The sequence below is a fragment of the Pantherophis guttatus genome, chromosome 13, assembly GCF_059756535.1.
Source record: "Pantherophis guttatus breed Tessera chromosome 13, ASM5975653v1, whole genome shotgun sequence".
Lineage (NCBI taxonomy): Eukaryota > Metazoa > Chordata > Lepidosauria > Squamata > Colubridae > Pantherophis > Pantherophis guttatus.
In genome coordinates this window covers 8,717,722-8,959,674 of record NC_142075.1, presented here as the reverse complement: position 1 = coordinate 8,959,674, position 241,953 = coordinate 8,717,722, and the positions used below count along the sequence as shown (strand labels likewise).

General features: G+C 43.2%; 1 protein-coding gene across 3 annotated transcripts; it reads left to right on the top strand.

The window, feature by feature from the left end:
• The first annotated feature begins 46,445 nt into the window (after positions 1-46,445).
• Positions 46,446-216,624, top strand: MCTP2 (multiple C2 and transmembrane domain containing 2). 3 transcript variants are annotated; one of them, XM_060694771.2, is made up of 23 exons: positions 46,446-46,543; positions 81,542-82,075; positions 86,547-86,603; positions 88,708-88,813; positions 102,772-102,914; positions 107,495-107,571; positions 108,657-108,768; positions 110,936-110,971; positions 123,929-124,093; positions 126,948-127,078; positions 136,576-136,762; positions 138,131-138,224; positions 139,528-139,630; positions 143,133-143,235; positions 159,134-159,235; positions 160,823-160,897; positions 162,884-163,003; positions 185,940-186,062; positions 195,570-195,611; positions 205,446-205,555; positions 210,146-210,255; positions 211,476-211,573; positions 214,628-216,624. In XM_060694771.2, exons 2-23 carry the CDS (start codon positions 81,596-81,598, stop codon positions 214,691-214,693), a joined length of 2,640 nt encoding a protein of 879 aa, XP_060550754.2. In that variant the 5' UTR covers positions 46,446-46,543; positions 81,542-81,595; the 3' UTR covers positions 214,694-216,624. The 3 variants fall into 3 exon arrangements, with proteins under 3 accessions (XP_060550754.2, XP_060550755.2, XP_060550753.2); XM_060694772.2 differs by lacking the exon at positions 46,446-46,543 and adding an exon at positions 50,487-50,584 and having other exon boundaries at positions 214,628-214,836; XM_060694770.2 differs by lacking the exon at positions 46,446-46,543 and adding an exon at positions 69,427-69,577 and having other exon boundaries at positions 214,628-214,836.
• Positions 216,625-241,953: the final 25,329 nt, after the last annotated feature.

Genomic DNA, 241,953 nt, shown 5'->3' with positions numbered 1-241,953 from the left:
TGGAGACAATTCTGTCTAGTAAAAAGAGAGAGAGAATGAAGCTTAAATGCTCCTGCCCTTGGGGAGCTTGTATATAATAAGTTCGTTTCATTATGTCAATTCTCATAAATATTTATTGCCAACTGGCAACTTCTTGCTACTGCTTAGCGAACGGTGTGTGTGTGTGTGTGTGTGTGTGTGTGTGTATTACGGTTTCTCTCAATCCTCAGGATGTTTGCGGAGAAAGAAAGGAAGAACAAGGCAGAGACTAAAAACATAATCCAAGGGATGTGGGAAAGGGTTCTACGGTGAGGTGTGGCTCCTGAAGCTGATAACAGCTTATTTGGATTACAGCTGATCCTCGACCTACAACCATTCGTTTAGCGACGGTTTGAAGTTACAACGGTACTGAAAAAAGTGACTCAGGGCAATTGTTCACAGCTGCACCATTCCCACGGTCATGTCATCAAAATTTGGATGCTTGGCTCACATTAAGACTTCTTCTTTCTAAGGTAAAGATGTTGCGAAGAGAATAGAATAGAATAGAATAGAATAGAATAGAATAGAATAGAATAGAATAGAATAGAATAGAATAGAATAGAATAGAATAGAATAGAATAGAATAGAATAGAACAGAACAAAACAGAATAGATATTGGAATGAAGAACAGAACAGAACAGAACAGAACAGAATAGAATTCTTTATTGGCCAAGTGTGATTGGACACACAAGAAATTTGTCTTAGGTGCATGTGCTCTCAATATATATAAAGAGAATAAAATACATTCATCAAGAATAAAAAGATGAATTTCATTTGTACTAGGAAACAAATAAAAACAATATAATTGAACGATACAAGCAACATGGTTATAGTAAGAAGTGGGAAGAATGAAATGGAATAGAATAGGACAGGATGCGATGCGATGCGATGCAATACAACAACACAACAAACACAACACAATGCAATACAGTGGAAGTGTTCTGTCCCCCATCCCCACACAGGCAAACATACAACCAGGCACGCTTGCCAAGTTTTTATTAAGCAATCAGACTAGCAACCCTTGCAGATAAGAGTTTTGGCAGTAAACTGCGTAATGCCTGCCAAGTCAGTTTTCACTCACAGTAAGCAAGAGAGAGTTTATCCTCAGTCCATTTCAGTAGCAAAAAGTAATCCACGAAGCAAGAGTTAGCCAAGGTCCAATCCAAATACGCACAAGCCAGATTTCAGGTAACGCGATGTGATTCTCAGGTTTTTAACTTTGACCGTCACAAAGCCTGAGGAGCAATCACACCCACGTTTATTCCTTGTGACTCAGCTCAATCTCTGGTCCTCCCACGCCTCTTTCGTTGCTGCGCACGCTTCTCCCTCTGACGCTGCCTGGGATCAAGCCAGGATTCATCATCCTCGCTCCCCATCTGTTGTTGTTCTGATATGCTTTCCTCCTGGCGTATCCCAGACTGTTCCTCTTGACCTTCGGATGGAACCTGAGGCATTGCCAGAGAGGAGGGTCCTGGAGAGGGAGGCCTTGTCAGTTCCTCCCCATCACTTCTGAGTCCTCTTCCTCTGTTAGGACAGGCTCTGGAGTCGGGGTCACAACAGGTAGGAAGGGACCTTGGAGGTCTTCTACTCCAATCCCCTGCACAAACAGGAGACCCAAATGGCCGTCCAATCTCTTTAAAACCTCCAATGATGAAGCCGCCACAACTTACAGTATGAAGACAAGCCATTCATATAAACAGTTTCTAAACCAGCAACAGCACCCGTTGCAATTCAGAGATGCTCTTTTGGAGATTGCAGCCCATGCCAAGACCTTGGCATTCAAATGTCCGTGTTCTGATTGAAATAGCCGAGGACTTTCAAAAAAAAAACAAAAAACAAACAAACAAACAAAAAACACCAGTCCAGTTAAGAATCTTTTTCACACACCCCTCCCCCACCCCAACGCCCAAAGTCTCCCTTTCGTCTCACTGCGGTTCACCATCTTATCAAAGCAGGACATTAGGAAATAAACACGATCCTTGTTAAGGATATTGTTGTTGTGTTACCAACCAGCAGAGTGTAGAGCACAGAGAAACGTTGCTGAGAGCAATGAATAAGAGATGTGCAAACTGGTTTATCAAAAGTTTACTTTATAGTGAAAAAACAATCTCATAGTCTTTAAATCAATCCAAGTCTTTGCCAGTTAAATCAGTCCAGTGATACAAAAACTCTTCTTACCACACAAACAGTAGTTGGTTAGAATAACAAACTCACTCTGGTTCACAAACCACAATGGTAGCAGATCCATCCAACGATGATAGCACAATGGTAGCAACTCCACACACTATGGTAGCTTATCATCAACTGAATACCTTACAGTGCCTTTCTTAAATACCTTCACAATTAATTACAGCATGACTCAGCATTACAATGAATCAGCAGGAAAACTTGAAAGTCACACAATACATATTCAGATTAAAGTCACAGAACACATATATTGCCTGGACAACTTGTTAGGCTCAAACCATATCCTAACAATCCTAATTGCTGCTTTTTAACTACATATTTCAGCCAGTAGATTGGGTTGGTTTGGTGGCCCACCGTTTGCCAACTGTTTCATTCCAAGGTGATCCAATCCATTTTTTAAAAATCTGGCAACTGAAATGATTCTCTGCAGTTGTTTTTTTTTAAATCAAAAAAAGATTCTGACATAATACAGTCCCTCCCAAGTCCCAATCCTATGTTCTGTTGTCCTGAAAAGGAGGGGCTTATGGGGTTCTCTCTCTCTCCCCCCTCCAACTACAACTGAAATAGGTCTGGGGCAGTGGTGGGTTCCTACCGGTTCGGCCCGGTTCGGCCAAACCGGTAGCAGTGAAGATATGACGTCACCAAACCAGTTCTCTTCCCCCCCGCATTATTCTTACCTTTTATTTGGCCCCACCCCCAATCTATTGCTGCTTCCTGAGTCCCAGCTGATGGCTAGAAGGAAAAAAAACTGTTTAAACTCTTGCCGCAGGGCTTCAAAGGGCCGCCCTACAGCTGATCAGTGTTAAAAGGCAGTGTGGTGGTAGACCAGAGCGCTCAAAAAACAAATGAGTAGACCGGTGCCTCCAAAAACAAATGAGTAGACTGGTACAGCTCTGCAAGCAGTTAAAAGCCTGGTAGACCAGTACCTCTGCTAAATTCTAAAGAATTGTCACATGACCATCAAACCACACCCACAAAATAAGCCACGGCCACAGAACCGGCAGTAAAAATTTTTAGAACCCACCCCTGGTCTGGGGGATAAGGAAGACAACCCCGTTAACATGGTACCCCTAACCCGGAGGTGGGCTTCAAAAATTTTAGCAAGGGGTTCTCTGCCTGGTTGCTGGGTGGGCGTGGCCATGGTGGGCGTGGCCTAGTTGGCCTCCTGCACCACGGTGGAGGGGGAGGCTTTTTGCCCTCCCTGGGCTCCAGAGCCTTTCCTCAAGCCTCCGGGAGGGTCTCCCCAGGCTCTGGAGGCCATCTGGAGGCCACAAATGGACCCGTTTTTGGCCTTCCCGAACTTCCAGTAGGCCCATTTTTCACCCTCCCCAAGCCTTTGCATGTGCCCTGCACTTACCTGCATCCAAAACGGGCCGTGCGGGGACTCCTGAGAAGGGCAGGAGTGGGATTTGGGGATTCTCTGAACTGCACAGAATCTTAGCTACGAACCCCCAGCAGCCCTAACCCCCAATTCCTGGAGTTGGCTCAGGACACCATGGTTGATTGATACGAAAAGCAACTGCTAAATCAAGACGCACAAGGATATAGACCCCACTTCCATCCCAACTCAGCCACGGGTCATCTACAAGCACAGCCAAGGGTGTCTCCATTCTAAATCCCAGCCTGAACCCCCATTGAAATGGGTCTAAATCGGGGGTCCCCAACCTCTGGGCCACAGACCGGCACTGGGCCATGGTCTGCCAAAAACCAGGCTTCGTAAACAAGTGAAGCCCCATCCGTGGGATGGAGGAAGTATGTGAAACCACAAACACCCTCGTCCACGGAAAAACTACTCTCCACGGAACCGGTCCCTGGTGCCCAAAAAGTTCAGGGTAGCTGGTCTAAATAATGCGCTTCCTCTGGTGTGTTACTATTCACGTACAAGGCACGTAAAAGAAGAGGTGGCAGTGTTGTAATCAGTATGCCAGTAGTTCTAATTTACATGAAAGCTGGGACATGACCACTGAAGAAAAGACAAGGATAGAGAAAGCTCGAGCAGCAGTCTTCAAACTTAAAAAGTTCTTCTGCAGTCACGACATAAGCCTAAGATTGAAAACAGGCTTGTCAGATGCTACGTCTTTTCTATCCTGCTCTACGAAGTAGAGAGTTGGTCTCTGACAGAAAACCACTTGAAGAGACTAGAAGCATTTGAAATGTGGATATACAGGCGGCTGTTACGTATAAGATGGGTTGACAAAATCTGAAACGAGGAGGTGATAAGCTGCCTGGGAAAGCCAAGGGAAATCATCAAAGCCATTAAAAAGTGAAAGTTAGAATATTTCAGACACATGATGCGACATCCAGAAAAAATACAGCATACTTCACTTAATCCTCCAGGGAAAGATTGAAGGCAAATGAGGTCCAGGTAGAAGAAGAAGATGTTGAGATTCTAGAAAGTGTGCAGAAAAGAACAATAAAGGTGATTAGGGGACTGGAGGCTCAAACATATGAAGAACGTTTGCAGGAACTGGGTATGCCTAGTTTAATGAAAAGAAGGAGTAGGGGAGACATGATAACAGTGTTCCGATATCTCAGAGGTTGCCCCAAAGAAGAGGGAGTCAAGCTGTTCTCCAAAGCACCTGAGAGCAGGACAAGAAGCAATGGGTGGAAACTAATCAAGGAGAGAAGCAACCTAGAACTAAGGAGAAATTTCCTGACACTTAGAACAATTAATTAGTGGAACAACTTGCTTCCAGAAGTTGTGAATGCTCCAACACTGGAAGTTTTTAAGAAGATGTTGGATAACCATTTGTCTGAAGTGGTGTAGGGTTTCCTGGTTGGGCAGGGGGTTGGACTAGAAGACCTCCAAGGTCCCTTCCAACTCTATTATTCTATTCTAAGAACACCATGGCTTCAAAATCTAAGGGACAAAACTGGTTTGGACAAAACTCAGCAGCCCTTTTTCATGCGGCTGCTGATAAAAATAGGATTGCCAGCATGATCGCCGACATCCGATGACGGACATGGCACAAAAAGAAGTATCAGTACTTAGACTGGTTTTTTTTAACCTTCCACTGCAGACGCCCCTACATCAAACACAGTCTTTAAGTACCATAAGGAACCCCCCCCATTTGTCTGCGTATTCCCTAGGCATTTTTGGTTGGCCATTATTGGAAACTTTAACCCCAGGAGCCCAAATTGTCAGCAAAAAAAATAAATAAAAAAAAATAGCAAAGGCTCTCAAAATCTTTGAAAAAATGGGAAGCGGGAAAAAAAGTCAGCGCAAAATGAGAAACTCCTTCCGATTTTTGCACTATTTTTTGGGGGGGGGGGTACACTTAAAGGAACCAATGCAATTGCCCTGCACCCTTTTTCTTCCCTCTTTATATTGTGAGCTGTGTTCTCCGTGAGTGTGACTGCTTTGTAAAGTGACAAGGCGGTGGTGTGGTCTCTATTTATAGATTGTTGATGCCATGAACCGAGTGGGCTCCCCCACCCCCCCACCCCTTCTGAGCCTGGCTCTGAATCTCGACGCAGCTATTAATAAGCCTTCATTGTCTGGTGCTGGTTTATATGTCAGCCCCATCTGGAGCAGCAGGATTAGGGGATCAAAATTAGCTAGGAAAGGAGAGCAAATGTTAGGCGCGAGAAAGCAGGAAGAGGAACAGAGTTGAAAGCACTGAAAGTTTATTTCCTGCTACCTGTACTCAAGTATCTGACCTATTATTGGTCAAGCCAAGATGGAATTATATAAGGGTCAGCAGAATTCATGGGAGGTGGGGAGTTGCACTAGGGTCGCTTGTGGGAATGTAATGACTCCAAACTGACCCCCAACTCCAAAAAAACAAAAACAAAAAGCACAACACAGAATGTTCTTTCTGCACCAACTCAGAAAGCTCAAACTGCCCGAAGAGCTGCTGATCCAGTTCTACAGAGGAATTGTTGAGTCTGTCATCTGCACCTCCATAACTGTCTGGTTTGGTTCTGCAACCCAACAAGACAGACACAGACTTCAGAGGAGAATTAGAACTGCAGAAAAAACAATTACTACCAACCTGCCTTCCATTGAGGACCTGTATACTGCATCAGTCAAAAAGAGGGCTGTGAAAATATTTACAGACCCCTCACATCCTGGGCATAAACTGTTTCAACTCCTACCCTCAAAACGACCCTATAGGGCACTGCACACCAGAACAACTAGACACAAGAACAGGTTTTTCCCCAACGCCATCACTCTGCTAAAGAAATAATTCCCTCAACACTGTCAAACTAAATCTGCACTACTATTAATCTTCTCATAGTTCCTATCACCCATCTCCTCCCACTTACAACTGCATGACTGTAACCTTGTTGCTGGTATCCTTACGATTTATATGGACTGTTTCCTAATATGATTTGATTGCTTATTTGTTCCCTATGACTATCATTAAGTGTTGTACCTTATGATTCTTGACGAATGCATCTTTTCTTTTAGGTGCACTGAGAGCGTATGCACCAAGACAAATTCCTTGTGTGTCCAATCACACTTGGCCAATAAAGAATTCTATTCTATTCTATTTGTTCCAAGGTCTGGCACAACAGTCCTCTGCATAATTTCAGCAATTGTGCTACGGAGCCTGTGCTAGGAACGGCTCTCATGAATAAGGTTTTTTTTTTTTTTTAATTTGATTTATATGCCGCCCTTCTCCGGAGACTCAGGGCGGCTTACAATGTGTTAAGCAATAGTCTTCATACTTTTTGTATATTTATACAAAGTCAGCTTATTGCCCCCACAAATTGGGTCCTCAGTTTACCTACCTTAGAAAGGATGGAAGGCTGAGTCAACCTTGAGCCTGGCGAGATTCGAACCAGCAGTAATTGCAGGCAGCTGTGTTAATAACAGGGTGCTTAGACCACTGTACTATCAAGGCTCTTTATGGACTGTACTGTACGTTTTTACGTAGGGAAAAAAAAAAATCCCGGTTTGCATCATAAAGAGTAAAGGAGTTCAAAGGACTTAAGATCCGATTGTCTGGAAAATGCTCATTTGTTTTATACTAAAATATATTTACCTCTGAAAGGGATTATAAATTGACTTTAGAATGGGCGTATCTGGGTGTCCATATCTGGGTGTCCAAAATTTAAACTAAGACCAGAGGGCAGCAAAGGGCAGAGAAAAATTCTGTCCTCATTGCCACTTAGTGGTTGAGTGGTGCAGTGGCCTAGAGCAGTGGTGAAATCCAAATTTTTTTTTACTACTGGTTCTGTGGGCGTGGCTTGGTGGCCATGGTGTGGCTTGGTGGGCGTGGCAAGGGAAGGATACTGCAAAATCTCCATTCCTCCCCACTCTGGGGCCAGCCAGAGGTGGCAATTGCTGGCTCTCTGAACTACTCAAAATTTCCGCTACTGGTTCTCCGAACTGCTCAAAATTTCCGCTACCGGTTCTCCAGAACTTGTCAGAACCTGCTGGATTTCACCCCTGGCCTAGAGGTGGAGCTCTCGCCTCACAATCAGGAGGCTGGGAGTTCAATCCTAAATAGAGGCAGATACTGTATTTCTCTCTCTGGGCACAATGAGACTATATCTGCTGAACAAAACTCCGCATTGGTGACAAGAAGAGCATCCGGCCAGTAAGCACTCAATTCCGTTCAGTCGCTTTAAAAGAAGATGATGATTGCCATCTAGTGACTGGTCCCATTGTGTTTTTCCAGTCCATTCAGGTAATCCTTGATTTACGACCACGATTTTGAGCCCAACATTTCTGTTGCTAAGCGAGACATTTGTGAAGTGAATTTTGCCTCATTTTACGACCTTTCTTGCCATCGTGGTTAAGGGAACCCCTGCCGTTGTTAAGTTAGTCACGTGGTTGTTAAGTGAATCTGGCTTCCCCATTGACTTTGCTTGTTGGAAGGTCGCAAAAGGGGATCACGTGACCGCGGGGACGTTACAACCCGTCATAAATATGAACCAGTTGCCCAGGGTCTGAATTTTGATCACATGACCATGGGGAGGCTGCGATCATAAGTGTGAATAACGGTCGTAAGACCCTTTTTTCAGTGCCGCTGTAACTTTATTTTTTATTATTATTATTTGATTTGATTTATATGCCGCCCTTCTCCGGAGACTCAGGAGGGCTTACAATGTGCTCAGCAATAGCCTTCATCCTTTTGTATATTTATACAAAGTCAGCTTATTGCCCCCACAATCTGGGTCCTCATTTTACCTACCTTAGAAAGAATGGAAGGCTGAGTCAACCTTGAGCCTGGCGAGATTCGAACTTGCAGTAATTGCAGACAGCTGGTGTTAAATTACAGTGCTTTAGTCTGCAGAGCTATCCAGGCTCCTTTTAGTGACTTTGAACGGTCACTAAATGAACGGTTGTAAGTCGAGGATTACCTGTATACCTGCCCCTCCCCCCATTGTTTGCATAGGTAGTCCTGGATTTACGACTGTTTGCTTAGCAACTATTCAACGTTACAATGGACCCCCCCCCAAAAAAAGGCACTTACGACCCAATTTCAAAATCACAATGGCTGCACCCCCCTCCCCATGGGTGTGATCATGTGATTGGAGTTTGGCTGCTCGACAGTCGGTTCCATAGATTTTCAATTGGGTGAAGGTCTGGGGCTATTCCCAGGCCCTTCCAGCAGTGGAATAGGATTATCTTGAAACTCCAAAAAAAAAAAACCCCAAAAAACAACAACAGTGGTGTTATTAGCCATCAAACCTCAAAAAAAGAGCCTTGGTAGTACAGTGGACTAAAGCACTGTTATTAACATCTGCTGCTTGCAATTACTGCAGGTTCGAATCTCACCAGGCTCAAGGTTGACTCAGCCTTCCATCCTTTCTAAGGTAGGTAAATTGAGGACCCAGTTTGTGGGGGCAATAAGCTGACTTTGTATAAATATACAAAAGAATGAAGGCTATTGCTTAGTGCATTGTAAGCTGCCCCGAGTCTCCGGAGAAGGGCGGCATATAAATCAAATTAAAAAAAAAAAATAAATAAAAAAAAATACACTTTTCCCAAAAGGTTTCCACAATTTTGGCCACTACTGTACCTTCAAGGACTCGTAAGGTTCAACTGAAGGCAGGAGTAGAGGATCTGAAAATAGAGGACCTTTTCCCCCAGCCCCCTCCTCAAAATCTCTTTCCTTCCACCAGAACAGAACTGACTACCAAGAATAGAAATAACAAATAACCCCAGAAAAGGGGGAGACATTCCCTAGCCTATCCCAATCCCCCCCCCCAGCTCTGTTTCCAAGACTGCCAAATGCAGTGGCAATTTTGCTTGCTGGAAGCAGGCATCCCAGCTCAGAACAGCTGCACCGGTCTCCCCTCCCCTGCCTTCCCCTCCCCACCCCTGGCTTTGAAGTTGATGAAGGAGGTCAACAAGTCCACTCAAGGGACTCCTGCAGGAGGACATCGGCTCAAGTTACACATCACACTAGCTAAGTGCGTTTTAGCCTTGGAGAGTCATTAAACCCACCCAGAGAGTTATTTGCTATCAAGAATTCCACCCCAAACTTCCAGGTTCAACACTAAACACAGCTCTCCCTCTACCCCCACCCGCCCCTCACAAAGCCTTCTGCCTTTTCTCTGCACTTCCAGAGAAAATTGGATCCTGAGCAGAAATGGGCCATTTTGGGGGCCCGAAGATGAGGTGGCATCACTGATAATTTAATTGTGGGAATACGGGTTTTTCCTTCCCCCGCCTCCCAGAATTCAAGAGACAGGTGTGTCCATCTGAGAGACTGTTCTGGCTTGTTTGTTTGTTGGTTCATTTTGATTCTCCCCATTCTTATCGCGGTGGGATGCCAGCCTAAAAAAAATGCAGCTGCCCTGATGAATAAGCATCCACAGGGTGGGACAGAGGAATGGGGTCAAGTCCTATTCTGGGCATCATCAGCATCTCACAGCACAAGTGACAACATTACTGCTTGTGCTGGATGCAGCTGTGAAAGGGTAGGAAACAGAAGAACAGAATGATAGAATAACAAAGGTGGAAGGGACCTTGGAGGTCTAGTCCAACATAGGGTTGGAGGACCTTGGAGGTCTAGCCCAACATAGGATTGGAAGGACCTTGGAGGTCTAGTCCAACATAGGATTGGAAGGACCTTGGAGGTCTAGTCCAACATAGGGTTGGAAGGACTTGGAGGTCTAGTCCAACATAGGGTTGGAAGGACTTGGAGGTCTAGTCCAGTGTTTCCCAAAGTGTGGTACGCGTACCCCCAGGGGTACAGGAAGAGTTTGGTGGGGGTACGCGTTGCACCGGAGTTTGGTGGGGATCACGTGGGAATATCCACTGCACCGTACTTAGCTGCGCCCACAGAACAAGGAAAGAAATAGGCACGTATCGCAGTTTTTACACGGGAACTGGGGCCATCGTACATCGTATCGCAACTCATTATGGCGGGAACTTCTGCGCATCCTTCGTGCAGCTCGGGTTCGGCCATTTTTAAACTGCGGGAACATTAACAGTTGACGTTGAGCCGCGGAGCTGTTTAAACGCCGGAGAATTGCAGTGTTATCTACGGTTAGACAGTCTTGTGAGGCGTGACACGGCATGAATATACTGCACTTCGTTACAGAGACAACTTACTTCTTTAATAGTTAGTTCCGGGCGCCTGTTATCGCGCTTTAGTAAGTTCCACTGATTTTGATTATTTTTATAAAATACAATTTTTATCCCTAACAGAGATTATGGATCGCTGGTTGAAATCTGGAACTACTAAACATACACATATTTTGTGTATGTACCAAAAAAATAAAAAATAAATATATTTTGATTTTTATTAAAGCATATGTTTTTTATGAGGGGTACTCAGCGTTACGAAAATTATAGAAGGGGTACACATATGTCAAAAGTTTGGGAAACACTGGTCTAGTCCAAACATAGGGTTGGAAGGACCTTGGAGGTCTAGTCCAACATAGGGTTGGAAGGGACCTTGAAGTCCAACCCCCTGCTCAAGCAGGAAACCCTATATCATTCCAGACAAGTGGCTGCCCAGTCTCTTCTTAGAAGCCTCCAGCAATAAAGAACCCACACTTCCGGTGGCAAGCCGTTCCACTGGTTATTTGTTCTCATTGTCAGGAAATTTCTCCTTAGTTCTAGATTGCTTCTCTCCTTGATTAGTTTCCAAGCATCGCTTCTTGTCAAAGTCGATGAGGAAGCCAGATTCACTTAACAACCATGTCGCTAACTTAACAACCGCAGCGATTCACTTAAGAACGGTGGCATGAAAGGTCTTAAATTCACTTAGCAACTGTTTCGCTTAGCAACAGAAATTTTGGGCTCAGCTGCGGTCGTAAGTCGAGGTCTACCTGTACTCTCCTAGAGTTAGTCTGTTCAAGGACAGTCTCCAGATCAAAAGACTTCATCGGCTTTATCTTGTATTAATTGCACTGCACCTAATATACTGCAACCTGATGCTGAAAATATTCCTACTGTTCTGACCTCTGGTTTCCTCCCCAGGACCTTGGTTTCTCTTTTTCCCTTAAAGGTAAAGGTAAAGGTTCCCGTCGCACATATGTGCTAGTCATTCTCGACTCTAGGGGGTGGTGCTCATCTCCGTTTCAAAGCCGAAGAGCCAGCGCTATCCGAAGACGTCTCCGTGGTCATGTGGCCGGCATGACTAAATGCCAAAGGCACACAGAACACTGTTCCCTTCCCTCTAAAGGTGGTCCCTATTTTTCTACTTGCATTTTTTACCTGCTTTCGAACTGCTAGGTTGGCAGAAGCTGGGACAAGTCACGGGAGCTCACCCCATTACGCGGCACTAGGGATTCGAACCGCTGAACTGCCGACCTTTTGATCAACAAGCTCAGCATCTTAGCCACTGAGCCACCGCACCCACTTCCTTTTCCTCTTTCTGGACTACAATTCCCTCTCTTTCTTTTTCCATCCTTCACCAAGGTACCACCTTTTTCCTTCCTCTTGGCTTTACAAAACAGTTGGGTGCTGCAAAGACCAGTCTGGTAGTTTGCTTTCCACAGATGGTCCTGTATGGGTGGGAGGTGGGAGGAGGGAAGGGGGAGGACTCAAACTGCACTTCTGCAGTTTTACCATCACTCTGCTAAATGACTAATTCCCCACAATACTGTCAAACTATTTAGTATGGCTGTATTATTATCCTTCTTCTCATCTTTCCTATGATCTATCTCCTTATCTTCTTATGACTATAATTTTGTTACTTATATCTTTAACGTTTTTAGTATCCTGGTATGATTTATGTTGTTTGCTTTTTTCGTATCCTATCACTAAGTGTTGTATCTTATGATTTATGATGAATGTACTTTTATGATGACTACAATCATGATTTATCACTTATTGCTTGTATGTACAGTGAGAGCTTACGCACCGGAGACAAATTCCTTGTGTGTCCAATCACACTTGGCCAATAAAGAATATTCTGTTCTGTTCTGTTCTGTTCTGTTCTGTTCTGTTCTGTTCTGTTCTGTTCGTTTTGTTTTGTTCTGTTCTATTCTTATTCCTATTCCATTCCATATATTCTATTCTGTCCTGTTCTGTTCTGTTCTGTTCTGTCCTATTCTTATTCTTATTCTTATTCCATTCCATTCATTCCATTCCATTCCATTTCATTCCATTCCATATATTCTATTCTGTTCTGTTCTGTTCTATCCTGTCCTATTCTTATTCTTATTCTTATTCCATTCCATTCCATTCTACTCCATATATTCTATTCTATTCTGTCCTGTCCTGTCCTATTCTTATTCCTATTCCACATTTTCAAATCAAGTCAAGTCAAGTCAAGTCAACTCTAGACTAGTCTAGTCTAGTCTAGTCTAGTCTAGTCTAGTCTAGTCTAGTCTAGTCTAGTCTAGTCTAGTCTCTATTTAAAAGGAAAACACAAGTGAGGGTTGTTCAACTTTGGGCTCCCTCTGAGCTGCGTGATCCTGGACCTCCAAGCTGGGTTCCAGTCGGTCTTTTGTGGAGTGCTAAGGAGGCGCCTCCCCTGAATTTGACCCATTTTATATCATTTGGCCCGAGAAATGCCTGAAGGAGCTGGCTACTTGAGGGGAAGGGGTTTGGGATGCGGAGAGAGAATGAGCAAGAGAGAGGGAGAAACGACCCCCACCCCCAAAAAAGCCACTTCTTAGAGGAGGCATCCGCAAGTGCCCAAGTCAATGGAAATCTTGTTAGGTGGAGAATCGCCCCTCTTTGCTAACAAGCTCTTATCTGGACTTCCCCCCCCCCCCTTATTGAAGACACCCATCATTAGTGGAGTGTGAACAAGGACTTTCAATAGCCTCCCAACAGGACAGCCGCCTCTGAATATTCATGAGCAGGGGAAGAGAATGTGGGAAAGCAAACAAGGTGGGGTGGAGGAGAACTGCCACAAGAGCCTGGGCAGTGGTTCAAAGGAGCCCCCTCGGCTCCGATGGGAAAAAGGGGGCTCTCAATTCCCAGGAGGACAATAGGGCTGCTTTCCCCCACCTCACCCCGCCTCTGAGCAGCGGGGCAGACCCCCATCTGCCTGGATAAGCCTCTCGTCCCTGGCTGAAGAGAGAAGGGGAAGGAAGGGGAAAAGAGGAAAGGGAAGGGAAGGGAAAGGTAGGGTAGGGTAGGGTAGGAAAGGAAAATAAATGTAAGGTGGAGGAAAGGAAAGGAAGGAAAGGAAGAGGAGAGGAGAGGAAAAGGGAAAAAGGAAAAAGAAAGGAGAGAAGGGAAGGGAAGGAAAGGAAGAGGAGAGGAAAAGGGAAAGGGAAAGGAGAAAGGAAAGGAAAAAAGAGTAAAGGGAAAAGAAAGGAGGGAAGGGAAGAAAAGGAAAGGAAGAAGAAAGGAGGGAAAAGGAAAGGCGGAGGAAAGGAAAGAAAAGGAAGAGGAGAGGAAAAGGGAAAGGGGAAAGGAAAGGGAAAAAGAATAAAGGAAAAAGAAAGGAGAGAAGGGAATGGAAGGAAAGGAAAGGAAAGGTAAGGTGGAGGAAAGGAAAGGAAGAGGAGAGGAAAAGGAAAAGGAGAAAGGAAAGGGAAAAAGAATAAAGGAAAAAGGAAGGAGAGAGGGAAAGGGAAGGGAAGGAAAGGTGGTGGAAAGGAAAAGAAAGAAAAAGGAGAGGAGAGGAGAGGAGAGGAAAGGAAAGGAAAGGAAAGGTGGAGGAAAGGAAAGGAAGAGGAGAGGGAAAGGGAAAGGGAAAGGAGAAAAAAAAGGAAAAAAGAGTAAAGGGAAAAAAAGGAGGGGAAAAGGAGGGGAAAGGAAAGGTGGAGGAAAGGAAAGGAAAGGAAGAGGAGAGGAAAAGGGAAAGGAGAAAGGAAAGGGAAAAAGAGTAAAGGAAAAAGAAAGGAGAAAAGGGAAGGAAAAGGAAAGAAAAGGAAAAGGAAAAACCAGAAAATCCAGTTCCCTCTTGAAAAAGCACCTTTGAGACGTCTCTGGAATGGTATAGGATTTCCTGCTTTTCACACTTGCGACCGTTGCAGTATCCCCGTGATCCCGTGATCAAAATTTAGATGCTTGGTCACGACTCGTATTTATGACTATTGTGATCCCCCTTTTGCGACCTTCTGAGCAGCAAAGTCAACGGGGAAGCCAGATTCACTTAACAACCGTGTTACTCATTTCAACGCCTGCAGTGATTCACTTAACAGCGGTGGCAAGAAAAGTTGTAAAATGGGGCAAAACTCACTTAACAAACGTCTCATTTAACAACAGAAATGTCGGCCTCACTTGTCATAGGTTGAGGACTACCTGGACCACCCAAAAAAAAAAAAAAAGCATTTGGAAGTTGCCTTTCTCAATTTGGGCACCCATTGCAAAGAATTCTGTCCAATTTGCTTTCTTTCAGAAAGTTTCCAAATCTTTGCACATAGCTGAGACATAATTTCCACTCAGCAAATAAATACCTGGATAAAGTCCGTTAAAGCTAGAAGGATCTTCCTGGATAACAACAGCGGCTGGGGAGTGAAAGAGAGCGTTGAGGGGGAAGAGGGCACGAGAAAAAGAAAGATTTTTTAAAAAAAAAAATCAGAGAAGAAGAAAAGCAGGCTGCAAACTGCCGTTGGAGAAAAAGGAAAGCAAAGAAAACTGGGTTGGAAGGCAGGAGAAAAAAAAAGAAGAAGAAAGAGAAATGAAAGCAGGAGCGTTAGCTCAAAAGGGCTCTTGGTATTTATTTGCCTATTTTGCCATGGACTAAAAGCTAAGAAAGAAACTTGGAAAGCGCTGGGAAAGCTAATCATCCAAACAGCTCAGCGAGGAGAGCCAAAAAGGGTGTTTGTTTGGTTTTTTTAAAAAAAGAAAGGACATCAAACGCAGAATACAAAGCAGCCTCTCCTCTTAGAGCAGGGGTCAGCAACCTGCGGCTCTGGAGCCGCATGTGGCTCTTTCATCCCTCTGCTGCGGCTCCCTGTTGCTGGTCAGCTCCAAAATTGATAGGGCTTTCGGTTAGGACAGAGAGAGGAAAAAGGATGCCGCGCTAGGGGACTCTATGATGCGGGAACCGGATTTCCAGTCGGCAGAGGAAAAAGGACGCCGCGCTAGGAGGAGACTCTATGGTGGGGGAACCGGACTTCCGGTCGGCTCCAGAATTGAACAGGAGCTTCCGGTTAGGACCTTTGTGGCTCTTTGAGTGTTTAAGGTTGCCGACCCCTGTCTTAGAGCAAAGGGAACCTTGCCTTGCCTGGTGCTGAGGCAGGGGTGGCTTCTACTTACCTTTACTACCGGTTCGCAATGGGGCCGAAGAGGTTGTAAACAAATGCTTTTAAAAGCCTCTGCCGATCAGGCAACTCAGCTGGGATCGTCAGAGGCTTTCAAAAGCATTTTTTCCCCCTACAACCTCTTCGGCTGAAGAGATTGCAGAAAAAAATGCTTTTAAAAGCCTCTACCGATCCCAGCTGAGCCGTGTGATCATCAGAGGCTTTTTTTTTTTTTACTTTTAAAAGCATTTTTTTGGCCGAAGAGGTTGTAGAAAAAATGCTTTTAAAAATAATTTTAAAAAAGCCTCTGATGATTGCGCGGCTCAGCTGGGCATGGGAGGGCCCAGGGATTTTTGCTACCGGTTCTCCAAACCACCCGCTGTCCTCGCAAGCGGATTGGGCGATACGGTCCGAACCGGGAGCATTTCACCTCTGTCTTAGGCCTTGCAAGATGACATATAGAAGTGAAATAAATGGAGACAAAGTAAGGAAAACACACACACACACACACACACTCAAACATACAGAGTATGTATACAGAGTGGTGAAATCCATTTTTTTTTTACTACCAGTTCTGTGGGCGTGGCTTGGTGGGCGTGGTGTGGCTTGTGTTTTGCCCCAGCTACGGACCCCAAAGAACGCAGCACACACAAAGTCTGTACAAACCTTAGTTTACTAAATTAAATCAGTCTTTTTCAAACAAAGGCTGTTAATTAACTTTCTTAACAGCCTACAAGAATCCAAAGAATAAACAATCGTAATCTTACTATGGTTGGCAAAAAGCCCAGAAGCAATTTGCAGAGAACTAAGATCCAGACGCGAAGGAGAGTGAACTAAGTTGTTCCCTGCAAATTGCTTCAGTCGGCGTTCCTCCTTTAATAGGCTAAGAGAGTGGCCAATTAGCCCCAAGCCTTACTCTCGAGGAGACCTCCTCCTGAGGAGCCACTCCTGCCTTTTGGCAGCTCTGCGTGCCCGTGCATCGAGAAGAGGCTCCTCCTCTTCTTCCTCTTCACTTATGGAAGCTTCTGGAGGTTCTGAAGGCCCTGGCTGAATCCCCGCCTCTGGCACCACATCTTCTCCAGCCTCCTCACTGTCCGACTCGAGCGCCAGCTGCACAGGCTGCTGGCGCAGCACCACACCAGCCTCCTCGCTGTCGGAATCAGCTACTAGCTGCACAGCCCACTGACGGGCCACAACAGCTTGGTGGGCATGGCAGGGGAAGGATATTGCAAAATCTCCATTCCCACCCCACTCTGTGACCAGCCAGAAGTGGTATTTGCCGGTTCTCCAAACTACTCAAAATTTCCGCTACCGGTTCTCCAGAACCTGTCAGAACCTGCTGAATTTCACCCCTGATACAGACATATTCATTTGATCCCAGATGTATCATAATGAAACTTTTTCAGGGGTTGTGAAAAAAATGAAAATCAAGATAGTATCTGTTTCCACACAAATGAAATTGTGCAAGCATTTGGTCATTGACACTATCTGGATTTTTTTTTTTTTAACCACACAACCCAAACTTCGTGATCATCCGACCCTTTACAAAATGGTTTCAATGATCTATTTTCTCTGTTTCTCCTTAAAGTGCTAATCTTTTAATATTTTAAATAACATTTTATACATCTTTTCCCAATACTGCTTTGGGGCAATATCTTTTTATTATCTCTAATTCCAAAACCAGCTTCATTTTAATTCTGTATGCCTTAATTAAAGCCTTTACTGCACATCACAGCTGAAGAAATTAAAGAGAGACTAATTTTCCTTAATAATTCTGAGAGGTTTTTTCCCTCTCCTTCTGGATAATAATTTATTTGAATTATCCTTAATTGTAATCATTATTTAATTGCAGTGTTAAACCACCCTAAAATTTATGAGATAAAATAATATTCTTGGCATTTCTGCAAACAAATGACTGGAATTTTATAAATTAGTGGATACTATTATTTTTTTGATCCAAGGACCATATTTGGTCTTTGTAGATTGTATACTGAGGGGCAGGGCACAAATTAGAAAAATAAGTGAGGCCTCAGGCAGAAAGTGGGCAATGCCAGGGGAAAAAACTTGCATTTCAACCTGGCCCTCCTTCAGAAGCAAAATAAGGGGGGAAATCCTGCTCAGATCCATAAACACAGAATAACAGAATGGGAAGGGACCTTGGAGATCTTCTAGTCCAACCCTCTGCTCAAGCAGGAGACCTTTTATTATTCTGGAAAAATGGCTGTCCAATCTCTTCTTGAAAACTCCCAGTGATGGGACATCCGTTAACTCCAGGAAGCAAACTTTTTCACTGATTAATTGTTATCACGGTCAGGAAATTTCTCCTTAGTTCTAAGTTGCCTCCCTTCTTGATTAGTTTCCACCCATTGCTGGGTAACAATGGGATGATGTAAGGCTGTGATGGTGAACCTATGGCACGTGTGCCACAGCTGGCATACAGACACCTCTCTGCAGGCACGCGAGCCATTGCTCAGCTGAGCTGCAGCACGCATTTTCAGGATGCATTGGGGGTGGGGGGCATGTGGATGCGCAGAGGAGGGCGCATGCGTGGGGGTAGGGGGAGCATAGGGGGGTTCAGCCCAGGGGTGGGTTCTAATTTTTTTAACTACTGGTTCTGTGGGCGTGGCTTATTTTGTGGGTGTGGCTTGATGGTCGTGAAAATTCTTTAGGATTTAGTAGAAGTACTGGGCTACCAGGCTTTTAACTGCTTGCAGAGCTGTACCGGTCTACTCATTTATTTTTGCAGGCACCGGTCTACTCATTTGTTTTTGGAGGCACCGGTCTACTCATTTGTTTTTGGAGGCACTGGTCTACTCATTTGTTTTTGGAGCGTCCTGGTCTACCCATTTGTTTTTGGAGGCACTGGTCTACTCATTTGCCTCATTTTGGAGGCACCGGTCTACTCATTTGTTTTTGGAGGCACCGGTCTACCCATTTGTTTTCGGAGGCACCGGTCTACCACCCCACTGCCTTTTAACACTGATCAGCTGTAGGGCGGCCCTTTGAAGTCCCGTGGCAAGAGTTTAAACAGCTTTTTTCCTTCTAGCCGATCAGCTGGGACTCGGGAGGCAGCAATAGATTGGGGGAGGGGCCAAATAAAAGGTAAGAAAAACACGGCGGGGAGGGGGGGCGGGAGGGCCCAGCTCCTGAACAAAGAGAACCTGTTCGGTGACGTCATATTGTCACCGCTACCAGCTCGGCCGAACTGGGCCAAATCGGGAGGAACCCACCACTGGTTCAGCCTGTTTTTGGGCCCAGGAGGCTGCAGGGAGGCCTCCTAGGCCCCAAATGGGGCATGGGTGTATGTGGTGCGCCCCCCCATGGCTCGTTTTTGGGCCCAGGAGGCTGCAGGGAGGCCTGATAGGCCCAAAACAGGGGTGTGTGTGTGTTACACACATATGCACGGGGGATGGGGGAGTGTGGGGGGTCATGTGCATATGCGCAGGGAGGGCTTCCATTATGGATGCCGGCATGCGCACGTCCTGTCGCGTGCACATGTGCACACTTTCGGCACACAACAATAAAAAGGTTAACCATCACTGGTGTAGGGTCTCCTGCTTGGGCAGGGGGTTGGACTAGATGACCTACAAGGTCCCTTCCAACTCTGCTAATCTATGTAATCTATGTTGTAAATCGAGGACTAACTGTATTGCCCTGAATGGGGAGAAATAGGGCCACATAATGGAATCTATAGGAAACAGTGCCCCCTGGTGACACAATCAGGGAACTGAACTTTTAAGATGGGCAGACTTCAACTCCCTGTGCATCAACATTGCTTCAGATTGTTCTCAAAGGTGCTTTTTCAAAAGGCAACTGGACTATGTTTCTCATCCAAGAAGTTTCTTCGGTTCTGACTGGATGGTGGGTGGGGATGGAAAGTTTATATTCCTTTGCAGTTAAGTTTTTTTTTTTTAAAAAGGATCCACAGATCTCAAAGTTGCCATGGTTGGGAAACACTGGTTTTAACTTTAAGGAGGTGATATCATATCACATATGAAGAACGGTTGCAGGAACTGGGTATGTCTAGTTTAATGAAAAGAAGGACTAGGGGAGACATGATAGCAGTGCTCCAATATCTCAGGGGCTGCCACAAAGAAGAGGGAGTCAACCTATTCTCCAAAGCCCCTGAGGGCAGGACAAGAAGCAATGGGTGGGAACTAATCAAGGAGAGAAGCAACCTAGAACTAAGGAAAAGCTTCTTGACAGAACAATTAGCCAGTGGAACGACTTGCCTCCAGAAGTTGTGAATGCTCCAACACTGGAAGTTTTTAAGAAGAGATTGAATAACTGCTTTTCTGAAATAGTTGTAGTAAGTTAGCACCCACCCCTCTCCTAGAAGAATGAAATATTCTAGGAAATGTTAAAAAGGCAGAATATTATGCCTCCCTGGAGGAGAAATGGAGAAACATGTTTTTTAGGCAGGAAGCAGACTCACTCTTAATAGCCATCACACTCTCAATAGTCCACAGCGGATGTCAGCACTTAAGAGATAAAAGAGATAGCTATTCATAAGCAAATGCCCTCACCCAAGTTCCAACTAAGGTAGGGTTAGCCCTCTACCCATCTAGCAACAGAACTCACCACATGGCACCTGGGGAGATTGCATCACCCAGCAAGGCTCAACCAAGCCTGGGACTCAAAAGACAACCTACAAAGTTACCCCTGCATGGCCCCATGGCAGTCTGGCAACCAATCAGAATACAAGCTCAAATTCAAAGCTCAATGGAGGATATAAATCTCTCTCTTTCTGTTTTTCTCTCTCTTTCTCTCTGTTTCCCTCTCTCTCGTTTTCTCTCTCTCTTTCTCTCATTCTCTATCTCTTTCTCTCTTTCTCTCTCTCTTTCTCTCCTTTCTCTCTCATTCTGTCTCTTTCTCTCTTTCTCTGTCTCTCTCTTTCTGTCTCTCTCTCTCTCTCTCTCTCTCTCTTTATTTTTCTCTCTCTTCCTCTCTCTCTCCTCTCTTTCTCTCTCTTTCTCTCACTCACCCATGTGCCTTTTTTGCCCAGGACTTCAAAACCATGTGGTCCTGTCCACCATTAAACCATCTTTCCAAGCAGTCTCCATGTTTCCAATGTCTTTCTCCCCACTTGGAACTGAACCCAGATGGACATTTCTTCCAACATAGTATAGGGCAGGGATAGCTAACCCTTTTGCCGTTGCGTGCCAAAAGCGTGGGGGGGGTGTCACGTGTGCGTGTGTCCACACCCATAATTCAATGCCCCCGTGCCCCGCCCCCCTGCACATGTGAACGCGACCCCCCCGCACTCCCCCCGCTTTGGCACGCAACGGCAAAAAAGTTACCGGTGGGCCCAGTAGGTCTGTTTTTCACCCTCCCCAGGCTCCAGAAGCTTTCTTGGAGCCTGGGGAGGGTGAAAACAGCCTTCCCATCCCCCTGGAGGCCCTCTGAAGGCCCCTCTGGTGGGCCCGGAAGGCCCAAAAATCAGCTGGCCGGCACGCACATGCACGCTGCAGCTGAGTTAGGGCAACAGTCGCGTGCCCACAGATACGGCTTCGTGTGCCATAGGTTCGCCGTCATGGGTATAGGGTTTCCTGCCTAAGCAGAGGGTTGGGCTAGAAGTCCTCTAAGGCCCCTTCCAACTCTGTCATTCTAGCCTGCAGCTGATCCTGGAAGCTAAGCAGGATGGAGGCTGGCTAACTCTTGGATGGGGAAGGCAGTTCCCAAGGAGTTGCAGAGCTGCAAAGCTAGGCCAGGAATCAGGAAACTATTTTGGAAGAATTATTTCTACCTAGCCAGCCAGAAATCTACGTGGATATGTTCATGAAATCACCAGGGGCTTAAATTGAGTAGGAAATGTGACATACCTACAAAACTTGGCAGCATCTGCTTGACCTTGGCTGCTCTTGAGGAACTACGCCAGGTCAGATCTAATTGATAGCTGGATGGGAGCGACAGGATACAAGCTGTTGGCTTGATTAGAAAAATCAGAAAAACATCCTGAAGTCAGACAATGGCAAAACAGTTTTCCTAATGCTGTCCTGAAAATGCATCCAATGTGGTCGCTTCAAGTACTTTTTCTACATATTTATGTTCCATTTTAGAAGTGCGGAGGGGTTTGGGTCCCATGCTTTTCTTTTTCGAGATAAAAATAATGAAAGTAAGACCAGAAGCAGAGGAAATTCTTCAGCAACTTAAGAATCATTTTCTTCCCTCGGGTAGTCTCCGCTGCGCTTACTAGAGAGAAGTATTTTACTTGCAAAGAAAATCCGATCTATTTGTGAAGCAATTCTGCCCCCTTGTGGTGAGAGGTCGACGGTGCTTGTGAAAACTTATAAGATCCTCATTAGAATAATGTGAATGATGTAGGAATAGTACAAGGTCAGCTATATGAACACTGAAGGACCCTCTTTATTCACATTATTATAAGAAAGAAATGTGCTTGTTTAGAGATTACAGCTAAATTCCATTCTTGGTAATATATATCTTCTGAGGGGCCTAGCTGTCAAGGATGCAAGGACATCCATAAGAAACAAAAAGTTACTTATTATCCAAAGCAGCCATGAATCTATGCATCAGCAATCACAGAACTGAGGAAGGTTGTTTAGCTAAGATAATCTTATGAACTAGAAAATAATGAAGGAATTTAGTAATTAGAAAGTGTCAATTATCATGTAACAAATGTATGTTAACCATATATGGAAAACTGCTGTGCTCGCAAAATCCTTTGTCTTGGAGATGTATAAAAGCAGTTGTATCGGAGCTCTTCGGGGTTCAGAATTGCAGATACAAATCTGATTCTGAAACTGCGCAATAAACTGTCTCTGGCTGACCCAGGAATGTTGTTTGGTCCCATCATTCCATAACAAGAAGAGGTGGATGAAGTGTGGAGTTTGTAGTTTGTGTTTAGGACGGAGTAAACAAAATCAAGATGGCTGTCAACACTCTTGCTCCAACACTGGAGGTTTGTAAGAAGAGGCAGGGCAGCCATTTGTCCGGAATGGTATAGGGTCACGAGCTTGGGCAGGGGGTTGGACTAGATGATCTTCAAGGTCCCTTCCAATTTGGTTATTTGTATACTGTATTCACAATCACGGGGACATCCCAACTCAAACTCTTTCCCAAGTCAAATGGCAGATAAAGCAAAGGGAGAATAGAAGAATCCTAAAGTTTAAGGTCTCCGCCAGCAGATGCTGGGATGTTTCAAACTTGATACAGGTAGTCCTTGACTTATGATCATACTATTGACGGAAAGACTCTGTCCCTGCAGAGAGGTGGAGACTGTGGGTCACATACTCCTTAAATGTTCCTTTTACACAAGAGATTAGGGAAAAAAACCCCATATTCTGCCAATAACTGCTAGGTATCCTGACCGCTCCGATACTACTATCTTCTAAAGGATGAACAGTCCATAACTACAGCGCAGGTGGCCAGATTCTGCACAGCAGCACTGGGGATTTATCGCAGACCCATGTCTTCTCCACCATAGTGATGTTATGTAACAAGTGTGGCAAACCCTTTGCACTGCTTAGCCTTTTCCCTTTTAGCGTCAAACCTACAACAGGCCACACAGTTTATGGATTGTAATTTTAGTATAGGTAAAGGTAAAGTTAAAGGTTCCCCTCGCACATACGTGCTAGTCGTTCCCGACTCTAGGGGGCGCTGCTCATCTCCGTTTCAAAGCTGAGGAGCCAGCGCTGTCCGAAGACGTCTCCGTGGTCATGTGGCCGGCATGACTCAATGCCAAAGGAACACGGAACGCTGTTACCTTCCCACCAAAGGTGGTCCCTATTTTTTCTACTTGTATTTTTTACCTACTTTCGAACTGCTAGGTTGGCAGAAGCTGGGGCAAGTAATGGGAGCTCACCCTGTTACGCGGCACTAGGGATTCAAACCGCTGACCTTCTGACCGACAAGCTCAGCATCTTAGCCACTGAGCCACCGCATCCCTTTTAGTATAGTTACACCATGTATAATTGACAGACTGGATTTTATTATAGATTTTAGTTGTTATTTATTATTTTATACTAGAATTTTTAATTGTATATTTACTGAGCGTTTTTATTTGTTCTGGTCTAAGACTCTAATAAACTGACTGATGGATTGATTGACTTCTGATCATAATGGAGCCTGCCTATCGTGGTTGTAAGTCATGATGGTTGTAAATCAGGATTGTCCACATAACTGACCTGATTTTAAGACCCTTTTTTGCAGCACTCACTAAGTGAACCGATTGCTAAAATTTGCTAAAAGCTGAATTTGCTAACCACCAGAAGTAAATGGCGGTTTTTAGCAAAACAGTTGTAAAATGTGGTCCCGTGATCACCGGAAGCGACAAAAGGCCATAAATGTAGGCTAGTTTTTGAATGCATGACGTGGGTCATATGACTCTGGTCCCCCCCCTCCCCAGCTCTTGATACCTCCCAGTATCCTCAGGGAAGTCCATCGTTTCCTTACACAACTAGGTAACATTATCAGTGCTGCAATGGGGTGGGATCAGGGGTGAAATGCTCCTGGTTCGGATAGGATCGCCCGATCCAGTAGCAATGGAGGCAGGTGGTTCGGAGAACCGGTATCAAAAATCCCAGCTGAGCCGCACAATCATCAGAGGCTTTTTTTAAACTTTTAAAAGCATTTTTTCTACAACCTCTTCAGGCAAAAAATGCTTTTAAAAGTAAAAAAAAAGCCTCTGATGATCGCGCAGCTCAGCTGGGATCGTCAAAGGCTTTTAAAAGAAAAAAACCTTTTTTTTCTTTTAAATACCTCTGAGGATCCAAGCTGAGTTGCCTGATCGGCAGAGGCTTTTAAAAGAAAAAAAAAGCCTCTGCTGATCAGGCAACTCAGCTTGGATCATCAGAGCCTTTTGAAAGCATTTTTTACAACCTCTTCCCCGAAGAGGTTGTAGAAAAAATGGTTTTAAAAGTTAAAAAAAATAAAAATTGGCCACGCCCACCCAGTCACATTACCCCCCCCAGCCACGCCCACAGAACTGGTAGTAACAAATTTTATATTTCACCCCTGGGTGGGATGTGCAGAGAGGAGGGGGACTATAGGGTCCTTGGTGCTCTCTGAGCTTGGTTGTTTTCTTGCAGACGTTTCATTACCCAACTAAGTAATATCATCAGTGCTAGTATTTGCAGAGCACTGATATGTTACCGAGTTTGGTAATGAAATGCCTACAAGAAAACAATCAAGCTCAGAGAGCGTCAAGAATGGAACAAGGAATGGGACAAGGAACAGAACAAGGAATGGAACAGAACAAAACAGAACAGGGAACGGACGGAACAGGACAGAATTCTTTATCGGCCAAGTGTGATTGGACACACAAGGAATTTGTCTCCGGTGCATAAGCTCTTGGTATAAATACAAGCAACAAAGTGATAAATCATAAATCATAAGGTGCAACCAACAAATTGATAGTCATAAGATACCAAGAGGAGTAGGCGATAGGAAAGATGAGAAGGGTAATAGTATTACAGCCCTACTACATGGGTAGATACCCTTTGACATAAGAGAGTGCTGTGGAAATTATGTGTTTAGCAGAATGATGGCATGGGAGGGAAAAACTGTCTTTGTGTCTTAGTTGTTTTGGTATGCAATGCCCTATAGCGGCGTTGAAAGAATTTGTGTCCAGGATATGAAGGGTCTGTAGATATATTAATAGGTGCAAATGGGACCTGTAGGATATCTTATCCTTGTAGTAAAGAAGTCAAAACATACTTTGGAAGAAAGCAGAGGGAAGGAAACTTCTTCAATATAAGCCAAATAAGTCCGCCTGGATGCTGTCATAGACCCTTGTCCCCAGTTCAACTCCATCTTTGTCTTTAGCTCCAAGGATAAGCCTGACTAGGTGGCTCAGTGGCTAAGACACTGAGCTTGTCGATCCGTAAGGTCGGCAGTTTGGCGGTTCGAATCCCTAGTACAGTTCTCCTGCATGAGCAGGGGGTTGGACTAGATGACCTCCAAGGTCCCTTCCAGCTCTGTTACTGTTACTGATTATCTTAAAAATCCATTGGAGGTCAAAGCCGGCAATACACAATACGAGAACTAGAGTCCCACACAGTATTGAAACTTTTGCTTTCGGACAGGATGCTCCTGCCTTACTAAATTTAATATTGCTGAGGTCATGCGGGAGGAGAAGTCTCGTTTTGACATAAGGAAAGCTGAAGATCCGTTGGTGAAATTCACATGTTCAATTACAGTAAATCACGGGAGATGTGTGTCAGATGATAACTGCTCTTACACTTCTGAAAGCTGCTATTTACTTTTAGGATAAGTTGTGGGTGTCTGCAGGATGTGGTCAGAAGATAAAGATGGCAGCTGTGACAGGGCAAATGAAACTCTTGTTTTGTGTGTGTGTGTGTGACACACACCCCTGGAATGAACAGATGCCAGAGAAGTGGAGAAGTGGAGGCATATTGGCAAAGAAAGAGAGAGTAGTGATAGTACAGTGGTCTAAAGCACCCTGTTATTAAGACCAGCTGCCTGCAATTACTGCAGGTTCGAATCTCGCCAAGGCTCAAGGTTGACTCAGCCTTCCATCCTTTCTAAGGTAGGTGAAATGAGGACCCAGTTTGTGGGGGCAATAAGCTGACTTTGTATAAATATACAAAAGAATGAAGGCTATTGCTTAGCGCATTGTAAGCCGCCCTGAGTCTCTGAAGAAGGGCGGCATATAAATCAAATTAAAAAATAAAATAAAATTAAACAAATTAAAAAAAAATCTGATCCTACATATGAGCCATTGTTGGGTTCTCCCAAAGGTGTTTTTTCAAAAGGCAACTGGACTTTGTTTATTTTTTTGAAAACGTTTCGCTTCTCATCCAAGAAGCTTCTTCCGTTCTGACTGAAGAACTGAAGTCAGAACGGAAGAACCTTCTTGGATGAGAAGCGAAATGTTTTCAAAGAAATAAACGAAGTCCAGTTGCCTTTTGAAAAAACATCTTTGGGACAACCGTGTCATGGATGATTGAGAATCTCCATAGACACTCCGTTGTGTTGCTTTAATTTGTCCTTGGTCTTCTTCAACTGCGGTTTTTATCCGAAGTTGGCCTTTGTAAAAGCGAAAGTTAGAATATTTTGGACATGTGATGGAAAAATATGGCATAATCCTCCAGGGAAAGTCCGAAGAAGAAGAAGAAGATCATGATTTCAAAATCTAAGGGATTGATTTGGACAAGACTCAGTTGCAGTTTTTCGTGCGGTTGTTGATAAAAATAGGATCACCAATGTCAGATGATGGATATGGAAGAAGGAGAAGGAGAAGAAGAAAGGGAAGAAGGAGGAGGAGGAGGAGAAGAAAAAGAAGAAGAAGAAAAAGAAGAAGAAGGGGTAGAAGAAGGAGGAGGAGGAGGAGGAGGAGGAGGAGGAGAAGAAGAAGGAGGAGGAGGAGGAGGAGGAGGAGGAGGGGAAGGAGGAGGAGAAGGAGGAGAAGGAGGAGAAGAAGAAGAAGGGAAGGAGGAGGAGAAGAAGGAGGAGGAGGAGAAGAGGAAGAAGAAGGGGAGGAGGAGGAGGAGAAGAAGGAGAAGAAGAAGGGGAAGAAGAAGGAGGAGAAGGAGGAGAAAAAAAGAAGGAGGAGGAGGAGGAGAAGGAGGAGGAGATGGAGAAGAAATGTTTTCAATGCCACCAGGTTCCTGGAACCGTACTGAAGCTCTTCTACTGTTTCCTTCTCCAAGGATGATTCGGGGAACCTGAGGTCTTATTTCCCTGCTCCTTTGATACCTCACTATGGATGGGCCATGCTTCATTCTAGATAGGATATCTCCTGCTCCAGATGGGTTCTGTCATGCTCTTTTGACGGTCTCCCCTTTGCTCTAAATCAGGGATCTCCAACCTTGGCAGCTTTAAGCCTGGCGGACTTCAATTCCCAGAATTCCCCAGCCAGTTGGCTGGCGAATTCTGGGAACTGAAATCCGCCAGGCTTAAAGCTGCCAAGGTTGGAGATCCCTGCTCTAAATAAACTATCATTTTATCTCTCTTTTATCTCTTGGGTCAAGGGGAAGCTCTTTGCATCTTTCATGATTCCTGGGAACTCTTCTTCCTTTCACAAGAAATAGCTTTCTCGTTGTTTTTTTTCCCCCTCCTGTTTCCAAACTCTGCTAAGCAAAGGGTTGGGCTTGGATGCGTTTTGCAAAACATTATTTGATGATGGTGTGGATTTGTTTGCATAGCTGGGTTAATCAAGACAGGTGAAATCGATGTGCAAGACGCTCAGACTGATTATTATTTTTTTACTTCAGGTTGTTGTTGTTCGTGGCGCCAATCATTGTGTGCAAAGAGTGGTGGGATTCAATTTTTTTTAACTCACCGGTTCTGTGGGCGTGGCTTGGTGGGCATGGCAGAGGAAGGATACTGCAAAATCCCCATTCCCTCCCCACTCCAGGGGAAGGATATTGCAAAATCTCCATTCCCACCCCACTACTGGGGGAAGGATACTGCACAATCCCCATTCCCTCCCCACTCCTGGGGGAAGGATATTGCAAAATCCCCATTCCCTCCCCACTCCAGGGGAAGGATACTGCAAAATCCCCATTCCCTCCCCACTCCTGGGGGAAGGATATTGCAAAATCCCCATTCCCACTTCACTCCAGGGGAAGGATACTGCAAAATCCCCATTCCCTCCCCACTCCTGGGGGAAGGATATTGCAAATTCCCCATTCCCACCCCACTCCAGGGGAAGGATACTGCAAAATCTCCATTCCCTCCCAATCCAGGAGAAGGATACTGCAAAATCCCCATTCCCACCCCACTCTGAGGCCAGCCAGAGGTGGTATTTGCTGGTTCTCTGAATGCTCAAAATTTCTGCTACCACTTCTCCAGAACCTGTCATAACCTGCTGGATTTCAGCTCTGGTGCCAAGCCTCCACAAAAGGAGCCAAATGGGTAACCCAATTAAGGCTGTTGTATAAATGCAGAGTTGATGCTGATCATATAACCGCCACAAGCAAAATGCGTTTGGCCAGTGCCTCTCAGATGACTATTTAAGAAGGCGCAATAAATATATTTCATTTGTTCCAAGACAATATGAAAGATGCCTAGGAACAGAAATTCCCCCAAATGTCCTTTTTCTAATTTCCCCCAAAATTAAAGGCAACCATCTGGTTGTTTAAAGACATTTGTTCTCTCGGGTCCCCAAATAGAAACAATTTAATTTCTGAATAATTCTCAGAAAAGGCTCTGACTTGCCTTAAGCTTCTGTATCAGTCCATCTGAAATTTAGCAGGGCAGACTTTATTTCATTTTAAGCGCCAGGGTAGGTTGCAAATTTCATTCCATGCTGGCAGAAGTCAAAAGAATGAAAGAAGCCATGCCACAGATAACGAGAGGGGCATTGTGTTATAGCAGTGGTCAAAATTATGGAAACCTTTTGGGAAAAGTGTATTTTCTAAAACTAGCTAATAACACCACTTTCTTTTGGGGACTAGTACCCTAAAATTATATATCAATGGAAAGATAATTTAATCACGAATGTAATGCAATAACTTTTATGAAGGATTTGCTATTAGAATAGCTGTTACAGTATAAAGAAGAAAAGTGAAACACGTAGAAAAAACGAGATATACAAAAATTCTCACCATAGAAAAAAAGAGATATATAAAAAAATATCACATCAGTTAATACTTAGTTGGGTAACCTTTAGCATGAATGATGGCCTTACAACGTCTTCCCATGGAGGGAACCAAGTCTTTGAGTTCTGCAGCTGTTATAATGTGAAACCAAGATTGAAGGTTTGCTTCTATTAACTGGGTTTTATTGCTGGGTCGCTTCTGACTAACAAGTTTCTTTAGTCGGCTCCATAGATTTTCAATTGGGTTAAGGTCTGGGCTATTCCCAAGCCATTCCAGCAGTGGAATAGGATTATCTTGAAACTCCAAAAAAAAGGGGGTGTTATTAGCCATCAAACTTCAAAAATACACTTTTCCCAAAAGGTTTCCACAATTTTGGTTACTACTGCAATTATGAAGCACCTCTTGGTCTTCTTTTCTTTCAATCCAACAGACTGTTGTAAAGATTGTCCTGAAGGAGGGGTCAAAAAGTCAAGATGACAGCCACATTGCAATTGAAATATCACTTTAGGTTGCAGCTTGGGGTTGGGGTTTTTTTTGACTCTCTTCTTGAGGACACCTCTGAAAGTAGGAAATTCAAAACTCGTGACCTACATCCTTTCTCTACTTGTCTTTTTAAAAACCGTTTTCTTTAGATCCCTTGAAGTATTACTGCTGCTTTATAAAACCCCACATGGAAGACAGCAACCAATTTTGGTCACCGCACTATAAAAAGATGTTGAGACTTTGGAAAAAGTTCAGAGAAGAGCAACTGAGATGATCAAAGGCCTGGAGACTAAAACATATGAAGAACGGCTGCAGGATTTGGGTTTGGCTAGTCTAAAGAAAAGAAGAATTAGGGGTGACATCATAGTTTGAGGGGCTGCCAAAGAAGAGGGGGACAACTTATTCTCCAAAGCAGCTGAGGGCAGGACAAGAAACAATGGATGGAAACTAACCAAAGAGAGAAGCAACCTGGAATTAAGGAGAAACTTCCTAACAGTGAGGACAATTAACCAGTGGAACTGCTTGCCTCCAGAAATCGTGGGCGCTCCATCACTGGAGGTTTTTAAGAAGAGACTAGACAGCTACTTATCTGAAATGGTATAGGTCGGGGGTGGATTCTAAATTTTTTTACTACTGGTTCTGTGGGCATGGCTTATTTTGTGGGCGTGGTTCGATGGTCATATAACAATTCTTTAGGATTTAGCAGAGGTACTGGACTACCAAGCTTTTAACTGCTTGCAGAGCTGTACCGGTCTACCCATTTGTTCTTGGAGTCTACCCATTTGTTTTTCGAGCCCACTGGTCTACCACCACACTGCCTTTTGTCACTGCGTTTTTGTATTTACCAGCAGAGCTCATTATTTCTGGACTGTCAGACTTTCCGTAGCTTGCCAAAAGTTCTTATCAGTAACTGATACTACGCATGTCCGCATTCTTTCTTTCTTCTTCACACTTTTCTTTCTTCTCTTGCCAAGAGACGTCCGGCTACTGAGAAGTAGCCGATATGAACTTTGCAAAAATGTAACAATTAAATATTTAGATAGTTAGATGTTTTATTTTCTTTACAATAAATATGAGTTTATTAGAAGATGTATTCCGGTTTTATTTTATCAAAAGTATGCACAAGGAAATGCCACGATCCAGGCAATTACCCCAGGAAGGTAACGGGGCTAATTACCTCTGATTCCTTTTAACACTGATCAGCTGTAGGGCGGCCCTTTGAAAACCTCGGCAAGAGTTTAAACAGTGTTTTCCTTCTAGCCGATCAGCAGTGAATAGATTGGGGGCGGGGCCAAATAAAAGGTAAGAATAATGCGGGGTGGGGGGTGGAAGAGCAGCTGGCTGGTGCGCACGCGTGTGCCAAAAATCAGAAGATCATCATGCTGGTGCGCATGCACACCGGGCAGCTGCTTCTCCAGTGTCTTGCGCTACCGCATGTGTGAAGACCAGCTGGCCGACGCGCCGGAACCCGGAATAGCAACGGGCAATGGCTCAACGTGACCGGAGAGATGGCTCTACGTGCCACTTCCGGCATGCGTGCCATAGGTTCGCCATCACGGGTATAGGTTCTCCTGCTTGAGCAGGGGGCTGGACTAGAAGACCTCTAATGTCCCTTGCAGATCATCCATTCTATTCTAGTCTTACTCCTTCTGGACTTGGTGGGATCCTGGATAGTTGAGGGAGAGAATCAAGATCACGTGAATCTGCATCCAGTTTTGGTCGCCACGATGTAAAAAAGATGTGGAGACTGTAGAAAGAGTGCAGAGAAGAGCAGCAAAGAGGATTAGGGGACTGGAGGCTAAAACATATGAAGAACGGTTGCTGGAATTGGGTTTAATAAAAAGAAGGACTAGGGGAGACATGATGGCAGAGTTCCAATATCTCAGGGGCTGCCACAAAGAAGAGGGAGTCAAGCTATTCTCCAAAGCACCCGAGGGCAGGACAAGAAGCAACGGGTGGAAACTCATCAAGGAGAGAAGCAACTTAGAACTAAGAAGAAATTTCCTGACAACGACAACAATTAGGGTTGCCACGTCTGCTTCCAAAAAATAGTGGACAAGCGGTATGTGTGTGTGTGTGTGTGTGTGTGTTAAGTAGTAAAAAAATAAAAAAAATTTTACAATTAAATTATATATTTTCTTACAAACATTTTAACACGTATTAAAATAATCACTTCAAAACTTTACTTAAAATTCAAAACATCAAATATATTATAATAATGTGTAAAATATTAAATTACATTTTAATTTCATCATAAAGCTTTTGAATAAAAAAAAATGTCCACTATTTTGTGAAAAAAAACAGTGAACATAATGTGAAAAAAGTGGACTGTCCGCTCAAATAGTGAACATCTGGCAACACTAACAACAATTAATCAGTGGAACAACTTGCCTCCAGAGGTTGTGAGTGCTTCAACACTGGAAGGTTTTAAAAAGAGATCGGACAACCATTTGTCTCAAAGAGTATAGGGCAGTGATGACTAACCTTTTTGCCATCGCGTGCCAAAAACTGGGGGAGTGCAGGGTGGTTGCGCACGTGTGTGCCCACACCCATAATTCTATGCGCCCTGCTGCCCCCATGCATGCATGCACGCACGACCCCCCAATGTTCCCTCCGCTTATGGAATGTGATGGAACGGTGGGCCCGGTAGGCCCATTTTTTGCCCTCCCCAGGCTCCAGTGGCTTCCTAGGAGCCTGGGGAGGGCAAAAGCAGCCTTCCCCACCTCCCCGGAGGCCCTGCAGAGGTCGGAAACAGCCCGTTTGCCGACTTCCGTTGGGCCCAGAAGGCCCAGAAATCAGCTGGCCAGCGTGTGCATGCGCACTGGAGCTGAGCTAGGGCAACGCTCGCGTACCCACCAATATGGCTCCATGTGCCACCTGTGTGCCATAGGTTCGCCATCACGGGTATAGGGTTTCCTGAGCAGGGGGTTTTCTGAGCAGGGAATTGGATTAGAAGACGTCCAAGGTCCCTTCCACCTCTGTTATTCTGTTTTTCTGACCCATTATGATTCAACTTGTACTGTTGAAGGGCCTGGAACATGCCCTGCCTCCCCTTTTTTTTCTTCTCTTCTCTCATGAAAGAAGATCACCAGCCTGTTTTGCAATTCTACTTTTTCTTCTTCATAAATCCCTTGGATGAAAGGACTGGGATTAGGCGGTAAGGTTCATTGTTGTATCAGTTCAAGGCTGACCTCCATGTGAAGGGATCATCCATCCAGTTTTGCGCAATCTCTTCAGCCATTCCTCAAGGCTGACCTCCATTTTAGACAGCATAATTGATTGGGTACAACTTGAGGCATCTCTCAAGATGGAGGTTACAGTAGATTAATGATCAGCAGGTTGTCAGTCAAGGAAGACTGGAGTTCTTCTTCCCCCTGACCAAGAATCTACCCTTCTTGCTATGGTAGAAATATCAAAAGTAGAATTGGGAGACCTCCTGGCCTTTTGTGATTCTCCACCAAATTTATGAGCAAAGAACTTGGGTTGAAAAAGGTCCTGAATTTCACTAATGGAAGCTGAAGTTCTCCAACCATTCCTGAAGGACAAAATTTATCTTTAACGGTGATAGACGCTAAATGTCTGTGAAGATTCTCAGTCATCCAGTTCATGGTTGTCCCAAAGGAGCTTTTTCAAGAGGCCACGGGGACTTCCATTGTTTTTCCTCGAAGACATTTCGCTTCTCCTCCAAGAAGCTTCTTCAGTTCTTCAGAATCAAAATCGTAATGATACATTCAGGGAAACTCTGAACTCTCAGAATTTCCACTAGGAACCCTCGTCAAAAAAGCACAATAAAGTGTTTTACTACATTTTATATGCATTTGTCAATATCTCCTCTACACATTTTATTGGCCTGTTATAATTTAACCACGAGTACTTACATCATTACTGCAATAAACCATTTCCTCTCCAACTGAAAATGGTGTTCCTTTAACCTGTACATCCACATTCTTTTAATCTGAGATTTTTTTCCCACAGATCCCCTGAATATAGGTAGTCTTCACCTTGTAACAGCTCATTTAATGACAGAATTACAAAGACACTGGAAAGTTATGGACTGGACCTGTGTCCCGAAATAGATCCGCCTGTTCGGTGTCGTGACAAAAGAATACAAAGGCATCTCACAGACAAATTTTGCAAACTGCCCTAAAATTAGGTACAGAGGTGGAGGTTGCATCTAAGGGGGATTAAAACTGGTGTCCTTTCTGGATCTGGTTGGAGCTTCTGTCTGCAATTAAAGAGGAACAACGTGTCCCAGAAGGCTCCATTTCATAAAAGCTCCATTCCTTTATAGTTTATAATTGCAGCGCCAACAATGCCATATCCTTATTCAGTACCCATCATCATGCCAGTCCTATTCCGGGAGCACTGCTGAAGATAAAACAACAACATGCCGTTTTCTCACATGCCCCGGGGAAAAAGGAATCCTGTGAAACTTAGGAAGACTGGGCAGAAGGTTACAAGGACTCCTTGACTTACAACAGTTCGTTTAGTAAGCGTTCAAAGTTATGACGGCACTGGAAAATGTGACTGATGACTGTTTTTCGCAGTGACGATCTTTTCAGCATGCCCCCCGGTCATGTGATCAAAATTCAGAGGCTTGGCCAACTGGTTCATAGTTATGACGGTTGCGGTGTCCCGGGGTCACGCGATCCCCTTTTGCGACCATGGGGAAGCCAGATTCACTTAACAACTGTGCTACTAACTTAAGGACTGCAATGATTCCCTTACCAACTGTGAAAGAAAGGTCGTAAGAAATGGGGCAAAACTCACTTAACAAACGCCTCACTTAGCAACAGAAATTTGGGGTTCAATTGTGGCCGGAAGTTGAGGTCTACCTGTAGTCTCCTTCATCGGTAAAGGTAGTCCTCAACTTACAACAGTTCGTTTAGTGACCGTTCACACTTACGATGACACTGAAAAGCGTGACTCCTGACTGTTTTTCACAGTTACGACCTTTCCAGCATCCATTCCAGGTCACGTGATCGAAATTCAGACGCTTGGCAAACTGACTCACATTTATGACGGGTGCAGCGTCCCAGGGTCATGTGATCCCGTTTTGCGACTTTCAGACAAGCCAAGTCCATGCGGAAGCCAGATTCACTTAACAACCAGGTTGCTAACTTATCAACTGCAGTGCTTCCCTTAACAACCGGGGAAAGAATGGTCGTAAAATGGGATGAAACCCAATTAAGAAATGTCTCACTTAACAACGGAAATGGGGGAGGATGTCAATTGTGGTCGTAAGTCGAGGACTACCTGTATTTATAGGGAATTACCCCTGGCTAGATCATGTACTCTTTAACGGAAGAGGAGAAAGTGTCTCTTATCTGCTTGTTTCCCGAAAAGCCCCTCAAAACAGAAAGCAAATTCATTAATTCAACAAATCTAACACATGGTAAAATTAAATTCCAGAATTTTGCATCACAGGCTGAATTTTATAACACCTTTTTTTTTGGACCGGGGAAAGCAATGTTTGCCTCATTGGAAATTCCACAATGTGAGGGTGAAGTGAGAGGGGGAGAATAATTTATTGCTGCTTTGCTACAATCCTCCGTTTACCTCTTCGGAAAGAACATTCTTCTGATTTCTGCCTCCCGCAGGAAACCTGCGTTGGATGAGTCTGCATGCTTTCTCTGCTTCTTCTGCTCGTTTCCAGCGTTGCCAGAATAATTGCTTCCCGTAAAATGTGTTATGCAACCTGGCTGGGACCCAGCAAAAGCCTGCAGGCCGAAAAAAGGGTTGAAAAAAGGATGATATTTGAAGGCTTTGATCCAACGGAGAAAAATTCTGAGCCATAAAAATACCGTTTCCAGTGGTGAAATGTAAAATGTGTTACTACCGGTTCTGTGGGCGTGGCTTGGTGGGGGGGGGTGTAATGTGGCTGGGTGGGCGTGGCCAGCTTTTTTTTTTTTTTTACTTTTAAAAGCATTTTTTCTACAACCCTAAGAAGTTACAGAAAAAAATGCTTTTAAAAGCCTCTGACGATCAGGCAACTCAGCTGGGATCGTCAGAGGCTTTTAAAGGCATTTTTTTCCCCCTACAACCTCTTCGGCCGAAGAGGTTGCAGAAAAAAAATGCTTTTATAAGCCTCTGACGATCCCAGCTGAGCCATGCGATCATCAGAGGCTTTTTTTTAAAAAAAACATTTAAAAGCGTTTTTCGGCCGAAGAGGTTGTAGAAAAAATGCTTTTAAAAGTGAAAAAAAAAAAGCCTCTGATGATCGTGCGGCTCAGCTGGGCATGGGGGGCGGGCGGGGGGGGCAGGGATTTTTGCTACCGGTTCTCCGAACCTCCTGCCACCATCGCTACCGGATCAGGCGATCCGGTCCAAACCGGGAACATTTCACCCCTGCCTGTTTCCCTAAAATAAGACATCCCCTGATAATAAGCCTCCCCGAAAATATTTAAATGCATGCACAACCGGTCCCTGCCATTTCTTCTGGTTTCCTTCACACGCCCCAAAATAATAAGACCTCCCCGAAAATAAGGCCAAGCGCTTATTTCGGGGTTCCAAAAAATATAAGAAAGGGTCTTATTTTCAGGGAGACACGATAACAGATAACCCTTTTTTTCCTGGTTGACTCAGAACAGACTTGGATGTACGGGATAGTCCTTGAGGTACGACCGCAAGGGAGCCCAACATTTATGTCGTGAAGTGAAACGTTTGTTAAACGTTTGTTAAACGTTTGTTTAAACGTTTGTTAAATGAGGAGCCTTGGTAGTACAGTGGTCTAAAGCATCCTGTTATTAAGACCAGCTGCCTGCAATTACTGCAGGTTCGAATCTCGCCAGGCTCAAGGTCGACTCAGCCTTCCATCCTTTCAAAGGTAGGTAAATTGAGGACCCAGTTTGTGGGGGCAATAAGCTGACTTTGTATAAATATACAAAAGTATGAAGGCTATTGCTTAACGCATTGTAAGCTGCCCTGAGTCTCCGGAGAAGGGTGGCATATAAATCAAATTAAAAAAAGAAAATGTCCCGAAGGTTATTTTTTGTTTTTTTTCCCAAGAGGCAACTGGACTTCCTCATTTTTCTTTGAAGACATTTCGCTTCTCGTCCAATGAAGCTTCTTCAGCTCTGCTGGTTAAGTGGGTTTTGCCCCATTTTGCGACTTTTCCTGCCACCGTGTTTGTTAAGCGAATCACTGCCATTGTTAAATTACCGTGTTTTCCCGAAAATAAGACCCTGTCTTATATTTTTTTGGAACCCCGAAATAAGCGCTTGGCCTTATTGCCATGCGCTCAAAAGCCCGATTGGGTTTATTATGAGGGGATGTCTTATTTTGGGGGAAAACAGGGTAGTAACACCGTTGTTAAGTGAATCTGGCTTTCTCATTGACTTTGCTTGTCAGAAGGTCGGAAAAGGGGATCGCGTGACCCTGGGACCCTGCGTCCGTCATAAATGTGAGTCAGTTGCCTAGCATTTGAACTTTGACCTTGATCACATGACCATGGGGGATGCTACAATGATCGTAAGTGTGAAAAAATGGTCGTAAGTCACTTTTTTTCAGTGCCGGTGTGACTTTCAAATGGTCACTAAATGAACTGTTGTAAGTTGAGGAGTAGCTGTATAGGAATCCTCCTCCCCACACACATTTTTGTTGTTTTTATCTATGTTCATGAGGTCGCTGGCTTTGTGCTCACTTTTCGGCAGAGTTCATGACAACAAGGTCCATCTCAACCACCCAATGCTTGACGAAGCAACGGTGGTCACCTCTGGTTTACAGTATTACTTAGCTTAACAACGGCACTGTTCACTTAACAACGATGGCAAGAAAGGTCGTAAAATGATGCAAAACTCACTTCACAAGTGCCTGGCTTAGCAACAGGATTTTTGGGCTCCGTTGTGTTAGTAAATTGAGGATTAACTGTAACGCAGCTCTATTTCAATCCATCAGACTGGAGCTGGAAGGGACCTCAGAGGTCTTCTAGTCCAACCCCCTGCTCAAGCAGGAGACCCGATACCAGTGATGGCGAACCTTTTAGGCACTGAGTGGCCAAACCAGAGCATGTGCGCATCTGCGCATGCCGGAGTGCCGGAAACCCGAAGACCAACTGATCAGCGCGCACATGCCTGTTTTTTGCTCATTTTCAGGTTGTTTTTTTGGCTGTTTCGTGGGTTGTTTTTAAGGCCATTTTCAGGCCATTTTCAGGCTGTTTTTCAGGCCATTTTCAGGCCGTTTTTCAGGTCGTTTTCGGGCTGTTTTTTGGGCTGTTTTCAGGCTGTTTTTCAGGCCATTTTCAGGCTGTTTTTCAGGTCGTTTTCGGGCTGTTTTTTGGGCTGTTTTCAGGCTGTTTTTCAGGCTGTTTTCAGGCTGTTTTCCAGGCTGTTTTTCAGGTCGTTTTCAGGCTGTTTTTCAGGACATTTTCAGGCTGTTTTCCTGGCCGTTTTCAGGCCGGTTTTTAGGTCATTTTCAGGCTGTTTTTCAGGCCGTTTTCAGGCTGTTTTTCAGGTCGTTTTCAGGCTGTTTTTCAGGACATTTTCAGGCTGTTTTAAGGTGGTTTTCAGGCTGTGTTTTGGGCGGTTTTCAGGCCGGTTTTTCGGTCATTTTCAGGCCGTTTTCCGGTGTTCCAGCACCCGCAAAGACCAGCTGGCTGGAAACCAGAAGAGCAGCTGGCAACAGCGCATGTGCCCACAGAGAGGGCTTTGTGCGCCACCTCTGGCACGTGTGCCATAGGTTCGCCATCACGGCCCTGGACCCTTTCAGTCGAGGGACTGTCCAGTTGTGTATTTTGCACGCTTCTGTGTCCCAGTCATCTCTGTTTATTCTGTTCATTTTACAGTACCTGCCTTTGGCAAACATCCTTTACAACAGGAAAAACTGAACAAGCCTATTTGATCCCGGCTCTCTTTCAGCAGCTGCAGAATTATTCTCACATTTTGGGTACTGCGGTTTGTTCTACTTCTTTGGGGATGCAAAGAATGGCTTTTCTTTTCTCTTTTTTTTTGGGGAGGGGGGGAAATGGACTGAGCAGCACACACACACACACACACACACACAAACACAGGCACACACAACCCCTTGCACTGTCAGGAACTGTAGATGCCACGAAACAGAAGAAAAAAAAAACCTCTGTGCCAACGGTATCGCTTTGGGAGTTAATGGCGTGTGAGTAATTTTCGCTGGCAGTAACACCAAGTTTAACGAGAACAAGCTTGGCGGGAGCAAGGAAAGATTAGATTGGCAAGCGTTCCGGAAAACCTGATCCCAGGATTTAGAGACTCAGGCTTGCCAGCACGGTGTGACTTTATGCAAACACAGGAAATAAATCAACAATTATCAGGGGTTCTGTTAAGCGCAGAGGTCAGATATTTCTCCATCTCAGATTGCAATGGCCTGTTGCTGTTTTTGGGTTTGTTCGTTTGTTTTTTAAAAAAAGCAAATTCCTAATTCTGGTGATTATTATTAAGATATGCTTGGAAAGGGCCTCTCCTGGCTACTCTAAGCCAACACCTGAGAGTAGGGCAATCTCCCTATTGCTATTTGTTACTCCCTGTGATAAGCAAGACTTAAACCAGGGGTGGGTTCTAAATTTTTTTACTACCGGTTCTGTGGGTGTGGTTTATTTTGTGGGCGTGGCTTGATGGTCATGTGACAATTCTTTAGGATTAGCAGAGCTACTGGTCTACCAGGCTTTTAACTGCTTGCAGAGCTGTACCGGCCTACCCATTTATTTTTGCAGGCACTGGTCTACCCATTTATTTTTGCAGGCACTGGTCTACCCATTTATTTTTGCAGGCACTGATCTACTCATGTATTTTTGCAGGCACTGGTCTACCCATTTATTTTTGCAGGCACCCGTCTACTCATTTGTTTTCTTCTAACACTGATCAGCTGTAGGGCGGCCCTTTGAAGCCCCGCGGCAAGAGTTTAAACAGTTTTTTTCCCTCTAGCCATCAGCTGGGACTCAGGAGGCAGCAATAGATTGGGGGTGGGGCCAAATAAAAGGTAAGAATAACGTGAGGGGTGGGGGGGCGGGACGGGCAGAACCGGTTAGGTGACGTCATATCATCACCGCTACCGGCTCGGCAGAAGTGGGAGGAACCCACCACTGACTTAAACAAAGTACCGATGAAGTCCTGGACTTCCGACCACAATTGAGCCCAAATTTTCTGTTGCTAAGTGAGATATTTCTTAAGTGAGTTTTGCTCCATTTTAGGACCTTTCTTGCCACGGTTGCTAAGTGAATCACTGCAGTTGTGAACTTAGTAACACAGCTGTTACGTGAATCTGGCTTCCCCATTGATTCTGCACGCCAAAAGATTGCAAAATGGAATCACATCACCTCAGGACATAGCAATAGCAATAGCGTTTAGACTTATATACTGCTTAGTCACAGTCATAAGTATGAGTCAGTTCATACTTGAATACAAATTCAACATCTTGAATTTTGATCACGTGACCATGGGGATACTACAAAGGTCATCCATGTGAAAAACGATCATACGTCACTTTTTTCAGTGCTGCTGTGACTTTGGATCGTCACTAAATGAATGGTTGTAAGTTCAGGACTGCATCTGTACTGACGAAGGAGAATACAGGCAGTCCTCGACTTACGACCACAATTGAACCCCAAATTTCTGTTGCTAAGCGAGGCACTTGTTAAGTGGGCTTTGCCCCATTTTACGACCTGTCTTTCATAGTTGGTAAGGGAATCACTGCAGTTCTTAAGTTAGTCCTCGACTTACGACCAGAATTGAACCCAAAATTTCTGTTGCTAAGAGAGGCATTTGTTAAGTGAGTTTTGCCCCATTTTACGATCTTTCTTTCATAGTTGGTAACGGAATCACTGCAGTTCTTAAGTTAGTAGCACAGTTGTTAAGTGAATCTGGCTTCCCCATGGTCGCAAAAGGGGATTGCGTGACCCCGGGACACCGCAACCGTCATAACTATGAACCAGTTGGCCAAGCCTCTGAATTTTGATCACATGACCGGGGGGCATGCTGAAAAGATCGTCACTGCGAAAAACAGTCATCAGTCACATTGTTTTATCTTCAGCAGTGCCACCGGAATAGGACTGGTATGATGATGGGTACTGAATAAGGATATGGCATTGCTAGGGCTGAAATTATAAACTATAAAGGAATGGCGCGTTTATGAAATGTAGGCTTCTGGGACACATTGTTCCTCTTTAATTTCAGACAGAAACTCCAACCAGATCCAGAAAGGACACCAGTTTTAATCCCCCTTAGATGCAACCTCCACCGCTGTACCTAATTTTAGGGCAGTTTGCAAAATTTGGCTGTGAGATGCCATTGTGTTCTTTTGTCACGACACCGAACAGGCGGATCTATTTCGGGAAACAGGTCCAGTCCATAACACCATCCCGCTCCTGACTGCTCGGTAAATTAAGAATCTTACCCCTATGTTACCAGGATCAATTAAGCTTCTTGCTAAATTCAGCAGTGCTAATCCCCAGGATTAAGAAGGTGTATGTTTTCGGGCCTATTTAATCTGTTGATTAACAGTTGCAACCGGGGATATAGTTCCTAGCTCATTCCATAAATAACATTAGATTCCAAAATAGAATAGAATAGAATAGAATAGAATAGAATAGAATAGAATAGAATAGAATAGAATAGAATAGAATTGAATAGAATAGAATAGAATAGCAATGGAATGGAATGGAATGAAAAGGAAAGGAAAGGAAAGGAAAGGAAAGGAAAGGAAAGGAAAGGAAAGGAAAGGAAAGGAAAGGAATGGAATGAAAAGGAAAGGAAAGGAAAGGAAAGGAATGGAATGAAAAGGAAAGGAAAGGAAAGGAAAGGAAAGGAAAGGAAAGGAAAGGAAAGGAATGGAATGGAATGGAATGGAATGGAATGGAATGGAAAGGAAAGGAAAGGAAAGGAATGGAATGGAAAGGAAAGGAAAGGAAAGGAAAGGAATGGAATGAAAAGGAAAGGAAAGGAAAGGAAAGGAAAGGAAAGGAAAGGAAAGGAATGGAAAGGAAAGGAAAGGAAAGGAAAGGAATGGAATGGAATGAAAAGGAAAGGAAAGGAAAGGAAAGGAAAGGAAAGGAAAGGAAAGGAATGAAAAGGAAAGGAAAGGAAAGGAATGGAATGGAAAGGAAAGGAAAGGAAAGGAAAGGAAAGGAAAGGAAAGGAAAGGAAAGGAATGGAATGGAATGAAAAGGAAAGGAAAGGAAAGGAATGGAATGGAATGGAATGGAAAGGAAAGGAAAGGAAAGGAAAGGAAAGGAAAGGAAAGGAAAGGAAAGGAAAGGAAAGGAATGGAAAGGAAAGGAAAAAAGGGGGAAGGGGAAGGGGAAGGAGAGGAGGAGGAAAGGAAAGGAAAGGGATGGGATGGAAAGGAGTGGAGTGGAGTGGAGTGGAATGGAATGGAATGGAATAGAATAGAATAGAATAGAATAGAATAGAATAGAATAGAATAATATAGGAATTATTTATTGCCCAAGTGTGATTGGACACACAAGGAATTGTCTCCCGTGCATTAACTCTCAGTGTACATACAAGCAACAAATGATAAATCATGATCACAATCACAAAATGCAATCATCACAAATCATAAGATGCAACACTCAGTGATAGTCATAGATTACTAAATAAAAGCAATCCACATAAATGCTAAGATGCAAATAACACAGTTATAATCACTTATAATGCTAAAAGGTAAAGGTTCCCCTTGCACATATCTGCTAGTCGTTCCCGACTCTAGGGGGCGGTGCTCATCTCAAGCCGCAGAGCCAGCGCTGTCTGAAGACGTCTCCGTGGTCATGTGGCCGGCATGACTAAATGCCAAAGGCGCACGGAACATTGTTACCTTCCCACCAAAGGTGGTTCCTATTTTTCTACTTGCATTTTTTACGTGCTTTCGAACTGCTAGGTTGGCAGAAGCTGGAACAAGTCACGGGAGCTCACCCCGTTACGCGGCACTAGGGATTCAAACCGCTGAACTGTGGACCTTTCGATCGACATGCTTAGTGTCTTAGCTGCTGAGCCATCCCGTCCCTATAATGCTATAAGTCCGTGATGGCAAACCTATGGCATATCGGTGGGCACGTGAGCTCAGCTCCGGCACGCATATGCACACCAGCCAGCTGATTTTCGGGCCTTCAGGTCCCACCAGAAGTCGGCAAATGGGCTGTTTCCGGCCTCCAGAGGGCCTCCGGGGTGGTGGTGGTGGTGAGGAAGGCCATTTTTGCTCTCCCCAGGCTCCTAGAAAGCCTCTGGAGCCTGGGGAGGGCGAAAAACGGGCCTACCGGGCCCACTGTGCCATCCTACTACGTGGTTTGACATCGTAGGGCCTAGTAAGACAGTGTTGTGGGAATTCGTTATTTAGCAGAGCAATGAACTCCAAAGAGCCTTTTCTGTCAGGATAATGATTGGTCATCATTTTTTACGCCCTGTAAAAACTCAGATCCACTGACAGACAGATGTTCCTGACAAAACCGGTTCAGGGTCTAGCAGATTTAAACTTTGTGGGATGTTTGCATTTGCTCGAAGGTTATTTGGCTAAGACGTATCAGAGAAAACAAGCAAAGGAAGGAAGATGGGTGGGAAGGAAGGGGAACCTTTGCGATAATCGGCAGCCGAAAGAGAAAGTTTGTTCATTACAGTAGAGTTGAAAAAAAAACGTTCTACCTGGTCATGGAAATACAATTTACAATTCCAGCCACGGGGAAGTAAGTTGCTCTTAACCCAACAATTCTCAAATTATTATTATTATTATTTTTTTCCGGCCAAGAGGGATTTGCTTGTAGTTTTTAGAAGCTTGCAGGTAGTTTTCCATTTACAATGGTTTGTTTAGTGACCGAAGTTACACCGGCACTGAAAAAAAGTGACTTGTGACCCTTATTCACACTTATGACCGTTGCGGCATCCCTATCGTCATAGATCAAAATCTGGACGCTTGGCGACCGACTCATATTTATAACAGTTGCAATATCCTGGAGTCATGTGATCACCTTTTGCGACCTTTCGACAAGTTAATAGGGAAGCCAGATTCACTTAATGACGAGTTAATAACTTAAAACAACCGCAGGGATTCTCTTAACAACCGTGGCAAGAAAGGGTCGTAAAATGGGCCAAAACTCACTTTGACAGTTGTCTCGCTTAGCAACAGAATTGTTGGGCTCAGTTGTGGTCGTAAATCGAGGACTACCTATTATTGTTGGTATTGAAGCTGCCTGGAGATGTAGAATTTGAATCAAAGAAACTTTCCTGGGATGATTTTAATAATGTCGTCCTCAATTTACAACAGTTCATTTAGTGACCATTCAAAGTTACAGCAGCACTGAAAACACTGGTTTATGTCCAATTTTTCACACTTACGACCACTGACTGCGGCATCCCCATGGACAAGTGATTCACAGTTGGATGCTTGATAACTGCTTCGTATTTATGACGGTTGCAGGGGTCCCCTTTTGTGACCTTCCAACAAGCAAAGACAACAAGCAAAGCCAGGTTCACTTAACAACCATGTTAATCATTTAACAACTTCAGGGATTCCCTTAACAAATGGGGCAAGAAAGTTCATAAAATGGGGCAAAACAAATTTCTCACTTAGCAACATCAATTTTGGGCTCCATTGTGTCGTAAGTCGAGAACTACCTGTAGAGACTTATTCACACACGTACACACACACACATATTAATTTTAGGAGCTAATATGAATTAAGAAACAAAAATTATCCAGAATATTTTATTCTGAATTGTCTTGCAATTAACAACTTCTTCTTCTTCTTCTTCTTCTTCTTCTTCTTCTTCTTCTTCTTCTTCTTCTTCTTCTTCTTCTTCTTCTTCTTCTTCTTCTTCTTCTTCTTCTTCTTCTTCTTCTCCTCTTCTTCTTCTTCTTCTTCTTCTTCTTCTTCTTCTTCTTCTTCTTCTTCTTCTTCTTCTTCTTCTTCCTCTTCCTCTTCCTCTTATTATCTTAATATTATTATTGTTTTTCTTTCTCTGTTGCCAGCTACTGTTTGAAGGGTCCCAGGGGAATTTCTCACTTAACAAATCTTAGTAAATCTTGGGGGCTCCATTGTGGTTGTACTTTGAGGACTACACATACAGACTTATTATTTTATTTTTATACACACACACACAAACATATTTCAGGAGCTAATATGAATTAAGTAGCAAAAATTATTGCTTCTTATTTTAATTCTGAATTGTTTTGCAATTGCAATTGCAATTAATTGCAATTGTCTTGCAATTAATTGCAACTGTCTTGCAATTGATCAAATCTATCATCTTATTATTGTTGTTGTTTTTCTTTCTCTGTTGCCAGCTACTGTTGGAAGGGTCCCAGGGGAATTTCTCACTTAACAACATACATAAATCTTGGGGGCTCTATTGCGGTCGTCTGAGGACTACCTGTAGGTGCCTTGAGTTGAGGGGGACTTCTCCTTTTTGCCCCATCTCACTTTTACTCTCCCCCCACCTGAACCCAGTGCATAACAATGACAACTGGTGTGTGTGTGTGTGTGTCTGTGTCTGTGTGTCTCAACAGCCCTACCTGTTGAGGTGTTGGTTACCACCTTTAAAGCGCTCCATGGCATAGGACCTAGTTATCTCCGAGACCGCCTTCTGCCACCGACGACCTCCCATCGACTCGTGCGCTCCCACAGAGAGAGCCTCCTTGGGGTGCCATCAGCCAAGCAATGCAGGCTGGCGACCCCCAGGGGGAGGGCCTTCTCTGTGGGGGCACCCACCCTCTGGAATCAGCTGCCCCCAGAGATAAGGAGAATCCAAGACCTCAGCGCCTTCCGCCGCGCCCTTAAAACCCACTTTTCCCAGCAAGCCGGGCTGGCTTAAGAAGAAATTTTTAAATGTTTTAATTGGTTTGTGATTTTTAATTTTTGGGCCCAAATTTATATATATTTTAATTGCTTTTTTAATATTTGTATTCCATGTTCTTAATTCTGGCTGTACTCAGGGAGAAGGGTGGTATAGAAATTGGAAATAAAATAAAAAATAAATAAAATAAAATAAAAAGAGCCTTGATAGTATAGTGGTTTAGTGCACCCTGTTATTAAGACCAGCTGCCTGCAATTACTGCAGGTTCGAATCTCGCCAGGCTCAAGGTTGACTCAGCCTTCCATCCTTTCTAAGGTAGGTGAAATGAGGACCCAGTTTGTGGGGGCAATAAGCTGACTTTGTATAAAAATATACAAAAGGATGAAGGCTATTGCTTAACGCATTGTAAGCCGCCCTGAGTCTCCGGAGAAGGGCGGCATATAAATCAAATTAAAAAAAAAAAAAAATCTTGCCTGCCTCACTTCACGGGGTCTCCTGAAGCAATTCCCACCGTCCCAGCCCCTTCCACAGATGGCCAGAGTGGATAATAAAAAAGCACCGGCCTACCCTGCAAGGCTGTTGTGCCACACACACAAAAAAACCCCCACCAACCTGGATTCTTCTCACAGACTCCAGTCCAAGGATTGGCGAACACAGGAACCCCCATTTCCCCCCCCTCTCCTTGCTCAGATGAGGGGACGACGACGACGACGCCCCCCCCCAATTCCCCTTCCCATCTTCCAGGGGCGGGGCCTAGTCCAGGGGGGAGGCGGAGCTTCTCCGGCCGGCGGGGACCGCGAAGGAGGAGGAGGAGTGTGAGGCGTGGGGATTCCTCCCGCGGGGCGTCCCTGAGGTGGCTTCTCCGGCTCCTCCTCCCCACTCGTGTCCGCCCCGCCCCGCCCCGTCGGAGGCGGTTCGTGGGGGGGGAGGAGGGAGGAAACGGCGCTTGAGAAGAAGAAGGAGAAGAAGAAAGAGGAGAGCAGCGCGGGGGCGAAGCTCGCCGAGCCGCGCTCGTGTGCAGGTAAGGCTGGAGGAGGCGCGCGTGGGATGGGGAGGGGGCTAGGATGGGGAAGGGAAGGGAAGGGAAGGGGGGTTAGGCTTTAGGGACCCACTTGTGAGGGCATATATGGACCCGGCTCCAAAGTCACTGGTGGGTTCCCACGACCTGTTGTAGCCAGTGGCTGAGCTCCGGCAGAGACACGCGTGGGATGGAGGGGATGGAGGGGTAAGAGGTGGGCAAAGAGGGCATCTAGACCTGGCCTCGAGATGCCCCCTTTGCCCGGAAAAATCTCTGGTGGGGTCCCACGACCCCTTGTAGCCAGTGGTTGGCTCCGGCAGGTAAGGGATAGAGACACGCGTGGGATGGAGGGGAAGGAGGGGGGGTAAGAGGTGGGCAAAGAGGCAAGAGGGCATCTAGACATGGCCCCGAAAAGCCACCTTTGTCCGGAAAAATCTCTAGTGGGTTCTCACGACCCATTGTAGCCAGTGGCTGGGCTCCGGCAGGTAAGGATAGAGACACGTGTGAGGGTCCTGGGATGGGGGGAAGGAGGGGTAAGAGGTGGGCAAAGAGAGGAAAGGGCATCTAGACCTGGCCCTGAGAAGCCCCCTTTGCCTGGAAAAGTCTCTGGTGGGTTCCCACGACTCATTGTAGACAGCTGACCTGTGTGGTTGGGCTCCGGCAGGTGAGGCTGGAGACACGAGTGGGGGGTGGCGATGGGGAAGGGAGAAGGGGTTAGGCTTTAGAGATCCCTCTGGAGGGGGGCAAATGGGGGCGAGGGCATATGCACCCGGCTCCAAGAATGCCCCCTTTGCCCGGAAGAATCTCTGGTAGACAGCTGTCACTCGTGGTTGGGTTCCTGCAGGTGAGGCTTGAGACATGGGGGAGGGTCCTGGGATGGGGGAGGGAGAGGGTTAGACTTTAGGGAGTCCTTTTGAGGTGGGCAAAGAGGGGAGGGGGCATCTAGACTGGCCTTGAGAAGCCCCACTCTGCCCAGAAGACTCACTGGCTGGGTTCTCACGATGTGTCTGGCCTCTGGCAGGTTAGGCTGAAGATGCAGCCTTACTCATTCCCCTGGGATGGGAAAGGAGGAGGGGGTTAGGCTTTAGGGACCCCTTGGGAGGTGGGCTCCGGTAGGTAAGGCTGGAAACATGCGTGGCAGTCCTGGGAAAGGGAGAGGCAGAGGGAGGGAAGGAAGGAAGGGCAAGACTTTAGGGACTCATTGGGAGATGGGCAAAGTGGGGAGGAGGGCATCTAGACTGGCCCCAAGAAACCAGGGCCCGGAAGACCCCTCTGGATGGGTTCCCATGACCCCTTTCTAACCCGCTGAGTTAGAGACCTGGTGAGCGGCCCTCTGCTTTCGTCCCATGGATGAGTTTGTCTAAAGGAAAAGAGGCCATGCTTTTGCTCTCTTGGCAGCTTCTCAGGCTGAGTTGACCGTTCAGACGTGTGTCAGGTCGTGGATGGGAGAAGCAGGTTATAGGGAGGTGGGGGGCGGGGGGGAGAATGTTGGCTAAAAGGAAGGGATGCAGGATTTGGCAAGCCGGGTGGGAAAAGTAAGAGAGGAGGGGGTTTGAGGTTGGATGGTGGAGACCAGTGATGGGTTTCAAAATTTTTTACTACCGGTTCTGTGGGTGTGGGTTGGTGGGCGTGGCTTGGTGGGCGTGGCAGGGGAAAGATACTGTAAAATCTCCATTCCCACTCCACTCCAGGAGAAGGATACTGCAAAATCCCCATTTCCTTCCGATCAGTTAGGACTCGGGAGGCAGAGTTGGGGACGGGGGCAGTCAGCATTTTTACTATCAGTTCTCGGAACGACTCAAAATTTCCACTACCGGTTCTCCAGAACTGGTCAGAACCTGCTGAAACCCACCTCTGGTGGAGACCCCCCCCCAAAAGGCAGCAGCTGTATCTGGCTTGGGTCCGACCTTGAGGGGTTATGTGGGGTGGGGGTGGGTGGGGGCTAAGAAGCCCCTTATTCTCATTTTTGAGGAAGCTGGACTTGATTTGGTGGTCCTGCTGCAGAGGTTGAACCTCGAAGCAAGACCCTAAAGCAGTGTTGGCGAAAACCTTTTCGGCACCGAGTGCCGGGAAAATAATCTTCCGGTTTCCAGTGCGCACATGTGTGCCGGCCACCTGGTCTTCCAGGTATTGGCATGCATGAAGCGCAGCTGGCTGGCGCTCACCGGAAACCAGAAGAGCAGTTGCACAGTGTGCATGTGCGTGCGGGAAACCCGGAAGATCATCTTCCCGGGGTGCGCATGCACACCGGACTGCTGCTCTTCCGGTTTTCGGCACTCCCGCGCATGTGAAGACCAATTGGTCTGGAATGGCAACGGGCGATGGCTCGTGTGCCCAGAGAGATGGCTCTTCGTGCCACTTCTGGCACACTGTTGTGGCTCCGTTACCTGAGCCTGTGTCATTGGCAGGAGAGGACTCAGAGAGTGAAGGAGAGGAGTTGGCAAGGCCTCCCTCTCCAGGACCCTCCTCTCTGGCAATGCCTTCGGTATCCGCCGAAGGGCAAGAGATAGGGCCGGGGCCAAGCATGTCCACGCAGCCACAGGTGGACAGTGATGAGGGTAATGAGTCTTGGCTGGATCCACGCCAGCGTCGCAGAGATAAGCGCGCACAACAGAAGAAAAGGCATGTCCGAGATTAGGCTGAGTCACTGGACCACACCCCACAGGATATAAAAGGGAGCGTGGTGGCCAGTCAAGCCTTGTGACGAACAAAGCTGAAAGCTTCCACGCCATTCTGCATTGCCGGACTTTTGCTATAGACTTTGCTGGATTATCTCTGGACTTGATTTACTCTGTAATTATTGAACATTTTACTTTGATGTACCAGAAGCGGAGAGAAGTTATCTCTTCCCTTCATGAGTAATAAACTCTTGGCAGGCAGCCACTAGGTTGCTGCCAAGTTCCGTTATCATAAGGAAAAGGATTTTGTCGGCTGGTTTGGTTTTTAACTCTTGGACGTCTGTTGGTGTGTGTGCGTGTGGGACGGGGACAGAACATCCGCATGCCATAGGTTCACCATCACAGCCCTAAAGAATGTTTCCCCCCCTAAAAAAACGGGCAACCCCAAAGATTCATGGGAAGGAAACTCAACCCATGAGGTCATCTAGCCTTTCCCAATCTGGTGCTCTCTAAGACCAGGGGTGAAATGCTTCCGGTTCGGACCGGATCGCCCGATCTGGTAGCAATGGAGGCGGGTGGTTCGGAGAACTGGTAGCAAAAATCCCTGCGCGCCCCACCCCCATCATGCCCACTGAGCCGCACGATCATCAGAGCCTTTTTTTTTTTAACTTTTCAAAGTATTTTTTCTACAACCTCTTTGGCCGAAAAAATGCTTTTAAAAGTAAAAAAAAAAAAAAGCCATCGCGCGGCTCAGCTGGGATCGTCAGAGGCTTTTCAAAGCATTTTTTCCTGCAACCCCTTGGCCGAAGAGGTGGTAAAAAAAATGCTTTGAAAAGTCTCTGACGATCCCAGTTGAGTTGCCTGATTGGCAGAGAGGCTTTTCAAAGCATTAGAAAAAATGCTTTGAAAAGTTAAAAAAAAAAAAGTTGGCCACGCCCACCTAGTCACATTACCCACCACCACCAAGCCACGCCCACAGAACCGGTAGTAACAAATTTTACATTTCACCCGTGGATGAGGGGCTCCAATCTTGCAGCTGCCGTTTTAGTTTCGCTTCTGATCAGCCCACCCTCAATTCATCCGGTGGATGAACTGAGAAAGGCGTATCAGGGGAAGGAGGATCCCACTCAATTTCCGTGGGTCTGAGCAGGTTTCTAAAAATGCTCTGCCACTTTTCCCCTCTCGCTTGGGGAAGGCGCTCTCTTATTTGTCCAACTCTGGGCAAAGAGCGTTGTTGCTTTTGTCTGCCTACGGATTTTCTGCCAAACCAGTCCAACCTCTGTGGCTTGAAAGTACAAAAAAGCTTTGCCAGGCTTTTCTTGGCAGTTGGCAGTTGTATCTGAGGTGGGTTGGAGTGTGGAGAGAGGGGGTACAGGTGGCCTGAGTTTGCAGAACAGGGGAGGCGATCTTAAGGCGATCTTGCAAGGTAAGGTAAAAATCTCCTCCTTGACTGGCGTTTAGCTCCTGGGAACTTCATGCACTCATCTGTGGAATTGCCCTTTGCAGCTGTGTGCAGAAGTGTTTGGCTGGGGTCTTCACTTCTCAGTGTAGCCCGCTCTGGACTTTCCTAGTGGTCTCCTTTCCAAGCCCTAAGCAGTCATGATCCACCTTTAGTTTCTCATTCTTAAGTTTTGTGAAGTTGACTAGGGGTTGCTGTCCAGTTGGACAAATTCACTAAGGATATGTCCAGATTTTACACAGATGTTGCCTTTCCAAATAGGCTGAGAATAGAGAATTTCAGGCTTTCCCCTGTAACTTGAACCCTGGATTGATGCAACCTTTCTTGCCACCGTTGTTAAGTGAATCACTGCAGTTGTTAACTTAGTAACACGGTTGTTAAGTGAATCTGGGTTTCCCCGGGGACTTTGCTTGTCAGAAGGTCGCAGAAGGGGATCCCGTGACCTTGGGACACTGGGACCGTCATAAATATGAATCAGCTGCCAAGCATCTGAATTTTGATCTGGGGAACGATCTACAATGGTCGTAAGTATGAAAAACGGTCATAAGTCACTTTTTTCCCCCACTGCCGTTGTAACTTTGAACGGTCGCTGAACAAACTGTTGCAAGTCGAGGACTACCTGGGGATGGTTTAATAAGTACCTTCCCTGCTAAGGTCACGGCATCAAGCAGCAGCATGTCGGATTGACCCTGTCCTGTAGCCATCCAGGTTTTTCCCAACCATCTGGCTGCCAAGGTTGATGGATTTACGAAGCACCTTTGGAGAAAAGCCACAGCTAATTTATGGCTTTGAAAGCTCCAGTTCAGACATGGGTGTGTGTGAGAGAGAAAAAGAAAGAGAGAGAGAGAGAGAGAGAGAGAGACGGAGACAGAGAGGGAGAGAGAGAGAGAGAGAGAGAGAGAGACTGTTTGTATGTTACTTTGCAGGCTGCAAAAGTGGAGATTTAAAAAAGGCCAGAAGGAATAAAACAAAAGTATGATTTGCAGAAATTAAACCTGCGGTAATAACACACGCACAAAAAAACTTGTGGCATTCTCGCTTTCTCTTCCTGAAATTATTTCCAAAAGCCCACAGGGTTGAGATTGGTTAAAACTTGGCAAGCCCTCCAACTCTTTGTGGTTGCTATTTTGATGTTTGCGTAACAGGCTCTGAAATCGTGGCAATTGGCAGTACAGTTTCATGGACTTGGCACGTGCTGGCCCTGCCTCCTATGCCAATGGGAACGAAAAGTGTGGTTTCCTTCTGTAATTGGTGATAACTGAAAAGATCTCGAGGCTGAAGGAGGAAAGCGACACATTTGACCGCATTGTTACAGTTATATTGCATTGCTTAAATCATGTTCAGGACTGGGGGCCACAGATGACAATGAAACATGTATTCCTTTGATAGAAATTGACCTGAGCTTTTTTTTTTTTTTGGTATGTCTGTTTGCGATGACGTGTTGCAATCATGCTTAGGACCTTTCCAATTATCATGTGAAGTGTGAATGGAATGGAATGGAATGGAATGGAATGGAATGGAATAGAATAGAATAGAATAGAATAGAATAGAATAGAACAGAACAGAACAGAACAGAACAGAACAGAACAGAACAGAACAGAACAGAATAGAATAGAATAGAATAGAATAGAATAGAATAGAATAGAATAGAATAGAATAGAATTCTTTATTGGCCAAGTGTGATTGGACCCACAAGGAATTTGTCTTTGGTGCATAAGCTCTCGGTGTACATAAAAAGACAAGATACGTTCGTCAAGAATTATAAGGTACAACACTTAGTGATAGTCGTAGGGTACAAATAAGCAATCAAATCATATTAGGAAACTGTCAATATAAATTGTAAAGATACCAGCAATGAGGTTACAATCGTATAGTCATAAGTGGGAGGAGATGGGTGATAGGAATGATGAGAAGATTAATAGTAGTAATGCAGACTTAGTAACTAGTTTGACAGTGTTGAGGGAATTATTTGTTTAGCAGAGTGATGGCGTTTGGGAAAAAACTGTCCTTGTGTCTAGTTGTTCTGGTGTGCAGTGCTCTATAGCATTGTTTTGAGGGTAGGAGTTGAAACAGATTATATGTCCAGGATGCGATGGGTCTGTTGTTGGTGTGTCTGAGATGGGGTCAGTTGTAGGAGGCTTGGCTGTTGTTGGTGTGTCTGAGATGGGGATTGTGGAGATAGGTGGCTGTAGTAAAACACGTTCAGGTCATCTGCCAGTTGTTGATTTTCTTCATCCTGGGAAGGCTTAATTAATCAACTAACAGAGTTGGAAGGAACTTTGGAGGTCTTCTAGTCCAATCCCTTGCTCAGGAAAGAAACATCATACCCTTCCAGATAAATAGCTTTCTAATCTCTTCTTAAAAATCTCCAGTGATGAAGTACCCTCAGCATCTGGAAACAAGCCATTCCACTGATTATTTGCTCTCACTGTCAGGAAATTTCTTTTTATTTCTTAGTTGGTTCTCTCCTTGATTAGTTTCCATCCATTGCTGCTTCTTCTGCCTTCAAGTGCTTTGGAGAAAGGTTGACCACCCTCTTCCTGATGACTATTAGATATTCCTGATGATGATTAGGGGACTGGAGGCTAAAATATATGAAGAACGGTTGCAGGAACTGGGCCTGGCTAGTCTAGTGAAGAGAAGGACCAGGATAGACGTGATAGTGGTGTTCCAATATTTAAGGGGCTGTCACAGAGACGAGGGGGGTCAGCTTATTTTCCAAAGCACTTGAAGGCCAGACAAGGAATAATGGATGGAAACTGACCAAGGAGAGATTCAACCTAGAAATAAGGAGAAATTTTCTGACAGTGAGAACCATGAACCCATGGAACAGAAGTTGCCTTCAGAGGTTGTGGGAGCTTCATCACTGGAAGCTTTCAAGAAGAGACTGGACTGCCATCTGTCAGAAATGGGGTAGGGTCTCCTACTTGGTTGGACTAGATGACCTACAAGGTCCCTTCCAACTCTGTTATTCTGTTACATTCCTTGTGGCAGCCCCTCAAGTATTAGAAGACTGTTATGTTATGTCGTTAGACATAATTCGATATACCCATTCCTGCAAATGTCCTTTGAATGTTTTAGCCTCCACTCCCTAAGAGGTTCTCCATTTTGGGGGGGGGATTAGGGAGAGAGATCCCCACCTTTAAAAAAGCTCTTAAAGATCTGGCTGTTCTCCCTGGTCTTGGGGCTGGGACAGATGGGGGCCCCTGGGTGTGTTTGTTATTTTTGTCTTCTGTTTGTATATTCAACTCAGATTTCACTTTGTTTGGGTTTGAATTGCCTTTTTTATCTTACATAACTTGCAAATTGCCCAGAGCTGGAGTTGAGTAATGTTCAAATTGAATCCAAATGTAAATAAATAAAACCAGCTAACTTGTCAACCAACTAACTAACTTGCCATCTACCTAACTAATTTGTCAACTAGTTTTGCATCCTACCCCAGATTTTTCTCACGTGAACAAAACTTACACGCCAGTTGGGTCTCTGTAAACCAGCAGGATAACTGGTGATCTGACTTTTCCATTTCAAAGACAAACTTCTGCTGCTTGTTATGGTGAAGAAAGTGCCATCTATGAACTTGTATGTTCCTACTCCCTTTTTACTTACACCTTTGCTGTAACAGACAAAGTTATTCCATTGGTTAATTGCTCTCACCGTTAGGAAATTTCTCCTTAGTTCTAGGTTGCTTTTCTCCTTGATTAGTTTCCATCCATTTTGCCAAGATTGTCTACTGGGACAATTTCTTCTCTGAGTCCTTTGAAGCTTCTGCTTGTGTCATCAGTGTTGTTATCAAGCCATGAGCCATGGTGGCGCAGTGGTTAGAGTGCAGTACTGCAGACTACTTCTGCTGACTGCCGGCTGCCTGCAATTTGGCAGTTCGAATCTCACCAGGCTCAAGGTTGACTCAGCCTTCCATCCTTCCGAGGTGGGTAAAATGAGGACCCAGATTGTTGGGGGCAACAGGCTGATTCTGTAAACCGCTTAGAGAGGGCTGTAAAGCGGTATATAAGTCTAAGTACTAGTGCTATTCCTTCCTTCCTTCCTTCCTTCCTTCCTTCCTTCCTTCCTTCCTTCCTTCCTTCCTTCCTTCCTTCCTTCCTTCCTTCCTTCCTGTACAGTGGTTAGAATGCAGTATTGCATGCTATTTCTGCCAGCTGCCAGCAGTTCAATCCTGACTGGCTCAAGGTTGACTCAGCCTTCCATCCTTCCGAGGCGGGTAAAATAAGGACCCAGATTGTTGGGGACAAGAGTCTGACTCTGTAAACCGCTTAGAGAGGGCTGTAAAAGCACTGTAAAATCTAAGTGCTATTGCTATCTAGTCTTCTGCTGGCCTGCCCTTTGACTGCCTTTGATTTTTCCTGCATCAGGGTTTCCTTTCCTTCGCATCATTTGTCCAGAATGTTTAAGCTTCAGCTCAGTTATCAGTGCTTTCAGCAGCAGTCTGGATTTATTTCACTTACTGCTCACAATTTCTTAGGGATCCGAGACATTTTTAGCAATTTTCTCCAGCACTACGCTTCAAAGGAATCCATTTTTCTTCATCCAGTCTTTCTATGGTCCAGCTTTCACACCTAAACGTTGCCCTTTGGAAGGCGGTGCTTTAACCCTGCCAACTCTCGTTGGGAGCGTGATGATTATATTAATCATTTCCAATAAACACTTGGCTGTAAGCAAGATGGTGAAAGTAGGAAGATCAGGGATGCAGATAGCGACACCTCCCCCAAAGAACGCAACCTTCCTGTGGGTTGAAACCCTTTCTGAACATCGAGGCTTCGTCAGGAATGTTTTCAGAGCCCTGCAATTCCTGGAGAGGTTACACGTTCTCTCCCCAGGCCATCCTACCCAAAGGCTGTGTTGGTGGGTACCATGGGACAAGTTGTCCACTTCTGGAAAACAATGCCATAATGAGAGGCTTTTCTACATTTAGAAGGTACTATGAGTCAAATGGGATGTGGTGGCTCAGTGGCTAAGACGCTGAGCTTGTCAATCGAAAAGTTGGCAGTTCAGCGGTTCAAATCCCTAGTGCTGCATAATGGGGTGAGCTCCCGTTACTTGTCCCAGCTTCTGTCAACCTAGCAGTTCGAAAGCAGGTAAAAAATGCAAGTAGAAAAACAGGGACCACCTTTGGTGGGAAGGGAACAGCGTTCCGTGCGCCTTTGGCGTTGAGCCATGCCGGCCACATGACCACGGAGACGTCTTCGGACAGCGCTGGTTCTTTGGCTTTGAAACGGAGATGAGCAGCACCCCCTAGAGTTGGAAACGACTAGCACGTATGTACGAGGAGAATCTTTACCTTTATGTGTCAGAGTTCAATATTTTTGGAAGAATAAATGTTGAAAGAGTCTTTTTTTTTAAAAAATGAGAGCATTTGAGGCTGGGTTGGAAATGTTGGGGGGTTCAGGAATTTGAACAATGCCGCCCTATTGTTCCTGGTGACCACAGACAGCTTGGCTTCAACCAACACATTCAACTATCACATTCTTTGTGATATTAAGCCTTTGTCCAATAAAGAGCCATACCTGATGTACTTCCGTCTGCTCCTGTTGATTCCGCAGGTTTGTTTGGAATGCTGGTGCCTCTCCCAAACAGGCTTGTGCATATAATATAATATTACCAGTGCAATAAAAACATTTCTTGAGAAATAGGGTGGCCCTGAAGCCACAGGAATTCTTGACGCTGTGCCATTCAAGACACTGTATTACCTGGATGATACTACGGGCTTCACCTGGCTACTGAATTGACATCTTTTCTGGTATCGATAGAAGAGAAATATAGCTCACTGTTGAAGTGTGGGGCTCTTGATGTTATCAATAACAGTTGGAAGGGACCTTGGAGGTCTCCTAATCCAGGAGACTCTATACCAGTGATGGCTAAGCTTTTTGCCATCGCGTGCCAAAAGCGGGGGGAGTGCAGGGTGGTCGCGCGTGCATGTGCCCACACCCATAATTCTATGCGCCCTGCCCCCCCATGTATGTGCACGCGACCACCCCATGCTCCCCCCGCTTTTGGCATGTGATGGCACGGTGGACCCGATAGGCCCATATTTTTTGCCCTCCCCAGGCTCCAGAGGCTTTCTAGGAGCCTGGGGAGGGTGAAAACAGCCTCCCCCCCGCCCCCTGGATGCCAGAAACAGCCCATTTGCTGACTTCCGGTGGTCCCAGAAGGCCCGAAAATCAGCTGTCCAGTAAGTGCATGCGTGCTGGAGCTCAGCTAGGGCAACGCTCGCATGCCCACCAATATGGCTCCGTGTGCCACCTGTGGTATGCGTACCATAGGTTCGCCATCACGGCTCTATACCATTCTGCACAAATGACTGTTCAGTCTCTTCTTGAAAAGAGGAGAGAGCCTGAGTGGCGCAGCAGACTAATGCTACTGTTAAAGGTAGTATTTAGCTTCCAGCTGCCTGCAATTACTGCGAGTTCAATTCTCACCAGGCTCAAGGTTGACTCAGCCTTCCATCCTTTCTAAGGTAGGTAAAATGAGGACCCAGTTTGTGGGGGCAATAAGCTGACTTTGTATAAATATACAAAAGTATGAAGGCTATTGCTTAACACACTGTAAGCCGCCCTGAGTCTCTGGAGAAGGGCGGCATATAAATAAATAAATAAATGAAAAATCTCCAGTAATGGAGCATCCACAACTTCTGAAGGCAAGTCCCCAGAGGTGCTTTCTCAAAAGGCAACTGGACTTTGTTTTTCCTTGAAGATGTTTTGCTTTTCATTCAAGAAGCTTTTTCCATTCTTCAGCAAGCCATGCCACTGGTTGATTCTTCTCACTGTTAGGAAATTCCTCCTTAGTTCTAAGTTGCTTCCCTCCTTGATTAGTTTCCATCCATTGCTTCTTGCCCTGCCCTCAGGTGCTTTGAAGAATAGTTCTTCTTTGTGGCAGCCCCTAAGTATTGGAACACAGCTATCATGTCACCCCTAGTCCTTCTTTTCATTAGACTAATGCTGGGAACGATTGAGGGCAAAAGAAGAAAGGGGACGACAGAAAACAAGGTGGCTGGATGGAATCACTGAAGCAGTCGGCGTGAGCTTAAATGGACTCCAGAGGATGGTAGAGGACAGGAAGGCCTGGAGGAACGTTGTCCATGGGGCCACGATGGGTCAGACATGACTTCGCAACTAACAATAACAAACTGCAACCGTACTTCATATGTTTTAGCCTCCAGTCCCCTCATCATCTTTGTTGCTCTTCTCTGCACAAAGACGCTTTATTTTTCCTGGGTTTGCGTGATGCATTGAATCACAAATTAATCAACCATGGTTAAGATTAACCCAGGCTGCAAGTGCAGGCGTGGCAATTTTCACCCTTGTAGATAATGCACAAGTGCAAAGACAAGCCGTATCTGAATTCCTCAGGAGTTTCCAACTTGGGGCAAGCATCTTTCTCGTCCCCTCTTCCTCCGCTGCCCACCTTCTTAGCATTTTTGGTTGACCGGATACTGTACTGAAACTGTTTGCTTAGGAGAGGTGAATTTCCTTAGATCAGCCTGTTGCGTAATAAGTGTTTATGATCAAGTTACGCCTCTAGGGTGAAGAGTTTTGTAAGGAAATTAGTTTTTCTCGAGAACCGGCTGTGGTGGAAGCTTGCGCCATTCGTATCTTCTGGGCCGGTGTTTCTCAACCTTGGCAACTTTTAAGATGTGTGAACTTCAACTCCCAGAATTCCCCAGCCAGCATGCTTAAAACTGCCAAGGTTGAGAAAAAAAAAACTCCACTGTCCTTGCATCCTGGAGGGGAAGAGTTGCGTTTCTGCAGAACGTCTGAATTTGAAGTTTAGATAAACATCGTTGGGCATGTTATATGAATCTGCCTATAACAACAACAACAACAACAACGACAACAACAATAACAACAACAACCAAGTACCTTCTTAAAATATATGATGTTCCGAGTAGTGCAGATTTTTGCAGTTCCGCTGGTGTTATTGCAGGAAGCTGCAATTTCTTGATGTGTTTTGTAAAATTCTTGGACATGGTACCAAGTGCCCCGATGACAATGGGTATCACTGTGACATGTTTCATCCATAGCCATGTAGTTTCGATGGCCAGGTCGAGATATTTCATGATTTTTTTCCAGTTCTTTTTCTTTGACTCTGGTGTCTCCTGGTACAGTGATGTCAATAAATTGTACGTTTCAATTTTCGACAACTGTGATATTTGGCGTGTTGTGTTCCAAATGAACGATCCGTCTGTATTCGAAAGTCCCACAAGATCTTCACCTTCTCATTTTCTATAACTTTTTCCACTTTATGTTCCCATGAGTTTTTGGTTACAGGTAAATTGTATTTTTATTTATTTATTTATTGATACGGGTTGCTGCCAGAGTCCTAAGTATCGACCAAGTATCTTCTTAGAATATATGATGTTCTGAGTAGCGCAGTTTTTTGCAGTTCCGCTGGTATTATTGTAGGAGGCTGCAATTTCTTGATCTGTTTTGTAAAATTTTTGGACATGGTACCAAGTGCCCTGATGACAATGGGTATCACTGTTATATGTTTCATCCATAGCCGTGTAGTTTCGATGGCTAGGTTGCGATATTTCGTGATTTTTTCCAGTTCTTTTTCTTCGACTCTGGCATCTCCTGGTACAGCAATATCAATAAACTTCGGCCCTCAACAACCGTGATATCTGGCGTGTTATGTTCCAAATGACGATCCGTCTGTATTCGAAAGTCCCACAAGATCTTCACTGTCTTTTTCTACTTTGTGTTCCCATGGCTTTTCGGATACAGGTATGTCGTATTTTTTACATAATGACCAGTGGGCTAATTTAGCAACTCGATCATGTCTAGCTTTGTAATCAGTTTGTGTGATTTTGCTGCACTCACGTATTAAGTGTGAAACAGTTTCAACTTTGTCGTTGCAAAGTCGGCAGTTTGGATTGTTGGTGGATTTTTGTATCTTCGCTTTCATGGCCTTAGTTTTTTTTTTTTTTATTTGATTTATATGCCGCCCTTCTCCGGAGACTCAGGGCGGCTTACAATGTGTTAAGCAATAGCCTTCATACTTTTGTATATTTATACAAAGTCAGCTTATTGCCCCCACAAACTGGGTCCTCATTTCACCTACCTTAGAAAGGATGGAAGGCTGAGTCAACCTTGAGCCTTGGCAAGATTCGAACCAGCAGTAAATTGCAGGCAGCTGTGTTAATAACAGGGTGCTTTAAACCACTGTAGTACCAAGGCTCTTGTTTGTAGTGCTTGTTCTTGAGCGGAGAGTATTAAACCTTCTGTTTCTTTCTTGATGGTTCCTCTCTTAAGCCATGCCCATGTCAAGTTGTTATCACACTTTCCTTCAATATTTTTCAAGTGCTGTCCATGCAAAGCTTTGGTTTTCCATCCATTTAATCTGTCATCCAACCGTTTTCCCTTATATTCTGCCTTTGTTTCTGTTGTTTTTATAATGTTCTCCGTTTTCACAGCCTGCAGCAATCTTTCTGTGCTTTGGTTCACATGATCATTCAAATGTCATTTTTCTTCTTCTACAGTTTGATGGATTTGCAATAGCCCTCTGCCCCCTATTCTTCTTGGCAGGTACAACCTGTCGGTGTCACTTCGTGGATGTAAAGTGTGGTACATATTTAAAAGTTTGCACATTTTCCGGTCCAGGTTTTCCAGTTCAGCCACAGTCCAGTTGATGATTCCAGCTGGGTAGCGTCCCACAATTCTCCTAGTCAGCATGCTGGCTGGGAAATTCCACACATCTTAAAAAGTTGCTAAGGCCGGTAACACTGAATTAAACATTATTTATTGGGTGGTTGCAAAAGGAGCAGTGGGGATCAAATGTTCCATCAGAGGGAAGATCAGTCTCCAGTTTTACGTTCTCTTAACCTCACGCAGGTTGAGAACCAAAAGCAAGCTCTTCTGAGAAGAATAGGTTGATCATAGTTAGAAGAGAAAGTCTTAAGATAGTGAAGTAACCTCATAGCAGATCCTTAGATAACTCACAGCACTTTGATTTATCAAGGGAAACCAAGTGATGAAAGATCTAAGGCCCACTGAAAAGATATTTTCGCTATACAGCAATGATTTCCAGATAATATTCGAAGGTAGTTCCCCGTAGAGTGAATTGGAGTAAAATTAGCAATAATTTTAAGTCATGTCACTAAGTTGTTTTACGGCCAAATCACCAGCAACAGTACTTTCACTGTCCTCTGCGGTGGTCAGATCAGTTCTGGGCCCAGCATTTAAAACTGAAATGCTGATGAGCCACTAGGAGGCAAGCCCAATGGCGTAGTAGTGCTTTGATGGCAAAAAGATGTTTTTAAGTTGCGTTTGTACGTACCTATAAATAGATCTCTGCCATGTTTGCAATGGTGTGGAATGGAATACCCTGTCTGGAATAGTATAGGGTCTCCTGCTTAAGGGGGGGGGTTGGGCCACTGGTGGTCCGCGAGAAAATTTTGCTGGTCCGCAGAAAAATTATTTGCATTTTTTATATTGCACTAAATCAGGGGTCCTCAAACTACGGCCCCTGGGCTGGATACGTGCAATGAACGTTTGTGTTGCTGCAGAGAGTCTCCCCCTTTAGGGTCTCTTTGTGCGGGTCGGAGGGGGCCCGAAATTCTGACTTGGGATCTGCTTCGGCCTCCTGGTGTGGGGCTTTGAGCGAAGGCTGGAGGAAAGTGCCGCTGGTGGCGAAGAGCCGGAGGACCATGTTCCAATGGGACTGCATCATGGCCTGGAACTGGCTGACCATCTCAGCCCGCTGAGTCTCCAGACGCCGGTACCTGGCCTTGCACTCCTGCAGGTCTTCCCTCTGCTTGGAAAGCCTATACTCCTAGCCCTCAGTGAGGTACTTCTGCTGAGCCTCCTTCTTGGCCAGATCCAATTTGAACTGAGCCAGCTGTTTTGCCAACTCTTTCTCATGGTGGCTGCTTAGCTCCAACAACTGCTTTCTGTAGGGGGCCTAAGGAGCCCGGGCGGGGAGGCGAGAAGTGGCTCGGAGGCGAGGGGTGAGTAGAGGCCAGCGAGGCACCCCTTGACATGAGTGACATCGAAGTGGCCACACCCACCCAATCACATGACCACCTAGCCACGCTCACCCAGCCATTCATTAGGCAGAAAATATTAGTGGTCCATGAGATTTAAAATTATGAATTTAGTGGTCCCTGAAGTCTGAAAGGTTGGGGACCCCTGCTCCAAGGTGTTTCCCAAGTCTGTTATTATATTATTCTGTTCTCCCTTAGACCCCAGGAAAACAACACACTACCCCTATTGGAAAATATACAGAGACTGAGGGAAGTAGAAACAATTAGTTTTGAGAAAGGAAACTAAAAGAGTTCCACAGAAGAGAAGGTCAGGAGTGTCAGACCTAATAATAATCTGAAACTGCCCAAATGCAGATTTTGACTGAATGTTAGGAAAAGCTTCTTTGATCAAAGTTGTTTCCCATTGGAACCTATTTCCGAACGAATTAGGGTCTTCTGCATTTCGAGAGGAGTTAAATCGTGTGCGCCGGGAAGCTGAGCTTCTGGTTTCCGGTGTGCACATGCGCACTGATTTCTGGTTTCTTCCAGTTTCTGGCGTGCATGTGTATGTGAAGACCAGCTGGCCGGTACACAACCCGAAAGAGCAATGGGTGACAGCTGGCGGACCTGGAGAGATGGCTCTGTGTGCCACTTTCGGCACGCGTGCCATAGGTTCACCATCCCGGCCCTATACCATTTCATACAAATGGTTGTCCAATTTCTACTTAAAAACCTCCAATGTTGAAGCACCCACAACTTCTGGAGGCAAGTTGTTCCACTGATTAATTGTTCTAACTCTCAGGAAATTTCTCCTTAGTTCTAGGTTGCTTCTCTCACTGATTTGTTGTTGTTAGTCGAGAAGTCATGTCTGACCCATCGCGACCCCATGGACAACGTTCCTCCATGCTTTCCTGTCCTCTACCATCCCCCGGAGTCCATTTAAGCTCATGCCGATTGCTTTAGTGACTCCATCCAGCCACCTCGTTCTCTGCCATCCCCTTCTTCTTTTGCCCTCAATCGTTCCTAGCATTAAGCTCTTCTCCTTCTCATTAGGTGGCCAAAATTCGCTCACTGATTAGTTTCTACCAATTGCTTCTTGTCTTGCCTTCTGGTGCTTTGGAGAATAGGTTGACCCCCTCTTTTTTGTGGCAGCCCCTGAGATATTGGAAGAGCGCTATTGTTAGAAGAAATATCCTTCTGGGTTCAGCTCCAAGTGGGGAAAAAGACACTGGAAACATGGAGACTGCTTGGAAAGATGGTTTAATGGTGGACAGGATCACATGTCTTGAGTTCCTGAACAGAAGAGGGGATGAGGCACAGTGAGCCCCCGGGTTTTATGCCCTCTCTGGCTTTGAACTTCCTGGGGCCCCGAAAGAGTATCCTGATTGGTTGTCAGACTCCCAGGGGGTGGGGGTCTTAGCTAGCCTTGCTGGCTGATGTAATCTTCCCAGTTGCCATGTGGTGAGTTTCTGTTGCTAGATGGGTCCTATTGTGTTGCAGATGATGGTCCATTGACAAAGATTGAGTTTCTGCCTCTGGCCCATTGACAAAGGGTGGGGGCAGGAAGATGGGAGCTGCTCCGTCTTTAAAACATGCTTCTCCATTTCTCATCCAGGGAAACATAATATTCTGCCTTTTAATATTTCCCAAAATATTTCATTGCTCTAGGAAAGGGGTGGGTGCTAACTTCCTACACTATGATATCACTTGTGGTGACATACCCAATTCCTGCAACCGTTCCTCATAAGACGAGATAGAAATCTCGCCAAGGGAGAAAAGGAAATTTCCAAAGACTGTAAGGCACAGTTTCTTCCTTCAATTGTATGTTGTTATGTAATTATTTTCAATTATGGGCAGTTCAAATTGTAAACAATTCCATCTAGTTCCATAATACAGTCAAGTGTTGTGAAAACCATTTGTCGTTCAAGGCACATTAATTGCAACCCTCATCAAGCAAGGTTGCTGGCAGACAAGTTTCTGACTCCCAAATATTGGCTAACATTTTTGCTGGATAGGATTATTTCAACTGGAAAAGGAAAACATTTTTGATCTTGCAGATTATGAGAGCTGAGACAGAGGAGGCTCTTAAAGCTTCTTCTAACTAACTTGATTATGCAAAACCTGGGCTGAATTCACACATTTCTTTGAACCATAATGTTTGTTTTTTTTAAAAAAAATATGGTTTTGGGGTTAATGTATTCTCAGAATCCAGCTCTTAATGGTTGGTAAGCTCTAAGTGAACGCTTTGTCTTTGCAAATGCAATACAATCTGGAAAACCAGGATGAAATCATAGATTAGCACAATCAACAGAAGAGGTCACCTTTTAATGCCCAAGACTCTAAATTGGGTTTTATGAACCCAACCATGGTTTAATGCAATGGTTTAAACCATCTTCTCTCTCCTGCAATGGGATGGAAAATGCTCTCTTGATGAATATTAGAATACTGCATCCAGTTTTGGTCACCACACTATAATACAAATTTAATACAAATTAAAACAAATAAATAAACAAAAAAGATGTTGAGACGCTAGAAAAAGTGCAGAGAAGAGCAACCAAGATGATGAGGGGACTGGAGACTAAAACATATGAAGAACGGTTACAGAAACTGGGCATGGCTAGTCTAGTGAAGAGAAGGACCAGGGGAGACAGGATAGCAGTCTTCCAATATTTGAGAAGCTGCCACAGAGAGGAGGGGGTCAAGCTATTCTCCAAAGCACCCAAAGGCCAGACAAGGAATAATGGATGGAAACTGAAGAAGGAAAGATTCAACCTAGAAATAAGGAGAAATTTTTTGATAGTGAGAACAATCCACCAATGGAATAGAAGTTGCCTTCAGAAGTTGTGGGAGCTTCATCACTGGAAGCTTTCAAGAAGAGACTGGACTGAAATGGTGTAGGGTCTCCTGCTTGGGCAGGGGGTTGGACTAGATGACCTACAAGATCCCTTCCAACTCTGTTAATCTAATCTAAATGTCCTTTGGTGGATATGAATGACTATAGTGTTGTCTTCTGGATTCTTAACTGATATTTGGTCTCATCCCGAGTTGCTCCTGATTCTCAGTGAATCCTTTTTGTTTTCTGCATTCCATGCCACCCAAGATAGCAGGAAAGAGACTTATTCTCCATTGGTCTCCAAGCTGTTTAGTGAATTTAATTAATCAGTGGAACAACTTGCCTGCAGAAGTTGTGAATGCTCCAACACTGGAAGTTTTTAAGAAGAGATTGGACAACCATTTGTCTGAAGTGGTGTAGGGTTTCCTGCCTAAGCAAGGGGTTGGACTAGAAGACCTCCAAGGCCCCTCCCAAGTCTTGTTATTCCATTCTATTCTAGATTGATGCAAAAGAGAGAAGAGAGGTTCAGTCCTCAAATCATGGGAACAGAAGTCCCAAAGAATGCAGTTGCTGAGAATCTAGGACAGAGTTGAATCACTTTCTCTCCTCCCATTATTAAAATTACTCTCTGTAGAAAGTGTTTCTAGGGAAGATTATCTGCTCACACCTGTTTCCTTATTTATTTATTATTATTTTATTGGTTCGATTTATATGCCGCCCTTTTCTGGGGACTCAGGGCGGCTTACAATGCGTTAAGCAATAGCCTTCATATTTTTGTATATACCTGCTTAGTAGGGCTTTCGCCCCCCCGCCAAGCGGTGTTCTTTTTTTATACAAAGTCAGTTTATTGCCCCCACAATCCAGGTCCTCATTTTACCTACCTCGGAAGGATTGGAAGGCTGAGTCAACCTTGAGCCTGGTGAGATTTGAACTCGCAGTAATTGCAGGCAGCTGGTGTTACTTAACAGTGCTTTAGTCTGCTGCGCCACCAAGGCTCTTATTCCTTTTCCAAATACCTTTTCGACATCTTTCTGCAGTTTTGGGGTCATGTGCTGAACCTTTGACTTTGATCTTGTATGTGGACAATATTATACAGGCAGTCCTTGGCTTACAACAGTTCCTTTAGTGACGGCACTGAAAAAGTGACTTATGTCTGTTTCCCACAGTTACAACCTGTGCAGCATCCCCACGGTCACGTGATCGAAATTCAGACGCTTCGCAATTGGTTCATATTTACGACGGCTGTGTCCCAAGGTCACGTGATCCCCTTTTTGTGACCTTCTTACAAGCAAATTCAATGGGGGAACCCAGATTCACTTAACAACCGTGTTACTAACCTATCCACTGCAGTGATTCACTTAACAACGGTGGCAAGACAGGTCATAAAATGCGGCAAAAACTCGCTTAACAAATGTCTCGCTTAAAAAGAGAAATCTTGGGCTCAATTGTTGTCATAAGTCAAGGACTGCCTGTATTCTTTCGAAGGGCCAAATCTGATTTAAAGATAAAAAATGTCAGGAAGAGCAAGAGTTCCTTAATTTTTTTTATTTATTTTTTTTATTTGATTTATATGCCGCCCTTCTCCGGAGACTCAGGGCGGCTTACAATGCGTTAAGCAATAGTCTTCATACTTTTGTATATTTTATACAAAGTCAGTTTATTGCCCCCACAACTGGGTCCTCATTTTACCTACCTTAGAAAGGATGGAAGGCTGAGTCAACCTTGAGCCTGGTGAGATTTGAACTTGCAGCAATTGCAGGCAGCTGATGTTAATAACAGTGCTTTAGTCTGCTGCGCCACCAGGGCTCATCCATAACATATAACGTCTGAATTATGGAGTTTGTCATCTGCACCTCTATAACTGCCTGGTTTGGTTCTGCAACCCAACAAGACAGACACAGACTTCAGAGGATAATTAGAACTGCAGAAAAAAAAAGGGCTACCAACCTGCCTTCCATGGAGGATCTGTATACTGCACCAGTCAAAAAGAGGGCTGTGAAAATATTTACAGACCCCTCACATCCTGGGCATAAACTGTTTCAACTCCTACCCTCAAAAAGACGCTATAGGGCACTGCACACCAGAACAACTAGACACAAGGACAGTTTTTTCCCAAACTCCATCCCTCTGCTAAACAAATAATTCCCTCAACACTGTCAAACTATTTACTAAGTCTGCACTACTATTAATCTTCTCATCGTTCCCACCACCCATCTCCTCCCACTTATGACTGTATGACTGTAACTTGTTGCCGTATCCTTACGATTTATATTGATTGTTCCCTAATATGATTTGATTGCTTATTTGTACCCTATGACTATCACTAAGTGTTGTACCTTATGATTCTTGACGAATGTATCTTTTCTTTTTATGTACACTGAGAGCATATGCCCCAATGACAAATTCCTTGTGTGTCCAACCACACTTGGCCAATAAATAAAAACACTGTCAAACTAGGTACTAAATCTGCATTACCATTAATCTTCTCATCGTTTCTGTCACTCATCTCCTCCCACTTATGCATGACTGTAACTTTGTTGCTTGTATCCTTATGATTTATATTGATATTGTTTCCTGATTGCTTATTTGTTCCCTATGACTATGATTAAGTGTTGTAAGTTATGATTCTTGATGAACGTATCTTTTCTTTTATATACACTGAGAGTGTATGCACCAAAGATAAATTCCTTGTGTGTCCAATCACACTTGGCCAATAAAGAATTCTATTCTATTCTATTCTATTCTATTCTATTCTATTCTATTCTATTCTATTCTATTCTATTCTATTCTATTCTATTCTATTCTATTCTATTAATAGTTAATCACCAAACTATTGTCTAAGGTTTGTGCTATGAAGTTGGATGTTTCTAAATTAGTATTTCTATCAGGACATTCAAATATCTCTTGCCTTCTTCTGTTGGTTTAAAGCTATCCTTGCATAGCTCAAGGTGATAAATTCCAGATGACTAATTTTTTTTTTTTGAAGAAAAAACTTCCCTCCAGGTGCCTTTCTTGCAACATTGGTCTAAAATCCATTGTAGGGAGGAAATACCTGGATCTGATTTTCATTTAGAAGGCAGACTGTGGGCAAATCTTAACTTGACTGAGCGTGCTCTTTGCCAATATCCTAGTTAAGCTGAGGTCAGGATCAGAAATATAAAGCAAAATATAACCCAGCGGGTGAAATTAACATTCTGATCTGCACCATGACATTTTAAGGTTATTACATCTTAAAGTCTTCCCTTTTTTAATGTTCTCCTCATCGCCACCCCCCACCAAAATTGTTTTCCCTCTTCCCTCTGCGGCACTGTTTCCTTGTGTGCCATGCTTTCTGGATCACGGACCTCGCTGACAAGTTTATTTTAATGCTGGTATTTGTAAGCCACTAAGTGGGCCTTTCTGGTGCATTTTTATTCTGTAGTAAAAATATCTCAAATAGCAACCCTGTACTTGAAAGAGAAAATATACATGAGCAGCAATGTTTGCATTTTATGTAGATCAAGGGTGTCAAACTCAAGGCTCGGGGACCGGATCCGGCACACAGGGTGCTTAGATCTGGCCCATGCGGCGCCCTGGAAACAATGAAGGACCGGCTTGCGGTGCTTCTGCCAGCGAAAATGGCACTCCCAAGGTTCATTTTCTCTGGCAGAGGGTTGCAGGAGACCGTCGCAGCTGAAAATGGACCTCTGTCAGGTTTCGAGGTCGTCTCAAATAAATTGCATTTCAAACAAAGTCTTTGAAGGAAAACTCCTATTTATTAAGCACAACATTCTAAAATCCGACTCCATCGAAGCCAACACTGACTTCCAGACCCAAACCCCCTCCCTTTCCGTTCCCCACTCCCCTGCACTCATTGGCCATCTTCCAAGTCATTCTACCCCTAATCTACCGCTCCAACTCAAAGGAATTTCCCCCCTCCCAATCCATCTCCTAGGGCCGTGATGGCGAACCTATGGCACCGGTGCCACAGGTGGCACGTGGAGCCATATCTGTGGGCACGTGAGCATTGCCCTAGGTCAGCTCCAGCGCGCACTGGAGCCACTTAATTTTTGCAGGGACTTTTCTTCAGGGGTGAAATCCAGCAGGTTCTAACAGGTTCTGAAGAACCGGTAGCGGAAATTTTGAGTAGTTTGGAGAACTGGCAAATACCACCTCTGGCTGGCCCCAGAGTGAGGTGGGAATGGAGATTTTGCAATATCCTTCTCCCAGGAGTGGGGTGGGAATGGGGATTTTGCAATATCCTTCTCTCAGGAGTTGGGTGGGAATGGAGATTTTTGCAGTATCCTTCCCCCATGCGTGCGCCAGCCAGCTGATTTTCAGGCCTTCTGGGCCCACCAGAAGTCGGGAAACAGGCCGTTTCCAGTCTCCGGAGGGCCTCCGGGGGGGGGGAGGCAGTTTTCGCCCTCCCCAGATTCCAAGAAAGCCTCTGGAGCCTGGGGAGGGCAAAAAACAGGTCTACTGGACCCACCAGACCATCGCATGCCAAAAGCAGGGGTTGCACGGAGGGGGGGTCATGTGTGCATGCACAGGGGGCAGGCCGCATTGGATTATGGATGTGGGCACGCACACGCGCAACCCCCCTGTGCTCCTCCCGCTTTTGGCACGCGACAGCAAAAAGGTTAGCCATCACTGTCCTAGGGGATATTATCTCCACGGAAAATAAGTAAGTGAAAAGTCAAACGTCCTTTTCCAGACGCCTCCACTTCTCCTTCTTATGTCAGCACTAGAGTAAATGCAGCTTGAAGTGCTGACAACCTCGGGACTTCACTTTCTCTGGCAAAGCGCTTGGGGCATCACCGGCACACCCAACATGAGTGATGTCGAGCTGGCCACACCCATCCTGGCCACGCCCACTCTGGCCCCACCAGGTCAAACACAACCCTGATGTGGCCCTCAATGAAATAGAGTTTAACACCCCTGATCAGTGGTGGGATTCAAATAATTTAACAACCGGTTCTCTTCCAACAACCAGCTCACCAAACTGCTCAGAAAGTTAACAACCGGTTCTCCCGAAGTGGTGCGAACCGGCTGAATCCCGCCACGGCCCCTGATGTAGATGATTTATTTTCCCTCCCAATTGTTCTGCGAAGACTTGGCTGACAAACAAGCAGCAGAAACTGCACACAATGTGGCACGACAAAATAAGTTTTTACAGGTAGAGTACAACCAGTCCCAAATGTCAATTTTTTCATAAGAAACTTGGCAGGGTTGTTTCTTTGTCTTTTAGTAAAAAGAGAAGTAGACGTAACTTCTCTCACAACTCCTTCAACCTCTTTCCGGAGACACGGGCCAAACTGAAATTTGCTTTCTAATGGGAAGAAAAGTAGACAAACTTCTGTTAGAAAGCAAAATTTCAATTAGAACAGCAGTGTTTTTGGAAGGAGGTTGAAGGAGTTGTGATGGCTGTGCCCTAGGTGTCCTTAGTGTAATGTGTTGACTTTGATTTGAGGGATTTCTGGTCCATTTCTTCTCTGATGTCCAAGTCTGTAGGAGAAGAGCAAACAGAGCTAGGGGTGGAGTTAAGTGCGATAGCAGTTTGGAGTCATTATGTTGTCACAAAATCTCAAGTCCAATTCAGTGCTGTAGTTGACTACATTTTTGTGTGTAGGCTTGAGCGATAAATCTGTTTTGAATTGCAACTTGACATATGGTCCTGATCCCTTGCACCTTACACCCGAGTAGTTATATTCACCTCCCAAGTAGGATGATGTGAGGATACAAATACGATAAGATACAAGTTGGAGACAATGTGAGCTTCTGAAGAAAAAGCGAGATATAACTCTTAACAAATGATAAAAATAAATGAAGATTACTAAGAATATGTTGCAGCCCAGAAACACTGTCCAATTTTACTTGTTTTACTTAAAGGCTAGCTCAGGGGTCGGCAACCTTAAACACTCAAAGAGCCACAAAGCCTAACCGGAAGCCCCCCATTCAATTCTGGAGCTGACCAGAAGTCCAGTTCCCCCACCTTAGAGTCTCCTCCTAGCATGGCGTCCATTTTCCTTTGTTGACCAGAAGTCTGGTTCCCCCACCATAGAGTCTCCTAGCACGGCGTCCTTTTTCCTCTGCCGACTGGAAGTTGGTTCCCCCACCATAGAGTCTCCTCCTAGCATGGCGTCCTTTTTCCTCTGTTGACCAGAAGTCCGGTTCCCCCACCATAGAGTCTCCTCCTAGCACAGCATCCTTTTTCCTCTACCTATCCTAACCAAAAGCCCTATCAATTGTAGAGTCAACTGGTGACAGGGAGCCGCAGCAGAGGGATGAAAGAGCCACACGCGGCTCCAGAGCTGCGGGTTGCCGACCCTTGGGCTAGCTGGTTTATTACTGAACTCGCCGCTCAACCCAGAATGCAATTTGAAAGACAGGTAGAACTCTTTTAAGTTTTCAATTTCTAACTTATTCCTTCTTTCCCAGTCTTGGTAATGCTCATTTGAAGAATCAGTGACCAGTCCTGGAGTGAAATGTACTGTTTTGATTTCTTGCAAGTGGTTTGGAGAGGAGAAGAGGAGGAAGTGATTGAGGGATATCTCTTTGCCCCTTGAAAATATCAGGAAGAAAAGAAAAAAAAAAACCTACCAGGTTTTATGGATCACAGTGTAATTTGATGTATTTGGGAACAGGATGTGTGGAAATAGGCAGAGTTACTTCCTCATGGCTGCAGATTAATAGAAATTGGGTGCAAAGTTTCAAAGTGGATAACTCCAGTGAGGTGGGAAGATAAAATCTCAGTTAAAAAAAAAAAGAAAAGAAAAGAAAAGAGGAAATAGCATGTTTTCTATGAAAAAAGCAACATTTTTGACCAGAGTTTGGGGCAAATGAGATTCAGAGTTAAGCCATGTGTGATGATCTTGACAGCTGAAGAAAGGAGAAGAACAAAAACTGCAGATTCATCAATGGGTTCAATTTAACTCTAGGTGAAACTTGTTTTTTCTTTAAAAAAAAATGCATTGAAGAATGAATTGTTTAACCTCGGGGAGGTCTACAGAGAAAATTCAAAGCTGGTGTGGATCTAAATCTGAGAAGTAAAAAAAATAATAATCTGAAATCCCTTTGTTATATAGCCTTATTTTATCAAAGTCAGTTTGGTTTGGGGACACGGATGGGACTTTTCTATTTTATTTATTTATTTATATTTGTCAAGCATATATAAGAAATATATAAGTATAAACATGATTATGAATACAGGAAATGAGTACAAATAAATGGGGACAGTAGGACAGGGACGGAAGGCACGCTGGTGCACTTATGCACGCCCCTTACAGACCGCTTAGGAATGGGGTGAGGTCAACAGTAGACAGTCTAAGGTTAAAATTTTGGGGGGGTTGGGATGAAACCACAGAGTCAGGTAGTGCATTCCAGGCATTGATCACTCTGTTGCTGAAGTCGTATTACCTGCAATCAACTTTGGAGCGGTTTACCTTAAGTTTGTATCTATTGTGTGCTCGTGTATTGTTGCGGTTGAAGCTGAAGTAGTCATTGACAAGTAGGACATTGTAGCGGATAATTTTGTGTACTACGCTTAGATCAGACCGAAGGTGGTGTAGTTCTAAATTATCTAAGCCCAAAATTTCAAGCCTGGTGGCATTAAGGTATTCTGTTGTGAGCAGAGGAGTGGAGGACTCTTCTCATGAAATACCTCTGGAAATCCAGCAGGTTCTGACAGGTTCTGGAGAACTGGTAGCGGAAATTTTGAGTAGGTTGGAGAACCGGCAAATACCACCTCTGGCCGGCCCCAGAGTGGGGTGGGAATGGAGATTTTGCAATATCCTTCCCCCAAGACTGGGGAGGGAATGGCGATTTTGCAGTATCCTTCCCCTGGAGTGGGGTGGGAATGGAGATTTTGCAGTATCCTTCCCCTGCCACGCCTACCAAGCCACGCCTACCAAGCAACACCATGCCCACCAAGCCATGCCCACAGAACTGGTAGTAAAGAAATTTGGATTTCACTACTGCTCTGGACTCGCTCAATTGTATTAATATCCGATATACAGTGTGGATTCCAGGCAGGTGAGCTGTATTCGAGAATTGGTCTAGCAAAGCTTTTGTATGCCCTAGTTTGCAGTACAATATTACTGGAGAAGAAGCTTCGCAAGATTTCTGTTGGGTTTTGTTTCTCGATACAGATGTGAGAGAACCAGCATCTGTTATCTGAAGCTGTCCTTGACTTGAACATTTGTTTTAAGTGCAGAGCGAGGAGGAATGCCTAGGTGAAACATTTCAACCATTCTCAGATCATGACAAAGTCTTCCTTGCAAATTTCTCTCCGTGTCTATTATTCCCTGGTTGGACATCCTTCTTCTCCAAGATCATTTCATTCTCAGCCCTCTGACCTTGAAACCAGGGGTGAAATCCAGCAGGTTCTGACAGGTTCTGGAGAACTGGTAGCGGAAATTTTGAGTAGTTCGGAGAAGCGGCAAATACCACCCTCTGGCTGGTCCCAGGAGTGGGGTGGGAATGGAGATTTTGCAATATCCTTCCCCTGGAGTGGGGTGGGAAGGGAGATTTTGCAGTATCCTTCCCCTGCCACGCCCACAGAACCGGTAGGGAAAAATTTTGAATTTCACCCCTGCTTGAAACCATGTCTCTCAGGAGATACAGTGAAGCCTTCCCCACTCCCATCCAGCTGCCCCCTGCCCCCTTCTCTCCCCCATGCATGGAGTTCATGGCAGACCCTACCTGTACATTGCCTTATCCTGCTTGTTTTCCCCAAAGGCTGAACTTGGCTGATGATTTTATCTAGGATAAAAATCTTATTAAACCTGTGTTTTTCAATCTTGGCAACTTCCGTACGGTGGACTTGAACCAGAGGTGGGTTTCACATATTTTTACCACCGGTTCACCGTGCACCGAAAATGTGAGTGTGAGTGTGTTCATGGTTGCTTTGTGTGCATGCCTTCCGTGCATGTGCCTGGCCTTCTGTGCATGGACTTCGTTTTTGCACGTGGCTTGCACGCATGTGTGCAGTTGTTGTGGCCCGCCAGCAGCCTGCGCGGATTGTTGCTGATCCCGATGACAAGGAGGCTGGTGTGGTGCTGCACCAGCAGCCTGTGCAGCTGGTGCTCGAGTCGGACAGCGAGGAGGCTGAAGAAGAGGTGGTGCCAGAGGCAGGGATTCAGCCAGGGCCTTCAGAACCTCCAGAGGCTCCTTTAAGAGGATGAAGTGGAGGAGCCTCTTCTCAATGCACGAGCACGCAGAGCTGCCAAAAGGCAGGAGTGGTTACTCAGGAGGAGGTCTCCTCGAGAGTAAGGCTTGGGGCTAATTGGCCACTCCCTATTTAAGTTTGCACACAGCTTGTAAAAAGCTGCAGGAAACAACGTGTGTTCGTCCGCTTATCATTGTGTTTGAATTTTCTCTGCAAACCTGGCTTCTGGGCTTTCTGCCAACTCTAGTAAGACTCTATCTTATCTGTGGAATTTCTGGCAGGTTGTTAAGAATGTTTTATTAACAGTCTGCGTTTGCAAAAGACTGTGTTTTGAAGTAAACTGTGTGCACTACATTCTTTGGGATCCGTAGCTGAGGCAGAACAACGGTGTTGAAATTGTAGCTAAATGGGACGGCATAGTGCCGGAGTGAGTGGGTAGGCCCACCTGCGGTCGCCACCTCAACTTCAACTCTTAATAGACCAGAGATGGCCACCATACTGGTGGCAAACCCCGACAATGGAAGTCTGGACATCTGAAAGTTATTAAGGTTGAGAAACAATGTATTAAATCACGTTTTGAGAGCGCTGGATAATTGACAGGAAGAGCATCTTGCAATGACATAAAGCAGATTCAAGATCACCTCTCTTTGATCATCCAATTTACTGATGGAAAATCTCTTTCCTATCCCACATAATTGCTTTTAGGAGGGGGAGCAAGTCTCTTTGTTGACTTTGCACATCTGTGCAGTCTGAGAGAGTGTCGGTCAAGGGGAAAATTTGCCATTCCCCTCACTATATTTTAGCCATGGTAACCAAACCAAATATTAAAAGACGCATGGAAAGATGGATCAGATTGTCTGCCTGGCACGGCCAACGTTTAGCATGGTTTAGAAGATCCAGCATTTTGTTCTCTTGGTTGCATCTAAGTAGACCTGCAATCAAATTTGCTCACGTCCTTTTCTTCATCCTCCTTTGTTGGCAGGACTTCTGTTTCTAGATCCTTCATCTTAAACGTAGATTTACGTTTAAATCTAAATTTACGTTTAAACGTAGGCTTAAAGGCCTGTATCAAATCTTATTACCGGTACCTGAAGAGAGAAAGATAATAAATCTTCCATCTTGATCTATTCAGGACAAAAAGTGAGAGTTTTTTTTAAAAAATTTGATTTATATGCCGCCCTTCTCCGGAGACTCAGGGCGGCTTACAATGCGCTAAGCAATAGCCTTCATCCTTTTGTATATTTATACAAAGTCAGCTTATTGCCCCCACAACTGGGTCCTCAATTTACCTACCTCAGAAAGGATGGAAGGCTGAGTCAACCTTGAGCCTGGCGAGATTCGAACCTGCAGTAATTGCAGGCAGCTGGTCTTAATAACAGGGTGCTTTAGACCACTGTACTACCAAGACCCGTTTTTCCATTCCAGTTGCAATGGAAGAAGGAAATTTTGGTCCTTGCTAAAATTATTCAAAATTAAAATCACTCCCTGCTCCGTTTTGCTATTTTTGGCGAACGGAAGACAATTACTTCATTCTCCGCAGTCTTATAAAGCTTTAATTTCAACTTGTCAAATTTCCTTTTTTTAAAAAAAAATACAGGTCTCATTGTTCTTTAGTATAATTGTGGCATTATATATTTTTCCACTGTTTTTCGATTGTTTAACTTATCGTGAGCTGCCCTAAGAAGGAACAGATATGACTACGCATATTAAAATGTGTTTATCCCCGTATTAACCTGATAATTTTGTTATTGCAGATAACAGATTTGGTGTCTCTGTAATTTAATAACACAAATATGATCTACATTGGATTGGTTATCTTGCTGTCTTTTGCTGTCACAGGGAACAGGCCTGGTTCGTTTAATTTGCAAATGAAATAGTGTAGCTGCGTTTTTTATTATTATTATTATTATTATTATTATTTTTAATTTGATTTATATGCCGCCATTCTCCGGAGACTCAGGGTGGCTTACAGTGCGTTAAGCAATAGCCTTCATCCTTTTGTATATTTATACAAAGTCAGCTTATTGCCCCCACAAACTGGGTCCTCAATTTACCTGCCTTTGAAAGGATGGAAGGCTGAGTCAACCTTGAGCCAGGCGAGATTCGATCTTACTTTAATTGCAGACAGCTGGTGTTAAATTACAGTGCTTCTGTCTGTTGAGCTAAACCAGGCTCCTGGTTTTGCCACGTACATCTTGGAAACCTGAATCTTTACGTCTGTAGTTTTGCTCCAGGATGCTGAGCACTGATAGCTGTATATTTCAGGAGGATTCAGCGCGATCCAAATAGAATAGAATAGAAGCTGGAAGGGACCTTGGAGGTCTTCTAGTCCAACCCCCTGCTTAGATAAGAAACCCTACACCACTTCAGACAAATGTTTATCTAACATCTTAAAAATTTCCAGTGTTGAAGCATTCACAACTTCCGGAGGCAAGTTGTTCCACTGATTAATTGTTTTCAATGTCAGGAAATTTCTCCTTAGTTTTAGGTTGCTTCTCTCCTTGATTAGTTTCCATCCATTGCTTCTTGTCCTGCTCTCAGGTGCTTTGGAGAATAGCCTGACTCCCTCTTCTTTGTGGCACCTCTGAGATATTGGAACACTGCTATCATGTCTCCCCTGGTCCTTTCTTTTAATCAAACTAGACATACCTGCAACCGTTCTTCATATGTTTTAGTCTCCAGTCCCCTAATCCTCTTGGTTGCTCTTCTCTGCACTCTTTCTAGAATCTCAACATCTTTTTTACATCATGGATGTAGAATTCCAAGTGTGGCCTTACCAAGGCATTATAAAGTGGTATTAACACTTTACATGATCTTGATTCTATCTCTCTGTTTATGCAGCCCAGAACTGTGTTGGCTTTTTTGGCAGCTGCTGCACACAGCTGGCTCATATTTAAATGGTTGTCCACTAGGACTCCAAGCTCCCTCTCACAGTTACTACTATTGAGCAAGGTACCATCTATACTGACGCTGAATGGTGCAGACGAGTGTGATTAAAAGGATCCCATTTCTTGTAAATGGAACAGCAATAGTTTTCATTAAAAACAAACAAACGAAGAATCATTTTTTGGGGGGCCGGAGCAAAGCTTGACGTTTTTCCACCTTAACATACTAAGTTTTCTCACGATTGCTATTTGTTTTCAATTATACAGTATTTTTGTTGCATATTTGTAATAATTTAGCTTGTTTAATTCTATGCATGCCTGTTCAGAAGGCTTGCTTCAGGAAAATGACATTTGGAGGCACGGGACATGAGGAAGGCCCCGTTTCCAGATGACCTGACGCTTGGCTGGCACCGAACTGCAGTAGCTTCCAAAGAAGGAAGCCATTGTTTGTTAGAAATACTTGTTTTATTGGAACTTAATGTCATCACCAGGATGAGGAAAGCTTGTGAACCATGCAGGGCTGCAGCTTCGTGATATAAATAGCTGCATTTAATCAACGTGTCTCTGTCTTCTCCGATGTGGTTACCCCCCAACCCAGAGTGATGGGAATTGTAGTGAAACATTTATGGAACGCTATCAGATTGCAAAAAGCTAGTTTATTCTTGATTGCAATGGTTCAAGGAAGGCTATTTTATCTTTCCTCCTTATTTTTCCTTGAAGGTAATGGGGTATTGAGCACAGAAACTCTTGCCGAAGAGGTTCTGCACAGTTCTGTCACTAAGACTGATTGGTTTGTTCTTTGAATTAAGTCTCCATGTAGTTCTTCATCAATTTACATGTGCTTATTTATTCACTTTTTTTTTGCCTGCCTCAATCAAAAGACTCTTGGCAGTGACAATCATAACAATGAAATGTTCCCGTTGCCATTAAAATGAGCTAAAAATAAAAAAAAAATTAAACCACAGATCACATAAAAAAAAAAAAACCCACCAGCCCTAAAGCAATGAAAATAGAGGCTGACTCTTAAAAGTTCAGCTTATTAATTTATAGCCACAATCTAAAAATAAAGGTTTCTAAGCACTACGAGAAGAAGCAGGAAATAGATATAGAAATGATAAAGAATAGATAGATAGAGAGATAGGAGATAGGCAGACAGACAGACAGACAGATGATAGATGGATATAGATGAGAGAGAGAGAGAGAGAGAGACAGACAGATGATAGATGGATATAGATGATAGATAGATAGATAGATAGATAGATAGAGAGAGAGAGAGAGAGAGAGAGAGAGAGAGAGAGAGAGAGAGAGAGAGAAATATATGTATGTATGAATAGAATAGAATAGAATAGAATAGAATAGAATAGAATAGAATAGAATAGAATAGAATAGAATAGAATTTTTATTGGCCAAATCTGATTGGACACACAAGGAATTTGTCTTGGTGCATATGCTCTCAGTGTATATAAAAGAAAAGAAAATACGTTCATCAAGAATCATAACGTACAACACTTAATGATAGTCATAGGTTACAAATAAGCAATCAGGAAACAATATCAATATAAATCGTAAGGATACCAACAACAAGGTTACAGTCATACAGTCATAAGTGGGAGGAGATGGGTGATGGGAATGATGAGAAGATGAATAGTAGTGCAGACTTAGTAAATAGTTTGACAGTGTTGAGGGAATTATTTGTTTAGCAGAGTGATGGCGTTCAGGAAAAAAATGTTATTGTGTCTAGTTGTTCTGATGTGCAGTGCTCTATAGCATCGTTTTGAGGGAAGGAGTTGAAACAGTTTATGCCCAGGATGCGAGGGGTCTGTAGATACTTTCACAGCCCTCTTTTTGACTCGTGCAGTATACAGGTCCTCAATGGAAGGCAGGTTGGTAGCAACTGTTTTCTCTGCAGTTCTAATTATCCTCTGAAGTCTGGGTCTGTCTTGTTGGGTTGCAGAACCAAACCAGACAGTTATGGAGGTGCAGATGACAGACTCCATAATTCCTCTGTAGGACTGGATCAGCAGCTCTTTGGGCAGTTTGAGCTTCCTGAGTAGGCGCAGAAAGAACATTCTTTGTTGTGCTTTTTTGATGACGTTTTTGATATCTATCTATCTATCTATCTATCTATCTATCTATCTATCTATCTATCTATCTATCTATCTATCTATCTATCTACCTACCTACCTACCTACCTACCTACCTACCTACCTACCTACCTACCTACCTACCTACCTATCTATCTATCTATCTATCTATCCATCCATCCATCTCCCCGCCCACCCACCCATCCATCCATCCATCCATCCATCCATCCATCCATCCATCCATCCATCTATCTGTCTATCTATCTATCTATCTGTCTATCTATCTATCATCTATGAGATTCAGTGTCCCTAAACAACATAAGAATTAAATCCCAACATACATACAGATAATTCTCTCCTTTTTCAGTTTCCATTCACTGTTTCTTGTCCTGCCTTCAACTGCTTTAGAGAATATGTTGACCCCCTCCTCTTTATGGCAGCCCCTCAAATGATAACACTGCTATCATGTCACCCCTAGTCCTTCTTTTCTCTAGGCTAACCATATCCAATTCCTGTAACTGTTCTTTATACATTTTAATTTCCAGGCCTTTAATTACCTTAGCTGCTCTTCTCTGCACTTCTTCCAAAATCTCAACATCTTTTGGGTTTTGGGTTTGTTTTTTTTTTTTTGTTTTTTGCATTTTGTCTCAACATCTTATCTATTCATATTTTCCTTTCCCATTTTCTTTAAATACTATCAGTTTCCTTTTGTTGACAAGGGAAGGTCCTTCTAAAAATATATATTTATATTTAGTTTAGGGAGATATCTTCATACTTTTGTTTTGTCCAGGATGTGGTGAAATCTACCTCTTTCCCAACTTAGAGCTAATGATGATTGAGCGAAGGTTGAAATAACTATTTTTCCACTTACTGGTTCTTGAAAGAAAAGAGCTTCCCTATTTCAAATATTAAATTAGAGAGAGTGAAAGCAAGACCTCACAAACGATTTATAAAGGCAATTGAGAGGTATAAATTGTGGTAAACTTCTCCTGCTTTGAAATGTCTTCTGATGGTTGACTATCTTTCCTTGCTTGACTTAAAAGTGGAAATATACCTGTCTTCTCCCAGCCCCCAAAGACCAGAATTTAATTTAATTTTTAATTTCCTGCTCAAGCAGGAAACCCTATATACCACTCTGGACATGTCCAATCTCTTCTTAAAAGCCTCCAGTGATGGAGCACCTACAACTTCTGGAGGCAAGCTGTCCCACTGTTCTCATTGTTAGGAAATTTCTTCTCAGTTCTAGATTGCTTCTCTCTTTGGTAAGTTTCCATCTGTTACTTCCTGTCCTTCCCTCAGGTGGCTTTGGAGAATAGGTTGAGCCCCTCTTTTTTGTGACAATCTCTGGTGATACTGAGTCTAATCCTTCTATGGTGGACTGAGCTGTAACCTTCTGCCTTTGGATAAAATGTAATAATTGCAAAAAGTGCTATCGGGTCGCTTCTGGGTGTTGGATCGTTTCAAAAAAGCTTTCAGAATAGAAAACGATCTGCAGTCTCTAGTCCTAAGGTCCTGTGTGACGCTCATCCAAAGTTCAAAAGGCCATGGGAAATTATTAGTTTAAACTTCTAGGAAGAGGACACTTGCTTGACCTGATGCTTGTGGAGAGACTGAAAGGGATGGCAATAAAGAGAGACAGGAGAGAGAATGAATTTGTTGTCGTTAGTTGCGAAGTCGCGTCTGACCCATCGCAACCCCATGGATAACGTTCCTCCAGGCCTTCCTGTCCTCTACCATCTCCATTTAATCTCACGCCGACTGCTTCAGTGATTTCCATCCAGCCACCTCGTTCTCTGTTGTCCCATTCTTCTTTTGCCCTCAATCTTTCCCAGCATTAAGCTCTTCTCCAGTGAGTCCTTCCTTCTCCTTAGGTGGCCAAAGTATTTGAGTTTCATCTTCAGGATCTGGCCTTCTAAAGAGCAGTTAGGGTTGATCTCCTCTAGGACTGACCGGTTTGATAGCCTAGCAGTGCAAGGGACTTGCAGGAGTCTTCTACAGCACCAGAGTTCAAAGGCCTCAATTCTTTGGCACTCAGCCTTCCTTATGGTCCAACTTTCACAGCCATACATTGCAACTGGGAAAACCATATGCACTTTTGTTGGCAGGGTGATGTCTCTGCTTTTTATTATGCTGTCTAGATTTGCCATAGCTTTCCTCCCCAGGAGCAAGAGAATGAATGGTTAAGCCCAATTTATACACCTAGTCCTCAAGCATATTCACCAGTGACCTGCAACTCCTCTTATTCTCAAGACAACAAAGCTCTTGAAGCTGATGAATGGGGATTATGGGGATGGGCGTAAACTAGCCAATTGGACGATGGCATAAACTAGTATTGTGGGTCTCCAGTCTGTGGAAAGTTCTCTCATACTTCAAGTAGACAACTCCGTCATTTAGAAGGTCTAGGTCACCCTTCCTCAGCCTGTTTTAAGGCTTCCTGATGTTCTAAGATTACTCTTCCCAGAAACCCAACTAACTTACTCATTGGTTTTTATCCAACTTAGGATGGTGGGAATTCCCAAGAATCCAACAAGTGTAACACCAACCGTATTTTTTTCCTAGGGGTCAAAGACTTTTCCTCTTCCACATCTACGACGGTGCCTGGATTGAGCTATCTCTTCCATGCACAATTTCTGGTTAACTCTAAATAAATTAGACTCTAAATAATTTACAAGCTTTTGGGAATTGCCATTGTGTAATTTCTGGGAGACAACTGAAATAGCTTACCCTTCACTATTTTTATCCTCACGACTGGTGTGGAATCAAGAATTGATTTCCTTCCTAGTAAGAATAACATTTGCCTGCGAGGGTTTTTTTTTTTTAAATGTTTTGTTTTGACTTTCCACGTTGGGCAAAATTAGTAATGCAATCTGTTTTGATCGGGATCTGTTCAAGGTATCTGCCAGAGACATCTTGGCATACAATCGAAATCAGTACATTTCCAGAAAATAACTGCTCTTTTGCTCTCTCTCTCTCTCTCTCTCTCTTTTAACCCCATTGTTTTTTAGGAGTTGGTGAGAGGCGTACAACTCGGAGCATTATATAAGACTGTCAGCTTAATAATGGATCTGGAGAAATCTTCTGTTTGGGGGTCGCTGAAACAAAGGACGAAGCCTTTGTTACAAAACCTGAGCGTCAGAAGGACTAAAAAAAGCTCAACTAAACTCATCGAGAAGCGACAGATTCATCCTTTAGATCGCCGACTCAGCTCCTCGGTGCCCGATGTGCTGAACATAGAAACAAAACTTGAAGAAGAGACCCACTATTCCAGGGCCAAAGCCATGTCCACTTACTTCCCAAGTGGCTTTTCCGCCACCGAGTTATTTCTGGAAACCAGTAGTAACTCTTCCACCAGGCAGACGGAGGAAGAATGGCAATGGCGGAAGGAGGAGACCGTCCACTTGGAAATTGGGGTTCGGGAAACGGAGGAGTTGGTGGTTGGTGGACCAGATTTGGAAGAGAGGCGGAAATCCAGCGAAGATTTTTTTGAGCTGCTGCAAAGGAATACTTTCAACAATGACCTTACGGAAGATCCCCTTGAGGTAATGTGCTTTGTGGGTGGGGGGACAATTAAATCTGACATAAGTTTCTTCACAGCATGTTTCCTAAGCCTCGGGCAATTTTTTAAAAACAGGGCAAATCAAAATGAATCTTTTTTTGGAGGGTTGGGAGATAGGCTTAAATGCACAAAAAGGTTTATATCACTGGGGAATTGATGTAGATCTAATTCATCCAGAGCGGTGTTTCTTAACCTTTGCAAGTTGGTGATGTGTCGACTTCCAACTCCCAGAATTCTGGGAGTTGAAGTCCACATATCTTCAGCTTGCCAAGTTTGAGAAACACTGACCTAGAAACATTGATTTAGAGAAGATAATCCAAGATTGCATATAGTTGGTTTGCTACAAGGTGGAAATGATTCGACACTGCCTTGTCGTTGTTCTGTTTGTAACAACTCAAGTCTAGTCTACAACTCAAGGCAAACAATTTCAATAAGACACAGCTTTTCTGAGATCAGCCAAGGGACCTGTCTATAAGTCGGGAGCAACTCAAGGGCATTGTTACTGCAAATTGTATTTCTGCTTTTAAAAAGGACTGTTTTAATCATTGTCATTGCAGCTTTCTTCAGCCTGTCGTATCTGCCTCCCCAAATTTTAGGTTTTGTAATCCCAACACATTAAGTTGAATTTACTTACGGGAAATCGAGTGAAAACTTTTTCCATTTGAGCCAAAGTATATTTAAGGCAACAAAGTGGTATATATTCAACCACTTTAGAAACGACTTTAGAAAATCATAGATTCTTTAAATTTCAAACTCCTACAATCTTATTGGCCATTTCCTGTTTAGACAATTTAATTTTCACTTGCTAGATTCTCTGCTTTCACTCTGACTGATTTGCTGTCTAATCTGTCTCCCTCCCTCCCTCCTTCCCTTTCTCTCTTTCTCTTTCTCTTTCTCTTTCTCTTTCTCTTTCTCTTTCTCTTTCTCTCTCTCTCCCTCCCTCCCTCCCTCCTTCCCTCCCTCCCTCCCTCCCTCTCTCTCTCTCTCTCTCTCTCTCTCTCTCTCTCTCTCTCATTTTCTTTCCTAGTGATGGTATCAAAAATAATGGAGTGTGTAGGATTGTTTGTTTCCCATTTGCATCTCAAAAAGACATCAATTGGCTTAATATTTAGCATTAAACAGAATTGTAAAATTAAGGGTTACTCATCTGAGTAAGCGCTCTTGTACCCAAATCAAAATACACATTTTATTTCTGGGTTTAAAAAAAAAATCTAGTAATACTGAATTTAAAAATCAGTCAAAAGCTATTTGAGGCAAGTGGCAGCTGTTGATATGGGAACTAAGTACCTCTGATGACATTCTTATGTTTCATCCTTGGACTTGAAAGCTTTTGTCTTTATTTTTCAGTTGACTCATACAATTGAGCTGAAGCAAACCCTCCAATTTTCTTCTCAGGGAAGCTTGAACATGCTGCTTTTCAGTGACTATTTTTGGGACTGGAAATATTACACATCAGATTAGATGGAGATGGTTCAAGTCATTCCCCATCTGGGAAATCTTTCAGATAGCTGTGGGGGCTCCATCACTGGAGGTTTTTAAGAAGAGATTGGACAGCCATTTGTCTGGAATGATATAGCGCAGTGATGGCTAACCTTTTTGCCGTCGTGTGCCAAAAGCGGAGGAGCATGGGGGGGGTCATGCGCACAGGTGCCCACACCCATAAGTCAATGCCCCACCCCCTTGTCCGTGCGCGTGCGACCCCCCGCACTTCCCCCCGCTTTTGGCACACGATGGCAAAAAGATTACCGGTGGGCCTGGTAGGCCTGTTCTTTGCCCTCCCCAGGCTCCAGAGGCTTTCTTGGAGCCTGGGGAGGGTGAAAACTCCCGGACCACCCCAACGATGCCCTTGAAGTGATGTCCCGGTGCCTGGAGGCCGTACGGATCTGGATGGGGAGGAACAGGCTCAGGCTCAACCCATCCAAGTCTGAGTGGCTGTGGTTTCCGACGTCCCAATATTTTTATTTTATTTTTATTTTTTATTTTATTTTATTTTGAATTTGTATACCGCCCTTCTCCCTGAGGACTCAGGGCGGTGAACAGCCAAGTAAAAACATCAAGTACAAATATTAAAATACAGTTAAAATATACATATATAAATTTGGCCCCATTAATTAAAAACAATAAACAAAACACTTAAAAACACTTAAAAAATTAGGCCAGCCCAGCTTGCTGGAAAAGGAAGGTTTTAAGGGCACGGCGGAAGGCACCGAGGTCTTGGATTCTCCTTATCTCTGGAGGCAATTGATTCCAGAGGGTAGGTGCCCCCACAGAGAAGGCCCTCCCCCTGGGGGTCACCAGCCTGCACTGTTTGGCTGATGGCACCCCGAGGAGGCCCTCTCTGTGGGAGCGCACGGGACGATGGGAGATGGTGGTGCCATCGCTGGTGCCATCGCTGACTATTGGGGGCGAAGCATTGGCCCCCACGGAGAGGGCTCGCAACTTGGGCGTCCTCCTGGATTCACGGCTGTCTTTAGAAGAGCACTTGACGGCCATGACCGGGAGGATTTTTCATCAGGTTCGCCTGATCTGCCAGTTGCGTCCCTTTCTAGATCGGGACTCGTTACGCACAGTCACTCATGCCCTCGTCACCTCTCGTCTGGACTATTGTAATGCTCTCTACGTGGGGCTCCCCTTGAGGTGCACCCGGAGGCTTCAACTGGCGCAGAGTGCGGCCGCGCGGGTGGTTATGGGAGCAACGTGGAGCTCCCATGTAACACCTCTCCTGCGCGAGCTGCACTGGCTCCCGGTGGTCTTCCGGGTGCGCTTCAAGGTTCTCGTTACCATCTTTAAAGCGCTCCATGGCTTAGGACCTGGTTATCTATGGGACCGCCTGCTACCACCAATAGCCTCCCACCGGCCAGTACGCTTCCATAGAGAGGGGCTCCTCCGGGTGCCGTCGGCCAAACAATGTCGACTGGCGGCCCCTAGGGGGAGAGCTTTCTCTGTGGGGGCACCTACAATCTGGAACGAGCTTCCCCTGGAAATATAGAGGATCCCGAATCTTCGCACCTTCCGTCGCGCGCTTAAAACGTTTTTATTTCATCAAGCTGGCCTGACCTAAATCATCTCCTTTTTTAAATTTAAATTTTAAACACAAATTTTAATCTGTTTAATTATGGGGTATTTTAAAATTCAGCCAAATTATTTAATTCGTTTTAATCTATTTTAAATTTTGTATCTCTGTGTTTTATCTTCTGGCTGTTCACCGCCCTGAGTCCTTCGGGAGAAGGGCGGTATAGAAATTTAATAAAATAAATAAATAAATAAATAAATAAATAAAACTGCCTCCCTACCCCCCCCGCCCCACGAGGCCCTCAGGAGGCCGGAAACAGCCAATTTCCCGACTTCCGGTGGGCCCAAAAGGCCTAAAAATCAGCTGGCCAATGCGTGCTGGAGCTGAGCTAGGGCAACATTCGCATGCCCACAGATATGGCTCCGTGTGCCACCTGTGGCACGCATGCCATAGGTTCGCCATCACGGGTATAGGGTCTCCTGTTCAAGCAGAGGGTTGGACCAGAAGACTTCTAAGGTGCCTTCCATCTCGGTTATTCTGTTATTCCTGAAACCCCATGACCTTTAATAACCTCATAATCTTCCCCAGAAACCTTGAAAAATTTCTGCAATCTCACAAGGCCTCAGCCATTTCAAGAAGATAATTGATGTCATTTGGCAGGGTATCTTGTCTATCGTTACCAGGGATTGAATGCAGTTTCTAGTGTTTTGCTATTCCTCACCTTTAGGATTGCTGTAGAAATTAATTGTTCAGTCAAAAATTTGACAGTCAGTAATTTCATATTATTCATAACCTTACGTCCCTGGTAACGTTTCGTTCACTTTGTATTTTTTTTTCTTCCTTTGTGTTACTTCAGATGGTAAGAATAGAATAGAATAGAATTTTTTATTGGCCAAGCATGATTGGACACACAAGAAATTTGCCTTTGGTGCACACGCTGTCATAAAAGAAAAGATGCATAAAAGAAAAGATACATAAAAGAAAAGATACGTTCATCAAGAATCATAAGGTACAACACTTAATGATAGTCATAGGGAACAAATAAGCAATCAGGAAACAATATCAATATAAATCATAAGGATACAAGCAACAAGGTTACAGTCATGCAGTCATAAGTGGGAGGAGATGGGTGATAGGAACAATGAGAAGATTAATAGTAATGCAGACTTAGTAACTAGTTTGACAGTGTTGAGGGAATTATTTGTTTAGCAGAGTGATGGTATTTGGGGAAAAACTCCTTGTGCCTAGTTGTTCTGGTGATCTGTCTATCTATCCTATCTATCTATCTATCTATCTATCTATCTATCTATCTATCTATCTATCTATCTATCTATCTATCTATCTATCTTATTTTAGTTAAACACCGGTGGAACCTTTCACCAATGGAATACGATATGTCAACAAAACCTCCCTAATTCACAATTTCTTCTTTTTTCTGTAGCAATCATATGGAAATTCCAGCCTAGACTCCTCATATTCTTCTCAGACATCTGATCCTGTGAGTAATTTTGTTGTTTTTGTTTGAAACTGGAGTGAAACTCAAGAATTAGAGGTCAATTGGATGCTTCTAAATATTAGTTCAGCAATACTTTTCTTTTTCGTAGGCTTTTATGTGCATATTCTTTCTAGCCAGGTTTTACCTACGTAAGCTAAGATGTTCTAAAGCCCTGGTTCTGTGAAATCTCATTCACAAGTTTCTGGGCTTTTTATTTCTAGCTGACAAACAGCAACTCTGTGTTGCTCTCTGGCAGAAATAGCTATCTGAGTCTCCCAGAGAGCAACACAGAGTTGCTGTTTTGTCAGCTAGAAATAAAAAGCCCAGAAACTAACAGCCACATCGGACAATCTTAGCAACGGAAATTATTTGATTATTTCTTCTAGTTCCATCATGTGTTTTGTGGGAGAGATCCGATTGACATGGCTGAGTGGAGGCCCATTATGTGGAAAACACATCTTATAAAAAACACAGAACATTCACTGAAATCAGAGGCACTCTTTGTGCATTTATGTGCTTCATAGATTTCTCTCTCTCTTTTGCCCCCGACTTTTATAATTTTATTAATTTAATAATATGACACAAAAAGAATACAAAAACAAATATTGGGGAAATTAGGAAAGGAAAAAGGGAAGTGGATAGTGGGGGAAACGTCATAGGTTTCTCAAGGCACAGTCCAGGAAAAAAAAAAAAGAGAGAGAAAAGCGAGAAAGCCAAAAAAGAAAACCAGAAAGCGATTTACAAACTTTAAAACTGATTGAAATTTTTGAAGTAACACTAGGTCAGCGCTGCCTGTAGAAGTGGCCAAAACATGTATTAATGTTGGAGTACTCATCTCTAATGATCTAAGTGCCCGAGCCCACTGTAACAGCATTGCCAAAAAGGCATTAAGAGTTGTTAATCTAATCTTGTGTAGCTTCTTCTCTGGTAATATTGTACTGCTGACTAGAGCATACAAAACATTTGCTAGACCAATTCTCGAATACAGCTCATCTGTCTGGAACTCACATTGCATATCGGACATTAATACAATTGAGAGAGTCCAGAGATACTTTATGAGAAGAGTCCTCCACTCCTCTGCTCACAACAGAATCCCTTACGCCACCAGGCTTGCAATTTTGGGCTTGGACACCTTAGAACTACGCTGCCTTTGATCTGACCTAAGCATAGTACATAAAACTATCTGCCACAATGTCCTACCTGTCCATGACTACTTCAGCTTCAACCGCAACAATACACGAACAAACAATAGATACAAACTTAAGGTAAACCGCTCCAAACTCGATTGCAGAAAATACGACTTCAGCAACAGAGTGGTCAATGCCTGGAATGCACTACCAGACTCTGTGGTTTCTTCCCCAAATCCCCAAAACTTTAACCTTAGACTGTCTACTGTGGTTCTCACCCCATTCCTAAGAGATCTGTAAGGGGCATGCATAAGCGCACCAGTGTGCCTTCCGTCCCTGTCCTAATGTTCCTTTCTATTCGTATCCATTTCATGTATTCATTTTATACATTTCATGCATTCACAATCATGTTTATACTTTTATCTGTAACCTTATATATGCTTGACAAAATGAATGAATGAATAAATAAATAAAATGAACAAATTAGCCAAAGTTTCTATCTGATCTAAAAAGTTCTAACCTTATTTAACAAGACAGGCAAAAGCTAATACCTGAAAGCTGTGGGTTAAAGAGCCCCACAAATTTGAATGTGTTCTAAGTCAATATTCAGAGCTGTATAGATTTTCAAGTTGAACTAAATTTTATATTAGATTTATTTTAGACACTGATGCATGTTCCTATAGTTTAATTTACCAGTTTTCTAAAGAGCGGATTGCATATGATTTCCAGCAAAAAGCATAAAATATCCTGACAGATATATTTGATTTGGAGACCAAGAATTGCTTAGGAAGTCACGGAGGTGATGGAACAAACGATGGAGTAGGGAAAGGGAGATGGATGATGGTTGACTTGATAGTGGCCAAATCAAGAGTTGACTCCAGCAAGGAATTTGACTTTTTGTGAAGTCAGTTGATTGACTATTGTCTGTGTTGGCTCTTCAGGGAAAGTGAAACTGATAGCTGACTTTATTTTTTTTCAAGACTCTTGAGGGAGCCAATGATGGTTTGAGTAAACCCAGTTCCTTTGCATATCTGTTGATGATACACCTGAAAGAAGGCAGGAACCTGGTCATCCGGGATCGCTGTGGTGAGTCACTTTCTGAATCGTTTCTGATTTCTGAGACACATAAAATGCAGATGCCCATGAAGTCTGTATACGTTTTATGTTTTTGGTTTCTGTGAGAAATTATGCTACTGAAGTTCAGCAGTTGGCTCCTGACTCAAATTGTGGTCTCCATGGAACCTTCTGGGACTTCCAAGTTGATAGATTGGTAATATTTATTGGGTCGGTGATCAGCAAAGTTTAAAAGAACAAAACCAGAGTGAAGCAGGCAAAAATGGGAAAGAATTATGAAATAAAGGCAGAAAGAGGGAGGGAGGGAAGGAAGGAAGGAAGAAATTAATGAAGGAAAGAAAGCAGGAACTAATCAGACTTGACTAAGAAGCTCTTAATTCTTTCTTTTGTTAAAGAACAATGTATATGTGATCCTTTCCTTTCCTTTCCTTTCCTTTCCTTTCCTTTCCTTTCCTTTCCTTTCCTTTCCTTTCCTTTCCTTTCCTTTTCTCCTTTCTCCTTTCTCCTTTCTCCCTTGCCTTCCCTTCCCTTCCTTTTCTTTTTCTTTCCTTTTTCCCTTTCCCTTTCTTTTCTTCTTTCTCCTTCCTTTCCTTTCCCTTTCCCTTTTCCTTTTCTCTTTCTTTTCTCCTTTCTCCTTTCCCCTTCCCTTCCCTTCCCTTCTCTTTCCTTCCCTTCCCTTCCCTTCCTTTTCCTTTTCCCTTTCCCTTCCCTTCCCTTCCTTTTCTTTTTCCCTTTCTCTTCCTTTTCTCCTTTCTCCTTCCTTTCCTTTCCCTTTCCCTTTCCCTTTCCCTTTCCCTTTCTCCTTTCCCTTTCTCTTCCTTTTCTCCTTTCTCCTTTCCCCTCCCTTCTCTTCCCTTCCCTTCTCTTTCCTTTCCTTCCCTTCCCTTCCTTTTCTTTTTTCTTTTCTTTTTCCCTTTCTCTTCCTTTTCTCCTTTCTCATTCCTTTCCTTTTCCTTTTCCCTTTCTCTTCCTTTTCTCCTTTCTCCTTTCTCCTTTCCCCTTCCCTTCCCTTCTCTTTCCTTCCCTTCTTCCTAGAGAACTACATTTCATGTAGACCTCTTGAGGTCTGATTTAACTTAAATTGCTGTGAATTGTTGAAGTTTAATTGTTTAAGTTGCAGTTCCAGCACCTCCAGAGGTCCTTAGGATATGATTGGTTACCATGGGCTCATATGTAAATAGAAACACCATTGAGGTTTGGACTTTGTAGCTCTCTGAATTAAAAACAAACAAACAAACAAACAAACAAACAAACAAACAAACCAGATTAAGTGTCAGAACAGAATGACATCCAGTCTAGCCTACGCTCCTTGAATTTTCTGGTTTTTGTTTGTTTTGTTTTGTTTTTTTTAATTGGATTTATATACCGCCCTACTCCCGAAGGACTCAGGGCGGTGAACAGCCACAGAATAAAACACATAAATACAAAAATTTAAAATAGAATAAAAACAAATTAAATAATTTGGCTGAGACAAATTTAAAATACCCAATAATTTAAAAACAAATTAAAATTTACATTTAAAAGGGGAAAAAAATTAGTCCAGGCCAGCTTGATGAAATAAGAAAATCTTGAGCGCGCGACGGAAGGTGCGCAGATCCGGGATCCTCCGTATCTCCGGGGGGAGCTTGTTCCAGATCGTAGGTGCCCCCACAGAGAAGGCTCTCCCCCTGGGGGCCGCCAGTCGACATTGTTTGGCCGACGGCACCCAGAGGAGCCCCTCTCTATGGGAGTGTACTGGCCGGTGGGAGGCTATTGGTGGTAGCAGGTGGTCCCATAGATAACCAGTAGCTTCCAATCATACACCAGCTCTAACCATCTACGAAGGCCAGAGGAGGGTTACCGCTTCCTGCTGTATGTGGAAATAGAGATTCTTACTAAAAGAAACCCATCTAAGTAGTTTTCCATAGGAAGTGGGCAGCAATTCCCCTTAATGAAAGATCTGCGATAATTCTGCATTTTCTTTGACGAGGCCAGTTGATTTTAGTGAGAATGTGACGTCACTCTTGTTTCCTTTTGGTGGTATTTTGGTTTAGAGGTGTTTTATCAAGTCTTTAGACAGCAAAGGCCCCACTGCCCCTGCTACCAAATTCTTTGAATTAGTGAAAAGAAAAAATACCTCCAAAAAAGAACGAATTGTATTATGTGCCACGATGCAAAATATCTAATAGGGATTAGAACTTGTCCTCTTTTCTTTTTCCCCAAAGAAGTTTTTTGTTTCAATAAAAAGGTCATTTCATCAAAGCGAAAAGAACAGTGGCTTATATTTCATCTGTCGTGCTAAGTCGTGGTTTCTTTTAACTGTGGTTTGTTAAGCAGGCTGCAGTAGCTGAGTTTGTGGTCCCAACACTTTGGATAATGGCTTAGTCTATTGGGTATATATGTGTGTACAGTTAATATCTCGGGTTTCTTCCCGTGTAATTGTAAACATATCCCTAAAAGGGTAGTAGCGACGTTTCGATGAAATCACATTCATCATCTTCTGGCTGAAGTTCTCGGTTTGGTGCTGATGGGCAAACTGTGTGATCGTAACATGTTACGATCACACAGTTTTGTAACATGTTACGATCACACAGTTTGCCCATAAGCACCAAACCGAGAAGATGATGAATGTGATTTCGTCGAAACGTCGCTACTACCCTTTTAGGGATATGTTTACAATTACATGGGAAGAAACCTGAAATATTAACTGTGTACACACACACACACACACACACACACACACACACACACACACACACAATTTTATTAAAGATTGCCTTTAATTACAGATAAAAATTAATGCAAACTGCAAGTAATCAAAGGATAAAAGGAAATTAGAAAAATGGAGAAAAAAATAAGAACATAGCAAAGAAAAGGAAATGTAGAAATAACTTCCCCTTTCATCACAAGTAAAAACAATTTTAATGACTTATCAGCTTCTGCTGAAAGCAACAATCTTTTCATCCCATAGCTGATCTCTTATTTATAAACAGATCTTAAAAATTTATCTTTTTAAAATCTTATTTATAAACAGATCTTATTCAATGGGAGGAAAAACATTTAATTTATGTTTTAGTGGCTCCCTCTGCTGGATATGTTGTAACATTGCAATGTATTAGAGAGAAGACTTGAGTAAATATGTCCCTCCAATGTTTTGCCAACTGCAATCTGTTAATCTCTTCGGCAAAATAAAGACTGCTATTACTATTTCCCCTATTTCAAGCTTCTTAAATCAGCCTCTATATTCAGAAGCACATTGTTTGGAAACTGAGTCAAGTCTGACTTCTCCTTTCCTAAAAGCTTTCTCCTGCAAAAAGATGGGGGTTATTATTATTATTTTTACTTCCTCATTGTCAGTATTCTTTAAAATTTATTTCAAATTTGTTGAGGTTGCATTTTCAGTTAGCCTTATAGCTACGAGGTGGTGGAAGTTGCTGGAGTCCTCTCTTTTCCATCCGTTATTTTTCTTTCACCCTATGGATCTGACGTTCCGATTCACCTCTTCCTTCTTCTTCTTCTTGTTGTGCCATATCCATCATCGGATGTTCGTGATCATGTTGCCAATTCTATTTTTGTCAACAGCCGCATGAAAAAATGCTGCTGAGTTTTGTCCAAACCAGTCCCTTAGGATTTAAATTTTTTTTTAAAAAAAAACCTTTATTGTTAAAACAAAATTTAGACATGGTGGAACTGTCTTGGCCATATCTCCGCCATACAGAATTTAAGTTTCTTATATCTTCAATATACGTTACTACTTACTAATTCTATACACATACTTAACTTCTTTTACAGGTTTACAGATACATTACATATACTGCATCTTGTTTTGATCTATACCTCCTTGTTCTTATCTGATCCGACTTCCATTCCTTAAGTCCAGTGGTGGAATCCAATTTTTTTTTACTACTGGTTCTGTGGGCGTGGTGTGGCTTGGTGGGTGTGGCAGGGGAAGGATACTGCAAAATCTCCATTCCCACCTCACTCCAGGGGAAGGATACTGCAAAATCCCCATTCTCTCCCCACTCCTGGGGGAAGGATATTGCAAAATCTCCATTCCCACCCCACTCAGGGTCCAGCCAGAGGTGGTATTTGCCGGTTCTCCGAACTACTCAAAATTTCCACTACCGGTTCTCCAGAACTTGTCAGAACCTGCTGGATTTCACCCCTGCTTAAGTCTAACCGTTGGTAAAATTTATTCCAAATCTCATAGTATTCTGTCCCTCCTTTAGTTTTCAGTTCTAATGTCAGTCTATCACATTCTGCACATTCAAGTATTTTCTTTATTCTTTCCCATTCTTTCGGTACGTTTTCACTCTTCCATTGTTGGGGATAAACTATTCTTGCTGCTGTTATGATATGCAGTGTTAAATATGTTACCCCTTTACTTCAATCGTCTTTTTTAATTCCTAATAGAAATAGTTATGGTTTGAGTTCCAATCTCTGTCTGGTCATTTCTTCCAACCACATTCAAATCTTTTGCCAGTATTCTTTTGCTCTTCTACATGTCCACCACATGTGGTAGTAGGTGCCCAATATTTGATCCCATTTCCAGCATTTACGTGATAAATTTTTGTACATTTTGGCTAGCCTGGCTGGTGGTAAGTGCCACCTATAAAACATTTTATATAGGTTCTCTTGTTAAACCTAAGTCTCTTAGATTTTGAAGCATGATGTTTTTCTTCTGCCTGGACCTCGTTTACCTTCCATCTTTCCCTGGACGATTAAGTGAAGGATGCCGTATTTTTCTGGGTGTCACATCACATGTCCGAAATATTCTAACCTTCACTTTTTAATGGCTTAGATGATTTCCCTTTGCTTTCCCAGGCGGCTTATTCCTTTCTCATTTGTGATGTTGTTAACCCAGCTTTTACGTAACAGCTGTCTGTAAATCACCTCTTCCTACTTAGACATTAATTTAGGGGTGGGAAGCAAGGAAGGTTGTGGATTGCACAGCGAGACATGGAGCTCTCTCTCTCTCACACACACAGAGAGAGTGTAACCCGTGTGTAACCCAGACCAGGGAAAGAAAAGTTGCTTTATTCATGCTTTATTCAAGTCTGGGAATCATTGTCTTCTTGCTTCTTGGCTTTGTTGTTAACGATAGGCACCTAACCCAAGTCTCATCTTGGGTAAAAGTGGAAAAAAGCAGAAGCTCTTCTAGAGAAGAAAAGAAAATCTAGATTTGTCAAGGGGACGATCCCTTTCCAGTCTCCAGTGCTGAATTGTTAGACTGAAGTGTAGGGATTCGTAACTAGGTTGTGAAAATCACTTACAGTAGTGGCCAAAATTGTGGAAACCTTTTGGGAAAAGTGTATTTTCTAAAACTAGCTAATAACACCACTTTTTGGGGGAAGTAGTAGTACCCTAAAATTATATAAATTATAAAATGAGCCTCGGCGGTGCAGCGGACTAAGTGCTGTTAAGTGCTAGCACTTAGCTGCCAGCTGCCTGCAATTAGTGCGAGTTCAAATCTCACCAGGCTCAAGGTTGACTCAGCCTTCCATCCTTTCGAGGTAGGTAAATTGAGGACCCGGATTGTGGGGGCAAGAAGCCAGCTTTGTATAGAACAACACCGCTTGGTGGGGGGAGGGGGCGAAAGCCCTAATAAGCAGGTATATACATAAAAGTATGCAGGCTATTGGTATAATGCATTGTAAGCCGCCCTGAGTCTACGGAGAAGGGCGGCATATAAATTGGACTAATAAAATAAATAAATAAATAAATAAAATATATCCATGGAAAGATAATTGAATCAAGAATGTAATGCAATTACTTTTATGAAGGATTTGCTATTAGAATAGCAGTTACAGTATAAAGAGAAAAGTGAAACCCGTAGAAAAAATGAGATATACAAAAACTATCACCATAAAAAATATGAAATATACAAAAATTATCACCATAGAAAAAACGCAGCCAACAAAATTGGTTGTACATCACCAAATTACGAGTGTGAACTGCTGATCTAGAAAGCTACTCTTTTCTAAGCTGCCCAGAGTCACCATGAATGAATTAGGCAGCCATATAAATTTTGTAAGTAAGTAAGTAAGTAAGTAAAACAAACAAACAAACAAACAAACAGGTTGGGATTGGACTTGGATAGGGCTTAGGGAAACCACTTGCTGTTTTTATATGTAGCCTAAGTTTCTTTGACCACTTGCAATAAAACCTAAGTGAAAGTTACTCATCACGGAAATGAGATGTTTAAGGAAGGCTGCCGGAGTGTCCAGACGGGATAAACAAAAAACAAAAAAACGAGATCGTAAGAGAAAGAATTGGAATCAAACTACCCGTCAACCACAACAATTCTAGTTTTATTGACTTATTTATCATTTTCATCTTATTTATGAGAATCACCATCAAAGTCATTTATGATTTTAGGAGGTGCGTTATTGCAAATTTTGAGAACCACTGCACAAGCCAAGTAATGCCAGGTTTCGAAGAGGAAGCCAAGCTGTTCCTATAACGGGGGTGGAGGAGTGGGGAGGGGATGGAGTGGGGGATGGGACATCAAAGCAATTACAGACCCTTTTAACAGAATGCATTTTCTGGATAAATTAATAGCGGCTTTATTGTAGATATTGTTATCAATCACACGCAAGAACGAGTGTTGTGGAAAGATAAATCAACATTACAGCTCCTGCAAATGTAACGTATTAGCCTATTAAAATTCTTGGGGAATTCGGGAAGCAGGTGGATGGACCTGGTAGCTGTCATTTATTTAAATGTTCAAAGCCATCTGACAGTTCCTCGCAAAGTCTCTTGAGGAAATTTGCTCACCTTTATGACTCTAGGAAGAGAATAGTAAATAGAGAGTGAGAATGAAGTCAACTTTTCTTGTAACTGAAGGAAGTAAATAGCTATCCTACTGAACAGTCAGTTCTGGGTTTGTTTAATTGAGTTATAAATGATCTAGAGCACAGCATAGCCCATCCAGAGCAAAGGATATCCTACTCAGAGTAAAGGATAGCCCATCCAGAGAAAGGGACAGCCTGTTTAGAGCAATGCCCCCCACCCCCAACCTTTTGAGCAGCAGGAACTGGTTCCGTGGAGAGAGGTTTTTCCGTGGACCGGAGGGGGGCATGGATTTGTGCGCTGCCTGCATCCTGTGGATGGGGCCAGTGCTGGTCCACGGACTGGGGATTGATGATGATGATGATTTAGATTGAAGGGTAGTCCATCCAGAGTAAGTAAAAGTAAAAGTTTCCCTCACACATATGTGCTAGTTGTTCCTGACTCTAGGGGGTGGTGCTCATCTCCGTTTCAAAGCCGAAGAGCCAGCACTGTCCGAAGACGTCCCCGTGGTCATGTGGCCGGCATGACTCAACGCCAAAGGCGCACGGAACGCTGTTCCCTTCCCACTAAAGGTGGTTCCTATTTTTTCTACTTGCATTTTTGACGTGCTTTGAAACTGCTAGGTTGGCAGAAGCTGGGACAAGTAAAGGGAGCTCACCCCCTTACGCGGCACTAGGGATTTGAACCACCAAAATGCTGACCTTTCAATCGACAAGCTCAGCGTCTTTTCCACTGAGTTTATTTGGAGCAAAGAGTAGCCAATCTAGAAAAGAGTTCCCCAAAGTTTTCAGCTTTGCAGACTGGCCTGGGGGGGGTGGGGGGTGGCAGGAAGGGAATGGTTCTGCCCGAGCGGCTGGCAAGCTTGCCCACAGCTCCATTTGGGCAAGTGGCATGCATGCACACCTGCCACTCACTTAAATGGAGCACGCATGTGCGTGCTCGCCTGTTGCTTGTGCAAATGAGGATGTGTGTGCCCACGGGCTTGCTGTCCGTTACCGCAGCCCGGTTGCAAACCCCTCCGAACAAGGGGACACCTGATCTAGAACAAGGAGTAACTTATCTAGAACAAGGGCTCAGCATTGATATCACCATGACGTACGCAGCTGGCTTGGTGCTCGTTAATCTTCTTGCCCTGCAAACTCTTTTATGATATCTTGTTTGTAACGGTAGTATTAACAGTAATTATACAAGAGACGTGATGGCCCAGTGGTTAAAGACATTGAGCTTGACAGCTGGAGAACTGGCAGCCTGGGTTCGAGACCTGACTGCTGTGTGATGGGGTGAGCTCCTGTTACTCTCCCCAGCTCCCGCACACACCTAGCAATTCGAAAGCATGCAAATGTGAGTAGATAAATAGGTACCACTTTGATGGGAACGTAGCAGCATTCCATGAATCTTTGGCATATAGTCGTGCTGGCCACACGATCATGGGAAATCATCTTCAGACAATGCTGGCTACCTTGGCCAAGAAATGGAGATGATCACTGTTCCCCAAAATTGGACACGACTGGACAGGAAACCTTTTATCTGAATAGTAATAATCTTAACAACTTATTAAGTGAACAATATACTTATCTGTAGCAATATCTATGGAGATTCTCAGCCATGCTGGTCATGGTTGTCCCAAAAGTGCTTTTTCAAAAGGAAACTGGACTTTTTCCTTGAAGACATTTCGCTTCTCATCCAAAAAGCTTCTTCACTTCCCTTTTTCAGTATTTGGAGCAATGTTGTCTTCACCAGATAGGAAGGCAAAAGTGGTTGTTGGTTTCTTTCCTTCCGGTGAATTGAGACAGTCTTTTTCTTCTGTGATAAGAATAAACCTGGGAATGAAAGGAAACCAGGCTGGTGATTTTTAACAACTGAAGTTGAAAGTCTGAGTCCGAGATGACTTGAAATTGGACAACCATATGTTAGGAATGGACTCCTTGCTCAAGCGGGGGTTGGACTAGAAGACCTCCAAGGTCCCTTCCAACTCGGTTACTGTTACCTCCAAGGTCTCTTCCAATTCTCTTGTTCTTCGTTCTATGAGCACAAAAAGATTTATCTAACTCTGTCTAACAAAATGAAATCCAATGGTGAAAAAAAGAAGGTTCTACATTTCGGCAACAAGAAAAACAAAATAACGAAATAACAAAAATTGTTAAATACAATACGGGACTCTAATATCTTGAAAGGTATAAAGATTAGGCAAGAGGATTACAGAATAAAGGCATCTGCAGATGATCTGGTTGTTACCCTATCACAACCAATGGAATCAATAATCTTGATGAAGGACATTATACAAGATTATGGTAAAGTTTCAGGTTTCAGATTGAATCCAAAAAAGACTAAAATGATAGTTAAAAACATGACACAAGATCGCAAACATGAGCTTGAAAGGAGGGCAGGTTTTGAGATTGTACCTAAGGTAAAATATCTAGGAGTTCAGGTTGCAGAATCAAACATGAAATTGTTTCAAAATAATTATGAGGTGTTGTGGCGAGAGGTGCAGAAAGATATGGAGATTTGGAAAAAACTGCAGCTGTCTTTACTTGGAAGAATAGCAGCAGTTAAGATGAATATTTTGCCAAGATTTCTTTTTTTGTTTCAAATGATTCCGGTGCTTAAAAGTGATAAACAACTGAAAGTTTGGCAATCTGGAGTGAATAAGTTTGTCTGGAACGAGAAGAAGCCAAGAGTGAAATTGAAAATTATGCAAGATGTTCCAGAAAGAGGAGGTCTTAAACTTCCAAACCTACAGTTATATTATGATGCAGCAGCTTTAACTTTAACAAGTGATTGGTTTGGAAGTAAAAAGGCTGGAATATTGAATGCAGAAAGTTTTGATCTTGAATTTGGATGGCACGCTTACTTATTTTATGATGACAAAGTTGATAAAATATTTAAAAGTCATATACTTAGAGACTCTTTGATGAGAGTTTGGAAGAAGCACCGACTCAAATGGGATTATAAAATACCGCTATGGCTGGATCTTGGTCATACTTTGTGGAATACAAATATAATGTCACTCGGGGGGTTTTTATACAAAGAGGTTCTTTTTACAGATGCGGGCAGATGGCAGCTGAAGACATTGCAGACACTGTTGGACGAAGGGATTAATTTAACTTGGTTACAATATAATCAATTACAATTGAGATGGAAAGAGGACCAAAAAATTGGTATTATGTTGCATGAGGAAGAATTGGTTAGACATATAAGAGAGAAAGGTCCAATGCATATTAAAAGGCTTTATAATGTTTTGCTAGAAAGGGACTCAGAAACTGAATTAGTTAAAGACTGTATGATTAAGTGGGCACAAAATTTTGAAGAACCAGTGAAGTTGGAAACATGGGAAAAAATTTGGGTCCAGAATGTTAAATTTACACAGTCGCAGAATTTGAGGGAAAATTTTTACAAAATGTTTTATAGATGGCATCTAGACCCTAAGAAACTGTCGTGTATGTATCCTAATGTTCAGCCAAAATGTTGGAGGTGTGATTGTACAGATGCTACATATTTTCATATTTGGTGGACCTGTAAGAAAGTTAAGGCTTTTTGGATAAAAATTTGGTGGGTTATGCAGAATGTTTTGAAGAAAAAAACTCAATTTTCTCCACAATTGTTTTTATTGGGTATAGCTAAGGGTTTTACAGTGGATGAAACAAAGTTGATTTTGTATATGATTACAGCAGCGAGATTGTTGATAGGTAAATATTGGAAAAATGAAGCTTTGCCCACCGTTCAAGAATGGACTTTGAAGATGGCCAGTTTCGCTGAGATGGCGAAGATTTCAGCATATTTAAAAGACCGCTCACAAGAGACTTATGAATGTGAATGGAAAAAATGGATAGATTATGTGCAGAACAAATATCAAACTAGGAAGTATCAATTAGCTTTTTATTGATAGTATTATATTACATTAAGATAGAAATATTTGAATTATGTGAAGATGAAAAATGATATGGGGGTTGGGGGGGGTTTAAAGTTCAAGGTTTTTTTTTATATAAAGGGGATAATGATGGGGTACATTCTATGGAAGTCCAGGGGGGAGGGGAGGGTTAGGGGGGGTTAGGGAGGATGGGTTGGGGAGTTTGGGGTGGGTTAGGGGGGTGAAAATGGGGTGAAAATGTAATTGTAAAACTTTTACAATAAAAAAAAAAAAAGAAAAAAAAATGCACAGGTACTGTATATGTAGTACCTCACTCAATAATAGTAATTGAAAGAGGAATCTTGGAGTCCTAGTGGACAACCGTTTAAATATGAGCCAGCCGTGTGCTGCAGTTGCCAAAAAAACCCAACACAGTTCTGGGCTGCATCAACAGAGGAATAGAATCAAGATCACGTGAAGTGTTAATACCACTTTATAATGCCTTGGTAAGGCCAAATGTGGAATACTGCATCCAGTTTTGGTCGCCACAATGTTAAAAAGATGTGGAGACTCTAGAAAGAGTGCAGAGAAGAGCAACAAAGAGGATGAGGGGACTGGAGGCTAAAACATGTGAAGAACGGTTGCATGAAGTGGGTATGTCTAGTTTAATGAAGAGAAGGACTAGGGGAGACATGATAGCAGTCTTCCAATATCTCAGGGGCTGCCCCAAAGAAGAGGGAGTCAAGCTATTCTCCAATGCACCTGAGGATAAGACATGAAGCAATGGGTGGAAACTAATCAAGGAGAGAAGCAACTTAGAACGAAGGAGAAATTTCCTGACAGTTAGAACAATTAGTCAGTGGAACAACTTGCCTCCAGAAGTTGTAAATGCTCCAACACTGGAAGTTTTTAAGAAGATGTTGGATAACCATTTGTCTGAAGTGGTGTAGGGTTTCCTGCCTAAGCAGGGGGTTGGACTAGAAGACCTCCAAGGTCCCTTCCAACTCTATTCTATTCTATTCTATTCTATTCTATTCTATTCTATTCTATTCTATTCTATTCTATTCTATTCTATTCTATTCCTTCGCAGGTTCGTGATTTCATTTCCTCTTGTCTTGTTTCTTTAAAGAGATGTGATTTACTTGGGAGGATAGCAAATTGTTTCAGCCGCTCTTTTGAATATTCATGTCTTATTTACACTAAATAAGCATCCCGTTTCCGGATGGAATAAAGCAGATCATTGTTCTGGCCTTACCCCTACCCTCAATGTCCCGAATTTAAAAAAAACAAAACAAAACAACAAACGAGAATACAATTTAGGAAGCATATCGAAGGATAGAGTTCTTTTAAAGTTTTTAGTTCATTCCCTTCCCCTTCTGACTCCCTGCTGTGCTGGCAGGATGTTGTTCAGAAAGAAAATATTTACTCCTTTTGAAGAAAGAAAAAAAAAAAAGGAGGAAAGGTAAAACAGATCCTTTAAAACAACAGCGCCAGGGCTATGGGGACTCAACGGACAGCTTCTTGTCAGCCCGGGCTCTTTAAGTCAATGCCCACGGCTCGGTTGTTTGTAAAAGCTGCTGAGATGGAGGTTTCACCCCATCTGTTAGTTGACACTGACAGAGCCCCTCCTGGGATTTCCCCCCCCTCTCTCTCTTGCGTTCTTAAGACCCCCCCTCCTCCTCCTGTCTCCATTTGTTGCTCTTCCCCACCCTGTCATTCGCCTGGTTGAGACGTTACTTTCTTGACAAGCTTTCCTTGCGTCTGGCTTGTTGGGTTGGCTTTGTTGAGGGTGGGTGGGTGGAGAACGCATCCATCCATCCATCCACCCATCCACCCACCTACCCCTCCCTCCTTCCTCGCTGCGCCTCTCTTCTCCAACAACCTCTCAATTATTCCCTTCCCCTCCCCACAATTAACATTCTCCTAACTTGACACGTCTTCCCCTCATTTTGGCTCCGGCTATGGCTATCCTATCCTATCCTCCATCCCATCCCACCCCGCCCCTTCCATCTCCCTATTAATTCCAGACATTAATATTTTCTTTCACGCAAGGGCCGCCGTTCACCCGTGAAACAGTTTGAACATTAGGTAGCTGTCAAGATGCCCGGGGACTACCCAGCATGCTTTCTTCCGACACCCCTCCGTAAGTGACACCACCAAGGACCTGCTTCGGAGATGTTTATTTGGAGAGGGAGCTGAAAGGCGTGAAGGCTTGATCCCAAGGAACCCATCTCATTTAATTAAAATACTCTTTCATTATATTTCGCCTTTCTCCCCACCCCCATCCCCACCCCCCCTTTTCCTCGCCCCAAAAAGAAAAGGGAAAGAAAGAAAGAAAGAAAAGCTCCTTTGGGTTGGGAGACGTTGCATCAGTTTTGCAGAAAGGAGGCAAAGGGAGAGGTTATCCCACCCAGCCGAAGCTGTTGTGTGGTCGATGCTGTTGTGTGGGGGTTTTTTTCCCCCCACTCCCCCTGTTTAGGAGGAGAAATATTGTGGGGGGGATTACTTTGTGGGCCCATACTTTGCATTTTGAAGTTGGGATTTATGGCATGGATACCTCTCGTTTCACTTAAGCAAGCAAGCAAACAAATAAACAACGGATACATTGCATTGAGGCCACTTAATTTTTGCAGGGATTTTTCTTCAGGGGTGAAATCCAGCAGGTTCTGACAGGTTCTGAAGAACCGGTAGCGGAAATTTTGAGTAGTTCGGAGAACCGGCAAATACCACCTCTGGCTGGCCCCAGAGTGAGGTGGGAATGGAGATTTTGCAATATCCTTCTCCCAGGAGTGGGGTGGGAATGGAGATTTTTGCAGTATCCTTCCCCCATGCGTGCGCCGGCCAGCTGATTTTTGGGCCTTCTGGGCCCACCTGAAGTTGGTAAATGGGCTGTTTCTGGCCTCGGAGGGCCTCGGGTGGGGGTGGGGGCGTTTTCGCCCTCCCCAGACTCCTAGAAAGGCTCTGGAGCCTGGGGAGAGCAAAAAACGGGCCTACTGGGCCCACCATACCATCGTCTGCCAAAAGTGGGGGGAGCACAGGGAGGGGAGCGCACACATGCACGAGGGGGGCAGGGCACATAAAATTATAGGTGGGCACATGCACGCGCGACACCCCCTCCCCCCGGTGCTCCACCCGCTTTTGGCATGTGATGGCAAAAAGGTTAGCCATCACTGCCCTATAAACTGTGGCTGGTGTCCGCTTTGATGGTGGTTTTTTTGGGCAGCCCGGTTTCCTTTTACCATTAACTTTGCTTCACTACTATTATTATTATTGAGTAAATTTGTACACTGCCCAAGTCCTCCGCAACTCTGAGCTTTGTTAACACGATCTTTTATTATGCTTTGCTACTAAGGTACGAGCGACCCATACGTGAAGTTTAAGCTGAATGGAAAAACCCTGTATAAAAGCAAAGTGGTCTATAAAAACCTGAATCCAGTTTGGGATGAAACCGTTGTGCTTCCAATACAATCTTTGGACCAGAGGCTCTGGGTGAAGGTAAGCCGCCCATCCGACCGTATCAAATGTCGCCGTATGTGATGTTGTCCCTGCCAGCCGACTCGGTTGTGTTAACGAGAGGAGGGAGATTTCCCTGAGAATTCATCCATGCATTTTTAATTTTTTTTTGCTTGAGGAAAGGCTTGTTACCTAAAGGAATCTTTCAGATGTAGGTAATTCTCTTTGGGGATGTTTGCAACCAGATGGCCTGCTCGAAGTGCAAAGTGTACAACTCCCTTCACTTCCTTTAAGGATGTCGTCACAACTTTGCAAGCTCCCTCTTTCCTTCTCCCAAAGCAAAGCCCATTTCGTGCAATTTTTCCCCATGCATAAAACCGTGTTTTGTTTTTTTTTAATTTGATTTATATGCCGCCCTTCTCCAGAGACTCAGGGCGGCTTACAATGTGTTAAGGCTAAGCAATAGCCTTCATCCTTTTGTATATTTATACAAAGTCAGCTTATTGCCCCCACAACTGGGTCCTCAATTTACCTACCTTAGAAAGGATGGAAGGCTGAGTCAACCTTGAGCCTTGACGAGATTCGAACCCTGCAGTAATTGCAGGCAGCTGTTGAATTCCTTTCCTATATTTTCCATCATTTCCTTTCGTATATTTTCCATCATTTCCTTACCTATATTTTCCATCATTTCCTTTCCTATGTTTTCTATCATTTCCTTTCCTATATTTTCCATCATTTCCTTTCCTATATTTTCCATCATTTCCTTTCCTATATTTTCCATCATTTCCTTTCCTATATTTTCCATCATTTCCTTACCTATATTTTCCATCATTTCCTTTCCTATATTTTCCATCATTTCCTTACCTATATTTTCCATCATTTCCTTTCCTATGTTTTCTATCATTTCCTTTCCTATATTTTCTATCATTTCCTTACCTATATTTTCCATCATTTCCTTTCCTATATTTTCTATCATTTCCTTACCTATATTTTCCATCATTTCCTTTCCTATATTTTCCATCATTTCCTTTCCTATATTTTCCATCATTTCCTTACCTATATTTTCCATCATTTCCTTTCCTATATTTTCCATCATTTCCTTACCTATATTTTCCATAATGGACGCGGTAGCTCAGTGGCTAAGACGCTGAGCTTGTTGATTGAAAGGTCGGCAGTTCAGCGGTTCGAATCCCTAGTGCCACCTAACAGGGTGAGCTCCCGTGACTTGTCCCAGCTTCTGCCAACCTAACAGTTTGAAAGCACGTTAAAAAAATGCAAGTAGAAAAATAGGGACCACCACACCACACCCCGCCCACCAAGCCACGCCCACAGAACCGCTAGTAAAAAAAATTTGGATTTCACCACTGCTGTAGAGTAGAATGATCTTGTCATCTTAAAACCCCAAACCTTGAGAAACAGATGTTCCATAACCTTGAGATGGTCTCATCGACATCTGGTAGAAACAAATCCTCCTTATCCTTGATGGTTTTTTGGCAAAACCAGATGAAGCCTTCCAAACATAAAATAAGATAGACTTGTCCTTGGTAAATCCCAGTAGGATGAAATATGCGAAACAGATGTCAGTAAAGGTGTTTAAGAGCCTATATCGTATCTTCAGTGAAGACCTAACCGAGTGGCTTTGAAGAGGACCATCTACCATTATCTCTTTGGGGGTTCCCTGATTGGCTGAATGGGCTCACAATCTTTCTTTTCTTGCCGTGTAGTATTCTTGTATTCTTGAATATTCACGTTACGTTCTTTTCTTACGGTATCTTGGATTTATTCATGGATTGATACTGCCTTCGATACTCCTACTGATGTGATCATTGCTTCTGAATCCAAAAGAATCCTGCTCAATTGGAGACAAAACCCTCTCCTGAGACCGAGAACTTATTCCTTTTTGTGTTACATTAATAGTTGGTTCAGTTTCATTGGCAAACGTTGAACTAAAAAAAGACCAATCTGAAATTATTTTCCGACAACCAGATCTCTATTTTGCTTTCCACTCTCTCTTCTCCCGTTCCATAGGTATCAGGTGTATGATCAGACTTCTTCTGATTTTGTGGGTTCAGCAGTTGTAATGCTTCGCAAACTGGGGTTTGGCAGCCTCTTAGCTTTCCACACATCCATTGAGTCAGAGGTGGGTTTCAGCAGGTTCTGACCAGTTCTGCAGAACTGGTAGCGGAAATTTTGAGTAGTTCGGAGAACCGGTAGTAAAAATTCTGACTGGCCTCGCCCGCATCTATTCTCTGCCTCCCGAGTCCCAGCTGATCGGGAGGGAATGGGGATTTTGCAGTAACCTTCCCCTGGAGTGGGGTGGGAATGGAGATTTTACAGTATCCTGTACCCTGCCACGCCCACCAAGCCACGCCCACCAAGCCACACCCACAGAACAGTAGTAAAATTTTTTGAAACCCACCACTTCATTGAGTGTCAGGGAAAAATCGCAGGTGGACCCTGCTTGCAAAGATATTTTCAGTAGCAGGGTACTCCCTACTAGAAAACCTCTACGGAAATTTTTCCTAACTCTTTCTAACTCCAAATTAGGTGGAGACATTCAGAAGACTTTCTGGTGAGTGGTCCGGTGGCCTAGAGGTGGAGCTCTCGCCTCACAATCAGGAGGCTGTGAGTTCGATCTTAGGTAGAGGCAGATATTTCTCTCTCTGGGCAAACTGAGAATATATCTGCTGAACAAAACTCCACATTGGTGACAGGAAGGGCATCCGGCCATTAGAACACTCTGCTAGCGCCATTCAGTTGCCCAGACTTCACCTCGCAAGGGATTATGGGGTCGTTAAATGGAGATGAGGATGATGATTCAGAAGAGTTTCTGGGCCTAACTCTGTTTTAGTTTGTTTGGACCTGCCTGTCTGAAAGAGGCAAACATGGCATTTGTAAGGAAACCATAAACCAGAGGTCTGCAACCTTAAACCGACCCTCTGGAATGGGTTGCCCACCGGGCTCCGGACGGCCCCCGACCTCCGCACCTTCCGCACCGACCTAAAGACATGGCTCTTTCAGCAACTTCCCTGATCTGCCGTGGATTTTAACTTGGGGATTTGAGGATTTTAACTATCTATCTAATTTTATCTATTGTTGGGTTGTTTTTATTGCTGTGAGCCGCCCCGAGTCCTACGGGAGAAGGGCGGCATATAAATCTGACAAACAAACAAACAAACACTCAAAGAGCCATTTAGACCCGTTTCTCATAGAAAAGAAAACATCGGGAGCCACAAAACCTGGCTGGGCGTGGCCAACTCGACTTCACTCACTTCCACCAGTCACATGATCCCCCCCTAGCCATGCCTATCCAGCCGGTCATTAGAGCAGAGTACCGGTTGTTAAAAAACACCAGGAACCACAAAAACCTTTTGACATCTCTCTCTCCCTCCTTCCCTTCTCTCTCCCTCTCTCCCCCTCCAGTTTCTCTGTATCTCTCTATGTCTCTCTCTATCCCCCTCTCTCTGTATCTCTCTGTCTCTGCTCCGGCCACTTCTCCATCACCCGCCGCCACGCTTACCTTCTCAGGCCAGGCAAGGAGTGATTGGGAGGGCAGGGCGAGTGGCGGGGCCAGCCAGTGGTGGGATCACCTGACAGGGAGCCACAGCAGAGGGCCCAAAGAGCCGCATGCGGCTTCAGAGCTGCAGGTTGCTGACACATGCCATAAACGTTGGGACTTTAAGTATCTCTCATCCCAAAATATGGGCCTATTTAGTTTCCCGAACTAAGTTATAAAGGAGGATCCCGGACCTGAGCGCTTTCCGCCGTGCCATCAAAACATTTCTTTTCCAGCAGGCCGGCCTGGCCTAACCTCTCTTTTAAACTTTTTAAAAATTTCTAAATTTTAAATTTGTCTTATGAATTTGGGGTGTTTTAAATTTCGTTTTCCAGGCCAATTATTTAATTGTATTTTAATGGTTTTTTAGCATTTGTATTATATGTATTTTATTTGGCTGTTCACCGCCCTGAGTCCTTCGGGAGAAGGGCGTTAATACAAATTTAATAAATAAATAAATAAAAATAAATAAATAAAAATAAATAATTACCATGTTTCCCCCAAAATAAGACCAGGTCTTATATTAATTTTTGCTCCAAAAGACACATTAGGGCTTATTTTCTGGTTAGATCTTATTTTTGGGGAAATATGGTTCTAAATGCATCCATTTAACAATCTTAACTGGGCCTTATTTTGGGGGGTAGGGCTTATATTACGAGCATCCTGAAAAATCATGCTAGGACTTATTTTCCGGTTGGGTCTTATTTTCGGGGAAACAGGGTAGTAGATTGTGATGGCTTACTGGTAGCTTGTACAAACTCCATCTTGGTTTGTAACAGATAAAAGGTGACACTTAGAAAGGTGGGGGGGAAATAAGATCTTGGTTTGTGAAAACGTGGTGTATATTTTTGAGAATAGTTCCATCAGTGATAGCAACACAACAGCAACAAGAAGGCCATGGTTAAAGAGCCTGAAAGCTTATTCTTGTTTGTTATATTCATGATTGGTTCAGTTTCATTGGCAGAGACTGAACTAATAAGGCCAACCTGAAATTATTTTCAGATAATCAGATCTGTATTTTTTTCCCGCCCTTCCTCTTCCTCTTCTCCCGTTCCATATGCCTCAGGTTTATGACAGAGACTTGACTTCTTCTGATTTTATGGGTTCGGCAGTCCTAATGCTTCACAAACTGGAACTGAACAGGTAATCTTAACATTTATATTTGTCTTTCAAAATGCACTTCTCCATTACAGAGCACTTAAGGTGCTTGGTACGGTTGCGTTCTATCTGGGCTCGATGAATATTTGAGTCTTTTTCAGTGTTTTGCTCTTGAATTAAATATGAGCCTTTTTGGCCCAAAGGTGCTTTTTCAAGAGGCAACCGGACTTTCTGGTTTTTTCTTTGAAGACGTTTCGCTTCTCATCCATGAAGCTTCTTCAGGAAGAGGTTTTCTTGGATGAGAAGTGTAACGTCTTCAAAGAAAAAATAGGAATAGGAATAGGAATAGGAATAGGAATAGGAATAGGAATAGGAATAAGAATAGAATAGAATAGAATAGAATAGAATAGAATAGAATAGAATAGAATAGAATAGAATAGAATAGAATAGAATAGAATAGAATAGAATAGAATAGAATAGAATAGGAGTGGAGTGGAGTGGAGTGCAATGGAATAGGATAGGATAGAATAGAATAGAAGTGGAGTGGAGTGCAATGGAATAGGATAGGATAGGATAGGATAGGATAGGATAGGATAGGATAGGATAGGATAGGATAGGATAGGATAGGATAGGATAGGATAGGATAGAAGTGGAGTGGAGTGGAGTGCAATGGAATAGGATAGGATAGGATAGGATAGGATAGGGTAGAGTAGAGTAGAGTAGAATAGAATAGAATAGAATAGGAGTGGAGTGGAGTGGAGTGGAGTGCAATGGAATAGAATAGAATAGAATAGAATAGAATAGAATAGAATAGAATAGAATAGAATAGAATAGAATAGAATAGAATAGAATAGAATAGAATAGAATAGAAGTGGAGTGGAGTGGAGTGGAGTGCAATGGAATAGGATAGGATAGGATAGGATAGGATAGGATAGGATAGAATAGAATAGAATAGAATAGAATAGAATAGAATAGAATAGAATAGAATAGAATAGAATAGAATAGAATAGAATAGAATAGAATAACAGAGTTGGAAGGGACCTTGAATGACTGAGAATCTCCATAGACACCTGCAAAGACTGCTTTTGATTCTGGTTGCTAGTTGAGTCTAATTTCTTTTTCTCACCCAGGACCACGGAGAGGATCCTTAAACTGGAAGACCCAAATAGCTTGGAGGATGATATGGGTGTGATTGTGTTGAATTTAAGACTTGGTGTGAAGTCGGGCGATATTAAAAGAAATGTAAGTAAGACTACCAGAGCCATTCTGGCTTTCCTGGTGGGAAGGAAGAGATGGACAGAGGGCTGGCATCTGTGGTTGCATGTTGTCGTGTGCCAAGAAAATTCATACTACTGTTGTGACCCAGGCCCAAGTAGTTAGTATTAAATACAAACAGTTCTAAAACAAACAGACTTTATTAGAACAGCTGAGAATTAATTCATTCTCAGCGTAGTCCAAACTAAATTAAAGCAAATTCTTCACAACACCATTCCACAGTTTATCACCAACCTTGGGATAATTAGGCAAACAGTCAAAGGCTTCTCTTGGCAAAAGTTCAGAAGCAGAGGATGCTGAGCAAGATAAGAACCAAGTTTATCAACGTTGTTTTCCGACAAAGAGCCCAAGAGCTGTTGCTGGTCTTTTAAGCCTTATGGGAGGGGCCAATCATCTCTTGGCCCTACTCCCGAGTCGTCCTCTCTGCTTTATCTGCTCCTGCCTTCTGGCAGCTCTTCTCATACGTGCACTAGGAACAGGCTCCTCCTGTTCCTCTGCCTCTCTGCTGTCAGCCTCTGGAGGCTCCGGAGTCCGTGCATCGCTCCCAGATGGCCCTGGCCCCACCTCTGCCTCCGACACAGAGCCCTCATACCGGCCTTCCCCAGCCTCCAGGACTGACCCATTTTCCTCCCCAGCCTCCTCAGTGTCTGACTCCGCTGCTAGCTCCGTGGGCTGCTGGTGGACCACAACAGCTTGTCCCCGCCTTTCTAGTGGCTTCACATCTGCATAGTTTTCTTGGCCGCAGCGTGAAGGCATTTAACATTTTCTTCCACAGCATAATTTTAACTTCCCTGGCATATCCTAAAGAGATATAAATATATGAGATTTGCTGGAGCTCTTTCATCCAAGTACCAACTCAATCGGATGCCGCTTTAACTTCTAAATGCCAGATAAAAATCCATCAGGCACTTCGTCTTGCTGTGGACAGAGTTGATATCACTGAATTAAAAGTGTGAACGAATAACAGAATTACAAAATGGGCTTTGGATGTAAGGCGAAGAAGAGCTAGCCTAGTATTTCTCTCTCTCTGCAGCCAGAATCTGCAGATGTTCGATGTTTGTAATATTTTGTAAACAGTCGCCTTTTTTCCCAAGCTCTGAGAAAGCCATTATAGTTGGGATTTCAGACTATTGGGAACAAATCATCGCTCACGGGTTGCTCTGCTGGAGGATATGGGGAGCCATTTTTAATATTTACCTACTACTATAACGTTCCGAGCTCCCCGAGTAGCAGTTTCGAAGGTTCTTACATTCCAAAACAGTGTGGAAACAGATGCTTGGAGAGAGGTAGTAAAAAGGATTGGTGAGAATTACCGATTCTTCAGCGGCACATCTGCACTGAATTGTAGTCCTATCATTTATGGAGGAGGCAGATTCCAACCATGGCAGCCTGCGAAAAGAAGTCAGCAATCGTCATAACAGTCCGTATTCATAACCAATTCAAAAGCTCGGAGAAATGAAGGGATTTTTTAAAAAAATCTAGCTCTGACGAGAAAGCCGAGTGAGATGTCACCACTGAAAATTACCCTAACCCAATGGTGAAATGTAAAATTTGTTACTACCGGTTCTGTAGGCATGGCTTGGTGGGGGCGGTTAATGTGACTGAGTGGGCTTGGCCAACTTTTTTTTTTTTTTAACTTTTAAAACTATTTTTTCTACAACCTCTTCGGCCGAAGAGGTTGTTTAAAAAAATGCTTTTAAAAGCCTCTGACGATCAGGCAACTCAGCTGGGATCGTCAGAGGCTTTTAAAAGCATTTTTTCTACAACCTCTTCATCCGATGATACTGATGCTGTTACCTAGTTGGGTAATAAAACGTCTGTAAGAAAACCACCAAATTCAGAGAGTACCAAGGACCCCACTATTTCCAAATATGTGATTAACCTGCTTGCCCTTCCGGGAACTGTTTCCCATTTGTATTCTTGAAATACGTGCAACAATATTTGAAGTGGGACTTGACTGTCAGAGAATAAAGTGGAGTTTTAGCTCATACGATGACTAACTATCCCCACCCCTCTCTCTCTCTCTCTCTCTCTCTCTCTCTCTCTCTCTCTCTGTCTCTCTCTCATTTTTGTTTCGTGGATCCTCTCTTGGATGTCCCATGTTGCACCTCTGGGGGCGGAATGATGCACACAGCGATGGCCAAACCGAAGGAGATGCTCTGTCCCGAAGGTAACGCATTCTTTGTCCCTCCGTAGTTGTGTTATTGTGGGGTTTTTATTTTTCTTTTCCTCAGCTGGAAAAAGCCAGCCAGCTGCTTGTAGTAATGCAAAGCAGAGATGGGCGCGTTGAATGCAGATGGAGGTCCATTTTTGCTGAGCGTCTTCTTTCCAGAAGCTTCTTTTCGGCATCCAACGTTGTCAGCACTGCCAGGCGAGGAGCTCCTGTCAGCGCTTCCGTAGCAAGAATCCGGTGTCTTTGTGAAGTTGTTCTAAATTGGAAGCAGGCATACCGAAACCTGTCAGTAAGTCTGGCAGATTCGGGGGCAGGAGAACATATGTCGTGACGTCAGCTTTATATTTCTACCCTTTTTTTAGGATTACGGTCTATCAATAATATATCACAGTTAACGCGCCGGGAAAGATTTAGCGCAGATCAAATCCACACAGAATCTACAAGGGGATTCATTCCAGGAATTTAAAACTACTGGGATAGAGGGTTGGTGTGTGTGTGTGTGTGTGTGTGTGTGTGTGTGTGTGTTTTAAGGTTGTCTGTCGCTTTCTGTTCTTCTTTAGCTTCTCTCTGAAGCTCCAGTGGGGCAAAGGTGAGGCCTCTGGGAAGGTGTGCCAGGTGAAAGAGAAAAGAGCTTTGGACTGGTCCCTTCAAACGTTGCCATCAAAGTGACATGTTTAATGTTGCAGGAGAGAAAATGTGGGCTTCGTTGTATTAACAGAGCTTAATAAATAATTATGCAGTTAATTACCGGTAAATCAATCTTAGGTTTTTCTATTTTTAGTAGGACTCCAAAAATTGGTGTTGTTTTGTTTTGCTTTGATTCACATGATCTTCCTTCCTTCTTTCCTTCCTTCCCTATTCCTTCTCCTTCCCTCCCTCTCCCCTTTCTCTGTCTCTTTCTTTCTTTTCTTTCTTTCTCGTTCTTTCTTTCTTTCTTTCTCTTTCTTTCTTCCTTCCCTCCCTATTCCTTCTCCCTCCCTCCCTCTCCCCTTTCTCTGTCTCTTTCTTTCTTTCTTTCTTTCTTTCTTTCTTTCTTTCTTTCTTTCTTTCTTTCTTTTTTCTTTTTTCTCTCTCTCTCTCTTCCTTCCTTCCTTCCTTCCTTCCTTCCTTCCTTCCTTCCTTCCTTCCTTCCTTCCTTCCTCCCTCCCTCCCTCCCTCCCTCCCTCTCTCTCTCTCTCTCTCTCTCTCTCTCTCTCTCTCTCTCTTTCTTTCCTAGGAGGCTCACTATGAAGAGTTAAAACAACATATAACATTCTCTTGTATTCCCATGTCTTTCTCTTCAAAAAACAGTTTCTATGTTAACTGCAAAATACTTGACACCTACAAGACTTGTACCCATTTTACAGTTTAACCCACTCAACTCCCTCCACATGAGAAAAATAAATTCAGCTTTTGGCCATATCTCTTTCTGCTCCAACAAGATGATGGAGTTCTGCATGCCTCCATCAAAATATTCAATATCTCAATAGATTGATCCTCATTTTCATTCATGGCTTTCCTTGACCCCCACTCCTTGATTTTAGAGAGCTTTTGTAGCTCAGAATTGAAATGAGGGGATTCCTTGGTGCTCTTTGAGCTTGGTAGTTTTCCTGCAGACGTTTCATGACCCAACTAAGTAACATCATCAGTGCCCCTTCATTCTCTAGTTTGTTAATGAAACGTCTGCAAGAAAACCACCAAGCTCAGAGAGCATCAAAAAAATCCCCACTGTTTGATTTTAGAGTTTCCTTTTGCATGGATACACGGACGCTGTGGCTCAGTGGCTAAGATGCTGAGCTTGTCGATCAAAAGGTCGGCAGTTAAGCAGTTCGAATCCCTCGTGCCACATAATGGGGTGAGGTCCCGTGACTTGTCCCAGCCTCTGCCAACCTAGCAGTTCAAAAGCAGGTAAAAAATGCAAGTAGAAAAATAGGGACCACTTTTGGTGGGAAGAGAACAGTGTTCCGTGCGCCTTTGGCCTTTAGTCATGCCGGCCACATGACCACGGAGACGTCTTCGGACAGCGCTGGCTCTTCGGCTTTGAAACGGAGATGAGCACCGCCCCCTAGAGTCAGGAACAACTAGCACATATATGCAAGGGGAACCTTTACCTTTTGCACAGATATTCACATATGCCTTGGGGCTGGCACTTTGTTTTGTTATTTTAAATGTAAAGATATCTTTAAAGTCATATCTTTAAAGTCACTTATTGGTTTCTCAAGGTTTGGGAAGTCCTTTTAGTCATTCTTACAAAACGGAAAAGAAGAATTAGGGAAGGAGAAAAAAAAAAAAATCCTGTGAAGGCTTTGGTCATTGTGTATTGCTGCCACTAGAGGGCAGTCAGGTCTCAGCACTTGGTGCCCATGCTACCACTGGATATATAGAAGGATTTTTTAAGCTTCTTTGGCCATCCCAGAGCCAGTAAAGAATTTCCCAGCAAGCCTACAGTACTTGGGCTACTCTTGACAAAGCAGTATTTCCTTCTTTATTGATTCTGCTGCCACAGTAAAAGGCCGACGTTGTACATCAATAACTATCTTTAGTTAGGAAACACCGAGCTGGGGAAACATTGCTGGCACTTGCTCTCTTTCTTCCTTCCTCCCCTTTTTTTTCCTCTTCGTTTTTTTCTTTTTCTTCTTTTTTGTAATGGATCATAAAGTCAACAAAGGAAACATAAAAGAGAGCTGGGAGAATCCAAATGTTTTGGGGCGTAGTTTGAGAGGCTATGGAAGAAGCCATGAACTGAGCAATCATTCCTTCGTTTGGCATTGTCTTCACGGGCTAGACTACAAGGCCCATCGGCCTCAGCCAGCCTGCGTATTTCCCCCTGCTGGTTGCCAGTATGAGGTTTAGGTATTGACTTGTTGAAAGAAATATCCTTCTGGGTTCAGCTCCAAGTGGGGAAAAAGACACTGGAAACATGGAGACTGCTTGGAAAGATGGTTTAATGGTGGACAGGATCACATGGTTTGAGTTCCTGAACAGAAAAGGGGGGAGATGCTGCGAGTCCCCAGGTTTTATGCCCTCTCTGGCTTTGAACTTCCTGATTGGTTGTCAGACTCCCAGGGGATGGGGGTCTTAGCTAGCCTTGCTGGCTGATGTAATCTTCCCAGGTGCCATGTGGTGAGTTTCTGTTGCTAGATGGGTCCTATTGTGTTGCAGATGATGGTCCATTGACAAAGATTGAGTTTCTGCCTCTGGCCCATTGACAAAGGGTGGGGGCAGGAAGATGGGAGCTGCTCCGTCTTTAAAACATGCTTCTCCATTTCTCATCCAGGGAAATATAATATTCTGCCTTTTTAATATTTCCTAAAATATTTCATTATTCTAGGAGAGGGGTGGGTGCTAACTTCCTACAGGCTCCATGTTCAGGCACTGAAAAACTTTTTTCTCCTCTGCATGTCGTATTTTTTTAAAAAACCTCACAGGCAACAGTATTTTCTAGCATTGTGGAACTAGGTTATAAATTCGTTAGTTATTTTAAGTAACGGGATTATATCATTTTGAAAACACAGATTGCTCTTCGATCCAAGTGATCTGTAGATATCAATATTAATCTGTTGGAAGAAATATCCTTCTGTGTTCAGTTCCAAGTGGGGAAAAAAGACACTGGATTCATGAAAGTTGCTTGGAAAGAAGGTTTATGGATGAACAGGATCACATGCCTTGGAGATCTTGGGCGAAAAAAGGGCAGAGATGCTGAGAGTGCCTGGGTTTTATACCCCCTCTGTTGAGCTTTTGAATTTGAGCTTGTATTCTGATTGGTTGTCAGACTCCCATGGGGCCATGCAGGGGCAACTCTGTAGGCTGTGCTGAGTCCCAGGCTTGGTTGACTCTTGCTGGGTGATGATGTCATGAAAGGGCTTTGGGGAATTCTTATTATGGATCTGCTAGAAGGATCTTTGTTATGTAGAATAGACTGGCCCAGGCCTTAATGGCCCATTAACAAAGGTGGGGGTGAATTTCTGGCTCCCTTTTAGGGGAAATATTCTGCTCTTTTCATATTTCCTAAAATCTCTCATTTCCCTAGGAGAAGGGTGTGTGCTAACTTCCTACAATTCAAAGCTCTATAAGACATAAAATAAGATTTTCACTGTCCTTGGATTGTCCATGCAGGAGACCTTTGATCTTCTCCCCATGAGCATTGTTTGTTAGGACACCTCTGTTGGTATTCCTCAAGGCTTCCTGTTCCCTTTTAATTCTTTTTAAAAAAATTTTCTCGATGCAACTTTAACTTTCAATGTCTTTAATCAGCTTAAAAGTTTTTAAAGCAAATGTTTTAAAAAGGACATAAAACAGTTGGAAGGGACTTTGAAGGTCCTCTAGTCCAACCCCCTGTCCAGGCAGGAAACCCTACACCACTTCAGACAAATGGTTATCCAATCTCTTCTTAAAAACTTCCAGTGTTGGAGCATTCCCAACTTCTGGAGGCAAGTTGTTCCACTGGCTAATTGTTCTGTCAAGAAGTTTCTCCTTACTTCTAGATTGCCTGTCCTGCCTTCAGGTTCTTTGGAAAATAGAGTGACCCCCTCTTTTTTGTGGCACCCCACAAAGATATTAGATCTTTGATATTAGATATTGGAGCACTGCTGTCATTGATAGTGATATTGATTTTAGTACATAATTATAATATATTTAATTATTTAAATTCAATATATTGATATTGAAACACTTCTTCGGAATTAAACAGATCCAAAATTCATAATATTATAAGACGCTCTCTTTTCCCAGAATGTCGATTCGTCTGCTGCTTACTTTAAAAGTCTTGGGTTATCCTAAGATTTTTCTTCGGTAAAATGGGTAAAAATTACACAGAAATAAATATTTAAAAAATGTTAAAACATGAAAAAGGGATGTTAGTTACTGCAAAGGTTCAGCCTCTGCCTCCAGGCTCATGCCTTTATTTAGATTTTAGAAGAACAGAGTTGGAAGGGACCTTTGAGGTCTTCTAGTCCAACCCCCTGCTTAAGCAGGAAACCTTACACTACTTCAGACAAATGGTTATCCAATCTCTTCTTAAAAACTTCCAGTGTTGGAGCATTTACAACTTCTGGAGGCAAGTTGTTCCACTGATTAATTGTTCTGACTGTCAGCAAATTTCTCCTTAGTTCTAAGTTGCTTCTCTCCTTGATTAGTTTCCACCCATTACTTCTTGTCCTGCCTTCAGGTGCTTTGGAGAAGAGCTTGACTCCCTCTTCTTTGGGGCAGCCCCTGAGATATTGGAAGGCTGCTATCATGTCTCCCCTAGTCCTTCTCTTCATTAAACAAGACATACCCAGTTCCTGCAACCGTTCTTCATATGTTTTAGCCTCCAGTCCCCTCATCATCTTTGTGGCTCTTCTCTGCAGTCTTTCTAGAGCCTCCACATCTTTTTTACATTGTGACTTCCCCCAAAATAGCCTTACTTTTTATGTGACCTCACAGAAAATAGAAATTGGTCTCTACCTGAAGTTTAGAATTTTGTCTGGAGGTGTCTCTACCCTTTTAGAGGATCATAATTGTAAACACTTAGTATAGGATTGTCTGGAGAGGCTTAAGAGAATACCAAAACTGGTAACCTTCCTTCCCATGACAATCTTTATCTTTGCAAGCTCTGGATATCCTCCCAAACCAGGGGTCAGCAACCTGCAGCTCTGGAGCTGTATGTGGCTCTTTCACCTCTCTGCTGTGGCTCCCTGTCACTCAAAATATGCGTCACAACCGCCAAAGTGCGACACACTCCAGCACGTGATTTATTGAGCTTTTTAACCCCCCAGTAGGCCAACCATGGAGAAATCCAAGAAAAAAAAAGTTTCAGAAGAAAACAGAACATTTAGTTCAACTACATATGCCAGTTTTGTGGCTGCTCAAGAAATAGTCAGGCACGGGAAGGGTTTTGTGGCTCCCGGTGTTTTCTTTTCTGTGGGAAACGGGTCCAAATGGCTCTTTGTGTGTTTAAGGTTGCAGACCCCTGTCCCAAACCATCAAATATATTCACCAGCTTAAAACCATGGGGATTCCCTATTCTAGCAGCCGAAGTTTTTCCTTACTGAATCTATTAATGCTAAAGGAACTGTTTGTTTTTTTGTTATTTTTTGTCCGTTAAGCAATCAATTACCACTGTTTGGATTATTAATTTATTTTGCACTGCCTCTTTCTCAAATCAAGTGACTCTGGCAACATACCAGCATTTATAGGACTTAGTTTCTCTCATCGTGGCATAAGTGACGATAATGGGTAAACATTGAATTAATTTTCCGTTTTCTCCATCCCCATGTGAGTTTTCAGCAGTATTTTGACGGCGGGTGAGACGGTAATAACCAGAATAAACCCGTTACGAAATTCGTGGAAGATGGGAAGGAAAGAAAGTAGAAACCGATTTCTTGCTTTCTGGGCCAGTGGAGATGGCCTTGGGAGATTTTGCACGCAAGAGGCAGTTGTCAACAGCCTCATTAGAGCTTCTAATCTCAGGTTTGCTTTGTGTAAGCGCTGGGCACCTTTGCAACGTGGGGCATGCTTTGCACACTCAGTGGGCACCGAGCGGGCGAAGGGTTCTTGCTCTAGGGATCTGAACTCCCGGCTTTTTCTCCTTGCCATGCCACGTGTGCAGAAGCCAAACCAAATTGATTGCCACCCCAGTGTCCAAATAATTGGATAAATTGGCCGGAGAAAAGAATAGGAATTGAAGGAAGGCCAAAGAAAGACGCCCGTCTCCCTTCTGGGTGCGTGTGCGTGCAATGCACACCTCCGGTGGCTGCATCCCCCGTCCCACCTCACTGGCTGTCTTATTTTTATTTGTCCATCTCCAGAATTCCGCTTTGGGCTATTGTCCTGTTGAAGCATTTTAAACAACTATGGAATTCTACTGCATGAGTGTTCAGCTGCCTCCTTTCATTTGTCTAATTTTTTTTCCCTCCCTCCTATGGGAAAAATACTTCTCCGGAATGGTTATCCTGCCTAATGAGCAGAGCTAGGGGTGAGGTGGGACCGAGGCATCCGACAAGAGCCGCAAACCATTTTCCTTTCGAGTTGGGTTGCTGCTTTGACCTCTTCACAGGTCTTTTTGTCCCCCCTGTCACATCTTTGAAAAGAAAGGCGTTTGAAAGACGTCTTCATCTCGGTTGGGGCAGCTTTCGCCGTAGCAGCGTCTCAACACATCAGAAGTTTTGCGTTTGAGGGTTTGGGAAAGATCTAAGCAAAGCACAACAGATAACGAAACTTTTGGATCAAGCCAGGCAGGGGGGAAATCCAGCAGGTTCTGACAGGTTCTGGAGAACCGGTAGCGGGAAATTTTGAGCAGTTCGGAGAACTGGCAAATGCCACCTCTGGCTGGCCCCAGAGTGGGGTGGTAATGGAGATTTTGCAATATCCTTCCCCAGAGTGGGGTGGGAATGGAGATTTTGCAATATCCTTCCCCCAGGAGTGGGGAGGGAATGGGGATTTTGCAGTATCCTTCCCCTGCCACACCCACCAAGCCACGCCCACCAAGCCATGCCCACAGAACCGGTAGTAAAAAAAATTGGATTTCACCTCTGGTCGTGACTGTGAAAAACGGTCATAATTCCCGTTTTCAGTGCCATTATAACTTTGAACAGTCATTAAATGAGCTGTTGTATGTCAAGGACTACCAGTATAGGGTTTCCTAATTAAGCAGGGGGTTGGACTAGAAGACCTCCAAGGTCCCTTCCATCTTCTCTTCTCTTCTCTTCTCTTCTCTTCTCTTCTCTTCTCTTCTCTTCTCTTCTCTTCTCTTCTCTTCTCTTCTCTTCTCTTCATTCTAATTCCAATTCCAATTCCAATTCCAATTCCAATTCCAATTCTAATTCTAATTCTAATTCTAATTCTAATTCTCTTCCCTTCCCTTCCCTTCCCTTCCCTTATTTCTATTTCTATTTCTATTTCTATTTCTATTTCTATTTCTATTTCTATTTCTATTTCTATTTCTATTTCTATTTCTATTTCTATTTCTATTTCTCTTCTCTTATTTCTATTTCTATTTCTATTCTCTTAATTCTATTTCTATTTCTATTTCTATTTCTAATTCTCTTCTCTTAATTCTCTTCTCTTCTCTTCTCTTCATTCTAATTCTAATTCTAATTCTAATTCTAATTCTAATTCTAATTCTAATTCTAATTCTAATTCTAATTCTCTTCCCTTCCCTTCCCTTCTTTCTATTTCTGTTTCTATTTCTATTTCTATTTCTATTTCTCTTCTCTTATTTCTATTTCTATTTCTATTCTCTTAATTCTATTTCTATTTCTAATTCTCTTCTCTTAATTCTCTTCTATTCTCTTCTATTCTCTTCTCTTCTCTTCTCTTCTATTCTATTCTATTCTATTCTATTCTATTCTCTTCTCTTCTCTTCTCTTCTCTTCTCTTCTCTTCTCTTCATTCTAATTCTAATTCTAATTCTAATTCTAATTCTAATTCTAATTCTAATTCTAATTCTCTTCCCTTCCCTTCCCTTCCCTTCCCTTATTTCTATTTCTATTTCTATTTCTATTTCTATTTCTCTTCTCTTATTTCTATTTCTATTTCTATTCTCTTAATTCTATTTCTATTTCTATTTCTATTTCTATTTCTAATTCTATCCTATCCTATCCTATCCTATCCTATCCTATCCTATCCTATCCTATCCTATCCTATCCTATCCTATCCTATCCTATCCTATCCTATCCTGCATGTGAGATGGGAAGATTCATTTTTTGCTTTAACAGCTTGTTTCCCGATAGTATCTGGAGGCCCTTCCAAAATCTGCCTGCTATTCCACGACTGTACATCAGCTTCCTAAATAAAAGGCAGTCCTCTACTAGCCTACTTTCTGGCTAGCGATGCTGCTTTTGATTCAAAACCCCCAAGTATTTTTCTCTCTTCTTCCCTTCCCTTCCCTTCCCTTCCCTTCCCTTCCCTTCCCTTCCCTTCCCTTCCCTTCGCTTCCCTTTGCTTCCCTTCCCTTCCCTTCCCTTCCCTTCCCTTCCCTTCGCTTCCCTTCCTTTCCCTTCCTTTCCTTTCCCTTCCCTTCTCTTCCCTTCCCTTCCCTTCTCTTCCCTTCCCTTCGCTTCCCTTCCTTTCCCTTCCCTTCCCTTCCCTTCCCTTCGCTTCCCTTCCTTTCCCTGCGCTCTTCTTTTTCTCCCTTTCCCACCACCCCTTTCCTCCCCTCTCGTGAGTTGTTTCATTCCTGTAAACACATCGAGTCTTTCAAGAAAAAAAAAAAAAAACCAAGCAATTCCAAAGTGTGGGGTATCTATTATGCCTTTCTGGGAACCCTTCTCAAAAACCCCCTTTCCTCCCCCTGCAGAACAAGGAGGGGAAGGGGAAGAGGAAAAAAACAACAACCCAGAGAGGCTTAGCGTGTGTGAGTTCAAAAGCAGTGGGAGGAATGGCTTTGGATGGCAAGCGCTGCATCAAACCCGGCTGCCTTATGCGCTGAAATGTTCAAAGTGCAGCCGAGATAGATAAAGCCCTTTGATGGGGGAGCGGATATTTCCCAGGGACATTACAAGCAATAATCCAGATGTTCTTCTGTAATGCAACGAGTGTCCGTGGAAAGACCGAGGAGCTCCTAGCCAAATGTAGCCGGCTGTAGACTTTGGCCCTTTCCCTCTCCTGCTGTCTGGCCATATGGAAGCAATCTCCCGGTCCTTTTTAATGGGCCAAGCCTTCGATGCCATGTTCACGGAGCCTCCCAGAGCTTTTGAGCGGGCCTGGCTTTTTTATGGACAAGCGAGGAAGACGAGCGCTTTCCAAGACAAACAGCCCATTTGGAAAAACAAAAAAACCAAAAAAATGGGGAGCTGCACAATTACTTTACTGTAGAATGGATTTCGAGGAAGCACCGGCTTTTCCTTGTTAGGCAATTGGCTGATTGCAGCTTTGATCTTTGGCTGACATTTCTCTCCCCCCCTCTCTTTCTCCACCTCCTTCTCCCTCCCTCCCTCCCTCCCTCCCTCCCTCCCTCCCTCCCTCTTTCTTTCCTTCCTTCCTTCCTTCCTTCCTTCCTTCCTTCCTTCCTTCCTTCCTTCCTTCCTTCCTTCCCTTCTTTCTTCCCTCCCTCCCTTCTTCTTCCTTCCCTCCCTTCCTTCCTCCCTTCTTTCCTTCCTCACTCTCTCCTTTCTTTCTTTCTTTCTTTCTTTCTTTTTTTTGAACCACCCGCCGTCATCGCTACCAGTTCGGGCGATCCGGTCCAAATCGGGAGCATTTCACCCCTGCCTTTAAGCCTTTCATCTTTTGGGTATCTCAAGGGACCACTTTCCCCCAGGAACATCTGTCTGCCCAGGAAGTTTCCCTTGATTGGAGAATTGTCACATGTGTACCTTCTCAGTTCCTCTGAAATTGTGCTCTCCCCCACCTCCCCCAATGTGTGATCACACTTTTCCCTCCTGCCTTTTAGGAAATTGGCGACAACCAGGGGTGAAATACTACCGGTTCGTCCCGGTTTGTAGTTTAAAAAAGCTACCGGTTTGTCTGAACCGGTATTTCCGATGATCAGCTGTGCCGCGGGGTTTATATTCGCTAGAAAGCAGGAAATCCTGCTTTCTAGCAAAGCTAAATCACACCGAACAGCTGTTCCCCCCCCCTCGCTGTTCTACTTATCTAGTGAAGTCTTTTTTCCCCACGCAAAGCACGCTTTTGGCGCGCACAGTGTTTGCGCGTATGCAAGTGTCTTCTTGGTGCGCACTGTGCATGTGTGCTCACTGTGCATGTGTGCGCACAGGGTGCATGGATGGGCAGCGAACCGGTGGTGATCCTGGTTGTTCCATCAAATCCAGGTGATTGCTTAATTGTCACTTCCTCTTGGGTCTGGAGATTGAGTCTTTTATTGTTATGGTGAATGCCTCCATTCAGGATCCCCAGTTCCATCAGAACATTATGTAGTAGTTGGGTTGGTTTTTTTTTTTTACACTGACTATATGGTTTGAAACCAATTATACATCAGAGGCTTGTACGCTCTTCACTGTTGGTAGATTGGAGTGGCCTACCAGCTCTGTAAATAAATAAATGGACCAGCCTCTATTTGCAGCTATTCCTCCGAGTATCCTTCTGTTAATAAGAAGGGTTTTAATCTCAAAGCAGTGATAAGCGGAATTGCAGGGCAGGAAAAGCTACCACATAAAGGAGCTGGAAGTGAGGGAGTTGGCAAACAATTCTAAGATGGGGAAAAATAGGGGTGGTAGAAGTAGCTAATGTGACTTTATAAAAAGCTTAGTGAAGATCTGAAAACAAGGAAGGATGCTTTAGAAGGGAGGGGTAGCTGAAAATATGACCATCCCACCGGACGAGGTTGTAATTAGATAAAAATTGGGACTGTGCTGAAATGGACAGACTAACTTTAAAAATTAAAGATAAAGAAGATTCAGAATACTATTGGACATGAAATAAATTTTATGAATGGATAGAGAAAAAGAGGTAGAAATTAGAGACAGTAAGATGATGAATGTTAATATTATAAGTATTGAAAGTAAGAAGGCATATAACTATAAACAGAGTAATTGATAAAAATGTAAATAAGCTAATGCAAGAAGAAACCTAGTTTAAACTTTTTGGCTATATTATTATTACTGCTATTATATTATTACTATTGCTGTTAGTTTCTGTGCTAAGATTTACTACCAACTCTTGTTGGTTGTGTTCTGTTTGTAAATGATACTCTGACAATGCACTGTTTTTCGAAAATGTTTATGAATGAAAATTTGCAAAAATAAAAATAATAAAGTTCAAAAAGAAGAAGAAGGAAGAGGAGGAGGAGGAGGGAGGGAGGGAGGGGTTGCTAAGGAATGGACCAAATGAAGTTGAAAAACGCTAAGAGAATTGCTGGAAGCTCAGCACTCAAACATATCGGCCATCAACAGGCACATAGAGATAAACGACATCTACATACAGTACCATTCAAAAGAGACAACCAAAAAGCCTAACAAAGTCAGCTTTGAGGCGTTGGAAAGATGCTGTGGAACACCTAAGCAATTCAGAACATTTTTTAAAAGAAAATCTATATATTTACATAATCAATGATGTAATCACCCATCTCACAATCGTGACCCGTAGCGTACATAGCATTAAAAACCAAACCAACCAAGGGCAATAATAAGAATAATGATAGCTGAGGACAAATCAGGAAGCACAAACTCACAACGATGGGCACAACTGACCCCTAAACCTCATGCCTGAGGGAAAGTCCAGGAGAACAGTCACATTTAGAGACAAAATAAATGTACCTTTTAATGTCCCTCCCCCCCCAATTTAAATACGTCAATAAAAGCAGAAACTGTGTGGAACAGTTTGTAGATAAGTGTATGGAGGAATATCACAGAATACAAATAGAATATTTTGCTTCTTCCTCTTGGTGAGGCTGTACACTCCTGCTTTCAGTTTCAGTTACTGAGATTCAACTTTTAGACACCTTTGGCCTGGTTGATCGAATTAGAATAACAGAGTTGGAAGGGACCTTGGATGGAGGTCTTCTAGTCCAACCCCCTGCTCAAGCAGGAAACCCTATACCCGTGATGGCGAACCTATGGCACATGTGCCACCTGTGGCACGCGTAGCCATATCAGTGGGCACGTGAGCTCAGCTCCAGCGTGCTTTTTGAGCCTTCCGGTCCCACCGGAAATTGGAAAATGGGCCGTTTCTGGCCTCTGGAGGCCTCTGGGGAGGTGGGGAAGGCTGTTTTTGTCCTCCCCAGACGCCTAGAGAGGCTCTGGAGCCAGGTGATAGAGAAAAACGGGCCTACCGGGCCATCGCTTGCCAGGAGCGGGGCGGAGTGGGGTGGGTTGCACGTGCATGCACAGGGGCGGGACACATAGAATTACAGGTGTGGGCAAGTGCACGCATGACCCCCCTCCCCCCTCCTGGCACGCAATGGCAAAAAGGTTAGCCATCACTGCCCTATACCATTTCAGACAAATGGTTATCCAATCTCTTCTTGAGTCTTCATGGAACATACTCCTGCTTTTTAGCTTCCCAAATTGTAATATTTCTCTCCCCCCCCCCCAATTTTAGGCGAGCTTCATGAGAGCCAGCAGGCTGGTAGACACGCTGCAAAAAAACCAGTTGTGGAATGGAACAGTTACTGTGGCTTTACTGGAAGGAAGGAATATCCCCATGGGGAGCATGACCCACATCTTCGTTTTGTTGAGAATGGGCCAGGAAAAATTCAAAAGTAAGGTAAGCATGATTGAGACAGGACTGCTGCCAACTGGTGTGATTTGAAGAAAATCCGTCCATCGGAAAGTCAGTCACACCTGAAGTATAATTTAATATACGGATTTGTATATCATATAACAAACGGGAGTCTTTCTATGTAGACCAGAGGTTCCCAGACTGTGGGCCGTGGCCCACTACTGGGCCACAACCTATTGGCCACTGGGCCACATGAGTAGCTGGCCGCTGCATGCAAATCTGCGCATGCGCACAGCTCTATTCGTGACTGTCACGCGGGCACTCGCAGCTCATTTGCACTTACGTCGCCGGAAGTGTCGCGGGCACTCATGGCCCCTCGCAGGAATGGTGGGTATTTACACACGTACACACGCATGCCTGCTCCTTCCTTCCCACAAAACCTTTCCCCCCTCCACCCACTCCGGGCCTCCAACTCGGAAAGATTGGAGAACTCTGAGGTAACAATAGCAATAGGACTTAGATTTATATACTGCTTTACAGTGTTTTACAACCCTCTCTAAGTGGTTTACTGAGTCAGCCTATTGCCCCCCAACACTCTGGGCCCTCATTTTACCCACCTCGGAAGGATGGAAGGTTGAGTCAACCTTGAGCCTGGTGAGATTCGAACTGCCAAATTGCAGGCAGCCGGCAGTCAGCAGAAGTAGCCTGCAGTACTGCATTCTAACCGCTGCGCCACCATAGTTCATGAACCTGTTTTTATTGCTTAGCTGTCATTCCTACAACTCAACCAGGATCTACTTCCTTAGCCATATAGTAGCACTTAGACTTATATACCGCTTTACAGTACTTTATAGCCCTCTCTAAGCACTTTATAGAGCCAGCATATTGTCCCCAACAATCTGAGTCCTCATTTTACCCACCTCGGAAGGATGGAAGGCTGAGTCAACCTTCAGCCGGTCAGGATCGAACTCCTGGCAGTGGGCAGAATTATCCTGCAATACTGCATTCTAATCACTGGGAAGGAAAGAAGGAAAGAAAGAAAGAAGGAAAGAAGGAAGGAAGGAAGGAAGGAAGGAAGGAAGGAAGGAAGGAAGGAAGGAAGGAAAGTAGCTATAGCACTTAGACTTATATACCGCTTCACAGTGCTTTGCAGCCCTCTCTAAGCAGTTTACAGTTAGCATATTGCCCCCCAACACTCTGGGCCCTCATTTTACCCACCTCGGAAGGATGGAAGGCTGAGTCAACCTTGAGCCTGGTGAGATTCGAACTGTCAAATTGCAGTCAGCCGGCAGTCAGCAGAAGTAGCCTGCAGTACCGCATTCTAACCACTGCGCCACTTGTCATAGACAAGTGTCTTTCTCTTACCTCGGCTGAATCACCTTCCAGATAAGTCCGTTTCAATTCCCAGAATTCCCCATCCAGCATGGTTCCAGCTAAGAATTCTGGGCTTTGAAGTCCAGGCACTTAAAGGATACCAACCTGCCCAAAATGCTGATATCAGAAAACAAGCAAAACCGAGAATTACCAACACTCTTGTCTACTGACAAATAAGCTTTGGAGAGCTGCTATCCCCTCTCCGGCCTTTCTGATCCAAATAGACAGTCCCCATTGGCTATAACACCCATCATGCTTCAAGCCCCCCACAAAAGCCTTTGTGTTTAATAGGGTAATTATACTAACCGTATTAAATACGTTTGGATTTAATGGAATGAAAACAAGGATAGCTTCTGTCCCAGTTCTCTCCGCCTTCTGAAGCAACTTGCTGGTTCCCCGAATATGCAAGTATGCACGGCCCTTTGGTTTCGGTGTCAGAAGTTTAAATTCTCCCACATGTAGTATAAAAAGTGGTGTCCCCCCCCCCCCATTTCATTAACCATTAACATGCTTGTGAAGAAGGCACAGAAGAGGCTGTACTTCCTGAGAATGCTCAGGAAGATAAATCTATCTCAGCATCTACTTCTGTCCTACTATCGCAGCACCATTGAGAGTGTCCTGACATACGGCATTCTTGCATGGTATGGGAGCAGCTCTGTAATGGACAAAAAAGCTCTACAGTGAATCATTAAAACTGCCCAGAATATCATCGGACTCCAGCTACCAGCCCTGGATGACATCTTCGCATCTCGCTGTTTGAGGAAGTTGCATAACATTCTCAGAGACTCTTCCCATCCTGCTTACAATTTTTTTGGACTTTTGCCTTTTGGCAGAAGATACAGAACAATTAAAACTCGGATCACACGTTTTCTGAATAGTTTTTATCCCAGAGCTATAATTGCACTCAACAATGAACTAAAGGGCCACCATCAGTGAGCTGTTGGACAGCATGACTTGGTCTGTTGTGTGGATGTTTGGGTGGTTTAGGGGTGAGGAATTGTGGTCTAGGGGTGGGGGTGTGTTTGGGGATTGTTATGTGTGTTGGACTTGGTCTTTGCGTGTTAAGTGAATTTCGTTGTATGGGTATAATGTGTATACACGTACAATGACAGTAAAGTTGTTGTTGTTGTTGTTGTTGTTGTTGTTGTTATTATTATTATTATTATTATTATTATTATTATTATTATTAGTTACTCTTTAGTGAGATTCACAGCCTTTGAGGCTGGTTAATAGCTCAGCAGCTCAAGTCCTAACCAAGGACCTAGGAACTGTTAAGGTATTATTATTATTATTATTATTATTATTATTATTATTATTATTATTATTATTATTATTATTATTATTATTATTATTATTATTATTATTATTATTCCCTACTGTGTTGCTGAAGACAGCTGTTCCCTCTTCATACTTGTTGGTCTTTAAAGCTTGCCTCTCTTTTTTCAGAGTGGTACATTTAAAAAAAAAATCTGAAAGCTGCAATCCTTTGAAAGAACGATAAATCTTACCACTCTGTGTTTTCTAGACACTGTGCAAGAGCGCAAATCCGCAGTGGAGGGAACAGTTTGATTTTCACTACTTCTCTGACAGGAAAGATGTATTGGAAATTGAGATCTGGGGAAAAGATAACAAAAAGCATGAAGAAATTTTGGGAATGTAAGTTGTCTTCTTTTATTACGGTTAAATGTGTTTTGCAAAGCTTTGGAAGACCATGTAGAATGGTGACTCTCTAGATAACTCTGCGGATATCTCTCTCTTGTGTAATATTTTAATCGTTGTGGTTTTTTCCCATCAAGAACCTGAGAACGGAAGCTTCTCAAAAATCTCACTCAAGCATTGTGTAGGTCAACAACAGGAACGAGCTCACAGGGTTTCTAATTGGGCAGAATCCTGCCCAATTTTGGAAGAACTACTCCAAGATAATTCTGTGAGATGTAGTGGTACAATCCAGACACAATTAAAGAGCTTCCCAGTTTGGGCAGAAACATGGTTGTCCTCTTCCACAAGTCTTCTCCAGCAACTGTCCTTCAATGATTAAGAAAATAGCAGCTAACTGTCAAAATAGTCATTGATCCTCCATGATCTTCTTCAGTTGCTTAACACTGGTGTCTCCATGTCTTCAAGCAGAAGATCATCATCATCTTTTAATGACCTCATAATCCCTTGTGGGGTGGAGTCTGGGCAACTGAATGGAGAAATCCAAAATGAAATGCAGACATACTTTAGAGAAAGGAGATTCATTTTATTCCCAAGAACAAAGAGATTTGTTTTTGGAGGGTAGCTACAGAGAAAATGAGGTCCAGGGACTTGGTTTTATACGGGGACTGGCCCTTGGTGTGAACTCGGAGGTGTGGTTTGTGTACGTGTTGGTTTTAGCGTGTGTCCATCCAGTGCAGATATGCAGATTGGGATGCTCCTACCCTGGGCTTTGATCCTGAGGTTCATGTGAAATCTGGAAAGGAAAATCACTCTCAGATATGTAGATTCTACCTCTGGTGTCTCCCTTTATCTGGGGTGGAGGGGCAGATTCCTGCTTCCCCATGGAACCAGTGAGGTGTTAAAAGGAGGGGAAAGAAGATTTCAATTCAGAATAAAGTTGGAAGGGACCTTGGAGGTCTTCTACTCAAGCAGGAGACCCTATACCACTTCAGACAAGTGACTGTCCAGTCTGTTCCCAAAATCCTCCAGTGATGACACACCTACAACTTCTGGAGACAAGTTGTTCCACTGGTTAATTGTTCTCACTGTTAGGAAGTTTCTCCTTAATTCCTGGTTGCTTCTGTCCTTGATTACTTGTTTCTTGCCCTGTCTTCCGATGCTTTGGAAAATAAGGTGAGCCCCTCTTCTTTGTGGCAACCTCTCAAATATTGGAATACTGCTACCATGACAGCAGTATTCCTACTGCTGAGGTCAGCCATCTGCCCTCCTTTCTCTCCTTCTCCACCTCCCTTTTGGAAGCAGGAAAAATTAGCTAGAGGACAGTGGACTAAAATGACTTCCCAAGAACATCTTGTTCTAGTCAACTTCACCTATGACACCGCCATCAGCATCTTTGATAACCAAACTGTGATTTGGCCACACATCTGGAGCTCAGGTTCCAAATCACATCGACTCCAAAATGGTTTGGAAATCAATTATAATAGAATAGAATTAGAATAGAATTCTTGGATTGGCCAAGTGTGATTGGACACACAAGAATTTGTCTTTGGTGCATACGCTCTCAGTATACATAAAAAGAGAAGATACATTCATCATGAATCATAAGGTACAACACTTAATGATAGTCATAGGGTACAAATAAGCAATCGAATCATACTAGGAAACAATATAAATCATAAGGATACAGCAACAAGTTACAGTCATAAGTGGGAGGAGATGGGTGATAGGAAGGACGAGAAGACTAATAGTAATAGTAATGCAGACTTAGTGAATAGTTTGACAGTGTTGAGGGAATTATTTGTTTAGCAGAGTCATAGCGTTCGGGAAAAAACTGTTCTTGTGTCTAGTTGTTCTGGTGTGCAGTGCTCTATAGCGTCGTTTTGAGGGTAGGAGTTGAAACAGTTTATGTCCAGGATGCGAGGGGTCTGTAAATATTTTCACAGCCGCACATCTGGAGCTCGGGTTCAAAACCACATCGACTTCAAAACGGTTTGGAAATCAATTATAATCGGAGAATCCAAAGTAAGAGATTCTTCTATCACTGCCCATGAAAATTTTACTGAAATTCTATTGGCGGGAAACGTTAAGAGCAATATTTGTTTCATTGAATGCAACAGGAAGCGATTAACAAATGCAAAATTTCTGAGCCTGGGACTTCTCTCAGCCACACAGGCCCCGTGAAGATGGCGGTGCCACAAACTTCTCAGCCCCCCCACCCCACCCCGCTGCTTCTTTGCAAGTGGCTACTCCCACCGTGAACGATTCTTCCTTTGACTTCTCTGTGATATCTCCTCTGGGTTTCCTGAATGGATTGCCTCCTTAAGCTTTACGAGATTCTCTCTCTTTCCACTCTGCCCCCCCTCTTTCCCCCCCCCGTTCTATACGGCTGGCTTATTACCAGCAGAGGTCTTGCAAAAGACAATATGGTTGCAGCAATTCTGGTGCTAAATAGTTGCAAACAGTTAGTAGAACCGGTGGTGGGAATCTCTCGCCACGGGGAAACCGTTTTGAAAGCACGACCATGGCGGGGGTTTATGATGTGCTCTGGTCCTCGTTTGGAACAGCTGCTGCTGGGTTCCCTTGCCTTCTATTGGATCCTCACCCGATAGTAAGAAAGGGAAAGGATGGGTTTCTATTGCTTAGACAGGGAGAAATAATCACTGGGCAAACAATTAGACTCCCAAGTAATTAAACAGCTTGATTGTACATTAAACTCAAGATGTGTTTGGCTCTTAGCGACGTCCTCCTCCCCCTTCCTCCTCCTCTTCTTTCTGAATCAGTTCAATTCAATTAGTCGTGGGGGGGTGGGAGGGTTTAAATATGACCATGTCTTGATATTAAGAGCCTTGGTGGCGCAGCAGACTAAAGTGCTGTTAAATAGCACCAGCTGCCTGCAATTACTGCAAGTTCGAATCTCACCAGGCTCAAGGTTGATTCAGCCTTCCATCCTTTCGAGGTAGGTAAAATGAGGATCCGGATTGTGGGGGCAATAAGCTGACTTTGTATAAAAAAGAACACCGCTTAGGAGGGACCAAAAGCCCTACTAAGCAGATATATACAAAAGTATGAAGGCTATTGCTTAACGCATTGTAAGCCGCCCTGAGTCTCCGGAGAAGGGGGGCATATAAATCAAACCAATAAATAAATAAATAAATAAATAAATAATAAATAATAAATAAAAATAAATAAATAAATAAATAAATAAATAAATAAATAAATAAATAATAATAAATAAATAAATATGCTTTCCATGGATCCGTGCCCTGGAATTGTTTGGCCACCAATATTAGACTCTAGTTACAGTTCCTTAGCTAAGCGGTGCAATCAAGCAAATAAAAATATAAATTCAGGCACACCAGCAATTAAATATTGAAACTGACAGCCTCTATTGTAGGTAACAGTAACAGAGTTGGAAGGGATCTTGGAGGCCATCTAGTCCAACCCCCTGCTCACGCAGGAGACCTGTACTAGGGATTCGAACCGCCGAACCGCCGACCTTTCGGATCGATAAGCTCAGTGTCTTAGCCACCGAGCCACCTAGTCAGTCTTTCACCACTCCTAACTGTTTCTAACCTAGTCTCCATCTCACATTGGAAGACCTTTATACTAGTGTACTACTGCACTGGTATGACTACACTTGAAATACTGTGTCCAGTTTGGTCAACCATGATCCCCAAAAGATGTTGAGACCCTGAAAAGAATTCAGAGAAGAGCAACAAAGATGATTAGGCGAAGGGAGGCTAAAGCATATGATGAAAGGTTGTAGGATCTGGGTAGTCTAAGGAAGAGAAGGACTAGGGGTGACATGATAGCAATGTCCCAATATTTGAGTATTCTCTATCACAGAGGAGAGGGAGGTCAAGCTATTCTCCAAAGCACCTGAGGGCAGGGCAAGAAGTAACAGATGGAAACTAATCAAGGAGAGATTCCAATCTAGAAATAAGGAGAAATTTCCTGTCAATGAAAACAATTAATCAGTGAAACAATTTGCCTCCAGAAGTTTATTTATTTATTTTATTTTATTTCTATACCGCCCTTCTCCTGCAGGACTCAGGGCGGTGTACAGCCAAGATAAAACATTGCATATAAAATTTAAAAACAATTTAAAAAACAATTAAATAATTTCAGCCCAAGATTTAAAAACAACCCAATTAAAACCGAATTCAATTAAAACTGAGAGGATGGGATCAAGCCAGCCCGACTAGATGGAATAGGTGTGTTTTCAGGGCCCGACGAAAAGTCCAGAGGTCTGATATCGTGCGTATCTCAGGGGGTAGGTCATTCCAGAGGGCAGGTGCTGCCACAGAGAAGGCTCTCCCCCTGGGGGTCGCCAGCCGGCACTGTCTGGCCGACGGCACCCTGAGGAGGCCCTCTCTGTGCGAGCGAACCGGTCGGTGGGAGGCTATTGGCGGCAGAAGGCGGTCTCGCAGATACCCCGGCCCTAAGCCATGGAGCGCTTTAAAGGTGGTCACCAACACCTTGAAGCGCACCCAGAAGACCACAGGAAGCCAGTGCAGCTCGCGCAGGAAAGGTGTCATATGTGAGTGCCCCGTCGCTCCCATAATCCCCCACGCGGCTGCATTCTGGACTAACTGTAGCCTCCGGGTGCACCCCAAGGGGAGCCCCATGTAGAGAGCATTGCAGTAGTCCAGGCGGGAAGTGACAAGTGCTTGAGTGACCGTGCGTAGGGAGTCCCGATCCAGAAAGGGGCACAACTGGCGTATCAGGCGAACCTGATAAAAAGCCCCCCTGGCCACGGCCGTCATGTGCTCTTCTAAAGACAGCCGTGCATCCATGAGGACGCCTAAGTTGTGGGTGCTCCATCACTGGAGGTTTTTTTAAAGAAGAGACTGGACAGCCATTTGTCCAGAATGATCCGGGGTTAGACTAGAAGACCTCCAAGGTCCCTTCCAACTGTGTTATCATATAATTAAAATTGGGTGGAAAGTTCCGTAACATAGGAATTTTGGAACTTGATCTTTGCCTGTTCAGATGAAATTGCCAAGACAATTTTCTGAGGAGCTTTAAGATTCCCTGGAAGGTAACAAGTCTTATGACAAACAGTAATAACCATCTTATTACATTTTTATCTTATTATAAACAATAAGAACAAGCTCTAACCGAACAAGCATTTATCCAAGACAGTGTACATTTATACCCATCCCCATCCTTCTTGCTCTTTCCACTATCCTTGTGCATGGCAGTGTAATGTTCAAGGGTCACAACCAATGAGTTACCGGATTTTTCGGAATATAAGACGCACCTTTTCCCTCCCCCAAAGAGGGTGGAAATCTGGGTGAGTCTTATACTCCGAATGTAGCCCTGCCCAGCTTCTCAAAGGGAGGTTTCAGAGGCTGAAAAAAGCATCAGAAACGAAGCTTCAGAAAAGAAGCCCCCAAACAGAGCTTCAGAGGCTTTTTTTCTGATGCTGTTTCAGAGGTTTTCAGAGGCAGGAAAAAAAGTTTTTTCTGAAATGGAGTTTCAGAAGTTTCAGAGGCAGAAAAAAAAGCAAGGCACAGAGCTCACAACCAAGGAACCTGTTGCTAAAATTCACCTCTGGGAACAGCTGATTGGGGGGATTCCGGGAGGCCGATCCACCCACCAATCAGCTTTTTTCTTATTTTCCTCCCCAAAAACTAAGGTGTGTCTTATACTCCGGGGCGTCTTATACTCAGTTGTGTCTTATACTCCAAAAAATACGGTATTTTCATATCCATCCAGAAGAATCTTGTAATATCAGTTCCTCATGCACGCTTTGGTTCTTCCATTCCTTCTTCATCATGCTTCCTTTAAATTACCAGCTGTGTGAGCAGCAACGTTTCATCAATTTTGAGTCAGTACAGTTCGAATATATTTTGTGTGTCTCTAACGGACCATGCAGTTGAGCGCAGGATTTCAAGAGATGAAGGTGGAATGGGTACAGTTGGCCATGAAGAAGTCATTCTCATGTTGAGGTGTTCTGTCTACAATGCAGCTTCCATGTCTGTAACTCTGTCCTTTCATCAATTCCAAGAAGATTCTTCCCCCCATTTGCACTCTGATACAGGTGACCCTGTAACGTAACGGGGTGAGCTCCCGTTACTTGTCCCAGCTTCTGCCAACCTAGCAGTTCGAAAGCAAGTAAAAAATGCAAGTAGAAAAATAGGGACCTCCTTTGGTGGGAAGGGAACAGCATTCCGTGCGTCTTTGGCGTTGAGTCATGCCGGCCACATGACCACGGAGACGTCTTTGGACAGCTCTGGCTCTTCAGCCTTGAAACGGAGATGAGCAGTGCCCCCTAGAGTCGGGAACGACTAGCACATATGTGCGAAAGGAACTTTTACCTTTTACCTTTACAGGTGACTCTGAGGGCACAAATAAATTCCCAAGTGGCTTCAAGAGCTCTCAGGGAGAGTGCTAACAACCAGAGGACTGCAAAGAAATACGATCTTTCCAACTTCAAACCCCGCATCCCTGTCAGAACTAATCCTTCCATCGTCCCCAGCATCCTGCCAGAACCGATGAAGCTTCTTGGATGAGAAGCGAAACGTCTTCTTCTTTCTTCCTCAAAGGGAAAAAAAACCACAGTTCCGTTATCTTTTGAAGAAGAAAAAAACACCTTTGAGACATGGATGTCTGAGAAGAATCTCCACAGACATTTTGAGGTGCTTCACCCTATTAAAAATGAAGCCTTCAGAAGATTTTGCAAGGAGATTTGCTGAAAACCTCTGGGGTTTCGTGCCTTCCTTTCTTCTCCAAAACCAGCTGTTTAAGAAATGGAATTTTTTTTTGGGGGGGGGGTGGTAGGTTGTGGCAGATGGACACCAAGTGTTCAGGCTCTAGAATGTTCCATTTCCCAAGCAGAAGCCCCCAGGACATGATCTTCCCTTTTCTCCTCCTCTTCCTTCTAATTAGGCAACACTTTAACAGGTCCTTGCTTTAAATAAAAGCCTTTCAACAGGCCTTCCGCTGTCAAAATCTGTTCCAATTTCTCTCTCACCATCCAGAAACTTGACTCCCGTGAATACCCGGCAGGGATCTGAAGCTGTGAGTATTTATCTTCTATAAAAGCTGAAATCTGCAGAGTTCCTTGGAAGTTGTGCTCCATTTGCTTCCGAATAAAAAAGAGCTTTGAGTGCTCACACCACTGGTCTTCTCGCTGCTACAAATCTGAGGAAGGATTCAAACCCCCCCCCTTTCCTCCCTTTTCATCCACTTTTGGAGATTTCAATGCTTTTTTTTTGGTGGCTATCTTTAAAGGAAATGCACTTTTTTATTCTTCTTAAAATGGCAAATGCTGCTTTCTGGAAGCAATTCTCTGGAGTGCATCGTCATGAAAACTGAGATAGATGGTGACCCATTTAGACCCTTTTCTGGGGGGGGAGGGATCTAGCTGCCCCATTTCTAAAATAGAATAACAGAGTTGGAAGGGACCTTGGAGGTCTTCTAGTCCAACCCCCTGCCCAGGCAGGAAACCCTACACCACTTCAGACAAATGGTTATCCAACCTCTTCTTAAAAACTTCCAGTGTTGGAGCATTTGCAACTTCTGGAGGCAAGTTGTTCCACGGATTAATTGTTCTGACTGTCAGGAAATTTCTCCTTAGTTCTAAGTTGCTTCTCTCCTTCATTAGTTTCCATCCGTAGCTTCTTGTCCTACCCTTAGATGCTTTGGAGAACAAGTTGACTCCCTCTTCTTTGTGGCAATATTTTGGGTTTTATTTTCTCAGCCTTCTTTCCTAACACTTACATAGCTCATTCATATAGAGAACAGAACAGAACAGAAACTGAGGAGAGATGAAAGACTCAGCATGTAATAGAATAGAATAACAGAGTTGGAAGGGACCTTGGAGGTCTTCTAGTCCAACCCCTTGCTCAGGAAACCCTACACCACTTCAGACAAATGGTTATCCAACATCTTCTTAAAAACTTCCAGTGTTGGAGCATTCCCAACTTCTGGAGGCCAGTTGTTCCACTGATTAATTGTTCTAACTGTCAGGAAATTTCTCCTTAGTTCTAAGTTGCTTCTCTCCTTGATTAGTTTCCCTCCATTGCTTCTTGTCCTACCTTCAAGTGCTTTGGAGAATAGCTTGACTCCCTCTTCTTTGGGGCAGCCCCTGAGATACTGGAACACTGCTACCATGTCACCCTGAGTCCTTCTTTTCATCAAATTAGACAAATTAGGTCCTCCTTGATCATCTGCCTCCAAATAAGGGCCCATCCATTTTTAAATGTTTTTAAAAGAGTCTGTTCAAACACAATGCATCCGTTTTTCAAACACAACGTTTCTTAGAAGTGTATCTGCAGATTTCCCCAATAGTCTAATATTGAATGTCAGTTCTCTTGATTTGGTTATTTGTTCTTAATATGAGAAAATATTGTTCTTTGCACGATAAACTTCCCCGGTTTGATTCTTACAATGTTCCTGATTAAGAACTCTGTCTTTAATGTCTCTAATTCTTTTTGACCACAGTTCTTTCTGGAACACAGTTTATCCAAGGGTGCATTTTTCTCCAATAAATATTTTGGGTACCTGAATTAAAGGCACCTTTTCAAAGGTGCTCTTCCAAAAGGCAACTGGACTTCCTTGGTTTTTTCTTTCTTTCTTGAAAAGGTTTCACTCCTCCTCCAAGAAGCTTCTTCAGTTCCGTTCAGTTCTTCAGAACTGAAGAAGCTTCTTGGATGAGAAGTGAAACCTTTTCAAGGAAAAAAAAATCCCAAGAAAGTCCAGCTTCCTTTGGGATAAACCATAACCTGGATGATTGAGAGTCTCCATAGACTTTTAAAGGAACTAGTAATTTTGGGGCAGAAAGGCAAAATTAGTTGCGTCCTTTGAAGTGGGAAAGTTGTAACTATCTCTTGGAGGGTTTCAGAGCACGTTATACAGGTGAAACTCGAAAAATTAGAATATCGTGCAAAAGTTCATTTATTTCAGTAATGCAACTTAAAAGGTGAAACTAATATATGACTCATTACATGCAAAGCGAGATAGTTCAAGCCTTGATTTGTCATAATTTTGATGATTATGGCTTACAGCTCATGAGCCTTGGTAGTACAGTGGTCTAAAGCACCCTGTTATTAAGACCAGCTGCCTGCAATTACTGCAGGTTCGAATCTCGCCAGGCTCAAGGTTGACTCAGCCTTCCATCCTTTCTAAGGTAGGTGAAATGAGGACCCAGTTTGTGGGGGCAATAAACTGACTTTGTATAAATATACAAAAGGATGAAGGCTATTGCTTAATGCCTTGTAAGCCGCCCTGAGTCTCCAGAGAAGGGCGGCATATAAATCAAATAAAAAAAAAAAACAAAAAACCCCAAATTCACAATCTCAGAAACTGGCAGGTGTCGCACATTGGTGGTTGTGACGCATATTTTGGGCGACGGAGCCGCAGCATAGGGGTGAAAGAGCCACATGCGGCTCCAGAGCCACAGGTTGCTGACCCCTGGTATAGAGGGATGTCTACGATGATGTAAGGTACGAAGCGACTGTGTTTTCTTTTGCCTTCCAATGGTTTAGATGCAAAGCCGAAGTTGGAGGACTCCCTGACAAGCAAGCCAACCGTTTCGAACTGCCCCTGGAGAAGCAGCCTGGTTTCTTGGTCCTGGTGATCTCCGTGGCACCTTGCTTAGGGGTGTCCATCTCTGATTTGTGCGTGTGTCCCCTGGGAGACCCCAACGAAAGAAAGCAGATTTTCCAACGTTACGTGAGTCTCTGGATGGTTATTTCTTCCCCCCTTTCTCCTGAAGCAGAGGTTATCCACAGAGGCAGAGGCAGTATGGCAGGCATGGCATTGTGACCAAGGCCTTATCTCTCTCTCTCTCTCTCTTTTTTTTTTTGGCATGTACAAAAGGGGGCATGGCGGTGCTCTATCCATCGCCTTGCAGCTTTTGACTCTCCCCCTTGAGCAAAAGGCGCAGGTGAAAACGGTACAGAAAACCCAACCAGCCGTTTTTGCCAAGCCAAAGGCCAACCTCCAAGCTCATCTTGAATGCTCTCAAGAACCAAGCAGGACCAAGGACAGTGGGGCAAGCGCTTCTGTGTCGCCGCTACAAGTTAAATGGCAACAAAAATGTGAACCTTGCTCAAAAGTGACTTTACTGTTTAATCGCTTTTTCAGAGCAAAGGAAGGGAAAAATGAAAACCAAAAGAGCATAGAGTTCTGTGAACACAGAGTATCGCTTTCAGGCAAAAGGCAGGTCTATAATTTCTGTTCCAGTACGTCTAGAGTTAGGATTTTCTATCATCTGTCTGTCTGTCTGTCTGTCTGTCTGTCTGTCTGTCTGTCTGTCTGTCTGTCTGTTTGTCTGTTTCTCTATCTACTCCTCCTCCTCCCTTCCATCCATCCATCCATCCATCCATATCTATCTATCTATCTATCTATCTATCTATCTATCTATCTATCTATCTATCTATCTATCTATCTATCTCCCCATCCTCCTTCCTTCCTTCCTTCCTTCCTTCCTTCCATCCATCCATCCATATCTATCTATCTATCTATCTATCTATCTATCTATCTATCTATCTATCTATCTATCTATCTATCTCTTCTACTCTCCACACACCTCACTCCTTCCTCCTCTCCTCCTCCTCCATCTATCCATCCATCCATCCATCCATCCATCCATCCATTTTATCTATCTAATTATCTCTCTCTCTCTCTCTCTCTCTCTCTCTCTCTCTCTCTCTCTCTCTCTCATCTATCCATCCATATGCTTACGCAGAATCACACACAAATAAAATGTATATGCAAACACATACACATGGATATATACGTATGTGTACATCTCCCATTATGACTTACAATGTTTGCAAACGGTTCATTATATTTAAACACAGTTAAAAATATTTAACGGTACTATGCGCTAGCAGGAAATCAGGCATGAGTTTCTTATCTAAGGAACAAGTATGTTCCAAAAAAAGTATCAGAAGAACTTAATATGAGGCTTCCTTGATTACGGTAACTGGTTATTTGGCCTTGAGAAAAATGTGCTCTTAAAAGCTGACACATCAAACATAAAAAAACAAACAAGCTTGCGAAGCATTATTTTTCTAACAATGATTTTCTTTTCAGAGTTTAAGGAACTCTTTCCAAAACATGAAGGATATCGGGTTTTTGCAAGTCAAACTTTTAAAAGCGGTTGATCTGTTAGCTGCAGATTTTTCAGGTATGTATTGTTTTATTTCTCTTTCACTCTGTTCAGTATGACTTGAATCTCACATACCGTATTTTTCGGAGTATAAGATGCACTCCCCCCCCCTCTAAAAGAAGGTGAAAATCTGGGTGCGTCTTATATTCTGAATGTAGCCCCGCCCACCCAGCGCCCACCGCCCACCCACCCTTTGGCCTCTGCCTCCCAGCAATTTACCACCTTGTAGCAAGCAACAAACAGCAAAACAGTCCATTTCAGCTTCAGCACAGCCTGATTAGCACAAGCAGCTGATTGTCGGTTGGATTGGCCTCCCGACCCTCAGCTGTTTCAGGCTGCAGGGATTGCCATTTCCTATTGCCACACGGGCCTCCGCTGCTTGCTGCAAGCAGGCAAATTGCTGGGAGGCAGTTTTTGTTTTTTTCTTGTGCTAAAAATGAAAGTGAAACTAAAGAAGGCTGTTTGCTGCAATGAGGCAAATTGGAGGCAGAGGCAGAGTTATTTTGAGTGTTTTATGGTCTTATTTTCTTCTTTGTGTCCTTTTGTTGTAAAATTTCTGTCTAGAATCAACAATTAGCTGGAATTTAAAAAGCATTTCACTAACTTAATTAAAATGTTATCTGAAGGAAAATAAAGAGAGAGGGAAAAAAGCTTTACATCTAACACAGGAGTCAGCAACCTGGAGCCACATGTGGCTCCTTCACCCCTCTGCTGCGGCTCCCTGTCACTCAAAATATGCATCACAACAGCCAATGTGCAACACCTGCCGGCACACGATTTATTGAGCTTTTCAACCCCTGGTAGGCCAACCATGGATAAATCCCAAGAAAAGAAAAGTTTCAGAAGAAAACAGAATGTTTAAGAAATAGCCACTCAAAAAATAGTCAGGCACGGGAAGGGTTTTGTGGCTCCCGGTGTTTTCTTTTCTGTGGGAAATGGGTCCAAATGGCTCTTTGAGTGTTTAAGGTTGCAGACCCCTGATCTAAGAGATTGTGTGCTGAATAACTTACTGATTCTGATTGCAACAACAATCTATGCAAAGAAAAAAAAACTTAAAACAGTTCCAATCTGGTAAAATTTCATATTATTTCCCATATCCATGCCCTACCGTATATCTTGTTTTCCTCCCCAAAAAAGGTACGTGTGTCTTATAGTCCGGAGCGTCTTATACTCCGAAAAATACGGTAAATGCAATTCCACAAAGGAGGATCTGAAACAAAGAGGAGAATCTCTCAAGAAGTTAACCTGAATATCAGCAAGCTTCTTTTCATTGAAAAAAAAATAATTCTTGAACATAATAGATTTTGGTTTCTTCCTGTAGGCAAAAGTGATCCCTTCTGCGTCTTGGAATTAGGGAACAGCAGACTTCAGAGTTACACTGTTTACAAAAACCTCAACCCAGAATGGAATCAGGTCTTCACTTTGTAAGTGGATTTGCAACGGAAACTCCTGATGCGAAGGATGGCTGGCATATTTGTTAGACTTGCCAAGAGAGAGGTAGCCCACTGAGTAGGAACCAATCTTGGGAAAGGAGGTAGGGGACATGTAGGCACTTTCAAAATATAACAGGCTGTATTACTTAGCTTAGCTCATATGTTCTCTAGAGCATCTGGACTTTAAATCCAAAAGCAGTGCTTTATATTTTCTTTAGGGACGCGGTGACTCAGTGGGTAAGACGCTGAGTTTGTCAATCAAAAGGTCGGCACTTCAGCGATTTGAATCCCTAGTGTCGCGAAACGGGATGAGCTCCCGTTACTTGTCCCAGCTTCTGCCAACCTAGCAGTTCGAAAGCACCTAAAAAATGCAAGTAGAAAAATAGGGACCACCTTTGGTGGGAAGGGAACAGCGTTCCGTGCGTCTTTGGCATTGAGTCCTGCTGGCCACATGACCACGGAGACGTCTTCGGACAGCGCTGGCTCTTCGGCTTTGAAACGGAGATGAGCACCGCCCCCTAGAGTCTGGAATGACTATGTACGAAGGGAACCTTTACCATTATATTTTCCTTTGAAAAAGAATTATGGCATTTACCCACAGACTCTAGAATTTGAGGGGTCTTGGATGCTCTCTGAGCTTGGTTGTTTTCTTGCAGATGTTATTCATTACCCAAATTTGGTAACACCAGTCAACTAAAACTGATGATGTTACCTAGTTGGGTCATAAAACACCTGCAAGAAAAGCACCAAGCTCAGAGAGCATCAAAGACCCCCTCATTTCAACCCTCAGCTACAAATATTCTGCTTTATCAGTCTAGAATTTCTTATGTTTATCATCTTAATAGTTTTACTCTTAATTAGTCTTAATCTAAACTGGGTTAATTACTTCAAGATGCTTCTTTGCACACTCAGCTTTGAACCCAAATAACATAAATGTGAACAATTAGCAAGGTCAGGGAACAATTAGTCAGGGAAACCTTTAGCAGAGGAGGTGGTAGAATCATCTAGTGAGGTTGTGCATTCTCAGTGACCTGTTGGCTTCTAGGATTTTCTTTTAGAGGACAACATGGTCCACTGAGAAGAGGCAGAACTTGATGGCTAAATGGCAGTTCAATGGCCAACTCATTGATTCCATCATGACCTATGGCAAGTTCATGCTTGTATGTCTGCTGGAAGAAACGTTGGAAAAAAGAATGCTAGACCCTGTTTCCCTGAAAATAAGACCCAACTGGAAAATAAGCCATAGCATGATTTTTCAGGATGTTTGTAATATAAGCCCTACCCCAAAAATAAGCCCCAGTTAAGATCGTCAGCAGACGGAGGTGTTTAGTACTGAATTTCCCCCAAAATAAGACCTAACCGGAAAATAAGTCATCATGCATCTTTTGGAGCAAAAATTAATATAAGACCCGGTCTTATTTTAGGGGAAACACGGTAGTATACTTCAGGTTATTAGGAAAAAATTAGAAGTATTTAGTTGACTAGTAGGCGGCCCTCTTGAAAGGAGACTCAAAGGAGAAAGTTTGCAAGAAACAGCATGAACCCAAAAAGAAGGGAGGCTGTAAGCAGTGATGGAACTCAGAGGACATTATGAATGTGGGAATAGTGCAGATCATGTCAAGTAAGATGGACTTGACTTCATTTAAAACAAAGGTCCGCAACCCCAGGCCATGGCCCATTACCGGGTTGTGGTCTATTTGTAACCGGGCCCCGTGAGTGGTGGGCAGCTCAATTTGCATGGGTGACGGACTGGCGCACATGCACACATGCACGCAGCTCAACCTGCAGAAGCTGCGCCCACATGCATGTGCGTGCCGGCCCACTGCTTGCACAACTTGAACTTTGTGTGCACCGGCCCACCACTTACACGGTCTGATTTCCCCTCTCCCCCCCCCCCCACACACTGGGCCGCTAAGCCGCCAAGCTTGGGGACTGCTGATTTAAAGCATTAAGACCAGGGGTGAAATGCTCCCGGTTCGGACCGGATCATCCGATCCGGTAGTGAGGGCGGTGGGTGGTTCGGAGAACCGGTAGCAAAAATCCCTGTCCCCTCCCCAATGCCCAGCTGAGCCACGCGATCATCAGAGGCTTTTTTAAAATTATTATTTTTAAAAGCATTTTTTCTACAAACTCTTCAGCCAAAAAAAAATGCTTTTAAAAGTAAAAAAAAAGCCTCCGATGATCGCACTGCTCAGCTGGGATTGTCAGAGGCTTTTAAAAGAAAAAAAAGCCTCTGATGTTCACGCGGCTCAGCTGGGATCGTCAAAGGCTTTTAAAAGCATTTTTTTTACAACCTCTTCTGCCGAAGAGGTTGTAGAAAAAATGCTTTTAAAAGAAAGAAAAAAAAAGTTGGCCACACCCACTCAGCCACATTACCCCCCCACCACAAGCCACGCCCACAGAACCGGTAGTAGCAAATTTTACATTTCACCACTGACTAAAACCAGTATTGGGTAGATGACAGCAGGATTTATGGGTCATATTGCTTTCTGTAACATACCTTCCACCTATGTTGGGACTATGATTTCCAGAGTTCCCCCCGCCCCCCCAGCAGGGGGATTATGGAAATGATAGTCCTGAGATATCTGAAAGGCAACCAGTTTAGAAGGCTTCCTGGAGGCAGAGTTTGCTGTCGCAGATTTAACAGCAAGAAGCGGGATGAGTTGTTAGATGATCTCCCAAATTGCTTTCCTCCCCGTGATTTGCAGAAATAAAACTAATGTGATTGGATCCGTGTTCAACTTGTACAGTAGTAGCCAAGATTGTGGAAACCTTTTGGGAAAAGTGTATTTTCTAAAACTAGCTAATAACACCACTTTTTTTTTATTTTGGAGTAGTACCCTAAAATTATATATCAATGGAAAGATAATTGAATCAAGAATGTAATGCAATAACTTTTATGAAGGATTTGCTATTAGAATAGCAGTTATAAAGAAGAAAAGTGAAACACGTAGAAAAAACGAGATGTACAAAAATTATCACTCTAGAAAAAACAAGATATACAAAAATGATCTCCATGTCAGTTAATACTTAGTTGGGTAATTTTTAGCCTGGATTACGGCCTTACAACTTCTTCTCATGGAGTGAACCAAGTCTTTGAGTTCTGCAGCTGTTATCATCTGAAACCAAGATTGAAGGATTGCTTCTATTAATTGGGTTTTATTGCTGGGCTGCTTTTGACTAACAAGTTTTTTTAGTCAGCTCCATAGATTTTCAATTGGGTTAAGGTCTGGGCTATTCCCAGGCCATTCCAACAGTGGAATAGGATTATCTTGAAACTCAAAAAAAAAAAAAAAAAAAAAGGGTATCAAAAATACACTTTTCCCAAAAGGTTTCCACAATTTTGGCCACTACTGTATGTTGAGGAATTGCATCTGCACTAAACACACGTTTTAACACCTCGAAGCGATCTCAATTTAATTACCGAATGCCTAGCTCTTTCTGTGGCGGATGAAACAAATACGAATGCCTAATTCTGCCCATCTCTTTCCAGCCCTATTAAAGACATTCACGACATTCTGGAAGTCATGGTGTTTGATGAAGATGGAGATAAGCCGCCTGACTTTCTTGGAAAAGTTGCCATCCCTTTGCTGTCTGTAAGTTATTTTTCTCTCTGCTTTGGCTCCATACTTCATCTCAGCCTTAATGGCCTCCATGGGACGGGGCTGCCTTCTTATCCTCCTGCAACGATGTGTGCAGAAAGACAAATAGCCCTGTCTTGATGTTGGCATTGCGATCATCCTTTACCTTGTAGGTATGATTCTCTTTCAATCATGTTCTCTGCGTGTACAAGGAAGACGGGAATCCTGGTGCAGCTTTGATTCATCTACTAAGCATTTCCTTGAGAACATATTTCTGTACCGTGTTTGTTTACTCTCTTGCATACTTCACTGTTGGGTGTGTGCAGGGGTATGCAAAGATGCACAGTCTCTTTCTCCAGGGTACTTTGAGTAAGCCTTAATTAGTAGAGCTTATTTTCTAGGTGCTTTCACTATTTGTTCAGATTCAAAGCAGGTGTAGCGTTTGGAGGGAACCAAGGGCAGTTCAGATGCATTGTATTCTGTGAGTCAAATCTGGATCAGTTGTGCTGCTTGATTAGGTTTTGAATGGGCTTTGCTTTCTGTGATTGCAACTTAAGCTTAATTTCATATGGGAACCCCATTGTCCTTCTCGTGGTTGCATAGTTGAATACAGCTGCAAAGCTGTTCCAGAGTATTTTCCCTGTGAAGAATACAGAATAACAAACTCCCTGCTCAAGCAAAAGACATGTGGTCATCCAGTCTTTTCTTTAAAATCTCCAGTGATGGAGCACCCACAAATTTCTCCTTAGTTCTAGATGACCTCCAAGGTCCCTTCCATTCTCTGTTATTCTATATTCTATACATGTTCTAAGAAGCCAAGAATTTCTCCTTAGTTCTAGAATAGATGACCTTCAAGGACCCTTCCATACTCTGTTATTCTATATTCTATACATGTTCTAAGAAGCTAAGAATTTCTCCTTAGTTCTAGAATAGATGACCTTCAAGGACCCTTCCATACTCTGTTATTCTATATTCTATACATGTTCTAAGAAGCTAAGAATTTCTCCTTAGTTCTAGATGGCCTCCAAGGTCCTTCCATACTGTTATTCTATATTCTATACCTGTTCTAAGAAGCTAAGAATTTCTCCATAGTTCTAGAATAGATGACCTTCAAGGACCCTTCCAAACTCTGTTATTCTATATTCTATACATGTTCTAAGAAGCTAAGAATTTCTCCTTAGTTCTAGATGACCTCCAAGGTCCCTTCCATACTCTGTTATTCTATATTCTGTGTTCTGTGTTCTAAGAAGCTACTTGGATAAGCAGCAAAACATTTCAAACCAACCAAAAATAATAAACCCAGTTTCCCCGACTCAATTTCCAGACTGAGGAAAACCAAAGAACCTGTCTGGAAGACTCACTGAGAAAACAGGTTTAGCATTTCTTCTTCCGTTTTCTAATTAAGGCTACTTCTGATTTCCCCCCCCCTTTTTTTTAAGCAAGGAAAAACGCTTGTAGCATCTTTTGCCAGAGAGCTTTATTAAGTCCTCCTCTTTAATTAAACCGTATCAGCAGCTGCCCAAGGTGGCCTGAAGAAAAGCTACAGTTTCTTTTCTCGACTTTCATAGCTTTTAGCGTAGCTCTAAAACTTTCTACCTTTTAATTGCAAGAGTTTGCTTTCAAAGGAATCTGAAAATGTGCAACTTCACGGCAATGCTCCCTTTTGACCTTTGAGCCACTTCAAACTTATTACTCTTCTTCGCACATCTGTATTTTCAGCTGCCTGTTTCCCCGGTTCCATTTCTTTTCCTTTTTGACTGTCCTTTGAAACTGTTTTTTAAGGCAGGCGGGGCTGATTTCTTTTGAAGAGCAACTCATACTTTTAAAATGAGGAGATATCCCACAATAACATTTGAGAGACTAGTAGGTAGATGTTGTTCAAATCTCACTATTGTCAGAAACAGCTGCCTCTGAAGATACATTTATATGTGCTTTATACGTCTGAAATTTGCTGAGGTAATTTTTTCCCCCTCAGCCATGAATACAGGATGCTTCAGATTCTGTTCTTCAAGGCTGGCCAATCCTTTCCCAAAATATCTTGGTTTAATCTCTTCTTCTTCTTCTTCTTTTTTTTTTTTTTAAAAAAAGCATATATAGATATAATTCTCTTTTTGATCCTATTCTTTCGTATCTCAAGCTTTCCAATGTTTGCTTGGCTCTTTTTTTTTTTTTTTTTTGGAACGGTTATCAAAGCTTGCGCCGTGCGCCGAACCGTTTGATGTTTACAGGGAAGGAACAACTCCTTAACATCTTTTATTCAATTTTTGATGACTCTGTTAATTTCTCCCCAAATCCTCATATCCCTGATGCTGCTGGACGGGAACAGCATGAGCAGCTGGTCTCCTGGAGAGCTAGTGTTTGCCAAATGGCTTGTGTGAGAGGCAGCCGGCTGTGTGAGTTTGACAGGGGTATGTTAGATCTCAATTTCCTCCCCTTTTCCTCTTGATTTTATAGACGTTTGTCAAGAGCCCCTCACAATTTCCCCGAACGGGGCTGTGAGAGGGAGGGAGACGTCCATGTGGCTGGATACGGAAAAAGTGAAGGAGAATGTTAATTCTCTCTCTCTCTCTCTTGCATAGCTGATGTGTTAAGAACAAATAATAGAATAGAATAGAATAGAATTCTTTATTGGCCAAGTGTGATTGGACACACAAGGAATTTGTCTTGGTGCATACGCTCTCGATGTACATAAAAGATGCATTCGTCAAGAATCATAAGGTACAACACTTAATGATAGTCATAGGGTACAAATAAGCAATCAAACCATATTAGGAAACAGTCAATATAAATCTTAAGGATACCAGCAACAAGGTTATAGTCATATAGTCATAAGTGGGAGGAGATGGGTGATAGGAATGATGAGAAGATTAATAGTAATGCAGATTTAGTAACTAGTTTGACAGTGTTGAGGGAATTATTTGTTTAGCAGAGGGATGGCGTTTGGGGAAAAACTGTTCTTGTGTCTAGTTGTTCTTTTGTTCTATTGCCGTGTATTTCTGGCTCCATTGAAAAACTTGGTTTAACACAATAAGAGAATAACAGAGTTGGAAGTGACCTCGGAGGTCTTTTAGTCTAATGCCCTGCTTAAGCAGGAAACCATATATATCATTCCTGTCCAGTCTCTCCTTAAAAGTGATGGCACACCCAAAACTTTTGAAAGCAAGCCGTTCTACTTTTTAATGGTTCTCCCTGTTAAGGAAGCAGATTTACCCCCATGAGGAGAGCTGGAGCATCTTCCTCTCTGCAGTCACATGATTCACTCTCTCAAACAGACACTCTCCTTCCCTCTAAAACAAGCAGATTTACCCATGTGGACAACTGGAGTACCTTCCTCCCTGCAGTCAGGAAGTTTCTCATTAATTCTAGCTTGCTTCTCTCCTTGATTAGTTTCCACCCATGGACTTCTCATCTTGCCTTCTGATGCTTTGGAAAATAGGTTGACCCCTTCTTCTTTGTGGCAATCCCTCAAATATTGAAACGCTGCTATCATGTCACCCCTAGTCCTTCTTTTCACCAGACTAGACAAACCCAATTCCTGCAAAACCATTCTTATGTTTTAGCCTCCAGCCCCTTAATCATCTTTGATTATACATGGCAAGTTTGATAATATTGTCTGCAAGCACAGACTCTGGCCAAAGGTTTTATTGTCTCACTTTTCACAGCTCACTTAATGCAGAAGCAGATGAGGCAGGTCCAGTCTTAGAATAACAGAGTTGGAAGGGATCTTGTAGGTCAACTAGTCCACCCCCCCACCAGGAGACCTTACACCATTTCTGACAAATGGCAGTCCAATCTCTTCTTCAAATCTTCCAATGATGAAACTCCCACAACCTCTGAAGGCAAGTGGTTCCATTGATTGATGGTTCTCACTGTCAGAAAATTTCTCCTTGTTTCTAGGTTGAATCTCTTCTTGATCAGTTTCCATCCATTATTGCTTGTCTGGCCTTCAGGTGCTATGGAGAATAGGTTGACTCCCTCTTTTCTGTAACAGCCCCTCAACTATTGGAAGACTGCTACCCTGTTTCCCCCAAAATAAGACATCCCCTGATAATAAGCCCAATTGGGCTTTTGAGCGCATGGCAATAAGGCCAAGCGCTTATTTCAGGATTCAAAAAAATATAAGACAGTCTTATTTTTGGGGAAACACGGTATATGTCTCCTTCTCTTCACTAGACTAGCCATGCCCAGTTCCAGCAACCATTCTTCATGTTTTAGTCTCCAGCCCCTTAATCATCTTTGTTGCTCTTCTCTGCACTCTTTCCAGAGTCTCAACATCTTTTTTATAATATGGTGACCGAAACTAGATGCAGTATTCTAAGTGTGGTCTTACTAAGGCTTTATAAAATGGTACTAATAATTCAAGTGATCTTGATTCTCTCCTTCTGCTAAAAGCCTGAAAGAACCTGAGGCTAGATTATTCTCAAGGAATACCTTCTGCCTGATGAACCACTCCAGGGAACTTAGAGCTGTCTAGAGAAGTAGGGCCTGAATCAGGGGTAAAATCCAGCAGGTTCTGACAGGTTCTGGAGAACCAGTAGCGGAAATTTTGAGTAGTTCGGAGAACCGGCAAATACCACCTCTGGCTGGCCCCAGAGTGGGGTGGGAATGGAGATTTTGCAATATCCTTCCCCCAGGAGTGGAGAGAGAATGGGGATTTTGCAGTATCCTTCCCCTGCCACGCCCACCAAGCCACACCACACCCACCAAGCCACGCCAACAGAACCAGTAGTAAAAAAATTTGGATTTCACCACTGGCCTGAATGCTTAATTCTGGATGGCATTTATTTAATTACAGGCAGTCCTTACATCTTACGACCATTCATTTTGCAATTGTTCAAAGTTAGGATGGGACTGAAAAAAGTGACACACAACCTGTCTTCACACTTGCAACCGTTGTAGTATCTCTTCCCCCCCCCAGTCATGTGATCAAAATTTGGTCGCTTGGCAATTGGCAAGATGGATTTTCTTCGTGATTGTGTGATTTGCTGAATGACTGCCCCCCAAAAAAAGTTTGCAAAATTGGTGCGTTGTTGTTGTTGTTGTTGTTGTTGTTGTTGTTGTTGTTGTTATTATTATTATTATTATTATTATTATTATTATTATTATTATTATTATTATCTATCTATCTATCTATCTATCTATCTATCTATCTATCTATCTATCTATCTATCTATCTATCTATCTATCTATCTATCTATCTACTGGTTCTCTGAACTACTCAAAATTTCCGCTACTGGTTCTCCGGAACTGGTCAGAACCTGCTGAAACCCACCTCTGCTTAATAGATGCTCTAGGGAGTACTCCAAGTGGCTAACATAATTTTAAAACCAAAACCACAGAATTAGAACGCAATAAGTGGAAAAGACAGATTAAAATTAGCAATTAAGTGGGCTTTTCTTCTAGCACCAAACTAAAACATTCCTCTCTTTCTTAGGCAATTTACTAGTTGAATTGAACTTAACGTTTAGTTCCTGTTCTACACTTAAATATTGTAGGAGGACAATCACACTAGTATATAAATGGCAAAAGATCAGACTCATTCTGTTTTGTTTTGTTTTTTTATATTGAAATAGTAACTTCTCCTTCTTGGGTTATTGATTGTTTTGCGTTGGTTTCACTGTTTGAATCTTTTTCTCTCTTTTTTTCCCCCAGACGTTTCCAAAACCTTTTGATGATTCTAGTCGTTTTGTAATCTGCTTTGAGAAATCTGGATAGTGGATGGGTTTGAAATACAATAAGTAAATAAATTAATATTTCAAGGGCGGCCAGCTGGTTGCCCGAGACTAGATCCAATTCTCATCTTCCTTTATTTGTGCTTTGGTGGGTCCTAGCAAATGGAGCAAAGAATAGCAATGTGCAAAACTCAACCAATCTGACAGCAGAACGATCTGGAATTGGTGTGTTTTGCACCTCCCCAGTGAACAATGTGCTGAAATGGTTGTTGAAACAAGAGGAGGGGAAAAAGGCCTTCCTTGTGTTTCAGAGATGGAGCAGAGAGCTACAGCTTAAATCCAGATGTTTGAGGACTGCATTCTGTAGATTTTTTTAAAAAAGCATATGTGGTTAAAGGCAGTCCCACCATATCTGAGTTTGTTGTTCTATATTGCATCTGAGCTGCACTGGGAAAACGTGGTTTGTGAAAAGAGGGGATGGAACTTTCTGAATTTGCTTTTGGACTACAGAGATTGATGATGATGATCTGCTTTGGTGGTTTTCTTTATGTTGGAGATAAATAGTTTCATAAATAAGGGCACCAAAAGTAACTTGCATTTTTTTTTTTTTGTGAATCTCACGCTTTATCCACCATATATCTAACCTGATGACAGTGTCAGTGTGTTAAGAAGCACAGCCCTCACTCTGAATGGCCTACGTTGTTTTTTAAACTGTCCATATGTAACTAGATCAGATTGGCTGGATGCAATATGGAAATAATATAATTGCATCGTTATATGACAGAGCTTCATATCACTTATGAGCATGACAGGAAGGAAGGAAGGAAAGAAGGAAGGAAGGAAGGAAAGAAGGAAAGGAAGGAAGGAAGGAAAGAAGGAAAGGAAGGAAGGAAGGAGGGAGGGAGGGGAGAGAGGAAGAAAGAGAAAGAGGGGGAAAAAGAAAAAAGGAAGGAAGGAGAGGGAGAAAGAAAGAGAAAAAGGAAAGAAAGAAGAAAAGAAAGTGGAAAAAGAAAGAAAAGAAAGAAAGTGGGAGGGAGGGAGAAAGGAAGAAGAGGGAGAAAGAGAAAGAAAAAAAAGGAAAAGAAAGAAAGAAAAAAGGGTGAGGGAGGCAGGAAGGAAAGAAGGAAGGAAAGGAAGGGAGGGAGGGAGGAAGGGAGGGGAGAGAGGAAGAAAGAGATAGGGGAAAAAAGAAAAAAGGAAGGAAGGAAGGAGAGAGGGAGGAAGGGAGGGGAGAGAGGAAGAAAGAGAAAAAGGGGAAAAAGAAAAAAGGAAGAAAGGAGAAGGAGAAAGAAAGAGAAAAAGGAAAGAAAGAAAAGAGAAAGTGGAAAAAGAAAGAAAAGAAAGAAAGAAAGAGAAAGTGGGAGGGAGGGTGGAAGTAGAGGGAGAAAGAGAGAAAGGAAAAAAGAAAGAGGGAAAGAAAGAAAGAAAAAAGGGAAAGGGAGGGAGGCAGACAGGGAGGAAGGAAGGAAAGAAGGAAGGAAAGAAGGAAGGAAGGAAAGGAAGGAAGGAAGGAAATTTTGAGTAGAGATTGTGCTACTATAGCAGTAATTACTAGACTAAAAGAGAAGGTTGAACATTGTCAGTTTGATGACATATTTTTTCAAAAAATGAGGCTCTGGATTTTACTTTACTTGTAACTCTTTGGCCCAATAAGCTTATCCCCAAACTGAAAAATCTCCAGTACATTGTACCTAGCAAGTAGAAATTTACTTACGATTATAATCCCATAATTTGCTGTGACTGAGCACCGCTGAATAAAGTTTTTTTCTAAACTGGTAAGCCTAGATCTACTTGACAAATCCCGGAATCCCCATTGAATCCCCAACTGAATGCTAATTATTGAGTTCTTTCTCAAGGGCAGGTTATATTTCTCTCCTTTTTCTCTACCCCCCTTCTGTTTTGCTTAACGTTGAAGGGAATCGTTTGGAAAAATTCAAAAAAAAACCCGGCTGACTCCTTCTGTGATTATCTACGTTAACCGTCATAAAAGATTTCCTCGCGGCTGATAATTCACAGAAGGAAATCAGGGGGCGGGAAACAGCACCAGAACGTGGTAGGGGAGGGAGGAGAGAAGTTGTACACAACATTTGGACAGCAATTTCCTGGGTTGGCCAAATGATGAATTTCTCCTCAGATATGAGAATGGCCGATGATTCCTTGCAGCTGTTAACCGGCGGTGGCAAATCCTGCTGGAACCATTGTGTGCCATGTTTTCAACCACGGAGCCTGCATCTGCATTGAAGCCAGATGTGCTTCTGTAAATAAATGCTTGTGTGAGTTGGGGTGGGTGTGTTTGTGTGGGTGTGTGTGCGGATGTGTGTAAAAAGGGAGAAAAATTGCCAACTCATTTTTCTTGCAGATGAGAGCAATTCCCCTCTTAAGAGCTCTCAGCGCCCTGTTCAGTATCAAAACTCCCAACGTTTTCCCGTTTCATTAAAATTCTCCAGCGGTCAATAAGGGTTGATGCTTAATAGATGTAGCGCCAGCTCTCTTTAGTAGCGCTGAATTCCCACACATCCATTTCACCTGGCAGGTTTTGTACAAATGGCTGAGCAAAATCTATCCATTAGGCTGGGGCAAAGTCTGGCCTGAAGCCTGATATTCCACAGGGCTGTTTAGAAGAGGATACAGTTTTGTGCAGTTTGGAATAAACTTTGGTCCAGTTGCCGTGATTTAACCTTTTTTTAGATAACTGTTGGCCTGGATTGAATCTTCATTGACACATTCAGTTTGGAAGTCTTCACATGAAGAATATTAGATTTTTCCAGATATTCAGAAGGTTTCTATATCCCCACACACCAGTCATTGAGAACAATCAACCCATGGAACAGAAGTTGCCTTCAGAAGTTGTGGGGGCTTCATTACTGGAGGCTTTCAAGAAGAGACTGGACTGCCATTTGTCAGAAATGGTGTAGGGTCTCCTGCTTGGGCAGGGGGTTTGACTAGATGACCTACCAGGTCCCTTCCAACTCTGTTAATCTGAATCTATCTAAGATGATCAAAGGTCTGGAGCCTAAAATATACAATGAACGGTTGCAGGAACTGGGCATGGCTAGTCTAGTGAAAAGAAGGACCAGGGGAGACACGATAGCAGTCTTCCAATACTTGAGGAGCTGCCACAGAGAGGAAGGGTCAAGCTATTTTCCAAGGCACCCAAAGGCCAGACAAGGACTAATGGATGGAAACTGAAGAAGGAGAGATTCAACCTGGAAATAAGGAGGAATTTTCTGATAGTGAGGACAAACCAATGGAACAGAAGTTGTGGGAGCTTCATCACTGGAGGCTTTCAAGAAGAGACTGGACTGCCATCTGTCAGAAATGGTATAGGGTCTCCTACTTTGGTGGGTGGGTGGGGTGGACTAGATGACTTGCAAGGTCCCTTCCAACACTGTTAATCTGTCATTAAATAAATCGCTCAAGATTCTAATTTGTCATATTGGAGAGATTAGAACAACTTTCTGTAATCTGAGCATCCTTCACGTAGATAGTTTTCAATGGCCACGCTGGCTGGGGAATTCTGGGAGATCTGAAAGGTCCCAAGATTAGCAAAACTGAGATTAAGGCATTATTTCTTATCTCTGGATATTCAGGTGGGTTTCAGTTTTGTTTCAGATGACAATTGGGGCTTTCTAATCTCTACGTATACCCTCCACTTGAGTTATGAGTGAAGCAAGCAAAGATTCCTTCGAGTTGAGCTAATCTTTGGGTAACTTCATGGATGCAGCTATAAAAAATACAGGTAGTTCTTGACTTATAACAGTTGATTTAGTGACCGCTCAAAGTTACAATGGCACTGGAAAAAGTGAGTGTTTCTCGCACTTATACAGCTGTGGGGGGGGGGATCGGCTTCCAAGTCGTGCAATTCAAGCTGCGTGTGCATGCATGTGCCAGCCAGTCGCTAGTGTAGCCCAGTTCCAAACAGGCCATGGCCTGGTAGTGGGTTGAGGCCCAGTTCCAAACAGATACAGAAGCAGATTAACAGAGTTGGAAGGGACCTTGTAGGTCATCTAGTCCAACCCCCTGCCCAAGCAGGAGACCCTACACCATTTCTGACAGATGGCAATCCAGGCTCTTCTTGAAAGCTTCCACGGATGAAGCTCCCACAACTTGCGAAGACAACTTCTGTTCCATGGGTTGATTGTTCTCACTATCAGAAAATTTCTCCTTATTTCCAGGTTGAATCTCTCCTTGTTCAGTTTCCATCCATTATTCCTTGTCTGGCCTTCAGGTGTTTTGGAAAACAGCTTGACCCCCCTCCTCTCTGTGGCAGCCCCTCAAATATTGGAAGACTGCTATCATGTCTCCCCTGGTCCTTCTTCTTCACTAGACTAGCCATGCCCAGTTCCTGCAACTGTTCATCGTATGTTTTAGCCTTAAGTCCCCTCATCATCCTGGTTGCTCTTTTCTGCACTCTTTCTAGAGTCTCAACATCTTGTTTATAGTGTGGTCACCAAAACTGGATGCAGTATTCTAGGTGTGGTCTTTCTAAGGCTTTATAGAGTGGTATTAGTACCTTTTCTACAGGCCACGGCCTGGTAGTGGGCTGTGGACCAGGGGCTGTGGACCCGTGCCGTAAAGAGTCCTGTGTAAGCACTTAAGAATTAATTTTGGAAGCAAGGGCTCATTAGCATCATGCAGTTTTCCTAACCGTTCCCTGCATTTTTTCTTTCATCATTTTTTCAAGGGGGGGGAGAAGAACTTCTTCACCAAACTTCCAGAAAATTCTTTCTTTCTCCCCTCAGTCTTTATTCCATCTCTAAATGTGGCAAGCACGTTTCCGAAAGACGCTTCTCTGAAACCTGTTGTCTAAACTGACTAAAAGCCTGAAAGAACCCAGAACGATTAAATGATGCCAGTGGCTTTTTATTTTTTATTTTTAGTCCACAACGGTAACCGATTGTGTATCCTCTTATTTATTTGATTTATAACCTGCCGCTCTACTCTTAAGGCCGAGGTTGCCATCTTCTTTGATTTGCAGTGACTCTCCCGCTCGCTATTGGTCAGCTAATGACGCAAAGGTGTCCAGTCGTATAATCGTTGAACAGAAAAGAAAGTGGAAGCAGTGGGAGGTTAGCTCCCTCCTCTTTCTAATTGACTCCCTTTGAAAGAGAGAGAAAAAAAAATCTACATTTCTTGAAGGGAGAAAAAACACCGTTCAGCCTGGTATTATGTTAAAAGCCCAACGTGGACTGGGTGTTTGCTGGTGCAAAAGACTTCAAAAGACTTTTGCCGTTGCAAATTATTATTATTGTACCTCAGCTTGCCAATGAACGAAGGAAGGAGGTAGAGGGAGATAGAAAATTCCCTCAACACTGTCAAACTATCCACTAAGTCATTACTATTACTATTAATCTTCTCATCGTTCTTATCACCCATCTCCTCCCACTTATGACTGCATGACTATAACTTTGTTGCTTATATCCTTATGATGTATATTGATTGTTTCCTAGTATGATTCGATTGCTTATTTGTACCCTATGACTATCGTTAAGTGTTTTACCTTATGATTCTTGACGAATGTATCTCTTCTTTTGATATACACTGAGTACTTATGCACCAGAGACAAATTTTGTCCAAACACACAGGGCCAATAAAGAATTCTATTCTATTCTATTCTATTCTATTCTATTCTATTCTATTCTATTCTATTCTATTCTATTCTATTCTATTCTATTCTCCCCTCCCCTCCCCTCCCCTCCCCCTCCCCCTCCCCCTCCCCCTCCCTTCCCCATTCTCTATTCTCTTCTCTTCTCCTCTCCTCTCCTCTCCTCTCCTCTACCCTTCCCTTCCCCATTCTCTATTCTATTCTATTCTATTCTATTCTATTCTATTCTATTCTATTCTATTCTATTCTATTCTATTCTATTCTATTCTATTCTATTCTATTCTATTCTATTCTATTCTGAAATGGCCCAGAGATCAAGATGTTGGCATGATAACCAAGGACATTTCTGCAGAGGTTTACAGAAGCCAAAAAAAAGACTTTCCCACAACAATATCTGGAGACTATATTGGACAGTGTGACCCGAGCTAATGAGAGGATGGTAGAATTTGAACTTTCAACTATAGGAGTTAGCACAGGAAAGATCTAGGTCTGGTTTTGCCTTGAAGTGTGCCGAAATGATGTACTCAATAAAGTTTTGCATTGAGAGATTGGATTGTCTCGATCGTGCTTGCTTTGGTTGGGTTGGTCAGTTGGAACCTTGACCTCCTGCTCACCTCCTGGGGTCCAGAAGAAAATTTCAACTAGATGTCCTACTAGATTGAGCAGAGTGAACGTGCTGCAGATCCCGTCAGCCAAAGAGTGTCGGCTGTCGAGGACTTAGAAAGTGAGATTTTTCTCTATGGAGCATCCTCCCTTCAGGGATCAGAATGACCCCCATCCTACTAGCCTTTCGTAAGACCGGAAAAACCTGACTATGTTTCCATGCTTGGGGTGTTTAAGGGACTCATTTCCTGGCTGTATTGCTAACGGGCTAAGTACAAGTGATTCTCAACTTGGGGCCCATAATTTCTATTGCTAAGTGAGATGGTTGTTAAGTGAGTTTTTCTCCGCTTTCTTGCCACAGTTGTTAAGTGAATCACTGCAGTTGTTAAGTTAGTAACACGGTTGTTAAGTGACTCTGGCTTCCCCATTGACTTTGTTGTCAGTCATTTTAATTGTAGAGTGTGTGTACACACACACACACCCCAAATACTTCAGATAGATAAATAGATAGAGATAGATAGATGATTGATAAATAGATGATAGATAGATGATTGATTAGATGAGAGATGAGATAGATAGATAATACATAGGTAGGTAGATAGATAGATAGATAGATAGATAGATAGATAGATAGATAGATGATATATATTTAGGTAGATAGGTAGATAGATAGGTAGATAGATAGATAGATAGATAGATAGATAGATAGATAGACAGATAGATAGATAGATAATGGATGGAGATGATAGGTAGGTAGGTAGGTAGGTAGGTAGGTAGGTAGGTAGGTAGGTAGGTAGATAGATAGATAGATAGATAGATAGATAGATAGATAGATGATATATATTTAGGTAGATAGATAGGTAGATAGATAGATAGATAGATAGATAGATAGATAGATAGATAGATAGATAGATAGATAGACAGATAGATAGATAGATAATGGATGGAGATGATAGGTAGGTAGGTAGGTAGGTAGGTAGGTAGGTAGGTAGGTAGGTAGGTAGGTAGGTAGATAGATAGATAGATAGATAGATAGATAGATAGATAGATAGATAGATAGATAGACAGACAGACAGACAGACAGATAGATAGATAGATAATGGATGGAGATGATAGGTAGGTAGGTAGGTAGGTAGATAGGTAGGTAGGTAGGTAGGTAGATAGATAGATAGATAGATAGATAGATAGATAGATAGATAGATAGATAGATAGATAGATAGATAGATAGATGATACATATGTAGGTAGATAGGTAGATATATGAGATACATAGATGATACTTATGTAGGTAGATAGGTAGATAGATGAGATAGATAGATAGATAGATAGATAGATAGATAGATAGATAGATAGATAATGGATGGAGATGATAAATGATAGATAGATAGATAGATAGATAGATAGATAGATAGATAGATAGATAGATAGTGGATATGATAGATAGGTAGGTAGGTAGGTAGGTAGGTAGGTAGGTAGATAGATAGATAGATAGATAGATAGATAGATAGATAGATGATACATAGATAGATAGATAGATAGATAGATAGATAGATAGATAGATAGAAGATAGATAGATAGATAATATATAGGCAGGCAGGCAAACAGAGAGACAATTTGAATTGTAAACTGTCCAGAGTCATAAACTGAGATGACTGGCTATAGAATGAATGAATGAATGAATGAATGAATGAATGAATGAATGCATGAATGAATGAATGAATGAACAAACACACAAACAAACAAACAAACATCCCCTCCTTGCGAATGAACTGAATTAACCCCGTAGTTTCTTACTTGTCATGAAACCGTATAAACTCAGGTAGTTGTGACTGTTCCGTGTGCTGTTGAACCTAACAGACTCCTTCCTTAAATCTTAACGAGGCTTTTGCGGAAGCATCTTAAAATGCGTCTGCAATTTCATAATGATCTTTGGGTATTTTGTTCTGCCAAAGATGATTCCCCACCCCCACCCCAAACCTTCCGTGACAGCTTTCATGTTACATTATTTTGAATCCAGTTATTTCCCCATCTTAAAAGCAGGGCCCGGAGTTGAGAAGGGAGACAGAGCAGAATCCAAATGTTTAATCAATCCTTATTGTACCATGTATTATGTATATTTTCCTCCCGTATTTTTTTAAAAGCCAAAGCCACCTTTTCTGACGAGCCAAATGGTTTGAAATGAGTTTTTTTTTGTTTTATCCATTTAGCACAAGAGAAGCCAACAAACAAATTAGAACCTTGGAAATCCACTTTATATTCAAGGCACCACCAAACTGTTTATAGGAATCCCTTTATTTTGGTCGTGTGTATTTATTTTGTCTCTCCGAGTATGTGTGAATACTTTTTCCAGTTATGATTTTGTGGATTCAGCATACATGGGGATAATCATGGAGGGAGGGTGGAATTGAAGGCCCCTGGATTTGGGGTAGCTGTTGTGCTTTGAGGATTACAGTTGTCCTCAATTTATGACCAGAACTGAGCCCAAAATTGCATTTGTTGCATTTGTTAAGTGAAACATTTGTTAAGTGAATTTTGCCCCATTTTATGACCTTTCTTCCACAGTTGTTAAGTGAATTGCTGCAGTTGAAAACAAGCTTCCAAGGCAAGCTTGACTTGAGACTAGACTAGACTAGACTAGACTAGACTAGACTAGACTAGACTAGAATAGAATAGAATAGAATAGAATAGAATAGAATAGAATGCAATACTAATATACTGATACTAATACTAATAGCAATAGCATAGCAATAGCATTTAGACTTATATACCACTTTACAGTGCTTTACAGCCCTCTCTAAGCGGTTTACAGAGTCATCATATTGCCCCCAACAATCTGGGTCCTCATTTTGCCAACCTCAGAAGGGTGGAAGGCTGAGTCAACCTAATAGCGTGTTTCCCCGAAAATAAGACTCTGTCTTATATTTTTTTGAACCCTGAAATAAGCGCTTGGCCTTATTGCCATGCGCTCAAAAGCCCAATTGGGCTTATTATCAGGGGATGTCTTATTTTGGGGGAAACGGTACTAATACTAATACTGATACTGATACTGATACTGATACTAACACTAACACTAACACTAACATTAACACTAGCTATGCTATGTTATGCTATGCTATACTATACTATATACTATACTGTACTATGCTATGCTATAATATACTATACTATACTGCACTGCTAGAAGGAATCTTGGAGGAATCTGCTGGAGAGGACACCCTATATATATAGTATATCATTCCAGGACAAGTGGCTGTCCAGTCTTTTCTTAAAAGCCTCCAGTGATGGAGCACCCCCAACTTCTGAAGGCAAGCTGTTCCACTGGTTAATAGTTCTCACTGTCAGAAAATTATTCCTTATTTTTAGGTTGCTTCTCTCCTTGATTACCATACTTTTCGGACTATAAGACGCTCCAGACTATAAGACACACCTAGCTTTGGGGGAGGAAAACAAGAAAAAAAAAATCTGCCTCTGCCTCCCAGCATCCATCTGGTATTCATCTGGCCTATTCGCCATGGCCCGTTCACTGTGGACTGTTTGCCGTGGCCCGTTTGCCATCATCCATTTGTCACGGCCTGTTTGCCACCACCTATTCGCCCGTTTGCCGTGCCACCGTGGCCCATTTGGTGCGACCCATTCACCACCGCCTGTTCACTGGCGCGGCCCATTCACCATCACCGCTGTGGCCAATTTGCCACGGTGGCCCATTCTAGAACAGCTGATTGGTGCCACACCAACTCCCCTTCCCCCCCATCGCAATATTTGCTGTATAAGATGCAAAGACTTTTCCACCCATTTTTCCACCAACTCCATCTTTTTTGTGGCAGTCCCTCAAATATTGGAACACTGCTATCATGTCACGCCTATTCCTTCTTTTCATTAAATTTGACATACCCAATTCCTCTTCATATGTTTTAGCCTGCAGTCCTTCTTGCTCTTGTCTGCGCTTTTTTAGTTGTGCAAATGCATTGAAGGCGATATAAATAGCAGCTTTATTGAGCTCATTTTTGACACTTTTTTAAATTTGTTACTTACAGATTAAAAACGGACAGCAAAGCTGCTACGTGTTAAAGAATAAAGATCTGGAACTTCAATCAAAAGGCATGGTCCACTTGGAAATAGAAGTCCTGTTTAATCCTGTAAGTCTGTGGTTTTTAAAGGAGAAGGTGTAAGATGATCTGATGGGTATCACCATGGAAGTGGTACCCATTTATCTACTCGCATTTGCATGCTTTTGAACTGCTAGGTTGGCAAGAAGCTGGGTGAGGATGGGAGCTCAACCCGTCGCATGGAGCTTGGGTCTCGAACCAGGGCTGTCGGCTTTCCAGCTGACAAGCCCAGCATCTTAACAACAGATTATTATTATTTTTTATTATTATTATTAGATTTATATACCACCCTTCTCCCGAGGGACTCAGGGTGGTGAACAACCAAGAGATAAAACACACAGAATTACAAAATTTAAAAACAGTATATAAAAACCTAATTAAATAAATTTGGCCCAGAACAGATTAAAACAACCCTAAAATTTTAGACAACTTTAAAATTTACAATTAAAAAGGGAGGTTAGGCCAGGCCAGCCTGTTGGAATAAAAAGGTCTTGAGGGCGCAGCGGAAGGTGCACCACCCTCAATAAATAAATGGGTTCCTGAAAAGTGGACATTGATGTTTCTTTTTCCTGATTCTGGCTTCATTGTTGAGAGAGATCAGAATTGGGTTCTCCTAAACCAGTGATAGCTAACCTTTTTCTCGTTGTGTGCTGAAAGCGCATGTGCGCGAGAGCGTGCGCGCATGCCGGCACCCATAATGCAATCAAAGAGCCTTGATAGTACAGTAGTCTAAGCACCCTGTTATTAACACAGCTGCCTGCAATTACTGCTGGTTCGAATCTCTCCAAGGCTCAAGGTTGACTCAGCCTTCCATCCTTTCTAAGGTAGGTGAAATGAGGACCCAGTTTGTGGGGGCAATAAGCTGACTTTGTATAAAAATATACAAAAGTATGAAGGCTATTGCTTAACGCATTGTAAGCTGCCCTGAGTCTCCAGAGAAGGGCGGCATATAAATCAAATTAAAAAAAAAAATGTGCACCCACCCTGCGCATAAGTGCACAACCCCCCCATGCTCCCCCTGCCCCCTGCGCATGTACACGCAACCCCCCTGCCCCCCATTTAGGCCTAGCAGGCCTCCCTGCAGCCTCCTGGGCCCAAAAGCGGTCTGGGGGGGGCGCTGCACCCCCTGAGCTCTGTCCCCTCTCTCGCGCATGCACATGTAATCCCCACCCCCCATGCATGTGCGGGTGTCTCCCGCATGTGCCCCACCCTCCCACACATCCGAAATTCAGCTGGCTGACGGGAGGCGCGTGCGTATGTGCGGTGGAGCTGGGCTGGGCGATGACTTGCGTGCCTGCAGAGATGGCTCTGTGTACCAGCTGTGGCATGCTTGCCATAGATTTCCCATCACGGACCTAAACCCTAGACCAGCTGCAACCCATTCCATAAACTATGGTTTATCCTGAATCACCTCTTCATGTGGGCATGTTTCTGAGTGACCTTTTCTTCAAGACTGAAGAATAGTCTCAGTAAGGGAGGTTTCAACTGTCGAGAACTATTTAGATAAAAGGAATATTAGCAGGAGATATCCAGGTGTATGCTTGTCACTGGGGTGGCTGAATGCTTTAACGGAACTCTGAATTTTGACGTTATGTGGCCGTTGCTACTTTATTTCAGATAAGAGCGAGCGTTAGAACCTTTTCTCCACGTGAGAGGAGATGCTTGGAAGACAACCGCAAGTTTTCCAAGAAGGTAGGTCAATGTTGAGGCTGCTCGATGAAACCCTGTTGACCCCAGAATTCCATGACTCTATTTATTCATTCTTTGGAAAGTGCCACATCTCCATGTACTTCAAGATCAAAGACATGAAAGTTGTCAAGATCGTTGTTAGATGCTGAACATCTAAACGTCAACGTCAACAGGACAAAGGAGATGGTTTAGAACAGTGTTTCTCAACCTTGGAAGCTTGAAGATGGGTGGACTTCAGTGTTTCTCAACCTTGGAAGCTTGAAGATGGGTGGACTTCAACTCCCAGAATCCCCCAGCCAGCAGCGCTGGCTGGGGGATTCTGGGAGTTGAAGTCCACCCATCTTCAAGCTACCAAGGTTGAGAAACACTGGTTTAGAAACATTGATCTCTATTAGAAACCAGAGTAATCAAATCAGAGAATGTCCCAAAGGTCCTTTTTTTCAAAAGGCAACTGGAGTTCCTTGTTTTTCCTTGAAGACGTTTCGCTTCTCATCCAAGAAGCTTCTTCAGTTCTGAACTGAAGAAGAACTGAAGAAGCTTCTTGGATGAGAAGCGAAACATTTTCGAAGACAAAAATAGCAAGGAAGTCCAGTTGCCTTTTGAAAAAGCGCCTTTGGGACCAACCGTGACCTGGATGATTGAGACTCTCTAAGTAGATATTAGAGGATGTTATACGAGCTATGATATCATCCAAATCACATCATTTGCATTATTGCCATGGCAACCTCTGGATTTACATGACGTCACTTGCCCACCCCAGTAGAAGCTTAATGCTGAATAGGAATGTTAGATTCAGGATTGAATATAAGGATTCATTGGGTTCCTTGATCAGGAAAAACCCTTGTTTCAATTAAACACTTTTTTTTCCCATCATATTTTCTTCTAGCATTTTAAGAACGATGCCTTGTAGAGCAAAGAGAATTGTCAACGGGTTCCAAGCCTGGTATAACACACCCATCTGACAATAAAAATAATTTAAACTTGTAAAAAGCCCTTTTGTTGTGGCCCCTCCAGCAGCCGAAACAAAGGAGGTTAGGTTTAGGTTAGGTTTATTAAATTTGTATACCGCCCTTCTCCCGAAGGACTCAGGGCGGTGAACAGCCAAGATTAAAATACATACAATATAAAAATTAAGATGAATTAAAACAGAATTAAATCAAATTGGCTTCCCAAAATTTAAAACCCTTTGCCCATAAAATAACCCATTAAAATTTTAAGCCAGCCCGGCTTGTTGAAATAGGAAGGTCTTCAAAGCTCGACGGAAAGTACGGAGGTCCGGGATCAGTCGTATTCCTGGGGGTAGCTCGTTCCAGAGGGCGGGTGCCCCCACAGAGAAGGCTCTCCCCCTGGGGGTCGTCAGTCGACATTGCTTGGCCGATGGCACCCTGAGGAGACCCTCTCTGTGGGAGCGGATTGGCCGGTGGGAGGTTATCGGTGGCAGAAGGTGGTCTCGTAAATACCCGGGCCCTAAGCCATGGAGCACTTTAAAGATGAGAACCAATACCTTGGAGGTGGCTGATGAGCAAGAGGAGGAATAGCTGGGTCCAGTGCCTGATGCGTGGATGCCCAGAAGGCAGAGGAGAGGAGAGCAGTGGAAATCTATGGGCCGGTCCTTGGGAAGGAAGAGCCACTGCTGCTAGCGAAGCCACACCCTAGCTCTGGGGATAAAAGGCAGGGGGCAGAGATGAGTAGATGTGGCAGACAACTATTGATCTTCTGGTCGGACTTGTTAGCTTGCGTTGAGAGAGAAACTTTTTGCCGAGGCTGCCGGTGCGTCTGATAAAGGAATCTTTGAGTTAACTTCAGAGGTTTTGTCGTGTTTGGGGAGCTGGGTCAGAGCTTTATATACATAGAACAGAACAAATATGAATACGTTAAGTCTGTTTGGAAGGTTGTTGTTTTTATGCTGTCCAGCCTACCTATGCTAAAACTTCACCTGCCATCCTGACCATCTTCTTCCTTATTTTCATTCCCTTGGCTGCCCACCAGATCTTATCAAGAAACGTGGATCGGGTGAAAAGAATCTCCATGGCAATCTGGAACACAATACAGTTCCTTGGAAGCTGCTTTCACTGGGAATCTCCCCTAAGAAGCTTGATAGCTTTTGTGGTGAGTGGGATTAATTCACACACCTAATTAAATGTTGTTGTTTTTTTAAAGAGGCCTTTGTAATTAGTTAACTACTGAACTGCTGCTTTTGAGGGGTGGGTGGGATAATATATGTCTTGAGAGAAGATGTACAGTATTACGATTCAAAGACCTGAAGAAGGATGGATCTGAAAACACTTCTGTCCTTTTGCCCGAACCTTTTATTTGGGAAGGAAGCTGAATTATCACCTGCCCCCCAAAATAAACCACACTATGACTTGGGGTAATGCCCAAATATGTTTGCATGTGTCAGGGATGGGCTTCAAAAATTTTAGCAAGGGGTTCTCTGCCCGGTTGCTGAGTGGTCGTCGTGAGTGTGGCCTACTTGGCCTCCTGCACCATAGCAGTGGGGGGGGGTTTTCCCTCCCCGGGCTCTGGAGGCTTTCCTTGAGCCTCCGGGAGGGCGAAAAAGGCCTCCCCAGGCTCCGGAGGCCCTCTGGAGGCCGGAGACAGTCACGAACTTCCAGTAGGCCCATTTTTTCACCCTCCGTGCGCGACCTACACCCAAAACAGGCCGTGTGGGGACTCTTGGGAGGGGCGGGGTAGGCGGGGCCAGCCAGGAGTGGGATTTGGGAGTTCTCCGAACTATACAGAATCTTAGCTAGAGGTTCTCCCAAACTCCTGCGAATCCCCAGCAGCCCACTCCTGGCATCTCTGTGCCCATACGTACCACTTTTTACTCCAAAAATAGTTCTCTTTGCTAAATTTACAGCTCCCTGAAAAAAAACAAAAAACCCAGAAATTAAAATTATTTTAGAAATTTGTTTCCTGGCATGGGGAGGAAGAGAGTTTAGATTTATTGCATTGAAAACACAGCAAATTGTATAAGTTCAGGGTTATTTTTTAAAAAAAAATAATTAAAGAACGGTGTATTTAATATTATTTTCTTTTTTAAAAAAAAACATTTCCATTGGAAGATTTTAGAGTTTATAAGACAAAGGGTCAGGAGAGAGACAAATAACTGCAGAAGTTTCAGTTCTTTCAAGCAGTTTTTTTTTTCCTGAGTTTTCAAAGCTTAAAGTAGGTAGGGGGGAAAAAATATTTAGAAGATTGGAAAGGAATAGGAAGCGATTTGCAGGAAAAGATGATTAAAAAGTGTACAAATCCATGCTGCGTTTATAGCAGGTTGGCAAGCATTTTCTAATTAAATGATCTCGCGGAGCTTGTCGGAGCAAGCAATAACTGGCTGATGAAATAAAGCAATTGTATCAAAATCTCTCTTTTTGAAATGAACGGCCCATCTCTTTAAAACGGAGCTCTAAATAAGCCTTGGGCCAAGAGTCGGCTGGACAGTGAAACACTATTGAGTTCTCAAACCCTTATTTTACTTAGCTGTAAAGGTAAAGGTTCCCCTCGCACATATGTGCTAGTTGTTCGCAACTCTAGGGGGCGGTGCTCATCTCTGTTTCAAACCCGAAGAGCCAGCGCTGTCCGAAGACGTCTCCGTGGTCACGTGGCCGGCATGACTAAACGTCAAAGGTGCACGGAATGCTGTTTCCTTCCCACCAAAGGTGGTCCCTATTTTTCTACTTGCATTTTTCACCTACTTTCTAACTGCTAGGTTAGCAGAAGCTGGGACAAGTAACGGGAGCTCACCCTGTTACGCGGCACTAGGGATTTGGACCGCTGAACTGCCGACTTTTCGATCGACAAACTCAGCATCTTGGCCACTGAGCCACCGTGTCCCTAATAGTACAATACAATTTAAAGGTTGGTTTTAAACATTGAATGGCTGTTGTGAGGAATTGTGCTTCACTGCACATGCTGCTTATGACTTTTCCCCCCAGACTAATTATACCTTCTATCAAGAGTTCGCAGTGAATTAATGGCAATTATGTCATTGAATGAAATTACAGTTTTTCTTAATACAATTATAGTAATCTGAGGGAAATGTAGAAAAAAAAAACACACCTTCAACTATCCCCCTTCTCTAACTTCCTGGAAAAGCCCACCAGAATGTTTTCCAAGGAATATTGTAAGCAGGAATTAAAGCTCAACCTCCCCCACTCCCTGTCTGCCATCAATCCAGCAGCCACCTCCAGCGTGGAACTCTCAGCATGGAATATCTCAGGGGCTGCCCCAAAGAAGAGGGAGTCAAGCAATTTTCCAAAGCCCCTGAGGGCAGGACAAGAAGCAATGAGTGGAAACTAATCAAGGAGAGAAGCAACCTGGAACTAAGGAGAAACTTCCTAACAGTGAGGACAATTAATCAGTGGAACAACTTGCCTCCAGAAGTTGTGAATGCTCCAACACTGGAAGTTTTTAAGAGGAGATTGGATAACCATTTGTCTGAAGTGGTGTAGGGTTTCCTGCCTGAGCAGGGGGTTGGACTAGAAGACCTCCAAGGTCCCTTCCAACTCGGTTATTCTATTCTATTACATACTGAGTCTTTCATCTCTCCTCAGTTTCTGTTCTGTTCTCTATATGAATGAGCTATGTAAGTGTTAGGAAAGAAGGCTGAGAAAAAAAACCCAAAATATAGCCACAAAGAAGAGGGAGTCAACTTGTTCTCCAAAGCACCTGAAGGCAGGACAAGAAGCAACGGGTGGAAACTAATCAAGGAGAGAAGCAACTTAGAACTAAGGAGAAATTTCCTGACAGTGAGAACTATTCTATTCTATTCTATTCTATTCTATTCTATTCTATTCTATTCTATTCTATTCTATTCTATTCTATTCTATTCTATTCTATTCTATTCTATTCTACTCTACTCTACTCTACTCTACTCTACTCTACTCTACTCTACTCTACTCTACTCTACTCTACTCTACCCCATTCCCATTCCCATTCCCATTCCTTCCAAAATTCTCCCATTCTCCAGCTGGCGGAGCCTGGTCTTCAGGTTCTGAGGAAAAAGGAGGGTTGTGTGCTTTCCACCCATTTTTCCCTGCCCATCGCCTTCACACACACCCACACACCCCCTACACTTGGTTTCATCTCTCATTTTGCATTCTAGGAACTATTATTGGGCAGAAGGCCAGAAGACATGCATTCATTACTTTCCATGACCTCTTGGCCTGAGAGATACTTATCTCCTTCGGTAGTATGAAGCTAAGTGGGGTGGGGAAGAGATTTAGACTGTTTGCTTCCTCACAAGCTTTGCTAAGAGGGCCTAGTTATCTCTTCGATGGCAGACCACCAGGGCTAGACTGGAAAGTTGAGAAGAAAGCATTGGATGTTGAGAGGAAGACTTCCTGGAGGAAGGCAGGGCCAAATCAGTTCTCTTGTTGACAAGAACGCTACCCCAAAATCAATCCCCTGCTCAAGCAGGAGACCCTACACCACTTCAGACAAACGGTTATCCAACATCTTCTTAAAAACTTTCAGTGTTGGAAAATTCACAATTTCTGGAGGAAAGTTGTTCCACTGATTCATTGTCCTCATTGCCAGGAAGTTTCTCCTTAGTTCTAGGTTGCTTCTCTCCTTGATTAGTTTCCATCCGTTGCTTCTTGTCCTGCCCTCAGGTGCTTTGGAGAATAGCTTGACTCCCTCTTCTTTGTGGCAGCCCCTGAGATATTGGAACACAGCTATCATGTCTCCCCCAGTCCTTCTTTTCATCGAACTAGACATATCCAGTTCCTGCAACCGTTCTTCATATTTATTGGTTTATATGTTTTAGCCTCCAGTTCCTTAGTGCTAGTTCAAGTGTCTTCATATTTTGTACAATGGATTAAGATGTATAGAATAACAAAGTTGAAAAGGACCTTGGAGGTCTTCTAGTCCAACCCCCTGATTAGGCAGGAAACCCTACACCACTTCAGACAAACGGTTATCCAACATCTTCTTAAAAGCTTCCAGTGTTGGAGCATTCACAACTTCTGGAATCAAGTTGTTCCACTGATTCATTGTCCTCATTGTCAGGAAGTTTCTCCTTAGTTCTAGGTTGCTTCTCTCCTTGATTAGTTTCCATCCGTTGCTTCTTGTCCTGCCTTCTGGTGCTTTGGAGAATAGCTCGACTCCCTCTTCTTTGTGGCAGCCTCTTGTCCTGTTATCTCTTTCATAAATTATGCAACCGCTGCCGTTATGGAAATAATAATCGCACCGCAACCTTGAATCCAGCAGATGGGAAAACAATGCTCTGTCTTGCCCTATCAGAGAATTACACTCTCTCTGGGTGATGTTTCCAGCTAACTTGTCCACTTGTGTTTGTATCTTATTTCTGAGCGTTTTCATTTTACATTCCAGCTGTCGTTTTTTACAACCCTTTCTGGCCCCCCCTCTCCTGACTTGGACTGTGCATCTTTCCCCTTATCTGCCTGGGCTTGGCAAGCCACGGCTCCTGTTTTAATGCCATACCAAGTGGCCACGCTGTCAAGAGTAACCTCTAATTAGACCCACCTCGGGTGACAGTGACAAGAGAACTGGTCTAATAATTTGAGCTGCTTGATCTGATCCTTTCTGGAGAGAGAAATTCCCCATTGTGGTCCATTCATCAGTCTGTGGCACAGTTTTTGCCTGCTAGCCTCTTAATCATTGGATTCCGTCTGAATTCCAAACAGGTTGGACTGCGATCACTGGCCCCCTTGCTTTTTCAGTGCTGCCTCTCGTTTTTCAATACTTGCAGACAGCTGCCAGCTGATGTTAATGGGAGGAGAGCTTATGTTGTACCACGATTTATGGAGAATCGCAATTCTCTGTGCTCTCTGGACTCACATTGGCAAGCCCATTTTTTTAAACTGGATTCATGTCCGTCCGTCTGTCCGTCCATCCATCCATCCATCATCTATTTATTATCTATATCTATCTGTCTGTCTGTCTATCATCTATCATGTCATCGATCTATCATCTACAGCTATCATCCATCCATCCATTATCTATCTATCGATCTATTGATCTATCATGTCATCTATCATTTACAGCCATCATCTATCCATCTGTCCATCCATTATCTATCTATCTATCTATCTATCTATCTATCTATCTATCTATCTATCATCTATCATTTACAGCCATCATCTATCCATCCGTCCATCCATTATCTATCTATCTATCTATCTATCTATCTATCTATCTATCTATCTATCATCTATCATTTACAGCCATCATCTATCCATCTGTCCATCCATTATCTATCTATCTATCTATCTATCTATCTATCTATCTATCTATCTATCTATCATCTATCATTTACAGTTATCTATCTATCATCTATCTATCTAATCTATCTATCATCATCTATCATTTACAGTTATCATCCATCCATTATCTATCTATCTATCTATCTATCTATCTATCTATCTATCTATCTATCTATCTATCATCTATCATTTACAGTTATCTATCTATCATCTATCTATCTAATCTATCTATCATCATCTATCATTTACAGTTATCATCCATCCATTATCTATCTATCTATCTATCTATCTATCTATCTATCTATCTATCTATCTATCTGCTTACCTACCTACCTATCATCTATCATGTCATCTATCTATCATCTACTGCTACTATCCATCCATGCATCCATATCTATCTATCTATCTATCTATCTATCTATCTATCTATCTATCTATCTATCTATCTATTTATTTGTCATTTATCATGTCATCTATCTATCATCTATACCTATCATCCCTCCATCCGTCCATCCAGCCATCATCTATTTATTATCTCTCTCTCTCTCATCTATTATGTTATATATCTATCATCTACAGCTATCATCCATCCATCCATCCATCATCTATCTATCTATCTATCTATCTATCTATCTATCTATCTATCTATCTATCTATCCATCCATCCATCCATCCATCCATCCATCCATCCTCTCTCTCTCTCTCTCATCTTTCATGTCATCTATCATCTACAGCTATCATCCATCCATCCATCCATCCATCCATCCATCCATCCATCCATCATTCTATCTATCAATCTATCATGTCATCTGTCTATCATTTACAGCCATTATGCGTCCATCCTCTATCTATCTATCTATCAGAGGGCCTCTGGGGGTGGGTGAGAAAGGCCCGTTTTTTGCTCTCCCCAGGGTCCAGAGGCTTTCTAGGGGGTGTGGCGCATTGCATTATGGGTGTGGGCACACACATGCGCGACCCCTCCATGCTCCTCCCATTTTTGGCACGCGATGGCAAACAGGTTAGCCATCCCTGCACTATACCCATGATGGCGACCCTATGGCACCCTCTCTTGGGCACGCGAGCCGTCGCCCCAGTTCAGTTTCGCCACGCATGTGCACGCGCCTCCTGCCAGCCAGCTGGTCATCAGGTCTCTGCTGCGCAGGCATGGGGGGTACACATGCATGCAGGGGGGGTGGCATGCACACATGCACGGGGGTGGGGCACATGCACGGAGGCTACGCATGCATTGCATTTTGGGGGTTCAGGCGCTCGTGCGCATTCTCGTGCGTGCACGTGCACTTTGGGCACTCGGTCTGGAAAAGGTTAGCCATCACTGCCTTATACCATCATCCTGAGCTTCAGCTAGTTCCCTAAAATGATGAGGGTTATTTTCCCTGTGAATTTGCTTTCACTTTGGGTGACCTTGTATGCCTTTCATTTTCATGCCCCCTCAGTTTGTGGATAACTGTGATGTAAAGTACATTGAAACGCTAGAAGAACACTTCATTTGTCTTAACATACAAACTACAAACAGGCAGCTGTTGGTAGGCGGGTGGGGAGATACAAGCGGATTCGGTTCTGAATCCGATGGGACCTTAGAAACCTCTCACCTGGAATTCCCTGTGTGAGGCCTTGGGAAAGAAGATAGTTAAATCAACAGCAGCAGATTAGATTAGTTTTATTTCCCCCAAAAAGAGAAATTCCTGTAGGTGGCAATGTACAATCAAGAATGGTAAAAACTTCGGGTTTCCCCACCCTTCCATTTCCTTCCTTTCGTCTGGCTTACACCATCCCTTGCTCATCTCACTTATTCCAAATCGTTGTTAGTATTATTATTAGTAGTATTATTTTAGCCCAACCCACTTCTCTGAGTTGTTATGGAGGGGGGAAGAAAATAAGAGGCAAGAGCATTATTATGCATGCCACTGTAACTGTACAAAATAAGGTAAAGGTAAAAGTTCCCCTTGCACATACATGCTAGTCGTTCCTGACTCTAGGGGGCGGTGCTCATCTCTGTTTCAAAGCCGAAGAGCCAGCGCTGTCCGAAGACGTCTCCGTGGTCATGTGGCTGGCATGACTCAAGGCCAAAGGTGCACAGAACGCTGTTCCCTTCCCACCAAAGGTGGTCCCTATTTTTCTACTTGCATTTTTTACCTGCTTTCAAACTGCTAGGTTGGCAGAAGCTGGGACAAGTCACGGGAGCTCACCCCATTACACGGCACTGGGGATTCGAACCATTGAACTGCCGACCTTTTGATCGACTAGCTCAGCATCTTAGCCACTGAGCCACCGCGTCCCTTCTGTACAAAAAAGAGGCTGGATATTTCATTGCTGCCATTATTGCTATTATTAAAAATATGCGGGAACTTTAGAGTCAAAGGGGAAGGCAGGAAGGAGTGGAATCCCCTCACGGACATATACTCTTATGAAGACAACAGAGAGTGCTAATTCTCCATTCTTTTTCCTGTAATTTTCTCCAGCCGTGTCTCTTCTGAGGAAAATAGAGTCTAATGCATTAGAAAACTTAAACATCAAAATGCTACCCTTCTGGCTACAATTCATAGAAAATAACCATGAAATGATCTTGGAGTGGAATATCCACAGAGCTTTGAGTGCCGCACCAAGGACAACGAAATGTAATTTCGCCTCCCCGTCCTTCAATTTTCTAAAAGTGATCCAGATTCTAGCGGGTTGAGAGGTCAGCTCTTTTGTGGATACATAAGGAATGATTCCTGTTGGTTGAATGTCGCGGATGGGAATAGAAGATTCAGAAGGTTGGAAGAGCGTACGCTCCTTAGGAGTTAATTTCTTGTGTCTTTGTGATATGTTGTAGCCAAGGAATTGGGAAGTATTAATGAGCTTGCTAAAAGTTAGAAAAACTTCTTAATTCCTCAATGTCTATGGAGATTCTCAGTTATCCAGGTCATGGTGCTTCCCCCCACCCAAAAGAGGCAACTTTTGTTGTTAGTTATGTAGACGTGTCCGTCCCATCGTGACCCCATGGACAATGTTCCTCCAGGCCTTCCTGTCCTCTACCATCCCCCGGAGTCCATTTAAGCTCACGCCGACTGCATCAGTGACTCCATCCAGCCACCTCGTTCTCTGCCTTCCCCTTCTTCTTTTGCCCTCAGTCTTTCCCAGCATTAGGCTCTTCTCCAGTGAATCCTTCCTTCTCATCAGGTGGCCAAAGGATTTGAGTTTCATCTTCAGGATCTGGCCTTCTAAAGAGCAGAAGGCTCATTTGACTTCACATTCTAGGATCTGAAAGTCATTAAAAATCAAAAAGGCTTTAAGGGTTGTTAACCTAATCTTCCGTAGCTTCTTCTCTGGTAATATTGTACTACTAACTAGAGCATACAAAACATTTGCTAGACCAATTCTCCAATACAGCTCATCTGTCTGGAACCCGCACTGCATATCAGACATAAATACAATTGAGAGAGTTCAGAGATATTTTACGAGAAGAGTCCTCCATTCCTCTACCCGCAATAAAATACCTTATGCCACCAGACTTCAAATTTTGGGCTTAGACAACTTAGAATTACACCAAATTTGGTCTGACCTAAGTGTAGTACATAAAATTATCTGCCACAATGTCCTACCTGTCAATGACTACTTCAGCTTCAATCACAACAATACACGAACAAATAATAGATACAAACTCAACATAAACCGCTCCAAACTTGATTGCAGAAAATATGACTTCAGTAACAGAGTGGTCAATGCCTGGAATGCACTACCTGACTGGTTAGTTCCCCAAACCTCCAAAACTTTAACCTTAGACTGTCTACTGTGGACCTCACCCCATTCCTAAGAGGTCTGTAAGGGGCGTGCATAAGTGCACCAGCGTGCCTACCGTCCCTGTCCTAATATTCCCTTTTACTCTTACTCTTTTCATGTATTCAAATTACGTGTATACTTTTACCTGTTATCTTATATATGCTTGACAAATAAATAAATAAAAATAAAATAAATAAATGTCTGGCTCGAGGTCAGTGACCACCCCATTTTGGTTATCAGGGATGTTAAGTTCGTTCCTGTATTGTTGTTCTGTGTAATTTTGCCACCTCTTCTTAATCTCTTCTGCCTCTGTTAGTGTTCTGTCCCCGTACCCCACACGCACCCCCACAGACAGCCCGGAGTTAATAAGCCACACAAAAAAACTCTTTGAAGATAAAGCTGGCAGCAACCCAGTGGCTAGCTGCCAATTCAGACTTTACTCACACAAAACAAAGATTAGACTGCAAGCATTCCGATAAAACAGGCAGAGTGTCAACAATACAAGGATTAATCCAAATGCAGTCCGATAAAGCAGGCAAAGTCCAGTAAAGCAGAGATCATGGAGTATTTCCAGTTTTTGCTCGTCACAAACTGAACCAGCCACCACACACACATTTATACCCTGTGGGTTGTGGTCCAGTGACTCAGCTAATCTCTGGCACGCCTTCCCCTCTGCTGTGCACGGTTCTCCCTGCGCCTCTGTCGCGGGTCCAGCCAGCACTTATCTTCTTCATCGCTGTCCACCTGTGGCTGCGGGGACGGGCTTGGCTCTGAGCCTATCGTTTGGCCTTCGGTGTCCTCCGGAGGCATTGCCAGAGAGGAGGGTCCTGGAGAGGGAGGCCTTGCCAACTCCTCTCCCTCACTCGCATCTGTCGATAGCCCAGGCTCAGGCAACGGAGCCACAACACTTAGGTCCCTGCCATTTTGGTCCTTTATCATGCCCATCTTTGCATGAAATGTTCCCTTCATATCTCTAATTTTCTTGAAGAAGCTTCTTGGATGAGAAGCGAAATGTCTTCAAAGAAAAGCAAGAAAGTCCAGTTGCCTCGTGGGTGTGGGTGGGAAGCACCTTTGGGACTCTTAATTCCTCAATTCCCCCATCCGGCTGGCAATTACATTACTCTCTTTCTTTCTACTTTAAAAATTGTAGATGCACCATCTTCACCCAACTTCATCAATTACCCAGCCTGCTGAAAATTGACCCGGGGGTGGGGGGCAGGGGGGCAGGAGAGAAGATTCTCAGCCTGGAATATTGGAAGGATTACAGTAGCATTAAAAAAGAAAGCAGGCCAGGCAGCATTAAATAAAATAAACATCTGAATACAGAAATGACAATCATAGCATCATAGGGCTGGAAGGGATTTGGTGGTCTTTTAATTTAACCCCTTGCCCAGGGCAGGAATCTGCATAGCATCTTTATTTATTTTTATTTTATTTATTTCGTCAAGCATGTATTTTATGACAGATACAAGTATAAACATAATTATAAATACATTTACTTACAGAGTAAGTAAAAAGGAATATTAGGACAGGGACGGTAGGCACGCTGGTGCACTTATGGACACCCCTTACAGACCTCTTAGGAATGAGGTGAAGTCAACAGTAGACAGTTAAAGGTTAAAGTTTTGGGGGTTTGGGGAAGAAACTACAGAGTCAGGTAGTGCATTCCAGGCATTGACCGCTCTGTTGCTGAAGTCGTATTTTCTGCAGTCTAGTTTGGATCGGTTTACCATGAGTTTGTATCTATTGTGTGCTCTTGTATTGTTGTTGTTTTTTTTTAAAAAAATTGATTTATATGCCGCCCTTCTCCGGAGACTCAGGGCGGCTTACAATGTGCTCAGCAATAGCCTTCATCCTTTTGTATATTTATACAAAGTCAGCTTATTGCCCCCACAACTGGGTCCTCAATTTACCTACCTTAGAAAGGATGGAAGGCTGAGTCAACCTTGAGCCTTGGCGAGATTCGAACCTGCAGTAATTGCAGGCATCTCGTCTTAATAACCAACTTAATAACAGGGTGCCTTAGACCACTGTACTACCAAGGCTCTTTTGGCTGAAGCTGAAGTATTCATTGGCTGGTAGGACATGGTAGCAGTTGATTTTATATACTATGTTTAGGTCAGACTAAAGACGGTGAAGTTCTAAACTGTCTAAGCCCAAAATTGGAGAAACATTTGTCCAATCTCTTCTTGAAAATCTCTAATGGGGATTTAAATCTAATGGGCATCTCTAATGCTCCTTCTCTTCACTAGACTAGCCATGCCAAGTATTTGCAATCGTTCATTCAATTGTCATTGTTAATTAGTATAAATCTACTGTACTAATGAAACCATTCAAGAATGCAAGGTTTAATAGAGAATGGTACCAAGTTATTGTACTTGGAGAAAGAATTGAATAACCAGAGCACACCTACAAGGTAAAATTCAGGATTTCTACTAGTAGTGGAACCTATTTATTGCCTTTCAGATGAGTTGAACTTCACCTCTCATAATTTGCAGCCAGAGAGTATCCAATAGCTGGATTCAGGCTCCCTCTAGTAAAGAAAAGACTTTGGTTTCGCAGTCGATGCTGCTATTTTAATGAGTTCCTTAGCCTTCTTACTGTGTACCCCTATTCTTTGCACAATGTGTAATTTGTGGAATCTTGCTGCTAACAGATACAGGGATGGTTAGTAGCTTCCTACTGATCAGGTGTAGGTCCAGGGGCTGGAAGTGAGTCTTTATAGTAGTACTGAGTCTGAATTTAATAATGGAAGATATTTCCCAGAATTGACTTCTGGTGACTGCCTGGATAAGTCCTGACAGTTTTCTTGGCAAGATTTTGGAAGGGGTGTGTCTCCTTCCTAGGGTTAAGAGAAAGTTCAAAGTCACCTAATTGCTAAGGCAGGAATAGAACTCATGACCTCCCAGTTCCTAGTTTAATGCTTTTGCCATTGTTTACTTAAGATCCATAAATTAATGCACATCCTGTGTTCTCAAAAAGAAATAGTACAGTACAGTACAGTACAGTACAGTACAGTACAGTACAGTACAGAACAGAACAGAACAGAATAGAATAGAATAGAATAGAATAGAATAGAATAGAATAGAATAGAATTTTTTATTTGGCCAAGTGTGATTGGACAAACAAGGAATGCTTTTGCTGTTTACTTGAGATCCAGAAATAAATGCACATCCTGTGTTCTCAAAAAGTAATGTAGAGTAGAGTAGAGTAGAGTAGAGTAGAGTAGAGTAGAGTAGAGTAGAGTAGAAAATAGAATAGAATAGAATAGAATAGAATAGAATAGAATAGAATAGAATAGAATAGAATAGAATAGAATTCGTTACTGGCCAAGCGTGATGGGACACGCAAGGAATTGGTCTTCGGTGCATAAGCTCACAGTGTACATACAAACAACAAAGTGAGCAATCATGAATTATAAGGTACAGTCACAAATCATAAGATACCAATAGGAGACGGTAATAGGAAAGATGAGAAGGAGAATAGTAGCCCTGCTACCTAGGTAAATATCCTGAGGCATAAGACAGGGCTGTGGAAATTAGATGTTTAGCAGAGTGTTAGCATGGGGGTAAAGCTGTCTCTGTGTCTAGTTGTTTTGGCCTGCAATGCTCTATAGTAGCAACATCCCAAGAGAAGTTGAAACACTTGATGTCCAGGATGTGAGGGGTCTGCAGATATTTTCTCAGCCCTCTTTCTGGCTGGTGCAGTAGGCAGGTCCTCAATGAAAGGCAGGCTGATTGCAATGTTTTTTTTCTGCAGTCCTAACTCTCCGTTGAAGTCTCTACCCGTCCTGTTTGGTTGCTGTGCCAAACCACAGACAGTTACAGAAGTGCAAATGATTCCTCTGTAGAACTATGTCAGCAGCTCCTGGGGCAGTCTGAGCTTTTTGAGTTGACGTCGGAAGAACCTTCTTCGTTGTGCCTTTTTAATGATGGTTCTAATGTTAGGTGTCCATTTCAAGTCCTGCATCAATGCTGCTTGGGATTGCATTGTGCTTTTATCAAGCAATTCAGCAGGGGTTTTAGCAGCTTTTCTTGCTCAGTAGCAGAATGAATTCTTTATATCAGGGATGTCAAACTCAAGGCATGCGGGCCGGATCTGGCTGGTGGGGTGCTTAGATCTGGCACGCAGGTCCCGCCTGGAAATAGCAAAGGACTGGCCTGTGGTGCCATTGCCAGTGAAAATGGAGCTCGGGGAAGCCGAGCTCCGTTTTCTCTGGCAGAGGGTTAGCAAAACAAATTAAAAACAAAACAAAAGGAGAAATGTTTCCCCTTTGAGATGCAAGAAGGGACAGGAAAAGGGAAAGAGGAAAGACAAAGAAAAAGAAGAAATGATGGGAAGAGAGCAAGGAAAGAAAAATAAGGAAAGAGGGGAAGGAAGAAGAAAGGAGAATGAAGAATGAAGAGGGAAGGAAAAAGAAGAGAAGAGAGAAGAGAAGAGAAGGAAGGAAAGAAGGAAGGAAGGAAGGAAGGAAGGAAGGAAGGAAGGAAGGAAGGAAGGAAGGAAGGAAGGATATTATAATGAGAATGAAGAAGGATCTCCAGAGAGTCCTGCCTTAGCATTTAGCCACCACAGGTGCCCCTGACATGAGTGACATCAAGCTGGCCATGCCTACCATGGCCATGGCCATTCTTGGCCACGCCCCAACCTCCTGGCCCTCTGAGGTCAAACATTACCCTGATGTGGCCCATAATGAAATTGAGTTTGATACCCCTGCTTTATATGCACGAAATAAAAACAATTACTACCAACCTGCCTTCCACTGAGGACCTGTATACTGAACGAGTCAAAAAGAGGGCTGTGAAAATATCTACAGACCCCTCACATCCTGGACATAAACTGTTTCGACTCCTACCCTCAAAACGATGCTATAGAGCACTGCACACCAGAACAACTAGACACAAGGACAGTTTCTTCCCGAACGCTATGACTCTGCTAAACAAATAATTCCCTCAACACTGTCAAACTATTCACTAAGTTTGCATTACTATTACTATTAGTCTTCTCATCGCTCCCACCACCCATCTCCTTCCACTTATGACTACATGACTGTAACTTTGTTGCTGGTATCCTTAAGATTTATATTGACTGTTTCCCTATGACTATCATTGAATGTTGTACCTTATGATTCTTGACGAACGTATCTTTTCTTTTATGTACTCTGAGAGCGTATGCACCAAGAAAAATTCTTTGTGTGTCCAATCACACTTGGTCAATAAAGGATTCTATTCTATTCTAAAAAAAATTCCAGGTCCGATATTTGCTCCACCCTGTTCTCAAGAAAAGAGAAACGATGGGATGAGATGAGATAGCTAGGCAAATATTTTTCCGAGGGTGATTTTGTTTTCTTTTGGTTTTCTTTCGGCTCAGCATCCCACAGAAGGGGTAGACCCATATCAGTAATTTAGTTATTCAATGTCCTTAAGACTTGGGGCTTTATATAAATATGGTAAAGAGCAATGGCAATTACATAGCCAGGCTCACACATATATGCTCCCCTGGTTGGATCAAGGGACCTCCAAGGCCCCTTTCAATTCTGTCATTCTCTACCCTGCTTGCACTTATCTTTCCAAAATAAGAAACTTTTTATTTAGTAACTTAAGGCGCTTTTTTAGGCTGAAAAGGCATTATGAGTGCTACTTGGTGGTGCTAATTGCCATCGTATCCAAAAAGATCATAATTCTGCCAAAGTGTTTCATTATCATGTTAGCCACTTGTGTAATTCAAAAGGAGAAAGGAGATGCTTACGAAAAATATGTTACAAGCCACCTGATTTGGGAGGGAATGGTGGGGGCAGTAAGACTTAATTTTTACCAATTTGTCAAGCAACATTTTGGTACCTTTGAGTCCAGCTAGTTCTCTTTTGGCTTTGCTCTTTGGGGGTCACTGGATTACAGCTCCCATCATCCCCAACTAGAGTGTTCAGAATTCTCCGTTTTAGTTTGCACGCTGGTTCCAAAATGTGAAATCAGAAGAATATGTAGGGGGTTTGGGTTTTTTTGTTTTTTGTTTTTTTGTTTAACTGAACATGTTAAACAACATTGCAAAGAATTGTGCATATATTTTGGGAGGAAAGTGTGCAAATATTAAACCCTCAATTTGATGAACCGAGTTTGACAGTTTCTAAGAAAAGGGGAAGTTGAGCACCTGAAATTAGCACATTCGGAAAAAAGGAGAAATTTCAGAGAAACTGAAATGGAGAGGATTGATCTCCCCTAAGGGGGCAAACTAACATGACCCCAGAAATTTCTCCTTTCTCCAACTGTGTTCCCTTTCCTTTCCTTGTTAAACAGGTGTGAAATAATAATATTCTAATTTATTTTATTTTATTTTTTCATTTTAAGGGGGTTATTGATAGGCATTTTCAAAGCTTGGCTGTCTAGATCCTGTTATTCTAGCGAAAAGGCCAGGAAATGAGAATGTAAAAGATTGGAGCGTAGAAAAAGTCATCATTTTAATCAGTGGGCTTATCTTTGAACGGTGTTTTGGCTTAAAGGCCACTGGAACAGCGAGACCAACTCACAAGGTCCCACAAAGAGCAGAAGAAGAATCCTTGTTTGGTCTGAAGAAATTGGCTATTATTTTTGGTTTGGTTTCCAGCAAGTGGTGTTCTGTTTGTTTGCTTTTTTGCGTCGATCCGATAAAAAGCTCTTGGTATCTCTTTCATGCAAGCCTTGAACAGATGTCTAAAACACTTTCTCTTTAACATGTTTTTTTTATTAAGTTATAAAGTATTATAAAATGCAAAATACAAAAGTAAATAAAAGAGCAGTGAGGGTGGGAGGGGAAAGGGGAAAGAGAAGTGAGGAAAGGTAGGGAAAAGAAAAGAAAAGAAAAAAAGAAAAAAGAAAGAGAAGCATTGACTTCCAACTCTCTCTGTTGCAATAGAATAAGGCATTAACATCAAATCACAGTTTTTCGTTTTTCCATAATAGAATAGAATAGAATAGAATTCTTTATTGGCCAAGTGTGATTGGACACTCAAGGTATTTGTCTTTGGTGCATATGCTCTCAGTGTACATAAAAAGAAAAGATACATTTGTCAAGAATCACAAGGTACAACACTTAATGATAGTCATAGGGTACAAATAAGCAATCGAATCATACTAGGAAACAATCAAACAATCAAATCGTGAGGATACAGCAACAAGTTACAGTCATACAGTCATAAGTGGGAGGAGATGGGTGATAGGAACGATGAGAAGATTAATAGTAATAGTAGTGCAGATTTAGTAAATAGTTTGACAGTGTTGAGGAAATTATTTGTTTAGCAGAGTGATGGCGTTGGGGAAAAAACTGTCCTTGTGTCTAATTGTCTTGGTGTGCAGTGCTCTATAGGGTCATTTTGAGGGTAGGAGTCGAAACAGTTTATGTCCAGGATGCGAGGGGTCTGTAGATATTTTCACATCCCTCTTTTTGACTCGTGCAGTATACAGGTCCTCCATGGAAGGCAGGTTGGTAGCCATCGTTTTTTCTGCAGTTCTAATTCTCCTCTGAAGTCTGTGTCTGTCTTGTTGGGTTGCAGAACCAAACCATATGATAATAATATGAACAAGTCATTGCTATAAAGATCTATCCATCTAATTTATAAAACCCAAAGTCAAAGTTACATTCTTTTCCACATCAAGCACGAAATTCAGAAGCGGTTTCCTCTGAAACACTTTCTCAAAGGAGGAGGGAAGGTTGCAAGAATTTTGGGGGTTGTTGCCCCTGAGTAGTGAAAGCTAGACACACCCAGACATTCTGTTCAACCTCACGCCGACAGCTTCCTCTTCCTCCTGTACCTCATGGCTGGCGCATTACCTCACCGTTGTGTTCTGCCCTGCCCAGTGTTTTCATCTGTATATAAAAATTAAAAATTCAAGTGAAAATCTGGCCTGCATGGAAAAAGAGGGCCCTCCTGGGCATCTGGTTCATTATGCACATTTATTTAATTACTAAAACACTCTCTCGCCTGCCCTTGATTTCAACTTGTAGAATTAGATCTGTTCTTTAGCATGGACTATTTGAAGCAGCCAGAAAAGGGGTGAGCCTTTGCGTTTTTCATCAATCTAGTTGCAGTATGTTTTAATAAATATTTATTAATGAAGAATTTGCTTGGAAGCATCTTTCTTGGAGAGTGTAAGTTTATGGGAGAGATATCTGTTTACTGTATAGGTATTACCCCAAGAAATCAGTAGTCTATTCATCCATTGGACTGCAAGGCGATCCAACCGGTCGGTCCTAGAGGAGATCAACCCTGACTGCTCTTTAGAAGGCCAGGTCCTGAAGATGAAACTCAAATACTTTGGCCACCTGATGAGAAGGAAGGAATCCCTGGAGAAAAGTCTAATGCTGGGAACGATGGAGGGCAAAAGAAAAAGGGGATGGCAGAGAACGAGGTGGCTGGATGGAGTCACCGAAGCAATAGGCATGAGCTTAAATGGACTCCAGAGGATGGTAGAGGACAGGAAGGCCTGGAGGAACATGTCCTCACATCACACTTCCATGGGTGTTGTTCAGTTGTTCCCTTTCATAGGCATTTTCCAAAATACTCTGGAGGCTGTGGAGTTGCCTACAGCATCTTCAACAGCCTGGTTTTCCATAGGGCCATCAACTTTTTCACCTCACGGTTCCTGGGACAGTAAGATTTGACTTTGGATTTCAAACATGACTAATGTTGGTTTGAAGGTATCACCTAGTCTCAAAACTACATGACACATGCCTTAAGTTCTCATTTGGCTTTAATGTTTTTTTTTTTTTAAAAGCATAAATTGCTGCTTTAAATTCCTTTCTTCCCTGGCCTTTTTCAGATGGTTTTGTGCTTGGAAAGTGAATGACCTGAGGGATTCGGGGCACTTTTATTGCCTAATCATGCTGTTGGCAATATTATGGGCTGTCCTTGTTCTCCACCCTTCCTGTTAATTTAGAAACGGGAGATATATTTAAAATGCCATCTGATTATTTTAGTGCATTCTGTAATGCAGGCATTATGGGTCAATAAAAATGGTAACTGTGTTTAAACCTCCTGTGGATTTGGGTTAGTAGCACATATGCAAAGCTCATCTCCCTCCCTTTTTCTGACGGTGACCCTTTATATTTTATGTGCTGTTGTACAATAAAAGAGTGATTTTCTTCTATGGCGCGAGAAGAAGAGTGGCTCAACTTGGCTCAGACCTGAACAGACACGAAGCGGGTGGGTTGGAAATGATCCATGCTTAGAATGACTCCAGGGTAGGAAAAATGGTAGCAGCAGACAAGGCATTTTATGTTGAAATAGCAATTCAGGAATGGAAGGATTGTTGGGGAAAAAAAATCAGTCCTTCGGGATGCATTGGATCAAGGAAAAAGGACACGCCTCACTAAAAAAAGAGCCGAAGTGGCGCAGTGGTTAGAGTGCAGTACTGCAGTTACTTCAGCTGACTGCTAGTTCAGCAGATCAGCGGATCAAATCTCACCGGCTCAAGGTTGACTCAGCCTTCCATCCTTCCGAGGTGGGTAAAATGAGGACCCAGATTGTTGGGGGCAATATGCTATTTAGTATACTGTATTTGGTGCAAGCCACCCAGAATCCTCAGAGAGTGGGCGGCATAGAAATATGACTAATAATAAATAATAATAATAATAATAATAATAATAATAATAATAATAATAATAATAATAATAGACTCTGGAAGAGATCCATTGGAATTCACGCCAGGAAGTCATTTCATAGAATCATAGGGCGGGAAGGATTTGGAGCAGGGATGAAATCCAGCAGATTCTGGCAGGTTCTGGAGAACCGGTAATGGAAATTTTGAGTAGTTCGGAGAACCGGCAAATACCACTTCTGGCTGGCCCCAGAGTGGGGTGGGAATGGAGTTTTTGCAGTGTCCTTCCCTTGCCACGCCCACCAAGCCAAGCCCACCAAGCCACGCCCACAGAACCGGTAGTAAAAAAAATTTAGATTTCACCACTGATTTGGACGTCTTCTAGTCCGTTCTTTTGCTCAAGGCAGAAGACCTTATACCAGGGGTGTCAAACACAAGGCCCGCGGGCCAATGCGAAGAGGAGACATTGGACCAGTGTGGCTTCGGCCCAGTCTACCCAATGCAAAGAGGAAACATGTCAGCAGTTTGGGGAGTGGCTTCAAGATAGCCACGCCCACCTAATCAGCCATGCCCGCCTAGTTGGCCATACCCAGTGAGTGGCATCAAGCTGGCCGCACCCACCCAATTGACTATACCCACCCAATTGGCCATGCCCGCATGGCCCCACGAGATCAACCACAGCCCTGATGTGGCCCTCAATGAAATTGAGTTTAACACCCCTGCCCTATACCATTCGAGACAAGTGGCTGTCGAGTCTCTTCTTAAAAGGGCTCCAGTGATGACATCCACAACTTCTGGAGCCAAGTCATTCCACTGATTCATTCTCAGTGTCTGGAAATTTCTCCTTCCTTCTAGGTTGGATCTCTTCTTAACAAGCTTCCACCCATTACTTCTTGTCCTGCCCTCAGGTGCTTTGGAGAATAAGTCAATCCCTTCTTCTCCGTGGCAACTCCTTGAGTACTGAAAGACATCGTGTCCCCTTCTACCACTACTGGCTTAGGTGCTGCTTTCTCTCGTGGTCTGAGTCTCGAGCTGACAGCAGCACCTAAAACAGTAGTGGTAGAAGGGGACACATACTGTACCTACCGTAGTTTCCTCAATCATTCATTGTATAGTACAACCTCCAGTCTCCTTATCATATTTGCTGCTCTTCCCTGGACTCTTTATAGCAGTTTCTCTCAACCTTGGTAGCTTGAAGATAGGTGGACTTCAACTCCCAGAATCCCCCAGCCAGCAGCCATCTTCAAGCTTCCAAGGTTGAGAGAAACTGCTTTATAGGATCTCAACATCTTTTTTTGTAGTGTGGTGACCAGAACTGGACACAATATTCTTTCAGTTTACATTCAGTCCTTTTTTTTTGGAACAGAGGTGGATGGTATAGTCCATTTTAGGCTCTGAGTTACTCTTTATTTATTTATTTATTTTATTTTTTAAACAAATATACAATGCATTTTTTCTGAACAGAGTATTGGCCGAGCCAAAATTTGTACCGCTTTTAGTTTCTCAAACACCATTTTAATATATTTCATTTTTCGCCATAAAATTCTTTCTCTCTAATTTTTTATTTTATTTTCCTTCTATTTCTTCTAATATATAAACAGTTTTACCGTTCGCCCTAATCTTAATCAGTTTTTATTTTTCCACTCCTCTCTTTACTTTTTTTCAAATTGAAACCCTTTAAATTGAAATCAATCATTTTTCTAAAATCTAAACCTAACTCTAAATTCTCTTATTCAAATATTCTCCCGTTACTTCCTTCTCACAATATAATATAATTTCAAATATTTTCCCTATATTCCATCATTCCACTCATAATTATTTAGTAGTCGGCAGTTTTACATATATCTCTCTCAATTATAATATAATTTGAAATTATATTGTATTGATGTAGAAATGAATTACTTTAAAGTGAATAGTAATAATATATTTGAATGCAGTATTTGGATAAATTGGGGAAAAAAGAGAGAAAGAAATAGAAGAGAGGGAAGGAAATGGGTTATTTATGAAAAAAAGGTATGAATATTATGATTTAGGATTATATTACCATATTTTTCGAAGTATAAAATGCACCTTTTTCCCCCCTAAAAGGGGGTGAAAATTTAGGTGAGTCTTATACACCGAATGTAGCCCCACCCACTCACTGGCCCCCACCCTTTGACCTCTGCCTTCCAGCAGTTTACTTCCTTGCAAGCAAACAGCAAGAAAAAACAGCTCCTTTCAGCTTCAGCACAGCCTAATTAGCACAAGTTGATTGGATTGGCCTCCCGACTCTCAGCTGTTTTGCTCTCAGCTGTTTTGCGCAGGGCTCTGCTGCTTGCTGCAAAGAGATAAATTGCTAGAGCAGATTTTTTTTTCTCCTTGTGCTAATCAAGCTATGCTGAAAATGGAAATGAAAATGAAGCAGGCTGTTTGCTGTTTGCTGCAACGAGGCAAAATTGCTTGGAGGCAGAGGCAGATTTCTTTTTCTTCTTTTCCTCACCAAAAAGGGTAGGTGCGTCTTATACTCCGATGCGTTTTATACTCTGAAAAATACGGTATTTGGTTAATTTGATAAAAAAGAAATGGAAGGCTCTGAGTTACTCTTAAGGCTCTGCAGCTTAAGAACATATCCAATTCCTTCTCTCCAGAATGCTGAGGTTAATATGGTGATTCTGTATTAGCTGGGCCTCTGTACTGTATTTCTGTATCTTTTATTTTTCTTGTTATTTTAGTCTGGGCTGCAACTGTTTTTGGGTGGAGCTTGTAAACTGCCTAGAATCTTCTGGAATAGCAGTTTTGCTACTTTGGACTTCAGCTCTGCTTCTTAGGCACTTCCCAAAACAGGTCTCTAGGGGAAATTTTGGTGTTTGGCATAAAAACTGTCAATCTCTCCTCAGCCATTAGCCTGAAAGGATAGTAAACACTATCTTAATAGTGAAAGTGGGAGTTTCTATCAAAGCGGCCGTGAACTTGTATCAAAGGGGTGATAGCCGCTCTCTGGTGTTGCCTGAACTTGAGCAAATGAAGCAGAGTCTTGGTTTTAATCCTTGGCTGGATCCCCATTAGGAAGCGGTGGGAAAGTGCTTCTGTAGGGTTGCCAAGAGAACTTCTGTGTCTCTTTCTCGCTCTCTCCATCCATGTAGTTAGGAGCTGAACTTTCCCCGAGGGTGACTTTACCACATGCTCGCTTAATCTCGGCTGCTGAAACCCAGCCGCCAAGGAGAAATATGTATACATGAAATGGCACATGCCCAGGCCACCAGAGTCTGTGGGTGCCTTGAAAGGACACAGGGATTTCAGCATTCTGAGAAACTGTGTTTTTGCAAGGATGCCCTCCTCAAATACTTTTTACAGCTTTTGTCGAAAGTAATGCTTGTTCTAATTTAGAAATGTAATTGTGTTGCTGGCATATATCATTTAGGACCTCCAGTGGGGTCTATGACAATTCGTCATGGCCAACTTGCCACGGACAACTCATCACAGCCAACTTGCCACCGTCAATTCACCACGGCCAACTTGTCACGGCCAACTCATCATGGCCAACTCACCACAGCCAACTCGCCACGGTCAACTCACCATGGCCAACTTGCCACGGTCAACTCACCATGGCCAACTTTCCATGGCCAACTCACCATTGCCAACTTGCTATGGCCAACTCATCACAACCAACTTTCCATGGCCAACTCACCACAGCCAACTTGCCACGGTCAATTCACCATGGCCAACTTGTCATGGCCAACTCATCACAACCAACTTTCCATGGCCAACTCACCACAGCCAACTTGCCACAGTCAATTCACCACAGCCAACTTGTCATGGCCAACTCATCACAACCAACTTTCCATGGCCAACTCACCACAGCCAACTTGCCACGGTCAATTCACCATGGCCAACTTGCCATGGTCAATTCACCATGGCCATCTGCCATCTGTCAGAAATGGTGTAGGGTGGGGGGTTGGACTATGCTTGGGTGGGGGGTTGGACTACGCGACCTACAAGGTCCCTTCCAACACTTTTAATCTAAACCCCCCCCCCAAAAATCAAAATAATAGTTTTGGAGATGTTCCTTTACAAAGAAATTGGGTTCTGCAGGAAACAACTTTTCCCTTCCCTGTTACACGGGGTGCGTGTGTCTGCATTTGCAGATGCTTGAAACCTGTTGTATAGATTTATCCGCTTTCCTTGTTGCTACGCATGTAAGGTTTAAAAGGAGAAGGTGAGGCAAGCAATCTTTGCAGATTACACTTGGACCAAGAAATATAAAAGCATCCAGGCTGATGTATCTGACATGAATGCAAACCTCAGGAGGACGGGCAGTCAGGAAGCAGAGGTTAGCCGAGAGGCAAAAAGCTACAAGCATTATTTTCAGATACAAAGGCTTGAAAGCTTTCTCCTCTGCGTCTTTCTCGTTTCTCCTTTAACGTTCTCTCTTGACTTTGGGGGGAGCTTAATGCAAATAACGTCGCTAACCTCCCTCTTCTCTTTCGCTAGGTGTTTGTGACCACCGTGTGGCATTTTGAGCCCTACATGGTGCCCTTAGCGTTGCTGATGCTCTTTGTGTATAACATCTCCCTGAGCAGTCCTGACAAAGCCTTAATCATACAAGACGCCCAGGTAGGTATGGTGTGTGTGTGTGTGTTATTTTTGTTTTTTTCCAGGTCCATCTGGGACTTCATTTGTGGAATGCAGGAGAATGAGAATCAGAGAAGGGCAACTTTTCCTAGATCAGGGGTCGGCAACCTTAAACACTCAAAGAGCCACAAAGGTCCTAACCGGAAGCCCCCCGTTCAGTTCTGAAGCTGACCGGAAGTCCGGTTCCCCCACCATAGAGTCTTCCTCCTATCACGGCGTCCTTTTTCCTTTGCTGACTGTGTTAGGTTCAGCTTGTAGTTTACTCCTAACTTGTTGGTCAGGCAATATATCTGTTTCTTTAAGAAACAACTGAGCCACGTAATCAGGGTTTGCTGAACCCTGTAATTAGGCTACAGTGCATAAATAAGCAGCGCAGAGAAGCGTTCTTTGTCCCTGATTGTTCCTGTTCCTGTTGCTTCCTGCGTCTTTCTGCTGATTGGTGTTAGACTGGATTGTTATATGGTACTGTATACCGAGAGTTACTAAAGTCTGTTTGCTTTGGTAAGGGAAGATACTTACTGGACTGATATTACTGTTTATGACCTTGGACTGTTTTACCTACACCGAGACTGCTTATTATCTTGTATATAAAGTATTTTTCTCACACGAGCTGCACGTTTATCTCCTTCCCTGTGTGTTTCTGCTCTGCTCGTTGCACAAGCAACAAATACTTTTTACACACACCCTAACAGACTGGAAGTCCGGTTCCCCCCCTCCCCCACCACCACCATAGAGTCTCCTCCTATCATGGCATCCTTTTTCCTTTGCTGACCGGAAGTCTGGTTCCCCCCCTCCCCCACAACCACCATAGAGTCCCCTCCTAGCACAGCGTCCTTTTTCCTCTACCTGTCCTAACTGAAAGCCCTATTAATTGTGGAGCCGACCAGCAACAAGGAGCCGCAGCAGGGGGATGAAAGAGCCACATGCGGCTCCAGAGCCGTAGATTGCTGACCCCTATCCTAGACCAACACCATTCTCTTTCTTTGAGGACCATGCTGACATGCGTTGATAAATCCCAGTTGTTAACCCTTAATTGTAATTGCTCCATGAAACACCGCCTGGGAATCCTGTAATTGCCTGGGGAAATCAGTTAAAATCACTAAGAGTACTTGTTGGTTCTCCAAAAAGTGGGTGAGGTCAGAATAAGAATTTATATATTTCCGGGATTTACGAGTTGCTCCACTGTTATCAACTAATACCACCCTAGTAAGACCACACCTAGAGTACTGCATCCAGTTTTGGTTATAAAAAAGATGTTGAGACTAGAAAAAGTGCAGAGAAGAGCAACCAGGATGATGAGGGGACTGGAGACTAAAACATATGAAGAATGGTTACATGAACTGGGCATGGCTAGTCTAGTGAAGAGAAGGACCAGGGGAGACAGGATAGCCGTCTTCCAATACTTGAGGGGCTGCCACAGAGAAGAGGGGGTCAAGCTATTTTCCAAAGCACCCAAAGGCCAGACAAGGAATAACAGATGGAAACTGAACAAGGAGAGATTCAACCTAGAAATAAAGAGAAATTTTCAGACAGTGAGAACCATCAACCAATGGAACAGAAGTTGCCTTCGGAAGTTGTGGGAGCTTCATCACTTGAGACTTTCAAGAAAAGATTGGACTGCCATTTGTCAGAAATGGTGTAGGGTCTCCTGTTTGAGTGGGGGGTTGGACTAGATGACCTATAAGGTCCCTTCCAACTCTGTTAATCTGTAAAAACTCTGAGCAGCAAACAACAATCTCATGAATGAAGGTAAATATATGTGTCCCAGGGTAACGTTATAGGATTTTATCTGAGTCGGTCACCGGGACCAAAGTTTTATTCTTCCAAACTTTGGGATTCATGCTGGAGCTCATCATAGGGAACTTCTCCCAAGTGTACCCTGGGATGTTCTACATGTTGTATTTATATGGTGCATGGTTGCGTGTAGCTTTCAGTTGTTAATTAGTGTGTTGAAGGCTGGCTATTAAGTTGTTGATTGTTGATTCTCTGTGCCATGTCCTCAGCTGCTAAGTACCGTAGTTTTCGGAGTTTAAGACGCACCTTCCCCCCACCCCCCCAAAAAAGAGGGTGAAAATCTGGGTATGTCTTCTCAAACAGAGGTTTCAGAGGCTGAAAAAAGCATCAGAAACGAAGCTTCAGAAAAAAAGCCTCCAAACAGAGCTTCAGAGGCTTTTTTTCTAAAGCTCTCTTTCGGAGGCTTTCAGAGGCAGAAAAAAAAGCAAAAAAAAAAAAAAAAGCAAGGCACAGAGCTCACAACCAACGAACCTGTTGCTAAAATTCACCTCTGGGAACAGCTGATTGGGGGTATTCTGAGAGGCCGGTCCACCCGCCAATCAGCTTTTTTCTTATTTTCCTCCCCAAAAACTAAGGTGCATCTTATACTCCAGTGCATCTTATACTCCGAAAAATACGGTATCCGATAAGTTGGTGTTAAATCAGCACTCCTGTTGACTGACAAGGAGCCCATTTCCCAGGCTTCATTCATTTCTCTCTAGCTATTTTTGTCCCTGCTCAGCCGACAATCATAGTAGTTTCGAAATTGAATGCATGTCCTTGTTCATTGCTGTATGAGACTAACAATTAATTTGGGTCTCCCTTGTCCAACCGGTTGCTTATGTTCTCGCAAACAATAATATATATTAGCGCTTCCCAAACTTTTCCCTTCATGACCCAAAACCATTAACCAGGAAGTTGTTTTTATCCAATGTAGGCAAAATATTTTAAATCAGTTTAAACGTCCCTTTTGTGATTGGGTAATCAGTTTGTGTGTTGGTACCCTTTTACCCAGGTTTGGGAAGCACCGGATATGATTGCTTCCTGATATTTAATCATTTTTCTCTTATTTCTGTCTTAAAATTAAAATTTGTCAGCTTTGGAATGAGCTACCCCCATTTTAAGAAACATGGTGGCTCAGAGGCTAAGATGCTGAGCTTGTCAATCGAAAGGTCAGCAGTTCAGCAGTTCGAATCCCTAGTGCCGCGTAACGGGGTGAGCTCTCGTGACTTGTCCCAGCTTCTGCCAACCTAGCAGTTCGAAAGCACGTAAAAAATGCAAGTAGAAAAATAGGGACCACCTTTGGTGGGAAAGTAACAGCGTTCCGTGCACCTTTGGCATTGAGTCATGCCAGCCACATGACCACGGAGACGTCTTTGGACAGCACTGGCTCTTCGGCTTTGAAACGAAGATGAGCACCGCCCCCTAGAGTCAGGAACAACTAGCACATATGTATGAGGGGAATCTTTACCTTTACTTTTACCCCCATTTTGGAGGAAAGCATATACTTTGCAACAGAATTAAGAAACAGCATCTTGAAGCAGATTGGAGCCATTTAAAGATCCCCGTTTTTATTACTGTTGTAAAACTGATAATATTAATATTGCTGCTTTGGTTATGGGTCTCTTATGGGCCTCCTCTCCTGCCTCCCCAGAGATATGGCAAATTTCATTTTTACTTAACCAACCATTTTGGGCACGTTGAGAACAATGACAAATGATAAGAGACCAGGTGATCCTAGCTAAATCCCAAGTCCATTTAGCATGTTTCTTTTTTCTTTATTGCATCTGGAAAATGAGAGCTTTCCCCACTAGAGGGGATTTCGGAACAAACAACCCATTAAATGCAAGAGGAGGATTTTCAAAGAACGGGTATAAAAGTCAGGCAAATTCGATCTAGGCAGAGGATACAGAGTTACAAACCATTGCTCTCCATCATTCCTCCTCTGGTGTCTCTTCAGTGGCTCACTAAAATCCGAGATGTTGTGAAATACAGCTAAGTAGATGATGGATGTTGTTATAGATTATTCTTTTTTTGCAGAGAATGCTCTTGTTTCCTGATCCTGCTGTGTCTTTGCAAAGTTCTCTTTCAATGAATGTGTACTCAACTCTTCTGCAAGCTCAAAATGTATATTTTTATACCTCATTTTTGGGGTAATGAGGTATAGCCATGAACCCTTTGTTCATGAAAGAGAGAGAGAGAGACAGGGAGAGAGAGAGATTGAGAGAGAGAGATGGATGGATGGACAGACAGGCAGATGGAAGATAGATAGATAGACAGACAGAGACAGAGGTAGAGGTAGAGGTAGAGATAGACGGATGGACAGACGGACGAACGGACAGGCAGGCAGATGGAAGATAGATAGATAGATAGATAGATAGATAGATAGATAGATAGATAGATAGATAGATAGATAGATAGATAGAGACAGAGACAGAGACAGAGACAGAGATAGAGATAGAGATAGAGATAGATGGACGGACAGGCAGGCAGGCAGATGGAAGATAGATAGATAGATAGATAGATAGATAGATAGATAGATAGATAGATAGATAGATAGATAGACAGACAGACAGACAGACAGACAGACAGACAGACAGATAGTTATGGATGGACGGATGGATGGACAGTCATTATGTTGTTCCCCAGATTTGTTGGCATAGTGTGGCTGAATCATTACTGATGTTTTTATTGCGTGCCATATATCTGTAGATACCCCATCAATTCCAAAAGCTTTCTGATTTGGTAATGACCAGGAGGATTGAATAACAGAATAATAGAGTTGGAAGGGACTTTGGAGATCTTTTAGTTCAACCCCCTGCTCCAGCAGGAGACCTGTGCCATTCCAGACAAATGGCTGTACATTCTCTTCTTGAAAAGCTCCAGTGTTGGAGCACCCACAACTACTGGAGGCAAGTTGTTTCACTGATTAATTGTTCTCAATGTCAGGAAATTTCTGCTTAGTTCTAGCTTGATTTTGTCCTGACTAGTTTCCATCCACTGAAGTTTGACGTAACTTCATCTTCTTGTCCATCCTAGAAGTTTTCATAAATAGGGAGTATCTTCCAAACTATTTGGGATGTTGACCCTCCTTACAGTTCGGTAGGCTTCTTCCATCTCTGTTTGATCTTATTTGAATCATCTCCCATCTGTACATTGGCAACTTTTAGGAAACAAATTCAAAGTTGGAAGCTCTGTCTGAGTTCTTTTGGAAAGCTGTTCTTGTTTTTCCATGTCCGCTTCCATGTCTTTACAGATGTTGCACTATTGCTTCTCGTCTCTTCTAACAAGCTCTCTGACATTCTTTGTTCAGTTCCTGCCTGAGATCCTTGTCATTCTTGGCCTGGACTTCTCTTCTGTTCTTGGCAATTTCCACTGTCTCTTCTGTCATCATTTGTTTTCTTCTGTTTCTTCATCTTTGGCAGTCTCTTTTCACATTCACCCGTAGCAACTTTTCTTGATTTCCGCGGACCTTAATAAAGCTTTCATTTCGTTACACAGTTCCTCTGGTTCCCCTATCAATGAGGTTTAGGACTTGAAAAAGATTCCTAATGGGGGGGATATATTCTCAGGATCACATTTCTGAAAATTCACTGGCTGTCTTCTTCTGCTTTAGCTTAACCTGGAACTTACACACGAGCATCTTATGATCTATTTCACAGTTGGCCTGTGCCCACATTTCTCTGTTATATTTTTCTGAACTTTTCCTTGTAACTGAACTCTTATAACTGAGCCCTTCCTTTTCCTTGTGCCAATAATATGGTCAAGTTGATTTCTGTGTGCTGTGTTTAGTGACGTCCATGTGTAAAGGTGTTGTTCTGGTGGTTGTATTAGCTTCTAGTCGAAACCCCTGCTCGAGCAGGAGACCCTACATCATTTCAGATAAACAGTTGTCCAGTCTCTTTTTGAAAGCCTCCAATGATGGAGCATCCACATCTCTGAAGGAAAACTATTCCGTTGGTTGATTGCTCTCACCATTAGGAAATTTCTCCGTAGTTCTAAGTTGCTTCTCTCCTTGGTTTGTTTCTTGTCTTGCCTTTTGGCGTTTGATTTCTATTAAGTTATGGGTGTTCCATCACTGCAGGTTTTTAAGAAGAAATTGGACAGCCATTTGTCTGGATGTGTTTCCTGCTTGAGGAGGGGGTTGCATTAGAATACATCCCAAGGTCCCTTCCAACTATGTTATTCTGTTGTTGTTGTTCTGTTGTCATTCTGGTAGGGCAGGTTACATCTGCCATTTTGTGAATCAGGAAAACCATGCTTGAACAGTAGCCATTTCCTGAGAGTCTTCAGCCATGGTCTCAGAATTTCCAAATTTATTTATTTATTTTATTTATTTATTAGATTTTTATACCGCCCCCTCTCCCGAAGAACTCGGGGCGGTGAACAGCCAAAATTAAAAACATACAATATAAACATTAAAATACGTTTAAAACAGAATTAAATCCAACATGGCTCCCCAATTTAAAACGCCTTACCCATGACCCTATAAATAAGACGAATTTAAAATTTAAAATTTCCACATTTAAAAAGGGGGAAGATTTAGGCCAGGCCAGCTTGATAAAATAGAAAAGTCTTAAGCGCGCGGCGGAAGGTGCGCAGATCCGGGATCCTCCGTATCTCCGGGGGGAGCTCGTTCCAAATCGTAGGTGCCCCCACAGAGAAGGCTCTCCCCCTAGGGGCCGACAGCCGACATTGTTTGGCCGACGGCACCCGGAGGAGCCCCTCTCTGTGGGAGCGTACTGGCCGGTGGGAGGCTATTGGTGGTAGCAGGCGGTCCCGTAAATAACCAAATAGTCAAATATGACTATTGGCACATACGTAGTTTCCATCCATTGATTCTCGTCTTGTCTTTTGGTGCTGTGGAAAATAGTTTGACCCCCCCTCATCTTTGTAGGAGCTCAATCACTTTTTCCTACCAATGCACGTGTTTTCCTGGTCAAATACAAAAATGGTTTACTTCTGCAATCTCTCATGCAGTAGGAAGGGATTTATTTGCAATCACTGAAGTGATCATCTGCTTCTGGCATCTTCTTATATCCCTGCTGCCTGATATAGGTGCCCGCTTGCTTCAGGTTGTACAGTTTTGATGAACTTCATGTCTTGGTGGTCCTGATGTAATACAGACTCTTGGCAGCCACTCCTGGTTTTCTTGGCTCATCCTGCTCAGGAACCCTCCAGATTCTGCACAACTAGGAGTCTTCCCTCTTCTAGTGGAGACCCAGGAGAAATTATTAAAAATGTGAAACACTTTGGCCAATTGTCTATGGAGAGTCTCAGTAATCATGGTTGACATGGTGATCATGGTTGTCCCAAGTGTGCTTTTTCAAAAGGCAACTGGACTTTATTTTTCCTTGTTTAGCTTCTCATCCAAGAAGCTTCTTAGATGAGAAGTGAAACTTCTTCAAAGAAAAACACAGTCCAGTTGTAACCTCTACTATCATCACCACCACTATCACTAAGGTGAGGCAGTATAGGCGAACATAAAGGGAGAGTAGCCATATATACCAATTGCTATAGGAATTTGTCTGATCCTCTTTGAGGCCATCTAAACCAGGGGTCTCCAACCATGGCAAGTTTAAGAGTTGTGGACTTCAACTTTAAGAGTTGTGGACTTCAACTCCCAGAGTTCCTGGGAATTCTGGGAGTTCGAGTCCACAAGTCTTAAAGTTGCCAAGGTTGGAGACCCCTGATCTAAACAATTGGCCCAAATGTTCCAATGGTGCTTTTTCAAAAGGCAACGGGACTGTGTTTTTCTTTGAAGACGTTTCGCTTCTTACCTAAGAAGCTTCTTGGATGAGAAGCGAAACATCTTCAAGGAAGAACAAAGTCCAGTTGCCTTTTGAAAAAGCATCCTTTGGAAACCCATGATCAGGATGACTGAGACTCTCCGTAGACAATTGGCCAAAGTGTTTCACATTTTCAGTAATTTTCAATAAAAGAGCCTTGGTGGCGCAGCAGACTAAAGCACTGTTAAGTAACACCAGCTGCCTGCAATTACTGCGAATTCAAATCTCATCAGGCTCAAGGTTGACTCAGCCTTCCATCCTTTCGAGGTAGGTAAAATGAGGACCCGGTTTGTGGGGGCAATAAGCTGACTTTGTATGAAAAGAACACCGCTTGGGCGGGGGTAAGCCCTACTAAGCAGGTATATACAAAAGTATGAAGGCTATTGCTTAACGCATTGTAAGCCACCCTGAGTCTCCGGAAAAGGACGGCATATAAATCGAACCAATTAATTAATTAATTAATTAATTAATTTCTCCTGGGTCTCCACTAGAAGAGGGAAGAATCTTAGTTGTGCAGAATCTGGAGATGCCCACCATAGCAGGAAACAGAACTGAAATATTTTCTGTCTTGTATCATCCTGGGATCAAGGCAGAGAATTTGCAACAATTGTTTGCTATTTGCCTCCCTTGGGATGACCCATAGGACACACCTTGTCATATGTTAACATCGGGGTCCATTTACCTTTTAGCTGCTCTTTGTTGCCAAGACAACTTAATATTTTGCTTTATAAAACCTCGACCTAGATTAATTTTCCCGTTCAAGTACGTAGTTGTTCTTGAATTGCCCCCTTTGTTGCAATTTTTCAACAAAACTCTTTTTAATTTTGCTTGGGTGCATCTCTTTCATTCTGCTATATTTGTGTACCTTTATCACATAGAAGGCTTATTTTTTTTTTAAAAAAAAAAATCAGCCTATTCAAATACTAGCATAACCCGTAGAATATTTTCATACATTGCCTGCAAAAATAAAAACAAAAATACTGAGATTCAAGTTGCCCTGACATTTCATTGTAACCTCGCTTTCTTTTTTAACCCTCTCTTTCAACAATTGGCGTGATAATGCTGTATAGAATTTTGTATCTGATTCTTAAGATTGATTACGTGTGTGCTAATGTGTTTTCTGCCTCCTAATGTTTTCGTAATGGCCCTAAAGGGAGGGAACAATCATTGAAATAAGCAACAATGGGAGAACAAACTGAGTGTTTGGAATCTCAGCCTTGACATTCCAACTGGTTCATTTGTCAAAGGATGAACAAAAAACCCCTTACCAGGAGAGAAACTTGGCAATGAATTAAAATAACATAAAATAAGGTCTCTCAAAACCTTGTGGCCTTCAGAACAATTAGACCTCATATGTTTTGTTAACATGTTTTCTTGGACGAGGGTTATTGGGTGCTGCTGTTTTTCTGTTGTTATTTTTTTTTTAAGCTTTCACGTCCTTGAGAGTTAAAGAAAAGGATGATTGTTAAAGGAAAAAATAAATTAGCGATTTTTAATTGGCATTGTGGACATACTTATCACACTGTTCCTTTCTGGAATAAGCAGTTTTGTGCAAAGCACAGGGAAGGTGCAAAAAATCTTAGTTGTTTTACTTTTTAAAAGCACATGATTCCAAAAAGGATATTTTGGATTTCATGGTCCCATCCTGTGATCAAAATAGATAGATAGATAGATAGATAGATAGATAGATAGATAGATAGATAGGTAGGTAGGTAGGTAGGTAGATAATAGATAGATGATAGACAGACAGACAGACAGACAGACAAGATTTGAATAATATACAAGGGAGCTTTTCTTCTGGTTTGTTTAACTTTCCTTTTTTTTTTTTTTTTTTGCATAAAATGCATATATTTTTCAAAAGAACTGCTTATCCATTGGACTTTTTTCAAATAGTCTAATATTTTTTCTTCTTCTTTTTATTTTAAAGGACTACATTATCGTAGAAGAGGACGAGGATGATGATGACAAGGTAAGAGGGAATAATGGAATCCGAGACCTTAAACTGGAGATAAATGTTCTGCAAGCATTCTTACACAGCTACTGGGAACATTAGTCTAAGAAGAGTAATTCCTGTACATTAGAAAATAAGGCATTGTAGAAAAACCAATTACGCATTTCAAGTGTTTATTATTGCTTTTTTTTTTTTGCATCAGGTTACTACAATGTACAAAAGCTGACTTTTTTTTTTTTTAATGTAATGAAGTACATTCTCCTCTTCCACACAACACAAGGACTTTTAGGGCTAACAGTTGGCTGGGATGTAACCCAGAGGAACATGGTTTCTATCAAGTAGATGGTTGTGTTCTTGTCAAAATATACGGAGACCTTTCTTGACCATAACACAGAGAGCTTCTGGGAATTGTACCGTTGTCTTTGGAGACTAACTGTTTACAGCTTAGAAACCCCTTAGACAGTTAATTAAAAAACAGAGGAACCAATTAATTCCTTTCCGTATGAACGGTCGAACTTTAAACTAAAAAAAAAATGTTGGGCTGCTGGATCCTTTTTTTTTTTAAATTATTTTTTCTCCCCTCCTTTTCCAAATACTAACTGTGATGGAAAATAATAACGATTGGTTTCCCAAGCAAGCTACCATTAAAGGTTTCTCCTCAGTGATGGCCTTTAACCACAGAAGTCTGTCTTCTTCCATGAAATTGTAAGACATCTAAAATGTCACTTTTCTCTCTCCTGCTTCCAGAGTAACACAGGTTTCATTTCATTGTGTACCAAGTGAAGGTTTTAAAAGAAGGATTTTTTTCCCCTGGAAAAAAAAAAGAGAGAGAGAGAGAGAGCTTATTTTGTCATTAAAGAAGGCCGTGCCAAGTTTTCCTGGGATTTGACCGTGTACTGAAATAGGCTTATTTAATGAGAAAACCCCCATTTCTTTTGTTTCTTAGCTTTTCATTCAGTTCTTCGACACCCAATTACATTTCTGACATTATTGTGAAAAGAAGTTTTCCCCCCTGTATACTTAAAGCGAGAGTGGACAACTGTCCCTTAAGGTTGGCTGTAGAACCTCTTCAATATACCACTTTATAATGCCTTGGTAAGGCCACACTTGGAATATTGCATTCAGTTTTGGTTGCCATGATGTAAAAAAGATTTGGAGGCTCTAGAAAGAGTGCAGAGAAGAGCCACAAAGATGATTAGGAGGCTGGAGGCTCAAACATATGAAGAACGGTTGCAGGAACTGGGTATGTCTAGTTTAATGAAGAGAAGGACTAGGGGAGACATGATAGCAGTCTTCCAATATCTCAGGGGCTGCCCCAAAGAAGAGGGAGTCAAGCTATTCTCCAAAGCACCTGAGGGCAGGACAAGAAGCAATGGGTGGAAACTCATCACGGAGAGAAGCAACTTAGAACTAAGGAGAAATTTCCTGATGGTTAGAACAATTAATTAGTAGAACAACTTGCCTCCAGAAGTTGGGAATGCTCCAACACTGGAAATTTTTAAGAAGATGTTGGATAACCATTTGTCGGAAGTGGTGTAGGGTTTCCTGCCTGGGCAGGGGGTTGGACTAGCAGATCTCCAAGGTCCCTTCCAACTCTGTTATTCTATTCTAATACCAATATGATGGATGCAATGTGAAAGTGTGAAAAACCAGGTCCACGTATGAAGTTTCAATTAGACTGCTTTATTGCTAAAAGCATACATACAGGAATCTTAGCTAATGATGGATACCTGGTTAGGGTTAGATAAGGGCCAACGAAACCCAAGGGGGCGGGGTTGGATTTATTTTGTTTGTGTCTATGTAAGGATTCTAGGCTGATTCCCCCTTTCACTCCACCCCGCTCCTCTTCCTACAGTTGGCTTCATTCTGTTATGTGGAGGGAAAGACTTGAAAGTCCTATTTATATTCCCACCCATAAAACAAGGATCCCATCCCCCCCCTAAAAAATGGTCTTGCCCACTGTGTATCATTGTTAGGGGAATTCCTTAAACGTTCTCTGCTTACTGATTTCCCCATGGTTAATTCCTCAAAGGGGCTCAGGACCTCCTTTCCTCAAGGTCAGATTGGCCAAGACAATAGCACCATGATGGCAAATCTATGGCATGTCTGCCAGAAGTGGCACGCAGAGCCAGTTTCCGGGGACGCGAGCTGTCGCCCAACTCACCTGCAGCTGCGCATGTGTGCGCTTCCCAGCTGGCGTTCGGGCCTCCGGTGCACATGTGTGCAATTCAGGGGATCCTGCTGGTGTTTGGAGCTCTCCTGTGCATGCACGCGCATTTGCACATGTGCGCAAGAGTACTGGTGCACAGCCCACACATGCGCAGATGGCCTCTGTGCGTGTGCATTGCCCGCATGAAAACCACATGCATGCACAGATGGTGCCATTGCGCATGCAGTGCATGGGGGGAGCCACACGAAAGCTGTACGCATGCACAGATGGTGTTGTTGTACACGCAGTGCATGGGGAGGAGCGGTGCATTATCACAGATGGCATGCACGCGCACCAGTGGTGGGTTGCTCCCGGTTCGGTCTGGTTCTTGTGAACCAGTAGTAAAACCAGGGGGAAGCTCCGCCCACCCGCCCGGATGTCGTCATAGACAATCTGTGCATGCCCAATCCCATTGCAAGCTGGTAGTAAAGGTAAATAGAACCCACCCCTGACGCGCACGAAGCGCATGAAGCATGTACCTGTTTGGCACTCGCTGAGTAAAAGGTTCGCAACCACTGCAATATGTTATAACATCCTTGGTATGTTAAAAAAAATAGCCTTTTTTGGAATAAATCCTCGACAACCTCATTATTCAGGACTGCATAACAAATGTTAAATGTTTGAATATTTCAGCCTCCCTTGGACCATGTCCATGGAGCTCATTTTCCAAAAAAACAGGCTGATTATTTTGTGGCAAAAGAGTAAAAATTCTTATTCTGTTCAACATTTTTTTCTTTTAAAAACCCTCTTTTCCCTTCAAGATTGAATTTACCCTTTTGTAGCCTTGTTTAAGCCTAGTAAATTCTTTCTCTGTTCAGAAGATGAGGGGAAGGCATTAAGTAACACAAGTATTCTTTAATCAATTCTTAACTGTGAATTTATTTTCAAGGTCGTATTTTCCCCCCCTTTTTTAAATAGTACTTTTATTAACCATTAAATAAAAAGAAAAATAGAAAGTGTAGAATAGAAAATCAGAGCTTTCACTGTACGTGAATAGAACAGGAAAACATGGAGGTTAAAGGCTATCAGAATGAAAAGTTAGATTAATTTACAATATTAATACAGTAATGCTAACACATCATAACCATGAATAAAACCAAGATGAGGTTCTATTTAAAACAAATCTTATATTCATTAAAGATAGAAAAGAGCAGTGCCGTCCTTCTAGAACCTGTTAAGAATGGATCAGTAACAGTAACAGAGTTGGAAGGGACCTTGGAGGTCATCTAGTCCAACCCCTGCTCACAGGAGACCTGTACTAGGGATTCGAACCGCCGAACTGCCAACCTTTCTGATCGACAAGCTCAGTGTCTTAGCCACTGAGCCACTTCAGGATCAGGGACTTTGTGTTTCCCTGGGAAGGGATTCTGCAGTTGAGATGGCTTGCAGAAAAGGCCCTGCCCTTTTGCATCTACAGACTCTTCCTATCTTGGTGGTAGGACCTGTAGACATCTCTCTATGAAACAAGGTCTGTTGTGACTCTTTGGACGTCAGAACAAATCCCTGATTCCCACTTCAATGCAATCTCTCCGTCCCAGGCAGCCCAGCAAGCTCACAAGAGAAGATGTAATATTGTGTGGCTAAATTGTGTGATCGCCACATTTTTGTAGCGCAATCTGAGATGTGTAAACAAAGCCAGCAGGATAGCTACCCAGCTGCCACATGACGGTTCTTCACAGTTCCATGTTGCAAGAACAGGCTTGCTTTGAAAGATCTCACTTGCAAGTGTTTATTTCACTGCTGTTAAGAGCTGGTCAGAAGTTAGATCGAACTAGGAAAAACATGGCACTCAGTTCCCCGAGTTCGAACCGCCTTCAGCCATTCATGCTTGGAAGCGACGCGCTGGAGCTTAGGAACCATAAAGGCCTAGAGCAGTGATGGCTAACCTTTTTGCCGCCGCGTGCCAAAAGCGGGGGAAGCGCAGGGGGTTCGCTAACGTGCCTTCCCCCCCCCAGAGACCCCCAGAGGCCCTCTGGAGGCTGGAAATGGCCCATTTCCTGATTTCCGATGGGACCGGAAGGCCCGTTTTTCACCCTCTCCAGGCTCCAGAGCCTTTCTAGGAGCCTGGGGAGGGTGAAAATAGCCTTCCCCACCCCTCCGGAAGCTGGAAATGGCCCATTTCCCAACTTCTGGTGGGCCTGCAATGTCCGAAAATCAGCTGGCTGGCACGAGGCATGTGCGCTGGAGCTGAGCTACGGCAATGCTCGTGTGCCCACAGATATGGCCCCACATGCCTTCCTGTGGCATGCGTGCCATAGGTTCGCCATCACGGGCCTTGAGATTAAAACAGTGGTGAAATCCAAATTTTTTTACTATCAGTTCTGCGAGCGTGGCTTGGTGGGCATGGCAGGGGAAGGATACTGCAAAATCTCCATTCCCACCCCACTCTAGGGGAAGGATACTGTAAAATCTCCATTCCCACCCCACTTTGGGGCCAGCCAGAGGTGATATTTGCCGGTTCTCCAAACTACTCAAAATTTCCACTACCAGTTCTCCAGAACCTGTCAGAACCTGCTGGATTTCACCCCTGGACTAAAACATATGAAGAACAGTTGCAGGAATTGGGTATGACTAGTCTAGAGAAGAGAAGGACTAGGGGTGACATGATAGCAGTCTTCCAATATTTGAGGGGCTGCTACAAAGAAGAGGGAGGGCCAACATTTTCCAAAGCACCAGAGGGCAGGACAAGAAACAATGGATGGAAACTAATCCAGGAGAGAAGCAACCTGGAATTAAGGAGAAACTTCATAACAGGGAGGACAATTAACTAGTGGAACTGCTTGCCTTCAGAAGTTGTGGTTGCTCCATCACTGGAGGTTTTTAAGAAGAGACTGGACAGCCACTTGTCTGAAATGGTTTAGGGTCTCTTGCTTGAGCAGGGGGTTGGACTAGAAGACCTCCAAGATCCCTTCCAGCTCTATTCCTGATTGATCATAATTATGTTGTTCTGAGTAACACTACAAGTTGACACGTCTGACTAGTGCTTGACCTCAAACTTTTAGTACTATGGCAGGGGTGAGCAAATGTGGCCCTTTTACAACCTGTGGACTTCAACTCCCAGAATTCCTGAGACAGCCAAGGAATTCTGGGAGTTGAAGTCCACAGGTTGTAAAAGGGCCACATTTGCCCTCCCCTGTACTATGGGGATGGGCAGTGTCTGTGCAGGAAAGAAACATGAGCAGAAACAGAAGTTTTAAACATCTTTTGAGACCTGCTGGTCATCTCCCTGTTCATAATTATCTTGAGTGCAAAATTCATTAAGGAAAAACCCGAGCTTATTCTATCCTGATAGAAAACAGCATATTGCTTCCTTTTCTCATAACATTTTAAAGAATAGAAACTGGGCAACTCTGAGCTCTACAGTGGTGGCCAAAATTGTGGAAACCTTTTGGGAAAAGTGTATTTTCTAAAACTAGCTAATAACGCTACTTTTTATTTTTTGGAGTAGTACCCTAAAATTATATATCAATGGAAAGATAATTGAACCAAGAATGCAATGCAATGACTTTTATGAAGGATTTGCTCTTAGAATAGCAGTTACAGTATAAAGAAGAAAAGTGAAACATGTAGAAAAAAACGAGATATACAAAAATGATCACCACGTCAGTTAATACTTAGTTGAGTAACCTTTAGCATGAATGACGGCCTTACAACGTCTTCCCATGGAATGAACCAAAGTCTTTTAGTTCTGTGGCTGTTATCAGGTGGAACCAAGATTGAATGATGGCTTCTATTAACTGGGTTTTATTGCTGGGTCGCTTCTGACTAACAAGTTTCTTTAGTCGGCTCCATAGATTTTCAATTGGGTTAAGGTCTGGGCTATTCCCAAGCCATTCCAGCAGTGGAATAGGATTATCTTGAAACTCCCCCCCAAAAAGTGGTGTTGTTAGCCATCAGACCTCAAAAATACACTTTTCCCAAAAGGTTTCCACAATTTTGGCCACTAGTATAGTTCTGCCTTAAGCATGAAAGCCAGCTCAGTAACTTTAGTGTAGTGAAAAGAGGAGGAAGGGATATTAGGTATCTTTGCCACCTTGAGTTATTTGCACGTAGTCCTTGACCTATAGCTATTCATTTAGCGGCCATTTGAAGTTACAATGACACTGAGAAAAGTGACTTACAACTAGTCCTTGCACTTATAACTGTTGTAGCGTCTCCAGGGTCGGCAAAATTCAGACACTTAGCAACTGGTATGTAATTGTGACGTTTGCAGCATTCTGGGGTCAACCTTCTTAGCTGGCTTTCAACAAAGCGAAGTCAATGGAGGAAGCTGGATTCACTCAATGGCTGTATGAGTCGCTCAAGAAGTGCAGTGATTTGAGTAACAGGTGTGGCTCTAAAGTCATAAAATTGGGTGCAACTGATTTAACATTGCCTAACAATGGAAATTCTGACCCCCAATTGTGGTCATAGGTTAAGGGCTATCTTTATAAAAAGAATAATAAAGGCAGGATAATTAATTAATTAGCAATACTGATAATGCTTAGTCTTATATATTACTTCATAGTACTTACAGCACTCTTTCAGTGGTTTACAGAGTCAGTATATTGCCCCCAAGAATATGGGTCCTCATTTTACCGACCTTAGAAGGATGGAAGGCCGAGTCAACCTTGAGCCTGTCAGGGTTGAACTCTTGGCAGTGGGCAAAGTTAGCCTGCAATACTGCATTCTAACCACTGTGCCACCATGGCAATAGAATATGGAGTGGAGTGGAGTTCAGTGGAGTGGAGTGGAGTGGAATGGAATGGAATGGAATGGAATGGAATAGAATGGAATAGAATAGAATAGAATAGAATAGAATAGAATAGAATAGAATAGAATAGAATAGAATAGAATAGAATAGAATAGAATAGAATAGAATAGAATAGAATAGAAAGCATTTAGACTTATACACCACTTCACAGTGCTTTACAGCCCTCTCTGAGCAGTTTACAGAGTCAGACTCTTGCCCCCAACAATCTGGGTCCTCCATTTACCAACCTCAGAAGGATGGAAGGATGGGTCAACCTTGAGCTGGTCAGGGTTGAACTTTTGGCAGTGGTCAAAATTATCCTGCAATACTGCATTCTAACCACTGTGCCACCATGGCAATAGAATATGGAGTGGAGTGGAGTGGAGTGGAGTGGAGTGGAGTGGAGTGGAGTGGAATGGAATGGAATGGAATGGAATAGAATAGAATAGAATAGAATAGAATAGAATAGAATAGAATAGAATAGAATAGAATAGAATAGAATAGAATAGAATAGAACAGAACAGAACAGAACAGAATAGAATAGAATAGAAAGCACTTAGACTTATATACCATTTCACAGTGCTTTACAGCCCTCTCTAAGCAGTTTATAGAATCAGCCTTTTGCCCCCAACAATCTGGCCCCTCCTTTTACCAACCTCAAAAGGATGGAAGGCTGAGTCAACCTTGAGCCAGTCAGGATCGAACAGCTGGCAGCTGGCAGAATTAGCATGCAATACTACATTCTAACCACTGTACAGGAAGGAAGGAAGGAATAGCAATAGTATTTAGACTTATATACCGCTTCATAGTGCTTTACAGCCCTGTCTAAGCGGTTTACAGTGTCAGCCTATTGCCCCCAACAATCTGGGTGCCCATTTTACCCACCTCAGAAGGAGGGAAGGCCGAGTCAACCTTGAGCCTGGTAAGAATCGAACTGCCAAACTGCTGGCAGCCGGTGGTCAGCAGAAGTAGCCTGCAGTACTGCACTCTAACCCCTGCGCCACCGCGGCTCATTGCATGCCTTCCCTCCCCCGCACCCTCAACCTACCAGGGTGGAACATCTTACATGGAAATAGATGACGACTTCTTTTCAGAGCCATTGCGGACAAAAAGGTTTGAGGAGTTTGAAGCACAATTTGGGATGACGTAGGATGATTAAAGCTAAGTGAGCTGGGTACACTTTTGGAAAAGAGATGGAATTTTAACGGAGGACTGAAATGGAGCCTTTATTGAAGAGAAGCCCAGTGTGCTTTTAAAATGTTCCTAAGTGCATTCTTGTTTGCAAATAAAAGCAAGATTTTAAAAACCAGAGTCCAAGGTGAAGCAGTCGAGAAAGACTCTCGTATGTTTTATATAGTCATATCGCTAAATTTCGCGGTGTTTTATCAGGGTTTTTCGTTTTGCAAATCCAATAATGTGCCTTTATTTCCATACTTAGGCTCATCCAACACTTGGTTAAAACAAAAACCTTGTAATCGACTGGTGTGACGCTTTAATGGGGTCATTTTGTTTGAAGGTACTTTGATTGAATACCTTCAGTGCAGATTCTAAAAGCAATAGCAATAGCACTTAGACTTGTATACCGCTTCACAGTGCTTTACAGCCCTCTCTAAGTGATTTACAATAGGTCAGCCTATTGCCCCCAACAATCTGTGTCCTCATTTTATCGACACTGGAAGGATGGAAGGCTTCAACATGGAAGGAGTCAACATGGAATGGAATGGAAGGGAGGGGAGAGGAGAGGAGAGGAGAGGAGAGGAGAGGAGAGGAGAGGAGAGGAGAGGAGAGGAGAGGCTTGGCCAAGTATGATTAGACACACAAGGAAGGAGAGGGGAGAGGAGAGGAGAGGAGAGGAGAAGGGAGAGGAGAGGAGAAGGGAGAGGAGAGGAGAGGAGAGGATTGGCCAAGTATGATTAGACACACAAGGAATGGAAGTGAGGGGAGGGGAGAGGGGAGGGGAGAGGAGAGGAGAGGAGAGGATTGGCCAAGTATGATTAGACACACAAGGAATGGAAGGGAAGGGAAGGGGAGTGGAGGGGAGGGGAGAGGAGAGGAGGGGAGATGTATAATCATAAAGTACCAATAGGAAAAGGTAGTAGAAAAGATGAGAAGGATAATAGTAATACAGCCATAGTACATGGGTAAATATCCTTAGACATAACAGAATGCTGTGGGAAATAGCAGAGTGATGGCATAAGGGGAAAAAACTGTCCTCGTGTTTAGATGTTTTGGCATACAATGCCCTATAGCACCATCCTGAGGGGAGGAGTTGAAACCCAGGATGTGAGGATTCTTCCAGAGATTGTTTTACTATAAAATAAGGGTCTCCAAACACGGCAACTTTAAGACATCTGGACTTCAACTTCCAGAATTCCTCAGCCAGCCAGAGTTGCCAAGTTTAGAAAATCCTGCTACAAAATATTCCCAAAGTTGAGTCAACCTTGAGCCACTCAGGATTGAACTCCTGGAGTGAGCAGTGTGTTAGCCTGTTGTTTTTGCATAAAATAGTCACGCCTCTATCCTGTACTTTCGGTGGTCTTGGGAACAAGCCACCCATTATGATACCGCTAGGTAAGACCGAGTATCACCTCCAACCAGTGGTGGGTTGCCCCCGGTTCGCTGGTTTGATTGAAATGTTCACAGAATGCTGGAACAAGAAATGCATCTGGTTGTTTGTTTGCTGGTTTGTAAGTCTTAAAAAAAAAAGGGTTAGTAATTTGGAGAAAACACGACTGTTTTCCAAACTACAATACAGCAATAAGAAGCCATATGGATCTGAAATGTAACTATCTTGAATGCTGTTACTTCTGATAACCTCTCTTATAACCTTTTATTGTCTAGGCCACTTTTTAAAAAAGGAAATAAATACATTTTTTTTCTTCTTTTTCTTCTCTTTCCTCTCTCCTTGCAGGAGTCTGAAAAAAAGGGCTTAATAGAAAGAATTCACATGGTCCAAGACATTGTTATAACAGTCCAAACACTTCTGGAGGAAATAGCATCTTTTGCAGAAAGGATAAAAAAGTAAGTTTTGTTCCCATGCTCTGAAAAACCTCTGAACACCATGGCTGGAAACAATTGAAAAAAAGAAAAGCTTTTAACTGGAAATTTCTAAAAGCCAATGCAGAATGGAATAAAGGTTGTTTCCTTCACCTGAATGTCAACTCAGTGGTGATAATCTATCATTATAGAATTCTTCTTTCTGAATTTCTTACACATTTAATTATGACTGGAAATTTATGGAGAACCAGAAACCGGGAATTCTAGTTCCATGTTAAGTATGGAGCCAGCTTGATATCCTTGGGACAGTCATTTTCTCCCAGTCCTAGGAAGGAAGGAAGGAAGGAAGGAAGGAAGGAAGGAAGGAAGGAAGGAAGGAAGGAAGGAGGGAGGGAGGAAGGAAAGGAAAGGAAAGGAAAGGAAAGGAAAGGAAAGGAAAGGAAAGGAAAGGAAAGGAAAGGAAAGGAAAGGAAAGGAAGGAGAGGGAGGGAGGGAAGGAAGGAAGGAAAAGTGGGAGGGAAGGAAGGAAACGAGGGAGGAAGGAAGGAAATCTATGGGAATTCTGAACTCTGCATTAAAAATCCAAGATTTATACAAGTTAATTTCTCTTCATCGAACAAAAAGTCATGTTTCTCCATGTGTCAAATGGAACAATGCTGATCTTTTCAGAGCAAGGTTGCCACATCACACATGCTTAACCTGTACAATTCATTCCCACAATTTAATTTTAATGGCTTTAGGAGATGATTTCAAAACAATCTGGATCAACAGAGACATTAGATCTTCTGCTGGGTTGGAGATTCCAGTTCTCATTTGTCCAAATGATCTCTTTTCTCAGTTCACCCCTTTATCGGTGTGCCTAAGATTTCTTGGCTGTATGATGCTGAAAAAATAGACACAACTTCTAAAAGCTTCTAAGGAATTAAAAATTCCAGCCACTTATCATTTGTAATCAAATCAGTCAGTCCTAAAGGAAATCAACTGTGAGTGCTTTTTAGAAGGACAGATCCTGAAGCTGAAGCTCAGATACTTTGGCCACCTAATGAGAAGAGAGGACTCATTGGAGAAGATCTCAATGTTGGGAAAGATGGAAGGCAGAAGAAGAAGGGGACAGCAGAGGATGAGATGGTTAGATAATGTCATCAACACAATAAACATGAATTTGGGCAAACTGCAGGACACAATGGAGGACAGGAGGACCTGGTGTGCTACGGCCCATGGGGTCACGAAGAGTCGGTCATGACTTAACAACTGAACAACAAAAATCATGAATTCCATTTAAATTTGCCACCAAATTTGCTTTTAATTGATTGTAGTTATATCCCACTTTTTACATCGATCACCAAGCAGTTTGCTATTCCTACATTGGATAGTTCTACCCTTGCTACAAGGGACACAGTGGCTCATTGGCTAAGATGCTGAGCTTGTTGATCGAAAGGTCGGCAGTTCAGCGGTTCAAATCCCTAGTGCGGCGTAACGGAGTGAGCTCCTGTTACTTGTCCCAACTTCTGCCAAACTAGCAGTTCGAAAGCATGTAAAAAATGCAAGTAGAAAAAATAGGGACCATCTTTGGTGGAAAGGGAACAGTGTTCTGTGTGCCTTTGGCTTTTAGTCATGCTGGCGACATAACCACGGAGATGTCTTTGTACAGCGCTGGCTCTTCGGCTTTGAAACGGAGATGAGCACTGCCCCCTAAAGTCGGGAATGACTAGCATATATGTGCGAGGGGAACCTTTACTTTTACCTTTACCTTTGCTTAGTTTCATCTGAAAATTTCAGGCGCTTTTCTGGGGCCACAGCCAGTGGAGAATAGACCCCACCAAACAAAGAGGACAGAGGTTTTCTGGCATAACTGTGTGACCCTGTTTTCTTCTCCCTCTTCCAAACCCTCCCATGGAGCTCACAAATGGAGCCTTGTCCACAGTTCCCCTCTTTCAAAGTGCAGCCGCGTGGGGGTCTAAAAATACTAGAAACCCACGTGTTGTGATTGTGCCACATCTGTCCCAGCTGGCCGGGAAGACGTAAGAATGGCTTTTAGAGTCTGAACGGAGCACTGTTCTACGTGCAGCTGGATGGCAATGGGATTGTGAACGTTGGGTGACTTCCTTCTGGCATTCAGCTCTGCGACAATGATCCCTTAAGATCCCAGCGGGACATGAATATAGTTGCCCTGCCTAATCGCTCAAGAATCCCAATTGTGTCTCAATTGTAATGTTGTACTGTGGACGAAGAAGGAGGAGGGGAAGTCCGCTGGAGTAGTTTGAACAAGTGTCACAATGGTTTACACAAGCATTTCCATCGGCATAACCCTTGGTATCAAAGAACCTTTTTAATAGCTTGCTTCTATCGGATTCCGGGGGATTTAAAAATACATTTCATATATTAATTGGCCTGAGTTCACCCTCACTCTAATTTAAATGGGAAGGTCTCCGTTGAAGCTGAGAGATGCATTATTTCCTCTAGTCATTAAATTTAAAAAAAAAACAAGAACAACCCTCATCAATTAAGAGAAAGCATTGTTCATGATCCAACGGAGTTATTTCTTAGTGTCTTGTAAAAGGGCAGAAAGATGGAGCTGACCTACTTTTGATCAAGAGCCATGGGGTGTCTGCTTGACCCCCCCCCCCCCCGAAGACTGAGGTTCAGAATTCACACAGCCACTCTGGGGAGCAAAGCATTTCATAATATGTAGAGATGGGTGAAGAACTGGAAGCAGAGATACTCAACTCTTTGACCATGTGTTTGACTTGATATGAGTCAAACACATGGTCAAAGCAGAATTGATATGATCTCTTTTGATCTCATTTGCATCCTTTAAATATGAAGATAGTTGGAAGCTATGTTTCCATGGATTTCCACTAGGTTTTTTTTTTCTTTCTATTTAAAAAGGCTGACCTTGGAGGGGAAGAAAACAAAGCCTTCTATCTCCCTCATGCCCGGTTAACCATCAAAATCGCTCTACATGGAAGCCAAGTGAGAAGATTTCTCACTGTTGGGCAAGAAGCATGATGGTGCCATTGGACCCCCAATGACCTGCGACAATGTCTATGAAGATTCTCAATCATCCAGGTCATGGTTGTCCCAAAGGTGCTTTTCCAAAAGACAACTGGATTTTCCTTGGGTTTTTTTTTTTCCTCCTTGAAAACGTTTCGCTTCTCATCCAACAAGCTTCTTCAGTTCAGTAGCAAAAAGTAATCCACGAAGCAAGAGTTAGCCAAGGTCCAATCCAAATATGCACAAGCCAGATTTCAGGTAACGCGATGTGACTCTCAGGTTTTTAACTTTGACCGTCACAAAGCCTGAAGAGCAATCACACCCACGTTTATTCCTTGTGGGGTGTGGCTCAGTGACTCAGCTCAATCTCTGGCCCTCCCACGCCTCTTTCGTTGCTGCGCACGCTTCTCCCTCCGACACTGCCTGGGATCAAGCCAGGATTCATCATCCTCGCTCCCTATCTGTTGTTGTTCCGATATGCTTTCCTACTGGCATATCCCAGGCTGTTCCTCTTGGCCTTCGGATGGAACCTGAGGCATTGCCAGAGAGGAGGGTCCTGGAGAGGGAGGCCTTGTCAGTTCCTCCCCATCACCTTCTGAGTCCTCTTCCTCTGTTAGGACAGGCTCAGGAGTTGGGGTCACAACAGCGTGCATTTCAAGTTCTTGAAAGCACTAACGATTTCTCTGGTATCTTTTTTCCAGGTTGGTTACAGTAGGTCCTTTCCTCTCTGCCCTGGCATGCTTAGTGTAGATTTCAAACCTGAACTGTATTTATTAGGGATGATATCAGAAAAAAAAATTGATAAGAAAAATATGTATTGAATATTACATATTACACATGTCTTAACAGCAGCGAGGATGATCTTTGCACAATAGCGGAAAAATAAAGACACACCACAAGACAAAGAGATCATTAAGATAGTTTGATAATGCAGAAATGGATAGACTTACATTGAAAATCAAACCAAAAGAAGACACAGAATGTTCTCAAAAAAAAAAAAATTGGAAATTATTTTACCAATGGTTGGAAAAAAAGGGGTGGAGAGTAAGAATAGAATCTATATTGTTAAGCAATTTAAAATAGAATGGAATGGAATGGAATAGAATGGAATAGAATAGAATAGAATAGAATAGAATAGAATAGAATAGAATAGAATAGAATAGAATAGAATAGAATAGAATAGAGAATGGGGAAGGGTAGAATAGAGTAGAGTAGAGTAGAGTAGAAGAGAAGAGAAGAGAAGAGAAGAGAAGAGAAGAGAAGAGAAGAAGAGAATAATGGAAAAGAATAGATTAGAAAAGAATAGAATAGAACAGAACAGAACAGAACAGAGAATGGGGAAGGGAAGGGAAGGGAAGGGAAGGGAAGAGAAGAGAAGAGAAGAGAAGAGAAGAGAAGAGAAGAGAAGAGAAGAGAAAATATAGAACAGAACAGAACAGAACAGAACAGAACAGAATAGAATAGAATAGAATAGAATAGAATAGAATAGAATAGAATTCTTTATTGGCCAAGTGTGACACAAGTAATTTGTCTTATACCCAGACCACACTGTTTATTAAGCACTAAAAATGTAATAAATAGAAAATTATTTTAAAATGTATTTTTCCATGTTGGTTACAGTACATTCAACTGGACTGTTCCTTTCCTCTCTGCGCTGGCTTGCTTGGTGCTCACAATAGCGATGATTGTGCTGTATTACATACCGTTACGGTACATCGTTTTAATATGGGGTAAGTCTATTCCTTGTGCCATTTCCTTCGACCGATTCTACTGTATGCATTTCTATAACAGTCTGGAGACATACCAATAGTCCTTGACTTACAGTAGTGGCCAAAATTGTGGAAATCTTTTGGGAAAAGTGTATTTTTGAGGTTTGATGGCTAATAACACCACTTTTGGGGGGAAGTTTCAAGATACTCCTATTCCACTGCCGGAATGGCCTGGGAATAGCCTAGACCTTAACCCAATTGAAAATCTATGGAGCCGACTAAAGAAACTTGTTAGTCAGAAGCAATAAAACCCAGTTAATAGAAGCAAATCTTCAATCTTGGTTTCATATTAGAACAGCTGCAGAACTCAAAGACTTGGTTCCTCCCCAGCCTCCTCACTGTCTGACTCTGCTGCCAGTTCTGCAGGCTGCCGGCAGACCACAGCTGATAGGCTGGCTGGGTGTGTAGGTTTTCCTGACTCTTGAATTACTTTTGAGAAAGGATCCAGCTACTCTCAAGAAAGAGGCATCCGGTGAATCTTCTCCTCTTCCCAAATATAAAATGCAGAAGTCTTAAGAGGGACATTTCATAGGAGATAGATAGATAGATGACAGACAGACAGACAGACAGACAGACAGACAGACAGATAGAGATAGGTAGGTAGGTAGGTAGGTAGGTAGGTAGATATATAGATAGATAGATAGATAGATAGATAGATAGATAGATAGATAGATAGATAGATAGATAGATAGATAGATAGATAGATAGATACAGTAGTCTTAAGAGGGACACTTTCGTAGGAGGTACATCTTCAGAGTCGCCAGATCTTGTTCGGACAGATTCTCAGGCCCGTCAGAAATGTGCTAGCCATCTTGGCGGTGGCAGCTCTCACTTCCCTTGCCCCTTCTTTGTGCGAACAATGGGATTTTTTCATTCCTGAGGCGAACGGCTGGCTGACTTTTGTAATAAACCTCCCACTGGTTTCTTCAAGGGAAGAAATGTTTGTGCACGATTCCACGTGAGAGCGACATGTGTCCAGCTTCTCTGTGTTTTCACACTCATTCTTCTCCCTTGTAAAACTCGTTCAGCCACCCGCCCACCTTCCTGTCTGAGCATGTCAGGCAGCTCCATGCTGTGGAGTGTGTGTGTGTGTGTGTGTGTGTGTGTGTGTGTGTGTTTTCCTGCTCCCCTTCCCTGCCCAGCTTTTTTTAAAAACCCCTTTTCCTTTCTGTCTTTTCCAGGCATACATAAATTTACCAAGAAGCTAAGGAATCCTTATGCCATTGACAATAATGAGTTGTTGGACTTCCTCTCCAGGGTCCCATCTGATGTTCAGAGGGTAAGTATGAGGATGGGGTCTCCAGCAGAGAGAAGTGGAGCTGAGGCCAAAGAGCAGCAGGTGTGATGCTGGGGTGCCGTTTTTGGCTAGCAGTGCACAAGCATCGGGACGGGATCATTAACCAGGAGGGGGTGAGAAGAGCGAGGGCAGGCACAGGAACCAAAAAAAAAAAAAGCCCACCTGAATCTCGAAACAAGGGTTCTCTTTTTTTCAAAAGCCCAGGGGTGGGGGTGGGGGTACGGAAAAGGGCTGGCCCGGATTTGTATTTTTACGAGAACTTATAGGAATTTAGCCCCCCCCTTTTTTTAAAAAAAATAAAATAAGCAAAGCACAATAACTCTTTAAAAAAAAATGGTGGGTAAAGTAACCTTGAGAAAATTTGCCCAATTTTACATTCCAGCAAAGATTGTTCAGATTTTAATATGTTTCCTTCTGTGTCAGTCAGTTAGCATTTATTAGGGGTTATGGAGAGAGGGAAGAGAGAGAGAGAGAGAGAAAGGGAGGGAGGGCAAGAGAAAGGGAGAGGAAGGGCGAGAGAAAGAGAAAGGGAGGGAGAGGAAAGGAGAGAGAGAAAGGGAGGGAGTAAGGGAGAGAGAAAGGGAGGGAGTAAGGGAGAGAGAGAAAAAGGGAGTAAGGGAGAGAGAAAGAAAGGGAGGGAGGGAAAGAGAGGAAAGGGGAGAGGGAGAGAGAGAAAGGGAAGGAGAGGAAAAGAGAGGGGGGGGAGAGAGAGAGAGATTAACCATTAACTATTCTTTCTCTCTCCCTCTCTCTCTCTCTCTCTCCCTCCCTCCCTCTCTGAATTTCTATGTATTTTGGGTTCGCATGGCTCCTTCTTTGCATCACTTGTATCTTTTCTTTTTAACTTTCATGCTGCTTCTTCAATCAATCACTTTTGACCAGAAATGTCCAATTCCCAGACTGCAAAATCACAAAACTTAAATGAATGGTCACTTAAAAAAAAAATTAAAAAAATATATCTTGCATTGGATCCTCTCTTTAATTATTGTATCACGTGCTGTGATCTTTCGATCGGAGTGAAGGTGTTTGATAAAGACTTGGGATTTTGAGTTGCATCTAGAACAAGCTCCCTTTCCTGTGAAATACAGGGAGGTGGAAGAAGGGAAATGGGTGAAAAATAGCCAGGGAAGTGAAAAGGCATTTGAAAAGTGAGTGCCAGCAGCTCAAGTCATTAGTAGGTTTCACAGAAGGACTCAGCAAGACACACTGCATTCTATGAATGTTGTTTATGCTTAATAATCCTATTGCAAATGGAATAAAATAAAATAGACGAGCTTTGCTTGGCACTGTTGGTTTTGAAAGCAATGGGGTCACAGAGGACAAAATTGATTTTCAGTTTGAATAAATTCGAACTGTCCAAGTACGCCTGTCAAAGAAGTAGCAGTGTCTAGCGACTCTTTAAAGGTGAGAAATTTTGTGGTGGCATGCATATACCAGAAACTACTTCATCAGATACGTAAAGATGAACGTATTAGTTTGGGTCAAATAGATTTAAACTGTCATGGAAGATATAACAGAACATGATAGATTCTGACTCTAAGTCAGTTGATTGAAGGGGAAAAAAAGAGTTTAAATCACAGGGTTTTTTCCTTTGGATGCCTAGTGTCTGATTTACAAACCTAGGCACCTTGACATCTTCCCAAACTTCAAGAAACAGTGTCTAGCAAGATGTCTATGGAGATTCTGAGACACCCAGGCCAAAGTTGTTTCAGCAGGCACCTTTTTCTTCAAAAGGCAAATGGACTGTTTTTTCCTTGAGGAGGAAAAAGAAGTTTCACTTCTCATCCAAGAAGCTTCATCAGTTCTGATAAGCTTCACTTCTCATCCCTCCACCACCAGAACAGATGAAGCTTCTTGGGTGAGAAATGTAACTACTACTACTACTACTACTACTACTACTACTACTACTACTACTACTTCTTCTTCTTCTTCTTCTTCTTCTTCTTCTTCTTCTTCTTCTTCTTCTTCTTCTTCTTCTTCTTCTTCTTCTTCTTCTTCTTCTTCTTCTTCTTCTTCCTCCTCCTCCTCCTCCTCCTCCTCCTCTTCTTCTTCTTCTTCTTCTTCTTCTTCTTCTTCTTCCTCCTCCTCCCTCTCCCTCCTCCTCCCTCCTCCTCCTCTTCTTCTCCTTCTCCTTCTCCTCCTCCTCCTCCTCCTCCTCCTCCTCCTCCTCCTCCTCCTCCTCCTCCTCCTCCTCCTCCTCCTCCTCCTCCTCCTCCTCCTCCTCCTCCTCCTCCTCCTCCTCCTCTTCTTCTTCTTCTTCTTCTTCTTCTTCTTCTTCTTCTTCTTCTTCTTCTTCTTCTTCTTCTTCTTCTTCTTCTTCTTCTTCTTCTTCTTCTTCTTCCTCCTCCTCCTCCTCCTCTTCTTCTTCTTTTTCTTCTTCTTCTTCTTCTTCCTCCTCCTCCCTCTCCCTCCTCCTCCCTCCTCCTCTTCTTCTTCTCCTTCTCCTTCTCCTTCCTCCTCCTCTTCTTCTCCCTCTCCCTCCTCCTCCTCCTCCTCCTCCTCCTCCGCCTCTTCTTTTTCTTTTTCTTTTTCTTCTTCCTCTTCCTCCTCCTCCTCCTTCTCCTCCTCCTCCTCCTTCCTCTCCGTCTCCCTCCTCCTCCTTGAAAAATCAGTCCAGTTGCCTTTTAAAGAAAAAAGGACCTTTGAGTGTCTAGCAGGGAAATCTCGTTCCTTTAAATCCAACCTTCAGAAAGAGAACTCCAACAAGAAGAAAGAAAAGATGTTTTCTGCAAAATGCCCCAATCAAGTGAAAAGCTTTTTTTTTTAATTCCCCACCCCAAATTCAGACGCATTTCATTAGGACCAGAGGGGGAGGAAAAAAAAATCTGTTTTTAATATTTTGGTGTTCTAGAAATGATCCGTGACTCTTCCAATCCTTCCTGCAATTAATCCCCCATGTTCCTGTGTTTAGAAAATGATTCACGGCGATTGAAGCTTCCTTAGTTTTTCTTTCATTCCTCTCTGGGGAGCCATTAACGCACGGAGGAGCGAGTTGGGCTTACCTTTCTCCAACGTGGCGTCTGTTTGTTTTTACAGGTGCAACAGGCTGAATTGAAACCATACAGCAGTTCCAGTCCCATTAGGAAGAAAAGGAGCGCCTAGTAGGATACGATCCTTGGAATGCAAGGTGCCCCTTCCGGGAACGCTGCATACATGGGCTGCCTCTCCGTGCACTGCCCCCCACCACCTCTCCCCCTCCGCCTTGCAGATCCGATCAGTGCTGCCTTCGTTCCATCCAGGCTTGTCTGGAAGTCATATTTGGACTTCAAACACACAAAAAGCAATCAAAGTCATTTGTAGGTAGCTTGACCTGCCTGGTCTGTCCCTGGAAGACCAAGGGGAAAAAAAGGACTGTTCATATCCAGCATGGCGTTTGAGCGGAGATCGGAGAACCAAAGCCAGATAACATCTTTTCTTTCTTTCTTTCTTTCTTTCTTTCTTTCTTTCTTTCTTTCTTTCTTTCTTTCTTTCTTTCTTTCTTTCTTTCTTTCTTTCTTTCTTTCTTTCTTTCTTTCTTTCTTTCTTTCTTTTTTTCTTTCTTTCTTTCTTTCCCCTACGATGGAAAAGCTGTTTTTAACTCCCCATTTTTTTTTTTTATCTGCTGGTTTGTCCCTGACATAAACTGTTAAAAAAAAACTACGAAAGCCAGATGGACGCTCATCCATGGGTTGCAGAGTCAAAACCCAGGTTGACTTTGTCTTGTTTTGTAAAATAGAAAAGTGCCTCTTTTTTTAAAACAAACAAACGAACGAAACGAAACTGTTTTTCTTTTGCGTACCAGTTGAACGCTGGAAGAAGAAAAAGAATTCAAACTTTTCATAGCTTGACTGGAATTTCTTAGCGTGGAACCTGGAGTCAAAAATCATATGGAAGACTTTATTATTTTTTTTCTATCATGGGAAGGACTTCTTTCCCTCCACCATTCTTAAGAGCAATGCCAATTTGCTCTTAAAAAGTGGGAAATGCTTTGAAGGTGAGAAGTGATATATATATTTGGCATTCTGGGCTTTTTTCTACGGAAGAGAAACACATCAAGATATAAATGGTTTCATTACTTGGACAATGACTGTACATAGATGATTCTGAACTGCAGATTAATAGATCTTTGAAACCCGTTTTCTGTTTTAAAGCACTGCTCAGTTTAAAAATTCTCAGAACTGCAGAGGAATGATCAACATCTCTTTCCTCCTTCCCCTTCCTTCCTTCCTTCCTCCCTCCCTCCCTCCCTCCCTCCCTCCCTCCCTCCCTCCCTCCCTTCCTTCTCTCCCTTCCTTCTCCCTTCCTTCTCTCTCTTCTTCCATCCCTCCTTCCTTCCACCCTTCTCTCCTCCCTCCCTCCCTTCTCTCCCTCCCTCCCTCCCTTCTCTCCTTCCTTCCTTCCCTCTCTTCTTCCATCCCTCCCTCCTTCCTTCCTTCCTTCTCTCTCTCCCTCCCTTCTCTCCTTCCTTCCTTCCCTCCCTCCCTCCTTCCTTCCCTCCCTCCCTCCTTCCTTATTTCCTCCCTCCCTCCCTCCCTTCCTTCCTTCCTCCCTTCCTTCCCTCCCTCCCGCCTTCCTTATTTCCTCCCTCCCTCCCTTCCTTCCCTTCCTCCATTCTCTCCTTCCTTCCTTCCTTCCTTCCCTCCCTCCCTCCCTCCATTCTCTCCTTCCTCCCTTCCTTCCCTCCCTCCGTCCCCCACAGTTTTGGCCAGAGTGATTGTATTTAGAAGGAGCCTATTGCTGGCAATAGACTTCCTTCAAGCCATCATTTAACTATATTGGTGTCATTGGAATCTCCCACATATCTCTGCTGTTGCTCAGTTTTGATTTCCTTTTAGAGCTCCATCTTTTTGGAGTCTTTGTCTTCTCATCCTCAATGCAGGTCATAATCCAATAATACATTGATCATGCATATATAAAATACTTTTATAACTATATAGACAGGTGAAAAGCACACGGCAAAAAATGGAATGGCTTTGTCTTTATGTATTTTTTTAAAAGAAGCTGTTGTATTTAAATTGTGCAATACAAGTTGAGTTTGCTGTATTGTTTACATGGATTTAGAGCAAACACAGTGGTCTGCCTTGTGCCATTTAAGACAAATGTCTAAAAAGCTAGCATATTCAGAAGGGACAAAGATACTGGTTGTTGAATCCACTCCTTTCAGTCTCAGGCCCTTCTAACTAATGTTTAGGTATTATTACTATAAGTGATGTTAGAGAACATTCTTGAAATGTTGGAGAAGACACTTGAGAGTCCGTTTGACTGCAAGAAGACCAAATACTTTGGCCACCAAATGAACTCCTTGGAGAAGACCCTAATGTTGGGAAAGATGGAAGGCAAAAGGAGAAGGGGACTGCAGAGGAGGAGATGGTTAGATGGTGTCATTGATGCAGTGGTAATGAATTTGAGTAAACTCAGGGAGACAGTGGAGGACAAGAGGACCTGGTATGCTATGGTCCATGGGGTCACCAGGCATTGGACATGAGTTTAACAACTGAACAACAAAAATCATGAATTCCATTTAAACTTGGATTTGTAGTAGCACCATATGTCTGTGGAGGTTCTCAGTCATCCAGATCATGGTTCTTCCAAAGGTGCTTTTTTCAAGAGGTAACTGGACTTCCTTTGTTTTTCTTTGAAGATGTTTCTTCTGGGGTCATGAAGAGTCGGACACAACTTAGCGACTGAACAACAACAACAACATTATAAATGAGTGTTGAGTAGTGATTCCCAACCATAGTGTTGACTGACAACTGCCATTATTTCAAGCCTTTGGTCAGGCAGAGTTGCTTATGGCATTAATAAAACAGTTAAAATATTTTTTTAAAAAAAATCTAGAGGTCCAAAGTTGTTGAGCCTTGGATTATGCTGAACCCGGAGTCTTCAGAAGGCTACTGGTATTTTACGCTTGCCTTGTAGAAGAAGGAAAACATTATTTAATGCATTGCTGGAGAAGACTACATTTACTTATTGTTAATTTTACCTAACTCTGAAGATAAATGACATGAGGTCAATCATAATTTTGTCCTGATCTCTTCTCTCTCTTTAGGATTTAGTCATTGCATGCCTCTCAAATGTCATCTACAGCCTGTAGACCATAAAGAAATTGCATCCTGGTCTAAGGCTCCGTTTCCAGATAAACTTCACCTCCAAGGGGATCATTATATTTTTTAAAAAAGTAGCACCAAAGACAGGAAGGCAGGAAAGGAAGTCATTTTGATGTGAGCTTCTAAAGAGCCCTTGGCTGATGAAGTAGAAATCTTTCTTTGAAAGTCTCTGTCGGGAATCAGTGGGTTCCATATCTATCCCATCATTCCTGATGTTGAATCAGATGGATACTATGCTACAAATCGGAATAGAGAAATAGCTATCCTTAGTGAGATCCTTGGGAAAGATTTAGAAGCCAGTTGCTTTTTCATTCTTCTCAGTGCCCCTATTCAGGACCACCGGTTTCTTTTGGGAAAAAGTGGCATGTGATAGCCCTTGACTCAGCACAGAAAATGTCCTTTAGCAAAAGTGTGGAACAGTTGAAGGACCTCAACCCATTAAGAGCAATGCGAAGATCTTTTAGATGATTTGGAGTGAGATAATGCAGAGTGACTTTTACTTTTTCCTGATCTGGTAAGTGCAGATTGTTAGACTTCAGCTCACAGATTCTGCAGTCAACATCTCTTACTATTGTCCACGTTGGCCACGTTGCTGGAGGTCCACATATCATACAATCTCTGCTTTGAGAGATTACCTTTATAGCTGAAATGATGATGGTCCATGACTGTGAAGGCAACAAATCTGAAACACATTACTGGGAATAGATCCACTGGCACGAAACAGTATCCTGAAAGAAGGTACCACACGGATCTTACTAGGTGAGATCATTTTCAAAATGAAGACCATGAAAACAGAACTGAGAAAAATCCATTTACCTTTAGGTCAACTGATGCTTTATCAGATGCCTGTTGACCTTCAAGCAAGTTTTCGGATTGACAGGTTGAGGGAGATTTTAATTTTATCAAAACATATTTTAATATGTTTTGATATGCAATAAAGATCAGACTGGAGTAGTTGATATTTGAAGGCCTGTATAACTTATGTAAATACATACTTAGAGGATGTAGAGATAGATAGATAGATAGATAGATAGATAGATAGATAGATAGATAGATAGATAGATAGATAGATAGATAGATAGATAGATAGATAGGCAGACAGACAGACAGACAGACAGATAAGGTGGATGGGTGGGTAGGTATAGGATAGGTAGGTAGATAAGGTGGGTGGCTGGGTGGGTTGGTATAGATTAGACAGACAAGACAGATAGATTGATAGATGATAGATGATATAGATGATAGATAGATAGATGATAGATGAGATAGATGATAGATAGAAAGATAGATAGATAGATAGATAGATAGATAGATAGATAGATAGATAGATAGATAGATAGATAGATAGATAGATAGACTGGCTGGCTGGCTGGCTGGGTAGGTATAGATTAGACAGATAGATAGACGAGATTGACAGATGATTGATAGATAGATGATAGATGACAGACATATAGATAAGGTAAGTTGGTGGGTTGGTATAGATTAGACAGACAGACATAGATTGATAGATGATAGATGATATAGATGATGATTTATAGATAAATAGATTAGATACGATAGATAAGGTGGATGGGTGGGTAGGTATAGGATAGATAGGTAAGGTGGGTGGCTGGGTGGGTAGATATAGATTAGATAGATAGATAGATAGATAGATAGATAGATAGATAGATAGATGAGATGGATGATTGATTGATCGATGACAGATGACAGACAGACAGATAGATAAAGGTGGGTGGGTTGGTGGGTTGGTATAGATTAGACAGACAGACAGATAGATTGATAGATAATAGATGATATAGATGATTGATGATTGATAGATGATCGATAGATGAGATAGATAGATGATAGATAGATAGATAGACAGATAGAACTGACAACTAAACAAACACAACTAAAGATAGAATCAGATAAACAATTGACCTTACCACCCACAAATTTAACACAATAATAGCAAAATATCCCTATGCTGATAATTATAAACACTTGTCAAATCATCTACTCCTACACAGGAAGAATCTCTCTCATTTCAGTTCATTTCTTCCTCCAAGGCTGGTTGATATGACTAGATTCTGATTGCTTTCCTCAATCTTGATTATGGTGTAAATCAAATCTGCAGGGGGATGTTTTTGCAGAGAAGGAAGTGGGCAGCAAGAAGGCCCACCTCCCACCCCCACATCTAATGATTAGCAAATATATAAATAATGACATCTGAAGTGCTAATTTGTCTAAATGGCAGCAAAGTTTAACTCGAAAGTCCTCTGGAAGTGTCCCACTTTAGACATCTCCCAGAAGGATGTCATGGGAGATGCCATCTGAACCACTAGGAGGAGATTCACTTGATATTGCCCGTGTCCCTGATTTTCTCCATGGAAATGTGGAGCCATTCCTCCTTAATATTCTCCACTAAGAAATGTTCTGTATTTACCACGACTTTCTCCAAATAAGAAAGGGAAGTGTTGGGCAAATCAACTTATCCAGGAAGTGTGTATTGTGATACCTTTTGGGGAAATATGATGGGTAAAACCTGGATTTTGCTCATACCTTGGTCTTCTCCAGGGACGTGGTGGCTCAATGGCTAAGCTTGTCAATCAAAAGGTCGGCAGTTTAGCGGTTTGAATCCCTAGTGAGCTCCCGTGACTTGTCTCAGCTTCTGCCAACCTAGCAGTTCGAAAGCATGTAAAAAATGCAAGTAGAAAAATAGGGACTACCTTTGGTGGGAAGGTAACCGCGTTCCGTATGCCTTTGGCGTTGAGTCATGCCGGCCACATGACCATGGAGATGTCTTTGGACAGCGCTGGCTCTTCGGCTTTGAAATGGAGATAAGCACCACCCCCTAGAGTTGGGAACGACTAGCACATATGTGCGAAGGGAACCTTTACCTTTACCTGGTCTTCTCCAATGAATGGACCCAGTCCTAGTGAGAGAAACAGTGGTTATGGGGAAACCCCTTGCTCAACTTCGGTCTTACAAGAAAGAAGGGAGAAAGCACTTACAACTGGTTGCAAATATGTACAATAAGCCAATGGAAGAATTAAGTATTATCTGATGAGTTTGTTTTTTTTAGTAAGTCACATTAGGGGTACCATTCATTCTTGATATACCATTATATTCCAGAAGAATAAGAATAAGAAACTTAATCTTTGGAAGAAGTACTTATGAATTGTAGTTTCTGAAGGCAATCTTTTCAAAGATGTGACAAGATTTCCAAATGTTGCTGTTTTATCTGTTCTGCTGACACATCTGGACATCAATGTGCACTCAATGGGTGCTTAGATTTTTGCTCTCTTTGTTCTATCATGGCTGGTAATTACAGAGATTGCAGCCCAAGAAATTAGAAGGTACCAGTGAAAACTGGTAGGTACTAAGTTGGCTTGAAACTCAACATTAAGAAAACTAAGATCATGGCATTCAGCCCTCTCAATTCCTGGCAAATAGATGGGAAAGAAATGGAGATAGTGACAGTTTTTATTTTCCTGGGCTCTAAAATCACCTCACATTTGTTTTGTCACCGCTCGAAGTTAGAACAGCACTGAAAAAAGTGACTTATGACCATTTTTCACACAACCGTTGCAGCATTTCTGGTCATGTAACCCACTTCGGAGTCTTGGCAACTGGCATGTTGCCATTGTGATGATTGCGTGTCCCGGAGTGATGTGATCACTTTTTGTGACCTTCTGATTAGCAAAGTCAATGGGAAGTCAATTTCGCTTAACAGTCATGTTAGTCACTGATCAATTGCAGTGATTCGCTTAACAAGTGGGTCAAGAAAGGTCGCAAAATAGGGCAAAACTCACTTAAACAACTCTCTTCCTTAGCAATGGAAATATTGGCCTCAATTGTGATTGTAAGTTGATGACATACGTATACATACATACATATTGTACATAGTCCAACTTTGCAACAGGGAAAAGGTTAGCAATTCACACAGTTCTGTGAGATGATCTTTATACGTATGTAGCCCAGTTTACAGTCCCTTAATTTTGAATAAGGACAGAATGATTAGGAGCATGCATCTATCTGGTCCTTTAAAGGTGAATTTAGAGGAGCAAAGTTCTTGTGTGAACAGGAAGGCATTTGTTTTAAAAGTGGAGTTTTGTGCGTGGTGCCTTGAAAATCAATTTAAAGCTGTATCAGTAGTGACAAGCAGGCAAAGAATCACCGGTGTGCAATCATGAAAGAATTTGTTTTCTGGAAAGAAGAGACTCCTCTTCAGTGCTCAAAAGTGGGAAATGGTAGAAGGTGAGGTTGGGCAAAACCTCTTGTCAGGGCTCCAAGTAACACCCCCAACGAAAGAAAACTCCGAGACTTGGATTTCCTCAAGCTATTATTTTATTAGAGATGTCATATTGGCACATCTGGGAAAACCCGAATCTGAGTTTTCCCCACCCAAGTGAAAGTTCAAGCCCCTGCCCAACACCCACAAGTCCATCACATGGTCCAATCAAAACACCGTCCCCAACTGGAGATGCCTCCCAGTTCCAGCCTCCCAGGTGCAGGGAAAGATGTCCTTGAACCTCTGTGAAAGGAATGTTATTATGACTACATATCCCTCATGCTCTACACAATCCCGCCTCCCAATTTCCCACAGTAGTAAATGTGGCAGGTCTGAAGGCCCAATACAAAAGATGGCTTCCAGGCCTGATACCTGGACTTGACTTGGAGCTCATTCTTTCGCTGTAGTCTTCTCTCCGCCTTGGATCCATTTTTCATATTAGACTTTCCTTTCCTCGCCTTTCTGGTCATTTTTTCCCTCTTAGCCAGATCTCCTCTCTTTCTGATTTGTTTTACTTTCAGGTTAATAATAACTTTGTGGACAGGACGGGCAACAGCTGCAACAAGCTGTTTTGGTTTGCTCACATGATACTACCCACCCACTCACCCAGGGCAGCCTCAATCTTCCTGGAAAGCAATACCTTTATTGCTCCCCCCACTCATAGGATTCAATTCATTTTCCTGTGTGGTTGAGTTGTGTCATTTTAAACACCCATAGATCCATTTAAACGAAGCTTCCTTTGACCCTTCGATAATCTTTAGGAGGGGGTAGACAGATCCGCTGTTTTGTGCACATGTCAGACCTGGAAGCCATCTTTCTACCTTTGTGTCTTCAGGTTTCAGGCCTGCCAAAAATTCTACTGTGGGAAATTGGGAGGGGGGGATTGTATAGAGGGAAGAAGATATGTAGTCAAAATAAAATTCTTTATAGAAAGTCAAGGCCATTGTGCCCTGCAGCTGTGTTGAGAAGAATGAGGAGGTATCTTCTGTTCCGGACGGTACCTGATTGGATGTGTGATGGACATGTGGGTGCTTGGTAGGGACTTGAACTTTTCTTTGGGTGTGGAAAACCCAGAAGCTCTCAGATTCGGGTTTTCCCACATGTGCCAATATGACATCTCTAATAAAAGTTAGCTTTGAGGAACTTCAAGCCTCGGAGTTTGATTTTGTTGGGGATGTTACTTGGAACTGTGACAGCTCAGAGTTTTGAATTTTTTTTTTTTGAAAAAAAATTATTTTAGATTAAAAATAAAAAAAATAAAAAAAACCCACAACAACAACAACATAAAAATATCATCCTTACAAACAATTATAGACAGCATCTCAATCAGTTGAAATCATTTCGTGCTTACAGTTCTCCAGATCTCCTCATATAGCAATTATTCTTTACTTAAACTGAAGATAAATATTTAAACATTTCATATATGCTATCTCATCTCCATACTTTTTTGTCAGGATGTTTAAGAACAAATCGGAGAAATGTTGGAAGTATCATCAAACTCCAGAGTTTTGAAATTTTGAAGCGTTCTCTCTTACATTCATGAGCACAGGTAAAGAGAAAATTAAATCTTGGGAAACATTTTGCATCTCATCCAAGAAGCTTCTTCAGTTCTTCAGAAGTATTGAAGAAGCTTCTTGGATGAGAAGCAAAACATTTTCAAGGAAAAAAAAAACCCAAGAAAATCCAGTTGACTTTTAAAAAAGCATCTTTGGGACAACCATGACCTGGATGATGATGGAGAATCTCCCTAGACAAACAGCTCTTTTTTGCTCTCCTACCCAAACTCCCGGGACGCGGTGGCTCAGTGGCTAAAACACTGAGCTTCTTGATCGAAAGGTCGGCAGTTCAGCGGTTCGAATCCCTAGTGCCACGTAACGGGGTAAGCTCCCGTGACTTGTCCCAGCTTCCGCCAACCTAGCAGTTCGAAGGCACGTAAAAAATGCAAGTAGAAAAATAGGGACCACCTTTGTTGGGAAGGTAACAGCGTTCCGTGCGCCTTTGGCGTTGAGTCATGCCAGCCACATGACCATAAAGACGTCTTCGGACAGTGCTGGCTCTTCGGCTTTGAAACAGAGATGAGCACCGCCCCCTAGAGTCGGGAACGACTAGCACGTATGTGCGAGGGAAACCTTTACCTTACCCAAGCCCACAATCTATCAACCCATCCATTCCTCCTGTTCTATGACCTTTCTCAGAGGGCCAAAAGCTGATCCTAAGGAAAGCAAAGCCCGCACGCAGCAAAAGAAGGCCAAAGAAAGGTAGAATTTCAGCCTTCTCCCATTCCTGGCAATGGATGACTTTACTGAAAGTCAACACTACCGTCTCGCATTTATCATTGCCAGTCTTACTCTGCATATGTTTGGGTATTCGCCATGCATTGTTAACAGTGATTGTCATGTAATTAAATCACTGCTCATCATGAGTGCCTATTTTTATGCTGAGATAAGCAGCAAGAATCCGCAGCACTGTCCCCCAGATCAATAAAGATGTTCCCTGTAGGATTACAAATAGACTGAGGTTGAGCAGGGCACCAGAATTAATTAGGAATTATTTCTCTGTCTCTCTCTCTCTGTCTCTGTCTCTCTCTCTCTCTCTCCTCCTCCTCGTTCCATTTCCAATACATTTTTAATTGTTTATCTATTTCCAAAGGAAAAAAAAGCACCTCTCTTTAATTGTCGGCGGCTATTTTCTTTTTCTTTTTTGCCAATGAAATCCTGGATAATGGGCATTTTCTTGCAGGGCGTAATGGTGATGAGGAAAGATAGGGATCAAATGACATGCGAGAATAGTGAGCACTTGTTTTGGTCTCTTGAAAGTCACAATGTTAGAAATTCGGGTTCCCCAAGCTAATCTTCACACATCCCTCTTTCTATTCCATTTCCTCTGTTCGCTGGCGTTAATCCTGATCACAAGTGGGTTTTGCTCTACTCAACCATTGGAGCTAAATAGGATCTGTGGGTGAAGCAGAAACATCTTCCTGTAGGTTTCCCCCTTCAGTTTCCTCTTCCATTTCGTTCAAGAGAAAGGGAGCATTTCAGTACGAAGGGCTCTGTTCCAGTGGAGAAATCCATTTTTTTTTACTGCCAGTTCTGTGGGCGTGGCTTGGTGGGTGTGGTTTGGTGCGCATGGCAGGAGAAGGATACTGCAAAATCCCCAGTCCCTCCCCACTCCAGGGGAAGGATATTGCAAAATCTTCATTCCCACCTCATTCTGGGGCCAGCCAGAGGTGGTATTTGCCAGTTCTCTGAACTACTCAAAATTTGCACTACCAGTTCTTCAGAACCTGCTGGATTTCAGCCCTGCTCTGTTCCCAGGGGTGGGCTTCAAAAATTTTAGCAAGAAGTTCTCTGCCTGGTTGCTGAGTGGGCATGGCCATGGTGGGTGTGGCCTAGTCAGCCTCCTGCACCATGGTGAGGGGGGGCGTTTTTGCCCTCCCCGGGCTCCGGAGGCTTTCCTCGAACTTCCGGGAAGGCGAAAATGGCCTCCCCAGGCTCCAGAGGCCCTCTGGAGACTGGAAACGGGCCTGTTTCTGACCTTTGCGAACTTCCGATAGGCCCTTTTTTTGCCCTCCCCAAGCCTCCGTGTGTGCCCTGCACTTACCTGCATCCAAAAGGGGCCGCATAGGAACTCCTGGGAGGGGTGGGGCAGGGTGAACAGGGTGGGGCGGGGCCAGGCAGGAGTGGGATTTGGGGGTTCTCCAAATTGCACAGAATCTTAGCTAGAGGTTGTCCCGAACCCCTGCGAATCCTCAGCAGCCCACCCCAGCTCTGTTCCGGTCATGTATTGAATTTTGATTGTAGGGTTAGTTTGCCCATAGGAACCCCCTAACCTTTGATACATCTGTGGAATGGCTTGCCTCCAGAAGTTGTGGGTGCTCCATCACTAGAAATTTTAAAGAAGACAGTCCCACATAGTATAGGGCTGTGATGGTTCGCCTATGGCACGTGTTGTGGCTCCGTTACTGGAGCCTGTGCCATCGTCAGGAGACGACTCCGAGAGTAAAGGGGAGGAGTTGGCAAGGCCTCCCTCTCCAGGACCCTCTTCTCTGGCAATGCCTTCGGTGTCCGCCGAAGGGCAAGAGATAGGGCCGGGGCCAAGCACGTCCACGCAGCCACAGATGGACAGTGATGAGGGTAATGAATCTTGGCTGGACCCATGCCAGCGTTGCAGAAATAAGCGCGCGCAACAGAAGAAAGGGCGTGCCCGAGATTAGGCTGAGTCACTGGACCACACCCCACAGGATATAAAAGGGAGCATGGTGGCCAGTCAAACCTTGTGACGAACAAAGCTGAAAGCTTCCACGCCATTCTGCATTGCCGGACTTTTGCTTTAAGACTTTGCTGGAGTATCTCTGGACTTGATTAGTTCCGTAATTATTGAGCTGCTTTCCTTTGATGTATCAGAAGTGGGGAGAAGTTATCTCTCCTCTTTGTAAATAATAAACTCTTGGCAGGCAGCCACTAGGTTGTTGCCAAGTTCCGTTATCATAAGGAAAAGGATTTTGCCGGCTGGTTTGGTCTTTAACTCCTGAACGTCTGTTGGTGTGTGTGCGTGGGGTTGGGGACAGAACAGCATGTGTGCCACAGGTGGCACACGGAGCCATATCTTTGGGCACACAAGCGTTACCCTAGCAAAGCTCCAGCATGCATGCATGCACTGGCCAGCTGCTTTTCGGGTCCACTGGAAGTTGGGAAATGGGTTGTTTCTGCCTCTGGGGATCCTCCGGAGGGTGGGTGGGGAAGGCTGTTTTTGCCCTCCCCAGGCTCCTAGAAAGCCTCTGGAGCCTGGAGAGAGCGAAAAATGGGCCCACTGTGCCATCACGTGCCAAAAGCGGGAGAAGTGCGGGGGTCGTGCGCACATGCGCGGGGGGGAGGGCTCATTGGATTATGGGTTTGGGCACGCACATGTGTGTGACCCCCCCGCACTCCCCCTGCTTTTGGCATGCGACGGCAAAAAGGTTAGCCATCACTGGTATAGGGTCTCCAGCTTGAGCAGGGGGTTGGACTAGAAGACCTCCAAGAAGACCTCCAACTCTATTATTGTTAGAAATTCTTTTTAAATATAGCATGTGAAAATCTTTTCTCCTGCAGTCTGAAATACTGTATACAGTTCTGACCACCATCATTTTCTTATCTATCTCTGATAAGCTACACTCCATAGGTCTGAACCTCATTCTACATCTTCAAAAAGGCAGGATAAAAATCAATAGCTTCTCTCATTTCATTGCAATGTTTTTCAACCCTGACAGCTTGAAGATGTGTGGACTTTGGCTCCCAGAATTCCCTAGCCAGCTTTCTGGGAGTTAAAGTCCACACATGTTGAGAGACCAGGGGTGAGTTCTACTTACCTTTACTACCGGTTCGCAACGGGGCTGTGCCGGTGTGCTCTTCTGCGCATACGCAGAAGCTTCCTGATGACATCAGGGTCAGTGGGCGGAGCCTCCCACCGGTTTTACTACCAGTTCTTGTGAACCGGTCTGAACCAGGGGCAACCCACCACTGGTTGAGACTCTAGAAAGAGTGCAGAGAAGAGCAACAAAGATGATTAGGAGACTGAAGGCTAAAGCATATGAAGAACAGTTGCAGGAATTGGGTATGTCTAGTTTAATGAAAAGGAAGAATTGTAGCAGTGTTGAAATATTTAAGAGGCTGCCACAAAGAAGAGGGAGTCAACCTATTCTCCAAAGCACCCGAAGGCAGAAGAAGCAGCAATGGATGGAAACTAATCAAGGAGAGGAGCATCCTGGAATTAAGGAGAAATTGCATGACAATGAGAACAATTAACCAGTGGAACAGAAGTTGCCTCCAGAAGTTGTGGGTGCTCCAACACTGGAAGTTTTAAAGAAGAGATTGGACAACCATTTGTCTGAAAGTAGGGTCTCCTGCTTGAACAGGTGGTTGGGCTAGAACAGGGGTGTCAAACTGTAGCCCGTGGGGCTGTCCTGGAAAATGTAAGGGGCTGGCCCACATCAACCTGGTCTACCCAATGCAAAAAGGAAACATCGGGGTAGACAGGACCATGACTTCGGTCCTGTCTACCCAGTGCGAAGAGGAAACATGCCAGCAGTTTGGGGAAGGGCATCAAGCTGGCCACGCCCACCCAGTTGGCCACACCCACCCAGCCCCCCCAAGTTCAATCACACACAGCTCTCAATGAAATTGAGTTTGACAACTCTGGGCTAGAAGACCTCAAAGGTCCTTCCCAAATCTGTTATTCTACATCTTTAAGTTGACATGTTGAGAAACGCCACTGCTAGGTTATTCATACATACAATACACTAAGACCTTACCCTAAATTAAAATTTAGTATTCTCCAGCCGTGTTTGGATCACTGTTCCTTTAATTCCTAGTCACCATGTCCACATTCTGGGAATTATAGTTCCACATTCTGGATGGTTTTGACTTCAGTCATAAAACTGGACACAACTAACTTAGGTCCCACTGATTCAGGGGTGAAATCCAGCAGGTTCTGACAGGTTCTGGAGAACCGCTAGCAGAAATTTTGAGTAGTTTGGAGAACCGGTAGCGGAAATTTTGAGTAGTTCGGAGAACCGGCAAATACCACATCTGGATGGCCCCAGAGTGGGGAGGGAATGGAGATTTGAAATATCCTTCCCCCAGGAGTGGGGAGGGAATGGGGATTTTGCAGTATCCTTCCCCTGGAGTGGGGAGGGAATGGAGATTTGCAATATCCTTCCCCCAGGAGTGGGGAGGGAATGGGGATTTTGCAGCATCCTTCCCCTGGAGTGGGGAGGGAATGGGAATATTGCAGTATCCTTCCCCTGGAATGGGGTGGGAATGGGGATTTTGCAGTATCCTTCCCCTGCCACGCCCACCAAGCCACACCATGCCCACCAAGCCACGCCCACAGAACCGGCAGTAAAAAAAAATGGATTTCACCACTGCACTGATTTGAACGGGAAATCAATTGAATTGGAAAGTCAATTGAACTCTGGATTTGTTCTTACCTTGGTTTAGCTGGAATAGGTGTAGGAAAGTCATCGCGAGGCCAAATGTTTGCTTTGTAAGGAATGAAGCAAAGAGAGTGGAAATGTCTGGATGTTTGGCCCTCCATCAATTCCATCTCAGCCATTCATTTGCTTTGGACAAGGATGATCACCAGCGGTTTCAGTTTTCCCACTGGAAGGGAGAAGACGCACAAACGCAGGTGATCGCTCTTGTTTCTTCGTCTTTCTGCTCCCCTCCCCTCCCTGTTTCTGGCTTTAGCTGTCAGGATCTTTTAGAACCGACATACTCCTCTGAGGAAGTCAGAACAGCAATGGGAAAATGAGTAAAACCCCTATTATAAAACAGTTGTCCAAGAAGTTAGGCACTGCACAGGGTAGAGATCAATAGGCTGTGAAGGTTAAATCTATTTTCACACTATGTTCCATTTCACAGTCTAATGGTGTTTTAATGTGTCTGTCACCAATTCTCCCCTTCAAGTTACCCAGGTAGGGCCTTTACAAAAGAAGAGTTGTATTTCTCCCGAGTTTCACGCCGTAACATTTATTTGCTAGCCAAGTTCTGACACCTTTTCTTTCCTCTGTGGAGATCTGCTAGGCGCCGGTTATTTCCACATTCAAAAGGCAGAACACGGGGACGGCTTTTACAGGAATTTTAAATTATCTTTGACAAAGGCCTCTGGGGCTGTAGAGACTGCAGGCCAATGAGGTTTTAGAGATTGAAGAGAATAAAAATCTAATGGGTTTTTAGTGAAGCTGTACACACGGAGGCAAACCGGAAATCAAAGTTTTCCCCTTAGTCAGCTCAGAAAGATCTGTCTGGTTGGTGTTTGGATTCCCATCATATCTGATGATGAACGAAGAACTAAAATCACCTTATACTTTTTTTTTTAAAGTTTTTTATTTTTTAGAGAAACAAACATTTAATACATCAGTTATCTTTTCCCTGCGACATTTTGGTGTTATCTTCCAAAGTTCTTTCTTCTTTTTATTTCTTCTATCTTGATCCTTATCCAAACCATTATATCAGTTCATCCCTAACATAATATTCTACTCATCACATATTTATACAAACCTATATAATTAATCATGTATATCTCTTCTCCAGCCAATAATAAAAATAATTCCATATTTTAAAATATTCTGAATCTTCTCTATCCTTAATCATCAGGGTTAATCTATTCATTTCTGCACAATCTAATTTTTTTTTTATTAGCTCTTCTTCCAGAGGTATTTTCTCTGCTTTCCAATTTTGTGCATAAACAATCCTTGCAGCTGTTATTACATGTATTATCAAATAAACATTTTCCTTACTAGTTTTTTTCAGGTAGGATACCCAATAGGAACAGCTCTGGTTTAAATTCGATACATTTCTGTATCATTTCCACCTTATACTTCATCTTTCAATTTTTTTCTCAGCCAATGGATCATGGATCAAAGGTTACAGATGTATATGGCTTCCATGGATAAGGGCTACATCTGATAAATATTAGAACAGACTGCATTGTCATGCAAATGTAATGGACATCAAATATAATAAAGAACATTGTTTTCTATTTAGGGGTTTACTAATTTTACCTTCCTATCCCATTAACTATTATGATCTGGAGCAAGTCTCAAAGTTTGCAAACGTAGGGTTTTAATTCTCTGTTGTCTACTACATTCTTTACAGTGGTGGGTTCCTCCCGGTTTGGCCCGGTTCTCCCGAGCCAGTAGCCATGACGATATGATGTCATCGAACTGGTTCTGCCCCCCCGCCCTTCCTGCGCCTCCACCGCTCCCCCATGCCCCCACGCCCCCCCCCGCGTTATTCTTACCTTTTATTTGGCCCACCCCCAATCTATTGCTGCCTCCTGAGTCCCAGCTGATGGCTAGAGGGAAAAAAACTGTTTAAACTCTTGCCGTGGGGCTTCAAAGGGCCGCCCTACAGCTGATCAGTGTTAAAAGAAAACAAATGAGTAGACCAGTGCCTGCAAAAATACATGAGTAGATCAGTGCCTGCAAAAATAAATGGGTAGACCAGTGCCTGCAAAAAATAAATGGGAAGATCGGTACAGCTCTGCAAGCAGTTAAAAGCCTGGTAGACCAGTACCTCTGCTAAATCCTAAATAATTGTCACATGACCATCAAGCCACGCCCACAAAATAAGCCACACCCACAGAACCGGTAGTAAAAAAAATTAGAACCCACCCCTGGTTCTTTTCCTCTTTGAGAAAAATCTATGGAGATTCTCAATCATCCAGGTCATAGTTGTCCCAAAGGTGCTTTTTCCAAAAAGGTAATTCGACTTTCTTGGGTTTTTTTTTCCTTTGAAAGCTTCATCCAAGAAGTTTCTTCATTTTTAAAAAAATAAAGTCCAGTTGCCTTTTGGAAAAAGCATTTGGGAGAAAAACATTTTAAAACTCTTTCCACCCTTAAAAGGAATTTGATGGAATAGGTGGAACAAGGTAGGGTAAGCATTTTAGGAAGGCTGGGTGAAAGCTACAAAATGTGGCAACGATTTGGTGAAATTAGAATACAATAGAATAAATAGTTGGAAGGGACCTTGGAGGTCTTCTAGTCCAACCCTCTGCTTAGGCAGGAAACCCTACACCACTTCAGACAAATGGTTATCCAACATCTTCTTAAAAACTACCAGTGTTGGAGCATTCGCAACTTCTGGAGGCAAGTGGTTCCACTGATTAATAGTTATAAATCACCAGAGAGTCAAGCTGGATGTTTGGTTCACATTTAAAGGCTGCTACCTTTGGTTGGAGGGGATGCGGTGGCTCAGTGGCTAAGATGCTGAGCTTGTCGATCGAAAGGTTGGCAGTTCAGTGGTTCGAATCCCTAGTGCCGCGTAACGGGGTGAGCTCCTGTTACTTGTCCCAGCTTCTGCCAACCTAGTTCGAAAGCACGTAAAAAATGCAAGTAGAAAAATAGGGACCGCCTTTGGTGGGAAGGTCACAGCGTTCCGTGCGTCTTTGGTGTTGAGTCATGCCGGCCACATGACCACGGAGACATCTTTAGACAGCGCTGGCTCTTCGGCTTTGAAATGGAGATGAGCACCGCCCCCTAGAGTCGGGAACGACTAGCACATATGTGCGAGGGGAACCTTTAGCTTTACCATTGGTTGGAAAAAAATTAAAATAAGTGGATTAAGGTTTAAAACATTTGTTTTCCATCTCTCTTCTCTTTCAAACTAGACTTCCCCATTCACTGATGGTGTTGCCTGTCTGAGAATGAGACTGTAAGTCAAGGGTTAGCCGGAGCAATGTGGGAGAATATTGTCTGTGACAAGGCTGTGATGTTTCCGCTTACACTTCACTTTCCCTACAAGGAAAGAAACATACTAACTAAAAATAAAGTCTAGAGATTTGCTTGGTGTAATTGCATGGTGATAGATAAATCTATATCCATTGTGGAACTCTCATAAAGAAAAAAACAAAAACAAATAATGCCATTCCAATGAAAGAACATTTCAGAATCCAAGCAGTATGAAAAACAAAAGCAAGAAACAAAAGCAAGCAAACAGCTGGCAGATGTGTCCAGTGAAACCCGCAAACCCACATGTGAAAGAACAGTAGAACAATAATTGTGCATTTCCTTTCCATTTGAAATTTGGGGCTCCATTGTGGCCGTAACTCAAGGACCACCTATATATTTAAGTGAGTATCCACTAGGACTCCAAGATCCCTCTCACATTGCACGAAGTACGATGGATCATACTTCCATCAATATTGCATGGTTTACAAAAGAACAAGGATTTGATCACAATTCACCCACTTGTACACCCCTTGCAGATGCCCCTGGATGCAAGCTGGTTGTGCAGAAAAGTTGGAGAAAGGAATGCAGTGTACGCCACCTTAAACTCCTAGAGCGGTGATGGCTAATGGTTTTTCCCTCGGGTGCCAAAAACACGTGCACATGTGCTATCGGGTGCATGCGCATGCCCACACCCATAATGCAATGCCCTCCGCATGCCTCACCCCCTGCGCATGTGTGCGCGATCCCCCCATGCTGCCCTGCCCCCCTGTGCAGGCGCGTGCAACCCCCATGTGCTCCCCCATCCCCACCCCACACAGGCACGTGTGACCCCCTGTGCCCCGTTTTGGGCCTAGCAGGCCTCCCAGAAGCCTCCGGAGGCCAGAAATGTCCCATTTCCGGACTTCCAGTAGGCCTGTTTTTTGCCCTCCCCAGGCTCCGGAAGCTGTTTTTTGCCCTCCCCAGGCTCCGGAAGCTTTCCTGGAGCCTCTAAGAGGACAAAAACGGCTTCCCCCAGCCTCCAGAGGCCGGAAACGGCCCATTTACGGACTTCCGGTAGGCCCATTTTTCGCCCTCCCAGAGCCTCCGCGCGAGCCCTGTACTTACCTGGCATCCAAAATGGGCTGTATGGAAGTTCCTGGGAGAGGCAGGGCAGCATGGGCGGCAGAGACCTGAAAATCAGCTGGCTGGTGGGAGGCGCGTGCGCATGTGTGGCGGAACTGACCTAGGGTGATGGCTCGTGTGCCTGCAGAAATGGCTCCACGTGCCACCTGTGGCACATGTGCCATAGGTTCACCATCACGGTCCTAGAGGATAGGTGATAGATATTAAATGAATGAATAAATTAATACAGGCCTACAGAGTGCCTACATGAAAATTAACTTTAGAGGTTTGCGCTGCTTATTTGTTTTGCTCTTTTCCCAGACTTCACCGTAAACCCCCCCCCTTTTCTTTTTTGCTTGAATACTAATTTTAGAAAACGAAGCACAACAGGAAATTTAATATTTCCTGCCCTCCTGCATATCAAAGCACTCGAATCAAGAGTTTGCACCCACTTCTATACATGCTCGCATGTTTCACATATGTGCATCTGCTAGCATTTAGCAGTGAACAATAATGCTGTTTGTAGTACGTTTTTTTTTCTTTCTTTCCAGATAGTTGCTTGGATTCTCAAATGTTGTTACAGCTGTCCTGAAATCCTGACGAGGGTGGAGGGATTTATTCCTGGCCTTCTCTCCTACATCCCCTCAAAACCGATGCTTGAATCCTTTCTGAACTGTCACCATAGCAACCTGAGCTGGTTCATAAGGGATCTCCCTTGTTTCCTTGGGGTCAACAATGAAAGAGGGGGGGCTGCGTAGCTAAGGAGAAAGAGAGCAACTATTAGAACTTTCCAGAAGTCATTTCATCCCCCCAAGAGGCCCAAAGAAGCAGTTCGGCCTTTATTATTGTCAAAGAGACGGAAAAAAGCTGCCTTTTTATTTCCATCGGCTCTTCTATAAGATACGGACGGATGGGTGAATAGACAGACAGACAAGATAATAAATTCAATGAACCTTGGCAGATCGCAAGAATTAAATGAGCCTCGTCCTTCAATCATGAAAAATCTCATTCTCTGAAAGAGAGCGATGCAACTGTCCAGATGCCAAAAGGCAACAGGTCCCTTGGGGGCTCTCAAGTGGGACAATTTGGCCGAAGAAGTGACTTCTTTTTCCTTGTCTTGCATTGACCCATGGAAGGAAAAGACACTTTCCATTTAAGGAAATGCTTCCAGGTGCTATGTGCATGCCCGTACACGCTCTCCACCTTTTCACAATCCGAATTGTGGCACACAATCCTAGAAAGCAAATGCTCTTTTATCAAAAGGAGTGAGAACCAGTGGTGAAATCCGATTTCTTTTACTACCAGTTCTGTTGGCATGGCTTGGTGGGCATGGTGTGGCTTGGCGGGCGTGGCAGGGGAAGGATATTGCAAAATCTCCATTCCCACCCCATTGTGGGGCCAGCCAGAGGTGGTATTTGTCAGTTCTCTGAACTACTTAAAATTTCCGCTACTGGTTCTCCGAACTGCTCAAAATTATGCTACCAATTCTCCAGAACCTGTCAGAACCTGTTGGATTTCACCCCTGGTGAGAACCAATAGAATAACCTCAACAGGTCATTTTACCCAGGGGTGGCTTCAAAAATTTTAGCAAGGGGTTCTCTGCCCAGTTGCTGGGTGGGTGTGGCCATGGTGGGTGTGGCCTAGCCAGCCTACTGCACCATGGCACGGGGAGGCATTTTTGCCCTCCCCGGGCTCCAGAGGCTTTCTTTGAGCCTCCGGGAGGGCGAAAACAACCTTTCCAGGCTCCGGAGGCCCTCTGGAGGTAGGATAGGAATCATTGCAGGATGCAAACTATTCTAAGTAGAGCTGCCTTTTGCAATTGACTGATGGTGAATTTGTCAATGCCGGTGGTGTTCAAGTGGTGTTCCAGTTGTTTATTATTGTTATTATGGGCTTTTTGCACAAGTCAGCCAGATGTTCAGACTGGATTTGGCATTTTTATACACCTATTGAATCCTTCCCAAAGACCTGGGATAGGCAATTGTGGGTGTTTGATAGCGTTAAAGGAATCGTCGCAAGATGTAAGCTGTTCTAAGTAGAGCTGCCTTTTGCAATTGACTGATGGTGAATTAGTCAATGCCAATGGTGTTCAAGGGATGCACTACCCTGTTTTCCCCAAAATAAGACATCCCCCGATAATAAGCCCAATAGGGCTTTTGAGCGCATGGCAATAAGGCCAAGCGGTTATTTCAGGCTTCAAAAAAGTATAAGACAGGATCTTATTTTCGGGGAAACACGGTAGTTGTTTTGGGATTGCACCCAAGGCACCTATGATTATTGGTACTTGACCTCTGCTTTCTTTTGCCACAGTCATTCTATTTCTACTTACAGGTCTTTGCATTGAGTTATCTTCTCCAGTTCTTCTTATTATTATTATTGGAACAAAAACTTCAGATCCAGAAGGGATGGCATTTGATCATGTCCAAACTTGGAAAAAAACTTGAAATGGGGCAGGACTTTGTGCCTTAGAACTGGGTTGATTTCATGCCTTTGGATTCTAATTTCATTGCGCAGCGTTAGTATTTACCCGAGTGGCCGCCGCATGTTGTTTCTCATGTTTTCGTCATGCAGCACTTGCAAAGCACATGCGCTGGGAAAGAGACCGTTATGTTGTCAGGTATGTAGCGATACGCCCGGCTGAAAATTAATTTTTTGTAATTAAACTCCGCATCTGTGAGCTTTTGTGCTGGAAGCCCCTGCTCTGCTGATAAATGACATTAACGCCACAGGGCCGTGCGTACTAGCAAATTTAAAACCACTTTACTTCCCGGGTATGCCACTTAGCACAGCTGGGAGAATGGGCTGTTTAAAATTTAAAGGGCTGCTGAATCCTTGCAGAAAATGGTTAGGAAACGTCATGCCAACTGTCTCGAAAAGAGCGACGGCCCTCGTTAGCAAGCAAAGACCGAGGTGGCTTGTTTCGCCTGGCACGCGTTCTCGAAAAGCTGCCTGTGACAAAAAGACAAAAAAAAAACCCCAGACATATTGCTTATGAAGTTGGGGAGGGGGGGAGGAATCCTCAGACTCCCCAATTCTTATCCTAAAGGATTATTTTTTTGGCCAAGGATTTTTTTTATTTTAATCTCCAGTAGTATAGGAAAAATATCCAAGCCAAACAGCTTCCTTCTCTCCACCAGTTTAAAAATCCTCATCATGATATTTAAATCATATTTAAAACATGATTTTCAATTTTTCAAAAGATTTTTTTTTGAAATATGAAAGACATCTCCTTCTCCTTCTCCTTCTCCTTCTCCTTCTCCTTCTCCTTCTCCTTCTCATCATCCTTCTTCTTCTTGCCACCTTCATTTCCCCCTTCCCCTTCCCCTTTTTCTCCTTTCTCCCTATTGCCTCTTCCCTGCCAACTTCTCTTTCTCTTCCTTCTCCACTTTCCTCTTCTCCTTCCCCCTTGGTCTTTACCCTTCCTCTTTCCCTTCCTCCTTCCTCCTTCCTCCTTCTCTCTTCTCTTCTCTTCTCTTCTCTTCTCTTCTCTTCTCTTCTCTTCTCTTCTCTTCTCTTCTCTTCTCTTCTCTTCTCTTCCCTTCCCTTCCCTTCCCTTCCCTCCCCTCCCCTCCCCTCCCCTCCTCTCTCCTCTTCTTTGTTTCCCCCCACTAAGAATGCTGGAACATTTGTTTTAATTTTCTCTTGAAAGTGTCCTATTCTCTGTGGCTCTGGATTGCCACAAGGGGGAAAAGTACACTCTACCCAATTAATGGCATCATGTTGGGCATCACTGATGCACTATGTCCCTAGTTCTTTCCTTGCCTTTTGGCAAATAACAGCTTCCTGGATCCTTATGGACTAGCAGACTGACTGTGCATATCTTTGATGGTTTAATGAACTCACAAAACTAAACCGAGCAGGAATTAAGTAGCATTTGGGCAGGAGACATCAGGGCAGTAGATTAATAGATAATCCCAGAAAAAAATACGGAAACAACATTTCCATATTATTGCCCAGAGAACTAAATGGGAATGTTCACGAAGTCACTGGGAGTTTGGCTGGAGTTGCAGGAGATGTTTATCAGCTTACTAAGGATGGCAAGAAATTTTAGAATGTAAGTTCCAGGCACATTCTACAAAAATATATATTGTAGAATATATTGGCAAAGCGGTAGCTTTAAGGGAGGAACGAAAAGAACAACTCTTATAATTTGCCATGAAAAGTGTTTTCAAAGTAATTAAGAAGCAAGATAAAAAAATATACTTTGTTTGCATCTCTGTGCTTTTTGTAAAAAAAGAAAAGCAAAATATAGATAGAATCTTTGCTGACAGAACAATGTTGAACCATGGTAGGCAACAAACAGAATTATTAGGGAGAAAAAAAATACTCTCTTATCATTATTGTTATTTCCTGTTCTTCTATTTGGGCAGCCTTTGGCAAGTATTATTTGATGGTGTTAACAGTATTGTCACGGGATGTAAGCTTTTCCAAGCAATGTTGCCTTTTGCAATTGACTGAAGATCATATTGTCAATGACGATGGTGTTCAGTTGGTGCTCCAGATGTTTTGGGATTGCACCCAAGGAGCAGTAATGGGTTGCAACCAGTTCACCCTGGCAAACCGGTAGCAGCGGTGGCGGGAGGCTCCACATACCCGCCTGGACATCATCAAATATGATCTGTGTATGTGCAGAAGCTTCTGCTTGCACACACGAGCTAGCAACAAACCGGTAACAAAGGTAAATGAAACCCATCCCTGCCAAGGAGCCTATCACTATTAATACTATCACATTATTATTATATCCCACCCTTATTCTCTCCAACTCAAAATAACAGAATGAATGGCCCAAAATCACCCAGTCCCTTCATACCTAAGGGACAGCTAGAACTCAGTCTCTCATTTCTAGTCTAGTACCTTAACTACTACACTAAATTGGCTCTATAGCATGTCAAAGCTCTCCACATACCAATGCCAAGTGAGGTACTAATACCACTCTATAAAGCCTTAGTAAGACCACACCTAGAATCCTGCATCCAGTTTTGGTCACCACACTATAAAAAAAGATGTTGAGACTCTAGAAAGAGTGCAGAGAAGAGCAACCAGGATGATTAGGGGACTGGAGACTAAAACATATATAGAACTGTTGCGGGAACTGAGCATGGCTAGACTAGTGAAGAGAAGGAGACATGATAGCAGTCTTTCAATACTTGAGGGGCTGTTACAGAGAGGACAGGGACAACCTGTTTTCCAAAGCACCTGAAGGCCGGACAAGGACAAGGACAAGGAATAATGGATGGAAACTGATCAAGGAAAGATTCAACCTAGAAATAAGGAGAAATTTTCTGACAGTGAGAACCATCAATCAATGGAACAGAAGTTGCCTTCAGAAGTTGTGGGAGCTTCATCACTGGAAGCTTTGAAGAAGAGATTGGACTGCCATTTGTCAGGAATGGTGTAGGGTCTCCTGGTTGGGAGGGGGGTGGACTAGATGACCTACAAGATCCTTTCAAACTCTGTTATTCTATATGTGACTAAGACTGGACCTGCCTCATCTGCTTCTGCAGTAAGTGAGCTGCGAAAGGTGAGACAATAAAACCTTGGGCAGAGTCTGTGCTTGCAGACAATATTATCAAACCTTGACGTGTATAGCTTGTTGTTGTGATGAAGAAAGACGGATAGGCAGGAAGAAGGTTAATGGGAAGGCACCCAGAACAGCTTCTGGGAGATCCCTTTTATTGTTCTCTATAGTCTTTGTGGCAGAAGCTGATTCATTGATCAAAGTTCACTTTGTAGTTGATTGGCTAAACAAAGCTCATGGTATGGCTATGCTATCCATGTGGACAGCTCATGGATAGTTCATGTTTTCCTGTTGCAAACAATGTGATCTGCTTATGTGACAAACTTCATATCCTGAGGAAGGGTCTTTAAGGATCATTGTGCTTACATTTGCATTCCTCAGCGTGTTTTTTTTTTTTTAAATTTGATTTATATGCCGCCCTTCTCCGGAGACTCAGGGCGGCTTACAGTGCATTAAGCAATAGCCTTCATACTTTTGTATATATTTTATACAAAGTCAGCTTATTGCCCCCACAAACTGGGTCCTCAATTTACCTACCTTAGAAAGGATGGAAGGCTGAGTCAACCTTGAGCCTGGTGAGATTCGATGTTACTTTAATTGCAGACAGCTGGTATTAAATTACAGTGCTTCTGTCTGTTGAGCTAAACCAGGCTCCTTTGCCAACTACTGAGAAAGCAATCATCCCCACAATAGCTGGATATGGAAGCTAGCTTAATCTCCAGTGAGGAGCTAGCTGGATATCACCATCAAGCAGGCCCCCCTATATGTTGGTCATGTCCAGAAGGTGGAACCCTCCACCACCTGAGATTGAGCTGGCTTCCATATTCAGCTATACATGACAAGTTTTGATAATGTTGTCTGCAAGCACAGACTCTGCCCAAGGCTTAGTCAATAAAATCCTTCTTTTTAAAATCTGTTTTGTGAGTTTCTATTTGCCAGATCCAAACAAAATTGGTTATGTAGGCCAGAACCCCCAATTTCAAAGCTTGTAGGAAATTAGTCAAGATAGAAATTGGGCAACAGGACTCTGGAGCTGGAAAAGAAACAAAACAATCAGAAGCAGATGTTCTACATATGTTTCAGAGGTGGCATTTGGCAGGTTCTGACCTGCCAAATTTTGAGTAGTTTTGGAAATTTTGAGTAGTTTGGAGAACCGGTAGTAAAAATTCTGACTGGCCCCGCCCCCATCTATTCTCTGCCTCCCGATTCCCAGCTGATCGGGAGGGAATGGGGATTTTACAGTATCCTTCCCCTGCCACGCCCACCAAGCCACGCCCACAGAACCGGTAGTAAAAACTTTTGAATCCAACCACTGATATGATTCACCTCAGCTTACCTCAGCCTTATCTAGATAATATCAAGACCCAATAGATTTGGATGATTTGGGTAGGAGGGAACCAATATATGTGAAGAGTTGAGACCCTTCTGAAATTTTGCTAGATTAAATTCTGCCTGAGTAAAAACAACTGGTTCTGGATCTTTACCTACCCAATGTCCTTGGGTTTTGCAAAACCTGACAGATTTGGGAAAGAACACAATGGTGTGGGTTTTTTTTGCAAAGCATGAGGTGGAATTAAAAAAAAAAACGTAGAGTAGGAGAAAGGGATAAAATACTGGGAATAAAAGTTAATTAAAAAATAAAAATCAAGAGAAATGTGTCTCGGAGGCCACGTCTTGCTTAGTCACCACCTGTCAAGAATTTTGCCGCCGTCTAAAACCAAAGTGGTAGCAGCCAAACTGTAGCTCAGGTCTTTAATTTTTAATCTCCCCTCTCTTTTTGCTGGTCTCCAAGGCAGACGGAAGCTGTCATTAGGGTAGAGCAGATGCAGGCAGTGGAGCCAGCCACATCGACTCTGGCTTTGAGGAGGGAAGAAGCAATGGAGATGTGTTTGGTACGGAACGGATCTCAGGATGGTTTTGGAGAAGAGCAGGAGACATTGCCAAACAAAGACAAAGAGTCCTTTCTCAAGAATCCTACCAAGTCGCAAATGTGGGAGCCTTGGAATTAGCAAGGCAGGTTCAGGACGATGTGCAAATGCTTAGGAAGTGGGACTATGCAGCAAGGTGGGACTCCAAATGCTAAAAAGAGCACTTCAGTGCAGGGGTGCTATTCAGCAGGTTCTGACAGGTTCTGGAGAACCGGTAGCGGAAATTTTGAGTAGTTTGGAGAACCGGCAAATACCACCTCTGGCTGGCCCCAGAGTGGGGTGGGAATGGAGATTTTGCAGTATTCTTCCCTCAGGAGTGGGGAGGGAATGGAGATTTTGCAATATCCTTCCCTAGGAGTGGGGAGGGAATGGAGATTTTGCAGTATCCTTCCCCTGCCATGCCCACCAAGCCACACCCACAGAACTGGTAGTAAAAAAAATTGAATTCCACCACTGCTTCAGGGACACAAGGACAGAAATACAGAACAGTGGTGGGTTGCCCCCGGTTCAGACTGGTTCTATAGAACCGGTAGTAAAACCGGTGGGAGGCGCCACCCACCGACCCTGATGACATCAGGAAGCTTCTGCACATGTGCAGAAGTGCACGAGCGAGTGAAGCAAGCACACACATGCGGCCCCGTTGCGAACCAGTAGTAAAGGTAAGTAGAAACCACCCCTGATATAGAACTTATTTGCACAGCTTACGAAGCGAGGAGAACAGGCTGCTACAGAGGTGATTAGCTGTGTGGAAAAAGACGCGGCTGTTTTAAGAAGCTGTGGACAGGTCCTGTGCCTCTAAAACATGTGCTATGTAGCCCTTCTGCAGCTGTTTTGCTGTTGTCAACCCTTCAAGATAAGCAAAGTGGAGAAACAGGAGTGGTAGGGGTTTCAGGAATGCTTCTGATTGATCTAAGGTATAATGAAAGAAAGCCTGTCACTCTAACTTCGTCTAATACCAATGAAAATTAAGGCAGGGTCATTTTTGAGCTGCTTTCCAACAATTCCTTCTTTCCCAGAACTGAACAATCTTTTCTGAAACTACTCCTTCATTCCTTCCTTCCTTCCCCATTCCTAAAATTCTTCTCTTCTCTTCTCTTCTCTTCTCTTCTCTTCTCTTCTCTTCTCTTCTCTTCTCTTCTCTTCTCTTCTCTTCTCTTCTCTTCTCTTCTCTTCTCTTCTCTTTTCCCTTCCCTTCCCTTCCCTCCCCTCTCCTCTTCCATTCCATTCCATTCCATTCCATTCCATTCCG

Coding starts and splice junctions, on each gene's coding strand:
- MCTP2 (XM_060694770.2), top strand. CDS start 69,479: ATGATTTATTTTCCCTCCCAATTGTTCTGCGAAGACTTGGCTGACAAA. Junction 86,604..88,707: donor CTTCTCAGACATCTGATCCT/GTGAGTAATTTT, acceptor TTTTTTTTCAAG/ACTCTTGAGGGAGCCAATGA. Junction 160,898..162,883: donor ACCGCAAGTTTTCCAAGAAG/GTAGGTCAATGT, acceptor GCTGCCCACCAG/ATCTTATCAAGAAACGTGGA.